At 38.0% G+C, this 288,358-nt stretch overlaps 2 long non-coding RNA genes across 6 annotated transcripts; one reads left to right on the top strand and one right to left on the bottom strand.

Moving 5' to 3' along the window:
• The first annotated feature begins 85,729 nt into the window (after positions 1-85,729).
• LOC128650043 (uncharacterized) lies at positions 85,730-89,499 on the top strand. Its single transcript, XR_008400716.1, has 2 exons — positions 85,730-87,974; positions 88,335-89,499. It is a non-coding gene; the product is annotated as an uncharacterized LOC128650043 (long non-coding RNA).
• A 13,607-nt stretch (positions 89,500-103,106) lies between these two features.
• On the bottom strand, positions 103,107-227,665 carry LOC128650044 (uncharacterized). Of its 5 annotated transcripts, XR_008400720.1 has the most exons (5): positions 227,591-227,665; positions 208,453-209,287; positions 207,899-207,983; positions 205,877-205,933; positions 103,107-103,622 (listed from the first exon to the last, which is right to left on the bottom strand). It is a non-coding gene; the product is annotated as an uncharacterized LOC128650044 (long non-coding RNA). The 5 variants fall into 5 exon arrangements; XR_008400718.1 differs by lacking the exons at positions 208,453-209,287; positions 227,591-227,665 and adding an exon at positions 127,423-127,452 and having other exon boundaries at positions 207,899-208,353; XR_008400717.1 differs by lacking the exons at positions 208,453-209,287; positions 227,591-227,665 and having other exon boundaries at positions 207,899-208,353.
• Positions 227,666-288,358: the final 60,693 nt, after the last annotated feature.

The raw sequence follows: 288,358 nt of genomic DNA on the forward strand, positions 1-288,358 counted from the left end.
GGAAAATTGCAGGAGAAACTTAAGAAAGTCTTTTAAAACCTGTGTATTTTGAAAGCATATAAGATTAAAACTTTAAAACTTAAATATATGAATTGTATAATTATTAGATCTATTTACAATACTCAGATTATATAAATAATATATATATTGTTCTGGGAGATATACCTTTATGCCTGATATACTATTTTAGATAAGTGTCTGCTGTATTGAGTGGGTAGCTGTATTTATGAATTTAAAATATTTGACTGTATTTCAAAATTAAACTACATTTATTTTTCTTTGTTTCAGGAAGCTGGTGTATATAGAGGCCTATGTAATATAAAGGCCTATGTAATTTGTGCTGTAAATTATAGCATATGAAGATTTACTAGATATGGAATGATATGATTCTATTAAAATCAAATGATAGTATGACTATCAACTGATATACAAAAAAGTCTAACGGCTAGATTTAGAGTTCTGCGGCCAAAGGGGTGCATTAGCTGCGCGTGTATTTTTTCCCCCGCACCTTTTAAATACCGCTGGTATTTAGAGTTCACAGAAGGGCTGCGTTAGGCTCCAAAAAGGGAGCGTACAGGCATATTTACCGCCACTGCAACTCTAAATACCAGCAGTGCTTACGGACGCGGCCAGCTTCAAAAACGTGCTCGTGCATGATTCCCCCATAGGAAACAATGGGGCAGTTTGAGCTGAACAAAAACCTAACACCTGCAAAAAAGCAGCGTTCAGCTCCTAACGCAGCCCCATTGATTCCTATGGGGAAACACTTCCTATCTCTGCACCTAACACCCTAACATGAACCCAGAGTCTAAACACCCCTAACCTTACACTTATTAACCCCTAATCTGCCACCCCCACTATCGCTGACCCCTGCATATTATTTTTAACCCCTAATCTTCCGCTCCGTACACCGCCGCAACCTACGTATCCCTATGTACCCCTAATCTGCTGCCCCTAACACCGCTGACCCCTATATTATATTTATTAACCCCTAATCTGCTGCCCCCAACGTCGCTGCCACCTACCTTCAATTATTAACCCCTAATCTGCCGACCGGACCTCACCGCTACTATAATAAAGTTATTAACCTCTAATCCACCTCACTCCCGCCTCAAAAACACTATAATAAATGGTATTAACCCCCAATCTGCCCTCCCTAACATCGCCGACACCTAACTTCAAGTATTAACCCCTAATCTGCCGACCGGACCTCGCCGCTACTCTAATAACTGTATTAACCCCTAAAGCTAAGTCTAACACTAACACCCCCCTAAGTTAAATATAATTTTATTCTAACAAAATAAATTAAATCTTATTAAATAAATTATTCCTATTTAAAGCTAAATACTTACCTGTACAATAAACCCTAATATAGCTACAATATAAATAATAATTATATTGTAGCTATTTTATGATTAATATTTATTTTACAGGCAACTTTGTATTTATTTTAAACAGGTACAATATCTATTAAATAGTTAATAACTAATTAATAGCTACCTAGTTAAAATAAATAAAAAATTACCTGTAAAATAAATCCTAACCTAAGTTACAATTAAACCTAACACTACACTATCAATAAATAAATTAACTAAACTATCTACAATTATCTACAATTAAATACAAATAAATACACTAACTAAAGTACAAAAAATAAAAAAAGAACTAAGTTACAAAAAATATTTTTTTTTTACAAACATTATAAAAATATTACAACAATTTTAAGCTAATTACACCTACTCTAAGCCCCCTAATAAAATAACAAAGCCCCCCCAAATAAAAAAATGCCCTACCCTATTCTAAAATAAAAATTGTAAAGCTCTTTTACCTTACCAGCTCTTAAAAGGGCCTTTTGCGGGGCATGCCCCAAAGAATTCTGCTCTTTTGCCTGTAAAAAAAAACCCATACAATACCCCCCCAACATTAAAACCCACCACCCACATACCCCTAATCTAACCCAAACCCCCCTTAAATAAACCTAACACTAAGCCCCTGAAGATCTCCCTACTTTGTCTTCACCACGCCGGGTATCACCGATCCGTCCAGAAGAGGGTCTGAAGTCTTCATCCTATCCGGCAAGAAGAGCTCCTCCAGAGGGTCCAAAGACGAGGACATCCGGACTGGCAAACATCTTCATCCAGGCAGCATCTTCTATCTTCTTCCATCCGGCGCGGAGCGGGACCATCTTCAAGCAGCCAACGCGGAGCCATCCTTCTTCACCGACGGACTAACGACGAATGAAGGTTCCTTTAAGGGACGTCATCCAAGATGGCGTCCCTCGAATTCCGATTGGCTGATAGGATTCCGATCAGCCAATAGAATGCAAGCTCAATCTGATTGGCTGATTGGATCAGCCAATCCGATTGAACTTCAATCTGATTGGCTGATTCCATCAGCCAATCAGATTTTTCCTACCTTAATTCCGATTGGCTGATAGAATCCTATCAGCCAATCGGAATTCGAGGGACGCCATCTTGGATGACGTCCCTTAAAGGAACCTTCATTCGTCGTTAGTCCGTCGGTGAAGAAGGATGGCTCAGCGTCGGCTGCTTGAAGATGGTCCCGCTCCCCGCCGGATGGAAGAAGATAGAAGATGCCGCCTGGATGAAGATGTTTGCCGGTCCGGATGTCCTCTTCTTGCCCAATAGGATGAAGACTTTGGACCCTCTGGAGGAGCTCTTCTTGCCGGATAGGATGAAGACATCGGACCCTCTTCTGGACGGATCGGTGATACCCGGCGTGGTGAAGACAAGGTAGGGAGATCTTCAGGGGCTTAGTGTTAGGTTTATTTAAGGGGGGTTTGGGTTAGATTAGGGGTATGTGGGTGGTGGGTTGTAATGTTGGGGGGGGGTATTGTATGTTTTTTTTTACAGGCAAAAGAGCAGAATTCTTTGGGGCATGCCTGCAAAAGGCCCTTTTAAGGGCTGGTAAGGTAAAAGAGCTTTACAATTTTTATTTTAGAATAGGGTAGGGCATTTTTTTTATTTTGGGGGCTTTGTTATTTTATTAGAGGGCTTAGAGTAGGTGTAATTATCTTAAAATTGTTGTAATATTTTTATAATGTTTGTAAAAAAATTTTTTATTTTTTGTAACTTAGTTCTTTTTTTATTTTTTGTACTTTAGTTAGTGTATTAATTTGTATTTAATTGTATTTAATTGTAGATAGTTTAGTTAATTTATTTATTGATAGTGTAGTGTTAGGTTTAATTGTAACTTAGGTTAGGATTTATTTTACAGGTAATTTTTTATTTATTTTAACTAGCTAGCTATTAATTAGTTATTAACTATTTAATAGCTATTGTACCTGGTTAAAATAAATACAAAGTTGCCTGTAAAATAAATATTAATCCTAAAATAGCTACAATATAATTATTATTTATATTGTAGCTATATTAGGGTTTATTTTACAGGTAAGTATTTAGCTTTAAATAGGAATAATTTATTTAATAAGATTTATTTTATTTCGTTAGATTTAAATTATATTTAACTTAGGGGGGTGTTAGGGTTAGGGTTAGACTTAGCTTTAGAGGTTAATACATTTATGAGAGTAGCGGTGAGGTCCGGTCGGCAGATTAGGGGTTAATAATTGTAGGTAGGTAGCGGTGACGTTAAGGGGGGCAGATTAGGGGTTAATAAATATAATATAGGGGTCGGCGATGTTAGGGGCAGCAGATTAGGGGTACATAGGGATAATGTAGGTTGCGGCGGTGTGCGGTCGGCAGATTAGGGGTTAAAAAAATTTAATAGAGTGGCGGCGATGTGGGGGGACCTCGGTTTAGGGGTACATAGGTAGTTTATGGGTGTTAGTGTACTTTAGAGCACAGTAGTTAAGAGCTTTATGAACCGGCGTTAGCCCAGAAAGCTCTTAACTCCTGGCTTTTCTCTGCGGCTGGAGTCTTGTCGTTAGAGTGCTAACGCTCACTTCAGCCAAGACTCTAAATACCGGCGTTAGAAAGATCCCATTGAAAAGATAGGATACGCAAATGGCGTAGGGGGATCTGCGGTATGGAAAAGTCGCGGCTGGAAAGTGAGCGTTAGACCCTTTCCTGACTGACTCCAAATACCAGCGGGCGGCCAAAACCAGCGTTAGGAACCCCTAACGCTGGTTTTGACGGCTAACGCAGAACTCTAAATCTAGGTGTAATATACATATATCTATATTGAATTATAACTACTAGTTCACTCATATAAATATGACTTTTATATACATCTTTTAACATATTATGAGTAGGAAATATATATATATATATATATATATATATATATATGTATTTTAAGTGTACCCATGTTTAGTCTCAAAAATACACGCTCAGTTATATTAGATGGGCCATATACTGAACAGATAGTTTATTTATACTAGGAAATAATAAATATATTGAATATACATTTAAGAACATATACTTTTCTGTAGTAGTATTTGCTAATGAAACTACATTCCGTTGCCTATTGTCCCCCTGGTGTTCAATACGAGAATTACAACCGAAGGGTATTTTAAATTGTCAGGGGATTTAAAATGACCATATGCATTTCCAAGGGCCAATGAGAGATAAGCTCAGACTAAAAGGGCGTACCCAGAGAATTCCATTGGGTGATTTAGAAATGAAGGTGAAATTGGTCTCAGACAAAAAAACACACTTTGATTTGGAGCCTGATTTGGAATAACTCTCTGTGTTTGTGATACCCTGTTTGCAAAAATACCTTCACTTATAACTTTGGAAAACTCTGAAAAAAGCTGAACTCTCTTAATGGTATCTAGTATAGTATTGCGATCTAATACTTTTAAAAGTTTATAGCAAAGATATTCTTTATAGCCATAGTTTAATTGAAGCTGTATTTAAAGAGGTAATTTATAAGTTATAATTCATATTTCACAAACCTGTGTAGTCTATAAAAATTATTTCTAGCATTAAATTTAAATGATTTACTATTAAGAGGTAAGGATTTTTGTATTTTGAAGTCATAAGTTAATTTGAGTTACTGTGGTATATTTTAGAAATGGCATTTTTTTTATTGTGGCTATTTAATGCTATATTAAAGGTACAATGACCCCAAATTTTTTATTTTGTGATTTAGATAGAGCATGCAATTTTAAGCAACTTTCTAATTTACTCCTATTATCATTTCTTTTATGTAATTAGCAAGAGTCCATGAGCTAGTGACGTATGGGATATACATTCCTACCAGGAGGGGCAAAGTTTCCCAAACCTCAAAATGCCTACAAATACACCCCTCACCACACCCACAAATCAGTTTTACAAACTTTGCCTCCTATGGAGGTGGTGAAGTAAGTTTGTGCTAGATTCTACGTTGATATGCGCTCCGCAGCAGGTTGGAGCCCGGTTTTCCTCTCAGCGTGCAGTGAATGTCAGAGGGATGTGAGGAGAGTATTGCCTGTTTGAATTCAATGATCTCCTTCTACGGGGTCTATTTCATAGGTTCTCTGTTATCGGTCGTAGAGATTCATCTCTTACCTCCCTTTTCAGATCGACGATATACTCTTATATATATATACCATTTCCTCTGCTGATTTTCATTTCAGTACTGGTTTGGCTTTCTACAAACATGTAGATGAGTGTCCTGGGGTAAGTAAGTCTTATTTTCTGTGACACTCTAAGCTATGGTTGGGCACTTTTTTAATAAAGTTCAAAATATATGTATTCAAACATTTATTTGCCTTGACTCAGGATGTTCAACATTCCTTATTTTCAGACAGTCAGTTTCATATTTGGGATAATGCATTTGAATCAATCATTTTTCTTACCTTAAAAATTTGACTTTTTTTCCCTGTGGGCTGTTAGGCTCGCGGGGGCTGAAAATGCTTCATTTTATTGCGTCATTCTTGGCGCTGACTTTTTTGGCGCAAAAAATCTTTTCTGTTTCCGGCGTCATACGTGTCGCCGGAAGTTGCGTCATTTTTGACGTTCTTTTGCGCCAAAAATGTCGGTGTTCCGGACGTGGCGTCATTTTTGGCGCCAAAAGCATTTAGGTGCCAAATAATGTGGGCGTCTTATTTGGCGCTAAAAAAATATGGGCGTCGCTTTTGTCTCCACATTATTTAAGTCTCATTTTTCTTTGCTTCTGGTTGCTAGAAGCTTGTTCCTTGGCATTTTTTCCCATTCCTGAAACTGTCATTTAAGGAATTTGATCAATTTTGCTTTATATGTTGTTTTTTCTCTTACATATTGCAAGATGTCTCACGTTGCATCTGAGTGAGAAGATACTTCAGGAAAATCGCTGTCTGGTGCTGGAACTACCAAAGCTAAGTGTATCTGCTGTAAACTTTTGGTAGCTGTTCCTCCAGCTGTTGTTTGTATTAATTGTCATGACAAACTTGTTAATGCAGATAATATTTCCTTTAGTAATGTACCATTACCTGTTGCAGTTCCATCAACATCTAATGTTCAGAGTGTTCCTGATAACATAAGAGATTTTGTTTCTGAATCCATCAAGAAGGCTATGTCTGTTATTCCTCCTTCTAGTAAACATAATTTTTTTTTTAAAACTTCTCTTTATACAGATGAATTTTTAAATGAACATCATCAATTTATTCGTTCTTTACTTAAAGAAGTACTAATTGCTTTAGAAATTGAGGATTCTGGTCCTCTTGATACTAAATCTAAACGTTTAGATAAGGTCTTTAAATCTCCTGTGGTTATTCCAGAAGTTTTTCCTGTTCCTGGTGCTATTTCTGAAGTAATTTCCAGAGAATGGAATAATTTTGGTAATTCATTTACTCCTTCTAAACGTTTTAAGCAATTATATCCTGTGCCGTCTGACAGATTAGAATTTTGGGACAAAATCCCTAAAGTTGATGGGGCTATTTCTACCCTTGCTAAACGTACTACTATTCCTACGTCAGATGGTACTTCGTTTAAGGATCCTTTAGATAGGAAAATTGAATCCTTTCTAAGAAAAGCTTATCTGTGTTCAGGTAATCTTCTTAGACCTGCTATATCATTGGCTGATGTTGCTGCAGCTTCAACTTTTTGGTTGGAAACTTTAGCGCAACAAGTAACAGATCATGATTCTCATAATATTATTATTCTTCTTCAACATGCTAATAATTTTATCTGTGATGCCATTTTTGATATTATCAGAGTTGTTGTCAGGTTTATGTCTCTAGCTATTTTAGCTAGAAGAGCTTTATGGCTTAAAACTTGGAATGCTGATATGTCTTCTAAATCGACTCTACTTTCCATTTCTTTCCAGGGTAACAAATTATTTGGTTCTCAGTTGGATTCTATTATCTCAACTGTTACTGGTGGGAAAGGAACTTTTTTAACACAGGATAAAAAATCTAAGGGTAAAAACAGGGCTAATAATCGTTTTCGTTCCTTTCGTTTCAACAAACGAAAGGAACGAAAACGACCTATGCATTCATTGGACATTAAATTACTTTCTTGGAAAGTTTTGTTCCTTTTGGCGATCTCTTCTGCCAGAAGAGTCTCTGAATTATCTGCTCTTTCTTGTGAGTCTCCTTTTCTGATTTTTCATCAGGATAAGGCGGTGTTGCGAACTTCTTTTGAATTTTTACCTAAGGTTGTGAATTCCAACAACATTAGTAGAGAAATTGTGGTTCCCTCATTATGTCCTAATCCTAAGAATTCTAAGGAGAAATCGTTGCATTCTTTGGATGTTGTTAGAGCTTTGAAATATTATGTTGAAGCTACTAAGTCTTTCCGAAAGACTTCTAGTCTATTTGTTATCTTTTCCGGTTCTAGAAAAGGCCAGAAAGCTTCTGCCATTTCTTTGGCATCTTGGTTGAAATCTTTAATTCATCATGCCTATGTCGAGTCGGGTAAAACTCCGCCTCAAAGGATTACAGCTCATTCTACTAGGTCAGTTTCTACTTCCTGGGCGTTTAGGAATGAAGCTTCGGTTGATCAGATTTGCAAAGCAGCAACTTGGTCCTCTTTGCATACTTTTACTAAATTCTACCATTTTGATGTATTTTCTTCTTCTGAAGCAGTTTTTGGTAGAAAAGTACTTCAGGCAGCGGTTTCAGTTTGAATCTTCTGTTCATGTTTTTCATTAAACTTTATTTTGGGTGTGGATTATTTTCAGCAGGAATTGGCTGTCTTTATTTTATCCCTCCCTCTCTAGTGACTCTTGCGTGGAAAGATCCACATCTTGGGTAGTCATTATCCCATACGTCACTAGCTCATGGACTCTTGCTAATAACATGAAAGAAAACATAATTTATGTAAGAACTTACCTGATAAATTCATTTCTTTCATATTAGCAAGAGTCCATGAGGCCCACCCTTTTTTGTGGTGGTTATGATTTTTTTGTATAAAGCACAATTATTCCAATTCCTTATTTTATATGCTTTCGCACTTTTTTCTTATCACCCCACTTCTTGGCTATTCGTTAAACTGATTTGTGGGTGTGGTGAGGGGTGTATTTGTAGGCATTTTGAGGTTTGGGAAACTTTGCCCCTCCTGGTAGGAATGTATATCCCATATGTCACTAGCTCATGGACTCTTGCTAATATGAAAGAAATGAATTTATCAGGTAAGTTCTTACATAAATTATGTTTTTTTCTTTTTGCTCTTGCTATCTTTATTTGAAAAAGAAGGCATTTAAGCTTTTTTCTTGGTTCAGACCTCTGGACAGCACTTTTTGATTGGTGAATGAATTTATCCACCAATCAGCAAGGACAACCCAGGTTGTTCCCCAAAAATGGGCCTTCATCTAAACTTACATTCTTGCATTTCAAATAAAGATACCAAGAGAATAAAGAAAATTTGATAGGAGTAAATTTGAAAGTTAATTAAAATTTCATGCTCTATTTGAATCACAAAAGAAAAAAATTTGGTTCAGTGTCCATTTAAGTGGTATATGTTGAGTTGATAAATTTGTGTAAAAATCTCTGGTTGATTATTTAAAGTATTATAAGACTATTTTTGGGTAATATGGTGAACTGTATTCCCTGGTAATTGCATCAGAACTCTGGGATATTTTCAGTTAAAGGGGCAGTATACACCAGCATTTTTATTGTATTAAAAGATAGATAATCCCTTTATTAGCCATTCCCTAGTTTTGCATAAACAACACAGTTATATAAATACACTTTTTTATCTCTGTGATTATCTTTTATCTAAACCTCTGTAAACTAACCACTTATTTCAGTTCTTTTGACAGACATGCATTTTAGCCAATCAGTGCTGGCTCCCTGGAACTTCACGTGCGTGAGCACAGTTGTCTATATGACACACATGAACTAACACCCTCTAGTGGTGAAACACTGTCAAAATGCCCTGAGATAGGAGGCGGCCATCAAGGGCTTAGAAATTAGCATATGGACCTCCTAGGTTTAGCTTTCAACTAAGAATACCAAGAGAACAAAACAAAATTGGTGATAAAAGTAAATTGGAAAATTGTTTAAAATTACATGCCCTATCTGAATCATGAACGTTTATTTCGGACTAGACTTTCCCTTTAAGGTTAATTTATAGAAATATTGTGTCCATGCATGGGATAATAGACAATATCTATTGAATAGTAATTAGTCTAAATGTTTTATAGCCTGCTTGATATAGGATATTGTAACAACTAGACATATATTTGGTTATAATCAATACACTATTTTCTGCATAAATATAATCAATATTAATATTTATAATAATTTTATTGTCATAATTTCTAGATATCTCAATAGCATTTTGGAATACACTACAGAGATTGTATAATGTTTCACTGGAGTGTATTGACAAATTCTACTATATTCATTGGATATATTGCTGACAATAATTTTATACCGCTATTAATATTCATAATTACAATATGTAACATGTTGTTGGCAATTGCTGCTGATAAATATACCAACATTACTGGAGGACACTCCTAAGACGTATCAACAGTTCGTTCTCCATCTGTAGATTTTTTTATAGAAGTCTTAGGTCTGATAATAGCAGCCTCAAATGCTATTCCATTTGCTCTGTTTAACACGAGGCCTCTAAAGCTTTGTATGCTTCATCAGTGGCGCAGAGAGCAATTCCTAAATCATTTCTGCAGTTCATATTCCAAGGGTGAGCAATTGGGAAGCAAACTTTCTCAAAGGGTTCAGATCTCTGTTCTTTCTGTCTTGTTTCCTGATATCCAGAATTTTGTTCAGGCCTTAGTCAGGATTAAGCCTGTGATTAAAACAATTTCTCTACCTTGGAGTCTTCAATTGGTTTTAACAGTTTTGGAGGTTTTTACTTTTAAACTATGCATATATTGGATATTCAGCTTTTGTCATGGAAGGTCTTGTTTCTTTTGGCTATTTCTTCTGCTTGAAGAGTTTAAACATTCTTTGCTCTTTGTTGTGAGCCTCTTTATTTTGATTTTCATCAGGATAAGGCAGTTTTGAGAATTGTGTTTGACTTTTTGCCTAAAGTGTTTTCTTCTGATAACTTCAATCGGGAGATTGTTCCTTCTTTTTGTCCTAATTCAAAGAGTTCTAAAGAGACGCTTTAAAGTAATATTTACAGTCTAATAAGGATTTTAGACAATCTTCTGTTTGTACATTTTTCTGGTTCCAGGGTCAGAAGACTATACTGCCTTTCCATTTTGGTTGAAGCTTTTAATTTTTAAAGCTTACTTGGAGAAGGGTCAGTCTCCTCCTAAATAGATTACTGCCCATTCTAACAGATCAGTTGCTAACTCTTGGGCCTTTAAGAATGAGGCCTTAGTTGGTCAGTTTAAGTATGCAACTCTATTTTTTTTTCCATGCACCTTTTCTCTTGTTAAGTGTATCCAGTCCACGGATCATCCATTACTTATGGAATATATTCTCCTTCCCAACAGGAAGCTGCAAGAGTCCACCCACAGCAAAGCTGCTATATAGCTCCTCCCCTAACTGCCATATTCAGTCATTCTCTTGCAAGCCTCAACATAGATAGGAGGTTGTGAGAGTCTGTGGTGCTTTCTACTTAGTTTATTCTTCAATCAAAAGTTTGTTATTTTTAAATGGCACCGGAGTGTGCTGTTTATCTCAGGCAGTATTTGGAAGAAGAATCTGCCTGCGTTTTTCTATGATCTTAGCAGACGTAACTAAGATCCATTTGCTGTTCTCACACATTCTGAGGAGTGAGGTACTTCAGAGGGGGAATGGCGTGCAGGTTTTCCTGCAGATAAGGTATGTGCAGTAAAATATTTTTCTAGGAATGGAATTGACTAAGAAAATACTGCTGATACCGAAGTAATGTAAGTAAAGCCTTAAATGCAGCGATAGCGACTGGTATCAGGCTTATTAATAGAGATACATACTCTTGTAAAAATGTGTTTTAAAACGTTTGCTGGCATGTTTAATCGTTTTTTTAACATATGTTTGGTGATAAAACTTATTGGGGCCTAAGTTTTTTCCACATGGCTGGCTTAAATTTTGCATAGAAACAGTTAACTGAAGCTTCCCACTGTTGGCTGTGGCAGTTTGTTGTGTCTGTTTTTAAAAACGTCTATGTCATTTTTTTTTAAAATTTTTTTTTTTTATCTGTTTTTTGCATTAAGGGGTTAATCATCCATTTGCAAGTGGGTGCAATGCTCTGTTACCTTATTACATGTACTGTAAAAATTTCGTTTGTTTTACTGCCTTTTTTTTTCACTGTTTTTCAAATTTTGACAAAATTTGTTTCTCTTAAAGGCACAGTAACGTTTTATATATTTGCTTGTTAACTTGATTTAAAGTGTTTTCCAAGCTTACTAGTCTCATTATTTGTCTGTTCTAACATGTCTGACATAGAGGAAGCTCTGTGTTCATTATGTTTTAAAGCCATGGTGGAACCCCATCTTAGAATGTGTACCAGATGTACTGATTTCATGTTAAACAATAAAGATCATTTTTTGTCTTTAAAAACATTATCACCAGAGGATTCTGTCGTGGGGGTAGTTATGCCGACTAACTCTCCCCACGTGTCAGACCTTTTGACTCCCGCTTTAGGGACTCACGCTCAAATGGCGCCAAGTACATCAAGGGCACCCATAGCGTTTCTTTACCAGGGGATTCTGTCGAGGGGAAAGTTATGCCGACTAACTCTCCCCACGTGTCAGACCCTTCGACTCCCGCTTCAGGGACTCACGCTCAAATGGCGCCAAGTACATCAAGGGCGCCCATAGCGTTTATTTTACAAGACATGGCAAAGGTGGTGAATAATATTCTGGCAGCAGTATTAGTCAGACTACCTTAAATTAAAGGAAAGCAGTTAGCTCTGGGGGTAGATACAGAGCATACAGACGCTTTAAGAACCATGTATGATACTACCTCACAATATGCTTAGTCTGTGGGTGATTTTTTTTTTTTTGACTCAGGGAAGATGATTTAACCTGATTCTGATATTTCTACATTTAAAATTTATGCTTGAGAACCTCCACTTGTTGCTCAGGGAGGCTTTGGCTGCTCTGAATGAATGTGTACAATCGCAGGGCCAGAGAAATTGTGTAGACTGGATAAATAATATGCAGTGCCGGTGTGTACTGATGTTTTTCCAATACCTAAAGAGGTTTACTAAAAATTTTTTAATAAGGAATGGGATAGACCAGGTGTGCCGTTCTCTTCCCCTCCTATTTTTTAGAAGAATGTTTTCTAATAGTTACCACCACACGGGACTTCTGGCAGACAGTTCCTAAGGTGGAGAGAAGAGTTTCTACTCTAGCTAAGCGTACCACTACCTCTGACGAGGACAGTTGTGCTTTTTAGATCCAATGGATAAAAAATGTTTATTCAACAGGGTTTTATCCTGCAGCCCCTTGCATACATTGCTTCTGTCACTGCTGCTGCGGCGTTCTGGGTTGAGTCTCTTGATGAGGCTTTACAGTTAAGCGACTCCATTGGATGAATATATTTGACAAGCTTATGCTAGCCAATTCCTTTGTTTTCTGATGCCTTGTTCATTTGACTAGACTAACGGCTAAGAATTCTGTTTTTTACTATACTGGCGCGCAGAGCGCTATGGCTTATATCATGGTCAGCTGTCGTGACTTTAATAAATAAGCTACTTAACTTCCCTTCAAGGGGCAGACCCTATTCGGGCCTGGTTTGAAGGAGATTATTGCTTATATCACTGGAGGAAAAGGTCATGCCCTTCCTCAGGATAGGTCTAAATCAAGGGCAAAAAAAAAAAAAAAAGGTCTAATTTTCGTGCCTTTTAAAAACTTCAGGGCAGGTGTGGCATCCTCTTCCTCTAAGGCAAAACAAGAGGGAATTTTTGCTCAGTCCAAGGCGGTCTGGAGACAATCGGACCTGGAACAAAGATAAGCAGGCCAAGGAGCCTGCTGCTGCCTCTAAGGCAGCATGAAGGAACGGACCCCTATCCGGTAACGGATCCTATAGGGGGCAGACTTTCATTCTTCGCCCAGGCGTGGGCAAGAGATGCCCAGGATCCCTAGGCATTGGAATTTATATCCCAGAGATATCTTCTGGATTTCAAAGATTCCCCCCCAAAAAAAGGGGAGATTTCGCCTTTCACAATTATCTGCAAACCAGATAAAGAAGGAGGCATTCTTACATTGTGTACGAGATCCATCCAGTTCCAAGAGAGGAACAGGGACAGAGTTTTTACTCAAATCTGTTTGTGGTTCCCAAGGAGAGGGAACCTTCAGACCTATTTTGGATCTAAAGATCTTAAACAAATTCCTCAGAATTCCGTCATTTAAGATGGAAACTATTCGTACCATCTTAACTATGATCCAGGAGAGTCAATAGAGGACTACAATGGATTTGAAGGATGCTTATCCTCACATTGTGATGCATAAAGATCACCATCGTTTTTCAGGTTTGCCTTTCTAGGCAGGCATTACCAGTTTGTAGCTCTTTCCTTTGGGATATCTACAGCCCCAAGAATCTTTATGGAGGTTCTGGGGTCGCTTTGGCGGTCCTTAGACCGCGGGGCATAGAAGTGGCCCCTTATTTAGACGACATCCTGATACAGGCGTCAAACATCCAAATTGCCCAGTCTCATACGGACGTAGTACTGGCATTTCTGAGATCACATGGGTGGAAAGTGAACAAGGAAAGAGTTCTCTATCCCCAATCTCAAGGGTTTCCCTCTTAGGGACTCTGATAGATTCTGTAGAAATGAAAATTTACCTGACGGAGTCCAGGTTGTCAAAGTTTCTAAATTTCTGCCGTGTTTTTTTCATCCCATCCGCGCCCTTCGGTGGCTCAGTACATGAATGAAATCGGCTTAATGGTAGCGGCAAGGGACATAGTACCGTTTGCACGTCTACATTTCAGACCGCTGCAACTATGCATGCTCAGTCAGAGGAACGGGGATTACACAGATTTGTCCCCCTGTTAAACCTGGACCAAGAGACCAGAGATTCTCTTCTCTGGTAACTATGTCGGGTCCATCTGTCCAAGGGTATGACCTTCCGCAGGTCAGATGGGACAATTGTTACAATAGATGCCAGCCTTTTAGGTTGGGATGCAGTCTGGAACTCCCTGAAGGCTCAGGGATAGTGGACTTAGGAGGAGACCCTCCTTCTAATAAATATTCTGGAACTGGGAGTGATATTCCATGCTCTTCAGACTTGGCCTCAGTTAGCAACTCTGAGGTACATCATACTCAGTCGGACAATATACACGACTGTGGCTTACATCAGCCATCAAGGGGGAACAGAAGTTCCCTAGCGATGTTAGAAGTCTTACAATAATTCACTGGACAGAGACTCACACTCTTGTCTATCAGCTATCCATATCCCAGGTGTTGAGAACTGGGAGGTGGATTTTCTAAGTCGTCAGACTTTTCTGCCGGGGGAGTGGGATTTCCTCCGGAGGTCAAGACCAAGCAGGAGAGGGCTTTGGTGTTTTTGACAGCGCCTGCGTAGCCACGCAGGACCTGGTATGCAGATCTGGTGGACATGTCATCCTTTCCATCACGGTCTCTGCTTCTGAGACAGGTCCCTCTACCTCAGGGTCCTTTCAACCATCTAAATAGAATCAATCTGAGATGGACTGCCTGGAGACTGAACGCTTGATGTTATCAAAGCATGGCTTCTCCGAGTCAGTCATTGATACCTTAATACAGACATGAAAGCCTGTCTCTAGGAAAATTGAACATAGATATGGTGTAAATATCTGATTGTTATGAATCCAAGGGTTACTCATGGAGTAAAGTCTGGATTCCCAGGATATTATCTTTTCTCCAAGATGTTTTTGAGAAAAGGGTTGTCAGCTAATTCCTTAAAAGGGGACAGATTTTTACTCTGTCTATTTTTTTTTTTTTTTTTTTGCACAAGTCTGGCAGGTATTCTAGACGTTCAGGCATTTGGTCAGGCTTTGGTTAGATCCAAGCCTGTGTTTAAAACTGTTGCTCCGCCATGGAGCTTAAACCTGATTGTTAAGGTTCTTCAAGAAGTTCCGTTTGAACCTTTTTTGTTCCATAGATATCAATCTTTATCTTGGAAAGTTCCTTTTGGGTAGCTAATTCCTCGACTCGTAGAGTCTCCAAGTTATCTGTGTTACAATGTGATTCTCCTTATCTGGTCCTTCGTACGGATAAGGTAGTCCTGCGTACCAACCTGGGTTTTTTCCTAAGGTGGTATCTAACAAGTACATCACTCAAGAGATAGTTGTTCCATGCTTGTATCCTAATCCTTCCTCAAAGAAGGAACGTCTATTACACAATATTGGACGTGGTTTGTGCTTTAAAGTTTTACTTACAAGCTACTACAGTTTTCATCAAACGTTCACCTTGTTTGTTGTCTATTCTGGACAGAGGAGAGGTCAAAAGACTTCAGCAGCCTCTCTGTCTTTTTGGTTAAAAAGCATAATTCATTTAGCTTATGAGACTGCTGGACAGCAGCCTCCTGAAGGGATTACAGCTCATTCTACTAGAGCTGTGGTTTTCACTTGGGCCTTTTTTAAATGTGGCTTCTGTTGAACAGATTTACAAGACGGAGTCTTGGTCTGCGCTTCATACTTTTCAAATTTAACAAATTTGATACCTTGCTTCTTCGGAGGCTATTTTTGGGAGAAAGGGTTTTTTACAGGCAGTGGTAACTTCCGTTTAAGTACCTGCCTTGTCCCTCCCATCATCCGTGTACTTTAGCTTTGGTATTGGTATTCCATAAGTAATGGATGATCCGTGGACTGGATACACTTAACAAGAGAAAACATAATTTATGCTTACCTGATAAATTTATTTCTCTTGTAGTGTATCCAGTCCACGGCCCGCCCTGTCACTTTAAGGCAGGTAATTTTTTCATTTGAACTACAGTCACCACTGCACCCTATGGTTTTTCCTTTCTCTGCATGTTTTCGGTCGAATGACTGAATATGGCAGTTAGGGGAGGAGCTATATAGCAGCTTTGCTGTGGGTGGACTCTTGCAGCTTCCTGTTGGGAAGGAGAATATATTCCATAAGTAATGGATGATCCGTGGACTGGATACACTACAAGAGAAATAAATTTATCAGGTAAGCATAAATTATGTTTTTGTATTGCTCTTATTTTTTTACCTTCTTTTTTCTTGGCTTGGCTATACATCAGACTACTTTCCAGTAAGGTGGGAGGGGTTTTAAAGTCTCTCAAATTTTGGGATCTTTGCCTCCTCCTAGTGGCCAGGAGTATAATTCCATAGAGTAATGGATTGTGGACTCTCACCACCATGAAAGAAATTAAAAGGACACTAAATACATTTCATGCGCCTCCCTCTAATTATGGGTGCCACCATGTTGGAACTTAGGTTACATTGCAGGTATCTGAAGGAGAGTCGCTGAACATGTGCAAACACATCAGACCTGGAATGTAATAAAAAGTACATTTGAACATGGCAGCGTCCATGACTAGCTAGAGGGCGGAACTACCTCAATATTATGTAAAATGTATTTAGTGTTTAATTTCACTTTAATTTATTAGGTTAGCATAAATTATATTTCTTTCCAAAAGTAGGGAGAGTCCACGACTTCATTCATTACTGTTGGGAATATCAACACCTGGCCACCAGGAGGAGGCAAAGACACCCCAGCCAAAGGCTATAAATATCCCTCTCACTTCCCCTATCCCCCAGTCATTCTTTGCCTTTGTCACTATAGGAGGATGGCAGAGAAGTGTTAGAAGACAATTTTAGTCCATTAATGGGAACTTTCCCTTCAAGTGTGGAATGGGGTGTTTGAGTAACCACGTAATCCTCTCAGTGAGAGTTGTGGTGAAAGCTGGCTCTAGATGTCGCAGGGAACGTTCTCTGACCACTATCTAGAGTTAAAGCTATCACCTCCTGGGAAATCAGTGTTACTGCTTTACACAGTTTTCGCCTTCTCTTCGGGTCCCTGTCAGATGTGTGTGGTGAGACTGTCAGAGCTTGAGGCCCTGTACTTGCTCAAAGAAGAAAAAATGGGGTTTATTTAGCAGCGGTAAAAAAAGCTAGGAAATGATGATACCAATCTAATTTATGTTTTATACAATCTTGTTTATTTAAAAATTCTTATAACACATAAAAACAACAGCCAATGCTATTCCTCATTAATAAAGGGACGTCTCCCTTATACAACACTTATAAAAACAGACTAGAACAATATATTGATAAACCCTAGAATTCCAGGTATAAAGGAATTGATTCTATAGATAACATATGGCAAGCAACAAATTTCTAAGATAAATGGTGAATTGAATAATTTCAAAGGCACAAATGTTTCAATCCTAATATATTAAAAGCAAATGGATTCAGCGCTAATGTTCAAATTTATTAAACTGTAATTAGAAGGTGAGCGTAACGGCTTTGGTTCAACTGTGATTAGAAGTTGAGCGAAACAGCTTTACAGTACTTCAGTAACAAATACCGTTATAAAGTTACACAGTTACTTTCCTTGGACATATAATTGGCTCAGGTGTGCTGCATAGTTAAAAAGGCAAAAAACAGCCGTTATTCTGATTTAGGTGCCAAAAACAATCGTGGTTAATGGAAATGGTTAATTTAGCATATGAATACCTTGATGTCTTTAAAGTTCAGTTTGCGTGTTTTAAAAAACCGTGGTGCAAATTAGTGTAGAGGTACCTTAATCTGTCCTGGTTGCAACCGCTGATATTCTTCACTGTGAGGGATTCACAGACTGTTTGTTCCTGGTGCTTCTGATAAGTCACCTGACCTTCTCTTTGATTCAGAGGTCAGGGGTGATGTGGTGATGTAGTTATCCTTTTTTTTGTTTTCCTTTCTTCTTATAGCCCAAATATTGTTTTCATCTGGGTTCCCTCAGACTTCTTAAGGTTTGAAGAAATCTTTGGTCAGTGTTTAGCAGTAACACCGTATTCCCTGAAGTTACCAAAGGCAGATTTTAACTTGCAGGGTCAGGAGAAAAGTTTAAAGTTGCAGGGTCACACAGCTTTGTGACAGTAGTAAATGAAGTTTAGTAGAGTGTAGCAGGTCCCATTCAACGCGTTTCACCCTTCTGGGCTTTATCAAGAATGTTAATTCTTGATAAAGCCCAGAAGGGTAAAACGCGTTGAATGGGACCTGCTACACTCTACTAAACTTCATTTACTACTGTCACAAAGCTGTGTGACCCTGCAACTTTAAACTTTTCTCCTGACCCTGCAAGTTAAAATCTACCTTTGGTACCTTCAGGGAATACGGTGTTACTGCTAAACACTGACCAAAGATTTCTTCAAACCTTAAGAAGTCTGAGGGAACCCAGATGAAAACAATATTTGGGCTATAAGAAGAAAGGAAAACAAAAAAAAGGATAGCTACATCACCAGAACGGATCATCACCCCTGACCTCTGAATCAAAGAGAAGGTCAGGTGACTTATCAGAAGCACCAGGAACAAACAGTCTGTGAATCCCTCACAGTGAAGAATATAAGCGGTTGCAACCAGGACAGATTAAGGTACCTCTACACTAATTTGCACCACGGTTTTTTAAAACGCGCAAACTGAACTTTAAAGACATCAAGGTATTCATATGCTAAATTAACCATTTCCATTAACCACGATTGTTTTTGGCACCTAAATCAGAATAACGGCTGTTTTTTGCCTTTTTAACTATCCAGCACACCTGAGCCAATTATATGTCCAAGGAAAGTAACTGTGTAACTTTATAACGGTATTTGTTACTGAAGTACTGTAAAGCTGTTTCGCTCAACTTCTAATCACAGTTGAACCAAAGCCGTTACGCTCACCTTCTAATTACAGTTGAATAAATTTGAACATTAGCGCTGAATCCATTTGCTTTTAATATATTAGGATTGAAACATTTGTGCCTTTGAAATTATTCAATTCACCATTTATCTTAGAAATTTGTTGCTTGCCATATGTTATCTATAGAATCAATTCCTTTATACCTGGAATTCTAGGGTTTATCAATATATTGTTCTAGTCTGTTTTTATAAGTGTTGTATAAGGGAGACGTCCCTTTATTAATTAGGAATAGCATTGGCTGTTGTTTTTATGTGTTAAAAGAATTTTTAAATAAACAAGATTGTATAAAACATAAATTAGATTGGTATCATCATTTCCTAGCTTTTTTTAGCCCTGCTAAATAAACCCCATTTTTTCTTCTTATCCACCATTTAGTTCTCTTTGAGGGAAGAACTTTTTTAGCAGCAGGAATCCCCCTTTAGGCGCTCCTATCACACTACACATAAAAGCCCTGTACTTGCTCCACAGCTTTAATCCTGGAGGGCAAGTCCTTTTTATTACTTTGAGGGATTATGCCTAGTAGGGCTGCAAATTCCCTGAGGTTATGGGGGCATGGAAATACACAGTTCACAGTGTGATACATTTATTATCTTCCGGATATGGGGACATTTAATACCTTTTATAATAAGAAAGGTTATTTTATTGAGCATTTGCGGCCAATCTATGTATGCTGCTTAGTTTCTTGCCAACCGGAGGGTTTTTTGAGCTAATGAAGAATGCAGATAGACGATGCAGGTAGTTTGGAGAAATTTCCCACTGGGGCCTTTTTTTACTGCTACACAGTTGATTTTCAGCTTCGCACAGTTTCTCTGCTAACTGGGGGCGGTCTCTAGATGCACACCATGTAACTAGGGCACAGTTTCTAACTGAGGCTGGTGGGAAGTTTGCTCCTGCGTAGCGATCAGCATAAGAAGTTTGCTGCAGGCATTGGGAGAGATCCTTACTTTATTCCGGTCACGTTTGTCTAGCTAGGAGATGGTGAGTACCTCAGCCAAGGCTGAGGGTAGAGGTGCCACTAAAAAGTCTAAAATGTATTTTTTGTTGCTACAATATTGAGACCTTATACCCGCTATGGAGGATTCTGATATTAACCCCTCAGAGGGTTCTATTTCAGCGATCACTGTAACAAAGGCATGCTTGTATTGTGAGGAGACAGGTTTGCCCACCTGCACAATTCTGTTCTGTCTGCTTATGTTTTGTGTTAAAAACCAAGACGGGGTCTAAATCTGGTTTATCCCCTGGTACTTTTATGCGCTCTGAGCTTTCTACCTCTCATGACTCTGTTGTCCATGAGATGCCTATTCTGCAGTCGCAGTCCCCTTTTAATCCTATGACATAGGCAGTGCCCCGTGGTGCACCTTTATCTCTGGCTGGAGGTAATTTTTTGCCAGCAGACTTTACTTCACAGCTTTAGTCTGCGGTATCATCTGCATTAAACGCTTTGCCTATCTCTGGGAAACGTAAGGGAAAGGTTAAAGGGACACTGAACCCAAATTTTTTCTTTTGTGATTCATATAGAGCAAGCAATTTTAAGCAACTTTCTAATTTACTCCTATTATGAATTTTTCTTCATTCTCTTGCTTTCTTTATTTGAAAAAGAAGGCATCTAAGCTAAGGAGCCAGCCAATTTGTGGTTCAGAACCATGGACAGCACTTGTTTATTGGTGCTGTCCAATCAACAAAGACAACCCAGGTTGTTCACCAAAAATGGGCCGGCATCTAAACTTAAATTCTTGCCTTTAAAATAAAGATACCAAGAGAATGAATAAAATGTGATCATAGGAGTAAATTAGAAAGTTGCTTAAAATTGCATGCTCTATCTGAATCATGAAAGAAAAAAATTGGGTACAGTGTCCCTTTAAGCATAGTTCCACTGACTTGGGGGTTAACACTTTTCTTCAGTCTGATTTGGCTAGTTTGTCTCACCTTTCTGAGGATGATCTAACCTCGGTTGCATCTGAAGGTGAGCTTTCGGAGTCAGAGCAGGGGCGTATTTAGGTTTTGTGCTGCCCTAGGCACTCAAAATTCTGCTGCCCCCCCACCCCCCCCCCCCAAAAAAAAAAAAAAAAAAAGATTTAGGCCCCCTTTTTTCCCTTAATATTTTTTTGGGTCAGTGTGTAAAATGTTTTTTTTTTTCTTTTCACAACAATGCAAAAGAAAATGGCTAGCAAAACACTTGCATACAGGTGGGTTGAATTGCATGCATCTCATACCATCTTCTCCCTGAGAGCTGAGAGAAGGGAGAGAAAAGAAGGGGAGGGGAGAAAAGGGAGGGAAAGGAAAGAAGGAAGGGAGGGAGAAGAGAAAAGTGTTTAGGGAGAGGAGAAAATGGGGAAGGGAGGGAAATAAAGTGATAGAAAGGAGCAAAATAGGGAGTTGAGAGAAAGAAGGGAGGGAGGAAGGATGGAAGGGAGGGAAAGAAATAAGGGAGGGAGTTGAGGGAGTGAGTGAGTTGAGGAAGGGAGTGAGTTGAGGGAGGAAGGTAGGGAGAAATGGAAAGAAGGGAGAGAGGAAGGGAGGGAAAGAAGAATACACTTTGAAAACTATCACTGCCCTTTACATGCAACAACATACAGTAATTGCCATCATTCAAGTAATGAAACTTTTTAAGTGTCCGTTTACTATTTACACCATAGGTTCATGAATGCTGAGAAAGCTAGTTATTAGTAGCTAACATACATTAGCACTGAGAGTTTATGATGAGACATCACATGAATGCTGAGAAAGCTAGTTATTAGTAGCTAACATACATTAGCACTGAGAGTTTATGATGAGACATCACATGAATGCAGAGAAATCTAACTATTAGTAGCTAACATACATTAGCACTGAGAGTTTACGATTAGACATAACAAGCTGATCTAAGCAGTGCACAGACGCATCCAGTCTGTTAGTAACTAAGACCTGCAATAAGCACTGCGCTCGCAGATCCACCACAGCTGACAAGGGAAGGCAGCATATCGGCACAAGGTCTTCTCCTCCAGTCTCATCTTGTAAGCATATCCCCGGGCAAGTTTCTCACCAAGAACACTTCCACTGCAGAAATGCCGGCGACTCTAAATGAAGTAACGGTTTAAAGGAGCACTGCCTGTAAAGAGTAACCTTAATCAGTGCACGTGCCTTGTCTTCCCTGTAAAAACCTGCACTTTATCGCTCACTGTACTGTGTGCTTGCTTTTAGAGAGAGGGGATAGGGCAGATGTGCTGCCCCTCCCAAATCTGCTGCCCTAGGCACCGACCTTGTTGGCCTAGGTCATAATACGCCCCTTAGTCAGAGGTATCTGAAATTAAATCTCCTACTCCTGAGGAACCAAATTTTAGGTTTAAGGTTGAACACCTTCGCTTTCTCTTGAAGGAGGTATTGTCTACCCTTAAGGTTCCGTATCCCTAAATTAGATAGGGTCTATGCGGAGAAGAAGGTTCCTGAAACCTTCCCGGTACCGGTAGTACGAATGGCAAAAATAATTTCTAGAGAATGGGAAATGATTGGAACTCCTTTTTCCCCTTCTTCTACCTTTCAAGAAGCTATTTCCGGTCCTGGATTCACATTTAGAGTTATGGAACTTTATCCCTAAAGTAGATTGGGCCATTTCTACTCTCGCCAAGTGTACTACTATCCCTCTAGAGGATAGCTCCTCTTTTAGAGATCCCATGGACAGAAAGTTGGAAGGCTATCTCAGAAAGATGTTTCAACATATGGGTCTCTTTTTTTCAGCCAGCGGCTGCTGTGGCAGCATTCGCAGGTGCTGCTACCTACTGGTGCGATTCGTTATCAGAACTAATTGAAGTGGAATCCTCCATGGAGGATATGCAGGAGAGGATTAAAGGGACAGTCTAGTCCAAAACAAACTTTCATGATTCAGATAGGGCATGTTATTTTAAACAATTTTCCAATTTATTTCTATCACCAATTTTGCTTTTTTCTCTTGGTATTCTTAGTTGAAAGCTAAACCTAGGAGGTTCATATGCTAATTTCTAAGTCCTTATCTCAGGGCATTTCTACAGTTTTTCACCACTAGAGGGTGTTAGTTCATGTGTTTCATATATATATATATATATATATATATATATATATATATATATATATATATAAGACTGTGCTCACGCATGTGGAGTTCCTAGGAGCCAGCACTGATGGACTAAAATGCAAGTCTGTCAAAACAACTGAAATAAGGGGCAGTTTGCAGAGGCTTGAAAACAAGATAATCACAGAGGTAAAAAGTGTATTAATATAACAGTGTTGGTTATGCAAAACTAGGGAATGGGTAATAAAGGGATTATCTATCATTTAAAACAATAAAAATTCTGGTGTAGACTGTCCATTTAAGGCTCTCAAGATAGCCAACTCCTTTATTTGTGATGCTAATATGCAAATTGTACATCTGAATGCTAAGGCTTCAGGTTTTGCAGTTTTGTCGTGTAGAGCTCTTTGGTTAAAGTCTTGGTCTGCAGATATGGTGTCTAAGACCAGACGTCTTACCTTACCATTCAAGGGGAAGATTGTGTTCAGGCCAGGACAGGAGGGAAAGGAGCTTAGCCAATCTGCTAATTTTCGTTCCTTTCGCCCGGACAAACCTCAGCGGACTCAGTCCTCCTCCAAACCTGAACAGTCCAAGAGTACTTGGAAGCCAAACCAGTCCTGGAAGAAATCCAAACAGGCCAAGAAGTCTACAGATAACAAATCTGCATTAAGGGCCGCACCCCGATCTGGGACCGTATAGAGTAGGGGGCAGATTGTCTTTTTTCTTAGAGGCTTGGGTTCAAGACATTCAGGATCCCTGGGTATTAGATGTTGTTTCCTAGGGTTACAAGATAGGGTTCAAATCTCATCCCCCAAGGGGCAGATTTCTTCTCTCAAGATTATCTACAAGACCAGAGAAAAGAGCCGCCTTTTTAGACTGCGTTCGAGATCTCGCCTTGGGAGTAATCGTCCAGGTGCCCTCATCAGAAAGGAGTCAGTTTTTACTCAAACCTCTTTGTAGTTCCCAAAAAGGAGGAAACTTATTGCCCTATTCTAAACTTAAAATGTCTCAACAAGTTTCTCAGGGTCCCCTTCTTTAAAATAGAGACTAGAAGGTCCATCCTTCCCTTGATCCAGGAAGGACCGTTCATGACCACAATCAACTTAAAGGATGCATACCTTCATGTCCCGATCCGCAAGGATCATTTTCAATTTCTGAGGTTCGCATTCCTGGACCAACACTTCCAGTTCATAGCCTTGTCATTTGGCTTAGCTACTGCTCCCAGAATTTTCACAAAGGTTTTGGGAGCTCTCCTAGCTGTGGCCAGGTCTCAGGGTATCACTGTAGCCCTGTACCTGGACGATATATTGGTTCAAGCTCCATCTTTTCCTTTAGCAAGATATCAGACAGAGTCTCTTCTGTGTCTTCTCCGATCTCATGGATGGATGATAAATCTAGAAAAGAGTTCCCTGTTTCCCAGTACCTGGGTTGTTTTTCTAGGAACTATCATAGACTCATGGTCCATGAAGATCTTTTTGACGGATCAGAGATGCTCCAAGCTGGAGGCAGCATGTCTATCTCTTCACACCATGCTAAATCCGTTGGTGGCTCAGTGCATAGAGGTAATTGGTCTCATGGTGTCCTCCATGGATATTATTCCTTTTGCTTGATTTCATCTCAGACCTCTACAACTATGCATGTTGAGGCAGTGGAACAGAGATCACACAAACTTGTTTCAACAAATTGTTCTGGCAGTCTAATGAGAGACTCTCATTCTTGGTGGCTCTGTCAAGATCACCTGGCCCAAGGCACATGCTTCCTGAGACCATCCTGGGAGATTGTGACTACGGATGCCAGCCTCTCTGGCTGGGGAGCAGTGGTCCTAAGAGGGCTCAGGGGACATGGTACAGAGAATAATCAGCTCTTCCGATCAATATCTTGGAGCTTTGGGTGATTTACAATGCTCTAAGGGCATGGCCCTTGCTCTGTCCTGCCCGGTATATAAGATTCCAATCAGACAATATCACCTCAGTGGCTTACATCAACGACCAGGGAAGGACAAGAAGTTCCCTAGCAATGATAGAGGTTTCTCAAATTATTCAATGGGCGGAATCTCACAACTGTATTCTGTCCCCGATTCACATCCTGGGTGTGGACAACCGGAGATAGACCTCATGGCTTCTCATCTCAATACCAAGCTACCCAGATACGGGTCAAGATCCTCGTACGGGTCAAGGGATCCTCAAGCGGAATTGGTAGATGCATTAGCGGTTCCATGGAGGTTTAATCTCATATCTTTTTCCTCCATTGGCCCTTGTATCAAGCAGGAGCAGGCTCTGGTGATACTAATAACTCCTTTGTTGACTTAAAGGATTTGGTTTGTGGATCTAATAAGAATGTCCTCCTCTCCTCCGCAGAGGTTACCTTATCGTGCGGACCTTCTGACTCAGGGTCCTTTACTATATCAAAATCTCGATTCTCTGAGACTGACTGCATGAAATTGAATCTTTAGTCTTACCCAAGAGAGGTTTTTCAGATAGTAGGATAGACACTTTAATCCAGGCACGCAAGTATTTACCACAAGGTATGGCATACTTACTTTCATTAGTGTGAGAAACGCAGAAACGGATTCTATAATTTCTCCAAGATGGTTTGGCAAAGCGTCTGTCCACCAGTTATCTGAAGGGTCAGATCTCAGCCCTGTCGGTCTTACTGCACAAGAGATTAGCAGATCTTCCTGACGTGCAGTCCTTTGTTTAAGCTCTGGCTAGGATCAGGCCTGTGTTTAAACCTGTTGCTCCTCCTTGGAGCCTCAACCTTGTTCTTTGTTTTTTGCAGCAGGCGCCGTTTGAGCCTATGCATTCTGTTGATCTTAAGCTTCTATCCTGGAAGATTTTGTTTTTAGTGGCTATTGCCTCAGCTCACAGAGTCTCTGAGATTTCTGCTTTACAGTGTGATCCGCCTTACCTTATTAATGCTGATAATGATAAGGCGGTTTTACGTACTAATGGCTAGTTTACGAGTTGTGCGTTAGGCTGAAAAAGCAGCTTTAACAGGTCTTAATGCTGCTTTTTCACTACCGCTGCTATTACGAGTCTTGCAGGTTTAGGCATCGCACACTTCTTTGGCCTTACCGCAAAATGACTTACCTAAACTTTGTAAACCCTTTTTTCTACGGGACTTCCATAGCGCTGATATTACGAGTCTGTCCTGGGAGTCCAAAAAGTGAGCGGTACACCCTCTACCTCCAAGATTCCTAACGCATTTTAAAGTAAGTAGTTATGAGTTTTACAATAGAACGCTGTAGCATAAAACTCATAACTAAAGGGTTACAAAGTACACTAACACCCATAAACTACCTATTAACCCCTAAACCGAGGCCCCCCGCATCGCAAACACTAAAATACATTTTTTAACCCCTAATCTGCCGCTCCGGACACCGCTGCCTCTATAATAAACATATTAACCCCTAAACCGCCGCACTCCCGCCTCGCAAACACTAGTTAAACATTATTAACCCCATATATGCCGCCCCTAACATCGCCGCCACCTACATTATACTTATTAACCCCTAATCTGCCGCTCCGGACATCGCCGCCACCTACATTATACTTATTATCCCCTAATCTGCTGCCCCCAACATTGCCGAGACCTACATTATTTTTAACCCCTAATCTGCCACCCCAATGTCGCCGCAACCTACCTACACTTATTAACCCCAATCTGCTGCATCCAATGTCGCTGCAAACTACCTACACTTATTAACCCCTAATCTGATGCCCCCAACGTCGCCGCCACTATTTTAAATTTATTAACCCCTAAACCTAAGTCTAACCCTAACACCCCCTAACTTAAATATAATTTAAATACATCTAAATAAAATTACTATCATTAACTAAATTATTCCTATTTAAAACTAAATACTTACCTATAAAATAAACCCTAAGCTAGCTACAACATAACTAATAGTTACATTGTATCTAGCTTAGGTTTTATTTTTATTTTACAGGCAAGTTTGTATTTATTTTAACTAGGTAGAATAGTTATTAAATAGTTATTAACTATTTAATAACTACCTAGCTAAAATAAATACAAAAGTACCTGTAAAATAAAACCTAACCTAAGTTACACTAATACCTAACACTGCACTACAATTATATAAATTAAGTAAATTAAATACAATTAATTAAATACAATTAGCTAAAGTACAAAAACAAACACTAAATTACAGAAAATAAAAAAACAAATTACAGATCTTTAAACTAACTACACCTAATCTAATAGCCCTATCAAAATGAAAAAAAGCCCCCCCAAAATAAAAAAAGGGCCTTTTGCGGGGCATTGCCCCAAAGTAATCAGCTCTTTTACCTGTAAAAAAAAAATACAAACCCCTCTAACAGTAAAACCCATCACCCACACAACAAACCCCCAAATAAAAAGCTAACTAAAAAAACCTAAGCTCCCCATTGCCCTAAAAAGGGCATTTGGATGGGCAGTGCCCTTAAAATGGCATTTAACTCTTTTGCGGCCCAAAGCCCTAACCTAAAAATAAAACCAACCCAATACACCCTTAACAAAAACTAACACTAACCCCCTGAAGATCGACTTACTGTTCTGAAGACCGGACGGACATCCATCCTCAAGGAAGCGGCAGAAGTCTTCATCCAACCGGGCCGAAGTCCTCAACGAAGCCGGCAGAAGTCTTCATCCAAGCCAGGCGAAGTGGTCCTCCAGAGGGGCAGAAGTCTTCATCCAGACGGCATCTTCTATCTTCATCCATCCGACGCGGAGTGGCTCCATCTTCAAGACATCCGACGCGGAGCATCCTCTTCATCCAGAGTCTTCTTACTGAATGACGGTTCCTTTAAGTGACGTCATCAAAGATGGCATCCCTTAGATTCCGATTGGCTGATAGGTTCAATCTTATTGGCTGATCCAATCAGCCAATTGGATTGAGCTTGCATTCTATTGGCTGATTGGAACAGCCAATAGAATGCAAGCTCAATCCTATTGGCCAATTGGAATTAAGGTAGAAAAAATCCTATTGGCTAATGCAATCAGCCAATATGATTGAAGTTCAATCCTATTGGTTGATCCAATCAGCCAATAGGATTGAGCTCACATTCTATTGGCTGTTCCAATCAGCCAATAGAATGCAAGCTCAATCATATTGGCTGATTGGATCAGCCAATAGGATTAAACTTCAATCCTATTGGCTGATTGCATCAGCCAATATGATTTTTTCTACCTTAATTCCGATTGGCTGATAGAATTCTATCAGCCAATCGGAATCTAAGGGACGCCATCTTGGATGACGTCACTTAAAGGAACCGTCATTCAGTAAGAAGACTAAAGAGGATGCTCCGCGTCGGATGTCTTGAAGATGGAGCCGCTTCGTGTCAGATGGATGAAGATAGAAGATGCCGTCTGGATGAAGACTTCTGCCCGTCTGGGGGACCACTTCGCCCGGCTTGGATGAAGACTTCTCCCAGCTTCATTGAGGACTTCGGCCCGGTTGGATGAAGACTTCTGCCGCTTCCATGAGGATGGATGTCCGGTCTTTAGAACTGTAAGTCGATCTTCAGGGGGTTAGTGTTAGGTTTTTTTAAGGGTGTATTGGGTGGGTTTATTTTTTAGGTTAGGGATTTGGACTGCAATAGAGCTAAATGACCTTTTAAGGGCAATGCCCATCCAAATGCCCTTTTCAGGGCAATGGGGAGCTTAGGTTTTTTTAGTTAGTATTTTATTTGGGGGGTTTGTTGTGTGGGTGGTGGGTTTTTACTGTTGAGGGGGTTGTTTGTATTATTTTTTACAGGTAAAAGAGCTGATTACTTTGGGGCCCTTTTAAGGGCTATTGATAGTTTAGGTTTATTTTTTTTTTGGGGGGGGCTTTTTATTTTGATAGGGCTATTAGATTAGGTGTAATTAGTTTAAAGATCTGTAATTTGTTTTCTATTTTCTGTAATTTAGTGTTTTTTTTTGTACTTTAGCTAATTGTATTTAATTTATTTAATTGTATTTAATTTAGGTCATTTATTTAATTGTAGTGTAGTGTTAGGTGTTAGTGTAACTTAGGTTAGGTTTTATTTTACAGGTACTTTTGTATTTATTTTAGCTAGGTAGTTATTAAATAGTTAATAACTATTTAGTAACTATACTACCTAGTTAAAATAAATACAAACTTGCCTTTAAAATAAAAATAAACCCTAAGCTAGATACAATGTAACTATTAGTTATATTGTAGCTTGCTTAGGGTTTATTTTACAGGTAACTATTAAGTTTTAAATAGGAATTATTTAGGTAATAATATTAATATTTATTTAGATTTATTGTAATTATATTTAAGTTAGGGGGTGTTAGGGTTAGACTTAGGTTTAGGGGTTAATACATTTAGTATAGTGGCGGCGACATTGGGGGAGGCAGATTAGGGGTTAATAAATGTAGGTAGGCGGCGGCAATGTTAGGGACGGCAGATTTAAATATTTAAATAGTGTTTGCGAGGCAGGAGTGCGGCGGTTTAGGGGTTAATATGTTTATTATAGTGGCGGTGACGTTGGGGCGACAGATTAGGGGTTAATAAGTGTAGGTAGGTTGCGGTGACATTGGGGGCGGCAGATTAGGGGTTAATAAATATAATGTAGGTGTCGGCGATCTTGGGGCATCAGATTAGGGGTTAATATATATAATGTAGGTGGCGGCGATGTCCGGAGTGCAGATTAGGGGTTAATAAATATAATGTATGTGTCGGCGATGTTGGGGGCGGTAGATTAGGGGCTAATAAGTGTAAGATTATTGGTGTTTAGACTCAGGGTTCATGTTATGGTGGAAGGTGTAAACATAACTTTTATTTCCCCATAGGAATCAATGGGGCTGCGTTACTGAGTTTTACACTGCTTTTTTATAGGTGTTAGACTTTTTCTCAGCCGGCTCTCCCCGTTGATTCCTATGGGGAAATCGTGCACAAGCACGTACGACCAGCTCACCGCTGACTTAAGCAGCGCTGGTATTGGAGTGCGGTAAGGAGCACAATTTTGCACTACGCTCACTTCTTGCCTTTTAACGCCGGGTTTATAAAAACCTGTAATACCAGTGCTGTAGGTAAGTGAGCGGTGAGTAAAAATTGCTTGTTAGCACCGCACAGCTTCGAACGCAAAACTTGTAATCTGGCCGTAAATTAGGTCTCCTACCTAAGGTAGTCTCGAATCACAACATCAATCAGGAGATTGTTGTTCCTTCCCTTTGTCCTAATCCTTCCTTGAAGCAACGTTTGCTCCACAATCTAGATGTTGTGCATGGCTTAAAATTATATCTTCAGGCTACTAAGGATTTCAGGCATCTTCTTCCTTGTTTGTGTTATACTCTGGAAAGCGTAAGGGTCAGAAGGCCACTGCAACTTCATTATTTTTCTGGCTGAGAAGAATCATCCGTTTGACTTATGAGAAGGCTGGATAACAGCCTCCTGAGAGGATAATGGCTCATTGCATTAGAGCAGTTTCTTCTTCGTGGGCCTTTAAGAACGAAGCTTCTATGGATGAGATTTGTAAGGTGGCTACCTGGTCTTCCTTACCTTACATACGTTTTCAAAGTTCTATAAATTTGATGATTTTGCTTCTGTGTAGACAGCTTTTGGGAGAAAAGTGTTACAGGCTGTGGTGCCCTCAGATTAGGGTCCGCCTTTTCTTTTTTTGCCCTCCCGTTTTATTTATTCAGTGTCCTCTGGAGCTTGGGTATTGGTTCCCAACAGTAATGAATGAAGTCATGGACTCTCTCTGTCTTTGGAAAGAAAACAAAGTTTATGCTTACCAGATAAATTCCTTTCTTTCCTGTTAGGGTGAGTCCACGACCCTGCACGTAATATTTTTTAGGCGGTTTGCCTGTTATTTTTTCTTCTAGCACCTCTATACTTTAATGTTTCTCCTGCTTTTCCTTGTTCCCTTGGCCTAATGACTGGGGGGATAGGGGAAGTGGGAGGGATATTTATAGCCTTTGGCTGGGGAGTCTTTGCCTCCTCCTGGTGGCCAAGTGTTGATATTCCCAACAGTAATGAAAGAAGTCGTGGACTCTCCCTGCCAGGAAAGAAAGGAATTTATCTGGTAAGCATACATTTTTTTTTTATTTATGCCTTTTGACTGGAGCTCAGGAATGCTGCCACCAAGCTTCTGAAGTGAGTTCCTGTCCAATCTGGAGGCACTAATTATTACTGTTGAATGCTTTTACTTAGTAATAAAATAGAATTTAGTATTTTTATGGGAATTTATTTTTCATAAAATAGTAAAAAGACTACTTTTTAAAAGAACATACATTTTCATCTCTAGCTAGAAGCATTTATTAAGACCTGCCTTGTCTCTGTGGCTGGATACATTCTTGTGTCACAAGGAGTCTGAAGGTATGCATAAATTATTGCACCAAGAACACTAACATTAATTAGAATACATTGTTTTAGTTTGAGTACCAGAAAGATGCAAGAAAACATCAGGGTGGATCAATAAAGGAAAAGATTACAAAACATACAGGAAAATGTTTGTAAAATTGTAAGCACAGAATGTTATTTTGCATCAAAAAGCCAGGCCTGTGGCGTTTTCATGAATTTGTGTAGTGTTTAATATTACTATCTTTTAGATGCCTATAGTGGAGGTGTTCATTCCTGCTGCCTAGGATGAATTTACATACATTCTTAATTGTGTCCCTTTTTAATTTATTAGAGACTAGCACTTAGTCCATCATTCCAAATTATATTTTGCTGGTCCTTTTCTTTGACCTTGCAAAACAATGAAGTATCTGCCTGTTCTTCCTTACTGTTAAGTGTGAAAAAGTAAATCTTTAGTTGTCTCGCCCTCTTCAATAAGCAGTTAAAGAAAGGCAGAGAGATCTCTAGCACAATCTTATCTTAAAAATGAAATATTGTTCCTCTGGCAAGGGTTTAAAGAAAGGCTCAATAGGACAACATTAGTCAGAATTTTGTTTCATTAAAAGAGATCTGGTTTAGGCTTGAAAAATGTAAGATTTAAAGTATTCATGGTTAAAGGGAGATAAAACCCAAATTCTTTCTTTCATGATTCAGATAGATCACGCAATTTTAACCAACGTTCTAATTTACTCCTATTATTAATTTTTCTTTGATCTCTTGGTATACTTTGTTGAATGAACAGCAATGCACTACTGGTTTCTTACTAAACACAAGGGTGAACCAATGACAATCGGTATATATATATATATGCAGCCACCATTCTACATTACAAGGTAATCAGCTCTTTTACCAGCCCTTAAAAGGGCTTTTTGCGGGACATGCCCCAAAGTAATCAGCTCTTTTGCCTGTAAAAAAAAAATACAGCCCCCCCAAACATTAAAACCCACCACCCACATACCCCTACTCTAACCCCCCCAAACCCCCCTTAAAAAAACCTAACACTAACCCCCTGAAGATCTCGCTACCTTGAGTCGTCTTCACCCAGCCGGGCCAAAGTCTTCATCCCATGGGGCAGAAGAGGACATCCAGACCGGCAGAAGTCTTCATCCTATTCGGGCAGAAGAGGACATCCGGACCGGCAGACATCTTCATCCAAGCGGCATCTTCTATCTTCATCCATCCGACGAGGAGCGGCTCTATCTTCAAGACCTCCGGCGCGGAACATTGGCTGATCCAATGAGCCAATCGGATTGAACTTCAATCTGATTGGCTGATAGCATCAGCCAATCAGATTTTTCCTACCTTAATTCCGATTGGCTGATAGAATCCTATCATCCAATCGGAATTCGAGGGACGCCATCTTGGATGACGTCATTTAAAGGACCAGCCATTCGTCGGGTAGTCGTCGTGCTAGAAGGATGTTTCGCGCCTGAGGTCTTGCAGATGGAGCCGCTCTTCGTCGGATGGATGAAGATAGAAGATGCCGCTTGGATGAAGATGTCTGCCGGTCTGGATGTCCTCTTCTGCCCGGATAGGATGAAGACTTCTGCCGGTCTGGATGTCCTCTTCTGCCCCATCGGATGAAGACTTCGGCCCGGCTGGGTGAAGACGACTCAAGGTAGGGAGATCTTCAGGGGGTTAGTGTTTTTTTAAGGGGGGTTTGGGTGGGTTAGAGAAGGGGTATGTGGGTGGTGGGTTTTAATGTTGGGGGGGTTGTATTTTTTTTTACAGGCAAAAGAGCTGATTACTTTGGGGCATGCCCCGCAAAAAGCCCTTTTAAGGGCTGGTAAAAGAGCTGATTACCTTGTAATGTAGAATAGGGTAGGGACTTTTATTATTATTTTTTTTTTAATTTTATTTTATTAGGGGGCTTAGATTAGGTGTAATTAGTTTAAAATTCTTGTAATATTTTTTTATTTTCTGTAATTTAGTGTTTTTTTTTGTAATTTAGCTTAGTTTATTTAATTGTAGGTATTGGTAGCTAATTTATTTAATTAATTTAATGCTAGTGTAGTGTTAGGTTTAATTGTAACTTAGGTTAGGATTTATTTTACAGATCATTTTGTATTTCTTTTAGCTAGGTAGTTATTAAATAGTTAATACCTATTTAATAACTATTGTAGCTAGTTAAAATATATACAAAGTTGCCTATAAAATAAAAATAAATCCTAAAATAGTTACAATGTAATTATTAGTTATATTGTAGCTATATTAGGGTTTATTTTATAGGTAAGTATTTAGTTTTAAATAGGATTAATTTAGTTAATAAGAGTAATATTATTTAGATTTATTTAATTAATATTTAAGTTAGGGGGGTGTTAGGGTTAGTGTTAGACTTAGGTTTAGGGGTTAATAATTTTCTTATAGTGGCGGCGGTGTAGGGGGGCAGGATAGGGGTTAATAAATTTATTATAGGTGGCGGCAGTATAGGGGGGGCAGGATAGGGGTTAATAAATTTATTATAGGTGGCAGCAGTATAGGGGGGTCAGGATAGGGGTTAATAAATTTATTATAGGTGGCGGCGGTATAGGGGGGGCCGGATAGGGGTTAATAGGAATTATGTAGGTTGCGGCGGGGTCCAGGAGCGGCGGTTTAGGGGTTAATATATTTATTATAGTTGTGGAGGGGTCTAGGAGTGGCGGTTTAGGGGTTAATAACTTTATTTAGTTGTGGGGGGCTCCTGGGGCCAGGTGGTAGAACAGTATAGTTTAGTGTGAGTGCTTAGTGACAGGGGTCATCAATAAAGCTGTAAAAAAGCCGAAGAGCAGCGAGATTGATGATTGATAACTATCACAGTCCGCTGCTCATCGCCCCGTACTTGGTGCGCAGCTTTTTGACAGATTTATTGATAACTTTTGGCTTAGTCAGGTCCGCAGCGGCGATGTGAGGCGAGTTTAGGCGAGCGTATTGGGGCCGGCGAAGGCAGGTAAGTACGGGGCTTCGTAACTAGAGGCCATAGTAAATGCTGCAAACAAGCTAAAGCACATTTATTTCTTTATTTTCTGAATCTTACATGTTCTGCTTATCATGAAGATAGTTACAAATCCAGTGCAAGTGATCTGCATATCACTATAATTGTTTGTATAGCTGTATGTGTACTAACTCAGTGGTAAAAATGTGAATGCATTGTTTAAAAAAAAATAAAAAAAAATACTGAAGCTTCAAAAGGTAATTATAGTATGTGATTGTTTTTAACTACTTGGCTTGACATTTGGCACTGTACATGTAGCATTAAAGATTCCCCAGTTTTGCATAACCAACACAGTTATAATAATACACTTTTTACCTCTGTGATTACCTTGTATCTAAGCCTCTGCAAACTGCCCCTTATTTCAGTTCTTTTGACAGTGCGTGAGCACAATGTTATCTATATGCCACACATGAACTAAAGTCCTCTAGTGGTGAAAAACTGTCAAAATGCATTCAGATGAGAGGCAGCCTTCAAGGTCTAAGAAATTGGCATATGAGCCTACCTAGGTTTAGCTTTCAACTAAGAATACCAAGAGAGCAAAGCAAAATTGGTGATAAAAGTAAATTGGAAAGTTTTTTAAAATGGCATGCCTTATTTGAATCATGAAAGTTTATTTTGGACTTGACTGTCCCTTTAATAACATCAAAACAAAGTGTGTCAAAACATTTTAAAACTGAACACAAGGATTTCATTTTTTTTAATGTACTGCAGCTACAAGTATAAGCAGATAAAATGAAGACAATGGAATCAGTTTGAATGCAGGTTTAGATAAGTTCACTTTTTACACAAGCTATTAACATACACTTTTATAAATAATGCAATCAAAAGAATAATAAATATTTTTGGTGCAATTCAAAGGAAATCAAAAGGCTGCAGTCAGAAATGACCAGAAAGTTAGCTGTATATGACACTTTAAAAAGTGTACTCTTTCAATACTGCATTCCTTTCTATCAGCTAGATTACGAGTTTTGCGTTATGCGTGAAAAAGCCTTATAACGCTGCTTTTTCCCTGCCGCTGGTATTACGAGTTTACGTAATGCCACAAAAATAACCATCTCCACTCAAATTCATAACGTAAACCCAGACCCAGTAGTTAATCTTATATCAATAACAAAAACATCCACAAATCACTTCAAAAACATTACACAAAGTACACTTACACTCATACAAACACGCCACAATATTTATTTTTGCGATTTTAAATTTTCATGTCAAAATAGAACGGATCAAAGTTATTAGATCTCGGGTGTTTGAAAAAAAAAAAGGCACACAAATCCATTTCACATTGACTTACATAGACAGACGGGAACATACACTCATCTAGCTACATCTAACTACAAATATTATCACATACATACACAAATCGATAGATACAAACAATATACAGCACATTACCTACACAAAACAGATTTTTATTATGAAATAAACTTGATTTAGCTACTTTTTCACACCAGAACATGACGTCACTCACTTTACGCTCAACACAAGTGTTGGATTTTATTTCTCAACAAATTTTTCTCCTCCATTGACTTCTATGGGGAAGGCGTGCTCGTGCACGTGACCGGCAGATTTACCTAACGCATGCAAAATGTGTAGACTTGAAAACTCGTAATACCAGCGTTACAATTGTGGTACTGACTCATTCTTTCTTGCGTTAGTCCCGCTATAACAAATAGATCAAGAAATTACTAGTTCCCTATGGAGTTATGGCTTTTACTTGTGTGAACATCACTACAACATCACATTCTTAAAGGAAATTACATTACAACAACTACAAATCACCATCACCAATACGAAATCGGTTTTAAAAATTACATCATATTTAAACGGACAAAAAATTAATTTTTACATTTCATTATTCACAAACAGTAGCCAATTGTAAACACGTATCATTTACCTCTATTAGAACATTTCATTTATTCAACTCATATGCTTGGATGAACAGCATATCTACATAGGCTCACCAGATGATGATTGGTGGATGCACATACATGCCTTTTGTCATTGACTCATACATGTGCATTGATATTCAGGCAAAAAAACACATATAAACAATGAATACATTTACATCATACAACTACATTGGAAGGTTGATTAACATTGGATTCTCTCTCAGAATCACGAAACATCAATTATGGATTTAGTGTCCCTTTATCATCACGATTCATTTACAATATACCATTATGAATTACGTACAATAAGAACAGATCGTTAGAACATATTACAGCTGTCACTTTTTGGGAAGCTACAACAATGCTATCCTGCTTCATATAAATCAGCATATTTGGGAGAGAATCACCATACATACATATATGTACATAACACGCATCACACAGCAACAAAGCACACATTTATATTTTTAATCAGCGCACAATAACAATGTTGTAAAATGCAACAACAGAACGAAGATTTGCTAACTAGACAGGCAGGTTGTTAATATGATGACGTCATTGTAAGCTTCAACCATACAGATTACAGCTTTTGGACTGTACCGCCCCTTTCAGAAGTTTCTCACTCAATACTACAATAATACATATACGTAAACGAGAGTTTGGAAGATCTTCATTATTATTGCGATTTTAATGGGACAAGTAAAATATTGACATCTTGCAAATCACTTATATATACAATACTACAGATGTCAGCCGGAAGGTCTTCATTATTATTGCGATTTTAATGGAACAAGTAAAATATTGACATCTTGCAAATCACTTATATATACAATACTACAGATGTCAGCCGGAAGATCTTCATTATTATTGCGATTTTAATGAGACGCGTAAAATATTGACATCTCGCATATCACTTATATATAGAATATTATAGATGTCACCCGTTACGTTATCCTTTTGAAACAATATTGCTGCAACATTGATCGATCAGATTCTATGCCTTGTCTATGCACATTATACCCAAGTATGCACTTTCATTCATGTTAGCTTGGACGTGTGCTTTTTACTATAACATCGCGTTTAATAAGTATTTATTACACATATGAAGAAACATCACGAATGTGCACTGTATATGTTAGATTTTACACTTTCACATTACGATTCATTGGGGGAAAACAAAATTTCAGCAAACACCTAAAAAAAACGCCCACTTTGAAAGTATTCACGCCGCTCACATACAAACAAGTGTATACAATCAGCAATCATTACGAACACACTACCATTGGAGATATTGCACTATAAATCCCCCAAACAACATGGCCAAAGCGTCCCATGTGATCAACATTGTATCAAATCGCTTTTGTGTTTTTGCATACCTTGTTACTCCTTGTGTGTTTGCTCTGCTGTTTGGCTTTGTGCTGCTTAGTTTGGCAAATATGGATGATACGCAGTTAGTTGCTATTGGTGCTATTGCACGAGTGGTGTTCAATAGAATCAGGCAGGCTCGGCGTCTCCAAGAGAGACAAAGGGCTCGTCTGGTTAGAGGTCCTTCTGTTCACAGGGTGAGGCCCACCTTGGATAGCATGAGCGACTTCAAGGTTTATGACAAGTATAGGCTCAATCGCAATCAGCTTATTAGCCTTTACGATGTACTTAAACCTCATATGGAGCCACGTAGACGTATGTGGACTGTAATCCCTGGCATGACCAAGATGCTAAGTTGCACACACGTCCTGGCCTCCGGAAGTTTTCAATCCGGAGAGGGGTACATGCATGGGCTGTCTCAGGGTACCTTCTCTGTGGTTTTTGACAACTTTCTGGATGCCATGGTATGAGTCAGTAAGCATTACATAGGATTCCCTCAAAATGATGGTGATTGGAGGCGCCTGAAGAGGGAATTCTATGCAATAGCTCGAATGCCCAATGTCTTGGGAGCAATAGATTGCACCCACATTGCGCTGCGTGCTTCAGCCGATGACTTGCACTTCCGAAATAGCAAACACTTCCATAGTCTGAACGTGCAGTTTGTTTGCGACGCACGGATGTGGATTATGCAGGTGTGTGTGAATTTCGGCGGGGCTTGTCATGATGCCCACATCCTCAGACAGTCGTCCCTGTGGCAGAAGTTTGAGGACAGACAGTTTCCCCATGGGTGGCTCGTTGGTGAGTACCTGTGCACAACATGGTTAATTAGTTAGACAATTGCCACTGTAATTGTTCGCAAACAGTTGTGTTTGTGTAATGTGCAACTTTAGGATGCAATTTACCCATTTCTTTCTTTTAGCAAATGTCTCATTTATGCGAAATACGAATAGGTAGCCTGTCTTAGCTTAAATGTGCAGCTCTAGGATGCAATTTAACCATTTCTGTCTCTTTTAGCAAATGTCTCGTTTATGCGAAATACGCATAGGTAGCATGTCCTAGCTTAAATGTGCAGCTCTAGGATGCAATTTAACCATGTCATTGTCTCTTTCCGCAAATGTCTAGTTTTAGCTCCAAATAGATATGTAGCATGTCCTAGCTTAAATGTGCAGCTCTAGGATGCAATTAAACCATTTCTGTCTCTTTTAGCAAATGTCTCGTGTATGCAAAATATGCATAGGTAGCATGTCCTAGCTTAAATGTGCAGCTCTAGGATGCAATTTAACCATGTCATTGTCTCTTTCCGCAAATGTCTAGTTTATGCGATTTTTCGTGTACACAAATGCATTGTTTTTTAAGATAATAATTTTAATGATATTTTTAATATTTGACACTTTTGTTATGTTCATTATTTATAGGTGATTCAGGTTACATGAGCCGGCCTTGGCTCATTACGCTGTTGCGTAACCCCACGGACGAGGCCCAGGAGCGCTACAATCGGGTGCACAAGTGGACTAGGGCTGTAGTGGAGAGGATGTTTGGGCTCCTCAAAATGTGCTTAAGATGCCTGGACAGGTCTGGAGGAGCCCTCCAATACAGCCCTAGTAAGATGGCAAAGATCGTTATAGCCTGCAGCGTCCTTCATAACATAGCTCAGCAGGCTGGGATGTTGCAGACTGCCCAGGCACCCCAAGACCTCCTCCAAGATGAGGAGGACAACCCTGTTCTAGAGGGGACATTCCAGGACAAGGGGCTCAATGTCAGAGACAACATCATCAACTGCCACTTCAGACAGTAAATAATAGAAGTTAGATAGGAGAATTGCCAATATGTGTGCAATTTAGGGAAATGAGAAGTAGAGAATTGTGCAAACATGTTAGTATTGTTCAACAAATGATTAGATCAAAATATAATTTTAGATTTGTATTATAGTAAGTAATTTATACATCAGATGATTCTGGCATTGACTCCTGTAATGACTTTGCCACCTGATTATCAAAGACAACATCAGATGGCAAGTATACATAATGTATGGACTGGGGAGGGGGGGTTTGCACAATGATACATCATATGGCAAACAATTTAAAATGGTGTCTTTAGTTTACACATTACTTGATTTTTAGATAATCAGAAAGGGATACTCTACCAATACTATGTGATTCAAAGTCATACATGAGTAGTTAGGTCTGCACAATGTATGACTCAGTTTCACACTTGATTGATAGAACATAACACAAAATATACTACATACGCTTAGTAAGCTAGTGATCTAATTAGTTTAGAAAATGGTTGGGGGGGAGGATGCAGAACCAAGCCACCCTTTTTTAATGATTTCATTTACACTTTATCTTCCATTAGGGAGATGACTTCATCTACAGACTGAAAGTGAAGAATTCAAGACTGAAAGTGAAAACTCCCATACTGAAAGTGAAGAATACCAATGTGATCATGTCTGTGGCATTGTCTTTCAATTGTGATGACTTTGAAAAACATAGAAAGACACGTTCACATGGTAAGTTGCGGCAATTCTCTGGAACAAGACTGGGGATGCAGGATGTATCCTATGAGACACTTATGGTTCATATTTTTTTCTTTTAATTTTAGATGGTATTTCCCAATCCTCTATTTTGAAAATGATGAATAGGATACCTAATGAAGATAAACTGATCTTTTGAAGAGAATTTCCTTTCAAAGACCATACATCCAGGTTAGTTTGCACAATGCATGCTATTTAAGAATCATAGGAAGAAGAATGTTCAAAGAATTAAGAATATATACATGTCCTATATTAGAATATGTTTATTTTAGATACATTACCCCTACTTTGTGGTAGAGAGGACTCAGATTCTGACCAATCAGACAAAGGGATACATTTTATAGTTGATATTTAGGTATATTATTTGAAGGGACATGAAATATTACATTCAATTATGTTCCTCATTGTCATACTCTGCAAGGGAGCAGGTTCAGGAGGTTGGAGCTTTTGTGCAGAGGTGTCAGGTTCTGGAGTTAAAGTTGTGTTTTGCCTGCGTGTGTCTTTCCTTTTTGGCATAATTAAACAGGTATAAGGTTTTAGGAAATAAAGGTGATGGTTTTATTTATAGGATAATTAGCAATGCAGAGATATCCAATTAGCTAAGGCAATGTCTATAGGCTGTAGTATTAGGCAGGAATACAGATCTTTGTAATAACAGGCAGGATACTTGCATATGCTGTAGATTGGAACTGTGTAATAACAGGCTGGAATGCAGGGCTTTGTAATAACAGGCAGGATACTTGCATATGCTGTAGACTGGAACTGTGTAATAACAGGCAGGAATGCAGAGCTTTGTATAACAGGCAGGATACTTGCATATGCTGTAGACTGGAACTGTGTAATAACAGGCAGGAATGCAGTGCTTTGTATAACATACAGGATACTTGCATATGCTGTAGACTGGAACACTGTAGTATTAAACAGGAAACTTGCATAGACTGCAAACTGGAACTCTATAGTATCAGGTAACAAGCAAGCAAAAGTACCTGAGTCAGTCTTTAGGAAATAGAGAATTAGGCAAGATCAATTGCCAGGAAATCAGTCCAAAAACGAAACACAGTGCCTAGGGAATATCCAGAAGAGTAGTCAGGAAATGAAGCAGAAATCAGGAACCAGGAAATCCAACAAATCTGTATTTCACTCAGGAAACAGGACCAGAGGGTCTTTCAGAGTATAACATTCAATGTCAAGGCCCAGAACTGCCAGCAAATTTCACAGATATAGCAGGCTGCTGATTAAATAATTTGTTTCAGCTGGTAAGCAGGTGGAGCCAGAGAGCCAAAGTTGCAGCAAACAGAAAAACCCAATATTCTTAGCCTGTGATCAAGCCATCTGGTGGCAGAGAGGCAAGACAACAGGCTGGGAAAGAACAGCAGCAGAAATAGAAACAGGTCCCAGGTTCAATTCCAGGCTGGGTCATGACAGTACCCCCTCCTCAAGGACGACCTCTGGGCGGACTTAGCATTCTTGTATAGCTCCAGATATTTAATTCGTACTAGCTTGCCATCAGAGGCATAAGTACAATCAGGGGGTATTATCTTTTTTGAAGGGCTCTCCAGAAGAGGATTCTGTGTACTGGAATTAGTATAGAGGGCCCCAACAGGACTGATCTTTGGTTTCTGTGCAGTTCTAGGCTTGTAGGTTCTGAAGAGGTGGGTCTGAGGAAGAGGAGGTAAAGGACCTTTTGACCGAACAGCAGTTTGAAGCACTGTCCCTTCAGTGTCAGAATCAGTATCATCTTCAATGGTTGAATAGTTAGACATTTCTTCTGAAATGCACAAAGATGAGAATGTAGCTGCATTTGGTAGGCAAATATTTGTATTCGTAGTACTAGGATTCTGTGGATGACATGTTAGTACTTCACAGGAATCAGAGTCTTTGGAAGGTGCAGTCCTAGGCTGATCAAAGTGGGGATGTAAAATAGAACCTATGCAAAGCTCGTCGCCAGAGGAATCCGAAGTGGGATTAAAGTTTGACTTCCTCTCTGTAGCCTGTCCACTTGATGATTTAGAGGTGGAGACCCCAGAACAGACTTCTTAGGGGGTCTCACTGGACAAAAAGATATTACATGCCCAGTAGCTCCACAATAGAAACATAAGCCATTAGTTCTCCTTATGGCCATTTGATCAGTGGTAAGAGGGGTTGATATCCTCCTTTGGATTGATAAAGATACAGCTTTTGGGGTAGTGGACACAGGAGTAGGAGTGCCAAACCCAGAATTTTTTTTATTGATAAAGTCTTTCAGGCTATCCTGTAAAGTCTGGAATCTTGCAGTGAAATCTTGGATAAGTGACTTCAATGCATCCGGAAGGGATTTTAGAATTTGGTTAAGTTGTAGTAGATGAGAGTCCACAGACAAAATTCGCTCTGATACTTCAGTCAAAGAGTGAATCACCTCTGCAAGCTCCGATGTAAGGCCTTGACATCCTGTCATACTCTGCAAGTAGGTTCAGGAGGTGGGAGCTGTTGTGCAGAGGTGTCAGGTTCTGGGGTTAAAGTTTTGTTTTGTCTGCGTGTGTCTTTCCTTTTTGGCATAATTAAACAGGTGCAAGGTGTTAGGAAATAAAGGTGATGGTTTTATTTATAGGATAATTAGCAATGCAGAGATATGCAATTAGATAAGGCAATTTCTTTTTCAGAGTTTCATTTGTGATGAATTCCCAATTTTTGTTGTTGTTGTAAATAAATTTATTTTCATACTATATATTTTTCTATTTTATTTTTTTAAATACATATTATTTGAGACATATCTCTATCACAGTAAGATAAGAAGAAATATATCCATCTAATAGTCTGACATGTAAACAAAATATTAATCCCATGACTGTTAAAGTAATCTATTTTACAAGCACATGCCTGATATCAAATATACTAATTTAGTTTAATGTATTGAATGAAAAATATCAACACAGCTTATTCAGATAATGTTAAAGTCAAGTATCTTACAAAATTTAAGTTGGAGTTAAATACATCCATCTATGCTTTTATTGTGTGATTTATAGATGTTAAAATAATAAAATGCTTATGACGAGGATATGTAGTATAAATTATACATAACAACTTTGTTCATTTCACTTTTAAGAAATGAAAGTGTTTAACTTACATTAAAGTGACAGTGTAGTTTAATGTTAGATTTACATTCTAATCTGTATAATCTTTCTTAGGTATCCAAAAACATTCTTACACTAAATATAGGTTATTCTGCTTTAATTATTTTTAAGGTAATATGTTAGAAATTATCTTTAAATAAAACGTAAGTTAATTTCACATTTATACCAAGCTAGTTATTGTATGCCATATTGGTTACTTTTTAGCTCTAGTGGAGTTATTTAAAGGGTCAGTTAACTATAGATATATCAAAAGATAATTTCTAGCAATTATACTCTTTACCTGTTGGATAGATATTACATATCTATAGGTATTTCCATTCCCCTTTAGTTTAGTTTATTTCTACAATGTTAACTCCACATATTCCTAATGGTTTTGTCCTTAAAGGGACATTAAAAACAAAATTGTATTTCATGATTCAGAGAGATAATACAATTTTTTTAAAACAACTTTAAATTTACTTCTATTATCTAATTAGATTCATACTTTAGATATCCTTTGTTAAAGAAATAGCAATGCACATGGGTTAGACAATGGGGGGTAGTTATCAAGCCGTCAACCTCAAATACGCTGGAATTCCGCAGCGTATTTGTGGCAAGGCTGATTCACCTTAGTTATCAAAGGCTACAGACCGGTTAAAGTAGAATTTAGTGACGTAAGCTTCGATCCGCCGGACTCAGTCTGACACAGATCGATTCTTACGTCACTCCAGATGTTCCGCACACAAGTGCGGCACTATCTGACTACTTTTGCTAGTTATCAAAAAACTAGCAGGTACGCTCGGCACTTTTCCGGCCCAGCGTACCTGGTTTTCAAACTGCCGCCCTGGAGGCAGCGGATCCCATAGGAATCAATGGGAGTCTGACCATAGCGAAAGTTCATGTTCGCTGCTGCCAGACATCCCATTGATTCCTATGGGAAGTGTCTACACCTAACACCCTAACATGTACCCCGAGTCTAAACACCCCCTAATCTGTCCCCCCTACACCGCCGCAACTAAATAAATGTATTACCCCCTATACCGGCGCCCCCGGAGCCCACCGCAACTAAATAAAGTTATTAACCCCTAAACCGCCTCTCCTAGACCCTGCCGCAACTATAATAAAGTTATTAACCCCTAAACCGCCTCTCGTAGACCCCACCGCAACTATAATAAAGTTATTAACCCCTAAACCGCCGCTCCCGGACACCGCCGCAACCTATCTTAAACTTATTAACCCCTAATCTGCCCCCCCTACACCGTCGCCACCTATAATACATTTATTAACCCCTATCCTGCCCCCCTACACCGCCGCCACTGTAATTAAATTATTAACCCCTATCCTGCCCCCCCTACACCGCCGCCACTGTAATAAAACTATTAACCCCTAAACCTAAGTCTAACACTAAACCTAACACCCCCCTAACTTAAATATTAATTAAATAAATCTAAATAATATTTCTATTATTAACTAAATGAATCCTATTTAAAACTAAATACTTACCTATAAAATAAACCCTAATATAGCTACAATATAACTAATAATTATATTGTAGCTATCTTAGGATTTATTTTTATTTTACAGGCATCTTTCAATTTATTTTAACTAGGTACAATAGCTATTAAATAGTTATTAACTATTTAATAGCTACCTAGCTAAAATAAAGAGAAATTTACCTGTAAAATAAATCCTAACCTAAGTTACAATTACACCTAACACTACACTATACTTTAATAAATTATTCCTATTTAAACTAAATACTTACCTGTAAAATAAACCCTAAGATAGCTACAATATAATTAATAATTACATTGTAGCTATTTTAGGATTTATATTTATTTTACAGGTAACTTTGTATTTATTTTAGCTAGTTAGAATAGTTATTAAATAGTTATTAACTATTTAATAACTACCTAGCTAAAAGAAATACAAAATTACCTGTAAAATAAATCCTAACCTAAGTTACAATTAAACCTAACACTACACTATCATTAAATTAATTAAATAAATTACCTACAAATAAATACAATTAAATACAATTATAAACTAACTAAAGTACAAAAAATAAAAAAGCTAAGTTACAAAAATAAAAAAAAATAAGTTACAAACATTTAAAAAATATTACAACAATTTTAAGCTAATTACACCTAATCTAAGCCCCCTAATAAAATAACAAAGCCCCCCAAAATAAAAAAATGCCCTACCCTATTCTAAATTAAAAAAGTTCAAAGCTCTTTTACCTTACCAGCCCTTAAAAGGGCCTTTTTCTTTTACAGGCAAAAGAGCTGTTTTCTTTGGGGCATGCCCCGCAAAAGGCCCTTTTAAGGGCTGGTAAGGTAAAAGAGCTTTGAACTTTTTAAATTTAGAATAGGGTAGGGCATTTTTTTATTTTGGGGGGCTTTGTTATTTTATTAGGGGGCTTAGATTAGGTGTAATTAGCTTAAAATTGTTGTAATATTTTTTAAATGTTTGTAAATTATTATTTTTATTTTTTGTAACTTAGCTTTTTTATTTTTTGTACTTTAGTTAGTTTATGTAATTGTATTTAATTGTATTTATTTGTAGGTAATTTATTTAATTAATTTAATGATAGTGTAGTGTTAGGTTTAATTGTAACTTTGGTTAGGATTTATTTTACAGGTAATTTTGTATTTCTTTTAGCTAGGTAGTTATTAAATAGGTAATAACTATTTAATAACTATTCTAACTAGCTAAAATAAATACAAAGTTACCTGTAAAATAAATATAAATCCTAAAATAGCTACAATGTAATTATTAATTATATTGCAGCTATCTTAGGGTTTATTTTACAGGTAAGTATTTAGTTTAAATAGGAATAATTTATTAAAGTATAGTGTAGTGTTAGGTGTAATTGTAACTTAGGTTAGGATTTATTTTACAGGTAAATTTCTCTTTATTTTAGCTAGGTAGCTATTAAATAGTTAATAACTATTTAATAGCTATTGTACCTAGTTAAAATAAATTGAAAGATGCCTGTAAAATAAAAATAAATCCTAAGATAGCTACAATATAATTATTAGTTATATTGTAGCTATATTAGGGTTTATTTTATAGGTAAGTATTTAGTTTTAAATAGGATTCATTTAGTTAATAATAGACATATTATTTAGATTTATTTAATTAATATTTAAGTTAGGGGGGTGTTAGGTTTAGTGTTAGACTTAGGTTTAGGGGTTAATAATTTTATTACAGTGGCGGCGGTGTAGGGGGGGCAGGATAGGGGTTAATAAATTTATTATAGGTTGAGGCGGTATAGGGAGGGCAGGATAGGGGTTAATAAATTTATTATAGGTGGCGACTGTGTAAGGGGGGCAGATTAGGGGTTAATAAGTTTAATATAGGTTGCGGCGGGGTCCGGGAGCGGCGGTTTAGGGGTTAAACTATTTATTTAGTTGCGGCGAGGTCCGGGATCAGCAGGATAGGGGTTAATAACTTTATTATAGAGGGCGACGGTATAGGGGGGGCAGGATAGGGGTTAGTAGGTATAATGTAGGTGGCGGCGTTGTCCGGGAGCGGCGGTTTAGGGGTTAATACATTTATAAGAGTTGCGGCAGGGTCTAGGAGCGGTGGTTTAGGGGTTAATAACTTTATTTAGTTGCGGGGGGCTCCGGGAGCGCCGGTATAGGGGGTAGAACAGTGTAGTTTAGTGTGGGTGCTTAGTGACAGGCTAGCAAGAAAGCTGTCAAAAAGCCGAAGAGCAGCGAGATCGGATGAGTGATAAATCTCACAATCCGCTGCTCATCGCCCCATACTTGGTGCGCGGCTTTATGACAGTTTTTTTGATAACTTAGGCGAAATTTTGCAGGTCCGCGGCGGTGATGGTAGGCGAGCTTAGGCGGGCGTATTGAACCGGCGAAGGCAGGTAAATTAGACGCGTTGATAATTACCCCCCAGTGCATCTATGTGCAGCCACCAATCAGCAGCAACAGAGCCTATCTAGATATGCTTTTCAGGAAAGAATATCAAGAGATAAAAGCTAATGAGATAATAGAAATAAATTAGACGTTTTTTTTAACATTCTATTATCCATCTAAATCATGAAAGAACATATAGTTTAATGTCCCTTTAAGGTAAAGCTGTATAAATACAGCCATTGGAAGATGTTTCATTCACAGTGGGGCAAACAATACAGAAGGTAATACAAATATGCTTTATTCTCAGGTTATCCTAAGTTTGAGAAATGGAGATGCATAGGTTTATGATCAGCTAAGCATTACTGGGAAATATCTTCTTATTTGTGGGTGGGCAACAATGCATATTTACAATGTTTAGACAGATGTATTTAGATAAATTTAAAGATTGCATATTAGCTCATTAAAGGGACGGTAATTCAAAAGCGTTTCTTTCAGGATTCCTAAAGAAAATATATTTTTAAACATTAAAATGTACTTATATAATCAAATTTCTTTCAAATTTCTATTCATTATTTCCTTTACAACCATATCTAGATATGCTCAGTAGCTGAAGATTGGTGGATGCACAGAGATGCCTTGTGTGATTGGCTCAACCATGTGCATTGCTATTTCTTCTGTAAAGGATATCTAAAGAATAATCTAAATAGATTGAGTTACACTTTAATTTATAAAACTGTATTCTCTCTCCAGATCATGAAAGAAAATATTTGTGTGTAATGTCCCTTTAAAAATAAAGACGCCGTTGCCCAATAACATATGTGAGCAGTTCAGACAAATACAAGCTCAAGGTTTATTTACTAATAATGAACAAACATGTATTTTGAAATTTATAAACAGATTATCCAAGTTCTGTCCATTATAAATACAAATTTCGCATTTCAGAAATATAGCGTGGGAAATGTATCTTGCAACACGAGATTTGCATCTTTAAAAATTCTATTCTAATGCCACACACTAGCACACAATCGATGTGCATTATAAATACATTTAATAGAGCAATATCAATACTTCACAATAAGTCACAATATTTCTTTAATAAACAATAAATACATACAATGTTTACTATTTTCAAATAAAATTTATTTATATTAAATAACCTGATCGATATTAAACATCGAAATGTGTAAAACATTTACTAATGTGACTATTATTTACTAAAAATCAAGTAGAGAGCAAATGTAAACTTAATATATTAATATTTAATGGATCACGTATATTAAATCTGAGTCACACATATCCGCATAACAGTCCCATGAATTACAAATAAGTCTACATGAAAAATGTAGTAACAGCACCCCCAGCAGGTATGTGTATGGAAGTTACTAAGATATGAAACATTAAGGAACGGACAATCAGAGTTCATCACACAAACATAACTTGAGTCAGTATGGTCTCACAGACATGATAACACAATTTCAAAATTTTATCCAATCAGATGTACAGATACCATGTCCCATGGTGCATATCATGTTTACTTCACCATATAAAAGTCCATTGCACGTTGCCATTTTTGTCAGTTCTCTAATGCCTGTAGGCAGTAATATATATATTATATATTATTATATATTCGAAGGACTAGCAGGCATGACGTCTCCCAAGTTCTAACGGTTGGAGAGTGCAGCACTGGTCAACGCCATCGAGGACTTCTATCCGCAACTGTTTGGAAACGAGAAGAAGTCCACAAAGCAGAGTATTAGGAAGGCCCTCTGGTCGTCTATCCCCAATGATATTAATTTGGTGTATGGCATCCAGAGGACCAAGGATCAAATCATGCGGAGGTTCGGGGATATGAGGTTGCGGCTAAGCAATAAAGTCGCTCTTATAAAGGAGTGGGTAAAAGCCCGTCGGAGGGATGGAAAGCAGGATCCACCCCCACAGAAACTGTACCTGCAACCTTATGAGGTGACTTTATGCGCCCTCCTCAATCTCCGGGTCCCCCGCAGATTTAGATCCGCTCGCTCCTCAACTTCCCAGCTGCTGGATCAGAAAGTCTAGACCAGGAGGCCAGTGCAGCTGCTTGTCCAACCGGTGACCTGGGAGAAGAAAGTCTAGAGGCTGAACCAGGTAAATATCAGACTTCATATAATATATTAATATTTGAGTATATATTTAAGCAATGTGTCATATATTCAACCTATATAGATCTCACAACACACGATACATATGATGTTTAGATATCTGAATTTAGAATCATCAGACATGAAATAGGAATGATGTTTCTTGCGCTCTCCAGAATATGCGTCACAGAGCTAAAATGAAATTGCGCACCCATGAAATCCCAGTTCTAAATATTAATTGGTATCATTCAATATTAACAAATATACGATTGGAATCTTGTAATACACCCAGTTGGAAAGTCTTTAGAAATGATACTCATCACACTACTATATCCAAATCAATTCTGAATCACGGATGCGGAATTCCGCTTTGAATCATTGCGCAATGATCACGAAAGATAGAATTGCGCACACACGTGAACATGTGTTTGCTGTAACAGTGGCATAAATTTAGACATGTTGGTCAAATGTATACGTTAATTAGTATATATGTAAAGAATACAGTATCCTTATTTACAATCTTCTACATTATAAAAGTTATACTAGCAAGATCAAAATAAAAACTGAACAATCTCTATCAATTGATGACAATGCAAGAAGACACAAAATGACTTAAAGCGACAGTCAACAACATAAAAGATTGAAAATAAGAATACATGATCTCTTTATTTATACATTAATTTAGCAAACAATGAACTCACGTGAATACAAATATAATTTTACTTTGTCAATTAGAATTTAAAAATCTGATTGTTCGTGTCCATGGCCTGATTTGTATTAATGATATCCAATCCTGATTGAATATTTTACAGATATGGATGTTGGTGCAGGAACCTCAAGCCCGGGTTCGTCACGGGGTGGTATGTGTCATTTTAATTTACCTTTGTCTTACAAATTTGGACATAACATTACATAATCCATTCACATTGATCTATATTTATATGGATACTCTAATTCTCTTTTCTTGTAATTTTAAAATAAAAATCACGAATCAGAGTTGGGATTCCATTGTAATACAAATCTCAATTTATGAGTATTTGAAGATATTCCTTCGATTCTTGATATCTTCATTTTAATGTAATCTTAGGGTCATGGCCATTTTATATTCTTCCCCTGGATAGTGCTTGACATTTTTTAGATACATTTAGACAACAATAACACATTTTTACATATGTGCAGAATAGAGAAATATACATCTCATATGCTTTGATATTTTCTTCTTATCATTAAAGGGACATGAAAACCAACATTTAACTTTTATGATTTAGACACAACATGTGATTTTCCAAAACTTTAAAATTTGCTTCTATTATCTACATTGCTTCAGTCTATTGTTATCCTTAGTTGAAAACCATATCTAGGTAGGCTCAGGATCAGCAATGCATTACTGGGAGTAACCTGCTTATTGTTTGATGCACACAATTGCCTATTTTCATTTGTTCAACACATGTCTTCAGATAACAGTAGTACATAGTTGCTTCTTTAAAAAAAACTTTCTAAGACAATGAAGCAAAATGGAAAAAAATAAGTATATTTGAATGTTTTTTTAAATCACAGGCTGGATTTGAATCATGAAAATTAATACAATTACACATTTAGAGTTTCATGTCCCTTTAAGAGAGAAGGATAATTAAAGATTCTTGATGATATCCTTAAATTACATATTTGATTGTAATTGCATGCTCCATCCCATTTATTACATCAACATATGGACTAGACAAATCATTAACAGCGACATTGTCAAATAAAGATATTTTAATATTTAATATCAAAGGGACACTAAACACAAAATTTCTCTTTTGTGATTCAGATAGAGCATGCAATATTAATAAACTTTCTCCTTTACTCCAATAATCAAATTGTCTTCATTCTCTTGCGCCTAGATTTAGAGTTCTGCGTTAGCCGTCAAAACCAGCGTTAAGGGGTCCTAACGCTGCTTTTTACCGCCCGCTGATATTTAGAGTCAGTCAGGAAAGGGTCTAACTCTCACTTTCCAGCCGTGACTTTTCCATACCGCAGATCCCCTTACGCCAATTGCGTATCCTATCTTTTCAATGGGATCTTCCTAACGCCGGTATTTAGAGTCTTGGCTGAAGTGAGCGTTACACCTCTACCGACAAGACTCCAGTTGCAGAAAAAAGTCAGGAGTTAAGAGCTTTATGGGCTAATGCCGGTTTATAAAGCTCTTAACTACTGTGCTCTAAAGTACACTAACACCCATAAACTCCCTATGTACCCCTAAACCGAGGTCCCCCCACATCGCCGCCACTCTAATAAATTTTTTTAACCCCTAATCTGCCGACCGGACACCGCCGCCACCTACATTATCCCTATAAACCCCTAATCTGCTGCCCCTAACACCGCCGACACCTACATAATATTTATTAACCCCTAATCTGCCCCCCCCCAACGTCGCCGCTACCTACCTACACTTATTAACCCCTAATCTGCCGACCGAACCTCGCCGCTACTATAATAAATGTATTAACCCCTAAACCGCCTCACTCCCGCCTCGCAAACCCTATAATAAATAGTATTAACCCCTAATCTGCCCTCCCTAACATCGCCAACACCTAACTTCAAGTATTAACCCCTAATCTGCCGACCGGACCTCGCCGCTACTCTAATAAATGTATTAACCCCTAAAGTTAAATCTAACCCTAACCCTAACACCCCCTAAATTAAATATAATTTTAATCTAACGAAATAAATTATTTCTTATTAAATAAATTAATCCTATTTAAAGCTAAATACTTACCTGTAAAATAAACCCTAATATAGCTACAATATAACGAATAATTATATTGTAGCTATTTTAGGATTTATATTTATTTTACAGGCAACTTTGAATTTATTTTAACTAGGTACAATAGCTATTAAATAGTTATTAACTATTTAATAGCTACCTAGTTAAAATAATTACCAAATTACCTGTAAAATAAATCCTAACCTAAGTTACAATTAAACCTAACACTACACTAGCAATAAATAAATTAAATAAATTAACTACAATTACCTACAATTAAATAAACTAAACTAAATTACAAACCCCCCCCCCACTAAATTACAAAAAAAAAATTACAAGAATTTTAAACTAATTACATCTACTCTAAGCCCCCTAAAAAAATAACAAAGCCCCCCAAAATAAAACAAAATGACCTACCCTATTCTAAAATAAAAAGTTAACAGCTCTATTACCTTACCAGCCCTTAAAAGGGCCTTTTGCGGGGCATGCCCCAAAGAAATCAGCTCTTTTGCCTGAAAAAAAAACATACAATACCCCCCCTAACATTACAACCCACCACCCACATACCCCTAATCTAACCCAAACCCCCCTTAAAAATCCTAACACTAAGCCCCTGAAGATCTCCCTACCTTGTCTTCACCCAGCCGGGTATCACCGATCCGTCCAGAAGAGGGTCCGAAGTCTTCATCCTATCCGGCCAGAAGAGGTCCTCCAGAGGGTCCGAAGTCTTCATCCTATCCAGCCAGAAAAGGTCCTCCAGAGGGTCCGAAGTCTTCATCCAGGCGGCATCTTCTATCTTCTTCCATCCGGAGCGGGTCCATCTTGAAGCAGCCGACGCGGAGCCATCCTTCCTCACTGACGGACTAACGACGAATGAAGGTTCCTTTAAATGACGTCATCCAAGATGGCGTCCCTCGAATTCCGATTGGCTGATAGGATTCTATTAGCCAATCGGAATTAAGGTAGGAAAAATCTGATTGGCTGATTGAATCAGCCAATCAGATTCAAGTTCAATTGGATTGGCTGATCCAATCAGCCAATCAGATTGAGCTCGCATTCTATTGGCTGATCGGAACAGCTATCAGCCAATCAGCCAATCGGATTGAACTTGAATCTGATTGGCTGATTCAATCAGCCAATCAGATTTTTCCTACCTTAATTCCGATTGGCGGATAGAATCCTATCAGCCAATCGGAATTCGAGGGACGCCATCTTGGATGATGTCATTTAAAGGAACCTTCATTCGTCGTTAGTCCGTCGGTGAGGAAGGATGGCTCCGCGTCGGCTGCTTCAAGATGGACCCGCTCTGCTCCGGATGGAAGAAGATAGAAGATGCCGCCTGGATGAAGACTTCCGACCCTCTGGAGGACCTCTTCTGGCCGGATAGGATGAAGATTTCGGACCCTCTGGAGGACCTCTTCTGGCCGGATAGGATGAAGACTTCGGACCCTCTTCTGGACGGATCGGTGATACCCGGCTGGGTGAAGACAAGGTAGGGAGATCTTCAGGGGCTTAGTGTTAGGTTTTTTAAGGGGGGGTTTGGGTTAGATTAGGGGTATGTGGGTGGTGGGTTGTAATGTTAGGGGGGTATTTTAGAATAGGGTAGGGCATTTTTTTATTTTGGGGGGCTTTGTTATTTTTTTAGGGGGCTTAGAGTAGGTGTAATTAGTTTAAAATTCTTGTAATCTTTTTTTTTGTAATTTAGTGTTTTTTTTTGTAATTTAGTTTATTTAATTGTAGGTAATTGTAGTTAATTGATTTAATTTATTTATTGATAGTGTAGTGTTAGGTTTAATTGTAACTTAGGTTAGGATTTATTTTACAGGTAATTTTGTAATTATTTTAACTAGGTAGCTATTAAATAGTTAATAACTATTTAATAGCTATTGTACCTAGTTAAAATAAATACAAAGTTGCCTGTAAAATAAATATAAATCCTAAAATAGCTACAATATAATTATTATGTATATTGTAGCTATATTAGGGTTTATTTTACAGGTACAAGTATTTAGCTTTAAATAGGATTAATTTATTTAATAAGAAATAATTTATTTCGTTAGATTAAAATTATATTTAACTTAGGGGGTTGTTAGGGTTAGACTTAGGTTTAGGGGTTAATACATTTATTAGAGTAGCGGCGAGGTCCGGTAGGCAGATTAGGGGTTAATACTTAAAGTTAGGTGTCGGCGATGTTAGGGAGGGCAGATTAGGGGTTAATGCTATTTATTATAGGGTTTGCGAGGCGGGAGTGAGGCGGTTTAGGGGTTAATACATTTATTATAGTGGCGGCGAGGTCCGGTCGGCAGATTAGGGGTTAATAAGTGTAGGTAAGGTAGCGGCGACATTGGGGGCAGTAGATTAGGGGTTAATAAATATAATGTAGGTGGCAGCGGTGTACGGAGCGGCAGATTAGGGGTAATAATAATATGCAGGGGTCAGCGATAGCGGGGGCGGCAGATTAGGGGTTAATAAGTGTAAGGTTAGGGGTGTTTAGACTCGGGGTTCATGTTAGGGTCTTAGGTGCAGACTTAGGAAGTGTTTCCCCATAGGAAACAATGGGGCTGCGTTAGGAGCTGAATGCTGTTGTTTTGCAGCTCAAACTGCCCCATTGTTTCCTATGGGGTAATCGTGCACAAGCACGTTTTTCAAGCTGGCCACTACCGTAAGCAATGCTGGTATTTAGAGTTGAAGTGGCGGTAAATTATGCTCTACGCTCCCTTTTTGGAGCCTAACGCATACCCTTCAGAGAACTCTAAATACCAGCATTATTTAAAAGGTGCGGGGGGAAAAAAACACGCGTAGCTAACGCACCCCTTTGGCTGCAAAACTCTAAATCTAGCCGTTGGTATCTCTATTTGAAATGCAAGAATGTAAGGTTAGATGCTGGTCCATTTTTGGGGAACAACCTGGGTTGTTCTTGCTGATTGGTGTATACATTCACTGACCAATAAACAAGTGCTTTCCATGGTTCTGAACCCAAATATTGCTTAGCTGCCTTATTTTTCAAAGAAAGAAAGCAAGAGAACGAGGACAAATTGATAATAGGAGTAAATTAGAAATGTGCTTAAAATTGCATGCTCTATCTGAATCACAAAAATAAATATTTGGGTTCAGTGTCCCTTTAATAATAAATATCTTCATTAATCCTTACACTGTTTTGATGAACCAATATTGATATCTAAATAACATATTCACTCTTGGACTTCCTTTATATATATATATATATATATATATATATATATATATATAAAAGCATACTCTAACAGCGCCATGATGCCATATTTTTACAAATATCGTTTTGCATTGTGATCAATATGTGTTGTGTCCTAATACAGATTACTGTACATTGCACAAATGGATCTATGTGCCACATGGCTTAGGTTCGATTTGTCACCAGTTGTTATTCAAAGTGTTGTGTGTGTGTATTATTTTAAAAACATGGATCAATAGTTATATTTAGATATGCCATAGAATCATACGAGAAGAATTGGCTCTCTTGTATAGTAAGAAATCAAACATATGTGAAAGACATAATTTTCTTTACAACCGCCTTGATTAACTCATGCATTTATTGTTAATATTAGTGCTCTATTCTTCACATTTCTAAGTATATTATTTGGAATATTCTATACTAATGTGATTTAGTGATGTCCAAACTGTGTTCACTAATATATTTTAATATCATTAATAGATGTAGTTGTTGTGGCGAGCACAGAGGGATCCAGCACCAATGGTGACCTGCCTTTGTCATTGAAGGTGTATTTTTAATAAATATTATGATCATGATTCTGATGAAGCATTCCATTTGAATAAAACATATAATTTACTCCTCTGATTACATATATATATGTATATATATATATATATATATATATATATATATATATATTATTTTAAGATTAAGATCTCAAAGCTTCTTAGTCTACACCTTTGTGCTTCAGAACATGGCTAGCATATGTTTCTTTTTAGTATAAATTTAGACAGCAATCATCAAGTGATACACACATGAGAACTTTTAAATGTTCCATGTACTCAGCTTTTAAGAATATTTTCTAAATACAGACACTAAAATGTAATTATTACTCATCGATAATTACAAATCTTATTTCATTTGTATGCTCCATCAAAATGATGTAATTCCTAACTTTGGTTCAGTGTCTCTTTAATGCAACATTGATGTGTGTCCTTGAGCAACAGTAACATATGTTAGAATATTGGATTTTAACGTATACACAACATATTATGTTTTACTTAGATTGATGTAACATGTGAGATAGAGGAGGAAGTGGCTCCCTTGGAGTCTGATGGTATGTCAAATATATATAACATGTATCGAACATGTATTATTGTTTAAAAAACATTCTCTTGAAGAAAAAGAAAGTCTACAGCTTTGGCACTTTAAAATTTATTATTCCATTATTTTTACAATACACTACTGCCCCCCTTTCTATATCATGCAGCATGAACATATGTTTTTTTTCCGTAAATTTATGTATGATTTGTCATTAATGACATCATGATGTCACATGCATATTCCATGCAAAACCACAATAATCATCTTCTGATTGTACAGACAGTCATTGCAGACCATACCCTTATGTCATCATTGTTTATAAATTCTAAACCACTTCTAAGTATACATAAAACATAATCATGTTGAAATTCCTTGATTTAATTTCATGATGTATGAGATGTAAATATATTTCAAATATTTTTATGTGTAGACTGTCCATTTCAATCCAACAAACATTAATATTCCACAAAATTAAAGCATGCATTGATGAATGTGTCTATTAATATTGGGATGACATACATTTAATCCTAATGTAAAAGAGAGATTCACAATGTTAATCGGAAAATTGAATCAGATAGAGAAGATTATATTATTAATAGATAATATGAATGGTAGTATCTACTGTGTATATATTCTGAAGAGTAATTGATTGAAGCATCAAGCTTAAAATTAGACCATTAAAGATTACAAAGGCAATCACCGAAATAAATATGTAAATCAGTGTTTACCTGGTTTAAAAGACTAGGTGGAGCGGCCATTTCAATTTCATAATATTACACACTCCCATATTATTGTGTCTTAAAAGAACTTTATTGCATTTCAATCTCAAATGCATGCATGCATACCGAAATATTATCCAAAATATAAATATATTATCAAATCATAAATATTAGCACATAATGTTGCCTTTGATAAATATGATTTTTAATGTATTTATGAAATGTTACGTGAAAAATAACAGTGAACATTCAGAGTTTAAAGTATCAATTAAATCTTCAAAGTAATTATATTTGATTCCAATCAATCAATAACTTAAAACATAGTCATTATTGTGACTTTGTATCAATATTTAACTAATATTTAACTAATGTTGAATCTTTATTTCTTTAAAGATAATAATATTTATTGATATCATATATGTCTATATATATATATGTTTTATATATTTCAGATGGACCTTCCACTTCTGGTCATCAGATGGCTCCAATGGGGCTGTGTTGGCCCTTGTCAACTCCCTCCAAGGACTGTGATGCACTATTTCACCTTGTCAGATGGCTCCAATGGGGCTGTGTTGGCCCTTGTCAACTCCCTCCAAGGACTGTGATGCACTATTTCACCTTATCAGATGGCTCCAATGGGGCTGTGTTGGCCCTTGTCAACTCCCTCCAAGGACAGTGACGCACTATTTCACCTTGTCAGATGGCTCCAATGGGGCTGTGTTGGCCTTTGTTGTCCGTTGTCAACTCCCTCCAAGGACTGTGATGCACTATGGCACCTTGTCAGATGTCTCCAATGGGGCTGTGTTGGCCCTTATCAACTCCCTCCAAGGACTGTGATGCACTATGGCACCTTATCAGATGGCTCCAATGGGGCTGTGTTGACCCTTGTAAACTCCCTCCAAGGACTGTGATGCACTATTTCACCTTGTCAGATGGCTCCAATGGGGCTGTGTTGGCCATTGTCAACTCCCTCCATGGACTGTGATGCACTATGGCACCTTATCAGATGGCTCCAATGGGGCTGTGTTGGCCCTTGTAAACTCCCTCCAAGGACTGTGATGCACTATGGCACCTTTTCAGATGGCTCCAATGGGGCTGTGTTGGCCCTTGTCAACTCCCTCCAAGGACTGTGATGCACTATTTCACCTTGTCAGATGGCTCCAATGGGGCTGTGTTGGCCTTTGTTGACCCTTGTCAACTCCCTCCAAGGACTGTGATGCACTATTTCACCTTGTCAGATGGCTCCAATGGGGCTGTGTTGGCCCTTGTCAACTCCCTCCAAGGACTGTGGTGCACTATGGCACCTTGTCAGATGGCTCCAATGGGGCTGTGTTGGCCCTTGTCAACTCCCTCCAATGACTGTGATGCACTATTTCACCTTGTCAGATGGCTCCAATGGGGCTGTGTTGACCTTTGTTGGCACTTGTCAACTCCCTCCAAGGACTGTGATGCACTATTTCACCTTGTCAGATGGCTCCAATGGGGCTGTGTTGGCCCTTGTCAACTCCCTCCAAGGACTGTAATGCACTATGGCACCTTGTCAGATGTCTCCAATGGGGCTGTATTGGTCTTTGTTGGCCCTTGTCAACTCCCTGCAAGTTCTGTGATGCACTATTTCACCTTGTCAGATGGCTCCAATGGGACTGTGTTGGCCCTTGTCAACTCCCTCTAAGGACTGTGATGCACTATTTCACCTTGTCAGATGGCTCCAATGGGGCTGTGTTGGCCTTTGTTGGCCCTTGTTAACTCCCTCCAAGGACTGTGATGCACTATTTCACCTTGTCAGATGGCTCCAATGGGGCTGTGTTGACCCTTGTCAACTCCCTCCAAGGACTGTGATGCACTATGGCACCTTGTCAGATGGCTCCAATGGGGCTGTGTTGACCCTTGTAAACTCCCTCCAAGGACTGTGATGCAGTATGGCACCTTGTCAGATGGCTCCCTGTGTTGGCCTTTGTTGTCCCTTGTCAGCTCCCTGCAAGGACTGTGATGCACTATTTCACCTTGTCAGATGGCTCCAATGGGGCTGTGTTGGCCATTGTCAACTCCATCCAAGGACCGTGATGCACTATGGCACCTTGTCAGATGGCTCCAATGGGGCTGTGTTGGCCCTTGTAAACTCCCTCCAAGGACTGTGATGCACTATGGCCCCTTGTCAGATGGCTCCAATGGGGCTGTGTTGGCCCTTGTAAACTCCCTCCAAGGACTGTGATGCACTATTTCACCTTGTCAGATGGCTCCAATGGGGCTGATTTATCAATATGACTTTTTGTAATCTTATTTCTTTATGTTTTATGACATCATAATAAAATAAATGTCATTAAGATATTATTTGTCCTCTTTATTGATGTCATTTATTAAAATCTATATTTTATGTGGTTAATCCTTAAAGGGACATGAAACAAAAATATGGTCTTTCATGATTCAGATATATAATAAAATTTTCCAAAAATATAATATATACATCTCTTATTTAATTTGCTTCATTTTCTTGATGTACTTTGCAGAAAAGTTTATCTTTGCAAGATAATGATTAGCAGAGAAGTGAGGTTCTAGATGTTGATTGTTGGTTGTATATATATATATATATATATATATATATATATATATATATATATTTTGGTTGTTGTTGGGTCATCCATGTGTTCATTTCTAAACTAATCGTGAATTGATGCACCTTTAACAAGTGATCCCAAGATTATTAATCTGAGATAATCGATGTAAATTATGAATTTGATGGAAATAGTATCCTCTCTATGAATCCTGAAATTAATTTTTTTTTATTTCATGTCCCTTTAAGTGATGCTGACCACAATTCTTAAGGAATGAATATGCATTTCTAAGGTATTTTTGTCCTTTTTACATCAACATAAGCATATAATATGTTTAAAACAGACTATTTTTGAATGTTGACAGCACATGTATTCCAATTTCACTTATATCTTATTGTAGTAGTCTAACAAATCAATCACTGTGTGTAATGCGTATATTTTAGCTGATTAATATCTTTCTCTTATTATTATTTCTCTTTAATTATCCAACTATGTATTGCTATAGGTAGGCTGACCATATTTCAACTTGAATAAGTGACACATATGATAAATACATGTGTCATTATTCTTATTCCAAATAAATCTTTAAAAATATCTGAAAACATCCCTGACATATGTATTTCTCATGTGTCCCTTTTTAAAGCGTAAAGATGGACACCATAGCTATAGTTAACATATAATGTATAACCAATCCCGATTTTCATAATGTATCTCATAGCATTATTTCTTATTTATGTCTAGCATAAGATTTTTTTTTATTTTTCTTTCCATAAATTCTCAAATTTTCTTCAGTCTCTTTGTATCATTGGTTTAAGGAGCAGCAGGGCACTACTGGTCTCTAAATGAACACATAGGTGAACCAATGACAATCAGTATATATATGTGTAGCCATCAATCAGCAGTTAGAACATCTTTTTTCTGCTCTTGAGATTACCTCTAAACACATTTCATCAAAAGATAACAAGAGAAAGAAGCAAATTTAAATAATATCATTAAATTTGAAAAGGTATTTTAAATTGCAATCTCGCACATAATCGTGTAGCATAAAATGTGGGTTTCATGTCCATTTAAACCCTGATGCTTCCTAAATAGTTAATAATTCTCCGATTCTAATGAAATATATCCTTATTACCAACAATGGATTATATTTCATATATCACAGTATTACATTATCTAGCGTGACATTCATAGATAACAATATAGCACACACTAGTTTTTCAAATATAAATAAGTTTCTTATTGACATGCAAAGCTGTAAAATGAGTCCTTGTATTGGATGCCATTTTTGGGCGATCTCGGATGCGCCTTTGATTGGATGACATTTTTACGCGATCTCGGATGTGCCTTTGATTGGATGACTTTTTACGCGATCTCGGATGCGCCTTTGATTGGATGACGTTTTTTACGCAATCTCGGATGCGCCTTGGATTGGATGAAGTTTTTAAGCAATCTCGGATGCGCCTTGGATTGGATGACGTTTTTACGCAATTTCGGATGCGCCTTGGATTGGATGATGTTTTTACGCAATCTCGGATGCGCCTTGGATTGGATGACGTTTTTGCGCAATCTCGGATGCGCCTTTGATTGGATGGCGTTTTTACGCGATCTCGGATGCGCCTTTGATTGGATGACGTTTTTTACGAGATATTGGATGTGCCTTGGATGACGTTTTAACGCAATCTCGGATGCGCCTTGGATTGGATAACGTTTTTAAGCAATCTTGGATGCGCCTTGGATTGGATGATGTTTTTACGCAATCTCGGATGCGCCTTGGATTGGATGGCGTTTTTACGCAATCTCGGATGCGCCTTGGATTGGATGATGTTTTTATGCAATCTCGGATGCGCCTTGGATGACGTTTTTATGCAATCTCGAATGCGCCATGTTGCCTAAGATGTCAGATGCCAAGGTGTTAAATCCATCTGATTGGATTACGTTGTCCCGCAATATTTGATTTTGCACGTAAACCACATTTGCGAATGAGAAGACAAGTTTAAAACCATGACTTTCTTGGATTATGGATTGTGTCAATACATTGTTGAACCATAGCTGATAAAGAACACAAAAATCTCTTTTGATGGCTGTCTCGTTGAAGAAAGGAATGAAGGCAATATGTTTTTCCTGCATAATATATTTTGAGGCAAGTGCAAACCCATGAATATACTCCATCTTGTTTAATATGTTTGTCAACAATATTTTCATTTTTATAAATAATGATTGTGTTGAATTTTCTCCATATCTAATTCCTAAAGATGCGCTTTTGTATTTGAATAAAGTAATCAATATGCATTGACCTTTATCATATGATAAATATATGAGATGTTATGTCCTGATCTTTTTTCTTAATGTAAATGCTCAGTATTGTGTCATGTATGACTTTCACATTGTTAATCTCCATTCTCCAAATATATTACTGTGAGCATATATTTCTAATGTAACTCTTAAAAGGACATGAAACCATATTCCTTCTAAATGAAATATCTTTCTTAAATAATTCAAACACTATAATGTATTTTTAATAAAATAGACTTTATTTAACACGTCAATAGAAATATGACATACAGGCTTAGTATCCTCTTCAAATATTTTCTTGTTTGAACAAGTACTTGTAGATATACTAACAAGCCCTAAGGTATAGGTATGTGATGATGTGGTCTCCACACACTTGTAAAACACACTCTGCAAACAATCTGCCTGTAAGAACACCACATCATCACATACCTATCCATTACACATTAAATAAATACAAATATATATAAAAAAATTACTTCCTCTTCCTTCCCTCTTCCCACAAGACTGAGGCTCGGGGGGGGGGCAACTGCCCCCTCCGACGAGTTCTCCTAGGAGATGTTTGGGGAAGAGGGGAAGGAGGAGTACTGGGATCACCCGGCTGAGTAGGAGATTGAGGCTGAGGAGGAGATGGAGGAGGGCCAGGAGCAGATGGTCCAGCAGCAGCAGCAGATGGGACAGCAGCAGATGGTGCGTTATGCGCCTCCCAGAGGACCTGCAATATATCCTTAAGAGTATTCAACATCTCTCTTTGGTCTTGGCGAAACTCTCTTTGGTCTTGGCGAATATCATTAATTAATTCCGTCAGGTGGACTCTGCGTTCCGGCTGTTCCCTCCGGGAGGCAAGCATCTCTTCTAGAAAATCTTTTAAGATCTGCAGCTCTGATCTGCATGGGGGGCTGCTGGTGCACGGCAGGCTGCTGGTGCATGAGGGGCTGCTGCAGGGATCTCTTCTGCAGTGGGGGCTTCTTCAGGGGATGATGGTACAGGGATGTCTTCCATGTCTCCCTGAGGTGGCGAGTCATCTGCACCACTCTCATACCTGGGTGAAGGAGGAGCCTGTGGGTGCTGTGCTGCCTCCTCCCCGGGCTCAGACTCTGTATATTGTATAAAGAAAGAAATCGAGATGCAAATGTTCTATTCGAAAGTGTATTAATGAGGCTGCCTTGGTAATTCAATTGTAAGCAAAAGCAATGAATACGATTTCAGCATTTGCAAACCCGTGTTTCTGATATCTATATGGTCAATCTGAATGTCTTTTTGCGTTTGTTTTCAGTCTGATTAAATGAACACCTAATCTGTAGACTAGATACTGGAACTGCTATATTCCTGATACACAGTCGATCTGGGTGTCTTGGGGTGAGCTGACATACCTCTCCAAATTGCCAGCCTGCCTCTACTAGCACATTGGTGTGCTCATCTAAAATGCGAGTATCCATTTGGAAATTCAGCAGAGTGATTGTAATTATAGCCTGGATGATCTGCACATGTAGTGCGTGTCTCCCTAGGTTCTTCCAGTATTCCTGTATAAAGAAATTGCCTTTGATTGTGGGTGAGCTGTCACACCTTTGTAAATCTGCTGCCTACCACTACCAGCACATAAGTGTGCTTCTGGAGTATGTGAGTACGCATTTGGCTTGTTTATGATTTGAAGTTTCACATATTCCTGACGATACTTCACATGCGGCACCCCTCTGTTCTTTTCTATCTTCCATAGTATATCTGGACCTGTCGGTGAGGAGGAGGCAGCCAACATGGATATTTATCTGCTCTCGATTAAAAGAGGACTTTATTTGTTTATATGCATATTCATTAATGCATTGCTATTTATACTAGCATTTTATTGTTATATTCAAAATAATTCTGTGATATACAAAACATAGATACTGGTACTTGCATATCCTTATATACATATATAGTCAATTTGTGATTTCAGTTGAATTAGGATTTGCTATTTCTCTTATATTGTGAATCTGTATTCTTATTAGCACCCCCTCCCTGTGACTAGAGCACACATTTTTTTCTAATATCCATGTTATAACTTAGGTTACTTTCCTGTGGCCAATTAGGGACAGTTATAAAGAGGTCACTAGAGTGTGTAGCCAATAGCTGTGTACAATATAACAGTTTTCTACACTTCCACTTCTAACAGAAAATATTTAAAAGACTATAACAAAATCAATAATTTACAAATTGAAAGACATGAAAAGAATATAGCCATAACAACACCAAGACAATAGTGAGAATTTGGAATGGGATAATTACATTTTTAAGTACAATATTCAACTATTATTAAAGCTATTGTGTTTGCTTCAGGCAGAAGCAACACGAAGGGCTTCCTTAAGAACACAGACAACTTTTTGATGTAATTTTTTTATTTTTAAATCAAGCTTTATTAATCAGAAAAAAGTAAGTGTACAATTAGGCCAGAAAGCATGAAATAAACAAAATACAAGGTTCTATCATTGTTAATATTGAGCAATTTAAGGGTTATGTCCTTGTAAGTGTCTTTTGTTACACCATAAAATAAGTACTGATGTGGGATCTTTTTTTTTTTGGGTCATTACTAAGATCCCAACTGTATTTTCAACGTCCATAAAATTGTGAGGTTTGATCCCTTACAGAGCTTGGTTTTCATTTTTACATTTTTAAAATAGCTTCAAACATCAACTCATAAACGCCTAGATTTAGAGTTCTGCGTTAGCTGTCCAAACCAGCGTTAGGGGGTCCTAACGCTGGTTTTTACCGCCCGCTGGTATTTAGAGTCAGTTGTTTTTAGAGTCAGTTATTAAAGGGTCTAACGCTCACTTTCCAGCCGCGACTTTTCCATACCGCAGATCCCCCTACGCCAATTGCGTATACTATCTTTTCAATGGGATCTTTCTAACGCTGGTATTTAGAGTCTTGGCTGAAGTGAGCGTTAGAAATCTAACGACAAGACTCCAGCCGCAGAAAAAAGCCAGGAGTTAAGAGCTTTCTGGGCTAACGCCGGTTCATAAAGCTCTAAAGTACACTAACACCCATAAACTACCTATGTACCCCTAAACCGAGGCCCCCCCACATCGCCGCCACTCTATTAAATTTTTTTAACCCCTAATCTGCCGACCGCAAACCACCGCAACCTACATTATCCCTATGTACCCCTAATCTGCTGCCCCTAACATCGCCGACCCCTACATAATATTTATTACCCCCTAATCTGCCCCCCCCAACGTTGCCGCCACCTACCTACAATTATTAACCCCTAATCTGCCGACCGGACCTCACCGCTACTATAATAAATGTATTAACCCCTAATCCGCCTCACTCCCGCCTCAAAAACCCTATAATAAATAGTATTAACCCCTAATCTTCCCTCCCTAACATCGCCGACACCTAACTTCAAGTATTAACCCCTAATCTGCCGACCGGACCTCGCCGCTACTCTAATAAATGTATTAACCCCTAAAGCTAAGTCTTACCCTAACCCTAACACCCCCCTAAGTTAAATATAATTTTATTCTAACAAAATAAAATATTTCTTATTAAATAAATTATTCCTATTTAAAGCTAAATACTTACCTGTAAAATAAATCCTAACCTAAGTTACAATTAAACCTAACACTACACTAGGAATAAATTAATTAAATAAACTATCTAAAATTATCTACAATTAAATCAACTAAACTAAATTACAAAAAAAAAACAAACACTAAATTAGAAAAACAAACAAACACTAAATTACAAAAAATAAAAAAAGATTGCAAGAATTTTAAACTAATTACACCTACTCTAAGCCCCCTAAAAAAATAACAAAGCCCCCCAAAATAAAAAAATTCCCTACCCTATTCTAAAATAAAAATTATAAAGCTCTTTTACCTTACCAGCCCTTAAAAGGGCCTTTTGCGGGGCATGCCCCAAATAAAACAGCTCTTTTGCATTTAAATAAACATACAATACCCCCCCAACATTACAACCCACCACCCACATACCCCTAATCTAACCCAAACAACCCTTAAATAAACCTAAAACTAAGCCCCTGAAGATCTCCCTACCTTGTCGGAACAGCCAATAGAATGCGAGCTCAATCTGATTGGCTGATTGGATCAGCCAATCAGATTGAACTTGAATCTGATTGGCTGATTCAATCAGCCAATCAGATTTTTCCTACCTTAATTCCGATTGGCTGATAGAATCCTATCAGCCAATCGGAATTTGAGGGACGCCATCTTGGATGACGTCCCTTCAAGGAACCTTCATTCGTCGTTAGTCCGTCGGTGAAGAAGGATGGCTCCGCGTCGGCTGCTTGAAGATGGTACCGCTCCGCGCCGGATGGAAGAAGATAGAAGATGCCGCTTGGATGAAGATGTCTGCCGGTCCGGATGTCCTCTTCTGCCCGGATAGGATGAAGACTTTGGACCCTCTGGAGGAGCTCTTCTTGCCGGATAGGAGGAAGACTTTGGACCCTCTTCTGGACGGATCAGTGATACCCGGCGTGGTGAAGACAAGGTAGGGAGATCTTCAGGGGCTTAGTGTTAGGTTTATTTAAGGGGGGTTTGGGTTAGATTAGGGGTATGTGGGTGGTGGGTTGTAATGTTGGGGGGGGGTATTGTATGTTTTTACAGGCAAAAGAGCAGAATTCTTTGGGGCATGCCCCGCAAAAGGCCCTTTTAAGGGTTGGTAAGGTAAAAGAGCTTTACAATTTTTATTTTAGAATATAGGGTAGGGCATTTTTTTATTTTGGGGGCTTTGTTATTTTTTTAGGGGGCTTAGAGTAGGTATAATTAGTTTAAAATTCTTGTAATCTTTTTTTATTTTTTGTAATTTAGTGTTTTTTTTTTTAAATTTAGTGTTTTTTTGTAATTTAGTTTAGTTTATATAATTGTAGATAATTGTAGATAGTTTATTTAATTTATTTATTGATAGTGTAGTGTTAGGTTTAATTGTAACTTAGGTTAGGATTTATTTTACAGGTCATTTTGTAATTATTTTAACTAGGTAGCTATTAAATAGTTATTAACTATTTAATAGCTATTGTACCTGGTTAAAATAAATACAAAGTTGCCTGTAAAATAAATATAAATCCTAAAATAGCTACAATATAATTATTATTTATACTGTAGCTATATTAGGGTTTATTTTACAGGTAAGTATTTAGCTTTAAATAGGAATAATTTATTTAATAAGATTTATTTTATTTAGTTAGATTTAAATTATATTTAACTTAGGGGGTGTTAGGGTTAGGGTTAGACTTAGCTTTAGGGGTTAATACATTTATTAGAGTAGCGGTGAGGTCCGGTCGGCAGATTAGGGGTTAATACTTGAAGTTAGGTGTCTGCGATGTTAGGGAGGGCAGATTAGGGGTTAATATTATTTATTGTAGGGTTTTTGAGGCGGGAGTGAGGCGGATTAGGGGTTAATAACTTTATTAGAGTAGCGGTGAGGTCCGGTCGGCAGATTAGGGGTTAATAATTGTAGGTAGGTGGCGGCGACATTAGGGGCGGCAGATTAGGGTTTAATAAATTAAATTAACAAATTAAAGGGTAGACAATTTTTGAGTAAACAGTCCCTTTAAGTATATAAAAAGGTTAACGGTTTGATTAAAAGTGGCGCGCTAACTGTCTACCCTTTAATTTGTTAATTTAATTTATTAACCCCTAATCTGCCGCCACCACCTACCTACAATTATTAACCCCTAATCTGCCGACCGGACCTCACCGCTACTCTAATAAAGTTATTAAACCCTAATCCGCCTCACTCCCGCCTCAAAAACCTTACAATAAATAATATTAACCCCTAATCTGCCCTCCCTAACATCGCCGACACCTAACTTCAAGTATTAACCCCTAATCTGCCGACCGGACCTCGCCGCTACTCTAATACATGTATTAACCCCTAAAGCTTAGTCTAACCCTAACCCTAACACCCCCCTAAGTTAAATGTAATTTAAATCTAACTAAATAAAATAAATCTTATTAAATAAATTATTCCTATTTAAAGCTAAATACTTACCTGTAAAATAAACCCTAATATAGCTACAATATAAATAATAATTATATTGTAGCTATTTTAGGATTTATATTTATTTTACAGGCAACTTTGTATTTATTTTAACCAGGTACAATAGCTATTAAATAGTTAATAACTATTTAATAGCTACCTAGTTAAAATAATTACAAAATTACCTGTAAAATAAATCCTAACCTAAGTTACAATTAAACCTAACACTACACTATCAATAAATAAATTAAATAAACTATCTACAATTATCTACAATTATATCAACTAAACTAAATTACAAAAAAACAAAACACTAAATTTAAAAAAAAAAAAAACACTAAATTAGAAAAAATAAAAAAAGATTACAAGAATTTTAAACTAATTACACCTACTCTAAGCCCCCTAAAAAAATAACAAAGCCCCCAAAATAAAAAAATGCCCTACCCTATATTCTAAAATAAAAATTGTAAAGCTCTTTTACCTTACCAGCCCTTAAAAGGGCCTTTTGCGGGGCATGCCCTAAAGAATTCTGCTCTTTTGCCTGTAAAAAAAACATACAATACCCCCCCCCAACATTACAACCCACCACCCACATACCCCTAATCTAACCCAAACCCCCCTTAAATAAACCTAGCACTAAGCCCCTGAAGATCTCCCTACCTTGTCTTCACCACTCCGGGTATCAGTGATCCGTCCAGAAGAGGGTCCGAAGTCTTCCTCCTATCCCGGCAAGAAGAGCTCCTCCATAGGGTCCAAAGTCTTCATCCTATCCGGGCAGAAGAGGACATCCGGACCGGCAGACATCTTCATCCAAGCGGCATCTTCTATCTTCTTCCATCCAGCGCGGAGCGGTACCATCTTCAAGCAGCCGACGCGGAGCCATCCTTCTTCACCGACGGACTAAAGACGAATGAAGGTTCCTTTAAGGGACGTCATCCAAGATGGCGTCACTCGAATTCCGATTGGCTGATAGGATTCTATCAGCCAATCGGAATTAAGGTAGGAAAAATCTGATTGGCTGATTGAATCAGCCAATCAGATTCAAGTTCAATCCGATTGGCTGATCCAATCAGCCAATCAGATTGAGCTCGCATTCTATTGGCTGTTCCGACAAGGTAGGGAGATCTTCAGGGGCTTAGTGTTAGGTTTATTTAAGGGGTGTTTGGGTTAGATTAGGGGTATGTGGGTGGTGGGTTGTAATGTTGGGGGGGTATTGTATGTTTACTTAAATGCAAAAGAGCTTTTTTCTTTGGGGCATGCCCCGCAAAAGGCCCTTTTAAGGGCTGGTAAGGTAAAAGAACTTTACAATTTTTATTTTAGAATATAGGGTAGGGCATTTTTTTTATTTTGGGGGCTTTGTTATTTTTTTAGGGGGCTTAGAGTAGGTGTAATTAGTTTAAAATTCTTGTAATCTTTTTTTATTTTTTGTAATTTAGTGTTTTTTTTTTAAATTTAGTGTTTTTTTTTGTAATTTAGTTTAGTTGATATAATTGTAGATAATTGTAGATAGTTTATTTAATTTATTTATTGATAGTGTAGTGTTAGGTTTAATTGTAACTTAGGTTAGGATTTATTTTACAGGTCATTTTGTAATTATTTTAACTAGGTAGCTATTAAATAGTTATTAACTATTTAATAGCTATTGTACCTGGTTAAAATAAATACAAAGTTGCCTGTAAAATAAATATAAATCCTAAAATAGCTACAATATAATTATTATTTATATTGTAGCTATATTAGGGTTTATTTTACAGGTAAGTATTTAGCTTTAAATAGGAATAATTTATTTAATAAGATTTATTTTATTTAGTTAGATTTAAATTATATTTAACTTAGGGGGGTGTTAGGGTTAGACTTAGCTTTAGGGGTTAATACATTTATTAGAGTAGCGGTGAGGTCCGGTCGGCAGATTAGGGGTTAATAATTGTAGGTAGGTGGCGGCGACATTGGGGGCGGCAGATTAGGGGTTAATAAATTAAATTAACAAATTAAAGGGTAGACAATTTTTGAGTAAACAGTCCCTTTAAGTATATAAAAAGTTTAACGGCTAGATTAAAAGTGGCGCGCTAACTGTTTTGCGCAAGGGAAAAGGGGTTATCGTGTCTCTTTGCATGCATAGGAAGTAGCGCAGTATTTTGAGTTGAAAGTAATTGCTTTTGCTTAAGCACAATTTAATTTAACGCGCATTGGGATAGCGCAACCCCAGAGCTCTGGTTAACTGTTACATGAGACAAAAAGTTATACAAAACACATCAAACTTACATTTAAAAGTACAGTTACACTCATAATAACACTGTCTAAAACAAATTAATAAAAAAAAATATTGCATAATAAAGTTATAAGGGCTCAAAGTTATGAGGTCTCAGGTAGAAAATAAAGGACTGCCAAGGGCTTTAAAGGGACAGTCTTCACCAGAATATGTATTGTTTTAAAAGATAGATAACCCTTTATTACCCATTCCCTAGTTTTGCATAACCAACACAGTTATAGTTATACACTTTTTACCTCTGTGATTATCTTGTATCTAAGCCTCTGCAAACTGCCCCTCTTTTCAGTTCTTTTGACAGACTTGCATTTTAGCCAATCAGTGCAAGTTCCTAGGAACTACAAGTGCATGAGCACAGTGTTTAATCTATATGAACTAACAAGCTCTAGTGGTGAAAAACTGTCAAAATGCCCTGAGCTAAGAGGTGGCCTTCAAGGGCTTAGAAATTAGAATATGAACCTCCTAGATTTAGCTTTCAACTAAGAATACCAAGAGAACAAAGCAAAATTGGTGATAGAAGTAAATTGGAAAATTGTTTAAAATGACACGCCTTATCTGAATAATTAAAGTTTGTTTTGGACTAGACTGTCCCTTTAACAAAGAGATACATACATATACATGTCTAAATATATATTTATATATAAATATATATTTATATGTATGTACATATGTATTTCTGTATTTCTATGTGTATATATGTATTTACAGTCATATCTATATAATAATTTGGTTTGTAATGTCCGTCACCGTCGGCAGTTGCGCACGCATCCTCAAAGAGAGTGGGGAGAGAGAGCAAAAGAGATGGGTAGAGAGAGCAATGGAGAGGGGGAGAGAGAGCAAAAGAGAGGGGGAGAGAGAGCAAAATAGAGGGGGGAGAGAGAGCAAAAGAGAGGGGGGAGAGAGAGCAAAAGAGAGGGTGGAGAGAGAGAGCAAAAGAGAGGGGGAGAAGGAGAGCATAAGAGAGGGAAGAGAGAGAGCAAAAAAGAGGGGGGAGAGAGAGCAAAAGAGAGGGTGAGAGAGAGAAAAAAAAGATTGGGGAGAGTAAAAGAGAGGGGGAGAGAGAGAAAAAGAGAGGGGGGAGAGAGAGCAAAAGGGGTGGTGAAAGAATCCACCTGAATGGATTCTTTCACCACTGTGCCTTTTTCAGAATCAACCTGGATGGCAGAGTGGTGAAAGAATCCACCTGGATGCAGCTCCTTTCACCACCCTGCCATTTTCGGAATCCAAAAAGTTGTGCTGACTACAACAGTGTTATATTAAATCATAACAAAGTGACTCTTGTGAAAATCTCCTCTTCTGAGGTCCCAACAAATGCGGATATCACAGAGTATGCAGGTTTATAGCCATTTTTTATGTATACACAAGACTCGTATATAACTTATATAGAGGGCTTACCGCTCCGATGTCAGTCAGTAGCTGTATGGGTTGAACACAGGATCACTGTCCCTGGCGTGATTGCGAAAGCAAAACACTTGAATATTTCTCGTTGTCAAGACGCTCACCCTCCGGTGTGAATGCGGTTTCCGGTCCTCTATGCATCCGTCAGGTAAGTACCTGTGACGTAGGCTGTCCTATACTGAAACTGTTGGGGCTCTCCAAAACCCTTATCCAAGTAAAACGAATACCACACAGTTATCACAGTTCAGTATATTCAGGATTAGGAGAGAGAGAAATGATTGTATATTAAAATATTACTTTATTAGATTCATTAAAATAGACCTGGCACATCACATTTGGAGTCTCCACCGCTGACGCGTTTCCTACCTTACTGGCAGTTCATCAGAGCTCTGATGAACTGCCAGTAAGGCAGAAAACGCGTCAGCGGTGGAGACTCCAAATGTGCTGTGCCAGGTCTGTTTTAATGAATCTAATAAAGTAATATTTTAATATACAATCATTTCTCTCTCACCTAATCCTGAATATACTGAACTGTGATAACTGTGTGGTATTCATTTTCGGAATCCACCTGGATGGCAGGGTGGTGAAAGAATCCACCTGGATGCAGTGTAAGCTGCATCCAGGTGAATTCCGAAAATGGCAGGGTGGTTCTGTCACCACAATAGACTGCCCTCTGGGCAGGCTTTCCTGCTAGTATATACATAACATATATACACATATATATAAATGCATTGGAGCCCTTTGCAGTTTAGTAGATGAAGACATGTAAAAGCATATTTATGCAATATTCATATTTAACCAGTATTTAACTATGTTCGTACTGTAAATATTTCACATTCCAATGTTATTCACATAGGGGAATATGTTCTAGGTATTTTTAGATAGATATTCCTATATATATCTGGATATATATATATAAAAATACAATCGTATGCAAAAGTTTAGGCAGCCCTGACCATTTCCATGATTTTCATTTATAAGTAATTGGGTGTTTGGATCAGCAATTTCATTTTGATCTATCAAATACCTGCAGTACAAGCTACCGGCTTTTCCACGCCAGTAAAATGGACTGCCTGGGATTTCAGCACCCGACACAGCTTCTGACTCTGTCTACCACCCTTAATTTCGGGATACAAGGCAACATCCAACCAAACTGGCAACTGGAATTGGAAGTTTCCATCTAAGAGAGCACAGGAACCAAAAGTGTACACCGAAAGTTCTACATTAACAGAAAGTATCAGTGCTGGGAAGTCTTCACATTAAGAGACCCACGTTCAGCTTGATCCATACTTTAGGGGGTGCCAAGCCCATCAGTGACATTGCTACATTCTTACCTCATAGGATTGAGGTTACTGGAAGTAAGTGCACATCTAAAGGGGGAGAGATTGATGAAGATTTACATACAAATTTCATTCTTCCATCTTTTGGGACTGTGCATCGTATTGTGTATTTTATCATATATTAATACAAACATTTTATTTTAGATTTGTTCTTTATGGTATAACTGTCTACAGGTTTACAGTTTCTTTGCCTGCCTTTATTGACCTTGAAATAGAGTGTATTAGCTGTTTTACTTTGCGCCATCCACCATCTTGTTTTATATATATATATATATATATATATATATATATATATATATATATAAATACAATCGTATGCAAAAGTTTAGGCAGCCCTGACCATTTCCATGATTTTCATTTATAAATAATTGGGTGTTTGGATCAGCAATTTCATTTTGATCTATCAAATACCTGAAGGACACAGTAACATTTCAGTAGTGAAATGAGGTTTATTGGATTAAAGTGAAGGTAAAGTTTGCTGTATTACTATGCAAATATCAGCAATACAGCACAAATCAATGGCACTTTCATTCATGAAAATTTAAATTTTTACCTTTATTCGTAGTTTTATCAGGTTTTAGTCGCAATCTAACAAGCTTACGATTCAACCCGTGATATACAGGGAGTGCAGAATTATTAGGCAAGTTGTATTTTTGAGGATTAATTTTATTATTGAACAACAACCATGTTCTCAATGAACCCAAAAAACTCATTAATATCAAAGCTGAATAGTTTTGGAAGTAGTTTTTAGTTTGTTTTTAGTTATAGCTATTTTAGGGGGATATCTGTGTGTGCAGGTGACTATTACTGTGCATAATTATTAGACAACTTAACAAAAAACAAATATATACCCATTTCAATTATTTATTTTTACCAGTGAAACCAATATAACATCTCAACATTCACAAATATACATTTCTGACATTCAAAAACAAAACAAAAACAAATCAGTGACCAATATAGCCACCTTTCTTTGCAAGGACACTCAAAAGCCTGCCATCCATGGATTCTGTCAGTGTTTTGATCTGTTCACCATCAACATTGCATGCAGCAGCAACCACAGCCTCCCAGACACTGTTCAGAGAGGTGTACTGTTTTCCCTCCTTGTAAATCTCACATTTGATGATGGACCACAGGTTCTCAATGGGGTTCAGATCAGGTGAACAAGGAGGCCATGTCATTAGATTTTCTTCTTTTATACCCTTTCTTGCCAGCCACGCTGTGGAGTACTTGGACGCGTGTGATGGAGCATTGTCCTGCATAAAAATCATGTTTTTCTTGAAGGATGCAGACTTCTTCCTGTACCACTGCTTGAAGAAGGTGTCTTCCAGAAACTGGCAGTAGGACTGGGAGTTGAGCTTGACTCCATCCTCAACCCGAAAAGGCCCCACAAGCTCATCTTTGATGATACCAGCCCAAACCAGTACTCCACCTCCACCTTGCTGGTGTCTGAGTCGGACTGGAGCTCTCTGCCCTTTACCAATCCAGCCACGGGCCCATCCATCTGGCCCATCAAGACTCACTCTCATTTCATCAGTCCATAAAACCTTAGAAAAATCAGTCTTGAGATATTTCTTGGCCCAGTCTTGACGTTTCAGCTTGTGTGTCTTGTTCAGTGGTGGTCTTCTTTCAGCCTTTCTTACCTTGGCCATGTCTCTGAGTATTGCACACCTTGTGCTTTTGGGCACTCCAGTGATGTTGCAGCTCTGAAATATGGCCAAACTGGTGGCAAGTGGCATCTTGGCAGCTGCACGCTTGACTTTTCTCAGTTCATGGGCAGTTATTTTGCGCCTTGGTTTTTCCACACGCTTCTTGCGACCCTGTTGACTATTTTGAATGAAACGCTTGATTGTTCGATGATCACGCTTCAGAAGCTTTGCAATTTTAAGAGTGCTGCATCCCTCTGCAAGATATCTCACTATTTTTGACTTTTCTGAGCCTGTCAAGTCCTTCTTTTGACCCATTTTGCCAAAGGAAAGGAAGTTGCCTAATAATTATGCACACCTGATATAGGGTGTTGATGTCATTAGACCACACCCCTTCTCATTACAGAGATGCACATCACCTAATATGCTTAATTGGTAGTAGGCTTTCGAGCCTATACAGCTTGGAGTAAGACAACATGCATAAAGAGGATGATGTGGTCAAAATACTCATTTGCCTAATAATTCTCCACTCCCTGTATTTTTTTTTTTATCCTGCTGGTCACGTTTTCAGAACAGCCAATTGACTTGCTGGCCGTTAGGCGGCCGTCATTTGACGTCACCGTTATCTTCTAAGCTTTGCGCATGCGTAAGATTCCTTCCTCTCCCTGGCGCGGCCCCGTTTAGCGCAAGTTTACTAATAAAACCATCAATACATAGCAAGCTTGTTTATAACAAGCATTAACGCATGCGCATTGTGCACCGTCGTCGAGGATTGCCGCATGCGCACTGGTTATTTTGTCCGGGCACGAGCATTGTAGGCACGCTCTATACAAACAGACAGGAAATGGATCGTGGGCGGAGCTTTAACGGAACGGTAGGGGAGAACCAAATACATTTACTAACGAAATATGTAAGGTTAAAAAAAAAAATAAGTTAGCGATTTATTTTACAAGGTGATAGATTAAATAATCCTTGCAGAAAGTCAAAACTTTACCTTCACTTTAGCAGAAAATGTGCAATATGCATCAAAACGAAATTAGACAGGTGCATAAATGTGGGTACCCCAACAGAAATATTGCATCAATATTTAGTAGAGCCTCCTTTAGCAGAAATAACAGCCTCTAGATGCTTCCTATAGCCTGTAATGAGTGTCTGGATTCTGGATGAAGGTATTTTGGACCATTCCTCCTGGCAAAACATCTCCAGTTCAGTTAGGTTTGATGGTTGCCAAGCATGGACAGCCGCTTCAAATCACCCCACAGATTTTCAATGATATTCAGGTCTGGGGTCTGGGATGGCCATTCCTGAATGTTGTACTTGTTCCTCTGCATAAATACCAGAGTAGATTTTAAGCAGCGTTTTGGGTCGTTGCCTTGTTGAAATATCCAGCCCCGGTGTAACTTCAACTTTGTGACTGATTCCTCAACATTATTCTCAAGTATCTGCCGATATTGAGTGGAGTCCATGCAACCTTCAACTTTAACAAGATTCCCAGTACCGGCACTGGCCACACAGCCCCACAGCATGATGGAACATCCACCAAATTTTACTGTGGGTAGTAAGTGTCTTAGAACGCTGTGTTCTTTTGCCGCCATGCATAACACCCCTTGTTATGACCAAATAACTCAATCTTTGTTTCATCAGTCCATAGCACCTTCTTCCAAAATGAAGCCGACTTGTCCAAATGTGCATTTGCATACCTCAAGCGACTCTGTTTGTGGCGTGCGTGCAGAAAAGGCTTCTTCCACATCACTCTCCCATACAGCTTCTCCTTGTGCAAAGTGCACTGAATTGTTGAACGATACACAGGGACACCATCTGCAGCAAGATAATGTTGTAGGTCTTTGGAGGTGGTCTATGGGCTGTTTTTGACCATTCTCACCATCCATTACCTTTGCCTCTCCAATATTTTACTTGACCTGCCACTTCTGGCCTTAACAAGAACTGTGCCTGTGGTCTTCCATTTCCTCACTATGTTCCTCACAGTGGACACTGACAGCTTAAATCTCTGCGATAGCTTTTTGTAGCCTTCCCCTAAACCATAATGTTGAACAATCTTTGTTTTCAGGTCATTTGAAAGTTGTTTTGAGGCCCCCATGTTGCCACTCTTCAGAGGAGAGTCAAAGAGAACAACAACTTGCAATTGGTAACCTTAAATACCTTTTCTCATGATTGGATGCACCTGTCTATGAAGTTCAAGGCTTAATGGGCTCAACAAACTAATTGTGTGTTCCAATTAATCAGTGCTAGGTAGTTACAGGTATTCAAATCAACAAAATGACAAGGGTGCCCCAATTTTTGCACCTGTCTGATTTTGTTTTGTTGCATATTGCACATTTTCTCTTAATCCAATAAACTTCATTTCACTACTGAAATATTACTGTGTCATTCAGTTATTTGATAGATCAAAATTAAATTGCTAATCCAAACACCCAATTATTTATAAATGAAAATCATGGAAATTGTCAGGGGTGCCTAAACTTTTGCATATGTTGAAAATAATAAGCAATATTTGTAACTGTTTTTTCTGCAGTGCTTTGTGAGGTCTGAATGGGTTAATTTCTATGCGGGCATTGTTAGTCAGGAGAGGCCAGTCTTGCTTAAAGAGGCAATGTTTTATGGTAGCTAGTGTATGTCTGTTTATTTTTCTCCTAAATCTAATCCTTTCCTATCCTTGTATCTGAGCACTCAAGCCCCTTGTTGTCCTGGTAAGCCAGATATATGAACTATGTATACCATAAATTAGTAAGCTTGTAGAATGATATGCTTTTTACACAGCTCTCTTTGTTAACATAAGAGCAGACATTAGTTCATCCCTGACCTTTGCCCTTTTTTGATATACGGTCAGACAGTTAAACCAGCTACTTTGAGGAATAGAACTTAGTGAATGGAATTGTGTCTAAACTGTATTTTTTAATTATGTTATAACCATATTTGGTAAAAACCCTTGCATTTTAGCTAGCCAATCATAAACTGTAATAGCAGATATATGGAGTCCAGGAATGCCCTGTCTCCTGTGTATAAATGTTTGGGAAGGGGACTGACCCCCCAGACAAAACTTTGTATTCATTCTCTCCTCACTGCAGTGTGTTTTTCAATAAATGAAACCTCTTTAACCTGTCGTGGTCTGAAGAGTTATTCAGTCCAGGGTGAATATCACCAACACATGGGGTCACGAACAAGATGGCACAATCTCAGACACCAGTCCAAGTGGCAAAGACTTTCTGCTCCGGGGCACTCAATTAAGACCGGTCTTCTGAATGGTAAGAGCATTTTCTGTTTTTAGTGTAGCAGTAATTGAGTGTCTCTGGGTAAGGGGTCAGAGCTGTTTGGCATTCTGGGTGACGCTATCCTAAGAGGCTCCGTTTATTGATTTATTAATGTTGTGTGTTGTATTGTGTAAATTGTTTTTGTAAAAGTAAAAAACTTGTGACCTAGGAGGGTGTCTATTAAAAGGCAACTGGGATTAGGAGACTTGGTTTACAGTTCTAGCCGCCCCAACCTGACTGCAAGTCCCACCGGACGTTAACCAGTCAGTGTTTGAATACAAGGGGAACTGTGACAAACCTATATCCGAAACTGTGACCTGGCAGACACCCTAAGAGGAAACATAGTTATCTGTTATCTGATTTTTTTTTTTTTTTTTTTTTAATAATTTTTTTATTGAAGTCATAAGCAAATTTAACAGTTGTGACACATCCAACAATAGTGACGTAGATGAAAAGTACAGTGCTATTACCATGATATTGCCAAATCAACAATACACATTATGCCAACATAGTATGCATGCATGAGTTTTAAAAAATAAGACTCAATAAGGAGTAGTAAAAGGGTGGAGAGGCTATAGTTGGTTAATGTTATGAAGAAGCAAGAAGGTTTACTAGGCAATAGAGCTAGATAGAAGGGGTATGTAAATCCCAGTTACTAAAGGTATTAGCAAAGAGTTTGGACTATCAAAGTTAAGACCTCATTTTTATATTTTATATGATATGTAGACTAGAAGTGACCCCACCTTGCAAAAGATAGACGTACCATAAGATATTTATTCAATAAAAATATAGAAGCAAGGGGGGGTTGGTTTTATGGGGGTGAGGGGAGATAGAGTATATTCTCCACATTGTCATGAAGAGCATTTATAATCTAGTAAAAGTAGGATCAATGTGGGTTGGCTTATGTTTGGCCGCTTATGGACCAAATTAGCGGGGAGAGGGATAAGGGAACGCAGCGGGCAAAAGCCGCTCAAAGTGGAGTGGGGAAGGGAATGGGGGGGGGGGGGCGGAGCCAAACAGGACAGGAGGGCAGGTATGAAAAGACTCATTATACGTTATAAGGGTGGGCTTCGCAGGGAGGATCTATTGTTTGAATAACCAATTGTGAGGGGCAGAGCTTTATCAGGTTAGAGTAATTATCTAAATAAGGTGTTCTGTCTATATAAAAAGAAAGTTATAACAAACATGTAGGATATGTAGCGAATAGAGATCTAAAACTTAAGCATGGGGAATAATAGGACTCAGCAGTCTCCCTGCAGCGTCATGTGGAGAGGGGAACATTGGAATATTTGGAAAATAGGGAATCTCTGGATGAGCCCCTCTCCTAGGGGAGTGCCATCTATAGGCGATGCTGGAAAAAGGAATAGGGATATGACCCGCAGGCAGCAAGCACCGGCGGGAAAGGGAGGAGAGAGGCTCAACATAAACAAGTAATATATACTGATAATGTGGACAGAACTATAAAGAGACTAGCGATGGCAGTTTTACAGTTACTAATAATAGTAGTGAATAACATATAGAATAAGAAGAACACACCATTTAGGTGACGATAACAGAAACCCAAACAACTGAGTATATCGGCTCAGTATAAATCTATAGTAGTCTCCTTGGAGTACAATAATGAAGGGAATTATAGCTATACATGTAATCATTATATAACTAAAAAGATAAGGCTATCAGCCGCACTATGAGAAGTTAGGCTGAGTTAACAAGGTTGGACTTAGTATTTTTTATTATTAGAATAGGATAAAAAAGGTTTGCACTATAGTATAAGGGCAATTTTATTACCTATAGCGTTGGTCAGGGCCCTCCTGTATGTATGTATTGGAGCTCCACAAAAAGCAGTAATGCTAACTTTTCTAGTCAGATAACGTTATAGAAATATAGTAAAATAGGAGATTAATATAGCAATGAGCTTTCATTAGCCTCTCTATGACCCAAAAACAGCAGTTTATATACCAGAATGAATCTTAGCACATGGCTCATGAGGGTTTAAATACAGTTAAACACATAATACAACGGTATCATGACCAGCATTAGGGACATATAGAGGACACTATACTAAGATTTACATAGTTAAAGTCCGATCGGACTCTAAGTCTCTGCACTCTGGAGGACTAATAACATTAGTATACGAGGCAAGATAGATATTAGCTAAGGGAGACTAAGATGTCTCAGCTAATGCAAATTAGTTATTGATATGTAGCCAGATCCTTGTTATCATACATCAAATATTCCAAAATACACAAATGTCAGTATTAAATATATATATGTTAAGGAAATATGTCTGACTGGGCTGCTGACTCATTTATATGTGGATTTTTGGACTATGTAGGACTATAGGGAGTAGAACATACTGAAACATTAGGGGAGCACAGGGAGGGCCTCTAAAATTTAAGACTCTAAGTAGTGTGATTTCTAAGAAACATTTAGAATACAGGTAAACAATTATATTGATAGGTAACATATAATTAATAACAGGTGTAAGACATAGATAAAGCATGCGTATTAATTAGGCCCATGAAATATACTTAGGGAACCTAAGGAAAACCTAAAAGTGAACACATAGGTACCAGAAAAAAAAAAAAAAAAAAAAACAGATAGTAGTGCAATAGACTTGAAATTGGGTTTGCAGTAACTGCTCACTGAATGCAATCATGCACTAACTTGCTAACAGCAGGCAGTCTTTCTTGTTAGATGGGGCCATGTATGTTATCAATAGGACATACTGCAGGAAGGGTATCTAAAGAAATAGCTAACATGAGAAAAATACACATAACAGTAACTTTGAAGATATCAGACTGCATAATCAACATTTGTCAGCAAAACTAGGGAGTAGCTTAGAGTGAATGTCAATTACAGGCATATGTTCCTGCAACCTCAACTGCGTGAAATTCAGAAATATTAGCCTATGCCTGCTGGTGTATAAGGGCAAAAGTGTCTAGCTTGCAGTGATATGACCAGGCAATCTTTAAAGGGGCTCTTCAGCCATCTAGCATGCCCCATGGAGATCGGTCCCCAGTGTCTCAAGTGTCCCATATCAGTTAGTAGCAAGTTGTAAAGTTCTGTCAGTAGTGAGCCCTATGTTACGCGGGCTAAATATAGATAAGCTGTAGTCATCTCGGTACATATCTCCCCATCTGATCCTCAGTACTGATGCGGGCCAAGTAACAGCCTACCTCCCGGATCAAAGGGGCCTTTTAGTAGCTTGATGGGGTGTATGATATCTGGTCTGAAAACCCCAGATGAGAATGTGGCCAGAGCGAGCCGTGCAGGGAAGAAGCGGTGGAGTTCTGATTTATCTATGTACTGAAGCCTATGGGTAAATAAATCATGATCCCCCAGGGTAAGAGAGGTAGAGTTGGGGTTGAGGGTTCCTGGGTGATCCTTACCACTGGATCGAGATTTCTGAAGTGCCGGGTGATAAGGCTCCACTATTCGGCTAGTAGTAGGTATGCACCGCAGACCGGTGCTCTTGAGGAGATTTTCCTGCGGATCAAAGCGGACATCCTTCTGACCCACGAGGGTGAGCGCCTCCTTAAAATCAGAGTCTCCTGCCTCCACCTGAATCCTAAGCATGTCAGCGTTGCAAGGTACTTCTGAGCCCAGGTTAGGGGGGAGAGAGAGCTGGGGGTGTAGCCCCGTGGTGAACTGAAAAGGTCTTGCTGCTCTCGGTGTAGCGGTGGTGATGCGGGGTGGGTCAGCTGAATTTGACTGCATCGGGTTATTGTTTGTAGATCCAGGGAGAGTGCTGCTTGAGTCCCAACTGTACTGCCCCTCCTGCGCTCGTTTAGGAGCATGTTGAGTAGGTGATGTGCTGTCCGTCTGGCTTGCCGCGTAGGGGTCGCAGTTAGAGTGGGAAGGAGCGCCATCTTTGTTACGCATCTCCACAATAGTGAGCCTCAAGCTGCAAAACTGATTATCAGCCCTATCGAGCAGATCCTCCAGGAGTGAGACAAAATACATAGGAAGTTCCTCCATCCTAAGGCTAGTGTAGAGAAAATGTATATAGGCACCCAAAACGCCAAAAATCAAAGCTTAGATAAATAAATTTCAGGAGCTCTGTATTAGCACGTCTTGGTGCATCGGTAGTTGGCTCCGCCCCCCTTTATCTGATTATTTGTTTAGGAAAACCTCCTGGATAAGCCCTGATTAGACAGCTTTATTTCTTGTATGAGCACTGATAGTATTCCCAGTGAAGAAAATATTGTTAGTCTTAGTGAAGGGGCTATCCTGCGTAGACGTAAGACTGCAGCAGTCATTTAAGGGCAGACATGTAGTGTAGTGTCGCCAGGTTGGGGTGAAGGTTCCCCTGATACAATACAATTCTTTTTTGCTCTGTTTTGTTGGTTTTGTTGTTCTAGTTTTTTTAGAATTTGTGTTAATTGTAAGTAAAAACCCCAAGTGACATTTAAAAAAAATAGGAAAAAATATATAGGAAAAAGTCAATTTAAAATGAGACATAATTCCTCTAAAGGCTGTTCCACTATTCTTAAATGGCTAAAAAGGTTCCCCAGCAGAATATGAATCAACACCATGGCCCTTTTTGTAATAAGTATCATACTAAATGGTCCCACCTAACTCAAAACAAAGGGTCCAATATATGGCCAGAGGGTGGCTCTTGGAACCTAGATAAAATAAATACCCTAAGTAATGTTTTAACAGAGGTTTCAAAAAAGAACAACCCTACATCAGAAGAGTGGAAAGCATATTTTAAATGGAATACTGAGGCAGTAAAAAGACAGTGTGAGTCGTTAAAGGCTTCGCTAGAGGATAATTATCAAATAGAAATTAAAAAATTAGAATTAAATCTCCCAGTAAGGGAAGAAAAAGAGCAAAAAAAAAAAATAAGAACAAAAATGCAAGGGGTAAAAGAATAAAATGTTTCAAATGTGGAAAAGTGGGACACATGAGAAAAGATTGTTGGTCACTCACTCCAGCAGCACAAAAACACAGACACAAGAGCTGCATGTAAGAGGGAGGGGTATAGGAATACTGACAGGACTGGTAAATGTATGTGTTAGAAAAGTTTGTGTTTGAATGATTAAAAGATTAAGTAATAAATTAAAACTGTGCTTTATATTCCTTAAGTGACATTTTAAGTAGGGTAAGTCATGTTTTAGTGTTTTGTTAATCAGGGAGTACCCACGAACAAAGTAATTGTATATTATAGAATTTTGTGAAAATGGGCATAATTGAGAGGAAATGTATTCCTTTATCAGAATGTAATGCTCATGAAAATGTGTATAAATATTGAAGAGGTGCTGGAGGTATGTAAGGAGATATTAGAAGTTTGTATAGTAGGGTTTTTCCACTTTAGGAGTGAATATTGTTTAAGTTTTAATTAGTGTTCAATGTCTCTGCTGTATGATTTTGTCAGAGCAATAGTGCATAATGTGTAGTTTAAGGTGTTAAGGAAAAATGTTTTTAATTCAGTATATATATTTTTCTTATATGTTATAAGAGACTGACAAGTGATATTTTTAAACAGTTACATTTCTTTTTTGTCAATTCAGCTAGTACATAAACTGCTGTATATGCAAAGTAAGTATTTTCAGCTACAGTAACACCCAACGTTTGTATGAACAAGATAAGAAGAAGACCACGAGGTGCTGATTGTGAAGAAACAACACATGGCCTATAAAAAGAGAGACATTGCTGCAATCTAATGCTGCATGCCACACACTCTTGTATTACTATGTAAAATGACCGGTTGTCATTTTAATTTGTAATGTTTAATTGTACAATTATAACCTTATTAATTTGGAACAGCTGTCTTCACGTTATTTTACTTTAACAATTTGGTGCCGAAACCCGGGAGTTTGAAAGCGATTAAGGACGGAGCCAGGATTGGAACTATGAGGACAGGAGACCACAGGCGCCAAAAAGGTGAGAACCTTTGTTTCTCAAATTGCTCTCCTATCCTCTGATTCCTAAACCCTCTGTCCTGTCGTGAGTACAAACTCCCAAGAACCTGAGACAGTTGTATTTTATGTTTTATGTTTTAATATCTTTTGTTATGAATGTGTGAGTGTAAGAGGTCCTTTACGGCGTGTGAATGTACTGCTCCAAGACGCCCCTCTGCGGAGAAAGCAAGTGGGAGCAGTAGTGTGTTAAGTAAGAGGATTCTACTGTCCTCAGAGACAAATGTTTTCTATTTTCTGTGTTTGTTAAGTAAACGTAAACTGTAACTAAAATGGTCTGTACAGCAGAGGAACAATAGAAGGTTAAAGTGTGGGTAGCTGCAGAATTTCTTACTAGTCAACCTTGGTCTGTCAGTACAAAGTCTCTGGGTACCCCCTATGCTCGGCCTATGGACATCGTTGATTAAGGTCAGCTTCAGTCCATTGCTGCTATTGGGCATAGTGCTATTCCCAGAGAACAAGGGCGAATTCTGATCTTTTTGATCACCTCTTGGCTTTGTTTCTGAAAACCTTGGGCACACTGGTTTGAGTTTGCACGCTCCTATACTGAAGGGCGCATCCCTGAGCTGTAGTAGACTTGTCTCTAATGATGTATAAAACTGTTGATGTAAGTCCCCTAGCATGGTTTGATTTTGATGATATAAGAGGCCAAGTACTTTTAGGATTTGTCTCCCTACTGTTTATTATTTGGGTTTGTTGGAAAATTAGGAGGGATTTATAGTGTGGGATTTATAGTGTGGGCTTTTCCCTGACAGCCACAGTATTGCTAAGAGTCGAGAGAGAAGGGTAAGAGTCCCCTCCATCATAACTGGGTTATGAGAAACGATTCTTAGAAAGGGTGACATGAGGTCAGCCTTAAGCGATGGACGTCCAAAATTTCCTCAATAGCCCACAGGAGGAAATGTATAAAGAATATAGTATGTGGGTCAGCTGGCATCTGCCTGAATGGTGCAAGTTGACTAAGGGAATGGATGTTTGGTTTCCAAAGGGGTAACCTTTGAATTATTCCACTAGCAAAATCTCTATAAAAATAACTGTAGAATCCTATAAGAAACAGCCCAATGTATTTTTTCTGTAGAAGACAAAGTATGTGTGCTGCAGCTGCAGTACTGGGTGGGGGCTTCCAACCCCCCTTCCTCCCTTCCTCCAGCACAGAGCAGAACAATTTTGTTGTTGTTTTTTTAACCCTTTCTTGTCCTAGACTTTATGTGCTGCTAGAAACTTTTTGTTCAACTGAATTAAATGTAATATTATGTATGTTTTGCACACACACATATGCAAGTCTTCCATTAAAAGACATAAGAGTGTATGCTATGTTTGAGGGCATTTAGGGCTTTTACATTTCTGCTTGGTATTTATATGGGTTAACTGGAGTTTTAAAAGGCTAGCACTGCTGTGACTTGCATAAGTGACACTGCAATAGACATACATTGTCCCTTTGTATATTATGGTCCTTCTTTGCAGTAGAATTAATATAAATTACAATATACACAAGATTCTAGTAGTGAATCTTTAAGAGGTCTGATTTGCTAGTTACTTTATTGGTAATTACACTTTTACTACTCTCAAGTATTTTCACTACTGATAAGACCACTAGTACTTACCCCCTTGAAAGTTTTTTGGTTACTAATGGTAGCCCTTGCATTTATAAGGTTAGATATTTGGTTGTGGGTCTGATTGTATGTGGGTACTGGCAATTAGCTGTCTATTGTCATTTGTGACTGCATGCCAAGGCCTTGTGGACTATGTGCCCTAGTCCTGGGGTTTGTGTGCATTTTTTTATAGAGTGTGTAGAATCTGTGTGCCAGTTTGTCAGTGAGTATCTTTGTGAGTAAATACATACATGTTTGTGAGTGTGAATATTTATGTCACAGTGTGTACATGCGTGCTGTATATGTATATGCATATATGTATGTGTATGTATATCTATGTGTATATATGTATAGATGTATGTATGTATGTGTATACTGTGTATATGTACTGTGTATATATATATATATATGTATATATATGTATGTGTATATATATGTATGTGTATGTGTATATATGTATATATATATATATATGTGTATATGTTGTTTCTTTTCTTTGGTTTACCTGATGTGTTCAGCTGACTACCAGTGGTGCCTTGCTGATCCTTTAATAAAGAATATCAAGTGAATAATGATATTTTGCTAATAGACATGAAATGGAAAATTGTTTACAACTGCATGTTCTAAGTAATAAAAGGAAACTGTTGAGTTTTAGTATTGCTGGGGAAAATAATTTGTGCCACGAGTTTTGACTGTAGTATCTTATGTGCCCAATACCACCTCATGGCAAGATGTATATGCCCCAAGGAGAGGTAACCCTGATGACTAAGGTATGGGAAAAATGCTCACTGCCACATTGGTGTCAGGACTGAATAAAGAAATCCATAATAAATTGGTTTCTCAATTGGTTTCTGCCCATTCTGATTGGCGATATAAATCAGTCCCAACACTAATGAGCTTAGCGAGCTCAATACAAAGGAACATAGAAGTATAGAAAAAGAAAACACTAAGGGTAATGCCAGTGTGTGCTCCTGGGAAACCCCAATAGAAACAGTTTAAGGGATAAATGAGGGGGAACCCAAAAAAGGTAAATGTTATAACTGTGGGAGAACATTTGATGGACTGGGCTTCCAGTGCTACCAATCATGTCTGAGAGCAGAGGGGGTGATGCCTTTGTTTGCCTGACCCTCTCTGACATGCAATACCATTTTGTGGAGTGTTTTGTGGACACTGCAACAGACTGCAGCGTTTTCAAAAGAGCTATAGCTGTTATGAAATTAAAGGCACATCAGCGAGCAATAGATCCTATCACTATGGGTAATAATAGGGTAGATGAAGCAGCCAAGAAGGCAGCTCTCATAATACTCTGTGGAGAATTTGACAATGGAGGTCTTAAAAACCCTCCAAAACCAAACAGGTTCCCTAACTCATTGCAAGTGGGAAAATGCTGGTTGCAAACTGGAAAATAAGGTTTGGAAACATGGGGATGTTAGATTATGTGCACCTACAGTGCTATATCCTGTTTTAGCCAGTTTATCTCATCTCCCTTCCCATGTTTCCAAAGGGGGAATGATTGCAAGAATGATTGTTAATAAATATTGGTTTGCACCAGGTTTCTCACAATTTGTAACTGAATGGTGCAAGAAATGCATGATTTGTGCTAAATACAATACAAGAAAATTGACAAAGATGGAGATGAAACACCTTGTAAAACCTGACTACCCATTCCAAAGACTGCAAATAGACTATATTCAGCTGCCCAAATGTGGTGTGTATGAGTATGTTTTGGTGTGTGTAGATATGTTTTCCTCTTGGGTGGAGGCCTGGCCGGTTGCCAAGGCAACAGCAGGTGTAACAGAAAAAACTGATAACTGAAATTGTGTGCAGATATAGTTTACCTGAAACATTAGAATCTGATCAAGGGACTCATTTTACTGGGCAAGTGTTTGCAGAAATGATGAAAGGGTTGCAGATTAATCGTCTGGGAAAGTAGAGAGAGCCAATGGTGTTAATAGCTAAGATCTGTGAGCAGACAAAACTTACTTGGGTACAAGCCTTACCTTTAGCCCTCTTTGCAGTAAGACACACCCCAAAGGCAAAGCATGGCCTTTTGCCATTTGAAATTTTGTTTGGTAGACCACTAATAGGTCTTTTCTTTCCACAAGAATTACATGGGCAGTATGCTTCTCTAACTGATTATGTTGTTCAGCTGCATGAGCAACTGACTAATTTGTATGGAAAAGTTTTCTCTTCATTACCAGATCCAGAACAAATAACTGGAACTCATCACCTGCACCCTGGAGACTGGGTGGTGATAAGAAGATACATGAGGAGACACTTAGAGCCCCGGTTTGACGGCCCATATCAGGTGTTACTGACAACACCCACCTCAGTCAAAGTGGAATGGAAACCAAACTGGATACATGCCTCTCACTGTAAGAAAGTGAACTTCCAGGCCGGTGATAAAAACCTGTGTCAAAAGGGTGAGACCACTGGGGACAAAGTGGGTTAACTAACTGCCAAGATGCATATACTGTCCTGTTTTTTTTCTTTGTCCTTTTCTTTGTGTTTTATACCTCTATACACCAGTGAAGGGTGACAAACTGACAAATTCCATCTGGCTTTTACACCAACAAACCGCCAAGCAACTGAATGCCACAGACTGTAGATGGTTTCAACTATGGCTGGGAAAGATGGTAAGATTATTCCAATGGTCCTTAAACAAGGTATAAGTAAGAATTATTCTCATCTGCAGATAAAGTCTGGATGTGGTTTCCTGCCTGGACAGGTTGGGGAATTGAGCTAGCAAATAGAATTAACAAATATGCTAGTATTATGGATGGGATTATTAATGAGACTACAAGTTTTACACATGAATAAAGTAAAAGAGTTACAACAAAGATCTAGAGATATAGCTAAGGAAGGATGGGATCGATTGGAACCTGGTTTAAAAATATGCTTACAAATCTTTTAAAACCCATAGTGGTAGTGATAGGAGTAATTCTAATGTGCCTAATTGTTTGGAAATTGTTAATGATTTGTGTTTCTCTTTGCAGAAAAAGATGAAGATACGGATTGTTTAGGGTGATGATACAACAGCTACAGAGATGACCGACTGATAACTTAGTTCAGCTACCTGCCTTCCCTGCAGACCCTCCAGTCATTTTAGGAGACAGGTGGAAGATCTCATCTCTGCGAGGGGGTCCCACAATTGCACCTCATCAGCTTTGGGCCTACTACAGGATTTGGACCTAGGCCTGTGAAGGGATGCAGTTCTGGCTGCTGTTGTTATCTGTTTAGATAGAGATTGCATATTTTGTGTTTGCGTGTTACCAATAAAGATGTGTGAATGCTTAGAGGAAATGATAACTATGTAGGCAGATCTGGAATGGAGGCTCAGCATCCCACTGTCTATGCAGCTTATCTGTATACTCAGTGATATACAGTCTGTTTAAGGGGTCATTTCCAGGTAGGAAGGCTGTTAGTTAGTCTAATGAGAAACACAAAGTAATAATGGCGTGATAATAAACGCAAGGTAATAGATAAATACATGTGATAATAAAATTATCAAAAGGGTGAGAAATGTTAAGGAAAAATGTTTTTAATTCAGTATATATATTTTTCTTATATGTTATAAGAGACTGACAAGTGATATTTTTAAACAGTTACATTTCTTTTTTGTCAATTCAGCTAGTACATAAACTGCTGTATATGCAAAGTAAGTATTTTCAGCTACAGTAACACCCAACGTTTGTATGAACAAGATAAGAAGAAGACCACGAGGTGCTGATTGTGAAGAAACAACACATGGCCTATAAAAAGAGAGACATTGCTGCAATCTAATGCTGCATGCCACACACTCTTGTATTACTATGTAAAATGACCGGTTGTCATTTTAATTTGTAATGTTTAATTGTACAATTATAACCTTATTAATTTGGAACAGCTGTCTTCACGTTATTTTACTTTAACAAAGGTAAATGTTGTATTTTGAACGTTTGTGTGTTTAAGGTTTATTGTGTTCCCCACTGAAATTACACAGAATTATTGATGGTAAATGATATGCTGTAAATGTTCTTATATATACATATTGTCTTGTATTGATTTACATAACTGGCCTGCTGCAATAAATATGCAAAGATAATATTTAGTTCAAATAATATTTAGTAGATGAATACAATTAAACCATGTATAATCTTAATAAAGATGTTTGTATATGGATGGTTGTTTAATTTCTTTTACTTAATTTTTCAAGTGGAATAAAATGTTTTAACTACAGAAAAAATGTGACACAGATAAGACTTTGAGCAGTCAGACAGTAAAAACATAGGAGCTGCAGTGTTATAAGAAAAAGGAGGGGGAGAGGGGACTGTTTGAGAAGAATGCAGACTCTGACTGTCAGTTCTTGTTAGACAAAACACATATCCCCTTGTAAATATAGTCAAAAGCTGTAATGATTACTTTAGTTGGGAATAAGGGTATATCATACCACATATTAGAACCTTTGAGTGTAACTGTAGGTCCTGAAATAGAATGACATGTTCCAAAACTGTTCAATAATGTATTTAGGAAATACTTACTGTGTAAACTAGGGAAAGTTTGTGACTAATAAAATTGTCAGGGGGAAAGTTTTATTGAAATTAAAGGGACAGTGTACAGTATTTGACATTTTTATTGTTTAAAAAAATAAAATAATAGATTGTCCCTTTGTTACTCATTCCCCAGTTTTACATGATCAACATGGTTGTATTGATAAACTTTTTTTTACCTCTGTGATTAGTTAGTATCCAAGTCTCTGTAGACTACCCACTTATCTCAGTGCTTTTTGATAAACTTGCAATTTGACCAATTAGTGCTGACTCTTGCGTCACTGAATGTTGTATAGGTAGCACAGTTAAACTAGCAGTGCATTAATTAGCCTTTCATAGCCATACAGTGAAATAAGAGGCGGCCTACAAGTTCTTAGAAATCAGCCTATGAGCCTACCTAGTTTTAGCCTTTAACAAAGAATACCAAGCGAACCAAGCAAATTTGATTTGATTTAAATTTAAAGTTGTTTAGAATAACATGCCCTATCTAAATCATTAAAGTTCAATTTTATTGACCCTTTAAAGAGAAACATAAATGACACTGTATTTTACAATACCCCCTGTGTAAAATGCTGGTGACTATTAGTTTAACATTGCTCAGAAACAGGCTGTAAATATATCTGTGATCATATGCCAGTCACAGGCCCATAGAAGTGGCCATCGTCCTATTCTATAAAAATAAAATACCTGTGTGATCCGCGATCTTAGATCTTTATATTTATTTATATTTCTATTTGGTTACCTTGGTAACCCACCAGAGCGTCGCTCTAACTTACTGGAGATTGGTCAGCCGCGCCCCCTTATCCAACCAATAAGACAACGTTATTTGCTGGACCTATTACTAACGGGCATACGGCATGACGCTATCTCCCTTAGGCCTATAAATGTCTGGATTTCAGCCGGCCGCCCCACCTTTGAAAAAGCCTCCGGCGAAACATGTTAGGGGGAGCGGAGATGTAATGTCCCGCTCCGGTTGTGTTTAGTTGTTTTAACCTGCAGTAACGGTTGTTTGGGCTATTTAATTTAAAAACTTTCATTTGATTTAAAAATAAATTTAATTTAACCTGGTGGTTCTCTAGAATAATCTGAATTCAATAGATATTTCCAATGGCGGTAATATGCCAGGACATTTAGTCACCTAGTAAACGGTGACCATTGAGTACCCCCGGTTTAATACTTAGGCAGCACAGGGTAATACTTTGAATTTTACTACACCATATATAGAATAATAATCAGGCTAACACTATAAGCTACAGCAATAATCAGGCTAACACTATGAGCTAATACACTGACAGTATTCAAGCTCTGTATACACTATATAAGGTAATACCAACCGAACAGTATTTTGTTTCTTCTGAACCAATATCCTAAGCGATTTCATTGAGAACACATATATGACTCTCCCAAGTATAAGATAATTACAATTTAAGGCTAATGGTGACATACTAGAACGAGCAAGCTGCTGTATATTATAGTTATGTATTAAATTTGGTGATTCCAACTACATCATAAATTGTTAGTCAGACTTACCTTCTGATTACTTCCTCAGCAAGGGGTAACTATATAAAAACCCACAATAGTATTGGTATATATAATCAGGGGTATAATTTTTTACACCCCAATAATTATTGATCATACGATTACTTCATGCCAATACCTTACCACTCTCCTAAGTATAACTTGTTGATAACAGATAATGTGGAGGGCGCTGTATTTTGACACCCACTAGGGGGTTACCCCTGCATTACAATCCATATTTAATTTTTAATAAAAAAAAAAAAAAAAAATAATAATAATAATAATTGAATTACTTCTCCGGTGGATTCAAATTGTGCAAACAATATACAAATCTAATCTATGACTACGCTATAAGTAACGGAGTATCTAAGATAAATAATGATATAAATAAATACTCCACATTTACATAAGTGAAACACACTGATTACTACTCCAGTGAGAGTAAAATTGTGCAACAATAAATCAAATTTTATAAATCCAGTGATTACGTTCCAAGTGATTGTGCGTCTATGGTACATAGTGGTATTAACCAATATCTAATAAGCACATAAAAGAAGTCCTTTGATCAATTTACTGGGAAGTTATATACCCACCTGAATAAATTGGTTTATCTTACATTCTAATTATATTGTGTGGCTGTGGTATGACAGATCCTTCTGACATCATTTTGTGATTGCTCAATACAGTAGATTACCCATTATACTGCTTAAACCTTATAATACCTTAGGAGATTATCCTTTATCCATAGCCTTATAGTGTTTGGTCCTGCGACCACTCACTGTTTAATTATTTGGTGTAGTGTCCATACCTGTACCACTGTGTTTCCTGCCCACAACCCTGACACCGCGACTGTGTTTTTAATTATTAGGGTCATATTAGTGTTATATTTGTTTTTAATAACCTAAAAATAAAGGTTAAGTTTTATTAATTCGAACCAGACATTCACACTTTTCATATTCATGCTAGTATTCTCCACAATACATACAAATCGGTTGTTGAGTGCTATGTAAGTACACTTCTTTTCAGTCCTAGACTGAATTCTTTCTTGTATAGTATATCTGTGATGTTGATTTTGGAGACTATGACATACAACTAACATCAATGCTTAAAGGGACAGTACACTGTAAAATTGTTTTTATATGAATGTATTTTCAATGACTTGTTATACCAGCTGCAGAGTATAAAATGTATGAGAAATTGTATTTTTCGGTTTATTTGTCTATATGAAGTAGCTGTTTTTGTGCTTTTAAACCACAGCCTATTACAATGGGTTGAGCCTCAGGTAATATCAGATCTCATTATGTTATCATTTTATGTACACACACTTGCTCCCTTATCTTATATTTGTCTAGAAAACCAGAGCTCAATATTTAGAGAGAACAATGGAAAATAATAATTTTATTACTCAATTATCATTCCCCCCACTGAGAGTGTAATCTCTTCTGTTGGCTGTGTTTACTTAGGCTCTTCAATTGAATATACTCCAGTATAGAATCTTTCAGTATAGGTTGGGATACCACAGGCTAAATCAGCTATTTCAAATGCTAAAATAGGGGTAAAGGAGCTACTTTTAAACAATTTAAAACACTCCAGAAGGTGAAATTAATAATTGGGAACAATTTAAAGGGGAGAAAATGTGTGGGTGAACTGTCCCTTTAAGTCTTTTCATATCCAGGTACTTGCTGCACAGTTAAAGAATGATAATCGTGTAGTGCATGCCATCTCACCTGGTGATCCTTATAATGGTTGAAAGTGTTTCCAGAAAAATAGCTATGGAGCCAAAGTAGAAGGGGCCTGTCTGTGTATTATTTATCACAAATACAGCCACTGAAGTCACAGAAGTTAAATCATGGATCTCACTACAAATTGGTATACCACAGACTGATCCTATCGCTGGCAAGGAAATCCATAAAGACTGAGCCTTTGGGAAGTATCATTCTCTGATAGTGCTTGAATATTTCCCGAATGTTTAAAGCTAATGAACTCATTTTTTATTTTTCATTATAATTTCTGTATGCTGCATTTACACCCTAGTGATGCTCTTACTGGTGTGTAAAGGAATTCTCTGTTTTATAAAGCTTTTAGTAATCACTCAAATGTTAGCAATTACTTTTTATATGATTTATTCATTCTATTACTGTGTAATTGTTATATGTATATCAAACTCACCATGTATCCTTTTATATTTTTGGGTATTCTCATTGTTCCCAGTTATGTCTGCCATACCACCCCATGGGAACAAGACAATGCATTTACTGTTACTGCCACACTGATGGTACAGGTGCCTGTTGGATCTGTGGTTTCATACCACATAGCCATGAGTTTGGTACCTCTGTATTAATGTTCTTTTAGTTAAAAGACTATTAAATTAGGCATTTCAACATTGTATACAATGTTACACTATTGACAATGAAACATTACTATACATTCATTTTTATTTTGCTTTCATTTTTTGTAAAGTACATATAAAAAGTGTACTTGTTAAATTTTCTACCAGCGATGATTGGGTTAATTATTTTAGCTATTGTATCTGGGAGGTTTTGTATATTGCTCCTTCCCCACATTCTCTATTTGTTTTTGTTTTTGTTTATTTTCAGATGGATTATTAGTTTTGCATTCATTTCAATAGCAGTGAGCATTCAAGGTAGTTAGGTGTTAATATAATTGTGCTTAAATACGTATATACTTATGTTTAGCTATTAGATACAGATTACAAAGCAATATAATGTATGTCTGTGGCAACCCCAGTCTCTTAAAGGGACACTAAAAAATTGTTTTTATATTAATCTATTTTAGACTTGTTATACCAGCTGCAGGGTATAAAATGTATGTTGTGTATATGAAGTAGCTGATTTTGTGCTTTTAAACCACATCCTATTACAATCTGTTGAGTTTCAGGTAATGCCTTATCTCATTATGTTAACACTTTGTTTACACACACTTGCTTCCTTATCTTTTAATTATGTGGAAAACCAAAGCTCAATACTTAGAGAGAACAAATGGAAAAATTATAATTTTTTTATTAACTATCCTGCATGATATTAAATTTAGTGTTTTGGATTTTGATTTGACTTTTGGCCTGTCAGGATGGCTGCGTAAATTGGGGGTACAGATACTGCAAGGTTTGCTAATCTTTGTCATACTAATTGTTTTTCTTTCTCTCATAGCAATCTATCTCAAATTAATGCTACACAAGCTCTGTAACCTCGTAAGCCCAGCAACCAGCAGACTGATGCCCTCCTGTGAAGCTCCAGCCTTGCTTGTGCCCCATTGCTATGACCACGGCACCTCTGCACTGCAGTTTGAGATGGAATTCACCTGACTAAATCATATTGCTGTTTGATGCTATTGTCAGAGTTAAACAGCATCAGAGGAGGGACTATTGAAAATAATAAGCAATATTTGTAACTGCAGTGCTTTGTGAGGTCTGAATGGGTTAATTTCTATGCGGGCATTGTTTCTCAGGAGAGGCCAGTCTTGCTTAAAGATTCAATGTTTTATGGTAGCTAGTGTATGTCTGTTTATTTTTCTTCTAAATCTAATCCTTTCCTATCTTTGTATCTGAGCACTCAAGTCCCTTGTTGTCCTGGTAAGCCAGATATATGTGAGTATATGAACTATGTATACCATAAATTAGTAAGCTCGTAGAATGATATGCTTTTTACACAGCTCTCTTTGTTAACATAAGAGCAGACATTAGTTCATCCCTGACCTTTGCCCTTTTTTGATATACGGTCAGACAGTTAAACCAGCTACTTTGAGGAATAGAACTTAGTGAATGGAATTGTGTCTAAACTGTATTTTTTAATTATGTTATAACCATATTTGGTAAAAACCCTTACATTTTAGCTAGCCAATCATAAACTGTATTAGCATAGATATGGAGTCCAGGAATGCTCTGTCTCCTGTGTATAAATGTTTGGGAAGGGGACTGACCCCCCCAGAGAAAACTTTGTATTCATTCTCTCCTCACTGCAGTGTTGTCAGGTTGGCTTTGTTTGTAAACATCTGTTTTGGTATAGCAGGAACAGGTTAACTTTTGTATGGTATTTGTAACACAGATAGACACTGGATGGCCTAAGTGTATAACTCTGTTTATTAATATTGCCCCCAATAACCAGAATCACATATATATATATATATATATATATATTATGTGTAATAAGTTGTAAGGGCATGTGATGGCAGAGACAGCGCAAGTAAATGTACACAGTAGCGTGGAGAGCGGATCCACTAAACTCTATTTGTATACAAGCTTAATGCACAAACAAGATACAAGATAAGACTGCAACGGTATAAGGCAAAAGACAGTATTTCACTGTAAAAGTTCAGTTCATACGACCTGATCCGTGGTGTGAAGAGAGGAGCGGTGAGTGCGGTCGGCAACAGCTGATGACGTCAGCCCGCTCTAGCTGACAGCTGAGTGAGGGAAGGAAGGAGCTGCAGAGCGCAGCACCTGAGAGCGGCAACAAGCTGAATCAGCTGGAGACGGAAGGCTGCTGGATAGAAGGTAGGGATTGGATCCGGATAGTCCAACCACTTGGGGTTAGCAATCAGGCAAGGAGTCTTCTTAGTCAGGAAGTGCAGCATACACTTGGTAGACAGAAATTAACCTAGCAATGATAGGAAGGAAGGGAGGTGCTTAAATAGGGCTAAGCAAGATTGGGAGGTAAAAGCTTAAAGGGACAGAGCAGGTTTGTAACCCTGACAAGCGTGTTTTTCAATAAACGAACACTCTTTAACCTGTCGTGGTCTGAAGAGATATTCAGTCCAGGGTGAATATCACCAACACATACAACTGTATATATATATATATATATATATATATATACTGTATATATATATATATATATATATATATATATATATATATATATATATATATATATATATATTTATAATCCAGTGACCAATGATTAAGCGGATTTCCTCATTTTTTATATTACCTATATTAATAAAGTAGAAAATGTAATTATAATAAAAAGTAGTATTTGGTTATAGTTAAAAAATATGTATTATAAATCAGTATATCTTTTTTTTTGTTTCACTTTAGAAGTGATCATAGGTAAGGAGTGCAGACGTTAAACATACATTTTATATTGTTAAGTCAGGTTACCATAGCAACTAAATTGTTATGGTGTGATTTTTCCAGAAACCTGTTGACAGATGGGAGCATTAACACAATGTTAACTTACATCTACATGAAAATAGCGACTGCGTGCGCAGTGCAAAATATTTAATGGATACCTGGTACTAAAATGGAGCCGTAAACTACTTTCAGCTGTTGGCAACTTTGGTAGCTTATGGCTCTATTTTTTACGGCTCAATGGAAATGAGCCCTTAAGTTAGGGAAAATGCTATACTTTTGGGTATATATTTGTTTGTTTAGTTTTTAAAATAAAGTTACCCAACCTGTTCTATCCCATTGCTGTTGAAACACACATTTTTAAAATCTTACTGTAAATTTAAGGACTACTACAGGGTGGATAAAAATCAATTCTTTTTTAATCAAAAATTAAAAATCAGATTTTTCTAAATATAATGCTTGTTTAGGAAAATCTATCTAAAGATAGCTTCTTTTTAAGATACTTTTTAAAGAGTATTCATCCTGACATATAGATTTGTGTGTGCAGCAAATCATACCAATACCAAAAGAATAGCTAGATAACACTCCAGACCTGCTTCAAACTCTGCCTGACTCATATGGAAAGAAGAAGAAGAAAAAAATGAATATCCGACTTGAACTTAGTCCAGTAATTCAATCCAATAATACCAGGGGATACTGTGTAATATTACTGTGTAATAACATGAACAAAATAAATTAAAGTGAAACTTCAAAAAGTAGCAAAAGTGATGATACCTGGAATCTGGAAGTCCAGTTGTTCGACGTGAGCTCCAAACCACCTGTGATACAATCCCGTAACCCCACCTCTCTTCCTACTCACCAGCATTGTGCAGATCCTGACACTATAGTCACTCGTCTTCGCTGACCTCTCTGCTCCGTTTCGTAACCGCCGTAGTGTTGCTGATACTGCACGCAAGGAGGAGAAAAACAAACACGCTCACTTCCATGGTCAGGCTCTCTAGTCACATGATCGGCTAACGTCACAGCATTCAAAAAGTCGGATCGCTTCTCAGAGTCTCCAATAAGGGCAGTTTAACAGGGGTGTGTTGCTGCTAATCAGGCAATGACAATCATCCAAAAAGAATAACTAGCAGCAACTTCCTTAAAGTAATTGTAAATTTGCCCCAACATTTTCACATATTATGAAAGGTCTTCTCCTAACTAGCATATTGATATGCTTATTTAGCACAATAGTCAACTGTACTTTAATTTAGCAGTGTTTTATTCACGCTACATTACCTCATCTAATGCCTGCCTCTCACTATGATTTTCGTTTAGGCATACTTGACTTGCAGCTGTTGTAGCTAATCGTAGCCTCACCATGCGCCCCATGTTAATCAATTACTGCACGCTCCCATGCTTGGAACTCTGCTTGTAATTTAAAATGCGCATGCGCAACCCTCTTCTCTATTTGCGCAACATAAACAGTGATGCTGTTTAGTGTTAACAGTATGCAGCATCACTATTTATGTTGCGCAACTGGAGATATTTATTCTCCCAATAATTTAATTAATTAATTTCAATGATCTATCTATGCATATCTGATATATAACCAAATCAGTAACGTCCTGATATAACTTGAAAAATAATCTGAAAAGTTATTATTCTAAAAATAAAAAAAAAACATAACAGTGTTCTCCCCAGGACCTGTTTAGTGGGTGCATAACATTACCCAGCTAAAATGTTAGAATATATTAAGCTTAAATGAGCAAATATTAAAAATGTTACATGTTTACAATTTTTAGCATTAAATAAATTTATGTTAAAATATGCATTTTTTGGGCTTTGGATAGCAGAAAAAAAATTACACTGCCTCCACCGACTACTTCTTAATGACATGCGACTACTTCATAATGCGATGCGACTACTTCATAATGCCATGCGACTACTTCATAATGCGATGCGACTACTTCATAATGCCATGCGACTACTTCATTATGCCATGCAGCTACTTCATAATGACATGCAACTACTTCATAATGCCATGCGACTACTTCATAATGCCATGCGACTACTTCATAATGCCAGGCGACTACTTCTTAATGACATGCTGCTACTTCATAATGCTATACGACTACTTCATAATGCCATGCGACTACTTCATAATGCCATGCGACTACTTCATAATGCCATGTGACTACTTCATTATGCCATGCAGCTACTTCATAATGACATGCGACTACTTCATAATGCCATGCGACTACTTCATAATGCCAGGCGACTACTTCTTAATGACATGCTGCTACTTCATAATGCTATACGACTACTTCATAATGCCATGCGACTACTTCATAATGCCATGCGACTACTTCATAATGCCATGTGACTACTTCATTATGCCATGCAGCTACTTCATAATGACATGCGACTACTTCATAATGCTATACGACTACTTCATAATGCCATGCGACTACTTCATAATGCTATACGACTACTTCATAATGCCATGCGACTACTTCATTATGCCATGTGACTTCTTCATAATGCCATGTGACTACTTCATAATGCCATGCAGCTACTTCATAATGACATGCAACTACTTCATAATGACATGCGACTACTTCTTAATGAAATGCTGCTACTTCATAATGCTATACGACTACTTCATAATGCTATACGACTACTTCATAATGCCATGCGACTACTTCATTATGCCATGTGACTTCTTCATAATGCCATGTGACTACTTCATAATGCCATGCAGCTACTTCATAATGACATGCAACTACTTCATAATGCCATGCGACTACTTCATAATGCCATGCGAATACTTCATAATGCCATGTGACTACTTCATTATGCCATGCAGCTACTTCATAATGACATGCGACTACTTCATAATGCTATACGACTACTTCATAATGCCATGCGACTACTTCATAATGCTATATGACTACTTCATAATGCCATGCGACTACTTCATTATGCCATGTGACTTCTTCATAATGCCATGTGACTACTTCATAATGCCATGCAGCTACTTCATAATGACATGCAACTACTTCATAATGACATGCGACTACTTCTTAATGAAATGCTGCTACTTCATAATGCTATACGACTACTTCATAATGCCATGCGACTACTTCATTATGCCATGAGGCTACTTCATAATGCCAGGCGACTACTTCATAATGCTATACGACTACTTCATAATGCCATGCGACTACTTCATTATGCCATGAGGCTACTTCATAATGCCAGGCGACTACTTCATAATGCCATGTGACTACTTCATTATGCCATGCGACTAAGTCATAATGCCATGCGACTACTTCATTATGCCATGTGACTTCTTCATAAAACCATGCGACTACTTCTTAATGCCATGAGACTACTTCTTAATACCATGCAACTACTTCTTAATGCCATGCGACTACTTCATACCGCCATACGGCTACTTCTTAATGCCATGCGACTACTTTATAATGCCAAGCGGCTACTTCATAATGCCATGGGACCACTTTATAATGCCATGTGACTACTTCATAATGCCATGCAGCTACTTCATAATGCCATGTGACTACTTCATAAAGCCATGCGACTACTTCTTAATGTCATGCAGCTACTTCATAATGCCATGCGACTACTTCTTAATGCCATGCAACTACTTAATTATGCCATGCGACTACTTCATTATGCCATGTGGCTACTTCTTAATGCCATGCGACTACTTCATACCGCCATGCGGCTACTTCTTAATGCCATGCAACTACTTCTTAATGCCATGCGACTACTTCATAATGCCACGTGGCTACTTCATAACGGCATGGGACTACTTCATAATGCCATGTGACCACTTCAAAATGCCATGCGGCTACTTCATAATACCATGGGACTACTTCTTAATGCCATGGGACTACTTCATAATGCCATGGGACTACATCTTAATGCCATGTGTCTACTTAATAATACCATGCGGCTACTTCATAACACCATGTGGCTACTTCATAACACCATGTGACTACTTCTTAATGCTATGCGGCTACTTCATAATGCTATGCGACTACTTCATAATGCCATGCAACTACTTCATAATGCCATGCGACTACTTTATAATGCCATGTGACTACTTCATAATGCCATGGGACTACTTCATAATGCCATGCGACTACTTCATACTTCATAATGCCATGGGACTACTTCATAATGCCATGCGGCTACTTCATAACGCCATGCGGCTACTTCATAACGCCATGCGACTACTTCATAACACCAAAGGCAAAGACTAGTGATTTAAATCACTTTGGTTTAAATCAAATCCCCCCTGATCCACTAATGTTACAAACTATTTCTAGCTTTTATTTTTACTTTAACAAACTGATCAGGAGATATTATTGCACATTTCATTATTGTATATAATGTTATACAATCTTATTCCTCTTCCCAGAGTTATTGTTTTTCTTTGTAGACTAGAGGATTATTCATAGTTTTAAAAGTTATTTTAAGTTTTTATTTCTGTTATATTTGATAAAGATAAATAATATTGTGAAAAAGGGAAAAAAAATGTGAAACAGAACTTTTTTTGCTGCCTACTTAGAATAAGACGGGGCTTTAAAGTAACAGTCTACTTCAGAATTGTAATTGTTTAAAAAGATAATCCCTTTATCACCCATTCCCCAGTTTTGTATAACCAACACTGTTATAGTAATAAACTTATTACCTCTGTGATTACCTGGTATCTAAGCCTCTGCAGACTGCCCCCTTATTTAAGTTCGTTTTAAAAACATGCAATTTAGCCAGTCAGTGCTGACTTATAAATAACTCCACAGAAGTGAGCACAATGTTATCTATATGGGCCACATGAACTAGCACTGTATAGCTGTGAAAAACTGTCAAAATGCAGAGGCAGCCTTCAAGGGCTTAGAAATTAGCATATGAACCTACCTAGGTTTAGCTTTTAACAAAGAATACCAAAAGAACAAAACAAATGTGATGATAGATTGCATGCCTTATCTAAATCATGAAAGTTTAATTTTGATTAGAGTGTAGAGTTAAACTAGGGGACTGTATAAAACTATTGCAATAATTTCCTTCCTTATTTTGTGCAACCATTTGGATTGCTGACAAAAGCAATGTTAAATTGTTTTCAGTGCTGATATTTATTCATTCGCCAATTCCTAAAAGCATAAGAGTCTTGGTAGAAATCTTTAGATATCAGTTTAAATGAATTTATTCATGCATTTATTATGTACAAAGTTCATTATTAAGAAACAGAAATTTTTTATAATTTAATAAAAATAATTGTATAATTGAATAATTGCATAAGTCATACAAAGAACTGTAATTAAATAATTGTGTAAGTGAATACAAATGTCCAGTTGATTTCTGAGGTTATTGCCATAGAACTACTGGTAATTATAGAATTACCCACATCCTGAACAGTGAGTCTCAAGCTATAGGAAATGTGAAAATGATTTTTGCTTAAAATTACCTTTATGCTGTAAATTCCTTTCTTTTGAATCCTACCACCATAATTATGTAAAAGAATTAGGAAATAGGCTTATTCTGACTGTGACATGTTGGAATATTATGGTCCATATAACCTGTTTTTTATTTATGTTGTTCAATTCAATACCACACTGTTATTTCAAAAGTGCTTACATTTGTATTGTATTATACTGGAACATATTAACCCAATTTAATTACGCTTTGAATAATTCCTTTTCTTTAACTTAAGATAAATTTCCCTTGCAAGAAGTAGGCACCCAGCTGGTAAATGAAAATCTCAGCTGTATCTGAAATAAAGATGTATTCTGCAAATTCCCTTTAGACTGAGTCCATCTGTTATTAAGAAACAAATGGAAATAAAGCCTTTATACCAGGTGCATCAAATACTTGCTGGATACTGAGTGAACATTACTTATGTTGCCAGGTTACATCTTTAGGGAACAACTTCACAGTTTTTAGAAGTCAAATAAACGACCATCTGCAAATAATTTCTGCTAATTAAAGGGCAGGTTGTGGGAGACGTCTACTATATGGAATTTGGCAACATCTGCTTGGAGATAGATAGGTAGGGTAGATTAAAATATTCTATGATTCTCAAACACTGATGTTAGTCTAGAACAGCATTGGCATTCATATTTTATCATCTGTATTTACCTCTGACCTCCTGGGAAGTACAGTCATTTGGGCAAAATAAAGAGCATTCAAAAGTTTTTCCCTCTACAAGACATAACTGATTTGTTCTTTGCCTCTGAACATCCTGTTGAGTGATGAATTCCTTTTCTTTCCACATGAGGGACTTTTTTTTTTTAGAAATAGAATATTGTACTCTAGGGCCAAATACTTAAGATTCATAATATATGATGCATTATCTTCATGCATATTGTGTTTCTATGTTTTCTTTCTAAATACATTATTGAAATTTTACAGTGTACATAAATGTTATGTATAATTTCTGTCTATTTGACTATAGTAATTACCTAGCCACAGTTACATACAAGCACTTAATTAATAATTATATTATTTACATTATATTATATATTTTCATGCATATTGTGTTTATATGTTTTCATATAAATAAAATGCAGATGTTATTGAAATTCTACAGTGTATAAATGTTTTGTATAATTTTTTTTGGCTATCTGAATTATTAAGCCACAATGAAATACAAGCACTTTATTAATAAGGATATTATAATGATATTATGTACTAGTAAGCACAGAAAGATTAGTGCACAGGGCTTTCTATTAACTAATAATCAGCAGCTGATAACAGCTATTAATAATTATAGTATTTTTATATGCATTGTATGTATCAGCAATAATAAAAAAAAGTGCATTGAAGCTGCATACAAATACAGTGAAAGGAACAGCATGGGACTGTAGCAACCTAAGGGTTAAGGCTAGAATGAGCGAGATAGGAGAACAGGGCTGGGTGTAGAAGCTAGTGCAACATTGTTGCAAGTGTAGGGAGGAGTCCCTGGCCTTACATTAAAAAGAGCTGCACGTAGCTTCCTGTCCCTCTTTTTCCTTGGATCCTGAAGGAGAGACCCCCTTTTTTCTTCGCTTTGGAAATCCTAGGCCTTGTTCAATCCAACATCATGCATCATTCAAGAAGATCTGTCTTGCCTCCAGTACGGTTCCAGGAGCTGCAGTTTGCATCACCTGCAAGGAAAAAGCAAGATAAGCAGATAAGTAACCTTGAAATAGATGATGATAGTGAGGATACTATTGCACCACATTATACACATAGCAAGACAACTACTGCTAATTCCCATGCACCTCTTGGCCTAACTCAGCCACCTCCTGCCACTGACATGAGCAGTGTGTCTGTTCCTGTTAACTCCAGCTTACCTGGCATTGTCCCTGAGTCCCCAGTTAATTGTTAAGTCCTGCTACTACAGGACCTATGGCCAGTCCAGTCATTGGTGGTTTAGGAAATCCAGGGCCTTTAAGGCCACATGGGGAACAAATTGTTGGTTTAGTTACCCTTCCTCCACCTTCTAACCTCTTACCTGCATCTTCTGTCACATCCTTGTTTGCTGCCATCCCTCCAACTGCCGCATCTGCTGTTTCTTATTTTCTGGCGTCCATTACGGATGCTATGGCTCCATCTTCTCTTCTGTCTTCCTACATTACGGTTGGCCAAAACGCGGTACCGGAAGTCGTCGCCGGAAGTCCCGCCCCTTCCGGTGATGTCACAAACCCCCATTCACGGCGCAGCATCTTAACCACGTGGTCGAGTCCTCAGGAGCTCGTAAGAGGTGAGCACCAAGAGAGGACACCAGCAGTGGTAGGATTGGCGCAGTTAGGGCCGGGCAGTCAGCAGGCTTTGGGCACAATCCAGCAGTGGGCACAATCAGCAGGCATCAATGGTAGAGGTGGGCCAGCAGGGGGTGGAGCTATCCAGACGGGTCAATTTGGCCGCAAAAGGGTTTCATGGAAGCCACATTTGAATACTCGTAATAGGGTTGGGACCCCTAACAAGGGGTGCTTACAGGGGCATTGTCCGATCACAAAGGGGGACTCATTCTGCTGCAATCACGGCAAATGCAAGAATTAACAATAAAAGAGCTGACAGTAGCAATAAGAGTAGCTCTTCAATGTCTATAAACCCTAACACGGGTAGTAATGTGAGTGGAAGTGAACTGAGTGTGGCCGGTGATACTGCGAGTATGAATGTTTTTCCTTTGGCGCACGCACATACTAATTCTGGCGCAAATGATAATGTCAATAATGTGGTACAGGGCTGTGTGAATGATTCTTTAGGAAATATCATAAATAGGCAAAATATAAGCAGCATGCATACGTTGCAGGATAATAACACCAGCCAGGTTTTAGGGAACGCATCTCAGTTAGGTCAATATAGTGCTGCTCATTCATCTACTGAATCACAGGTAGGGCATGTTGCTAGTCAGAATGTACCAGTAAATGCAAATCCTCCCATTTCCCGTGTTCGTAGTGCTTGCAAATTGTTTTCTTTTTTGCAGGGTGTGATTCAGCCAGAAGAATCCTTTCCAGCTATGGCCACAGCACCTGAACTGTCTGCAGCACCTAGTACCTCAGCCCAGATGCCTTCTCCTGCGGTGCCTGCTCCCCAGGTCCCAGACGCTTCTCCAGTTCGAGCGGCTTCGGAGTTAGCGAGGCAGGAAACACCTTTGATGGCTGCTGGTGAGTCAAACGTTTTTACACATGTTAGAACTGACTCTGCTGATTCCTCACTGTCCGAATCTGATTCGGATAGTGACACTTCTTTGGGTTTAAAGGGGAAGGGACAAAAACGTATGTATAGCATGGTAAAAAAAATGTGGCGGGAGTTTCAGTAAGGAGCCTTTAGACAGTCTGCCCCTGCCCCGTCCTCACTCCGGTAGTTGATCAGTTAACCCCTGCTAATACCCCTGTGCAGCGTCCCCCCATTAGTGCTATCCCTGAGCGCAAGGTTGTTTTGCACGGGGATACAATCCCCACTTACATGCCGTCACTTCATGCCCATTTGAATGCCAAAACTATTAGGAAAATTCAGCAAAGGAAATATGTAAATGTATTCGAATTATCTCCTGAAGCTTACAAGCAGAAGAGAAAGAGTTCTGATGGCACAGGTCCCAAAAGGTTTAAACGCCCAAAGACATTCAAGGAATGGCTTATTTGCTTTAGAGTCTTTGCCTCGTGTTACTTAGAGACGTACCTCAGTCAGAATCATGCAGTATTAAAATACATGGATTCTATTCACTGGATTCAGAGGAAGTTCAGTGATGGAGCCTGGAGGGATTACGATTCAGAATTCAGGCGTAAGATGGCCTGGAATCCAGTTCTTATATTTGACTGCACAGACACTCATCTGTGGCAACGCCTTTGTCCTCAAAGTTCTCCCTCTTCCTCCAGCCCTGCTCCCTCTCAGTTCTTTCGTAGCCAAAAAGTAAGCATAGAAATGCCTCATGCTGGGCATTCCAAGAAAACAGGTGTGATAAGGGAGGTGCCTGTAGTTTCAGACATACTTGTAAGTTCTGCAGTGACCCCACCCTGGGTTTGATTGCAGGAAAAAAGAGAGTGTGAATAATAGGCCCCAACCCAGAAACACTACTGTCCAGAAAGGCTCCCTCTCCAGTGAGGGTGCACGCCCTTGAACCTTGGCTGCGTCTTTACCCTGACCGTCAGGCTGCTGATTTGCTCTTGGAGGGTTTTTCACGTGGTTTTCAGATCCCTGTATCTTCAAGAATCAGGGGTTCAGATAACTACCGTAACCTGCATTCGGTATACCCTCAGATAGTAAAAGACAAGTTAGTAAAAGAATTGAACCCTATGAACCCTATGATTGGCCCCTTTCCCATCCTCCGTTTGCCAACTTTATTGTGTCACCTTTAGGAGTAGACCCTTAGAAGGAACCAGAAAAATTTTGCCTAATACAGCACCTCTCCTATCCCAAAGGAAGTTCAGTGAATTGATGCAATATGCTATCAATCTTTTGATAGCGAGCTGGAGCTAGTTAAGGGAGCTGGGAGAGGTGCTCTGTTGGCAAAATTGGATATTGAGTCTGCTTTTCGCTTGTTGCCCCTACACCCTTCGATCCCCAGCGAGGTCCACTCAGCCTTTCATCCTTCCGAGGTCGATAAAATGAGCAGTGCCTTTAGACCCTTACGGGTGATTAGCTGTGCTTTACAAGTACCCAATACATACATACATACATACAGCCTTTCCTCTTATGGGATGTAAATTTTATGGTGGTTTCTACATGGATCGCTGCCTTCCTATGGGTTGTGCCATTTCTTGTGCACTATTTGAGAAGTTCAGCACTTTTCTACACTGGGCAGTTGCCCGTATGGTCGACAGGGATCTCGTAACACATTACCTAGACAATTTCTTGATAGTAGGTCAGAAAGGATCGACAAATCGCAAGATCCTTGCACCTGTTTGACGTTTTTAGGTATTGAAATTGATACCATAAACATGGTATGCAGGATTCCTTTAGATAAGGTGCAGGGTATGCTGGAGGCGGTTCAAGCGGCTGTATCCTCTAAATACATTACTTTAAAGCAATTGCAGTCCCTCCTTGGCCTTCTTAACTGTGCCTGCAAAGTTATTCCTATGGGGATGGTTTTTAATCGTAGATTGGAGAGTAAACTTTGTGGAAAAGTTAACCCATTGGAAAAAATTTACATCTCGCGGGGCATGGTAGCTGACCTAAAAGTATGGGTGTCTTTTCTTAAGAACTTCAATGGCACTCTCTTTTGGCGCTCTGCTCCTATCTCTAGCCAGCTTTTACGCCTTTTTACTGATGCGGCTGGGTCTCGGGGTTATGGGGCATATTTTCGGGGGGCGTGGAGTGCGGGCCCCTGGCCTACAGAATGGAAGGATAGAGGGTTAACTCGCAATCTCACGCTCCTCAAACTTTTTCCCATAGTCTTGGCCGTTGAGCTCTGGGGGAAGCAATTTGCAAACAGAACGGTTGTCTTCTGGACGGATAACCTAAGTGCTATGCATGCAGTTAATGGCTTGTCGGCCACCTCGGCCGCAGTTGTTTGCTTGCTATGGCACTTGGTGTTACGCTGTCTAGAACTTAACATTCAGTTTCAGTCACAGCATGTCCCCGGCGTGAATAATGTAATTGCTGATGTGCTATCGAGGGTTGATTGAGTAACATTTAAGTGCCTTGCACCCCATGCCGATAGAGTGGGCTTATCCTGTCCCGGTTTCCTTTGGCAGCTTCTGAACCCTGGATATCCCTGTTCCCTTTCATATGTGCGTCTCTAGCTCCATCCACTTGGCACTCTTACGTGAGGTTGTGGAAGGAATGGGACTTGTTTTGTCAGGACAGGAAGGTGGAAGCGGCTGAGGAATCGCAAGTCACCTTGTATGATCGGCTGGTGAGTCTGTGGAATGACGGTGCCCGCCAGTGCGCCATTCATTCTCGCCTGGCAGCTTTAAGTTTTTTCTACCACACACTTTCCCTGCCCGATCCTACTAACTCTTTCTTTGTGCGCCAAGTGGTAAAGGGCTGGGGTCATTCTCAACTGCAGCAAAAGGATGTTAGGGAGCCCATTACTCACGACCACTTGCAGAAGTTGATTAGTGCTTTGGAAGCCGTATGCTTTTCTCCATATGAAATTCTTTTGTTTCATATGGCTTTTGTACTGGCATATTCCACAGCCCCTCATATAGGTGAGCTAGTGTCGCAGCATGCCAGCAGAGGTGTCCAGCTCCAGCATATCAAAGCATCCCCAGAGTCATTATTGCTTTTTATCCCCCGGTCTAAAACAGATCAACAAGGTAAAAGTCTTTCGATGACCATTCATAAGACAGAGGGCAGCTGTTGTCCTGTGCTATTAGTTAATCAGTTCTTAGGAATCTGCCCCAAGGTTTCAGGTTCTTTCCTCATACATGAGGATGGTACATCGTTATCCTAGTATCAGTTCCGGAGGGTTCTGGCTCGAACGGATCCTCTGGCCGGCCTTGATCCTTCAACAAATGCAGCCCTGTCAGGCACTTCAATTTACTCAATCTAGAGCTTAGGCAGGTGGTGCTCGACCAAATATAAAGGCTATGTTCACCCAATCGTTTAATGTTGTTTGTTACCTTGTTACAGTTACTAACGTTGTTTGTTTTTTCAAGAGTACTCCCAGGCACTAGGCGGATATGGATCGGTGGGCACTCGTACGTGCATTGGGCGTCAATTCATTCCCTATCCCTTCCTGGGGGCCAAATCCTTGGGTTCCCCTCTTCCAGAGCGTCAGTTAGGTGGTTAGGTGAGAGGGGGATGTGTTGGCCTAGATTCCCCTCCCTTTTATCCGAGGCCCTGGTACGTTGGGGTAAACCTCATATTGTCATTTTGCATTTAGGGGGCAATGACTTAGGTTCCCTCCCGGTCCTGCAGCTTATAAAAATTATGCAGGCTGATATTAGCTGGATCAGGACCCGTATTCCCAATGTTATTCTGGGCTGGTCTAATGTTATTCCAAGACTAGAATGGAGGCATATGTCATCCCATAGTGCAGCGTACAGGGTAAGGAAGAAATTTAATTCCACTATCAGTAGAACCGTCACAGAGCAGGGAAGCCAACAAATCAGAATAATAAAGGAGAGATAGGGTTAATTTACAGGATATAATCTTAGATATTTTTATTAGGGATATTCGTAGGTCTCTTGTTCCCTTCCTGTAAGTCAGGTTGTGGTTTATGGTGGCGGCAAGTATATCATCTGAGATGCTATCTTGTGGCGGGAGATAGAGGCCCTGTTAACTCTTGCTTGCCGCCATCTTAGCCTTGTTGGTTTCTATAGTTATGTTTATTAATATTTAATCAAAATTTTAACCTGTGACGGTTTGAAATTTCCCAAAAAGAAGTTGTGGTGTCTTTATTATTTCTAGTTATACCTAATTTAGGGGTTAAGTTTATGTATATGTTATTATTCCCTCTCTGCTGGAAGGCTTTTAATTCCTTAAGACACCGAAAGGAACAGCATGGGACTGTAGCAACCTAAGGGTTAAGGCTAGAATGAGTGAGCGATAGGAGAAGAGAGCTGGGTATAGAAGCTACTGCAACATTGTTGCAAGTGTAGCGAGGAGTCCCTGGCCTTACCTTAAAAAGAGCTGCACGTAGCTTCCTGTCCCTCTTTCTCCTTGGATCCTGAAGCAGAGACCCCCCTTTTTCCCCTCCCTCCCTACCCTGTTCATGGTGGCTTACAATAACATCTATTAGATGCCAATGGCATAGTTATGATTAGTCAATCTAAGCTCAGTAAAACCATAGTGGTAATCTCTCTTTCCCCAATATCTGCATACTCGGTTCGAGCGGTCGTGTATCAGACACCCTTACAGGGGTGGGGATATCTATACACCCTGACTGTCGGAGGTAGTAGCCCTGTTGCGTGGAGAGGGTGAACGGGGGGAGTGATGACCAATCTAAAGAAGGGAGGGGCGGATAGCCTCAGGTGCACATGAGGTGCCCCTCCTTCCCCTTGTGGGTGGGTCACGTGATCTCAGCAACCCCTTAGTAGCATCTCCATTGAGCAGAGGGAACCCTCCCTCTGCTGCAGTTTCCATTTTGGGCCGCTGACCTCCAGTAGCGCTGGGTTAGTTAATTCTTGCTTGCTGCTATCTTAGCCTTGTCAGTTTCTATAATTATGTTTATTAATATTTAACAAAATTTTTTAACCTGTGACGGTTTAAAATTTCCCATAAAGAAGTTGTGGTGTCTTTATTTATTATTTATAGTTATACCTAATTTAGGGGTTAAGTTTATGTATATTTTATTATTCCCTCTCTGCTGGTAATGAGTGGTAAGCCTTTAATCCATTATATAAATTCTTTAAAGGAGCATAAATGAGCATACACTAAGGTACAAATCAGTTCTAAACATGCATACTGAAAAATATAACAATATATACTGATGCAAATATAATTTCAGGTGCAATGTTACAAATACATGCATCCAAAAGGTATGAATAGAGAACTGGATTGGTCTCTATGTCTCTAGAGCCTGGTTTCTCAACAGCTGGGCCGTGGCCCAGTACCGGGCCGTGATAGCCCTGCTGGTGGGCCCCGACCTGTCATGCCCCCACTGCACACTCTTACCCCACTGCACACCAGGGGCAGACTGAGACCAATCAAGGCCCCAGGAAAACTGTCTCACACTGACCCAAATGTATTCAATGTTATGCAAATAAACATGGTAGTCTCCCTGTCCTGCCCCCAACATGCCCCTCAACCTCCAGAGCCAGGACCCCCAACATTAAGGGCCAGAGAAAGGGCCTCCAACCTTCAGGGCCAGACCCCACACTCAATGGCCCTCACAGCGACAGACCCCCGGCAGGACCCTCCACACTCCAGGGCCCCACTAAACCCACACTTAACTGCTTAGTTACTGATAGGGCAACTGAAAACTCCAGCTTAAAGGGACACTGAACCCATTTTCTTTCTTTTGTGATTCAGATAGAGCATGACATTTTAAGCAACTTTCTAATTTACTCCTATTATCAAATGTTCTTCATTCTCTTGTCATCTTTATTTAAAAATCAAGAATGTAAGTTTAAATTCCGACCCATTTTTGGTGAACAACCTGGGTTGTTCTTGCTGATTGGTGGATAAATTCATCCACCAATAAACAAGTTCTGTCCAGGGTCCTAAACCAAAAAATAGCTTAGATGCCTTCTTTTTCAAATAATGATAGCAAGAGAACAAAGAAAAATTGATAATAGGAGTAAATTAGAACGTTGCTTAAAATTGCATGTTCTATCTGAATCACAAAAGAAAGAAATTGGGTTCAGTGTCCCTTTAAGGAACGCACTAGGATCCGTGGAGATGTCATTTGTGGGCCCCCCTACTTGCTGGTCCCTCGGCCCAGGTCCTATTTGTCTGGCTGATATATATATATATATATATATATATATATATGGAAAAAGAAGTAGAATGCAGATGTAACTAGTACAAAAGCAAGCTCCCTGTTTGGAAGTGCGCGACAACTTCAGTATAGTTTGAAATCTAAGTGAATCTGATTTGATACACAAGGTGTTATTTTGAATAATATATATATATATATATATATATATATATATATATATATATATATATATATATAAAACTACCGGGCCCTGGACATGTCCAGCTCAAATTAACCGGGCCTTGAGGTCACTTTGGTTGAGAACCACAGCTCTAGAGTATATGATTCATTGATTGTCTTAAAAAGTTTTTAATATGTTCAATATGTTTAAAATGGATTTTTTTTTCAGATTTGTTAGGAGCAATATGTGTTTAACCTGACTTTTTATATTCTGTTAGAGAATTTTTTTTTTATATGACCACTAGAGGGTGCTAACATTCAGTATGTCAAAGGTGTTTAAAGGAATGGGTGTGGTTTACAGGTATATTTAAGCTGCATGATCTCCAGGTGTAACTATGCATGATTAAGGACTCAGTCCGAAACGTTGCTGTTTGTTGGTCTGGCTGTTCACTGTGCATACTGCACGAATAAATCTGTTGGAAACTACTGGTAGGTGCTGCTTCTTCTTTGTGACTTGATATTGTGTGGAGTACAGTGCAGCATTCCTGAAGCGTGCACACCTTGTTACTTTCAGGTGCTGGATTCTTGGTTTGTTGTGTTATTTATTATTTATAGTTATACCTAATTTAGGGGTTAAGTTTATGTATATTTTATTATTCCCTCTCTGCTGGTAATGAGTGGTAAGCCTTTAATCCATTATATAAATTCTTTAAAGCAGCATAAATGAGCGTACACTAAGGTACAAATCAGTTCTAAACATGCATAATGAAAAATATAACAATATATACTGATGCAAATATAATTTCAGGTGCAATGTTACAAATACATACACTAATGTGCATAAATACACATATACACACCATGATCTACATACTCTCTAAATATTAGCGCATGAAACAAATACAATCCCACAGAAACATGCAGTGCCACAAATACGTAAACACTAGTATATTTGGGCAAGATTACATATGTGGAGTAAGTTTCAGCGCAACTGCTGAAACCCACGTCGCCCGTCAGTTCACCTTCCACATCAGGTGAATCACATAAACTGTGCCGCTAGATGATATACTGCCGTAAGTAGAACAAACTGGCGCGATTCAGAAATGTGCGCAACTCATTTCTGGCGTCGCCAGTAATATATGCCAGTATATCATCTTGCGACGCGTAACAAAAAATAAATAAATGTGGAATTTACACGTAAAAAAAAAAATTAAACAGGCACATCAAAACGCCATTTAAAACCCCTAACCCGCCATCCCCCGCAATCACTAACAAAATGTAATAACCCAAAGTATCTAATTAAACTATTAACCCCTAATATGATAGGGGCTGAGCATCATGGGAAATGTAGTTCCAATACTTCTGGAGGGTCAAGTTTAAGGATGTCTGACATATATGATACTGGGTGAGCACATTAAACAAAATACAAATATTAAGGGTGTTCTGTCCTCTGTTTACTTACGCTTAGCATTACCCATCCACTTGTAATGGCTGATTATTTATTTATTTATGGGCAAATTTATGGGCAAATTTACCCCTTTACGGATGCCTGTTAAAATATCACTTCACTTGAAATCTAGCCCACAAACGGATTGCCATAATTGGCAACATAAACCCTTTTCGTGGAATGGTCGTATTCAGGCTTTCAAAATGACTTGCTAAGAATACTTTACATTTTACAGACAGTCCAAATAACTCTTCCCACCTCATATTTACAACATCTACAATCTACTCTCAATTGCTTAATTTGGGGGAATCTGATGCCTAGAATAGCCAGGGCCACATTGTATCACCCACAGGACAGGGGAGGTTTGAGTGCTCCTCTTATATACAAGTATTTTCAATTTACAGTGCTACAGAGAGTGCTAGAATGGCTCACCAAAGCAAATGTCAAAGCCTGGGTTCTATAGATTCTCAGATCCTTAGGTCACCGTCATTGGGACCACTTTGCTGGCTATCAGCTATGCAATGCCCGGGAATAGCTAGATCATCCATGCTTTACCATCATATATTTTCTATATGGGACAATATTATCAAAAATTATAAATGATCTCCACTATCACCTGCATTAGTGATGATCCGTGATCTCCACTATCACCTGCATTAGTGATGATCCGTGATCTCCACTATCACCTGCATTAGTGATGATCCGTGATCTCCACTATCACCTGCATTAGTGATGATGCGTGATCTCCACTATCACCTGCATTAGTGATGATCCGTGATCTCCACTATCACCTGCATTAGTCTGGGGTTTTCCTTAAGATTTCCCATATAATAATCTTAGGTAGAGGCAGCAGAGATAGTTCACTGGGGTGGCATAAAAGGGGAGTTTGGGCATTTAAAAAAAGGTCTACTACAGACTAGAGAGTGTCTGTTAACCCTTGCACCCATTGAATTAAGTCACAGGCTTGTCTGGAGTGGCTAGACTGTGAGAAACTAATTAAGGTGGAAAGGGTATGTTAACCCTTTCTGTGCCAAACACGTGTCTGGTGCAGGGTTAGTTAGCTCTGTATGTCACATACATGTTTAATCCTTTAGAAGGATTAAAGGGGCCTTTTATTTTTACACTAGAATGCCCCTTAACAAAACTTATAAACATATTACCCTTTAATTCTTGTAGCCCCAACAAATACATTTATAGTACCCATTTGTTTGAACGTCTTCTTAAGGAGATCTTTAATCTAAAAATCAAATGGCTGCATCAGCAGTGTGATGTGAGAGAAATTGAAAAAATGTATGACGTGGCATGAATATACAAAAGTTCTGTGAATAATAGTTTCTTTTATGGCTGCATGATTTGAAATCAATTCTGAAATAAAAAGAGATAGAATTATATTGATTTTCGAAAGAAAAGTAAGATTATAAAAATTAATATTGGCAGGCTTTTTTGCAAAAGCCAACCTAATTCTAAAAACAATAAGAAATATGGATTGCTGGGACCTTCAAGCATGAATGCTCTATGCCAGGCCTGCTACATAAAAAACACACATTCTTATGGTACTATTGTTACATTATTTACTACTGGTGCACAGAACTATGCTCGTAGTCTATCACACCCACAGTGATGCTTATCACTCCCACTCTCCTTTTAACCATGTCTTCGGGTACGTTTGTTGTCATATGATTTGATGTTTTCATAGATGCACATTGTTAGGTTATGCTGTCTAAGCTACAAGCTTGTGGTTTATTACACCTCTAGTGACGTTTCTTATTATCCTCCTCTTTTTTTCTATCAATCATGCCTTCAGGTACACTTTGTTGTCACACGATTCAGCACTTTCAGTCACATACTATTGAAAGTTGACTATATTGTTTCCTCACACACATTGGCTATAGGCCTATCACATGCAGTGGCGTCAATCTCCTCCTCTTCACACGCCTCTTCTGATGACAACTAATAGTTTCCATTCATAGACGGAACAAATGATTGTATTACTACGGACACATAATCGTCATTTGCTAGTCAAATAGACAGGTAAGAGAGAGTATTATATGAACTAGACTCGTTTTCTATAATGATAATATAACATATTTTAAAGCGTATGAGCACTGATGATCATTTGCAACACTGGATATATACCATTTTGTTTATGTTTATCTGTATGTATACACTTCTTTTTATACATATATTTGTTCTATATTTACAAAACTTTTTAGGCTTAATGTATGGAGGCAAATAAAGCAATGAAATATACACAGTAAACAAAGGTTTAAGTTGCTGGGAACTTACCTCTGTGAGGGCGGTTCCCAGGTGTATGCACTTTTTGCCCTATTGATTGGTAAGGCTTGTGTATTTAAAGGCCATTAACAGTTTGTACTATTTGCCTGATGAAACAGTGTTCTGAAGCACTGAGAAACGCGTTCCAATTGTTTAAGAAGGGCTGCTAGCTTACCGTACCTTATGATTCCTGTTTTTATCTGTCTGTTTTTAAAATAAATTATATTTTATATTGGAACCTTGCCTGCTTACCATTTACCAATCACTCCCACTGGGAGCAATCAATCGTGGATACTTCCAATCTCTGAGTCCCTGGTGATCCAGAGCTCTAGTGTTCCTGCTTTCCTGTTTCTTTCCCGGGGAGATCAGTGAGCTGGGTTGCTGTAAAATATCCAGCCTGTGTCTAATAGCACTGTCTGAGTGCTCTACGAAAATGTGACTACCCTGGATCGGGGATCCTAGGTTGATTAATCTGTTCCATACTTGTACACACAAGTGCCTCTCCTTTTTCCTCATTTTTCAGTGGCAACATGTGCAGCAGGAGAGGGTTGCTTGTACACACAAGCTACACATCATTTTCAAAATTGTGACTTATTGTCATCAAAAATTGACTCAAGTGGGTGGTTATGTCTAGATTAAAAGAACAATATTTCATGGGGGGGCATTTGGTTGCTTTTCCCCCTTCTAGACACTCATGTAGGTGAAGTGACGAGGGGGACAGGACAATTGGAAGCTTTGATATTTATCTGAAAAGATAATTACAGTATTTCTCCTTACAAAATAATTTATCTGTGAATGTTTTTGAGATTTTTAGAAATTGAAAATATGTGATAAGAGTTTCTAGTTAGGCTGTACTTGTTATCATTTTCAATAACTCTATTTAAAATAAGTTTTTCTCTCTTTCTTACAAAAATATAGCTAAAACAGCTTGGTGACCCTGGACTTTTATTTTTGTATACCAATCTCTTTTTCCACACTCCAGCAGAAACAGTTGATGCACGAAATTGCTTCTGACAGCATATTTATTGGTTTGCAACCTCAGCAACCCTAATTATGGGTCATTGATAGCATGCCCTAAATTGGTACTAATCCATCTAGTCTAGACTAATTTATGGCAAAACATTGCATTTAATGCAACATGCAAGTTTATAAAGAAAAGGAAATTTAAGAACACAAAATAACAGGCTAATAACCCACAGTTGAGTTTTGTTCCATAATTTTTTGAAGAACTGAATTTTAAGGATCGTGTTAAAGTCTGTCCATATTAGGGCCCAGCGACTGATAAGTGACTTTAATAACACAATATAAATGATCTTATTGCTTAACTTTTTGCCGTTTCCTGGAAAATCTTCATGTTTATTGGAGCTCCGGATTGATAACCTCTTCCTGCTAAAACCAGCAACAAAGGGATCATACTCTGGAGAGTTACATCTAATCTTGAAGCTGCTTGTAGCCTTACCCGGTATCCCTGATCGTTCCGGTCACGAAGCTCGGCCATGCCCACTGGCGATCTACACACTGCTTCAGTAGCATACAGAGTTTCTCAGCATGCACACAGCACCTCGCAGCAGCGTCTCTGTGAGTAATCCACATTAGCACTCCGGAGCTTCCCTGCTCACGCAATCTGTCTGCCCCAACTGCACCGGTAGTGAATATTAAGTGCTGCTGTTCTCTGCTCCTATACTAACCAGGTACTTTTTATATCATGTAACAGTGTGAGATAAAGCTGTATCATTACTACTCCCGTGCTTGCAAAATTGTTTCAACTGTTTACATGTAAACTGACTTGCTGCTGCTTAGTATATTCTACTGAACTGTTCACCACAGCATTCCTTCATATCATAAGAACATAACAGAGGTATTATAGGTTTTCACTCATTAATCAGATACCTTGTAACAATTCTAAAATACTGTTGCAAGCTAAGAACATTCACCTCATCAACTTCACTGTGGAAAATCTGAGTTATTCACTTCCTGTTCCTCAGTTACTTAAGTGATACATACCACCTCATATATGGTCTGCAGCTGCGAATCCAGTTCACATAAAACTTGTCAATATGAGTTACGCACTCTCACAAAAGCGATTACCAAATCGTAATCTAAAGGGGTAGTCTAGGAGGAATCAGAAAGTCAGGATACTACACGAGCTAAGCATTTAATAAATTCCCAAGGCAACATATTGGTCAAAAACTAGCAAGGGTCAAAGTTCAGAGAAAACTGCAGTGAAAAATCAAGCACAACCAGAAGACAAAGCCAATACTTTTGCAAAGATGGAGTCAACTCTGAAAACTTTAAAGGCAAAAAGGCTCCAAACTGTGTCAGAAATTACAAAAAATGATGCGGACAAAATGTGAAGAACACTGATGCGTAAACAAGTGACAAAAAAAGCACACAACATGCTGAAACAAATTAAGATTGTTCCCAGTGCTGGTGCTTTTTTGTTGGAATTCCTTTTTATCTGATGTTTATCTTGTGATATCAGTCTGAGATAGATAAGGGATATTCATTTCCCCCCACTGTGCTTTAATGGGATGTGGAGGTCAAAATTAAATAACTTTAATTCAGAAAGAGCATACAATTAAAAAAAAAAAAACTTTGTATTTTACTTTTATTATCAAATTTTCCTCATTCTCTTGGTTTGTTAAATCTTCCCTTCGATGAGATCATTCTGAAGTAAGCTCAGGAGCGTGAACAGCACTATATATTGCAACAATATTTATAGCAATTTTATACATTTAGTGCTCGCTCATGCATGCTAGTCCTACCTTAGTATGTTCTCATGGAAAGGATCATTAAATCAAACTAAAAGAAAGAGGTCATTTTGATAATAGAAATAAATTAAAACATTTTATTTTAATTGCAGTCTCTGATTCTTTCACGTTTTATTGTGATTTTCATGTGCTGTTAATTATTTGCAAATTAATTGTAACTCATCATTTTTTCTGCAATAAAATAAGATAATGTTATCATATTTTTATTATGAAATAAAACAATGTTATTACTTTTTTTGTGTTTAGCATTTTCCAACCTAGATGAAGTCTACAAATGAGATGTAATTCAGGATATTTTGTAACTGTAATAATTCTTGTTACAAAATAATGAGTATAATTGATAACATAGAATGTAATAGTGATTTTGTTTGAAACATTAATTGTCATACTCTTGTTATTGTTAATCGTTGTGACTCTATTTAAAAAAAAAAAATGCTTACCTTACAAAATATGTTTTATTTGTGATTAAATGGCGCATTTTATAACATATTTTAACAAATATTTTGTTCAGATCATAAAAGGTTTCCGCTACACTTAGAAAGAACTTTAAGAATCTTTTATCAGATGTGTTTATGAGGGCGTAGCAACGCTTAGCATCAAGCATTTAGTGCACAGGCAATGAACTGTGACTGCATCTCCATACTGAGAGGCACATTAAAATAGGTTCTGCATGATCTGCACTTTCATGACCTTATCTGTGAAGCTTTCATTCTGCTTTGCAGTCTATAAAGGTATACTCATAAACATAAGAATGAGATGTTCAGCATAAACAGTCATCAATAGATTTTATTCAGAACAGCTGAAGACAATTTAATGTTTAACAAGATTTTCTGATAGCATTTTGCATGTCAAATGGATATATTGGATGTCCATTTCGGAATATCTATTTATTTGAATCTATTCAATTATTTTTATTTTTTAGTGTTGAATATATTTCAGAGTATTTACACCTGCAGTATTAAAAGACATGGAAGTCAAAATAAACCTTTCATGATCCAGCCAGAATGGTTAACAATATCCTTGGGAGTTTGAAGCAAGCTGGAATCCAAATGCAGGAAAGCCAGGGGATCCTATGTAGTGTACTCTAAAAGCCAAGGGTCACAATCCATGAATCAGTTCAAAAAGCTTGAAGCCAAGGGAAAGGCAGATGATGATTCCAGAATGTATAGCCAGAGGTCTAAGCCAGGAGACCAGGAGGTCTAAGCAAACTACCAGGGGTTTAACCAGTAAGCAGAGTCTGTAAGGATAGCCAAGGGTCAGGGAACTAGAAGACAACAGGTAAAACAGGTAAAAGGCAGGTAACTGGTACATACGGGTAACTGGGAGCGAGAGACTAGGACTTAGGACAATCAGACTTTCCAAGCACAAACTAAGACTAGGCAGGGAGATTTATAGCATCAGGAGTGACGTTACTGCATACATACTGAGTAATCGTGCAAAGGATAACCCCCCAATTAGAGTTATGAAAGACCCAGTGGAGTCGTGCTCACAAATCAAACTAGCTCAGAGAGTCAGGTACAGGGGCAGAACTACTATTGGTGCAGCAGGTGCAGTTGCATCAGGGCCCAAGTGCAGGGTGGACCCATAACAGCCAGTCTATGCACAAGCGTGTTCAGAATGTGTACAATCTTAATGCAGGAGAGCCTTTTATTAGTGCACGTTGCAGGTTTGTCAGTCCATTCATCCATACCCCAAATCATTATACAGAGCAGCATTTATACTATTGCTATTACTTACTACTGAGCAAAAAATGTTTGCTCCAGGGCCCCCTATTAAGTTGGTCCGCTACTGGTCAGGTATATCATGGCTGCCCAATGACTAGAGACTCTGAGCGAAGTTAGCATGACTACTCTTCTACATGCTAAACTGTGAGTTAGTATACTCTTCTAACATGAGCTACACAGATCAGGGTTAGGGCATTAAAATAGGTCCCACAGGGGTCTACATTCTATATTTAAAATGCACTTTGCCAACTTATTTTAGAGCAAAAAAGTACTACTTAGTTCAATGTTTTAAAAGATGGGTAAAACATTTACTTCTGTGGGCCTTTTATTGCATGACAGGAGGAAAACATTATCTGGCATTTATCTATGTATACATTTCTATTTGCTATTTAACAGGAAAACAAAGTTTTGCTCTTGTTTTCTTCTTCACTTTTTGGTAAAGAATGTATTAATCAAGACAAATAATCATCCTCTGAAAGAAGGAAAGTCACAGATGATATAAAGTTCTGCAAACATTTTTCACTGGTTTAGCTGAGGGGTGCACATTTTTTTGCAGGGCATAGTTAATTGAATGCCCTGATGTTGTATAGAGAGCTGTGAATGGCACAGGAGCAATTACCTCACAGAAAGATGCCTCTGTTGTTTGTGGAATTAAACTTTAGTACAAAATACATTCACCTAGATTTAGAGTTCTGTGTTAGCCGTCCAAACCAGCGTTAGGGGGTCCTAACGCTAGTTTTGGCCGCCCGCTGGTATTTAGAGTCAGTCAGGAAAGGGTCTAACGCTCACTTTCCAGCCGCGACTTTTCCATACCGTAGATCCCCTTATGTCAATTGCGTATCCTATCTTTTCAATGGGATCTTTCTAACGCTGGTATTTAGAGTCTTGGCTGAAGTGAGCGTTAGAACTCTAACGACAAAACTCCAGCCGCAGAAAAAAACCAGGAGTTAAGAGCTTTCTGGGCTAACGCCGGTTTATAAAGCTCTTAACTACTGTGCTCTAAAGTACACTAACACCCATAAACTACCTATGTACCACTAAACCGAGGTCCCCCCACATCGCCGCGACTCTAATAAATTTTTTTAACCCCTAATCTGCTGAACGCACACCGCCGCAACCTACATTATCCCTATGTACCCCTAATCTGCTGCCCCTAACATCGCCGACCCCTATATTATATTTATTACCCCCTAATCTGCCTCCCCCCAAGGTCGCTGCTACCTACCTACACTTCTTAACCCCTAATCTGCCGACCGGACCTCGCCGCTACTATAATAAATGTATTAACCCCTAAAGCTAAGTCTAACCCTAACACTAACACCCCCCTAAGTTAAATATAATTTTTATCTAACAAAATAAATTAACTCTTATTAAATAAATTAATCCTATTTAAAGCTAAATACTTACCTGTAAAATAAACCCTAATATAGCTACAATATAACGAATAATTATATTGTAGCTATTTTAGGATTTATATTTATTTTACAGGCAACTTTGTATTTATTTTAACTAGGTACAATAGCTATTAAATAGTTAATAACTATTTAATAGCTACCTAGTTAAAATAATTACAAAATTACCTGTAAAATAAATCCTAACCTAAGTTACAATACTACACTATCAATAAATTAATTAACTAAACTATCTACAATTATCTACAATTAAATCAACTAAACTAAATAAAACAAACAAACACTAAATTACAAAAAATAAAAAAAGATTACAAGAATTTTAAACTAATTACACCTACTCTAAGCCCCCTAAAAAAATAACAAAGCCCCCAAAATAAAAAAATGCCCTACCCTATACTAAAATAAAAAGTTTACAGCTCTTTTACCTTACCAGCCCTTAAAAGGGCCTTTTGCGGGGCATGCCCAAAGAAAACAGCTCTTTTGCATTTAAATAAACATACAATACCCCCCCCCAACATTACAACCCACCACCCACATACCCCTAATCTAACCCAAACACCCCTTAAAAAACCTAACACTAAGCCCCTGAAGATCTCCCTACCTTATCTTCACCACGCCGGGTATCACCGATCCGTCCAGAAGAGGGTCCGAAGTCTTCATCCTATCCGGCAAGAAGAGGACATCCGGACCGGTAGACATGTTCATCCAGGCAGCGTCTTCTATCTTCATCCATCCGGCACGAAGCGGGACCATCTTGAAGCAGCCGACGCGGATCCATCCTCTTCTTCCGGCGACTCCCGACGAATGAAGGTTCCTTTAAGTGACGTCATCCAAGATGGCGTCCCTCGAATTCCGATTGGCTGATAGGATTCTATCAACCAATCGGAATTAAGGTAGGAAAAATCTGATTGGCTGATTGAATCAGCCATTCAGATTCAAGTTCAATCCGATTGGCTGATCCAATCAGCCAATCAGATTGAGCTTGCATTCTATTGGCTGTTCCAATCAGCCAATAGAATGCAAGCTCAATCTGATTGGCTGATCCAATCAGCCAATCGGATTGAACTTAAATCTGATTGGCTGATTCAATCAGCCAATCAGATTTTTCCTACCTTAATTCCGATTGGCTGATAGAATCCTATCAGCCAATCGGAATTCGAGGGACGCCATCTTGGATGACGTCACTTAAAGGAACCTTCATTCGTCGGGAGTCGCTGGAAGAAGAGGATGGATCCGCGTCGGCTGCTTCAAGATGGTCCCGCTCCGCGCCGGATGGATGAAGATAGAAGACGCCGCCTGGATGAACATGTCTACCGGTCCGGATGTCCTCTTCTTGCCGGATAGGATGAAGACTTCGGACCCTCTTCTGGACCTCTTCTTGCCGGATAGGATGAAGATTTCGGACCCTCTTCTGGACGGATCAGTGATACCCGGCGTAGTGAAGATAAGGTAGGAAGATCTTCAGGGGCTTAGTGTTAGTTTTTTTAAGGGGTGTTTGGGTTAGATTAGGGGTATGTGGGTGGTGGGTTGTAATGTTGGGGGGTATTGTATGTTTATTTAAATGCAAAAGAGCTTTTCTTTGGGGCATGCCCCGCAAAAGGCCCTTTTAAGGGCTGGTAAGGTAAAAGAGCAGTTAACTTTTTATTTTAGAATAGAGTAGGGCATTTTTTTTATTTTGGGGGGCTTTGTTATTTTTTTAAGGGGCTTTATTTTTTGTAATTTAGTGTTTTTTTTTGTAATTTAGTTTAGTTGATTTAATTGTAGATAATTGTAGATAGTTTAGTTAATTAATTTATTGATAGTGTAGTGTTAGGTTTAATTGTAACTTAGGTTAGGATTTATTTTACAGGTAATTTTGTAATTATTTTTACTAGGTAGCTATTAAATAGTTATTAACTATTTAATAGCTATTGTACCTAGTTAAAATAAATACAAAGTTGTCTGTAAAATAAATATAAATCCTAAAATAGCTACAATATAATTATTCGTTATATTGTAGCTATGTTAGGGTTTATTTTACAGGTAAGTATTTAGCTTTAAATAGGATTAATTTATTTAATAAGAGTTAATTTATTTCGTTAGATAAAAATTATATTTAACTTAGGGGGGTGTTAGTGTTAGGGTTAGATTTAGCTTTAGGGGTTAATACATTTATTATAGTGGCAGCGAGGTCTGGTCGGCAGATTAGGGGTTAAGAAGTGTAGGTAAAGTAGCGGCGACGTTGCGGGGGGGCAGATTAGGGGTTAATAAATATAATATAGGGGTCGGCGATGTTGGGGGCAGCAGATTAGGGGTACATAGCTATAATGTAGGTTGCGGCGGTGTACGGATCGGCAGATTAGGGTTTAATAATAATATGCAGGGGTCAGCGATAGCGGGGCGGCAGATTAGGGGTTAATAAGTGTAAGGTTAGGGGTGTTTAGACTCGGGGTACATGTTAGGGTGTTAGGTGCAGACTTAGGAAGTGTTTCCCCATAGGAAACAATGGGGCTGCGTTAGGAGCTGAACGCTGCTTTTTTGCAGGTGTTAGGTTTTTTTTCAGCTCAAACTGCCCCATTGTTTCCTATGAGGGAATTGTGCACAGCACGTTTTTGAAGCTGGCCGCGTCCCTAAGCAATGCTGGTATTGAGAGTTGAAGTGGTGGTAAATATGCCTGTACGCTCCCTTTTTGGAGCCTAACACAGCCCTTCAGAGAACTCTAAATACCAGCGTTGTTTAAAAGGTGCGGGGGGAAAATAAACACGCGTAGCTAACGCACCCTTTCTAATGCAAAACTCTAAATCTAGGCGATTGTGTGTAAACCCCATGCATAAATTATGCTTACAGTCTGAAATTCAATAAACATTTTATGTTTTAATAAAGGAATAAAACTATGAAACACTGCAAGATAATCTGAATTAAATATTCAAGGCCCAGAGAGATATAGTCGTGATAATTTATCTGAAATGTAAGCAAACTATATATGAAATGTCATATTGTGCAAGACAATAGTACATCTTATACAAAGGCATTTTCTCTAGCTAGCATATATAATTAAAAAATAGTAGGTGAATAAGAAAAATAATTCAATGCACAGGAAATGTTATTGCAGACCAATTTAAATAGACAAATAAAAAATTAACTCAGAAGAATCAAAATTTTTAACAGTGAAGTCAGACCCCATTATATATTTCAATTCCCCCCCCAGTAATATTAGCTATACATTAAAGTAATAAATGTCTCACAACATCTTCAATTCTACATGTGATAATGAGGCAGTAGAAATAATTCCCCCACATCTAAATGTAAGGTGTATTTGCTGTTTTAAATACACAAACACACACAAACATACATACGCACACACATACGTACTCACAGACACGCACACATACACACAAACATACATACTCACTCACACACACACATACATACTCACATACACACACACACACACACACACAAACATACATATGCACACACATACATACTCACAGACACGCACACATACAAACATACATACTCACACACACACACACACATACATACTCACATACACACACTCACACACACATACATACTCACACACACATTCATACACATTAACATACTCAAACACACACATATGCATACACACATTATATATAGAAGTATGGAGGCTGCTGGAGTCTATAACACTGACTTTGATCTTATATCTGATAACACACAATAACTGTGTTGTTACTACTCATTAAGAGATCCCCAAGAATTAGATGTCTGCACAAAAGACTTTGATCACATTTTTTCCATGGATGAGTCCACTCTGGATCTTACTGATCTGTTCTCACGAATTGAGGCATTGATGATAAAGGCAGAAAAGTTGAAATTTGATAAATGGACCCTGGAAAAATATGTACATTTGAAAATGATTCCTATGGGACTCTGAGTACACAAGTTTCCCACCTTTGAGGTGGATGACATTAAGTTCAAAGATGAATGGAACACGATCCTAGATGAATGTTCATTTAAACTGATGCATATGATTATTGTTCACAAAGATAATTTGTTGACTGACATTAAATCTAAAATTTTACAATTACAGTGACATTTAACACACCATCAGTTAGCTATTGAATATAAAAGCTTTGATGAGCTACTATTAGAAACTGTAGAAAAACCGACAGAAGATATGTTACAGACCAAACACACTACATTTCTGAGAGACTGGACAGACTACCAGACCAATACAGTACATATTGGAATAGGAGAGATAGATCTAATAACTATAGAGAGAACAATAAGAACTATAGACACAACAAAGGCAATTCTAAACTGAAAGGCAATAATAAGAAAAAGGTAACCTTCTCTGACACAGATGTAGAATCAACAGATGACAACAGTGGAGACAATGAAGGTCCGAACATACAAGAACATTATGACATACCCACTAGGGACACACCTGTAGTGACTAATATAGAGTCTCTAGGATCTAAGAAAAAAACAAGTCAGAATAAATATAACAATAAGGGCACTAAGAGTTCTGCACAAAAAACAACCACTGAAACTGACAAGGCACTGACAAAGTTTGATCAAGCTTTTTTAGTCCCAACTCCAGCACAAGAACAAAAAGTTATACCCCCAAATATAAAAAAGATTCCGGGGGGGGGGGGGGAGCAAGATCAGCCACATAAAATTAAACAGATATCAGCTGAGAGCAAAGAGAAACATAGAATAGACAAGGCAACGTTTGTTATAAATCTGTCTGACACCCCTCTCACTTCACCACAGGAAAGGGTTTGAATTTTTTACCTACTACAAAATTCAACTTATTTAACACCATTGTTGACGTCAATAGGATGGTTAGAAATTTGACATTAAAGAAACATTTTTCAATAAATATAGAACCTTTAGAAGCACTAGACCCAAATGCTAATCACTTAGAGACTGATAAGTTAGAAATAGAGACACACTTGGATTTCAGGGATGCATGTACTATAGAAACACTAATAAATCTACAAAGTGAGCAGTTGGAGGACACCACCACCAAAGTAGACACACACATAGGCTTCAAGTCCAAATCCACGTTTTATCCAATATAGTCCAGGGGGGGGGGGGTGTCCTCGATCTGTTCCAAGAAAGAGTAGTTGAAGATTTGGAAATGTTGTACAACGACACCACTTCTTTGCATAATCATAATTTATCTAACAAGGAAAGAGTTGCACTACAAGAATTAGCAGGTAGCGAGAATAATATAATTAAAAAATCAGATAAAGGGGGCAGTGTTGTAGTGCAAAATAAAATTGACTATGATAGAGAAATAATGAGACAATTATCGGACACTCAGTGTTATCAAGTCTTAAAAAATGATCCAAAAAATGAATATATGTTTCAACTTACTTATTTATTAATGGAGGACTATTTAGTGGCTTTTTAATAAGACCACACATGAGTTTTTACTCAATAAACACCCAATAACTCCAGTGTTTCATGTACTCCCAAAAGTACATAAGAGCATAAAAGATGTGAAGTGGCGGCCCATAGTCTTAGGGGTGGGGTCTTTACTCGAGCCCCTATCAGAATTGGTAGACTCCATTCTTCAAACCCTATTTCTTGAGCTCACGCATTATTTAAGAGATTCCACTCAATTAATACAAAAACTTGCCAATGTGAGATGGACTAGTCAACGTAGATGGGTGACATTGGATGTCATCTCACTGTATAGTTCCATACCTCATGAACAAGGTTTACATGCAGTAAGATTTTTTCTAGCTAGATGCAGCAATTTGGGTAAAGCCTTTTAAGAGTATCTATTGAAAGTAATTGAATATTTATTGACACACAATTATTTCAGTTATGGGGGGTGTTTTATCTGCAGAGATGTGGCACAGCTATGGGGGCTAAATTTGCCCCCTCGTACGCCAACCTCTTCATGGGGTGGTGGGAGCTGTGCCACATCTAAGAAGATGGAAACCCTTTCAAAGAACACATAAGGCTGTATCAAAGATTTATTTATGACCTCATTCTAATATGGGAAGGAAATGAAGATACCTTAAAAATGTTTTTCTCTTATATAGAAAGCAATAACATGGGAGTATTGTTTACACATGAGGTACAGAAAGAAGAGATTCATTATCTAGATCTTAACCTGAGAGGGAATACAAACAAAAAACAAGTGGAAACCACATTGTATAGAAAACCCATTTCTAAGAATGTGATTCTACACGCTAACAGCAATCACCCTAAATAAACCTTTAAAGCCATAGCAAAAGGTCAACATATGAGGGTTAAAAGAAATTGCACAGATCAATTTGATTACAACAAAGAGGCAGCAGTTTTGGACACAAATTTGAAAGATAGGGGATACAATAGACAAGTAATAAAAAATACTCACCTGGCAGTGTCTAATGTAGACCAAGCAGAGCTATTAACAACAAGAAAGAAAAATGCAAAGAGAAATTTGAGATTCTCTATGGATCAACACAGCATCAAATTTGTTACCCAATATTCACCACAATACAATAACATTTGTAGTATAATAAAAAAAATCTCCTTATACTAAAAGCAGACATTAGCCTAGCCAAAATAATACCAAGTAAATGTCTCTTCTCTTATAGAAGAGGAAGGACTATAGGTAATATAGTGTCACCTACTGTCCCTAAGGTTAATAAAAAGCAATCGTCCTGGCTACAAGATAAAGGGCTCCACAAGTGTGGCTTCAGTGATTGTAAAGCTTGCAAACACACGGACACAATAAACACTTTCGTTCCACAATAACTACAGAAATTTTTGAGATAGAAAGATGTCTAAATTGCAGGGAAAAAGGGGTAGTATACCTTTTACAGTGTAATCTGTGTAACAACAGTATGTAGGTAAAATGCTAAGGGGGATAAGAACACGCATAAGGGAGCATCTCTCAAGCATTACGGCAGACACAGAACTAAATAGAAAAAGAGACAACAAACTACTCCCTATAACAAAACATTTCATAGAGAAACATGGTAGAAATACCCAATCATTAAAATGGACTATTATAGAAAAAGTGACTCTAAATTCTAGGGGGAGAGATTTGGATAGAATCCTAAGTAAAAGAGAAATATATTGGATTTTCCGTTTAAAAACACATACACCATATGGATTCAATACCAGATTCGACCTCATTAACTTTTGGGAATAATCACACTCGTTATCACATTTTTTCAAACATTTTATCATCGGACCTTTTAACTTGATGTCCTAATTGAGAGACAATATGGGTCTATTTGCATATATATTGATTTAATTCGACATACCTTAGTTGAATATATATAATAATTATTAGTGACCTTATCCGGACTCTCAATGAATAGCATAAGCCAATATTAGGTCAATAACCAGTGCTATCCCAGTTGTTGATATAGTAATATAAGTACTTCACCTCTGGCTATACAGTAAGCCATACACTTAGTAATAGGAGTTATACTTTTCCCAAGCCACTGTGGGGCACAAAATTTGTAGACTCAACAGATTAGCCATACACATAAGCATTATAATCACACTTTACCCAATACATAATGTAACACAATGGTAAAAACAATTAACAAGGTATATAAGTTTTAGCTGATGCAGCGTCAGATCAGAGGTCTATGACTACGGGTCTTGCGGGCTGAAACGCTTAAGACCTGATCTGTCGCCTTTTTTTGGATTACCCACAAGTGGTGTGTTTATGCTTTTAATGATCTACTGATCGGAATAAAAGTTTTTCTTTTATGCAACTCACGACTGGAAATTTGCTTCTTTCATTGGATACACACATGCATACACACACACACGCACATACATACTCACACACATACTCTCACACACACCACAAACATACATACATATACATACATACTCACACATACATACACACACACCACAAACATACATACATATACATACATACTCACACACACATACACATACATAGTCACACACACACATATGCATACACACACACACATATACATACGTACACATACACACACATACACACACATATGCACACACACACACACACATACATACGTACACACACATACACACACATATGCACACACACACACACACACATAGATACGTACACATACATACACACACATATGCATACACATACATAAACACACATACATACATACTCACAAATACATACAAAGAATAATCTACTAATCCAAAAACATAACAATGAAAATCCACAATTCTATATTTATAAAGCCAGGTCTTTGGGTCATTTTAACAGCTGATGCCAGACAAGTATTTGTTTAGCCCCAACTTCTGTATACATCTTTTTAAATAATTAGCTTGTTTTCAACTAGCAGACTAAACTATCCCACAATATAACAACAACAAGAAAATATATAAACCTATATATTTCTCAAATAAGCATACAACATTGATAACTTAATGTTATTGATAACTTAATATTAAACTTAAAATTCAATTCCATAAAATTTAGATTTAGTAAAAAAATTTAGATTTAGTAAAAAAATATCTTTTGCAATGTGATTTAATTTTAAATTTTGCCTGCCTTTTCCTCAATTTAAATCTTAAAATTGTGTTTTTCCACTATCTCAGAGAGAATGGAATACTGTTTAATGTAGAATCCTGACTCTCCTTCATGCTGCACATTGATTGGCTGATATGTAAAGGAGCTCATTTATATCAGCCCCTTGTTGGTCACATTAATGTAGATTGAGAATACAGCATTCAAAAGTCTTGTGAAGGGGCAGGTCTATAAACTACAAAACCAGGATAGAGACACTATTTCATACTCACAGTCTCTGTACTGACATTTCACCATATTCTGTTACACATTTCAAATCCTCATTTGCTCACTAACCACACACTTTTTTCTTATTGTTCCCTATGTCATCACTCGCTCTCAGTTTACATTGCCTTATATCAGACTTAATTCTCTTCTCCCTTATTTTCTGTGTCCATTCCCTCTCCTTAGATTGTAAGCTTGAGAGACTCTCTACTTGTAGGCCACTTTGTGTTTAAAGTGAACTACTACCAATTGTGCTCAAGGGCAGGACATTGCTCTCCTTTTGTATAACTCAATTATTGCACCTACAACTGTAATGTACCCCTACTGTACTTGTATGTGTTTGTAATGCATCCCTGTAATGTTTTATTCTTTGTATAGCGCTGTGTAATCTGTTGGTGCTTTCTAAATAACTGATAATAATAATTAAAAATGCAAATTTCAATTAAAATGGCAGTTTTAAATGTTTTTCTTTTTGTCTGCACATGTTTTGCAATGCAGTGGGGTAAATCTATCTCTAATGGTTCTAGCTTGACCATTTTTCATTTTCCAAATATTCTAATTTTATTTTACTTAGTTTAACCATGGCAGCCATTTTCGTGTCTTGACGCACAATAAATATTGGTTATACAGATATTATGGAAACCTCAATATCTCAGCTCAAGAAATATATAAACATTTTGCATATTCTGGTTCCTTAGAATTAGAACTTAAGTTCTAATATAATGATGAAGATCTCTGGAAATTTCACTTTTAGGGTCAATTTATAATGGGAAAGGGTTTAGGTCTAGGGGATATCTTGGTAATAATAGTGTGCCTTTCAGGTTTGACTTTTTTAACATATCCCTTCAGTTTTGGGTCGACTATCTCTGATCAGGGACCAAATAGAAACCTGATTTTCACAGTTGAAAGTCCTTTATGGTAGCCTTCTGCTGTAAAAAAAATTGAGTTTGAGATTCCACTGGTTACAGAGCAAGGGCTTGTAGTAATCTGGGGAAAGGCCTACTTTATTCATACATTTTGAGAAATGAACAGGTGTTATATAAGCATAACAAATAATAAAAATTAACACTATTTTAAAGTAATGATGTTTATGATGAATTATTACATAGGATCAGGGGGACAGACTTTATCACTGCATGTTCTTCAAAGTCTTGCAAAGAAGATGTAACAAAGCATATGATAGTACTACTTGATACCACCCAAAAAACTGTGACATTTTCTTATACCCCGAATTCTTTCACACTTATCAAACTTGTCCATAAGTTTAATTTCATAAAGTTCAGTTACTTTCTCGCTTTCGATGTAGATTACATTTCGATGTAGATTTCTTTTCATAGTTTCAGAAACTTTAGCTCTCAAAGCACGTTGTCTTTTATCTGCACTTATCTTCCTAACCTTGGATGCAGGGGACACACCAAGAGCAGCACAAGCAGTCAACCTTCTGAAGAGAATTTTGGATAATAAATAGTCCTCACTCTGCTCTATAGATTTGTCTTAGTCACAAACATTTTTTTGTAGCAGATGGGACACAGTGACCAACCAGGAATAAGTTTTTCATGATAGTTCTTTTCCTTTGATATGTGCTCTATTAAAATTTCTCATAGTCCTTTTGTATTACTTTTTTGTGATATTCCAAGGGATTACAATAACTGTCACCAAATAGGTGATGAGATTTAAATAGAAATTTGTTTTCATGGTACTTACAAACTGATGTGACATCAAATTGTAGTGGTTCACACCTCTTGTCTATATATGTATTTATGCGTTTATATGTGTATATATGTATGTAAATACGCATACACATATAAATACATAAATACATATGTATACACATATATACATACTGTATATGTACATATTTAGACATGTTTGTGTATGTATCTCTACATTAAATCCCTTTGCAGCCTTTTTTTTCTAGCACCTGAGACTTCATATCTTTTTATTACAAATTTTTTATTAGATAGTGCTATTATGAGTGTAACTGTACTTATAAATGTATTTTTGATGTGCTTTGTGCAACGTTTTAGTCAAGCGTAACAGTTAACCAAAGCTCTGAAGACGCGCTAACCAGATGAACATTAAATTTAATTATGCTTGAGCGAACGTGTTTACTTTCAACTTGTAATACAGGCGCTACTTCTGACACGTGCAAAGAGCCACAATAAACCCCTTATTGCGTGCGCTTAACAGCGTGCCACTCATAATATAGCCCTAAATCTTAAATATTTTACATCAGCAATGTATGAACATAGAATTGATTTTATTTAATTATTTTGCTTTTGCCTATTAGAGGAATTTTATGGTGTGCCTTGTGCAATATCCACTAATTTTTAATGGAGTCTTGTGAGGGTGTTCAAGGTCCCTTTATGAATCACCTTATTTGTTGATGGTCTACAGAGGCTACCCTCTTCTTACCACTTTTCTGGGTTCCCAAGTGCCTAGCTGGGTTATTGCAAGGTCCCTTGATAGAATCCCTTATTTTGGGTGATTGCTGATACCTAATGGGGGTTACATGACCCTTCATGCTGTCAAGGTATTGGTGATTGATATTTTATTGATATATATATATATATATATATATATATATATAAAATATATGTAATATTTCAGTGTTATATAAAAATGTCTTGATATCTGTAACTGATACAGTTCTCTATATCAATGACTGAGGTGGGCGACGCAGACCCCCCTTTTGCTGAAAGCTTAGATACCCAGCACAAGCCTAGCCTGTCACAGTACACAGAAAGAAAGTATGTTTACTCAGACCTCCTGCTGTTCAGACGTACACTAACCAGGACTTCTAAAGAGCAAATGTGGTGTGTTTGTTCCAGAGAGCAAACATATGTCCCAAACTGTAAGAGATAATGCCACACCTCAAAAACCTTTGATCACGGTCTCAGAAAAGAGGTAATTTCAATAGAGTTTTTGTTATATGGTTTCCCCAGATTAAAAACTTTAAATTAATTTGGCCTAAGAAAACTTTTTACTAGATCAGAGAAACCCCTGTAGATCACAGCCTAGAAGTCTACAAGTGATAACTTCTTTGAAGCACAAGCTTCTAGGAAAGGTAAACATTTACAGTTAAGTGTTAATTATTCCATACTGAGTTAAATATACAAAACCCTAAACTCATTGTCTAAGAAAGTCTTTTAAAACCTGTGTATTTTGAAAGCATATAAGATTAAAACTTTAAAACTTAAATATATGAATCGTATAATTATCAGATCTATTTAAAATACTCCGATTATATAAATAATACATATATTGGTCTGGGAGATATTCCTTTATGCCTGATATACTATATTAGATAAGTGTCTGCTGTATTGAGTGGGTAGCTATATTGGTGAACTTAAAATGTTTGTGTCAGAATAAAATTACATTGATTTTTCTTTGTTTCAGGAATCTGGTACGAAAATGAGGTTTTGAAATAAATACATATTCAATAAGTTATCTTATTAATATAATCATGAATGAAGGTCCATATTTTAAACATTGTTGAGACATGTGAAATGGTGAAGTGAAATATCTGTATTGAGCTATCAATAATAATAATGCTCCTATATATCTGTCATGATTTCATTCCAACAGAGTTCTAAGTGCAGGTACGTATGGAATATGGAAATAACTTGAAAATGTGGCGATATAACAGCAGAATATGAAATATTATTAAACTTCCTAAATATTAATTACTAATATGGTACTACAATTATTAAAATCCTTTTAAATACACTAATAGAAATATGGTGTACACTTACTATGGAATATACTGTATTTATATTAAAAATGAATGATGCTTAAATATAGATATGGCTATATGATTAACTACAGCAGACTGCTACTTACAGACAATATTATGATATAGAATAGTGGGAGATATATATCATGTGTATATATGTATTGTAAATGTACCCATGTTTGGACTTGTAAATACGTGCTCAGTTATATTGGATGGGCCATGTATTAAACATATAGTTTATTAAAGCTGGGAAATTATGAGTGCATTAAATAGATATTTAATAAATATATATATATCCCTAAATTGAGAAACAGATTATTTTAAAAATGTACATGTCTCATTCCCATTCCTGTTGTTGTACCCCCGATAGGCTAGAATCAGTACTACAGCCAAAAGGTTTGGCTGTTAAGAGAGTTACATTTCCAAGGGCAAATGAGAGATAAGATCAGACTAAAAGGGCATACCCAGAGAATTCCATTGGGTGATTTAGATATTATGGTGAAATTGGTCTCAGACAAAAAGACTATGCAAAGAAAGGAAGAAACACAAAAACTCACTTTGGTTTGGGGCCTGACTTGGAATAACTCTTTTGAAAATAGAGATATATCTCTGTGTTTGTGATACCCTATGTTTACAAAAATACCTTCACGTATGACTTATGAAAATTTCTAGTTAGAAAAGCTGAAACTCTCTTATTGGTATCTGGTAATGTATGTGTGTTTAATTTATTTTATATGTTAAATAGACCTTAGCAAAGAAATTCTTTATAGCATAGTATAGCTGCAGCTGTGAATTGAAAGGTATCATATTCTTATATTTGATATTAATTAGACCAGAGTAGTAAGTATACTAGTGTTAAATATTATTATTAAGAAAGGATTTATGTATTTTAATGTCATAAGTTATTTGCAGTTATTGTGATATATTTTAGAATTTGTTTTATTGTGGCTAAATAAGAAGTTATTTCATGCTAGATTAATTGGTAAATGTTGAAGTGGTAGTACTGTGTAACAATCTCTGGTTGATTATTTAAGTATTATAAGACTATTTTGGGCCGAACAGCTTAATTATATTTTCTGGAAATTCCATTATACTTATTGAATTTGAACTAAGGTTCTTATTATAACATTGGGATATATTTTGATAATCAAGTATTGTTAAATCATTAATTCATATTTTGGCATTGGGTTAATGTTATAAATTGTTTCTAGTATATTTAATATACTTAAGTATATATTTAAGTGATTCATTTTGAGTTGAGGTTAATTTATAGAAATATTGTGTCCATAATACTGAGGTACCTTTAATTCATTTTGAGTTAAGGTTAATTTATAGAAGTGGTTCATCCATTCATGGGATAATAGACATATATATTTGTTCATTTTTAATACACTATTTTCTACATATATATATTCAATGTGTTTATAGAGATTAACTGGTCAGAACTCAGGAATTAATTTAATTTGAGATTAAATATTAATGTTCATAATAATTTTATTGTCATAATTTCTAGATATCTCATTAGCATTTTGGAATACACTACAGAGATTATATAACGTTTCTCTGGAGTGTATTGACAAATTCTACCATATCAGAATTGATATTGCTAACAATAATTTTATGATTGATTATTAATATTCATAATTCCATTAATCAAAAATATTGTTACGTAAAAAATATATAACATGTTGGAGGTTACTGCTGAGATAGAATTAAATAATATTGTAACCTAGGGTATAATAAAAATATAATCAAATCACAATATATGTTGATTTTAAAATTATTCAAATTGATATGATTTGTTAAATGCAGACCACAAACTAAAATTGTTATTAAGTGAAAATAATATTTTACATCATATTAGGCAGCTATCATCACTACTGGATACATTAGTTGTCATGTTTTACTTTTCCTTTGGTTGGCTATCTTTTGCTTCTGTGAAGGTGTGTGGGAACCATTAACCCTGTGAAGCCTGCTCCTTATAGTTTGTTAGGCAGGTTTTACCAGATGTTTGTGTTCTAGCATTTATGCCATTTTAGAGATTTTACTAATTGAAGCTATGGCTCTAATGGATAAGAATGGCATAGAAAATACAGCGAAAAAAAATTAATAATCACCCATACATCCATACAATGTTTTTGCACTACAATTCTTGCAAGTCATAGGGGTCTATTTATGAAACAGCGGATGCTGCTTCTGACCCTCTTCGCTTCAGTCGGAACTAAGACCGCTGCTCCTTAACTCGTCCGCCACCTCTGAGGTGGTGGACAGCAATCAGCCCGATCGCATAAGATCGAGTTGATTGACACCCCCTGCTAGCGGCCGATTGGCCGTGAATCTGTAGGGGACAGTATTGCACCAGCAGTTCACCAGAACTGCTGGTGCAATGATAAATGCCAACAATGTATGCTGTCGGCAATTATTGATGTGCGGCGGACATGATTCGCTATAGCGTATCATGGGGCCAATTTATCAACCCTCTATCCGACATGACCGGATCAGCGGATCATGTCCAACAGACATAGCTGAATGCGTAGAGCAATACGCTCTCTGCATTCAGCATTGCACCAGCAGCTCTTGTGAACTGCTGGCGCAACGCCGCTAACCGCTAGCAGGTGGTGTCAATCAACCTGATCGTATTCGATCGGCTTGATTTCCCACAATGTCTATCTGCCTCCTCAGAGCAGGTGGACAGGTTATGGAGCAGCGGTCTTTAGACCGCTACTTCATAACTGGTGTTTCTGGCGAGCGTGAACACGGGGATTCAAGCTCCATACGGAGCTTGATAAATAGGCCCCTAAATCTGTCCGCACCTACATAAATAGACCCCATAATTTAAAAAACATGTGTAATTATTTCAGTTCAATTAAATCTAAGCAAAAATATATCAAACACTTATGGGTTGGGTACATACAATTTATATCTAATTCTATAACTAATAACAACAGAGGATGAGAGATTAAAATGTGTGTTCATATGTGTGCGTGTGTATGTTTTTGTTTGTGTATGTTTTGGTCAATTTATAAAGGGAAGGGTTTGAGTGTCAGTGTTAATTTTTTAGGGGTACCTACATAAGTATAGTGTTCATGCAGAACATTTAAGGTTTGAGACCTCTTCTTTTTTTATTTTTTTTATGGAGATGAGAGTGTGAAATTTTTTAACACTTCCTTTCAATTTTAATTATTTGTTGTTGTAGATAGGAACCTGATATTTTCACAGGTATAAGTGCTCTATGGTAGCATTCCACTTGTTGCAGATATAGGGCTAGTAGAAATCTGGAGTAAAGCCTGCTTTATTCATGTGTTTTGAGAAATGAAGAGATGTAATATAAGCATAACAAATATTAAAAATAACCAGTATTTTGCAGTAATTATGTTTATGTTAGTTTCAAAAGATGAGTGAATAGATTTTATCCAGATATGGAAATACAGTGCTCAATTGGGTGCTTTACAAATGAACAGTGGCATAAACAAAGCTATAGCTTTGTTTCTCCTGTGATAAAAGCTGTATGTGACTACAGCGCAGAAGAAAAGGAGCTGTTGTGTTCATAAGAAGTGAGACCTTTTTACCAAAATAAATTGGTGGTTTGTGCCTGAAATCTAAATTTCAGAATAACTTTTCTCTAAGTCAATAAAAGTAAAAAAGGTGTGAACCACTACAATGTGATGTTACATCAGTTTGTAAATACAGTGAAAACAAATTTCTATGGAAATATCATCACTTATTTGGTAACAGTTATTGTATCACAAAAAAAGTAATACAAAAGGACTATGAGAAATACTATTAGAGCACATATCAACGGAAATACAAATCCTCTAAAAAATTTCCCTGGTAGGTCACTGTGTCCCACCTGCTACAAATATATGGATTAAGGACAATGGGGCATATCTATCAAGCTCTGTATGGAACTTGAAGCCCCGTGTTTCTGGCGAGCCTGCAGGCTTGCCAGAAACAGCAGTTATGAAGCAGTGGTCTAAAGATCACTGCTCCATAACCTGTCTGCCTGCTCTGAGCAGGCGGACAGACATTGCCGCAATTCAACCCGATCGAGTGCAATGCTATTGCACTTGATCGGTATTGCTCGGTATTGACCCCAAAAGTGGAACTTCCTGAGATCATTACATAAGAACTTAAGTTCGAAGTCTAAGGAACAAGGATGTGCACATTTTTTATACACGGACATGTACCTTGTAATGTAATCTAGGCATCAGTTTTCAAGGAGCTAGGAACATTCCTGAACTAATATATTGAGGTTTCCGTAAATATCAGTATAACCAAAATTTGTTGTGTGTCATGACACAAAGATGGCCGCTGTGGTTACACCAAGTAAAATAGAATTAGAAAACTGGTGATTTCATGATAGCAATACATAGAGGTAATTACATTTTTTGGTTCTTTGCATGACTTGTTTTTAAAAGTAAATTTATTTGCTCAGTTCACATGTTAAAAACTAAATTTTTATATTAAAAAGATTAAAAATTTAAATTATGAACACACAGATTAAACATAATTTATATGTTAATTTATGATTGTCATCAATTGTTTAGAAATGCAACCATGTTTATATGGTCAACTAGCCTCTAATTATTGTTAATGCCAAAGTCACAGTAAAGAAATATTGACCCTGACACATTGCTGTCACAGTATTAAGGGGGCATCTCCTTTCTAGCAGGATGAACCTAGAAAGCTCTCAGATTAGGGGGTAGATTTAACAAAGGTTGAGCAGACATGATTCGCTGTAGTCACAGTTTAGGTAACAATGTATAATATTGTTAGAAACATTGTTGCAAACACTGCTGTCATATAGTGCTCAAAACATGTGGATGCTCCTGAGCCTACTTGGGTATACTTTTTCAACAAAGGATACCAAGAGAACAAACACATTTTGATAATAGATGTAAATTAGTTAAAAAAGATTGTTTTGTCAAAATTATGAAAGTTTAATTTTGACTTTCATGTCCCTTTCAACAGAAATATCAATTTATAATAGAATTATAAATTTCATGTAACCTTTTTAGCATTTTTTTCGGATATCCATACACTTGTCTTCATAAATGAACATTCTAGTGTTCATATTTAATTCGGCTAGATTACGAGTTTTTGTCGGTAATGGTGTGCATGGCTAATGCACAGTTTTCCCTCACCGCTCACCTAAAGTAACGCTGGTATTACAGGTTTTTTGAAACCCGGCGTTAGCCGCAAAAAGGTGAGCGTAGAACAGAATTTAGCTCCACATCTCACCTCAATACCAGCACTGCTTACGGTAGCGGTAAGCTGGCAAAACGTGCTCGTGCACGATTTCCCCATAGGAATCAATGGGGCAGAGCTGGCTGAAAAAAACCTAACACCTGCAAAAAAGCAGCGTTCAGCTCCTAACGCAGCCCCATTGATTCCTATGGGGAAACACATTTTATGTCTACACCTAACAACCTGACATGAACCCCGAGTGTAAACACCCCTAATCTTACACTTATTAACCCTAACACCCCCCTAACTTAAATATAATTTAAATACATCTAAATAAAATTACTATCATTAACTAAATTATTCCTATTTAAAACTAAATACTTACCTATAAAATAAACCCTAAGATAGCTACAATATAACTAATAATTACATTGAGACGGGTGGGTTTTAATGTTGGGGGGGTATTGTATTTTTTTTTTTACAGGTAAAAGCTGATTACTTTGGGGCAATGCCCCGCAAAAGGCCCTTTTAAGGGCTATTTGTAATTTAGTATAGGGTAGGGATTTTTATTATTTTGGGGGGCTTTTTTATTTTATTAGGGGGATTAGATTAGGTGTAATTAGTTTAAAATTCTTGTAATTATTTTATTATTTTCTGTAATTTACAGTTTTTTTGTACTTTAGTTTATTTGATTTAATTGTAATTAATTGTAGTTAATTTAGGTAATTTATTTAATTATAGTGTAGTGTTAGGTGTAATTGTAACTTAGGTTAAGGTTTATTTTACAGGTAAATTTGTACTTATTTTAACTAGGAAGTTTTTAAATAGTTAATAGCTATTTAATAACTATTGTACCTAGTTAAAATAAATACAAAGTTGCCTGTAAAATAAAAATAAACCCTGAGATAGCTACAATGTAATTATTAGTTATATTGTAGCTATCTTAGGGTTTATTTTATAGGTAAGTATTTAGTTTTAAATAGGAATAATTTATTTAATTGTAGTATTTTGTTTTTGATTATTTTAAATTATATTTAAGTTGGGGGGGTTAGGGTTAGACTTAGGTTTAGGGGTTAATACATTTATTAATATAGTGGCGGCGACGTTGGGGGCAGCAGATTAGGGGTTAATAAGTGTAGTTAGGTGGCGGCGATGTTAGGAACGGCAGATTAGGGGTTAAAAATTGTATTTAAGTGTTTGCGATGTGCAGGGGGGCCTCGGTTTAGTGGTTAATAGGTAGTTTATGGGTGTTAGTGTACTTTTTAGCACTTTAGTTAAGAGCTTTATGTTAAGGCGTTAGCCCATAAAACTCTTAACTACTGACTTTTAAATGCAGTAGGAGTCTTGACAGGAGAGGGTCTACCGCTCACTTTTTCCAAGACTCGTAATACCGGCGTTAGGAAAATCCCATTGAAAAGATAAGATACGCAATTGACGTAAGGGGATTTGCAGTATGCTTAAGTCGCGGAAAAAAAGTGAGCGGAACACCTGTACCTGCCAGACTCGTAATATCAGCTGGGGTTAAAAAGCAGCGTTGGGACCTCTCAACACTGCTTTTTAAGGCTAACGCAAGACTCGTAATCTAGGCGATTGTGATTTGAGATTTTATTTTTATTTTGCTACATGTGAAATGAGCTTGCAATACAACTTTTACATTGAAATAAAGTTGTGTGAGAAGACAAGATATGCCATGTGGAAGAGACCAAAAAAAGCTTTTAACACAGGCCAGCACTGTTGAATTACAAAAGTCATTAAATCATGTGTTTTATGACAGTTTGTAATTCTACTGTCATATCATCTCCATGTGAAGTGACAAATGGGATTTTAAATGTATTGGAATGATTTTATAGCTGAAAACTGCATGAAAATCATCACAAGACATCTTGCACTTAAATTATGCTAGACTGAAACAGGGCTACAATTCACCATAACTATTGCAAAAATGCAGTTGTAAACAACTTTCCAATATACTGTACTGCTATTATCAAATTTGCTTTGTTCTCTTTGTTGATGCAGAAAAAGGGCAGTACCATGTTAGTCAGTGTATTCAAAGGAATTAAAAATCCTTAAAGTGAAACTTTCAGTGACCTTGATCATTACATTAGGACTTAAGTTCTAAGTCTATGGAACAAGAATGTGCAACATTGTTTTATATTTACATATACCTTGTAATGTGCTCTAGAGATCGGACCATCCTGAACTGAGATATTGAAGTTTCCCTAAATTTGTTGTGTGACATGACACAAAGATGGTCATCGTGGTTAAACCCAGTAAAATCAAATAAAGAAACTGGTGGTTTTGCAATACCAATATACAGAAGTAATCACTCAAATGGTCAAGTAACTTATGTTGGACCACTTGAGATTGATTGACCCAGGGACTAATTTCTGATGCATATGCAAAAATAATTACTAAAATGTTCCTTTAAAAATATCTGTCCAGTTTTAACCCATATGAAAATGAACTTGCTAATCTTTTGCTGAAATCAGTTTTAGCATATTTCTTTTCACTTTCAAATACTCCAAGAAAAAATAATCCCTCACATAAATCAGAAGAAACACTCACAGCCCTATATACGAAAGTGACATATCCGCTAATAACAAACACACAATCATGTATCTAAAGATAACCTCATAGCATCATCCTATCTGCATTTTTAATAGCTAAACATAATGATCAAGATATCAGTAAATACCTGTTGTAAACCTGCACAGAATTAAAATCCTGGTGCCAATTAAATAATGGACATTGCTTTCTCTGGGAGATGTAATATACTATCTGTGACAATATCTTAATCCTTTTGCTATTACTTGTGCGCCATTGCTAAGCTGTCACCTTGAGCAGAAGGAGAAAAGAAAAATCCATGCCCAATTAAATGTTAAATATTTTACATCAGCAATGTATGATCCCTAGAATTGGCTGCATTTAATTATTTTGCTTTTGCCTACTAGGGGAGTTTTATGGTGAACCTTGTGCAATATCCACTAATTTTATCCATGGAATCCATGCAGTTTTGTGAGGGTGTTTGAGGTCCATTTATGAATCACCTTATATTTTGTCTATATAGGATACCCTCTATGCATATTCTTAACATTAAACATCTTACTTTTCTGGGCTCCCAAGTGCCTAGCTGGGTTATTGCAAGGTTCCTTGATGTAATCCCTTATTTTGGGTGCTTCCTGATATGTAGTGGGAAGTACATGACTCTTCATGCATGGTTTTATATTTTGTGTTTTCCTGGTCTCCCTAGTGGGGAAGTACAATACAAATATAATCCAATCGTAATGGGCTAGATTACAAGTAGAGCGCTAGCGATTTTGCTAGAATGCTAACTGCGCTAGTGGTAAACCTTTTGTGTGAGTCAGGTTATGCTGGTATTATCAGTTGAAAGTAAAAGTTATCACTCCGGAGCTAACCCAACACACAAACAGCTGAACTTGCAATATAGCTTGCATGATAACCTACTGTGCCATTGAAGTCAATGGAGCAAAAAAAAAACTCTACTCATGCGCTAACCTGAATTGCCATAAAACCCCTACTCTAATAACCCCTAAATCGCCACATATCCCACAGCAAAGTCCCCACTACACTATTAACCCCTAAACCGCAAGCCTCCACATTGTAAAGTCTGCCCTACACTATTAACCCCTAAACCACTGCCCCCCCACACCGCAAAGTATGCTCTACACTATTAACCCCTAAACTGCCATCCCCTCCACTGCAAAGTAAAGCACTACCCTATTAAACCCTAAACTGCCAGCACAAAATAACCCACTATCATGTAAACCCCCTAACCTAACACCCCCAAAGTTAACACAAAATAGACTAACCATTACCAAAAAACCTAACTACCTTTAAAAGTAAAAAAAAACTACTATTACTATTAAAATAAAAAAACTATCATTAAGATTACAAAAAAACCCTATCATTACCAAAAAGAACAAACACTAAGGCCTAGATTTAGAGTTCGGCGTTAGCCGTGAAAACCAGCGTTAGAGGCTCCTAACGCTGGTTTTAGGCTACCGCCGGTATTTGGAGTCACTCAAAATAGGGTCTAACGCTCACTTTTCAGCCGCGACTTTTCCATACCGCAGATCCCCTTACGTCAATTGCGTATCCTATCTTTTCAATGGGATCTTCCTAACGCCGGTATTTAGAGTCGTTTCTGAAGTGAGCGTTAGAGCTCTAATGACAAAACTCCAGCCGCAGGAAAAAAGCAGGAGTTAAGAGCTTTCTGGGCTAACGCCGGTTCATAAAGCTCTTAACTACTGTACCCTAAAGTACACTAACACCCATAAACTACATATGCACCCCTAAACCGAGGTCCCCCCACATCGCCGCAACTCGATTTTTTAACCCCTAATCTGCCGACCGCCACCTACGTTATACTTATGTACCCCTAATCTGCTGCCCCTAACCCCGCCGACCCCTGTATTATATTTATTAACCCCTAACCTGCCCCCCACAACATCACCGCAAGCTACTTACAATAATTAACCCCTAATCTGCCGACCGCAAAGCGCCACCACCTACGTTATCCTTATGTACCCCTAATCTGCTGCCCCTAACACCGCCGACCCCTATATTATATTTATTAACCCCTAATCTGCCCCCTCAACGTCGCCGACACCTGCCTACACTTATTAACCCCTAATCTCCCGAGCGGACCTGAGCGCTACTATAATAAATTTATTAACCCCTAATCCGCCTCACTAACCCTATCATAAATAGTATTAACCCCTAATCTGCCCTCCCTAACATCGCCGACACCTAACTTCAATTATTAACCCCTAATCTGACGACCGGAGCTCATCGCTACTATAATAAATGGATTAACCCCTAAAGCTAAGTCTAACCCTAACACTAACACCCCCCTAACTTAAATATAATTTAAATCTAACGAAATTAATTAACTCTTATTAAATAAATTATTCCTATTTAAAGCTAAATACTTACCTGTAAAATTAATCCTAATATAGCTACACTATAAATTATAATTATATTGTAGCTATTTTAGGATTAATATTTATTTTACAGGCAACTTTGTAATTATTTTAACCAGTTTCAATAGCTATTAAATAGTTAAGAACTATTTAATAGTTACCTAGTTAAAATAATAACAAAATTACCTGTAAAATAAGTCCTAACCTAAGTTATAATTAAACCTAACACTACCCTATCAATAAATTAATTAAATACAATTTCTACAAATAACTACAATTACATAAACTAACTAAAGTACAAAAAATAAAAAAGAACTAAGTTACAAAAAATAAAAAAATATTTACAAACATAAGAAAAATATTACAACAATTTTAAACTAATTACACCTACTCTAAGCCCCCTAATAAAATAACAAAGACCCCCAAAATAAAAAAATGCCCTACCCTATTCTAAATTAATAAATTTAAAAGCTCTTTTACCTTACCAGCCCTGAACAGGGCCCTTTGCGGGGCATGCCCCAAGAAATTCAGCTCTTTTGCCTGTAAAAAAAAACATACAATACCCCCCCCAACATTACAACCCACCACCCACATACCCCTAATCTAACCCAAACCCCCCTTAAATAAACCTAACACTAAGCCCCTGAAGATCATCCTACCTTGTCTTCACCATACCAGGTTCACCGATCGGTCCAGAAGAGCTCCTCCGATGTCCTGATCCAAGCCCAAGCGGGGGGCTGAAGAGGTCCATGATCCGGCTGAAGTCTTCATCCAAGCGGGCCAGAAGAGGTCTTCCATCCGATTGAAGTCTTCATCCAAGCGGCATCCATCCGGAGCGAATCGGCAGCATCCTGAAGACCTCCACCGCGGAACATCCATCCTGGCCGACGACTGAACGACGAATGACGGTTCCTTTAAATGACGTCACCCAAGATGGCGTCCCTCGAATTCCGATTGGCTGATAGGATTCTATCAGCCAATCGGAATTAAGGTAGGAATATTCTGATTGGCTGATGGAATCAGCCAATCAGAATCAAGTTCAATCCGATTGGCTGATCCAATCAGCCAATCAGATTGAGCTCGCATTCTATTGGCTGTTCCGATCAGCCAATAGAATGCGAGCTCTATCTGATTGGCTGATTGGATCAGCCAATCGGCAGATTAGGGGTTAATAATTGAAGTTAGGTGTTGGCGATGTTAGGGAGGGCAGATTAGGGGTTAATACTATTTATGATAGGGTTAGTGAGGCGGATTAGGGGTTAATAACTTTATTATAGTAGCGCTCAGGTCCGCTCGGCAGATTAGGGGTTAATAAGTGTAGGCAGGTGTCGGCGACGTTGAGGGGGGCAGATTAGGGGTTAATAAATATAATATAGGGGTCGGCGGTGTTAGGGGCAGCAGATTAGGGGTACATAAGGATAACGTAGGTGGCGGCGCTTTGCGGTCGGCAGATTAGGGGTTAATTATTGTAAGTAGCTGGCGGCGACGTTGTGGGGGGCAGGTTAGGGGTTAATAAATATAATATAAGGGTCGGCGGTGTTAGGGGCAGCAGATTAGGGGTACATAGGGATAATGTAAGTTGCGGCGGTTTACGGAGCGGAAGATTAGGGGTTAATAATATAATGCAGGGGTCAGCGATAGCGGGGGCGCCAGATTAGGGGTTAATAAGTGTAAGGTTAGGGGTGTTTAGACTCGGGGTACATGTTAGAGTGTTAAGAGCAGACGTAGGAAGTGTTTCCCCATAGGAAACAATGGGGCTGCGTTAGGAGCTGAACGCTGCTTTTTTGCAGGTGTTAGGTTTTTTTTCAGCTCAAACAGCCCCATTGTTTCCTATGGGGGAATCGTGCACGAGCACGTTTTTGAGGCTGGCCGCGTCCGTAAGCAACTCTGGTATCGAGAGTTGCATTTGCGGTAAAAATGCTCTACGCTCCTTTTTTGGAGCCTAAAAAAAGAGTTATGACTATTCTAATATCTCAAAATAAAAAACCCACCCCAAAATAAAACAAACAAACCCTATTCTAAAACTAAACTACAAATAGCCATTAAAATTGCCCTAAAGCGAACAACTGGAGCTAGCAGTAGTGTGTAAATGCGTGTATACATCTGACACTCTGGGGCTTTGTTAGGAGTTTGAAAATCATCACAATGTTATTCAAAAATAAGCAAAACTATACGTTGATACAAAACAAACTCCCAGATGGGCTATATAAATAGATAATCTACAAAACATTAATGCAAAGAAAAATCTAGTGTGCAATGTCCCTTTAATTTAAAGTCACTGTGCTAGATGTATTAAAGTTCACATGGTAAACTAGCAGGTCAAAACTCACTAAGGGCCAGCTTACGAGTGGAGTGCAAATTAACACTCCCGCTTGAGCGTTTATTGTGCTAGAATTAAAATTTTTGTGTTCTTTGGGTTGCGCTCGTATAATGAGTTGAAAGTAAACTGTTTTTGCTCTCATGCTAACATGCTAGAATGTTTTATATAAAATAAATACTTAAAGGGACACTGAACCCAAATGTTTTCTTTTGTGATTCAGATAGAGCTGGCAATTTTAAGCATCTAATTTACTCATATTATCAATTTTTCTTTGTTCTCTTGCTATCTTTATTTGAAAAAAGACATCTAAGCTTTTTTTTGTGGTTCAGTACTCTGGACAGCACTTTTTTATTGGTGGATACATTTATCCACCAATCAGCAAGAACAACCCAGGTTGTTCACCAAAAATGGACCGGCATCTAAACTTACATTCTTGCATTTCAAATAAAGATACCAAGAGTATGAAGAAAATTTGATACTAGGAGTAAATTAGAATGTTGCTTAAAATGGCATGCTCTATCTGAATCACAAAAGAAAAAAATTTGGGTTAATTGTCCCTTTAACACACCTTAACATAACTCCTGTCGGGTATAGCGCACATGAAGAACAGAGGAATTTCTATTGAGGTGCATAAGTTGTGCATGTGGGGTAAACCCAACAGGAGTTATATTAGGGTGCGTTATGAATTTATTTGATATAAAATATAAAAAAATATAATAATATACATTTTAAATTTATGTTTACTAATTATTACTAATTATTTATAAATTTCTAAATTAATAGGTATTCGATGTGTTTTGTGCAACTTTTATTTTTTAGCCTTACACTTTACTTCAAGTCTCAGGCCACGTCAATTCTTTAAGTGCTATTGTGGCTTCCACTCAAGCACAATCTATAACTTTCAACTTGTAATATGAATGCTAGTTAGCATTACAGTATCCATTGAAAGTAGAGGTTGTTCACAAAGTAGGGTGCGCTTACCCATTTCGTGTAAATGGCATTTTACCATGGACTTGTAATATCAAGTAGAGGGTTGTTAACAGTGTGGTCAATCGATACTGCTTACTGCACCTCCGCTATCATTAGTGCTCCACTTATAATCTAGCTCTTAGCTGGCATAATGAGATTTTCAGGCTTGATGATCAAAAACTCGCATAAAGAGATATCACCACAAATCTTTATTTTTTCAGATCTAGATCTTTGCAGAGCATAAAAACAGCTCTCAAGCTAAAATCTTACTTTTAATTAAATGTTTTTGAGGGACAAGGCTTCTTAGATAATCTTGCCAAACCAGAGAGCTTCAGGACCTTAGTCATGTAGCTGACAGCAAGGGGCCCCCAAGGGCCATCTATCTGATACAAGGGATTAGATAGCACCAGCTCTATCATTGCAGATGATAACTAACTCTGCACAGGAGTACTTAAATTGGAAAAAAACTGGTGGAAAATTATTTGAGGGTTCTTGTAGATAACAGCTAAAAAAGTAATATTCACTGCCAGAAGCTCCTATGGAAAATAACACATTAACATGTATAAAAAGAGGCATACATGAAAGGAAGAAAGTATAATTCTGCCCCCTTATTAATCCCTGGGAAGATCTGAACTTGAGTATGGAGTACAGTTTTGAGGATCTTATTATCAAAATTGATAATACACAATTAGCAAAGGTTCAGAGAAGGTCTACATAATTAATAAGGGGAATAATGGATTTAAGTTATGAGGAAAAGATGGCCAAACTGTGTCTGATTACTTTAGAAAAAAGATACCTGAAAAATTATATGATACTTTATCTAAATATTTTCATAGTCAATAGTGTATTGGGAGGAGCATTGTTTATTCCAAGGATATATTTTTTTGACAAAAGTAGTTCTTCAAGGAGAAAATAAGATTTAATCTCCAAAAGTTAAAATATTTTTCACTGTAATAACAATTAAACTGTAGAAGTTTTTGCCTGAGGAGGGATGGTATGCCAAAATAGTAAACAAGATATCATTTTTATTTAATAATTTGTATTTATTTAATTATTGCTAAAAAAGAACAGACAGCTTATAAAACTTTAGAGAAAATATTCAAACTATGAAAATTTACATGATGCCGTACTTGATTATTTAGGAATTTCTTAAGACATCTGAACACCAAATTGCTGCCTGTTAGGGTCCTATTCCAAAACAGCACAATTTAATGGCTGCATATTATTAGGTTGGTGTTTTAGCAAATGCTACTTGAGACAACGCGAAGGGGGAGTTTCAAAAAAGAAAATCACAAAAGAAAAAAAGATAAAAAAAATTAAATATGCAGTAATAATATTTCAAGTATAAGAAGAGATGCAGACATAACCTTGTTGCAATTAAAAAGTATTTTGCTTATTGTAAACAGAGTGTATAAAGTACATCCAATTTTTAGTCATACCAACATGTAAGATCTAAAAGGTAAATGGGCAGTATACAAGAAAATAATGATGATGGGGATAATCAAACCTGAGGAAGCATATAGTATATCAAGAATTGATTTGATAAAGAAAAATGATAAATGCAAAACTGAATTTAGTTGTTGGTAAGTGGTAACTGAACTGTGAAGACTTTCATGACATAATTTGCTGAATGTTTTATGGACTGTAAAATCGTTCTCATTATTTAATTTACAGCAATTGCTCACTGAATTGCTAAAGCTAAATAATGAAATTCAATTAGTAATTTGCATTTTGGTAATGTTTACCTTGATGGCTTTTATTAAGCTTTCGGGATACTTATAATGAAAGGTGTTTGGTGTTATTATTGTAAACTTTTTCCGACTGTTTAAAAAAAATAAATAAAAAAATGGAGGATGTTATTCCTCAGGGTAGAAATCACACATTTTTCATGGACAATGAATTAAATAGACAAAGAGCAACCACATAAACTGATTTTTAACCCTTCAAAAAAACCTTATCTAAAATATGTAATTTATGCCTTAGCCAAGTACATATTTTTATGTAATAAAGACAAACTACATTTTTTATCACTTTAGGCTGATATAGGGGCTCTGTGAGAGCCTCCCTTATATGCAAAATGAATGAGGAATTTCCTCTGCCTTTCCAGTGTGTGTTATGTGATTAATCACTATGCGATGACATCATTATGTGTTGCCAAAACCCTATGGTCCTTTATTCTGGACCACCTACTCATGGGTAAATGGCAGAAGATGATTTAAAAAATGAAGGGGGAAGAAAATTAGAAGAGTTTTTCATGTCACCTTGGAAAAAAAAGACATGTATGGTAGAGTGGCTCTGCTATGTTATTTTTATTACCAAAAAGTGAGATAGTTTAAAGTAATCGTAGATCAGATTTTCGCTAAGAGGGAAAGTTTTGGGAATTTCAAGGCTGGCACCAGGGTATCCAAGGGACTGAACTCACGATTTGATATGATCAACTATTGGAAGTAATACCACAAGTCATTCAGCACTTGTTCCCTGGTGCCCTGGTATATGTATTTATTTATTCATTTATATATGTTGTACTATCTCATATATAATTTTCCATTCCCACCAAGGGCCTACTAATTGAGTCAATAATACATCAAGTCATCCAATATTCTACAATCTGAATATTGGGAATATTCATTAAAATTATAGCATAGTTATTATCTTATGCAATTATATACTTAACTACACTTAATGAGGAAAAAAAAATCCTTCCCATTATTGAGCCAATAATATTGCTATTTGTATTCATTGTCCCAGCTAGATTTATTGCCTGCTGACTGACCTTTGCCTATATATTTAGGTATATGCCATTTATTATGTAATACATGTAGGTCAGCATTAAGCATTATAATCTGCTTAAAGGGACAGTAAACACCAGAATTTTTGTTTTTTAAAAAGGTAGATAATCCCTTTATTACCCATTCCCCAATTTTGCATAACCAACACAGTTATAATAATATACTTTTTACCTCTGTGATTACCTTGTATCTATGCCTCTGCAAACTGCCCCCTTATTTCAGTTCTTTTGACAGACATGCATTTTTAGCCAATCAGTGCTTGCTCTTAGGAGCTTCACGTGCCGGAGCTCAATGTTATCTATATGAAACACATGAACTAACGCATTCTAGTGGTGAAAAACTGTCAAAATGCTTTCCGATTAGAGGCAGTCTTCAAGGTCTAAGAAATTAGCACATGAACCTCCTAGATTTAGCTTTCAACTAAGAATACCAAGAGAACAAAGCAAAACTGGTAATAAAAGTAAACTGGAAAGTTGTTTAAAATTACATGCCCTATTTAAATCATGAAAGATTTTTTTTGACTTTGCTGTCCCTTTAAGGTCTATTATATATTTTTGCCTAAACATCCAGGTATTTACCACTAACCACATAATACATGTATGCAAGAAATAAGTAATATATCAATTTTAAGGACCATTGTATCTTCATTGGTTATTGACACATTGTTAATATTACACATTTCTGTGTTTAGTCTCAACCTTACGTGTATGTGACATACGAGTTGATTATTTGGGAGTCAATTTGTGCGTATATATATATTTACAGAACACAATCCCATTATCTAAATAAACATACATCTATATGGCAGGCACTCTATCAGGGGACACTTGTATTATAAAATATACACACTGTTTCATCTCACTCCAAGGCAACCTCTAAAGGGTTAAACATAAGTAGGTGTAATTTTATTTAAATGATGTTTTAAATAATTTAATGGCAAATTTCAGGTATCTAATAGGAGCCATCTGAATCTAAAAAGTGCTGCATTCTCTGCACAACTCACAGAACCTAACTAAAAATTTATTTTCATGGTGTTTTCAATGAAATGGCTTGTAAAGTCCATTACAGGAATTTTTGGCAATAGAACATGAATGTTTACTTACCCTGCCACATAACACATACCACCCCCTGATCCCTATCTGATCCCTCCCAAACAGCTCTCTTCCCTCCCTCAACCACCACCAGCTTAAGTACTGGCCAAAAGTCTGCCAGTATGCAGTTTTAGGGCATTTAATTTAAAAAAAAAATGTATTTATCTGTAGTGTAGGGAAACCTCCCCTTCCTCCTGTAATGCCACTCGATTACCTCCCTCCTTTTCTCCCACACCACCTACGGCATAACTGCAAGCTCATACAGACAGTGACACAGAGTGACACTCTCTATATTAGTGATCTGCTTTCATATGGTAAAGGAAGAACAATCAATGTGCACTATTTACTATAGCTTTAGCGGTAGCACTAAAGCATAAAATCTAAGGTAGTTTTCCATCAAAATAAAAAGCAAAAAACTGTATAAGCTCTTTATTAAATGCATCAAAGTAATATTTTTAAATCACATCAAATATATATTTTTATTATAGTTTTTATTTAGATTAACGTTATCTAGCCACACAATAAGAAGACAAGATTAGATCTATGCAAAAAACAACCAGTATCCAAAACATAACGGATTGTGTGATCTAATAATAACAGGGCGCTATCATAATAACAACTCAAACGACTACAGAGTTTTAGGAGGAGTCCTTATCAATGTCTTAGTCATGATCTGCCAAAGTAGAACTGTGTAGATTTAACACTGATAGCACAAACAAATATAGAGAGAATGTTCAACTTAGTGCAATAATAGAAAGCAGAGCCTTGTGCTGCACATTAATTGCTTGCATTTATTTCCCAGTGGCTTTTCAAAACAGTAAGGTTAGGGACCTTGTGGGCGGTGGCCTAGTGTCATTTTAATAAAGTTTTAAATGCTTATAAATCATTTATTTTGTAAGCAGACATTTTGCAATGCAGTGAATACTTTCTGAAGCATATAAAAATGACTTTAAAGTGAATTTCAAGTTTGATAAATCAGTGCCGTTTTTTAAAAACCCTATTAAAAACAGGGGCACTTTCATTCATCAAACTTTACATTTCATTTGTTTTGTTAAAATACTTACCTTTTAATCTTGAAAGCCGCTCCAGCGCTTCCCCTGTCCGTCACAAGCCTCTTCATATGTCAAAAATGATGAAGCCGTGATTGGAGGATGCCGTATTCGTCATTGCTGACATATGAAGTGACGAGCAGCATTAGGGGGAATAGCTGGAGCCGCTTTCAAGATTAAAAGGTAAGTATTTTAACAATACGAGTGAAATGTAAAGTTTGATGAATGAAAGTGCCTCTGTTTTTAATAGGATTTTTTAAAACCGGGCACTGATTCATCAAACTTGACATTCACTTTAATTTCTCTTTACTCCCATACATAGTTTCAAATGCTCTCAAGTGAATGTGCAAATGTTTCTGGTAATAATAAAATTGTATCCCAATGTGTTTCAGAACAAAACAAATAAAAGGTTGAACTATACCTCTGTGGAATGTACAAAAACGTTTTGTAAATTCTTCTCTATAACATTTGTTCAAAACTGAATAATATATTCATTTAAAGCAAATATACTTCAGCAGCTGCTAGATTAACTGCACAAAGAAATGATTCATCAGTTTAGAACAAGTCTCAAGAGTTTGTGTTAACTGAATGAAGAAGAAAGACACACACACACAAGACGTAGATACAGTATTTGTATGTGGATGATCGTTCAGTGTTGCTATGATTAAAAATCTTTACTGCTTTTTGCTTGCAATCGATTAAAATAATTGGGATGCTCCTGCCATAACTTTACCTATTAATATGAAAATTAAAAATATATGAACCCATTCATCTACAGATAAGAGATTAAGGTCTGATTTCTATAACACACTTTGCATATTTCATTGTGCAAATGAAAGTTGTCACTATTAAAACAACTAATGAAGTCATAGTGATGTAACTGTGAGGCTGTTAAATAAGGGTTAGATAATATGCAATTATATTAACAAATCATTCCCTTACTCTGTGGGCAAAATCCTAGGGTAGCAGCTATAATGAAGCCCCTATGAAAAAATTGTAGCAATGACAGATCTTTCATAAGGCCAGATTACAGGTGGTGTGCTATTTATCGCTTTCACGTGAGCACAAACACCACTAGAAGACAACTTTTAACACGTGCCAGGTATATATCAATATATATATATATATATATATATATATATACATATATATATTTATACATGAATATATATTTCAAAAATAAAATTTTCTTCTATGTGTAGTACACTGGAATGTAAAATATTTAAAATAATTACACAGTAAAACACATTATAATACATTAAGGTATTTGGTATTATAATACATTAACACCTAGATTTAGAGTTTTGCGGCCAAAGGGGTGCATTAGCTACGCGTCTTTTTTTTCTAGTGCTGCTTCTAAACAACGCTGGTATTGAGAGTTCTCTGAAGGGCTGCGTTAGGCTCCAAAAAGGGAGCGTTGAGCCGAATTTACCGCCACTTCAACCCTCAATACCAGCGTTGCTTACGGTAGCGGCTAGCTGGAAAAACGTGCTCGTGCACGATTCCCCCATAGGAAACAATGGGGCAGTTTGGGCTGGAAAAAAACCTAACACCTGCAAAAAAGCAGCGTTCAGCTCCTAACGCAGCCCCATTGTTTCCTATGGGGAAACAGTTTCTAAGTCTGCACCTAACACCTTAACATGAACCCTGAGTCTAAACACCCCTAACCTTACACTTATTAACCCCTAATCTGCTGCCCCCACTATCGCTGACACCTGCATTATATTATTAACCCCTAATCTGCCGCTCCGTACACCGCCGCAACCTTCATTATACCTATGTACCCCTAATCTGCTGCCCCTAATACCGCCGACCCCTATATTATATTTGTTAACCCCTAATCTGCCCCCCCCCACGTCGCAGCTACCTTAGCTACACTTATTAACCCCTAATCTGCCGACCGGACCTCGCAGCTACTATAATAAATGTATTAACCCCTAAAGCTAAGTCTAACCCTAACCCTAACACCCCCTAAATTAAATCTAATTTTAATCTAACTAAATAAATTAAATATTATTAACTAAAGTATTCCTATTTAAAAATAAATACTTACCTGTAAAATAAACCCTAATATAGCTACAATATAACAAATAATTATATTGTAGCTATTTTTGGATTTATATTTATTTTACAGGCAACTTTGTATTTATTTTAACTAGGTACAATAGCTATTAAATAGTTATTTACTATTTAATAGCTACCTAGTTAAAATAATTACAAAATTACCTGTAAAATAAATCCTAACCTAAGTTACAATTAAACCTAACACTACACTATCAATAAATACATTAAATAAATTAAGTACCTACAATTAAAAACAATTAAATAAACTAAACTAAATTACAAAAAACAAACAAACACTAAATTACAAAAAATAATTTTTTACAAGAATATTAGGCTAATTACACCTACTCTAAGCCCCCTAATAAAATAACAAAGCCCCCCAAAATAAAAAAAAATCCCTACCCTAATCTAAATTACAAAAGTTAACAGCTCTATTACCAGCCCTTAAAAGGGCTTTTTGCGGGGCATGCCCCAAAGTAATCAGCTCTTTTGCCTGTAAAATAAAACACAATACCACCCCCCAACATTAAAACCCACCACCCACATACCCCTACTCTAACCCAAACCCCCATCCGGACCGGCAGACATAGAAACATAGAAACATAGATATTGACGGCAGATAAGAGCCATAGGCCCAGCAAGTCTGCCCAACCTTACCTAACAGTATAAACTTATCTAGTTCGTAGGATAGCCTTATGCTTGTCCCATGCATTTTTAAAGTCCCCCACAGTGTTTGTTGCTACTACCTCTTGAGGAAGTTTATTCCATAAATCAAGAAAAGAAAGAAATGCTTCCTCAAATTACTCCTGAATCTACTACCCTTTAGCTTGAGCTCATGACCCCTTGTTCTTGAATTTTCAATTTTATGTAAAATACCCACAGCCTCAGTTTTACTAAACCCTTTAATGTACTTGAAAGTTGCTATCATATCACCTCTTTCCCTTCTCTCCTCTAAGCTATACATATTTAGGTCATTGAGCCTATCCTGGTAAGTTTTATTTTTTAGACCATGTACCATTTTGGTAGCCCTCCTTTGCACAGATTCAAGTTTGTTAATATCCTTCTGAAGATATGGCCTCCAGAACTGCACACAATACTCAAGATGAGGCCTAACTAATGATCTATAAAGTGGCATAAGAACCTTTCTGCTGCAAATACCTCTACCAATACATCCAAGCATTCTGCTAGCCTTACTCGCTGCATTACTACATTGTTTACTAAGTTTTAAATCATCTGAAATAATAATTCCCAAGTCCTGTTCCTCATCTGTAACAGTCAGTAAAGTGTAATTGAGTCTGTAATTAACATTTGGATTTTTCTCCCCTAAATGCATTATTTTACACTTTGCTGTGTTAAACTTTAGATCCCAGTCGTTTGTCCAATCCTCCAATTGTTGTATATCACTTCTCATTTTGTCTACCCCCCCTGGAACATCCACTCTGTTGCAAATTTTTGTATCATCTGCAAAGAGACATACTTTCCCCTGTAGCCCTTTGCTGATATTGCAGATAAATATGTTAAACAAAACAGGCCCCAGAACTGACCCCCGAGGAACACCACTAGTAACAGCCCCCTCTGCTGAATGAACTCCATTTACTAAGACACTTTGTTTTCTGTCCTTAAGCCAGCATTCCACCCAGTTCACAATTTTTGAATCTAGACCAAGGAGATATAGTTTGTGAATTAGTTTATTGTGTGGGACGGTGTCAAATGCTTTGCTGAAATCTAGATATGCTACATCAACTGTCCACCCTTCTCTAATACTTTTGTTACATAATCAAAGAAGTCAATTAGATTAGTCTGACATGATCTCCCTGAAGTAAAACCATGCTGATTTTGGTCCTCTAAATTGTTTGTCTTTATGTAAGTCATAATTCTTTCTTTTAAGAGGCTTTCCATTAATTTCCCTACTACTGAAGTTAAACTAACTGGCCTGTAGTTGCCAGATTCTTCTCTACTGCCCTTTTTATGAAGAGGTATTACATTTGCTATTCTCCAATCATCTGGGACAGCTCCTGTTAATAGTGACTGATTAAACAGATCAGTTAATGGGACAGTTAGCACTGATCGAAATTCTTTTTAAACCCTTGGATGAATATTATCAGGACCCACTGCCTTTGTAACATTTATTTTTGATAATGCTAACAAAACCTCATCCTCTGTAAAAAGATTACTGTTAAGCTTGTTTCTATTTTTCGTAGCATCCCTTAATGTAGACATTGTATCTTCACAATCTTTTGTGAAAACAGAACAGAAGTAATCATTGAGACAGTCTGCAATCTGCTTATCTCCTTCTATTATTCTACCATCAACTGATTTCAATTTTACTATTCCTACCTAATTTTTTCTTCTTTCACTGATATATCTAAAGAATGTTTTGTCCCCATGTTTTACTGACTGTGCTATCTTCTCTTCTGCATGAGCTTTAACCTTCCTAATTAACTGCTTAGTCTTTTTTTGTTGGAGTCTCCATATTTTCATATCATCATCTGCTTGTGTGTGTCTGTAATTTTTATAAGCTATCTTTTTTGTCTTTACAGCATGTGCTACTTCTTTGGAAAACCAAATTGGTTTCCGCTTTCTTTTACTTTTACAGACATGTCTAATACAGTGTGCGGTTGCATCTAAAATGGCACCTTTCACAAATTCCCACTGTTCTTGAACCCCTGTTATAAGAGTTTTCCCCTTTAAATAGTTTTTTAGGTACAGGTATACCTCACTTTACAGCGCTTCACTTTACAGCGATTCGCTAATACAGCGCTTTGTGGAGCTGAAGTTCAACCTCCAAGGATTTTGAAACAGTGCTGTAATCTTCGTGAGATTGTGAGAAAAGTAACTGGCACCATTTTGTTATGCTTAGTTCACTCTGTTTATAGCATTACAGTGCAATCTGTGTCTCAGTGTTATAGTCTGGCAAATTTTACTACAGTAATTGTCACTATTTTACAGGTACAGTATTTATTAAATACTAATTGAATACTTGCTGTGCTAGTGTTAAACTAAACGTAGCACTATTGCACCCATAATATAAGTTAGTTCAAACATGTTTTCAAGATTTTAAACATTGAAAAGAAAGCTAAAACTGCCTTGTTTCACTTTAAGGCGGTTTCCACTTTACAGCGGGGCTCCGGTCCCTAACCCGCTGTATGAGTGGGGTATACCTGTATTCTCCCATTAATAAAAAATCTGCCTTCCTAAAGTCTAAAACTTTTGTTTTAGTCTGGGTGGACAGTTCCTGCACATGAATACTAAACCAAACAGATTGATGATCACTGGATCCTAAGTTCTCACCTACAGACACATCTGAAACTGTATCACTGTTTGTAAGTATTAGATCTAATATAGCTTCCTTACGAGTTGGTTCCTTGACTAAATGCTCAAGTGATTCCCCTAGCAGAGATTCAAGAATATACCTGCTTCTAGCCGATCTAGCAGAAGGAATCTTCCAGTCTATATCTGGCAAATTAAAGTCCCCCAGTACTATAACCTTACCCTTCATGGTCATTTTGGTTATTTCTTCTAATAACAGATTGTCCAGTTTTTCATCCTGCAATGGAGGCCTATATACAACCCCTATTCTAAAAACATTTTTATCTCCAATTTCCAAAGTCACCCAAATACTTTCCACCTCATCATTTGTTCCTACAATTTCAGTAACCTTTATATTTTCATTTACATACAAAGCAACTCCTCCACCTTTCTTTCCTACTCTGTTCTTTTTAAATAACCTGTATCCAGGTATGACTATGTCCCAGTCATGCAAATCATTGTACCATGTTTCTGTTATAGCTACTAAATCCAAGTTGTCCCTAGTCATTATTGAAATGAGTTCAGGTAATTTATTTCCTAAGCTGCGAGCATTTGTGCTCATGGCACAAATAATTTTTCTACTAGAATTTCTAGAATTGTTACTTGGACTAACAGTTTTGGCATGCTGTGGGGAGCAGGTGGATATATTAATGCTACCCCCCTTTATTAGTTTAAATGATTTCTAATAAAGTATTTGAACTCCTCTCCCAGATACTTTTTTCCTTTAGCATCCAAATGCAAGCCATCTCTCCTAAATAACCTAGTATCTTTCCAAACAGAGCTATAATGGCCAATAAAACCAAATCCTCGTTCCCTGCACCACTTATCTAACCAAGAATTAAATGTTGTTATCCGCTCCATCTTTCCTGCTTCCTGGCCATACACAGGTAAAATAGCAGAAAATGATAGAGTTGATGCCACAGTCTCTAAATGATTACCTAGGTCACAAAACTCATTCTGAACAGCAGCAACATGATTACTAGTCAGATCATTTGTTCCCAAATGAACAATCACATCTAACTCACTTCCCTTTCCTGCTGCATCCTCTATCTTCATCCATCTGGAGCGGAGCGGAGCCATCTTCTTCCAGCCGACGAGGATCCATCCTTCTTCCCCGATGCCTACTCGCCGAATGAAGGTTCCTTTAAATGACGTCATCCAAGATGGAGTCCCTTGAATTCCGATTGGCTGATAGGATTCTATCAGCCAATCGGAATTAAGGTAGGAAAAATCTTATTGGCTGATTGAATCAGCCAATCAGATTCAAGTTCAATCGGATTGTCTGATCCAATCAGCCAAACAGATTGAGCTCGCATTCTATTGGCTGTTCCGATCAGCCAATAGAATGCAAGCTCAATCTGATTGGCTGATTGGATCAGCCAATCCGATTCAACTTGAATCTGATTGGCTGATTCAATCAGCCAAACAGATTTTTCCTACTGTTAGGGGTAATATGAACCTGACGGCAGCCATCTTGTTCCCCGCAGCCATCTTGTGATGATTAGCATCCATTTTGTAATGATTAGACTTTTATTATAGTGGTTTATTATGTAGTAAGAGATATGCTGATGTTAGGGAGACTTGCATAGATATAATAGCCCTGAGAATGACCCTGAAGATGTGCATTGTTATCTCTACAAGATGTCAAACGGCTGTGATTTGTGCTGGGCTAGGAGGCCCAGTTACTGTGTATTCCTGTAGAAATGACTCCCTAACACTCCTTTTATTCCAATTATATTTTCTATGAGTTTCTTTGTTCTTATAGAAATACCATGTGAAATGATGTAATTATGAATACGTCACTTGTTAAACCTATATGCTGTAACTCTTATTGTAAGAATATTATAATATCTAGGGAGCATATATATACATTGTATCATTTTTATATGTTATGTTTAATTGTAATGTATCTTAATGTATCTTTTCTGTATCCCTTTAATATTCAATTGTAGCTAGACACATAGTGACCTTTATACACACATTTTATATGTACTTTTGAACCATTGGGCTATGTGTGAGAAAACACTGCTGATGTAAGGAATTTTAGTTAGGTCAAAGGTAGCTATACATCAGATTGAAATATTTTGAGATCCTACATTACTCCTTTTTTCCTGTCAGTCATAAATTTACTTAATATCTTCAAGGATATCTGACAAATGTGATGTACAACTTACAGGATGCCAGATGTTTTTCCTCATCGTAGAAATGAGCTAATGACTACAGATTTCAATGTATTCTGAAAGGTATATAAGCTCGCTATCCTGAACAATAAAATTAGAGCTGTTCAACAAACATATTCTTGTGTGTTCTCTGAATGGCTCTCCAAGTACTTGAAAACACTTTGCAGGGTAGATACCAGAGTCCTGAAGCAGAGGAGAACAAGAGGGTCCTGGTCCTAGAGGAGTCTCCTAACAAATGGTGTCTAGAAGTGATAGCTTGTCAAGGGGTGAGTAAAACACTTGTTTTGCACTGTTTTTTGCTTACCCATTGTCAAGCTAGAACCCTATAGGACCAGACACTCAGGTTATTTAAAAAAAAAAAAAATATAGTGGGGAATGTGTATGTATGTTATGCATATCTGTGTATGTTGTGTATATATGTATATTTAAGGTGTTTTTAAGGTGTTTTTTTTTATGGAAATTTTTTGGTAAAAATTGTTTTTGGTTATAAAGTAGTATCTGAGGTTAGAGGCCTCCAAGAGATACATGATTACATGGTATCTGAGGTTAGAGTCCTCTGAATGATACATGTTAATTGTTTTTATTTATTAGATATGGTATCTGAGGTTAGAGTCCTTTGAATGATACATATTTATTGGTTTCGGAGGTTAGAGGCCTCCAGTGACATATGATGAGGTTAGAGTCCTCTAGAGACATATGTTTTTATTGGTTAAAATATAGTATTTTTAAGGTTAAAACGGAGTTCGAGTCTCTGTTGGAATATAAGGATTTAATGTGGTATATAGTGTTGTATGCGGTATATATGTTGTAAAATAAAGGGGTACAATTCGTAAAATTTATTGCATCTTATCCATAAACTCTGGTATCAGCCTGGAAATTGTTTTGCTATCTTTATCTATGCACAATCTGTCCCTTTTAATGCTTGCTATAAACTGAACTTGCTGTATTGCATTTGTTTTTCTGCTTGCACACTTCAAATTGCTGTATTGCCTTTGCATTTTCTTATTGCTTTTAAAGTTTGCTTTTTTTTGCTATATACTTACTGTGCTGTTTTGTGCTTAAAATATATATTAAGTGACTGTGCATTTTATTACTGCTGCTCTTTTTGTGTTGTTAAAGAAGAAGTTTATTTCAGGCAGAAAAGCACCCACTCTAGAGAGGGAGGGGGGATCATAAAAAGATCTGTCAGTGAGCAGCTGTGTAGAGTCAGTGAAGAGAAATCTAAAAAAAACTGTTCCGTTGTATGTGTGTGCAGTAATGAAAGGGAGATTTAAGTGTAACAGATTTAATTATTTGAAATGTATTTATCTGAATTTGTGAGGAAATGGCCAATCTTTTCAGACTCAGATATATACAAATACATTTTAAAATTGGAGGAAAATTAATAAATATATGTTTTCCTGAAAAAAAACAAAAAAAAAAAAACACAAAGAGAGGGGGAGTGAATCTCTGGTATGCAAGATGAAATGAGCTTGTCTGTATAGCTGTACAAGAAAATATGTTGTAATGTTATTTTATATACCTGTATTTTAAAGTCACCAGCATGTTTTAAGTACAGTATGTGGTATTCATGTGCAGTTTTAGTTTTAAATGATAATTGTGTGGCAAGTAACGGCTTTGAGAGTGGCTTTGAAAGTGCGATGGTGTGTGATTTTTTTTTGTCACGCTCTGGTAAAAATGAAACTGTTTTTGGAATGATTAATAGGTTGACGTATGTTGTATTTGTAAGGTCTGTGCACAGAGTTGGTGCACCCAATGACATATAGTTATAAGCTGTAATTGAAAGTTTATTTAAAAGTGCGTCCGTTTTTGTTGCAAGTAAATTAATCTGCAGGGCATGCTACAAATACAGAGGTGAAATTTGTGTGGTAAATCATACAAGCAGCCTAAATTATGGTTAGAATATACATATGTAATTTACGTAATGAATGGTTAGTCCTTAAAGGGACAGTGTACTGTAAAATTGTTTTATATTAATGTATTTGTAATGACTTGTGATATAAGCTGAATAGTTTCAAATGTAGGAGAAGTTGCATTTGCAAGTTTGTGTATATATAAAGTAAATTGTAATGGGTTGAGTTGTTTGTCTGTAAAATCAGAACTCAGTGTGTAGACAGAGCACTAGAAAATTGTCATTTTATTAGCAGCAATAACACTGTATTAGTAGTTTGCAAAATATATATTTTTTGGGACCTTTCTTTGTATTCTTTTTAAATCTGCCATTTAGTTAGTAGATATTTCTTTTGCAGTGTAACTGAATTCTCTCTGTAATGCAAACTAATTGATAAGTTGTCTACAATCTTAGTGTTACGATCTGTGAGACTAAAAAAAAAAAAAATGAAGACAAACAGAGGAGTGAAAATATTTAAAGGGATATAAAATCTGAGATTTTAAGGAAATATTTACAGAGAAGACAATGAGGTTTACTGTAAGCCCAACACTAGTATATTTAACTGTGTCAGCAGTTTCAATTAAAGATAATTTTTAATTTGAGTAAAATGTCCCTTTAACTAGCCTGCATCCCACTGTGTGTTTTTATGCTGGTTATGCTTGCTTAGGCTATTTAATGAATGTCAGTATACATGTTTATTATAAGTAAGGCCAATGACTCATTGGGAATAATTTAAAGGGGAAATAATCCCTTTATTGCCCATTCCACAGTGTTGCATGGCCAACACAGTTGTATTGGTATGCTTTTTGCTGCCTTGTGTCTAGGGGCATTCTTCCAGCTCCCTGGTCACATGACTGTAACTGTTTATGGTCTGTTGTCTTAAATTTAGCATTGTTTTGTGCTGAATCTTAAATGACCCCCTGTGCCTGAACACAGTGTTATCTATATGGCCCACGTGTATTTTGTCTCTCTGTGTTGGAAAGAGATTTAAAAAAAGCCTGTGATAAGAGGCAGCCCTCAAAGGCTTAGAGATTAGCATATGAGCCTACCTATGTTTAGTTTAAACTAAGAACACCAAGAAAAAAATTTGATGATAAAAGTAAATTGGAAAGTTGATTAAAATTAAAAGTCCTATCTGAATAATGAAAGTTTAATTTATACTAAAATGTCCCTTTAACAGTGGATTTGCATGGTGCATGCGAGCAGGAGCTATATAGAACAGTGGCTGTATCATTATTCTCTAATTATTCCCAAAATTGGATACTTAGGTGTTTGTGTGTTCTTTTGTAAATTTATGGTTAGGGATTTTATTTGTAAATATGCAACTGGAGTTTATTGATCTTCTGAGGTGATTGCATTATTAGTATGATATCATAGAATTGTACATGGTAGAATTTGCAGAACCACGGTATAGATGGTTGTTTGGGAATGGCAGAATTGGTTTTGAATTTCAGGTTAATTTTGGTTGTTAAAAGTTTGTGTCGGCTGTTCATGTTTTGTTTTGTAAAATGGACAATTGGTTTAAGTGTTTTCTAAGAGAATGTTGTGTTTTTATTTTTCGTGAATGCGTGTGGTAAGGTGCTGTATGAATGGAATATTGCATGTGGAGGTGTATTTGATTTTGCTGGCTATTGAGAATTGTATTCTGCATGCATGAGCGGAGTGGATAATTTGTCCTTTTGTTTTTTGTTATGTTGTGTTTGCATGCCACATGGGATGTTTCACGCAAACAAGGGGGAAGTATTGATGAGTATTGATGAGTATCTTTATGTGATAGGGGTGATTGTTTTTAGGTAAGAAGGTGAACCTAAAACGTTTTGAATCTTCTCTTACAATGTTATTGCCTAACCACCAGCTGTGCCCTATATTTTTCTATATTTGGTTCTTAACACTATATTTGTATTTGCAGGATGAGATCATGCAGCTGTATCCAGAAATTCAACAACACTAACGGAATTATTTTTGAGTTTTTTCCATATTTAGGTAAAATCTGTACAGATATAATTCCATAAGTGCACTCTTCAAAAGATTAAAGATTGAAAGCAAGTAAACCTTTAAAGAAAGAAAAAAAAAGAAAATGAAAGACCTTTTGTCAAGCTTGTTTTAACCACCATACTGCAGTAAAAAAGTTACTGAACTATCTTTGGATCCATTCTTTGCTTTGCATGCTGGTACCAGCCCCAGAACTGGACTCTGGGTAATCCATGACTGTCTCCTCTGATGTGTGTCTTCAGGACATAAAGACTATCCTTCTCTGGACTGTGCCTTATCGCTCGATATGGAGGTCCTGTTATGCTGTTACAGGGTCAACCAATTAAATTAGGGGAGTATTGTTTTAACTTGACTCCTTATACTGCTTGTTTTGTATTCTCTTGTAGTTGTTTTATTTTTATTGAACATATTAGGTATAAGAGGTCATATGCTTCATTGGTATTAATGCACATTGTAGTTTATGTGCTTAACATAGTAATTTTTAGATAAATGTAACTGTGAACTGTGCAGTATTGTACCCTATTGAATGGCCCACTGAGTATAAAAATATGTTTCAGAAAAATGCTGCAATATATCATAATATCTTAGACCCTTCACCCTTTACAACATAAGGAGGACACGTCTAAGCTAGAAGTTTATAGTAAATATACAGAGAAATGTTTGTTTTAGGGAATAGCATAATTATAGTTTATGAAAGTAAATGTATTTTTCCCTTTTATTAATTAGTATGGTATCTTTTCACTTGCGTAGTATTCATGAAGTATCATTTAAAAGTGTATAGAGAAGTTGTAAATTATTCTTTGAGAAATGTCAATGTATTTAGTTTGTATTGTATATCAACAATGTTTTGTTTGATTTTAAATGACATAGGATGAAAGTGACGTTTTATTTGGACATAATTGTGATTGTATTGCGGTGTGTACTCATCCTGTACTGTTTCTGTTTGCTTCCTAGACTCCCTGTGACTCGAGTGTTTGCTTGCCATGGGTATCCACTGGTTGCCTTGTCTACCCCATGAACAAACCATCAGATTTCCAGTATCTCCCTGCGGAAGAACCGTGGATAAGCACCCCTACTGCAAATGAACTGTTGGAGAACTGTGTTATAGCAAAGTGTCAAGGTGCAGCGCTCTCAAATGGACAAACACTGTTCTTAAAGTATTCAGAGGCCACCTAGAGACAGTTGTGCTGTTGCTATGTCATGTTTTAAAAGGAACTGTTGGACATATTGGGGGTGCTAGCAATGCAGGTGGAGAGATAGAAGATGCAGAGTTGTTTGGGGGTAGATGGGGGGCTGGTTGGGTCTCTGTGCCGGTGGACCGGTAGTTTTGGGAAGGCTGGAAGATAGATGGAAGGTATTGGAGGGACTGTACCGATATGCAGTGACAATTAGCCTATAAAAGTATATCATAATATAAGGTTTTACTACTTTTCTATGTCAGTCTATTTTTATGTTATTCTGTTAGAATAAAAGGATGGTATGTTAGGGGTAATATGAACCTGACGGCAGCCATCTTGTTCCCCGCAGCCATCTTGTGATGATTAGCATCCATTTTGTAATGATTAGACTTTTATTATAGTGGTTTATTATGTAGTAAGAGATATGCTGATGTTAGGGAGACTTGCATAGATATAATAGCCCTGAGAATGACCCTGAAGATGTGCATTGTTATCTCTACAAGATGTCAAACGGCTGTGATTTGTGCTGGGCTAGGAGGCCCAGTTACTGTGTATTCCTGTAGAAATGACTCCCTAACACTCCTTTTATTCCAATTATATTTTCTATGAGTTTCTTTGTTCTTATAGAAATACCATGTGAAATGATGTAATTATGAATACGTCACTTGTTAAACCTATATGCTGTAACTCTTATTGTAAGAATATTATAATATCTAGGGAGCATATATATACATTGTATCATTTTTATATGTTATGTTTAATTGTAATGTATCTTAATGTATCTTTTCTGTATCCCTTTAATATTCAATTGTAGCTAGACACATAGTGACCTTTATACACACATTTTATATGTACTTTTGAACCATTGGGCTATGTGTGAGAAAACACTGCTGATGTAAGGAATTTTAGTTAGGTCAAAGGTAGCTATACATCAGATTGAAATATTTTGAGATCCTACATTACTCCTTTTTTCCTGTCAGTCATAAATTTACTTAATATCTTCAAGGATATCTGACAAATGTGATGTACAACTTACAGGATGCCAGATGTTTTTCCTCATCGTAGAAATGAGCTAATGACTACAGATTTCAATGTATTCTGAAAGGTATATAAGCTCGCTATCCTGAACAATAAAATTAGAGCTGTTCAACAAACATATTCTTGTGTGTTCTCTGAATGGCTCTCCAAGTACTTGAAAACACTTTGCAGGGTAGATACCAGAGTCCTGAAGCAGAGGAGAACAAGAGGGTCCTGGTCCTAGAGGAGTCTCCTAACACCTACCTTAATTCTGATTGGCTGATAGAATCCTATCAGCCAATCGGAATTTGAGGGACGCCATCTTGGATGACGTCATTTAAAGGAACCTTCATTCGGCGAGTAGGCATCGGGGAAGAAGGATGGATCCGCGTTGGCTGGAAGAAGATGGCTCTGCTCCGGATGGATGAAGATAGAGGATGCAGCAGGAAAGGTAAGTGAGTTAGATGTGATTGTTCATTTAGAAACAAATGATCTGACTAGTAATCATGTTGCTGCTGTTCAGAATGAGTTTTGTGACCTAGGTAATCATTTAGAGACTGTGGCATCAACTCTATCATTTTCTGCTATTTTACCTGTGTATGGCCAGGAAGCAGGAAAGATGGAGCGGATAACAACATTTAATTCTTGGTTAGATAAGTGGTGCAGGGAACGAGGATTTGGTTTTATTGGCCATTATAGCTCTGTTTGGAAAGATAGCAGAATCTGTTTGGAAAGATAGCAGAATCCTATCAGCCAATCGGAATTTGAGGGACGCCATCTTGGATGACGTCATTTAAAGGAACCTTCATTCGGCGAGTAGGCGTCGGGGAAGAAGGATGGATCCGCATTGGCTGGAAGAAGATGGCTCCGCTCCGCTCCGCTCCGCTCCGCTCCGCTCCGGATGGATTAAGATAGAAGATGCCGCTTGGATGAATATGTCTGCCGGTCCGGATGTCCTCTTCTGCCCGAATAGCATGAAGACTTCTGCCGCTCCGGATGTCCTCTTTTGGTCCATCGGTGCCTGGCTGGGTGAACACGACTCAAGGTAGGGAGATCTTCAGGAGGGTAGTGTTAGGTTTATTTAAGGGGGGTTTGGGTTAGAGTAGGGGTATGTGGGTGGTGGGTTTTAATGTTGGGGGGTGGTATTGTGTTTTATTTTACAGGCAAAAGAGCAGATTACTTTGGGGCATGCCCAGCAAAAAGCCCTTTTAAGGGCTGGTAATAGAGTTGTTAACTTTTGTAATTTAGATTAGGGTAGGGAATTTTTTTTATTTTGGGGGGCTTTGTTATTTTATTAGGGGGCTTAGAGTAGGTGTAATTAGCCTAATATTCTTGTAATCTTTTTTTATTTTTTGTAATTTATTGTTTTTTTTTTTTGTTATTTACTTTAGTTTATTTAATTGTATTTAATTGTAGGTACTTGTAGTTAATTTATTTAATTTATTTATTGATAGTGTAGTGTTAGGTGTATTTGCAACTTAGGTTAGGATTTATTTTACAGGTAATTGTGTAATTATTTTCACTAGGTAGCTATTAAATAGTTAATAACTATTTAATAGTTATTGTACCTAGTTAAAATAAAAACAAAGTTGCCTGTAAAATAAATATAAATCCTAAAATAGCTACAATATAATTATTCGTTATATTGTAGCTATATTAGGGTTTATTTTACAGGTAAGTATTTATTTTTAAATAGGAATACTTTAGTTAATAATATTTAATTTATTTTGTTAGATTAAAATTATATTTAACTTAGTGGGGTGTTAGGGTTAGGGTTAGACTTAGGTTTAGGGGTTAATACATTTATTAGCGGCGAGGTCCGGTCGGCAGATTAGGGGTTAATACTTGAAGTTAGGTGGCGGCGATGTTAGGGAGGGCAGATTAGGGGTTAATACTATTTATTATAGGGTTTGCGAGGCGGGAGTGTGGCGGTTTAGGGGTTAATACATTTATTAGAGTAGCGGCGAGGTCCGATCGGCAGATTAGGGGTTAATAAGTGTAGGTAGCGGCAACGTTGGGGGGCAGATTAGGGGTTAATAAATATTATGTAGGTGTCGGAGATGTTAGGGGCAGCAGATTAGGGGTTCATAGGGATAATGTAGGTGGCGGCGGTGTGCGGTCGGCAGATTAGGGGTTAAAAATTTGTATTATAGTGGCGGCAATGTGGGGGGACCTCGGTTTAGGGGTACATAGGTAGTTTATGGTTGTTAGTGTACTTTAGAGCACAGTAGTTAAGAGCTTTATAAACCGGCGTTAGCCCAGAAAGCTCTTAACTACTGACTTTTTTCTGAGGATGGAGTCTTGTCGGTAGAGGGTCTACTGCTCACTTCAGCCAAGACTCTAAATACCGGCGTTAGGAAGATCCCATTGAAAAGATAGGATACGCAATTGGCGTAAGGGGATCTGCGGTATGGAAAAGTCGCGGCTTGAAAGTGAGCGTTAGACCCTTACCTACACGACTCTAAATAACAGCGGGCGGCCAAAAACAGCGTTAGGATCCCTTAATGCTGCTTTTGACGGCTACCGCAGAACTCTAAATCTAGGCGTAAGGTATTTGAGTGGAAAGGGCTCCAAAGTGTGTGTACATTTAAATATATATATATATTTATACATAGTGTATATATATATATATATATACTATATATGTATATATATATATATTTATATATATATACACACATAAAAACACATATACATAAAAACACATATACAAATACAGACTTTTGCCTTGCCTTTGAGCCACCGGAGGGCTCTATCTTGAGTTGATGTTCTTGGAGACCTGCTGCCTGCATTGGCTGTGCTCTTAAGCCTGCCAGCTGCAGGTAGTTTCCTAATCAGTTTCACTATTAAAGACTGCTTCACTGTCTCCTACCTGCCCTGACATTGTGCCTAAACCCATTTGTTTGGGCCTCTGCTCATTTATATGCATTCTGATGTGATTTGTCTTCTTGGCTCCTGAACTTGGCTTATCCTTTGACCATCCTTCTTGTTTTCTCCTGTGTAAGATGGAAAATTGGATTGATACCTGGTTTTCTGACCTCTGGCTTGAACTTGGACATAGATTTTGGTTTTCTTTAAGCTCACCTGCCAAAGCACAGAACCTGTTCCAGTCTATGCTCACCTGCCAAGGCACAGACTCTGTTCCAGTGCACACTCTCCTTCCAAGGCACAGACCCTGTTCCAGTGCACGCTCTCCTGCCAAGGCACAGACCCTGTTCCAGTGCACACTCTCCTTCCAAGACACAGACCCTGTTCCAGTGCACGCTCTCCTGCCAAGGCACAGACCCTGTTCCAGTGTAAACTCTCCTGCCAAGGCACAGACCCTGTTCCAATGTAAACTCTCCTGCCAAGGCACAGACCCTGTTCCAGTGTAAACTCTCCTTCTAAGGTACAGACCCTGTTCTAGTGTTCGCTTACCTACCAAGACACAGACCCTGTTCCAGTGCACGCTCTCCTGCCAAGGCACAGACCCTGTTCCAGTGTAAACTCTCCTGCCAAGGCACAGACCCTGTTCCAATGTAAACTCTCCTGCCAAGGCACAGACCCTGTTCCAGTGTAAACTCTCCTTCTAAGGTACAGACCCTGTTCTAGTGTTCGCTTACCTACCAAGACACAGACCCTGTTCTAGTATATGCTCACCTGCCATTGCACACACCCTGTTCTAGTGTACGCTTACCTGCCAAGGCTCAAGCCCTGTTCCAGTGAATGTACACCTGCCAAGGCACAGACCTACCTTAATCATAAATAAAAACAGAGAAGCGCTCAACCTGGGAATGAGCAACAGCATAATAGCTTGGTCTATGGCTAGTTACCACCCAAGAAGCAACTTCTTTTTGCTCAACATGTGCTTTTCACAGAGAAGAACTTTCCTGTAGCATATCCGTCTGATCCTGACTTAACAGTGCAGGCTAGCCCCGAAATACCAGGCAATCCCTCTTTGAACGACAGAAACGGCAAAACCCCAGACGTACGTTTCTGCCTACTGTGGGCCTCGTCAGTGAGGTGCAGCCATATCTCTCTAGGCACACTGAGCAACGGGTCCCCATCTGGCTTCCCGCATCACCCTTAGGGAGCATAAACTTACAAATCTTCAAGGCTCTTTTTAAATAAATCACACAATTCCCCTTTGGTTAGCTGTTTACTATAAAGAAGTGCCTGGTTTGAGTTTATTTTAACCAATAGGATTGTGTGATTAATTTAAATAGAGCTTTAAAGAGTTGTAAGTTTATGCTATGATTATAGCAGACACACGAAAATGGGAAGCCTTTTCTGGTGCTAAACTGTATGAATGTTTGATCTTGCTGTGTACTCCTATTTCTAAAGTGGATTAATAAAGGACATTTGTTTTTATTCAAGCAAGCCCCTTTACTTTTTTTTTTTTTTAATTATGTATATAAACATGTTTTTAACACACACACACACACACACATATATATATACAGGGAGTGCAGAATTATTAGGCAAGTTGTATTTTTGAGGATTAATTTTATTATTGAACAACAACCATGTTCTCATTGAACCCAAAAAACTCATTAATATCAAAGCTGAATAGTTTTGGAAGTAGTTTTTAGTTTGTTTTTAGTTATAGCTATTTTAGGGGGATATCTGTGTGTGCAGGTGACTATTACTGTGCATAATTATTAGGCAACTTAACAAAAAACAAATATATACCCATTTCAATTATTTATTTTTACCAGTGAAACCAATATAACATCTCAACATTCACAAATATACATTTCTGACATTCAAAAACAAAACAAAAACAAATCAGTGACCAATATAGCCACCTTTCTTTGCAAGGACACTCAAAAGCCTGCCATCCATGGATTCTGTCAGTGTTTTGATCTGTTCACCATCAACATTGCATGCAGCAGCAACCACAGCCTCCCAGACACTGTTCAGAGAGGTGTACTGTTTTCCCTCCTTGTAAATCTCACATTTGATGATGGACCACAGGTTCTCAATGGGGTTCAGATCAGGTGAACAAGGAGGCCATGTCATTAGATTTTATTCTTTTATACCCTTTCTTGCCAGCCACGCTGTGGAGTACTTGGACGCGTGTGATGGAGCATTGTCCTGCATGAAAATCATGTTTTTCTTGAAGGATGCAGACTTCTTCCTGTACCATTGCTTGAAGAAGGTGTCTTCCAGAAACTGGCAGTAGGACTGGGAGTTGAGCTTGACTCCATCCTCAACCCGAAAAGGCCCCACAAGCTCATCTTTGATGATACCAGCCCAAACCAGTACTCCACCTCCACCTTGCTGGCGTCTGAGTCGGACTGGAGCTCTCTGCCCTTTACCAATCCAGCCATGGGCCCATCTATATGGCCCATCAAGACTCACTCTCATTTCATCAGTCCATAAAACCTTAGAAAAATCAGTCTTGAGATATTTCTTGGCCCAGTCTTGACGTTTCAGCTTGTGTGTCTTGTTCAGTGGTGGTCGTCTTTCAGCCTTTCTTACCTTGGCCATGTCTCTGAGTATTGCACACCTTGTGCTTTTGGGCACTCCAGTGATGTTGCAGCTCTGAAATATGGCCAAACTGGTGGCAAGTGGCATCTTGGCAACTGCACGCTTGACTTTTCTCAGTTCATGGGCAGTTATTTTGCGCCTTGGTTTTTCCACACGCTTCTTGCGACCCTGTTGACTATTTTGAATGAAACGCTTGATTGTTCGATGATCACGCTTCAGAAGCTTTGCAATTTTAAGAGTGCTGCATCCCTCTGCAAGATATCTCACTATTTTTGACTTTTCTGAGCCTGTCAAGTCCTTCTTTTGACCCATTTTGCCAAAGGAAAGGAAGTTGCCTAATAATTATGCACACCTGATATAGGGTGTTGATGTCATTAGACCACACCCCTTCTCATTACAGAGATGCACATCACCTAATATGCTTAATTGGTAGTAGGCTTTTGAGCCTATACAGCTTGGAGTAAGACAACATGCATAAAGAGGATGATGTGGTCAAAATACTCATTTGCCTAATAATTCTGCACTCCCTGTATATATACACACATATGAACACATATATACACATGTATATATATATATATAAATACACATACATGTATATACATATATATATACTGTATATATATATATATATATATATATATATATATATATATATATATATATATATATATATATATATATATATACATACTTTGGAGCCCTTTCCACTCAAATACCTTTAAACATGAATATTAACATTTAATCAATTTTAATGCTTTTAATTATGTTTTACTGTGTTTTTATATATTTCACATTCCACATAGAAGAAAATGTTATTTGTATGTGTGTATATATATATATATATATATATATATATATATAATGGGAAGAATGTGGGAGAAGTATTTAAAGCGCTAATACATAGAGGGTCAGTTAAAATACAAACAAATATATATGCATGTGATATTAAGTGATCTAAAAAATAAATATATGTATAAAAAATTCTATAAATGTTCGTTACAATGTTAAAAATACACACATGAAATACATAAAATATTAACGAAACTCACTACTGGGAAGTAAAGCTCTTCAAGATACCGTTAATACAGAGATGACATAAAAATTTATGAATAGACTTGTATCAAATTACTATAAAATGACAAATAAATATGCAAACATAAGAACGCACTTAAAAATAGGAATGCTAATGATATAAAAACACTGGTTCAAATTCGATGGAAAGAACAGAAAGCAGTCTTTTATAAAAGGCAAGTCTCCACATATAAAAAAAATCCCAATGCGTGTCAGAAAGTTGTGATGAGAAAGCGGTAGAATAATGTTATCCTTTTCAGTGCCCCTCAACCGGTAAAAGTGACTTCAATTGGCCCCCTTAGGGTGTATACTCACAGGAAAAGCCCTCAATCGTTATGAGGTAAGGTACAGTTGTTTAACCACGATATAGCTCTCGGCCTGTGTCCGGTCGGTGTTACTTGTCTCACATCGGTGTTCTGAAAGGCTCATGCGGGGCCGGTGATATGTGTGAAAATTTTAAAACCTCAATGGTATGAGGTAACTTGAAGCAAATATAGATGAAATGATGCACAAATGAAAAACAATCTTTACGGTGGTCTGTGGTGTGCCAGTCTCCAAATAATACTCTCTATAGCCTTACGCGTTTCGAAGGTATATTGTAGAACATCCGTTCTCCCTTCTTCATCAGAGGCTAAAGTATTATAGCTAGTCACATTGATATATAGGTACACAGGTAAGCCTATGTCCACACTTTTGTATTTTTTTAACTTTTGTATTCCCCCTGTGTATACAATTTCACATCTTTATAGATATTGATTCAATGTTGATATATAACTTTATGTCAGTATATGCTCTATGTATAGCTATATATTTCCCCTGTCTGTTCTCCTACACTGGACACTGGCTGCCTGTTACCTAAGCCCCCCTCATGATTTTTACGACACCTCCTCCTCTCCCTGCACTTTCTGTCTTCTTAACTATTCTGTGTTTTAAGATATAATCTGTAAATTCCATTGAATTGGTTAGTATTGCTTCAGACTTGATAAAGGAAGGAACTCTTCCGAAAGCTTGTCATCTTATAAATATATAGTCAGTCCAATAAAAAAGTATCATTGCTCAATGCAATACTCTTGTTATTTTTATATATATATATATACATATATATATTTGTTTATATATATATATATATATATATATATATATATATATATATATATATATATATATATATATGTATATATTCATATACAGTATGCAAAAGTTTAGATACCCCTGACAATTTCCATGATTTTCATTTATAAATAGTTGGGTGTTTGGATCAGCAATTTCATTTTGATCCATCAAATAACTGAAGGACACAGAAATATTTCAGTAGTGAAATTAGGTTTATTGGATTAACAGAAAATGTGTAATATGCATCAAAAAGAAATTAGACAGGTGCATAAATTTGGGAACCCTTGTCATTTTGTTGATTTGAATACCTGTAACTACCTAGCACTGATTAATTGGAACACACAATTGGTTTGGTGAGCCCATTAAGCCTTGGACTTCATAGACAGGCACATCCAATCATGAGAAAAGGTATTTAAGGTGGCCAATTGCAAGTTGTTGTTCTCTTTGACTCTCCTCTGAAGAGTGGCAACACGGGGCCTCAAAACAACTCTCAAATGACCTGAAAACAAAGATTGTTCAACATTATGGTTTAGGGGAAGGCTACAAAAAGCTATCACAGAGATTTAAGCTGTCAGTTTCCACTGTGAGGAACATAGTGAGGAAATGGAAGACCACAGGCACAATTATTGTTAAGGCCAGAAGTGGCAGGCCAAGTAAAATATCAGGGAGGCAAAGGCAAAGGATGGTGAGAACAGTCAAATACAGCCCACAGATCACCTCCAAAGACCTAAAACATCATCTTGCTGCATATGGTGTCACTGTGCATCGTTCAACAATTCAGCGCACTTTGCACAAGGAGAAGCTGTATAGGAGAGTGATGCGGAAGAAGCCTTTTCTGCACACATGCCACAAACAGAGTCGCTTGAGGTATGCAAACGCACATTTGGACAAGACAGCTTCATTTTGGAAAAAGGTGCTGTGGACTGATAAAACAAAGATTTAATTATTTCGTCATAACAAGGGGAGTTATGCATGGTGGCAAAAGAACACAGCGTTCCAAGACAAACACTTGCTACCCACAGTAAAATTTGGTGGATGTTCCATCATGTTGTGGGGCTGTGTGGCCAGTGCCGGTACTGGGAATCTTGTTAAAGTTTAGGGTCACATGAATTCCACTCAATATCAGCAGATACTTGAGAATAATGTTGAGGAATCAGTCACAAAGTTGAAGTTACACCGGGGCTGGATATTTCAACAAGACAACGACCCAAACACTGTTTAAAATCTACTCTGGCATTCATGCAGAGGAACAAGTACAATGTTCTGGAATGGCCATCCCAGTCCCCAGACCTGAAAATCATTTAAAATCTGTGGGGTGATTTGAAGCGGGCTGTCCATGCTCGGCAACCATCAAACCTAACTGAACTAGAGATGTTTTGCAAGGAGGACTGGTCCAAAATACCTTCATCCAGAATCCAGACACTCATTACAGGCTACAGGAAGCGTCTAGAGGCTATTAGTTCTGCTAAAGGAGGCTTTACTAAATATTGATGCAATATTTCTGCTGGGGTGCCCAAATTTATGGACCTGTCTAATTTCGTTTTGATGCACATTTTCTGTTAATCCAATAAACTTAATTTCACTACTGAAATATTACTGTGTCCTTCAGTTATTTGATAGATCAAAATGAAATTGCTGATCCAAACACACAATTATTTATAAATGAAAATCATGGAAATTGTCAGGGGTGCCTAAACATTTGCATACAACTGTATATATGTATACAGTATATATATATATATTTATATTTATATGTATATATATATATATATATATATATATATATATATTTATATTTAAAGATAAAAAGAACATTTTCTTCTATGTGAAGAACATTGGAACTGGAAATATTCATAACTATCTTCGGCTTTAGCGCAGTTGAGTTAGCATGCAATTGATAAGTGTTAGCTTTTTAAAAATGCTCCATTGAAGTCTATGGGGGGTAGTTATCAAGCCGTCTACTTTTCTGGCTTCGCCGGCCCAATACGTCCGCCTAAGCTCGCCTACCTTCGCCGCCGCGGACCTTGAATACGTTCGCCTAAGTTATCAAATAAAGCTGTCAAAAAGCCGCGGGGCGATGAGCAGCGGACTGTGACAGTTATCACTCATCCGATCTCGCTGCCCTTCGGCTTTTTCCCAGCTTTATTGCTAGCCTGTCACTAAGCACTCACACTAAACTACACTGTTCTACCCCCTATACCGGCGCCCCCGGAGGCCCCCGCAACTAAATAAAGTTACTAACCCCTAAACCGCCGCTCCTAGACCCTGTCGCAAGTCTTATAAATGTATTAACCCCTAAACCGCCGCTCCCGGACACCGCTGCCACCTACATTATACCTAGTAACCCCTATCCTGCCCCCCCTATACCGTCGCCCTCTATTATAAAATTATTAACCCCTATCCTGCTGATCCCGCACCTCTCCGCAACTAAATAAATAGTTTAACCCCTAAACCGCCGCTCCATGATCCCGCCGCAACCTATATTAAATGTATTAACCCCTATCCTGCCCCCCCTACACCGTCGCCACCTATAATAAATTTATTAACCCCTATCCTGCCCCCCACTACGCCGCCGCCACTGTAATAAAATGATTAACCCCTAAACCTAAGTCTAACCCTAACGCCCCCCTAACTTAAATATTAATTAAATAAATCTAAATAAATTAACTCTTATTAACTAAATGAATCCTATTTAAAACTAAATACTTACCTTTAAAATAAACCCTAATATAGCTACAATATAAATAATAATTATATTCTAGCTATCTTAGGATTTATATTTATTTTACAGGTAACTTTCAATTTATTTTAACCATGTACAATAACTATTAAATAGTTATTAACTATTTAATAGCTTACCTAGCTAAAATAAAGAGAAATGTACCTGTGAAATAAATCCTAACCTAAGTTACAATTACACCTAACACTACACTATACTTTAATAAATTATTCCTATTTAAAAATAAATACTTACCTGTAAAATAAACCCTAAGATAGCTACAATATAATTAATAATTATATTATAGCTATCTTAGGATTTATATTTATTTTACAGGTAACTTTGTATTTATTTTAGCTAGTTAGAATAGTTATTAAATAGTTATTAACTATTTAATAACTACCTAGCTAAAAGAAATACAAAATTACCTGTAAAATAAATCCTAACCTAAGTTACAATTAAACCTAATACTACACTATCATTAAATTAACTAAATAAACTACCTACAAATAACTACAATTAAATACAATTACATAAACTAACTAAAGTACAAAAAATAAAAAAAGCTAAGTTACAAAAAATAAAAAATTAAGTTACAAACATGTTAAAAATATTACAACAATTTTAAGCTACTTACACCTAATCTAAGCCCCCTAATAAAATAACAAACCCCCCCAAAATAAAAAAAATCCCTACCCTATTCTAAATTAAATAAATTTCAAAGCTCTTTTACCTTACCAGCCCTTAAAAGGGCCATTTGTGGGGGCATGCCCCAAAAAGTTCAGCTCTTTTGCCTGTAAAAGAAAAATACAACCCCCCCCCAACATTAAAACCCACCACCCACATACCCCTAATCTAACCCAAACCCCCCTTACAAAAACCTAACACTAATCCCCTGAAGATCATCCTACCTTGAGTCGTCTTCACTCAGCCGAGCCACCGATGGAACTGAAGAGGACATCCGGAGCGGAAGAAGTTAATCCTCCAAGCGGCGCTGAAGAAATCTTCCATCCGATGAAGTCATCATCCAGGCGGCGCTGAAGAAGTCTTCGATCCAGCCGATGTCATCTTCAAAGAGGCGCTGAAGAGGTCTTCTATCCGGGCGAAGTCATCTTCCAAGCCGGGTCTTGAATCTTCCTTCCGCCGACGCGGAACCACCTTCTTCACCGACGGACTACGACGAATGACGGCTCCTTTAAGGGACGTCATCCAAGATGGCGTCCCCTCAATTCCGATTGGCTGATAGGATTCTATCAGCCAATCGGAATTAAGGTAGGAAAATCTGATTGGCTGATTCCATCAGCCAATCAGATTGAGCTCGCATTCTATTGGCTGATCGGAACAGCCAATAGAATGCGAGCTCAATCTGATTGGCTGATTCCATCAGCCAATCAGATTTTTCCTACCTTAATTCCGATTGGCTGATAGAATCCTATCAGCCAATCGGAATTGAGGGGACGCCATCTTGGATGACGTCCCTTAAAGGAGCCGTCATTCGTCGTAGTCCGTCGGTGAAGAAGGTGGTTCCGCGTCGGCGGAAGGAAGATTCAAGACCCGGCTTGGAAGATGACTTCGCCCGGATAGAAGACCTCTTCAGCGCCTCTTTGAAGATGACATCGGCTGGATCGAAGACTTCTTCAGCGCCGCCTGGATGATGACTTCATCGGATGGAAGATTTCTTCAGCGCCGCTTGGAGGATTAACTTCTTCCGCTCCGGATGTCCTCTTCAGTTCCATCGGTGGCTCGGCTGAGTGAAGACGACTCAAGGTAGGATGATCTTCAGGGGATTAGTGTTAGGTTTTTGTAAGGGGGGTTTGGGTTAGATTAGGGGTACGTGGGTGGTGGGTTTTAATGTTGGGGGGGGGTTGTATTTTTCTTTTACAGGCAAAAGAGCTGAACTTTTTGGGGCATGCCCCCACAAATGGCCCTTTTAAGGGCTGGTAAGGTAAAAGAGCTTTGAAATTTATTTAATTTAGAATAGGGTAGGGATTTTTTTTATTTTGGGGGGGTTTGTTATTTTATTAGGGGGCTTAGATTAGGTGTAAGTAGCTTAAAATTGTTGTAATATTTTTAACATGTTTGTAACTTAATTTTTTATTTTTTGTACTTTAGTTAGTTTATGTAATTGTATTTAATTGTAGTTATTTGTAGGTAGTTTATTTAGTTAATTTAATGATAGTGTAGTATTAGGTTTAATTGTAACTTAGGTTAGGATTTATTTTACAGGTAATTTTGTATTTCTTTTAGCTAGGTAGTTATTAAATAGTTAATAACTATTTAATAACTATTCTAACTAGCTAAAATAAATACAAAGTTACCTGTAAAATAAATATAAATCCTAAGATAGCTATAATATAATTATTAATTATATTGTAGCTATCTTAGGGTTTATTTTACAGGTAAGTATTTATTTTTAAATAGGAATAATTTATTAAAGTATAGTGTAGTGTTAGGTGTAATTGTAACTTAGGTTAGGATTTATTTCACAGGTACATTTCTCTTTATTTTAGCTAGGTAAGCTATTAAATAGTTAATAACTATTTAATAGTTATTGTACATGGTTAAAATAAATTGAAAGTTACCTGTAAAATAAATATAAATCCTAAGATAGCTAGAATATAATTATTATTTATATTGTAGCTATATTAGGGTTTATTTTAAAGGTAAGTATTTAGTTTTAAATAGGATTCATTTAGTTAATAAGAGTTAATTTATTTAGATTTATTTAATTAATATTTAAGTTAGGGGGGCGTTAGGGTTAGGGTTAGACTTAGGTTTAGGGGTTAATCATTTTATTACAGTGGCGGCGGCGTAGTGGGGGGCAGGATAGGGGTTAATAAATTTATTATAGGTGGCGACGGTGTAGGGGGGGCAGGATAGGGGTTAATACATTTAATATAGGTTGCGGCGGGTTCAGGGAGCGGCGGTTTAGGGGTTAATACATTTATTATATTTGCGGTAGGCTCCGGGAGCGGCGGTTTAGGGGGTAATAACTTTATTTAGTTGCGGCGGTGTAGGGGGGGTCAGATTAGAGGTGTTTAGACTCGGGGTACATGTTAGGGTGTTAGGTGTAGACAGCTCCCATAGAAATCAATGGGATGTCTGTCAGCAGCGAACTTGTACTTTCGCTATGGTCAGACTCCCATTGATTCCTATGGGATCCGCCGCCTCCAGGCTGGCGCTTTGAAAACCAGGTACGCTGGGCCGTAAAAGTGCCGAGCGTACCTGCTAGTTTTTTGATAGCTAGCAAAAGTAGTGAGAATGTGCCGCACTTGTGTGCGGAACATCTGGAGTGACATAAGAATCGATCTGTGTCGGACTGAGTCCGGCGGATCGATGCTTACGTCACAAAATTCTACTTTTGCCGGTCTCGAGCCTTTGATAACTAAGGCGAATCAGCATCGCCACAAATACGCTGCGGAATTCCAGCGTATTTGAGGTTGACGGCTTGATAACTAGGCCCCTATGGGGAGAAGATGTTAAAGTGGTTGCAAAATCCAAAGTCCTGAAGTTAGAACGCATCGTTTTTGCTCTAAAGCTAACTTTTTACTTTCAACTTGTAATACACACGCTAACCCGCCCGCATTAAAAGTTTACTTCCAGCGATGTTAGTGCACAAGCAAATAAAAATATTTAGTGTGTTGCTTGTAGTCTGGTCCTATAACTTTTATATGCTCCAGTAGGTAAAATGGATATTTAGGAACACATTAAAGGGGAGAAACTATGACTTACCTTATTAAACCCCCCCTCTTTATAATCCCCATTAAAACCAGTTACACTCAATTTATCCCTCTCATGGCCTCCAATTGCAAACAGCTAATTTTTCTATCCCACAATGCAAATTTCCCGCCATTAAATACATTCTCCAGACAGATAATACTCCATATTGCTTCCTGTTTTGAGTTTATCTTTTCCCAGTTTACTTAGTGTGTAATGTGCTTATGTGTTTGTGCTGCTCTTTAGTATCTTCTTTTGTTTATACGTCTCATTGTGATCTTTTGTACACATTTAGCGTTTTATGTTGTTATACCTGATTTGCTCCTTGTGCTCTCTTTTTTATTTCTCACTAGTTTCTACATATTTAAGACTTTCTAGAATGTCACCAACAGGGAATGTATGCACATGTTTTACCTGTGCCATCTCATATTGAGGAAGTGTGCACACATACTAAATACTACAGTATATATATTTAATATAATACTTTGAATATTTCTGGACTGTTTTGAATATATAAGCAGAGGCTCGTCTTTGTTCTGATCTTTCTGAAGGTGAAGTCTTTTGACATTTTTCTGATGTAATAACCTTGTGTGTTATGACCTGTCTGTTAGAATACATTATGCAGACCATAGTTTCACTTACTGTTAGGTAGGCCAGATGGTAAAATCTTATGTCTATCCTCAATAAAAATGGTTTCAGCAACTATCATAACTCAATGGATCTACAGGTATAGACCATCTTTTAGAGACCATTCAGTTTGTAATTCATCGGCATCATGAAAATGTACTTCTGGTGCTCAACTACAGGAAGTTTACCACTAGGTAGATTGATCGTAAGATTCAGACTTACACCTCATGCACTTCTTTCTTTGGGTCAGTAATAAAAATTCAAATAGGAAACCTCCTGCCCTGAAAATTATTCTAATTTCACGGACCAAATAATAAATTAAGTTTTATTAAAGACAGTATGCCAATATGCTTTCTCCCCTACATGCCCTTTTCACTTGCTCTTGAATACAAGCCGCATGACATTTTTCTAAGTCTGTTATTTTTGTTAGACATTTTCTGTTTCTCTATGTCATTTTCTTTAATCTACATGCTTATGCTTGGTTTCAGCATGAATAATTGCATGCGGTTGGTAATCTAGAGTTGGTGAGCAAAACAAAATAAAAATTGCAAGTGACAAAGTGAATGAAGTATTTTGGCTTGCGCCGTCCTCAGGGACCTAAAATCATGAAACACACCTGCACTTTTTATAGCTAAAATTTCTCTCTAATTGGTGCACAAGACATCATGTGACATGTTATATCAGACACATATATTAACCATATTAAAATTATAGGCATAGTTCACCTCTGAACAACCAAAGAATAATATAAATACTCAATAAAAGAATGGAATAATAATAATAATAATTACAGGAGCAGAATATTGCAGTATGTCTTACAGAACCAAAATATGTATAACCTCAAATTACTAGGAGAAGAATGAAATGTACTAACCCCCCCCCCAAAAAAAAAAACCCACCACAATCATAAATGGACCTCAAGATATAGGTTGTTATGTCAATTAACGCCACACATTTATAATGCCTGCCTCTGTATTAAAGCCAAGTGGTATACAGGTGTGTATTGTGAAGATCCAATAAGACTGTCTCCTAGAGAGAAGGACATCAGTTTTACCCCCTCTTGGTGGTGACCTGACTTGATCTATCACCAACCATTTGAATGACCCCACTTGACAATCATGTTTTTCTATGATATGTGTGGCTGACGCTGAACATGGGTTAATGGTAGAATCATTCAAGAGTTCTCTAATGAAAACTGTAACTTCCCTTGTGGTCATACCAACATACTGTAGATTACATTCCATGGAATTAATCTAATAAATTACATAACGTTCTACAATTGGTACAATTTTCCAAATCATACACTTTACATGTGACCTTAGATTGGAATTGTTTTGTCACCAAAGCCTTTGCATTGCAGCCAACTTCCTTAATTCTTTTTTGACTTTACCATGATTGGTGACAAAAGATTCTCTAATATACAGTTGCACCTTGTAACAAAGCGATATCCTTTCTTAGCAACGTAATGTAAATTATCATCTCCCATAAGGATCAGAAAAATGCATTTCACAATAGTCACTATTTTTTTCATATTGGTGTAAGGAGTATTAAATGTTAATTTGTCTTCCTTTTTCTTTTTAAAAGCACAATCAAGACGTAAATCTTTCACTTGAGAAATGGCCATTTGAATCAATTCTAACCCATAATCTGGTTCTAGAACCCTATCCCTTAGGCTTGCACTTTTTTTAATAAAAAGATCAAAATATGTATTCTATCTAAGCCTAATGAATTGTAATCTATAGTTCCTCTGTTTGTTTTGTTACTGTTCTAGATTTCTCTTTCTCTTTCTAGTCATTTGTTCAACATTGTCCAGCTGAAACATTGTAATCTGATAGAAGTAGCAGAATAAAATAGAGAACTATCTTATTTTTACATTTGTGGATACTCTGCTCCGATTGGTGGATGTATTGCTGTTGTTACAATACATGTTATTTTTCTAACTGCTGTTGGGACATTAAAGAAAAATTATGCAAAGTATTTACCTCCTGCCTGTAATAAAGATATTATAATTCAGTCACTGAAGCAAAAATAATCCCTATTATCTTGTACTCTGAAATATTTTCAGTAAATATTAAAGATGCAGAAAAAATGCGCATTAGCAAATTGCCTTGTATAATGGGAAGCTGTCAGGTATTCGTTCAAAAAATCCTAGAGTTCCAGTAGGAAGGATACTACTGAAATGTAAAATCCAGTGAGGGTTAAAAATAAGTAATAAGAAATATAATTAATATAATTGTAATTTTTATTTGTATCTATATTTGTAACAGATACTACGGGGTCTATTTATGAAGCAGCGGATGCTGCTTCCGACCCTCTCCGCTTCAGTTCCGAATGAAGCAGAAGTTAAGAAGCAGCGGTCCTAAGACCACAGCTCCTTAACTCATCCGCCACCTCTGAGGTGGCGAACAGCAATCAGCCCGATCGAATACGATCAGGTTGATTGACAACCCCTGTTAGCGGCAGATTGGCCACAAATCTGCAGGGGGCGGTATTGCACCAACAGTTTACCAGAACTGCTGGTGCAATAATAAATGCAGACAGCGTATGCTGTCGGCATTTATGGGCAGACATGATTCGCTATAGCAGATCATTTCTGTCCGCTCCTACATAAATAGACCCCATATATTTATATGGGGGTACAATAAATAAACACAAAGCATGAATAAGTAGACCAAAACAGAAGCATTAGAGGGTCCCTCTTTCTAGAGAGCTTTAATTTAAGATATATGAAAAAATCTGAAATAAACATAAAAATATAATCAAATACCTTCAGAAGAGGCATTTACACATGGAGGCCTATTTATCAAATGTCTGTTGGACCTGATCCGATGCGGATCAGGTTTGACAGATATCGCTGAATGCGGAGAGCAATACGCTCTCCGTATTCAGCATTGCACCAGCAGCTCTTACCCCCTGCAGACTCGTGGCCAATCGGCCGCCAGCAGGGGGGTGTCAATCAACCCGATCATACTCGATCTGGTTGAATTGTGGCGATCTCTGTCCGCCTCATCAGAGCAGGCGGACAGGGTTATGGAGCAGCGGTCTTTAGACCGCTGCTTCATAACTGCTGTTTCTGGCGAGTCTGAAGACTCGCCAGAAACACCAGCCCTCAAGCGCCATTCGGAGCTTGATAAATGGGCCTCATGGAATGCTATCAACACACAGTAAAAGAAAAATGGTCTAAATTACAAATATAGAGACCATCCATACTTTAAACTTCCAGGCACAAAGAAATGAAGGCAACTTTTTTGCAGGAACACAATAGATATCTTCAAAATGTATAATCATAGGAAGCACATATCTGGTGATGTAATTGCAGGCTGGATCCTCTTTTTCACAGCAAACTGACCACTGGTTCTTCTTGAATCACTAAAACAAAGAAAAAAGGTACCTCAAACTAAATAGTCACAGACAAAGAGCTCATGTATGGTGTTGCAAAAACAGGCTGGCACCTCTCAGATGCCCATCAAACTGATAAACTAAATACTCTCAGGTGGAGAACAAATATCCAGTGCTATAGAACAGGGGTCGCCAACCTTTTGGACCTCAGGGACCACTAAACTCACAATTTTGAATCCCGTGGACCACTAACATGATTTTGTTTTTTTAAAGGTGCAAACCTGTATACTGTGTGTGTGACAGCTACCACGGTGCAGGCAGGTAAATTCACAGTTCCATAAACAGCATGCACTCACTGGTTTTATGAAAAAAGTGCTTTATTTGAACACAAAGGAATCAGTTTTGGGGATCTTACCCCTTCATCAGACTAAGAGCTCGATGATATAATCTTCGCCAGCTCAAACCTACTTTTTCTCGCCGACTCTCTCAGGGCTGCCCCGGTGCAATGATCATAAAAAAGGGGCAGTCCCTGCGAGTGGCAAGATGGCTCCTATTAAAAGTATTGGAGCTCGCTGGTTAGGGAAACTTTGCTCCTTAGTGTGAAGTTAGCAGGGAGCAGGGGGAGCACTTTAAAATTAAAATCCTGCAGCCAATATAACTCACATTATGCTGCTTTCTGCGTATAGCATCTTACATTCGCCTATAATTTAGTATGCATTTGTTTTTCTATTGGGGTTATAAGTGTTTGTATTGTTTTGAGAAAAGCTTGCCACCTTTCAGTTCGCGAGAAAAAACTGTGAGATTTGCAGTGCGAAAATATTTATAGAATTACTCTGGGATTAGAGAGACATTTTTATATACGCCCATGGATAGCCCATGTTCAGCCCATTTTACGAAAGAACAACTATTACGCTTTGCATTTTGTATTTATTAATTGATATTCCTGTGGGATTTTTGCACATCCAGTGTACTACAATTACGATTTACGCTGTGCATATTTAATTTGATTTATTCCTGTGTAAATTACATACAAATTTAACTTTTTTGTTAACATACGAATTTTGGTGAAGAATTTTGTTACGATTTTTGATGCACCTTAACAATACAATTTTTCCCTGTTTATTTTTGTGTGAATGGTTAAAATATTTGTTTTGTATGATGTTTAAAATACAAATTTAATTGTGCATTTTTCATAAGAAAATGCAGTATACGCACCTTAGCGAGACACCCTGTTTTCAGGGTAAAACGTGGCTTTAGATCATTCCACCAGGGAAATAGAAGGACTGGCGAGCATTCTTTTATAATCTCACCAGCCCAGAGAGCTTTCAATCATTGAGCCCTAAGTGAAACGTCACTGATTCCTTTGTGTGCCAATAAAGCTTGTTTTATAAAACCAGTGAGTGCATGCTGTTTATGGATATATATAGTTCATGAAAGTAAAAAGGCACTCACTGGGTCTTGAATTATTTTTCTATTTATTAAAGTGATGTTTCGGGTTTTATCCCGTCCTCAAACCAACAACAAACAGACATACAATACTTATTGAAAGACTTAAATACAAGCCTAATGCCCACCCACAGAGCTATCCGCGGCAAACCGGAAATCACAGCAACCACGTGGTACATCTCCACGCCATATGTTGTTATGGAGACCGGACGCCGCTCGGTAGCCCTTGTGAAAATAAAACCAAGATAAAAATGAAGGAGACAGTTCCAGTAAACAATTAACAATACAATACATTATAGTATAGTATACCAGTGGAGGATATTGCCACAAATCCACTATTTCAGTTAACAGCGTACCTGCTGTAATTTAACTTCATTGGCCAAGGCTGAATCAATCACAGTGTAGTGTATAGCCGACGTCCAAAAAAAAAAGAACAGCTGTGAGTAACTGCAAGCATCGCTGATCGGTTACAATTGTTGCTATTGCCGGATATTGATGCAAAATTGCATTCAAGTATATTCATGCTAATAGCAACCAGTATTCATAGGTACCCAAAAGTATACCCAAAACTTAATCTATATAGTAATATCACATAAACCTATAGAGCAAAAATGTAGCAAAAGAAGAAAAGGAAACACAGCAAGAGAACAAGACATGTAGAAGGGTACATTCCAAATGCCTAATTTAAATCCAACAAATAAATAGACTGTTGTTAACATTGCATTATATGACTATGTCTTCATATACAAAGAAACCTAAAAGGATATTTCCAATTATTAGCTAGATATCTAAAAACATTACAAAAAATTTGTCATACAAGAATATAGGCATATTTCTACATATTGCTAGTTGTGCACTGAAAAGGTATACTTGGGTATACTTTTGGGTACATATGATTACTGATTGCTATTAGCACAAATATACTTGAATGCAATTTTGCATCAATATCCGGCAATAGCAACAATTGTAACCGATCAGCGATGCTTGCAGTAACTCACAGCTGTTATTTTGTTTTTTGGGCGTCAGCTATACACTACACTGTGATTGATTTAATTTGTAATACAAGATTATAGGCATATTTCTACATATTGCTAGTTGGCACTGAAAAGAATTTTAGTCAAAAAGCGTTATTTATATAAAAAAATTATAGGAAAAAGTTATTATGAAAAAAAAATTTCTTTTACCAAAATGTACATATATAAGCAATGCATATATGAAAAACATATATATAAAACATATGAAAAAACATAACAGTTACTATATACAATGGATCAGGGTCTCTCATAGGTAACAATGCCAATCAAGGTGGACGTTAAGTCCTTGTGGTGCCATAGTTCCCAGTTCAAATATCCATCTCGCTTCTCGTTGCAGCAACATTTTGGCACGGTCGCCACCTCTAGACGGCATTGGTATATGATCAATAATTATATACTTGAGATCAGATACTTTATGATTGGCATGTGCGAAGTGCCTAGCCACAGGCTGATCTGATGTGCCCTTTTCGATGGCCGTTCTAATGGCCGATTGATGGTTCACCATCCTTGGTTCGCAGATCGTCCACAGTCTTTCCAACATAAAATAATCCACACACACAGTACAGAAGATATATTATGAATTGTGTGGTGCAGGTCACCCTGTGCTTTATTTCGTATTTTTGTTGGAATACGGATGTCTAAAGATTTTTCCATTGGACAGACCCCCGCAGGTGGTACAACCTAGACAGTGATAACACTCCAGCTTAATTTTGAGCCAGGTGTCTTTGACGTAGCATTTTCTTGGATCCGTTTGAATCAGTTGGTCTCTTAGAGATCTAGCTCTGCGGTATCCGATCCTGGGTGGCGGTGTCCCATACAATGGAAGGTCTTTATCAGGTCTTAATCATAAGTACTTTTGGGTACTTATGATTACTGGTTGCTATTTGCACGAATATACTAGAATGCAATTTTGCATCAATATCCGGCAATAGCAACAATTGTAACCGATCAGCGATGCTTGCAGTAACTCACAGCTGTTCTTTTGTTTTTGGGCGTTGGCTATACACTACATTGTGATTGATTCAGCCTTGGCCAATGAAGTTAAAGTACAGCAGGTACGCTGTTAGCTGAAATAGTGGATTTGCGGCAATATCCTCCACTAGCTGGTATACTATACTATAACGTATCGTATTGTTAATTGTTTACTGGAACTGTCTCCTTCGTTTTTATCTTGGTTTTATTTTCACAAGGGCTACCGAGCGGCGTCCGGTCTCCATAGCAACATATGACGTGGAGATGTACCACGTGGTTGCTGTGATTTCCGGTTCGCCGTGGATAGCTCTGTGGGTGGGCATTAGGCTTGTATTTAAGTCTGGCAAGTATTGTATGTCTGTTTGTTTTTGGTTTGAGGACGGGATAAAACCCGAAACGTCACTTTAATAAATAGAAAAAGAATTCAAGACCCGGTGAGTGCCTTTTTACTTTCATGAATTGTGTAGACTCATTTAAAGTGCACCTTGGGCAGAAGGTATTTGGATTGTTACTGGGAGTGCTGTACCACCAATGACTGTTATATTATTTTTGTACTAGCACCCAGCACATATCGTTTAAGAAACAGGACCTGTGATTCCCACATCCAACTATTATTGTTTTTTACTTGTATTATTCTGAAGAATTCTTCTTCACAGAAGAGGATACATCACCCATCAGATTTGCTGCAATTCCACCAAGGATTATTACTGAGCAAACCACTCCGATTTTTGATAAATTGGCTAAATTAAAAAGAAAGAATGTTGATATTACTCTGCATGGGTCTTATTTATTGGAGTACCATCGAAAAAAATACATCCCAAGGGGCTTTAGGATCAGAAATGTTCCCACGATAGGCAGAAACCTTAAATGGTGTAACATATTAAATAAATGTAGTTTGGACTTGGTATTACTAGTTGTGGAAGAAGTCTCCAGATTGTTGGAAATCAATAAAGTGGAGATTATTAAGTATGAAGAAACCAATCTACGAAAATTGGAATTGGAATCCGATAAGAACTGGATTGGCAAACTTAAGGAGGATATCGATAAGTATGAGTCCGAATTGATTGCCTATAAAAATCGAAAATTAGACAATGTAACTAACGATTATAGGAACAAAAGTGTGTATTGGTGGCAGTTGATAAGGGTGGAGCAATCTTTATTCAAGATTATACTGAATACCGCAGAGAAATAGTATGACAGTTGGAGGACGGCGATACATATAGGAAACTAAGAGATGATCCTACTCTGATCTTTAAAAAGAAAAATGACAACATGCTTGAAAATCTACATGATATGGCTTATCTAGATATAGATGCCAAACAGTATATGACTGTGGAGTATCCACGGATACCAGTCATATATACGTTGCCAAAAATTCACAAGAGTATCGAGTCACCGCCAGGTAGACCAATAGTGTCTGCCATAGGGTCCCTCCTACAACCGATTGCCACCTACCTTGACCATCTATTACAACCTCTTGTGAGAAAAATGGACACATTTCTGTTAGACTCAGGATCAATGATCAATACACTTAAACAGTTGTCTGAGATTGGAGAAGAAACCTTGCTGGTTACATTGGACATAACCAACCTCTACACTGTTATACCGCATGTAGAAGGAATAAGGGCGGTTACCAGGCAACTATCTCGGTACCCGTATGTTGGTCCACCAATTGATGCCATCATTGAGCTACTGACAGTGTGCCTGGAGATGAACTATTTTCATTTTGAAAGAGAATACTTTCTACAGATAGCTGGAACGGCCATGGGTTCGAATATGACACCCACCTATGCCAATCTATTTATGGTCGAATGTGAGACGGTTGTCACCACTCTATTTGCGGACGAGCATATCACCCTATTCAAAAGATACATCGACGATCTGTTCCTACTGTGGAAGGGAACAGAGGAAGATCTGATTCGTTGGATTGAGTCTTTGAATTTAGCCCATGCATCACTTAAATTTAAAATGACACACAGTAAAACCACAGTCGACTTCTTGGACCTAAGGGTCTATAAGAAAAATGGATGTTTACATACCACCCTTTTTACTAAAGAAAGGGATAGAAATTCTCTACTCCACGCATGGAGTTGTCATCCTCTAGCTCTAAAAAGAGCTTTGCCAATTTCGCAATTTAAGCGGACTGTGAGAAACAACTCGGATAAATTAATCATGGTTGAACAACTGGATGAAATGGAGAAGGAATTTCTCCAGAGGGGGTATAAACATAAGCATCTAAATGAGATCAAGCAGGACATGCTTAGTACAAACCAACAAGCCTTACCCCAATCCAAGAACAAAGAAACTCATGAGGGTAGACTGACGTTCAATACTACATTTGATATAGACAAACATATTGTAGTCGACAGTTTAAGGAAGAATTGGTCGCTGATAACCTCTGATAAAGACCTTCCATTGTATGGGACACCACCACCCAGGATCGGATACTTTAGAGCTAGATCTCTAAGAGACCAACTGATTCAAACGGATACAAGAAAATGCTACGTCAAAGACACCTGGCTCAAAGTTAAGCCGGGGTGTTATCGCTGTCTAGGTTGTACCACCTGCGGGGGTCTGTCCACTGGAAAAATCTTTAGACATCCGTATTCCAACAAAAAAAATACAAAATAAAGCACAGGGTGACCTGCAGCACACAATTCATAATATATCTTCTGCACTGTGTGGATTATTTAATGTTGGAAAGACTGTGGATGATCTGCGAACGAGGATGGCGAACCATCGATCGGCCATTAGAACGGCCATTGAAAAGGGCACATCAGATCAGCCTGTGGCAAGGCACTTCGCACATGCCAATCATAAAGTATCTGATCTCAAGTATATAATTATTAATCAAATACCAATGCCGTCTAGAGGTGGCGACCGTGCCAAAATGTTGCTGCAACGAGAAGCGAGATGGATATTTGAACTGGGAACTATGGCACCACAAGGACTTAATGTCTACCTTGATTGGCATTGTTACCTATGAGAGACCCTGATCCATTGTATATAGTAACCGTTTTTCATATATGTATACTGTATGTACATTTTGGTAAAATAAATTTTTTTTTCATAAAAAACATTTTTTCATAATAATTTTTCATATATTTTTTAGCACGAATATACTTGAATGCAATTTTGCATCAATATCCGGCAATAGCAACAATTGTAACCAATCAGCGATGCTTGCAGTAACTCACAGCTGTTCTTTTGTTTTTGGGCGTTGGCTATACACTACATTGTGATTGATTCAGCCTTGGCCAATGAAGTTAAAGTACAGAAGGTACGCTGTTAACTGAAATAGTGGATTTGCGGCAATATCCTCCACTAGCTGGTATACTATACTATAACGTATCGTATTGTTAATTGTTTACTGGAACTGTCTCCTTCGTTTTTATCTTGGTTTCATTTTCACAAGGGCTACCGAGCGGCGTCCGGTCTCCATAGCAACATATGATGTGGAGATGTACCACGTGGTTGCTGTGATTTCCGGTTTGCCGCGGATAGCTCTGTGGGTGGGCATTAGGCTTGTATTTAAGTCTGGCAAGTATTGTATGTCTGTTTGTTGTTGGTTTGAGGACAGGATAAAACCCGAAACGTCACTTTAATAAATAGAAAAAGAATTCAAGACCCAGTGAGTGCCTTTTTACTTCCATGAACTGTATACACTCATTTAAAGTGCACCCTGGGCAGAAGGTATTTGGATTTTTACTGGGAGTGCTGTACCACCAATGACTGTTATAAAAAAGTATTTAGTCAGCCACCAATTGTGCAAGTTCTCCCACTTAAGAAGATGAGAGAGGCCTGTAATTTTCATCATAGGTATACCTCAAATATGAGAGACAAAATGTGGAAACAAATCCAGACAATCACATTGTCTGATTTGGAAAGAATTTATTTGCAAAGTATAGTGGAAAATAAGTATTTGGTCAATATCAAAAGTTCATCTAAATACTTTGTTATATATCCTTTGTTGGCAATGACAGAGGTCAAACGTTTTCTGTTAGTCTTCACAAGGTTGTCACACACTGTTGCTGGTATGTTGGCCCGTTCCTGCATGCAGATCTCCTCTAGAGCAGTGATGTTTTGGGGCTGTCGCTGGGCAACACGGACTTTCAACTCCCTCCAAAGGTTTTCTATGGGGTTGAGATCTGGAGACTGGCTAGGCCACTCCAGGACCTTGAAATGCTTCTTACAAAGCCACTCCTTCGTTGCCCAGGCAGTGTGTTTGGGATCATTGTCATGCTGAAAGACCCAGCCATGTTTCATCTTCAATGCCCTTGCTGACGGAAGGAGGTTTGCACTCAAAATCTCACGATACATGGCCCCATTCATTCTTTCATGTACACGGATCAGTCATCCTGATCCCTTTGCAGAGAAACAGCCCCAAAGCATGAGGTTGCCACCCCATGCTTCACAGTAGGTATGGTGTTCTTTGGTTGCAACTCAGCATTCTCTCTCCTCCAAACACGACGAGTTGTGTTTCTACCAAATAGTTCTACTTTGGTTTCATCTGACCATATGACATTCTCCCAATCCGCTTGTGGATCATCCAAATGCTCTCTAGCATACTTTAGACAGGCCCGGACATGTACTGGCTTAAGCAGGGGGATCAGTCATCCTGATCCCTTTGCAGAGAAACAGCCCCAAGGCATGATGTTGCCACCCCATGCTTCACAGTAGGTATGGTGTTGTTTGGTTGCAACTCAGCATTCTCTCTCCTCCAAACACGACGAGTTGTGTTTCTACCAAATAGTTCTACGTTGGTTTCATCTGACCATATGACATTCTCCCAATCCGCTTCTGGATCATCCAAATGCTCTCTAGCATACTTCAGACAGGCCCGGACATGTACTGGCTTAAGCAGGGGGACACTGCAGGATCTGAGTCCCTGGCGGCATAGTATGTAGCTTTTGTTACGTTGGTCCCAGCTCTCTGCAGGTCATTCACTAGGTCCCCCCGTGTGGTTCTGGGATGTTTGTTCACCGTTCTTGTGATCATTTTGACCTCACGGGGTGAGATCTTGCGTGGAGCCCCAGATCGAGGGAGATTATCAGTGGTCTTGTAAGTCTTCCATTTTGTAATTATTGCTCCCACAGTTGATTTCTTCACACCAAGCTGCTTGCCTATTGCAGATTCAGTCTTCCCAGCCTGGTGCAGGTCTACAATTTTGTTTCTGGTGTCCTTCGACAGCTCTTTGGTCTTCACCATAGTGGAGTTTGGAGTGTGACTGTTTGAGGTTGTGGACAGATGTCTTTTATACTGATAACAAGTTCAAACAAGTGCCATTAATACAGGTAATGAGTGGAGGAAAGAGGAGCCTCTTAAAGAAGAAGATACAGGTCTGTGAGAGACAGAAATCTTGCTTGTTTGTAGGTGACCAAATACTTATTTTCCACCATAATATGCAAATAAATTCTTTCCAAATCAGACAATGTGATTGCATACCAGCAACAGTGTGTGACAACCTTGTGAAGACTAACAGAAAACGTTTGACCTCTGTCATTGCCAACAAAGGATATATAACAAAGTATTTAGATGAACTTTTGATATTGACCAAATACTTATTTTCCACTATACTTTGCAAATAAATTCTTTCCAAATCAGACAATGTGATTGTCTGGATTTGTTTCCACATTTTGTCTCTCATATTTGAGGTATACCTATGATGAAAATTACAGGCCTCTCTCATCTTCTTAAGTGGGAGAACTTGCACAATTGGTGGCTGACTAAATACTTTTTTGCCCCACTGTATATACACACACATATACACATACACACACACTGTACATAACTAGTATAACCATAGCTAAGTTTACATTATGTATATATTTACACATTTTTAAGAATTATTTTTTGGACTTAACTAATTGAATGACAGAACTGAGAGAATACTTCCAAATGACAGATGAAGGGTTAGGGCCAACGTTTGAGTTGGAAACAGAGAGGCAGAAAGTGGGAAAAAAATAATTATGTTTAAAAGGACCACAAGACTTCCAAGCTACCTCCCCAGTTAGGAATTATTCAGAACTACTTATGATCATGGACAGACATTGGAGTAATAAATTAAGTTTATATCAGAAAGCTCTTAATATGGATGTGAGCTAACCACAATTGATGTTACTGGCAAATACTATAATACTGGTGGAATATGGCTTTTCTGCTGGATGGTAATTACTCGAATTCAGGTGGAATAGCTTTGTGTGTGGGAAAATTATTAGAATGAAAAATAATTAATATTTAATAAAAAAAAAGAAGATGTAGAGGAGGAAGACAAACAGTGATGTAAGTCCATCTGAAAGAATTAGGAAAACTACTACAAAGACAAGTAAAGAGAAGAAAATAAATTAAATATGAGAGATTTTTTTTTAAAGATTTTCTTTTTTTATGTACTTTAATTCCACTATTTCAAGCCAAGACTATACCAACCTTTGCTGGCTTTAGAATTGAAGCATCTTTCTCTGAGCAGTGCGCCGGGCGGGGGGAGTTAAAAATACAATCTAGCTATGCAAGTTGCGCAGCACTATGCAATGTGCGTAGGGAGATTGTTATTTAACTCCTCCGTCGGTTTTCACTGATGTCCAGCCAGGGACTGTAGGGAGTTGCGGCGCAACGGGGGTAACACCATCAGAGGAGATTAATTCCTGCTTGATGGTGTCAAGACCACCAACATCTTCTCGTGGACCACCAGTGGCGACCGCTGCTATAGAAACAGGCTGGCTCCTATCAGTTACTCAGCAAACTGATAATTAAATGTAACAGACTATGAGGCCTACTTATCAAGCCGTCAACTGTGCTGCATTCAACGGCACCAATACGCTCGCCTGACATTGCGGCCACGGACCTGAATACGTTCTCCATATTTAACAAAAAATCTGTTAAAAAGCCGCGCACCAAGTACGGGGCGATGAGCAGCAGACTGTTGTTAACTAAAAGTCATCGATCTCGCTGCTATTCGTTTTTTTACAGCTTTATTTGTATACTGTCACTAAACACCGCCACTATACTAAACTGTTGTTTAAACGTACCTTTAGAATTAAATTAAACTATATTAAACTACTAATTAACCTACCCTAACTATTATACTAAAATTACATTAAACTATATTAAACTATTTATTAATCTACCCTAACTGTTATAATAAAATTACACTAAACTATATTAAACTATTAATTAATCTACACTAACTGTTATACTAAAACTACATTAAACTACAAATTAAATTAACTATATTATATATTTAAACACCTAACCCTATTCAAATAATTTAAATCTACACAAAAAAATTACTAAGTAACAAAAAATAACAAACACTCTGCTAGATTGCGAGTCTTGCATTAGCCTTAAAAAGCAGCGTTGAGTGGTCCCAATGCTGCTTTTTAATGCCCGCTGGTATTACGAGTCTTGCAGGTACAGGTGTATCGCTCACTTTTTCGGCCAGACTCGAAAATACCGCAAATCCACTTACGTCAATTGCGTATCCTGTTTTTTTCAATGGGACTTGCATAGCGGCGGTATTATTTTTTTAACCCCTAATCTGCCGAACCGGACATCGCCGCCACTATAATAGATATATTAACCCCTAAACCGCCGCACTCCTGCATCGCAAACACTAGTTCAATTTTATTAACCCCTAATCTGCCGTCCCTAACATCGCCGACACGTACCTACATTTATTAACCCCTAATCTGCCGTCCCCATCGTCTCCGCAAAAATATTAAAGTTATTAACCCCTAAATCTAAGTCTAACCCTAACCCTAACCCCCCTAACTTAAATATAATTTAAATAAATCTAAATAAAATAACTATCATTAACTAAATTATTCCTATTTAAAACTAAATACTTACCTATAAAATAAACCCTAAGATAGCTACAATATAACTAATAGTTACATAGTAGCTATCTTAGGGTTTATTTTTTATTTTACAGGCAACTTTGTATTTATTTTAACTAGGTAGAATAGTTATTAAATAGTTATTAACTATTTAATATCTACCTAGTTAAAATAAAGACAAATTTACCTGTAATATAAAACCTAACCTAAGTTACAATTACACCTAACAATACACTATAATTAAATTAAATTAATTACAATTAAATACAATTATCTAAAGTACGAACCCCCCCCCACTAAATTACATAAAATAATAAAATAATTACAAGTTTTTTAAACTAATTACACCTAATCTAATCCCCCTAATAAAATAAAAAAGCCCCCCAAAATAATAAAAAGCCCTACCCTATACTAAATTACAAATAGCCCTTAGAAGGGCCTTTTGCGGGGCATGTCTCCAAAGTAATCAGCTCTTTTACCTGTAAAAAAAGTACAAAAAGTACAATACCCCCCCAACATTAAAACCCACCACCCACATACCCAACCCTACTCTAAAACCCACCCAATCCCCCCTTAATAAAACCTAACACTAACCCCTTGAAGATCACCCTACCTTGAGAAGTCTTCACACAACCGGGACGAAGTCCTCAACGAAGCCGGACGAAGTGGTCCTCCAGACGGGCAGAAGTCTTCATCCAAGCCGGGCAGAAGAGGTCCTACAGACGGGCAGAAGTCTTCATCCAGGCGGCATCTTCTATCTTCATCCATCCGGCGTGGAGCAGCTCCATCTTCAAGACATCCGACACAGAGCACCTTCTTCGTTCTTCATCTGACGACTGAATGAAGGTTCCTTTAAATGACGTCATCCAAGATGGCGTCCCTTCAATTCCGATTGGCTGATAGAATTCTATCAGCCAATCAGAATTAAGGTAGAACAAATCCTATTGGCTGATGCAATCATACCCAGCTACATTATATGTATTAACCCTTAATCTGCTGCCCCCCCGATGTTGGGGGCAGCAGATTAGGGGTTAATACATATAATGTAGCTGGCGGCGGTGTCTGGAGCGGAAGATTAGGGGTTAATAATATAATTCAGGTGTTAGCGATGTCGGGGGCGGCAGATTAGGGGTTAATAAGTGTAAGATTATGGTTGTTTAGACTTGGGGTTCATGTTAGGGTGTTAGGTGTAGACATAAAAAGTGTTTCCCCATAGGATTCAATGGGGCTGCGCTAGGAGCTTTACGCTGCTTTTTTGCAGGTGTTAGGTTTTTTTTCAGCCGGCTCTCCCCCATTGATTTCTATGGGGAAATCGTGCACAAGCACGTTCAGCCAGCTCACCACTACCGTAAGCAGTGCTGGTATTGAGGTGAGATGTGGAGCTAAATTTTGCTCTCTGCTCACTTTTCTGCGGCTAACCCGTAATACCAGCGTTGTCTGTAGGTGAGCGGTGAGCATAAACTGCTCGTTAGCACCGCACACCATTACTGACAAAACTCGTAATATAGGCGACTGTTACAAAAAAAAATAAACACTAAGTTACACAAAAAATTTTTTATCAAAGATTTAATCTAATTACACCTAATCTAAGGGCCCTATGAAAATAAAAAATCCCCCCCAAAATAAAAAAAACCCTAGCCTACAATAAACTACAAATAGCCCTTAAAAGGGCCTTTTGCGGGGCATTGCCCCAAAGAAATCAGCTCTTTTACCTGTAAATAAAAAATACAAATACCCCTCCAACAGTAAAACCCACCACCCATACAACCAACCCCTCCAAATAAAAACCTAACTAAAAAAAACTAAGCTCCCATTGCCCTGAAAAGGGCATTTGTATGGGCATTGCCCTTAAAAGGGCATTTAGCTCTATTACTGCCCAAACCCTAATCTATAAATAAAACCCACCCAATAAACCCTTAAAAAAATCCTAACACTAACCCCAGAAGATTCACTTACAGTTTTGAAGATCCGACATCCATCCTCCAAGAAGCCGGCAGAAATCTTCATCCAAGCGGCCAAAGTCTTCCTCCAATCCCGCAGAAGTCTTCACCCAGACGGCATCTTCTATCTTCATCCATCTGGCACGGAGGGGCTCCATCTTCAAGACATCTGGCGCAGAGCATCCTTTTCATTCGTTGATTGGAACAGCCAATAGAATGCTAGCTCAATCCTATTGGCTGATTGGATCAGCCAATAGGATTGAAGTTCAATCCTATTGACTGATTGCATCAGCCAATAGGATTTTTTCTACCTTAATTCCGATTGGCTGATAGAATTCTTTCAGCCAATCGGAATCTAAGGGACGCCATCTTGGATGACATCACTTAAAGGAACCGTCATTTAGTAAGAAGACTTCGTTGGAAGAGGATGCTCTGCGCCGGATGTCTTGAAGATGGACCCGCTCCGTGCCGGATGGATGAAGATAGAAGATGCCGTCTGGATGAAGACTTCTGCCCGTCTGGAGGACCACTTCGCCCCGGCTTGGATGAAGACTTCTCCCGGCTTCACTGAGGACTTCGGCCCGGCTTGGAGGAAGACTTCGGCCCGGTAAGTCGATCTTCAGGGGGTTAGTGTTAGGCTTTTTAAGGGTGTATTGGGTGGGTTTTGTTTTTAGGTTAGGGACTTTGGGCTTGCAAAAGAGCTAACTGCCCTTTTAAGGGCAATGCCCATCCACATGCCCTTTTCAGGGCAATGGGGAGCTTAAGTTTTTTTAGTTAGTATTTTATTTGGGGGGTTGGTTGTGTGGGTGGTGGGTTTTACTGTGGGGGGTTGTTTGTATTTTTTTTTTCCAGGTAAAAGAGCTGATTACTTTGGGGCAATGCCCTGCAAAAGGCCCTTTTAAGGGCTATTGGTAGTTTAGTTTAGGCTGGGGGGGGGGGGTTATTTTGGGGGGGCTTTTTTATTTTGAAAGGGCTATTAGATTAGGTGTAATTCGTTTAAATATCTTGTAATTTGTTTATTATTTTCTGTAATTTAGTGGGTTTTTTTGTACTTTAGCTAATTTAATTTAATTGATTTAATTGTTGTTAATTTACTTAATTTATTTAATTATAGTGTAGTGTTAGTGTAACTTAGGTTAGGTTTTACTTTACAGTTACTTTTGTATTTATTTTAACTAGGTAGTTATTAAATAGTTAATAACTATTTAATAACTATTCTACCTAGTTAAAATAAATACAAACTTGCCTGTAAAATAAAAATAAACCCTAAGCTAGCTACCATTTACCTATTAGTTATATTGTAGCTAGCTTAGGGTTTATTTTATAGGTAAGTATTTAGTTTTAAATAGGAATAATTTAATTAATGATAGGAATTTTATTTAGACTTATTTAAATTATATTTAAGTTAGGGGGTGTTAGGGTTAGACTTAGATTTAGGGGTTAATAACTTTAATATAGTGGTGGCGACGTTGGGGGCGGCAGATTAGGGGTTAATAAATGTAGGTATGTGGCGTTGATGTTAGGGACGGCAGATTAGGGGTTAATAATATTTAACTTATGTTTGCGAGGCGGGAGTGTGGCGGTTTAGGGGTTAATATGTTTATTATAGTGGCGGCAACGTTGGGGGCGGCAGATTAGGGGTTAATAAGTGTAGGTAGGTGGTGGTGACATTGGGGGCAGCAGATTAGGGGTTAATAAATATAATGTAGGTGTCGGCGATGTTGGGGGCAGCAGATTAGGGGTTCATAAATATAATGTAGGTGGCGGCGGTGTCCAGAGGGGCAGATTAGGGGTTAATAAATATAATGCAGGTGTCGGCGATGTCGGGGCCGCAGGTTAGGGTTAATAAGTGTAAGATTAGGGGTGTTTAGACTTGGGGTTCATGTTAGGGTGTTAGGTGTAGTCATAACTTTTGTTTCCCCATAGGAATCAATGGGACTGCGTTAAGGAGTTTTACGCTGCATATTTGCAGGTGTTAGACCTTTTTCTCAGCCGGCTCTCCCCGTTGATTCCTATAGCGAAATTGTGCACGAGCACATGTGACCAGCTCACCGCTGATTTAAGCAGCGCTGGTATTGAAGTGCGGTAATGAGCAAAATGTTGCTCTTCAATCACTTCTTGCCTTAACGCCGGGTTTCTGAAAACTCATAATACCAGTGCTACAGGTAAGTGAGTGGTGAGGGAAAACTGCTCGTTAGCACCGCACAGCCTCTAATGCAAAACTCGTAATCTAGCCTTAATTGTTATATTTAATTTGCTCTAATAATCTAAAAAAATAAAAAAAAATATATATACTCTTTTAAATATTAGCATAGCTGGAATTGACTGATTATTTACTAAGCTTTGAATCTTGTACAACATGAATCAATTATTAGAAGAATAGAGAGGGAACATAACACTTGAATTTCCATTTCACTGTGCAGAGATTTGAAGGGCTGAGAAAAAGGGGCCGATTTATCAAAGCTTCAACTGATAATATGATGGAATCCGCTTGAATCTCGCGTCATATTCGATGCAAATTGAATCCGCCATAATTAACAAAGCATCAACATCGTCAAATGTTGAAAATGTGTGACGTAATATATGTTCCCGCGATCTCAATCCAACGCAGATCGATGCTTTCGTCATTCCAGATGTTTCAAATTCACATTCGACTCTATTTTACCCTCTTCCCAGTTTATCAAACATTCACCACAGCGTACCTATCGTTCAAACCTCCACCCTTGAGGCCGCGAAGGCCATAGAAAACAATGGGAGTCTGAAAACCCAGAAAGGTTATATTAGATACTGCAAGAGAATGAAGCTTATTACATATTTATGTAAATTAGAAAGTTGATTACAATTGTATACTCTTTCTTAATCACACAGACAAAGACATATGTTCAGTATTTAAATAATATATTAAATAATAATATTATAATCACATGTAATTTCAAGTGACAGATTCATTTCAAAAGTAGTTTTAATGACAGGTAATGTCGGTCTGGCAGCAGGACTAGTAGATATAGGGATAAAAATGAAATAAATACATTAATACTATAGCTAACTTCTTTTTTTTGATCAATCTAATTTCACCATGTTTAACACATGTAATTCAAGTCCCACTGCATTTCGCACCAAATTTGACGCAATACTTAAAATCCTAAACAACCCACAAACTAGTGAAATCTTCTACCACTTTTGATTGGGAAATGCATAATCACATGATTTATGACATCAGCCAATCTGATTTAAATATACATTTTATACTATCACTAACGAATCAAATTACTCGATACTTGTGTACCACGATACTATATACGTATAGTGGTATAAATAAACACAGAGATATGAAAGACAACATTGTTTAGAACAAAATAAAATTTAGGGACATGTAAATATGTTTGGAAACGATTTCTGACATAACACACACACACACACACACACACACACACACATATATATATATATATATATATATATATATATATATATATATATATATATAAACAAGTATGTGCAAAGATATATGTACAAATTCTAGCATTAATAATCATTTTAAAAAAAGAAAAAAACATGAGATAGTCATATCATGATTTCTAGAAATACACATTCATTTATGTGAAAATATCATATATCAGATTTTTTTGTATAACAAATAAATAAAACAATGAGATATTATTGTTTGTTCATGTATAAATCTAGCTATTTATTGGACATTAACAGATGAAAAATAAAAGACTAGCTTTAGGGAAATGTGCTTGTTCATGGACAGTAATGAAATGGTATAAATAGATTTCGAAAGAACAGAATATCCGCGACATTGATGACTCTAACAGTTCGATGCTCATCACTTTGTACTTGATGCATGTGTTTTTGACAGACTTTTTAATAAATAAGGGCGTCGTATGTGGATTTGCGGCAGCGATGTCTGGTGAGCGTATTGACTCCAATGAATGCACCAAGATTGACGCTTTGATAAATTGGCCCCAAAGACTTGATAGTGGGAGCTGATCTGATATGTAATTGGAGGCAGATATTCAGTAAAGAACTGAAAGATGAGTACACAGTTAGCACTCATTATGTTGTGGAAACTATCACCATGATTACAAAGCGTAAAAAAAACTTTTGTTTGTTTTGTTAATAACACAAGAGTAAACTTCATAAATAAAGAATAAGGAGTAAATATTTTTAGGTATTCAGCACAGTTTATTCAGAATCAATAAGTACCCAATTTAGGACCAGATTACGAGTGGCGCGTTATCAGTTGCGCACGAGTTTATCACAGCTGTTTGCACACATCAGATATACTGCTCATATTACAAGTTGAAAGTAAATGCAATTGCTTAAGCACAATTGAATTTAACACGTGTTGGGATAGCTCGACCTCAGAGCTCTGGTTATAAACAAATTGCATAAAAAAGTTATAAAAAAAAGTTTGCAAAGGGCTTTAACATAAAGATACATACATAAACATATCTAAATATGTATACAAATACAAAATTTGTTTTTATAGCACACCTTACAAAAAGTTTAAATCCACATCTGGGAGTGCAGCTAATATGACCCAGTAATTACACAAACAAAAAGGTATCAGCGCACATCCATTTTCAAAAGCACAACATATTTTTTGAACTGCTGCAAAAAATTGCCTGCAAATACATCAAGAGACAACTATTCTTTTTAAATAATATTGGGAACTTAGTCACACAATATGGCCATATTTTGCTTAGCCAGTCACCACTTACAAGGTGCCCCAATTCGACTGGTCCTAACACTACAGTAACAGTCCTTTTGCCACAGAGGGCTGAATCATTCCTGCTACAATAAAAGAAGCTTGATTTGATAAATCCAGTGGAGTGCTTTCTGTTTTGGGACTGTGTATGATATATTTAAAATGCACCTGGGTTGTTGTATATGTTGAGGTGTGCTGCGCTCACTTGGGACTTACTATATATATATATATATATATATATATATATATATATATATATTATCTCACAAAAGTGAGTACACCCCTCACATTTTTGTAAATATTTTATTATATCTTTTCATGTGACAACACTGAAGAAATGACACTTTGCTACAATGTAAAGTAATGTGTACAGCCTGTACAACAGTGTAAATTTGCAGTCCCCTCAAAATAGCTCAACACACTGTAACAGGCTTTCATTAACTCTGTGATATACCTGTGCTTGTAAATGTAATTTTTAGTTAACAATGCATAACTTTGCAAATAAACTTTGTTTATAGCATGCTTGTCTCAATAAAAGCTGCTATGTAATGCTAGATTGCAAATTAATATTGATATTCACTTGATAAATATGCCAACAGTAAGAAATACATTCTTTCAGCAAGACACTTATAACTAACTATAAATGATAGATTTCTTTTAAATCTATCATGTACAGCTTCTATACATAAAGACTGTACCTTGTTATAAGAGCCTGTTCACATAAATTGTGAAAAATATAATCTTTAATATGCTTATTTTGCAATATATGTATGATTATATTCAAATATATGTTTAAATGATGTGCAATATGTACAATGTATAACTGAATACTTTTATATGTTTAAACAAAAGTCTTTTACAATATAAAAGGTTTTTATTATCTGTCTGCTAACATACTAACCAACTAACTAGTCTTAACATAAGATGTTATATGATTTAAAATGGAGGTTGATTCAACCTTGAATTTATAGCTCTAAAATGGATGCTCCTTGCAATTTAAAGTGCGTATGTCTAAACTCTTGTATAACAGATTATCAAGGCCACATAGTTGAAGATAGAAAAAGCTAGACAAGTTTTGTTGATGTTAAAATGATGCTAAAAATACATATAAAAAGAAAACAATAAACGATGACGTCATTCAAATAAAAAACTATAAAAACACCTTGTTGTAAACATGAGGCAGGTGACTCTGACAGGATATTATAGAGCATCTCTAAGGATAAGATTTGGTTGCAAAGAAGTCATTTCGAGTGGTATGTAACAATTGTTATTGAAAGCAAGTTTAAACTAAAAGTCTTTTAACTCTGTGTGTATATTGGATTTAAATTAATTTAATTTTATATTACTTCTGTAAGCTGATTTTTCTGTATAATAAAAAATTATTTTTAAACAATGTTATCTTCTCAAGTACCATTTCTTTATTGTACTCAAAACTTTATTTGTAAGAAATGAGACCTGTTTCACTGATATAATATTTAAAGTTCAGTGCTTGGAATTTATATTTCAATATAACTGTGCTTTAAGACCTTATAAGTGAATTAGGTGTGAACCACTACAATTGGCGTCCCTGGTTGTTTTGAGAGGTAATATATGTTTTATAATAATTATTATAATTTTACCTGGGTCCCCTCACACGTGAGGGAAGGTGCTAAAATATCATGGCTAATCAGGATTTGCAGAATCTTTTGAAACTCAATGATGTGTTTAAAATGCAGAATGGTAGAGTCATTGGAAATTATGAGGTTATTGCTTTGGGGATACAGTTAGGGTTTAATTCATTTAAACTTTGCTAATGCTGCTGGAGTAGTTTTGCAACAACCTATATATCACACTATAGATGCAAATTTTGATCCTGCAACAAATAGAAATACAAATGTTTTTTATGATGGTATAGTAGAGATTTTAGGCAGACCTCCTGTTATTGCTACAGGAATACAAAGACCTAAAGGCTTTAGCCTGAATTAAGATGTGGGGTACTCCTAGATCTAGTTTGTACAGTCCAGTAAAGGGAAAATAAATAATACCAGCTGCAGAATATGAGCAAGCTGAGAGGGAAAACCTTTTTAATGTGATACAATGTTTAGGTTATATGTAAGCTCAGGTTTTAAATAGTGAAAATGTCTGGAGTGTCCTGCATATAGCAAGTTTTTTTTTGTTTTTTTTTGCTGAAGCTGCAGGAATTCCTAAATGTAATATAAAAACAACAATTGGAGTGATGCCACGCAATCCGAAGGACATAGCTTTGTGGTTAAATGACAGAGTTCATGCATTGGCTGGAGTTTATCCAACTCATTATCTTTCACAAAATAGAACATTAGTTAATGCTATTTTATTCTATGGTTTGTGTGTTTTTATATTTGAGGCAAGGAAGTGGAATTTAGTGATTTATGCATATCATGTAAAGACACAAGGTAAAGATACTTTGGCTTCACTTGCTGATATTTTTAGGAATGATGAATATAAATAGTGGCATTGTAGCAGCATATTTATTAGAGCTGAGATTTACAATTAAAATAATCACGACATGGTTGTTTAAAGCCAAATGTTAAAGGACAAGGCTTAATTTTGGATATAGAGAGACAAATACTCTATGTACCTATAGCAGAGAGACCTAAATAAATGCCTGATATATATTAAGACATACTTATACACTTGTAGGTAAGGACCTGACTGGAGATGCACTAGTAACTTTAAATAGCAGAGAAAAGGAAGGAGAAAAGATTTTCCAGCAGAGGGAAAAGAGAGCTCAGTTTCTAAAATAAAAAAAGAATGCAAGAGAACAATATCCACAGAAACAAACTAAATTTAACCCTCCACTACCTTACTCCCAAGCACCTCCATCTTACACCAATGAAAATCAGTTTATAACTATTTAGAGCAAATCTTCAGATTTGCCTTATGAGTTATTTCCTCGCAGGACATTGAGACCATTTTTAAAAAAAAAAAAGACTCCAGATCGGTATGGATTTGGAGATGGTAGTGTAAGATATAGAGGAAAAGGTACAGGGGTCAGGATAGATATCAGGAGCGTGAGATTCATTCTACTGAAAGGAGTGAAATTTCAGTTGCCCCAGCTAATACTAAAAAAGTAGGGCAAATAGAGAAATCACTACCAGACATCCCAGAAGAGTCTGAAGGTGAATGAAGTAAATTAACAGTAGAATATGGGGGAGAGACTTATGAGGGGTATTTAGATACACAAGCATAAATATCTTTAGTACAATCAGATATGTTAAAAGAAGATGTATTAGCAAATATAACTATACAGACTTTAAAAGGTGAAGGTACTTATCCCTCATGTAATACACAGGTAAAAATAAATGGTAAAAGAGTGCACTTAGAATTAGTTCAGCATCCTAAGCTTGATTCTGATTTTCTTATAGCTTATAAGGATGTAGCACATTTTATTTCATTGCAGCTGGAAGATGAACTTCCTTTAACTACTAGAGTTGATGTAGCAGCATTTATGAAAATGCAATTGGATAATACTGCAGCATCTGATGTTAGAAACTTAGATTTTTGCTTAAGGAAAAATGTTAAAATATTTCAGAAGTGGGAAAATCAGGTTGGGCATCGTAAAGGTTTCAGTCATCATATTGCTACAGGCATAGTAGTTCCTAAGAAACAGGCACAGTATAAAATCAATAGTGTAGCCATTCCCTATATACAGAAAGTCATTGATGATTTACTTAAACAAGGAGTACTAAAAGAACAGTACAGTCAAATGAACTCAGCAGTCTACCCTGTTCCCAAACCGGATGGTTCTTGGTGAATGGTATTAGACTATAGAGAAGCTAACAGAGTTGCACCAAGGGTGGCAACACAAAATACACATGCACCTTCTATTTTACACAATTTGCGTAGGAAAACTTTTAAGACAAAGTTAGACTTAGCAAATGGTTTTTGGAGTCATCCTATTACTCCAGATAGTTACTGGATAACAGGTTTTACTTGGAAAGGCAAAACTTTGGTATTTACCCGATTACCTCAGGGATTTTTTAATTTGAGTGCGTTATTTACTTCAGATGTAGTAAATTTATTGTCTAAATTTCCAGAAGTGGAGGTGTATGTAGATGACATATATTTTTCACATGATAGTGAGGAGTAACACATAGCAGTGTTGGATCAGGTTTTGACTATATTACATGCTGCAGGTTATGTAGTATCTCTTAAGAAATCTCAAATTGCAGGACATACTGTTACTTTCTTGGGATTTGAAATTTCTGAAAGGGGGAGAGGATTATCTGATAATTATAAAGACATAATAGCAGCTTTAACACATCCACATTCTCTAAAACAATTAAATAGTATCATTGGTTTACTTACTTATGCAATGTTTTTCATACCTGATTTCATTGTGTTAATTGCACCTCTGCATGCTGCAGTCTCAAGGGAGATAAAATCTAAAACAAAAAGTCCAAGGATACTTTTTAAGTGGACGACTGAAGATGATGCACTAAATGCATTATTAGAGGCAATGAATAGAACAGAGTATTTAGCTCAAAGAGATAGTACTAAGGATCTATTAGATTACATAAATATATCACCGAATGCAAGCTATATAAGGTTATATAACGTAAATGAGACAATTCCAATAGCACTTCTATCTTATGTATATTCAAAAACAGAGATAAAGTTTACTATGATAGAGAAGCTTTTGGTAGCTGTTAATATAACACTGTTAAAGTCAAGACAGATTGCACAGGGGAAAGATATATATGTACATACATCAGTAGCCTCACTTGATAACCTACAAAAGCAAACTATACCAGACAAGAAAGCACTAAAGAGTAGATGGATAAAATGGTTTTCTATTTTGGAAGACCCACAGATACATTTTATTCATGATAAGAATCTGACACCTCTAGATGATTTACCAGCTCCAAAGCAACCCTCAAGTTGGAATTTATAAACTTATCCAAATAATCGTTATTCTGCTATTTTTTTATACTGATGGTTCTGCAGTAATTTCTAGTAAAGAAAAAGTAAATAAATCTGCTGGAGCAGGAATTGCAAAATATTCTCCCACTCTGACTTTATTATGTTCATGGCAAATTCCTTTGGGAGATCATTCAGCTCAATTTGCAGAAATTTCTGCATTAGCATTTGCTATGAAGGAAGCATTGTTAGATAAAGGACCAGTGTTGATTGTAACTGATTCTGCATACCTGGCAAGATCTGTATTCCAGGATTTACGAATCTGGAAATCTAATGGTTTTTTAAATGCAAAGAAAAACCATTAAAGCATATTGTCAAATGGAAAGCAATTGCTGCTTATTTAGATCTAAAGCCTGATATTGAAGTAGTACATGAACCAGCTCATAGAAAGCTAGGTTCTTCTTTGCATACAGAAGGCAATACATTTGCAGATACGCTTGCACAAAGTGTAAGTCAAAAATATGCAGTAATTGCAGTTAAAACTCGAATGACAGCAACCAGTAATCTTGACACAGAGTTAAATGCTTGCTTGGATAAAACCAGACCTAATCCACCTGCTTATCCTAAAACATATCTTTATGAATTAAAAGACAAACATTGTATGGTTAAGATTGGAGACTAACAATTGATTATTCCCCCTGTCATAGACAGATGGAACATAACAGAGATGGCCTATTCTAGTATTGGACATCCTCATTTAGGGCGAGATAAAGTCTTATTTACCCTAAAGTCAAAATATTGGTGGCCTAATATGAAGGAAACGGTCATAAGAGTTATAGGGATTTGTAAAGCATGTCTCCTTGTTAATAATCCAAATCACTATAAACAACCATACATTGTTAAAGAAATTCATAATAAGCCATTTGATCTGATTTATTTAGATCACATAGGGCCTTTACCTACTTCACATGGGTATAAATATGTGTTAGTTTATGTTGATACTTGTACAAGGTTCATATGGTTATACCCTGTTAAAAGTGCCACGGCTAGTACCACGCTTGATAGTCTCAATTCCTTAGTAAGTATTGGTAAACCTAAAGCCCTACACTCAGATGCTGGATCAGCTTTAACATGTACTCAAGCACAAGAGTGGGCTAAGTCTTTTGATATAAAATGGGAAATCAGTGCACCTTATCATCCCCAAAGTAGTGGGGTTGTTGAAAGGAAAAATACTGAGGTAAAACGATTGTTAACCAAGTTACTAACTAACCGCCCAAGAACAGTGGTATCCCCTGTTAACTTATGTACAAGTAGGTTTAAACAATATACCTTCTGTTATTTCTGGGAAAACACCTTATAAATTGTTATATGGTATACCTATGAATACAATGTTTAATACTGAGTACCTTTCTGCACCAGGGAGATTAGAGCAATTATCTATTTTACAAGAAATACGTGATTGTTTTGCACAACCTGCTTTTACACCTAACCTTTTATGAGCTTGGACACCACAGGTTGGTCAGTTTGTCCAGGAAAGAGTTCAAGCAGCGAAACCTTTATGGCCAAGATGGAAACCTACAAAGGTAAAACATGTCATTAACCTAAGGACTTTGATTATAGAAGACAAACAAGGAAAAGACAGAATTGTCAGCATTGAAAACTTAAAACCAGCATCTAAATTTGAGTTAGAAGATGACAAACCCTCTGACTTACTCTCAGTGGGTTACTCTGAATGAAGCAAACCGGATTAATAATCAATCTTAAATGATGCCATTTTCTTCAAATCCAGAGACTATAACACCTTTTTTTATTATGATGTTGAAGAAGGTGATCAAATAACTGAAGTAGATTCATTTGATACACCAACACCAGTTACAAGATCTAATCCTGTTTTACCTATCATAAATACTATGCTATCAGTACAAACACTGATACAACAACAAGGACTAAAAATGTTAAAGAACTTGTTCAGTTATAAAAATCTTAAAATATTGGGATATACAGTACTGATACTTTTTATACTTCTCCTTATCTTGATATCAACCTGCATGTTAGTTTTTCGTCTACAGTGGAATAGTCTTGCAAAGAGACCTGGAGCTGTTCTGGCATGGAATCAAACAAAAGCTCGAGATGATGCTGTAACAACAATATCAAGACTAAAAAGAGCTGTACATTACAATCTGCAACCTGTAGAAATAAAGATGAATGGGCTACTGCAAGGAATTTATTGGAAACCATTTCCAAAACCTATAATACAAAAGCAAAAAGTATTAGGAATATCTCAAGTCATATTGATAGATTCAACAGTAATATCAAAGAAAGCAAAGATCACAACTCAAATGGGAAGAAAATTGGTATAAAAGATCACATAAATGGGCAAATGGAAATGATACAAGCAAAGACTTTGGAATATGATTTGCCTTTGCAAGAATACTGGAAACAAAAGACATACAGAGAAAAAATGTGTTTTTCAACATTTGCACATTGCTATTTTGTGGACTTTCAAGGGACAAGGAGATGGCCTGCAAAATAAATAAAAGCAGATCAATGTCCACGTCCTGGGATTACATTTGACAAAGTCAAGTATAAAGAATATCCTATTTTTTATCTAAACACAGGACAATTAACTCAAAAAGGCTTCTTTCCTTAAAATCACACAGATCCTCGCATTGCATTCTGGGAAAACGCAGAGGAGGAGGAATACAGGTTTCCTGGAGGAGTAAAATCATATAATGGAGCAGTGTTTTGTACTAACACACTTTATTCAGAATGGTGGACACCAGAGTTACATACAGATGAAGGATACCTGCAACTATTTGAGAAACTTTACCTTGAAGTAGTGGATCAACAGACAGGAAGACTGCGAGAGCAAGCATTACCTACAGAATGGAATGAGAAAGGAAAGGATGAAATGTTTTTGAATCTAAAAGAATGGGATACATGTACAAAGCCAAGATATGCAGCTTTCTTAAATACAATGTATTACAGTCACTCATGCAAAGAAAAGAACAATCTTTGTAATATAACAGTTGAAGATCTAATTAAAAAGGGCAAACTATCAATGTACATCCTGTTGCTTCTACCTTAAGGAAAGAAGGACATATTTTTGTTTTTAACCTAAAGACATTGATAAGGGGTTCCTACATTATGTAGGCATACCTGGGTTTTGGTGCGTGACAAAACATCACATTATTAACAAAAATAATGTAATATATTCCCTGTTTCAGAAATGTCTCATAGATAAAATATCCAGTAAAAGTAGTAATTGCAAGTATGAAACTACAAATGGATGTAAATATATCAGTTGATTGACATACCATGTAAATATGCTAAATGTTATAAGCAAAATGTGACAGATATGACTTATGATGAAGCTGTTTGGGGAACAAATAATATATTTGATAATGTAACATATATTACAATAGAGAATATAATTCCAGATGATTGTAATACAGAAGAAAAAACAAATAAAAGGCAGTTAATGTCTAATGCTGAAGTTCAGATATTGACAGGGCACTTATTAAGTGATGCAGTATTAATTGTCAGTGAAATTTCAGATATTAATGATGAAGACGTAAAGAGAGGATTGATGATCTTAAGAGATCACATGATAAAAATGCTAACTGCAGTGATGTCTGATTTTACAATGGTAGATGAAGAAATGAAAGCAGTAACAATACTAAATTATTTGACAGCTATAAGGTTAACTTTACAAGAAGGACACATTGATATTACACTATTAAATGTTACAAAAATTTCTGCACAATTAAGTCTAACGGTAAAACAAACAGAAATTATGCTGCATATTTCAAAATCAATGATTTATAAGAGAATTAAAGCGTAGAATAACAAATAACCCAGAAGATTGTGTATGGGAAATATATATATATATTATGAGATGATAATACCTGGAAATGTATACACAACAAATTGGGAGATTGTTAATTTTGGGCATTTAATTAGTACTCCGAATCGTATGGCATTGTTACAAATTCAACATCCATATCAATATATTTCACAGTATTGTGATAGCTGGGAATATATTGAAACAGAAAATTGTGTTGATCTAGGATATTTAGTATGTGAAAATGTCTACAAACGAAAACCATGTGGAGTTGATAAACAAGACTCTGATTGTACTGTTAAAATTACGCCTCTACAATCACCATACACTCGCATAGAACCAATTCATAATGGGTCATATGTTGTGATTACTAGTCAAAATGATTGTAAAATCCCAATGCTGCAAGCTACAATGGTAACTGTTAATGAATCTGTAGAGTGTTATAATACAATTTTAACACCACCAGTGATTAAGAATATACATGATAGATCACATTTAACAATGCAGGTACCCCATATTACATTGCAAATTCCATACATGACAGCACTCTGGGCTCATTTACATAACATGCAAGTGAGATTGGGCTCCTCCCATAAAGCAATTGAGAATTTGATTAAAAGGGCACATGCAGACCTCTTAAGAATTGACTTGCATAAAGGGGACTTTCCTACCTGGATTAGAACTTTAGGTAAATCATTGATTCCAATAATGCCAGCATTGGGTAATGTTATTTCAAAAATTGGAGAAGGTTTAGCTACAGTGGGGAATGGTATTTTTGGAGAAATACAGGGAATATGTACTATGTATTAATAGCCATAGTATTGTGTATCATTTTATTTAGAATTTTTGTCCTTTTTTCCTAGGAGAAAATCTAAGTAAAAAAATATAATAAGCAATAATAGTAAAAAAAATAATAAGCAATAATTTGTCAACCTGTTTTCTTTTGAATGCAATACCAGAAAAGAAACGGCAAGCTTATTGTCATGTTATGCTATAATTCATATATGCTATATGTATATATCTTGTTAAGCTATAATTTATATGCCAATAACATCTGTAGAAGTAAAGATTTATTATTTTTATTATAAATGTATTTTTATTGTAAATGTAACCAGTATAAACTTATTGGTTAGAAACATTAATAATCCTTTATTTTCACGAAGAAAACCTGTGGATTACAATTTATTATCAACCTTTTTTATTTTTAAGTTTTTTTTGCAAGCTTTTTAACTTAAAAGCTACTTGTTATCAGTGTCTCATTGAAAAGGAAAGTAATAAATTTACTCCTACGACACATTTCTATGAGGATATCTCTCCAAGCAAGAAATACCAAGCTAACTGGACATCTATAACTCATCCACTAATGAATCATACACCAATTAACCAATTTCTAGCAAATGGATATTTTGGAGAATTTATTTATGACGTATTACTAAATGGCAAGTCATCTTCATATGAGGAGGATTTAAACTTTGTAACCTAAGGATTTACAGTTATTTAACGTTATAATCTTGTAACTTATAAAAGAAATACTAATATGCTTCAACGAAGCTTTATGGAGATTTCTTATTTGTATGAATCTGTCATACTTACATTAGCTGGGATCCAACTGTTTTTCTTACTGGCGCAGGAGTAAAACGTTTCTGTTCAACTAATAGTTTGCTTCAAACTTCCCAAAATGGATTACAAACAAAATCCTGATTCTTCAATCCAGAGAAAAAAAAAAAGTTTGCTGCAATAATTTCCATAACGAAATACAAACAAGATGTTCTATCTGGCGCAACGCTTCATGAATTAATTACAGATATACTCCTACTTAAAGAAGATTATGAAAAAGTTCAGTTTAATTCCTGGATCATTAATGTCTGACTTTATTTTGTTTGCATTATTAAGGACACTTTGATTTCATGTCCGTTACTCTGCTGAATCCCGGACATTAATGACGCATTTCTTTTTCTGTGGGAACAAAGGGCTGGACACTTTCTTATCTTTTCTTCAAGAATGTATTGGAGGGGCTGTAACAGGCTTTCATTAACTCTGTGATATACCTGTGCTTGTAAATGTAATTTTTAGTTAACAATGTATAACTTTGCAAATAAACTTTGTTTAGAGCATGCTTGTCTCAATAAAAGCTGCTATGTAATGCTAGATTGCAAATTAATATTGATATTCACTTGATAAATATGCCAACAGTAAGAAATACATTCTTTCAGCAAGACACTTATAACTAACTATAAATGATAGATTTCTTTTAAATCTATCATGTACAGCTTCTATACATAAAGACTGTACCTTGTTATAAGAGCCTGTTCACATAAATTGTGAAAAATATAATCTTTAATATGCTTATTTTGCAATATATGTATGATTATATTCAAATATATGTTTAAATGATGTACAATATGTACAATGTTTAACTGAATACTTTTATATGTTTAAACAAAAGTCTTTTACAATCTAAAAGGTTTTTATTATCTGTCTGCTAACATACTAACCAACTAACTAGTCTTAACATAAGATGTTATATGATTTAAAATGGAGGTTGATTCAACCTTGAATTTATAGCTCTAAAATGGATGCTCCTTGCAATTTAAAGTGCGTATGTCTAAACTCTTGTATAACAGATTATCAAGGCCACATAGTTGAAGATAGAAAAAGCTAGACAAGTTTTGTTGATGTTAAAATGATGCTAAAAATACATATAAAAAGAAAACAATAAATGATGACGTCATTCAAATAAAAAACTATAAAAACACCTTGTTGTAAACATGAGGCAGGTGACTCTGACAGGATATTATAGAGCATCTCTAAGGATAAGATTTGGTTGCAAAGAAGTCATTTCGAGTGGTATGTAACAATTGTTATTGAAAGCAAGTTTAAACTAAAAGTCTTTTAACTCTGTGTGTATATTGGATTTAAATTAATTTAATTTTATATTACTTCTGTAAGCTGATTTTTATGTATAATAAAAAATTATTTTTAAACAATGTTATCTTCTCAAGTACCATTTCTTTATTGTACTCAAAACTTTATTTGTAAGAAATGAGACCTGTTTCACTGATATAATATTTAAAGTTCAGTGCTTGGAATTTATATTTCAATATAACTGTGCTTTAAGACCTTATAAGTGAATTAGGTGTGAACCACTACATTATATGTATATCTAAACCATTGGCAACAAAAGTGAGTATACCCCTAAGTGGAAATTTCCAAATTGGGCCCAATTATCCATTTTCCCTCCCCGGTGTCATGTGACTCATTAGTGTTACAAGGTCTCAGGTGTGAATGGGGAGCAGGTGTGTTAAATTTGGTGTTATCGCTCTCACACTCTCTCATACTGGTCACTGAAAGTTCAACATGGCAAAAAACTCTGAGCATCTGAAATAAAGAATTGTTGCTTTTATAAAGATGGCCTAGGCTATAGGAAGATTGCCAAGACCCTTTAAACTAAGCTGCAGCATGGTGGGCAAGACCATACAGAGGTTTCACAGGACAGGTTCCACTTAGAATAGGCCTCGCCATGGTCGACCAAAAAAGTTGAGTGCACGTGCTCAGCTTCATATCCAGAGGTTGTGTCAATGATTTACCAATATAAGTAAATATTTGTTTGTAGCTCTTGAATTATATTAACCCAAATAATAAATTTGCAGCAATTAGTGGGTTAAATAACATAGGCCTAGATTTGGAGTTTGGCGGTAAAAGGGCTGTTAACGCTCCGCTGGCTTTTTTCTGGCCGCACCATAAATTTAACTCTGGTATCGAGAGTTCAAACAAATGCTGCGTTAGGCTCCAAAAATGGAGCGTAGAGCATTTTTACCGCAAATGCAACTCTCGATACCAGAGTTGCTTACGGACGCGGCCGGCCTCAAAAACGTGCTCGTGCACGATATCCCCATAGGAAACAATGGGGCTGTTTGAGCTGAAAAAAAACCTAACACCTGCAAAAAAGCAGCGTTCAGCTCCTAACGCAGCCCCATTGTTTCCTATGGGGAAACACTTCCTACGTCTGCACCTAACACTCTAACATGTACCCCGAGTCTAAACACCCCTAACCTTACACTTATTAACCCCTAATCTGCCGCCCCCGCTATCGCTGACCCCTGCATATTTTTTTTAACCCCTAATCTGCCGCTCCGTAAACCGCCGCAACCTGCGTTATCCCTATGTACCCCTAATCTGCTGCCCTAACATCGCCGACCCCTATATTATATTTATTAACCCCTAATCTGCCCCCCTCAACGTCGCCGACACCTGCCTACACTTATTAACCCCTAATCTGCCGAGCGGACCTGAGCGCTACTATAATAAAGTTATTAACCCCTAATCCGCCTCACTAACCCTATCATAAATAGTATTAACCCCTAATCTGCCCTCCCTAACATCGCCGACACCTACCTTCAATTATTAACCCCTAATGTGCCGACCGGAGCTCACCGCTATTCTAATAAATGGATTAACCCCTAAAGCTAAGTCTAACCCTAACACTAACACCCCCCTAAATTAAATATAATTTACATCTAACGAAATAAATTAACTCTTATTAAATAAATGATTCCTATTTAAAGCGAAATACTTGTTCCGATCAGCCAATAGAATGCGAGCTCAATCTGATTGGCTGATTGGATCAGCCAATTGGATTGAACTTGATTCTGATTGGCTGATTCCATCAGCCAATCAGAAAATTCCTACCTTAATTCCGATTGGCTGATAGAATCCTATCAGCCAATCGGAATTCGAGGGACGCCATCTTGGATGACGTCCCTTAAAGGAACAGTCATTCGTCGTTCAGTCATCGGTCCGGATGGATGTTCCGCGCTGGAGGTCTTCAGGATCCTGCCGCTTCGCTCCGGATGGAAGACCATAGAAGATGCCGCCTGGATGATGACTTCAATCGGATGGAAGATCCTCTTCTGCCCCGCTTGGATGAAGACTTTGACCGGATCATGGACCTCTTCAGCCCCCCGCTTGGGCTTGGATCAGGACATCGGAGGAGCTCTTCAGGACGGATCGGTGAACCTGGATGGTGAAGACAAGGTAGGAAGATCTTCAGGGGCTTAGTGTTAGGTTTATTTAAGGGGGGTTTGGGTTAGATTAGGGGTATGTGGGTGGTGGGTTGGAATGTTGGGGGGGGGTATTGTATTTATTCTTTTACAGGCAAAAGAGCTGAAATTCTTGGGGCATGCCCCGCAAAGGGCCCTGTTCAGGGCTGGTAAGGTAAAAGAGCTTGTAACTTTTTTAATTTAGAATAGGGTAGGGAATTTTTTATTTTGGGGGTCTTTGTTATTTTATTAGGGGGCTTAGAGTAGGTGTAATTAGTTTAAAATTGTTGTAATATTTTTCTTATGTTTGTAAATATTTTTTTATTTTTTGTAACTTAGTTCTTTTTTATTTTTTGTACTTTAGCTAGTTTATTTAATTGTATTTATTTGTAGGAATTGTGTTTAATTAATTTATTGATAGTGTAGTGTTAGGTTAATTGTAGGTAATTGTAGGTAGTTTATTTAATTATTTTATTGATAGGGTAGTGTTAGGTTTAATTATATCTTAGGTTAGGATTTATTTTACAGGTAAATTTGGTATTATTTTAACTAGGTAACTATTAAATAGTTCTTAACTATTTAATAGCTATTGTACCTGGTTAAAATAATTACAAAGTTGCCTGTAAAATAAATATTAATCCTAAAATAGCTATAATATAATTATAATTTATATTGTAGCTATATTAGGAGTTATTTTACAGGTAAGTATTTAGCTTTAAATAGGAATCATTTATTTAATGAGAGTTAATTTATTTCGTTAGATGTAAATTATATTTAAGTTAGGGGGGTGTTAGTGTTAGGGTTAGACTTAGCTTTAGGGGTTAATCCATTTATTAGAATAGCGGTGAGCTCCGGTCGGCAGATTAGGGGTTAATAATTGAAGGTAGGTGTCGGCGATGTTAGGGAGGGCAGATTAGGGGGTTAATAATATTTATGATAGGGTTAGTGAGGCGGGTTAGGGGTTAATAACTTTATTATAGTAGCGCTCAGGTCCGCTCGGCAGATTAGGGGTTAATAAGTGTAGGCAGGTGTCGGCGACGTTGAGGGGGGCAGATTAGGGGTTAATAAATATAATATAGGGGTCGGCGGTGTTAGGGGCAGCAGATTAGGGGTACATAGGGATAACGTAGGTGGCGGCGCTTTGCGGTCGGAAGATTAGGGGTTAATTATTTTAAGTAGCTGGCGGCGACGTTGTGGGGGGCAGGTTAGGGGTTAATAAATGTAATACAGGGGTCGGCGGGGTTAGGGGCAGCAGATTAGGGGTACATAAGTATAACGTAGGTGGCGGTCGGCAGATTAGGGGTTAAAAAATTTTAATCGAGTGTCGGCGATGTGGGGGGAGCTCGGTTTAGGGGTACATAGGTAGTTTATGGGTGTTAGTGTACTTTAGGGTACAGTAGTTAAGAGCTTTATGAACCGGCGTTAGCCAGAAAGCTCTTAACTCCTGCTATTTTCAGGCGGCTGGAGTTTTGTCTTTAGAGCTCTAACGCTCACTTCAGAAACGACTCTAAATACCGGCGTTAGAAAGATCCCATTGAAAAGATAGGATACGCAAATGGCGTAGGGGGATCTGCAGTATGGAAAAGTCGCGGCTGAAAAGTGAGCGTTAGACCCTTTAATCACTGACTCCAAATACCAGCGGGCGGCCAAAACCAGCGTTAGGAGCCTCTAACGCTGGTTTTGACGGCTACCGCCGAACTCCAAATCTAGGCCATAGAGCGTTATACTCAGAGAAGTATTTCTGCCACGTATATGAGCCAAAGTATATATAAAGCTCAATATTTGTTGCAGAGTTTAAAGAGTCTTAAGGTTTGTTGAAAAGGTACTAGGATACAGTTTGCAACTCTAGTCATATAAGTATAATAGGCTGGTTTTGTTAAGCATATAGAACATAGGCAGTCTAATCACCTTTTGAGGAATAACTTGCAGAGTAGTAAGTACAAATGTATGATATTAGTGTTACAATACTTGCGGTCTGATGCGATGAGTATGACTGTGATTTGAACAGCTGTTAACAAGAGCCAATGTCGTGACCAAGCAGAGTGGTGTTATGCAGGAAACAAACTTGGCGTTCAGCGTTACCGGAACAAAGGTAAGATGAGAGGTCATGTGATGAGCCGTAAAGGCGATGAGTTCTGTGGCTGAGCAGTGATATCCAAATAAGTAACAGAGAGTTTACAAATGTGATAGGGATTCTGTCTCTATAAACAGATACAGCCTAGGTGGAAATAAAATACTTGCGACTTCGAGTCCAAACAAATAACAAGATTACTTCACAAAGATAATGACGTCTAAGTTGAGTAGGACCTAATAATCAAAGTTAGTTTAAGGAAAAAAATACAGAGCAATTCTTGAGGGTTAACTTCCTTCAATATTCAGGCAACGTTAGAAAAGGGGATGCAATAATAAATACCTGTGAGACAGGTAGTTGGAGGAGAGTTCTCCTAACGTGTGCAAGACTTAAAGGTATATTACAGGTTGTCTTTGGGATATAGACATATGAGTGCTGCCAGCATTGCTGTAGAGGTTGAAGGGGTGGGGGGTCAGCCTGTCAGTGCTCAGACCATACACCGCACACTGCATCAAATTGGTCTGCATGGCTGTCATCCCAGAAGGAAGCCTCTTTTAAAGATGCACAAGAAAGCCTGCAAACAGTTTGCTGAAGACAAGCAGACTAAAGACGTGGATTACTGGAACCATGTCCTGTGGTCTGATGAGACCAAGATAAGTTTATTTGGTTCAGATGGTGTCAAGCGTGTGTGGTGGCAACCAGGTTAGGAGTACAAAGACAAGTGTGTCTTGCCTACAGTCAAGCATGGTGGTGGGATTGTCATGGTCTGGGCCTGCATGAGTGTTGCCAGCACTGAAGAGCTACAGTTCATTGAGGGAACTATGAATGCCAACATGTACTGTGACATACTGAAGCAGAGCATGATTCCCTCCCTCCCGGAGACTGGGCCCCAGGGCAGTATTCCAACATGATAACGACCCCAAACACATCTCCAAGACGACCACTGCCTTGCTAAAGAAGCTAAGGGTAAAGGTGATGGACGCAATACATGTCTCCAGACCTAAACCATACTGAGCATCTGTGGGGGGAGCACAAGGTCTCTAACATTCACCAGCTCTGTGATGTCGTCATAGAGGAGTGGAAGAGGACTCCAGTGGCAACCTGTGAAGCTCTGGTGAACTCCATACCCAAGAGGGTTAAGGCAGTGCTGGAAAATAATTGTGGCCACACAAAATATTGACACTTTGGGCCCAATTTGGACATTTCCACTTAGGGGTGTACTCACTTTTGTTGCCAATGATTTAGACATTAATGGCTGTGTGTTGAGTTATTTTGAGGGGACAGCAAATTTACACTATTATACAGGCTGTAAATTCACTACTTTACATTGCAGCAAAGTGTCATTTCTTCAGTGTTGTCACATGAAAAGATATAATAAAATATTTACAAAAATGAGAAGGGTGTACTTACTTTTGTGAGATACTGTATATACAATATATATATATATATATATATATATGTTAATTGGAGCCCTTTGCATTTAAGTAGATGAAAACATGTACAAGCATATTTATACACATATAAACACATAGGGCTAGATTACAATTTGACTGCAAAATATCGCTTCCGCAAAAGTGATATTTGTGTTCAACTTACTAATACAAGCGCAAATGTTGTGTTTGTATTGTGTTTACAAAAGCGCTCTTTCATAGGCTCCAATGCCATGAGACATGAGAACTAGCTCAGTGTAGGGGGTAAGTCATGCATCAATGGGCAGCAAGTATATACACATATCAACACATAAATATATATGTATATAAGCATATACATATATATTTACTGGGAACACACAGTACCAATATGCTGCAATGCAAAGTCACTTTTTGTTTTTGTAATTTCATCTTCAAGTTTATTCAGTTTTTTTATATTGTTTATATAAGGTTAGATTACAAGTGGTGCGCTAACGTTAACGTAGCACATATTACAAGTTGAAAATAAATGCATATTGCCATGGAGCATTCCGATAGTGCTTCTTCCCTTTCTTTGGTGATCGCACTCTCCTTAAATTGAATAGCAGGAAAGGGCTAAATTCTTGCGGAATCAAGTTATTATCAATAAATTTAAAAAAATAAAAATATATTATTCCACCCTGCTTGCTTAAACAGTATTTTATGTAATTATTTTAATGCACTGTTCATATCTACCGTATCATTATATCTATCTTTTAGTCTTTTTTTGCTGTCTAGCAGCCAAATCCTTGCCTAATATAGTTGTCAAGGTCAAAAGCCATGTTGAAAATCTAGATAATACGAGATAAATAGTTTACACTTCATAATCATGGTGATTAGGGCCTCTATTTATCAAGGTCTGGCGGACCTGATCCGACACTATGGATCAGGTCCTCCAGACCTCGCTGAATACAGCGAGCAATACGCTCGCCGTATTCAGCATTGCACCAGCAGCTCACAAGAGCTGCTGGTGCAACGCTGCCCCCTGCAGACTCGCGGCCAATGGGCCGCCAGCTTGGGGGTGTCAATCAACCCGATCGTACTCGATCGGGTTGATTTCCGGCGATGTCTGTCCGCCTGCTCAGAGCAGGCGGAGAGGTTATGGAGCAGCGGTCTTTGTAACCGCTGCTTCATAACTTGTGTTTCTGGCGAGTCTGAAGACTCGCCAGAAACACGGCCCTTCAGGCTCCGTACGGAGCTTGATAAATATTGGCCAAAGTCTCGAAATTATATATGATGTAGTGAGTGTTAATTGTGTACTCTTCTTTCAGTTCTTTACTGAATATATGCACCTAAGAATTCTTAGTACACAGCACACAAGCCCAATTAGTTTGCAATTATAGCAATTTTATATCATTAATTGAGGGACACATCATTAATTATAGTGGTGCCATTGGTTGAACTCTGCTGAGATGTAATTGTCCAGCTTCTATTTTTGCACGCTGGTAGATATAGTTTTTCTCCTGCTTTATTATGTACAGTTGCCTACGTCTTAAAGGCACATGAAACACTAAATCTAAACCTCCTTCTAATCATGGGTGCCATTATTATGGAACCTAGGTTACAGTGCAGGTATCTGATTCTGAAGGAGTTACTGCACATGTGCAAACACATCTGTACTGGAATGTAGTGAAAGCTAGAGTATAGCAGCACCAATGCTAAGAGGGAGGCAGGGAATAACCTCTCAGTACTATGTTTATAAAGAACTAGATTAACAGTTACATGCAAGTGATAAGGGGTTTACCTAGGGTGTTTGCTCACATTAGGTTTTTTTGCTCGTATTACAAGTTGAAAGTAAATGTGATCGCTTGAGCACAATTAAAGTTAACGCATGCCAGATTAGCGTGACCTCAGAGATCTGGTTAACTGTTTCGCAAAACAAAAAAGTTTAAATTCATTACAAAGTACAGTTACACTCATAACATAAAATGCACTACCTAAATAAAAAATGACTTAAAAATAAAATTAAGAAATGTAACAATAATAATGGGATCTGTTGGCGCTCTACAAATAACCGATAATAATAATAATAATAATAATAATGGGATGAATATGGAGGGACAATGGACCAGCAACCAGTCTAGATTGAGCTACTAGGCTATGATTATATACACATGGGTATCTCTCACTGGCTATTGTGTTTAAAAATTCTCTTTGGTCTGCAAGTTAGTATCTTGCAGACATCAAAGAGGCAGCCTACAGTTAATTTAATAAGAAAATGTGTGTAATCTAATGTATATGTAAGATGACATTTTCCCATTAATTGTAAAGGGCTCTCTATGAAAATACCAACAGGAAAGGAGAACAAGTTGACACAGAAAAAAACCTCTACATTTGAAGAAAATACAAATTAAATATTGTTTTAACACATTTTAACTTGAATTCACGTTTAATTTTGCGTACATTATTTTCACATTACGCATCTTTTGTGTGATTTGCTGCGTGATTAGCTTCACACTTATTATTACTTTTATAAGACCATGTGCATTAAACCCACTCACCATCTTTGAAACTGAAAAGTGTTTTTGCTGATATTTTTATACCCTTCAAAATGGCTGTGAGGTGTAGTTCATGTGCATTGAGCTTGTAGTAAAAATATTGGAGCGACTCTTATGATTTATTCATTTATAAATGCGATTATTGAGGAAATGGTTAATGACTTTAATAATAATACATTTGGTATAGAATTAAGATTTTGGACCATAGTAGTAATAGTATGGAGGTTATGTTAAACGCCTCCCCTAATCCTGCCCCTTTCTCCTCCCACTTTTACACCCCTTTTTGATATGAACGTGATATACAACTGATATAAAAAGGGATTTTGATATGAATTTGATATAAAATTTATATAAAAAGGGATTTTGGTACGAATTTGGTATAAAATGTATGGTATAAAAAGGTACAGTATATAAAAAGGGTATAAAGTATACTTTGATATTGTATTCTATTAAAAGGGATATAAAATCTTAATATATATATCCTCTATAATGTTCAATAGGTGTTAATAAGGCATGTCAGGACTTGCTATGAAAAGGATATAAAATGTAATAGGATTAAAATGGTTATAAGAGTGTATACAACTGAATTGTTTTGATATTTTCTTCTATTAGGAGGTTATAAAAAGGTGATGAAGTATAATTTTGATAATGTTTGTTAACATTTGTTATAAGGTTTTTTGAATCAAATAATTTAATTCAGTATTGCACGTTATCATATCTTCTCTGTCTTCATGCCGGTACATTGTATGACCAAAATGCTCTGAATACACAGGCTACTTATATGCTCTGACAAATAATTTTATTAAAAAATGCTGACGTATCTAATATGTCATTTGTTAAATGATGACTAAGTAATTTGTTAAATGACTAATATTCTTTCTCATCATATATGTTTGTCAGCAAAAAAAAAATAAAAAAAAATCATCATATTACTCTCAGATGTCATTTGAATTCACAGGCTATTTAAAAATACTGATAGACATCATTTTTGTAAGACTAGGCATATCACATGGTTATTTAAACAAAAGCAAACTCTTTTTTTTAAAAACATCTTCTTATCTTTTTTTTAAAAACATCAGTTTTTGACCCCTTATAATCACAGAGCAAAAAATAAACATTTATAAATCACATCTTACATATAGCAAGCTCCAACATCTTAATAAAATGATTAACTAACCATATTATTTTATTTTGAACACAACTGATGAAGCAATTAAATACAAATACAATATTTTTAAAACATTGTATTTACTACCTCTGACCACATTTCTGTAACAACAACATAATTTCATAAGAACTAAAATAAGATATATCTATATACAAGTGTTATAAAATGTATTTGATTAAAACTGTCATTAAAAATAAAGTTTCATGTTAAAAATGCTAACATTTTAAGGCAGTCTATACATATTGCTGTGTTAAGTAAAAGCGGTGGGGGTGGTTATGGGCGTTATGGTGTCTGTTGTCATATTATAATATATAATGCTTTCTTCCTAGTTTTTGCTCTGACTTAGAAATGTATATAATTGTTGCAAAGAAGCGGGGGCGGGGACAGTGTTGTTAGAGTGAGGAACCAGGTAATAAAGGTGTGGAGTTAGTTGATGTATAAATGGACTCTGTGTCAGATAGATTTCTAAATCATCTGGATTTACAAACTACATTTTGGCGACGAGGATTATGTTTGAACCCTATTGATTTGTCTCAGCAAACAGTGAGTAACCTCCTGCAATACCCACAAGAATGGCTGCATGTAATGGATATATGAAAGAGAAGAAATGGAGGCGCTTCATAGGGTGAGTATGTTAGGACAAGTGAGGTGCTGCAAGTAACAGACAAATGGCAACTCACGTGTTTGCAGGCACCACCAGTGGTGTGTGAGAGGCGAGCTGGGGCACACCGGTCCCCCCGACGAGACAAACCCTGTTTGTTTCAGGAAGCTTGAAAATCCCAAACACAGCATCAATTCGGTTCTGTAGACAGGATTCCTGCAGGGTGTCAGCTTAAAGGGACACTGAACCCATTTTTTTTTCTTTCCTGATTCAGATAGCGCATGCATTTTTAAGCAACTTTCTAATTTACTCCTATTATCAATTTTTCTTCGTTCTCTTGCTATTTTCATTTGAAAAAGAAGGCATCTAAGCTTTTTTTGGGTTTAGAACTCTGGATAGCACTTTTTTATTGGAGGATGAATTTATCCACCAATCAGCAAGGACAACCCAGGTTGTTTACCAAAAATGGGCCGGCATCTAAACTTACATTCTTGCATTTCAAATAAAGATTCCAAGAGAATGAAGAAAATTTGATAATAGGAGTAAATTAGAAAGTTGCTTACAATTTCATGCTCTATCTGAATCACGAAAGAAAAAAATGTGGGTTCAGTGTCCTTTTAATAGCTGAATGTACAAACAGTTTAGCCAGACAAACTGGAAGGCACTGTAGGATAGCACTCAGGTTACCAATTAAGTAGTAAAAGGTAAAAAAAGTTACTGAAATTGTATATAGAGTATACAAAAATGATAGTTCCAGTTAAAAAGGTTTTTTATTTAAAAGCAAAGCGTTTCTCAGTGGGTAAACCACTGTTTCATCAGGCTAATAATATTAACTGAGACACAGGTTTCTAACTGCTACAAAGACTTGTTCTAAGAAGCCCACCAATCAATTGCAGGTGAGTAGGGTTGCAAATGGGAGGCTAGAACCATATAGCAGTGACTATGTCTGACATTAAAACATAATTGTAAACAAACAAATATATGTTTTTAATGTCAGACATAGTCACTGCTATATGGTTCTAGCCTGTCTCCCATTTGCAACCCTACACCTTACTCACCTGCAATTGATTAGTGGGCGGCTTAGAACAAGTCTTTGTAGCAGTTAGAAACCTGTGTCTCAGTTATTATTATTAGCCTGAGTAAACAGTGGTTTACCCAATGAGAAATGCATTGCTTTTAAATAAAAACCCCTTTTAACTGTAACTATCGTTTTTGTATACTCTACATAAATTTCAGTAACTTTTTTACCTTTTACTGCCTAATTGGTAATCTGAGTGCTATCCTGCACTGCCTTCTAGCTTGTCTGGCTAAACTGTTTGTACATTCAGCTATTGAGCTGATACCCTGCAGGAATCCTGTCTACAGAACCGCCTTGATACTGTGTTTGGGATTTGTTTTCACTCAAGCTTCCTGAAACAACCAGGGTTTGTCTCGCTGGGGGGACCGGTGTGCCCCAGCTCACCTCTCCCGCACCACTGGTGGTGCCTGAAAACACGTGAGTTGCCATTTGTCTGTTACTTGCAGCACCTCACTTGTCCTAACATACTCACCCTATGAAGCGCCTCCATTTCTTCTCTTTTATATATCTGTAGTATCGCTTGGGACTCAGGATCCCTACAACTGGAGAGCCGAATCACTGGGTCAGTCATCTACTTTGACAGCCTGTATACCTATTGGGTTTTGGTTTGTGGATCACCATCTGACTAAAGGAACACTTTACTGCACATTTCCATCATACAAGGATATATTTAATATTATATCTTGTTTACACATTTGTGGATTTATTTCAATTGTGCTTAATTGTTTTTGTTTTTTATACTATGATATGCTTGATGTAGTGATTTATCATACTTTGTCTCCCTCTCCTATCCTTACTAGATATTGATACTGTCACATTATACCTGCTTTTATATTATTCAGATTGGATATTGGCATTGTTACACTACACTTTTTGCACTTTATATTGTTGCACTTTATATTGCTACACTTAATTTGTAGTGCTCTAAATCGCTACATTACACTTATACAGTCACATATATATCTACATATGTGCATATTTTTCTAGGTATGTGCATATGCATATATATTTAGATATATTAGGCATCCTATTATTGTATTTATATTATTGCTATTACTCACATATAACATTGAATATTGATGTGCACCCCCTAGTTTGTCTTAGTGCGCCATTGGTAATCCTTCTGGCGCACTTATATACAATCGTTTCTATTGCATGTAATGGATACAACTTCCCTATGTTTGACTCTGATGCAGAACTTAGCTCAGTAGGCCCAATATGGCTAAAATGGATTCAGAGATTTGAAAATGATCTTATTGCTTTGGATGTTACTGATGTATACAAAAAGAAAAGACTTTACTGCTTCATTTAGTTGGAGAAAAAGTGTATGACATTTATGATACCTTGTCTGCAATCACTGACATATACAATGATGTTAAAGATAAACTGACAACATGTTCAGTCACTGTTATTCCTTTTTTAGACAAAGTTTTCTCTTTATCAGTAATTCCTAAAATTGTTAAAACAGATAATGGTCCCCCATTTAACAGTACTCAGTTTAATAAATTTGCTTCATATCTTGGATTTAAACATAGGCACATTACTCCTTTGTGGCCACAAGCTAATGCAGAAGCTGAAAGATTAATGCGTTCGATGGGGAAATTTCTAAGGGCAACTACAGCGCAAGGTAGACCATTTCTGAGAGACTATTGTTCAACTCCCCATTGTACTACTGGCAGATCACCTGCAGAGCTGTTATCCAATCGCAAACTTCGGATCAAAATTCCGGATATAAATGATTCACTAACAGAGATACTCAACAAGGACTTGATACAAAAAGTCATGCCAAAGCCAAGATGAAAGCTTATGCGGATAAATACTATCATACCAAATCTGCTCTTTTTGCTGTTGGAGACAGAGTCCTGTGTTGGCAAGATAGACGACACAAGTTGGATACTTTATATGATGTCGTCCCATATACAGTTACAAGAATTCAAGGATCAATGATCACTGCAGTAAGAAATGGACATACAATTACCCGGAATTCTTCTTTCTTCAAGAAACTACACAAAGAACAGGACACTGAATTATCTGATGCAGAAAATGGTGATGATTCTGATATACCCAAATTATTTCAAGAACATGATGATAATATGGATAACAAAGAGATCAGTGAGGGGGAAGAAAACATAGCACATGATCAGTCCTCAGATACTAATCGAAAATACCCTCTCAGAGAAAACAGAAGACCTCCTGAATACCTTAAAGTCTATGAAAAATAATATGTGTTTTATATAATGTATTATAATGTCATTATGCAACTCTTTCATGTGAAATATAGTTGGCTTTATTTCTAAATATTAAGCATAGTATAGATATAGTTATATTTATGTTTAGTTTAATTTTTATGTTTCTAATCTAAAGTAAGGGAGAGATATGGTGTCTGTTGTGATATTATAATATATAATGCATTCTTCCTAGTTTGTGCTCTGATTTTGAAATGTATATAATTGTTGCAAAGAAGCAGGGGCGGGGATAGTGTTGTTAGTGAGGAACCGGGACAAAAAGTTGTGGAGTTAGTTGCTGTATAAATGGACTCTGTGTCAGATATATTTCTAAATCACCTGGATCTACAAACACTACAGGCATGAAACTTAAAAATCGCTGTGTCTGATCTTTTGGTGTGAGTATATAAGTATCCTAGAATCATACAGCTTTCACAGTAGAAGTGGCCTTAACAATTATCATGGCACAATACCAAGATGATGTATCCTCTCAACAAATCCAAGATTATCCAACGGTGAGCTCTTTTATTTTTACATATAACTGTCTTTTATTTTTACTTATAACTTGATAACTATTTATATTTCTAAAAATGATATATGTGTTGAGAAAGTTATCATTTTGTGTTATGCTTTTACTATCAAATTGTTATTGATTATTTTTCATGTTCTCATAGCATATGTCTGTCTGTGTGTGAAAGTCATCATAGTGAGTGTTTTAAATTCTTTATAGTAATAATGAAATGTGTATATTGATTTTATTACAAGGACAGAGACTTATATTTTGCATAAGCCTTTTCCTTTACTACTCCACAGCCATTCAAAGTAACATAATACATTAAACAAATAACATAGAAAGAAATGAAATAAAAACAATGACCAATGAAAAACCACATTGGAAGTTGAAGTTCAAAACAGACCAATCAGCATAGTTCCATATGTTATAAAAGGTCCCCACACAATCCCAACTGCCTCTTTTCTTTTGCTGCTCTGCTAAAGTTAAGTATTTCATAGCAATTTTGAAATAACATTTAATGTGCATTAAATAAAATTTATTTCCTGGTTAATGTTAGCTTTATTGTTACCTTAACTTGTTATATTTATTTGTTTTTTAAAAGAGTTTTCCCTGTTTTATTTCTTACTTTTTTCTGTTTCTACAGTTTTGTTTATTTTCATATTTTATGTATTTAATTTGTTCTATTTGCCCTATTACCTTTCATTTTACTTGTTCCCCTGTGCACTTTTTGCCTGTCTCACTCCTCTGGTCAGTCTTACTTCTTACTTGCCGACATCTTCTCTCAGGTCACGTGACCCCATCCATCTTGTGACTCATCACTTCCTTAATAATACTGTGACGCATCTCCCCTCTGTTTACTTCAGCTGACAAAACTGCAACATTTCAAATTGCTCTCTGTTCAGCTTTTTGGCCACTTGCCCAGACATTCCTTGATAATTAGCTTCTTTCTATGAGGAATTTTTTTTTTACAAGTTAACTGTTTGTTATCTGCTCTAAATTGTATCTTGCTAACTTAGTTTTTCTTCATTGTTTGCATCATTCAACTCTGGTAATTTTATTCATTGTTGTCCTATATCAATTAATTTTTCCATTATTTTATATAATTAAGTTATTTACATTTAGTAATTTATTATTGTTTTAAAAATATTTATTTATATTTACTGTATTTAGCATTATGTCTCAAGGAGACTCTTTTGCATTTAATGCAGAATCAGTAAAAAACATGATTGATTCTTCAATAAAAGATTTAAGGAATCAGTTTCAGACAGCTATTGATACTGTCAATAAAAATTCTGGAAACCCCAGAAAAGCTACTCACAAGAGTAAGCATTTATCTCAAAAGACTAAAAGATTTTTTTTTAATTATTTACATGGAGCTTCCAATATATCTCCTGCAGATATTAGTGTTAAAATTCACAAATCAAAAAATTTAGTTTCAGATTCAGATTCTGATTCAGAAATTATTGCTCCTAAAAAACATGCTGCCAAGAGAATGGTAGACTTCGCCTCTACAACTGAGTCTCCGGACTCCAATACTGAAACTGAAGTTAACTCAGATTTGAATTCTTGGCAGTCTATTTACTCTCCAGAACTCTCTGAGAGTTCATCGTCAGACTATTACCCTAAAGCCAAAAGAGCTAAAAGACTCAAAAAACTCAAAAAAGTTAAAAAACCTATAAAGAAATCCAAACCTAAACTGGTTGATAATGAAGGTCTAGAGTACTTAGACCCAGAAGATTTACAACACCCTAGATCTTCTAATTGCAGACCATCTAAAAGGATCGCTAAATTTTTAGATTATTATTTGAGAAAATCTCTATCTAATAAGGCAAGATCAACTTTAAAAGCTGAGTGTCCTCGCCCAGATCTTCCCCACAAATCTTCAATTACACCAGAGATAGATGCAAACATTGTAAAATTTGTTAATAACAAAAACTTTAACCTTAAGAAAGGTCCCGACAGATTCCTGAAAGCTTGCCAGGACAGATATTTGGATTCTTTGGGTCCAATTACAAAATTTTTTGAACTCACAGAGGAGGCAATTGTCAATAAGGTAATGTTGGATCCTTATACTGTCAGACAGTGGATTCAAAGATTAGTTTATTTATTTGGAGACGCCAACACGGCCATGTCCTCTCAATGCAGGAGGATGGTCTTAAGGCGTATTGACCCCAAAATTTCTGATTTTGCCCCTACAGAGATGGGTCCCCAAGCCGAAGGGCTTCTTTTTGGTGATTTAGGATTGAAGGAACTTAGTGCATACGTCAATACCTTCAATTCTCTAAATAAGGTAAAAAACTCCACACAAAAAATTTATTTTATCCTCATAGTCGTGTTTTTGAATGGGCCGGGAAAGGAAGAGGTCGCTTTCCCGGTCATTCAAACTTTAATAACAGACCTCAATTTCAGCAATACCAGCAATATCCTCCTCCCAATCCTTCACTCTCAAGCTTCTTCCCAACGAGACAACGTCCCTGGAACCCAAGATTTTCAAGGTCAAGATCTCATCCCAGACCTTTCTCAGGTAAAATCATTTCCTATACAATTCACAAATTTTTCTCCACACAAAGTTGGAGGCAGATTATCCCTTTTCATAGAAAATTGGAAAGTAATTACATCAGATGTTTGGGTAATAAAAGCTGTCTCAGGTCTTCTTCTAGATTTTATTTCCCCTCCCTTCCAAGTTCAAATCCCAAATCCCATTGTTTTTGCAAAAACAGATTCAGATTTATTAGATCAAGAGATCTCCAATCTCCATCTAAAACAAGCTATAGAAATAGCGCCAGATATGCTAGACTCATTCCTCAGCAACATGTTCTTTGTGAAAAAGAAAGAAGGTTCTCTTCGTCCAGTGATAAATCTGAGAAATCTGAATGCCTTCATATCATACAACCATTTCAAGATGGAAGTTATTCATCTTTTGAGAGACTGTCTTATGGACAAAGATTGGTTAGTAAGATTAGACTTAACAGATGCTTACTTAACAGTTCCTATTCATTCTTCCCATCGCAAGTTTCTCAGGTTTATTTGGAAAAGTTCTATTTGGCAGTTTACTTGTCTCCCCTTCGGTTTATCATCCGCTCCATGGGTTTTTACCAAGATTTTAAAACCTGTTGTAGCATGGTTGAGATTGAGAGGAATTCGTTTAATTATTTACTTGGGCGACATTCTAATTATGAATCAGGACCCTTCTCTCCTTTCCAAACAGCTAGAGATGACTTTAGACATTTTGAAGAACCTAGGTTTTCTAGTCAATTTCAAGAAATCGGTTCTGACTCCATCCCAGAAGTTGGTTTTTCTAGGCTTTTTAATAGATACTACAGTTTCTACCCTAAGCTTACCGTCAGAGAAAATAAAGAAAATAAAATCAGAAATTTCTCACCTTCTAAAGAAGAAATTCTTTCCTATCAGGACTCTTGCAAGAATAGTGGGTCTTCTGTCTTCTATTCAAGCAATATTTCCTGCTCCCTTACACTACAGAGCTTTACAAAGATTAAAGATTTTCTATTTGAGAAAGGGTTTTTCTTATTCTCACAGAATCTCTTTATCAGAAGAAGCCAGGACAGAATTGATCTGGTGACTTTCCAATATCGAAGCTTGGAATGGCAAAGCTATATTTGGGAAAGCTCCAGATATTATAATAGAGTCAGATGCAAGCAATTCAGTTTGGGGAGAAAGATGTGGTTCTCAGATAACTGGAGGCAAATGGTCCATTTCAGAACGCAATCTACATATCAATTGCCTCAAACTTATAGCAGGATCCTTTGCGATCAAGAGCTTTATCAAACAGAACTCTCCTATTTCAATTCTTTTGAGGATGGACAATATTTCGGCTGTTCATTATCTGAATCGTTTGGGTGGCACTCACTCCAAACAATTGTCAGATATCACGAAGAATTTTGTTCATCAGTGTCTCTGGAACAATATTTCTATTCAAGCAGAATATATTCCGGGTCTCTCCAATACTGCAGCAGATTGGGGTTTCCGTTATTTAACAGACTCAAGCGATTGGAAATTACATCCAGATCTCTTTCAAAAATTACTTCTTACCAGAGGTCCTTTGTCAATAGATTTATTTGCCTCCCGTCTCAATTATCAGATTCTCCCCTTTTACAGTTGGCGCCCGGATGCAGAAGCTCTAGCGATAGATGCATTTCTCCAATCTTGGCCACGTCAAGGTGCCTATGCATTCCCACCTTTCTCGATGATTTCTCGAGTGTTGAATGTGGTCAGGAGGAACAAAATTTCGCTACTTCTGATCTCCCCATTTTGGCCAACCCAGTCCTGGTACCCGTCTCTGTTGGAGATGTCGTACCAATTTCCAATTCTTCTTCCCTTGGTTCCTTACCTTCTATCAGATCCAAACGGAGATTTTCACGACCTAGTTCTTCAAGGTTCTCTGCATCTTATTGCATGGACAATTTCAGGGGATCTTGGGCCTCCGAAGGTCTTTCTTCATCAGCTAGATCTTTATTACAAGACGCATGGGCTCCAGGAACTAAGAAATCTTACTTGTCTTCCTGGACCAGATGGTCTGGCTGGTGCAGTCAAAGACATTTGGATCCCTTTTCAGCTCCTTTAAACAAAATTTTGAATTTTCTTTCTTCCCTTTATGAGGAAGGTTTGGCTTATAGGTCTATTAATGTTTATAGATCTGCTATTTCGACAGGCCATGAACTAATTAATAATTCTCCTATTGGTCAACATATTTCTGTTTCTAGACTTATGAAGTCTATAAAGATCAAGAGACCTCCTTCAGCTAGATATTCATCATTTTGGGATGTTAATTTAATGTTTTCTCTTTTTCAATCTTGGCCTTCAAATGAATCTCTCTCTCTTAAACAACTTACTTGTAAGCTTGGTTCTCTTTTTTGTCTTTTATCTTGCAGAAGAGTTTCTGATGTCAAGGCTATAGATTTTTCTTCTAAGATGTTTTCACCTCAAGGTGTAATTTTTAACATCTCTAGAAGAACTAAATCTATGTCTTCTTCTATATTCTATCCTTATTTTTCTGATCATCCTTTCTTATGTGTTGTTCTCTGTCTCAAAGAATATGAGAAACATACTTCTTCCCTTCGAACTTCTTCTTCTAATCAACTTTTGATTTCTTTTTCTCCTCCTCATCTTCCTGTTTCTTCTACTTCTATTAGTAGGTGGATTAAATGGGTCATGAATGAAGCGGGAGTAGATAGATCTTTCACTTCTCATTCTATAAGAGGTGCTGCTGCTTCTAAAGCTTTTTGTAACTCAGCATCCCTTCAGGAAATACTTAATGCTGCAGATTGGTCTTCAGATTCTGTATTTAGACAATTTTATTTTAAACCTATAAATTCCTTACCTCAATGTTTATTAGATTAATAATAAGAGACAGAGACGATTATTTTCCCTCCCTAAACCCATACCCTGTTTATGTATTAGTATTACTTACTGCTATTTTATCTTTCAGCTCCAGGTCCTTCCTCAATCGGATTTTGAATTTCAGAATTCTTCAGAGAAGGATATTCGGCTTCAGGTTTCTTCAGAAACTCTACTGTCCACTTCTACAAGATTGCCTTCTTCAAGTCAAGTTTCTGCAAATGGACTATGTTCCCAGTTTTTCAGTTATTTTTTCTGGTTCCTGTTCAGTTTCTTCGTTTTCGTTTTTGGACTTATTTCTGAAAATTCTACACTTCCTTTTTCGAGCATCAAAGATCAAAGAGGCAGTTGGGATTGTGCGGGGACCTTTTATAACATATGGAACTATGCTGATTGGTCTGTTTTGAACTTCAACTTCCAATGTGGTTTTTCATTGGTCATTGTTTTTATTTCATTTCTTTCTATGTTATATGTTTAATGTATTATGTTACTTTGAATGGCTATGGAGTAGTAAAGGAAAAGGCTTATGCAAAATAATCATCTCTGTCTCTTTAATAAAATCTAGATTATACCTTCACTAAGCTAGGATAATCGGAATTATGTTTTACTAGTAAAAACTCATATCTTTAAAATTACTTTATCTATTTATTTTCCTATCATTTTTAGTGAATCTACCGTTCAGCCCTTTACTCAAACCTGTAAGTAATTTTTAAACTTTTATTTCTAGATGTACATATAATTGCACTAATTTAACAAATGACAACATACTTTATGTTGACAGGTTACATGTCAGAGTCTCAAATCCTTAATATAACAAAGGAAAATGCTTTAGCCAAACTGCTTGCAATCGCGGGGGAAATAGACAGGATACAAAATTTTAGTACAGATAGTAAGCCTACTAAAATATGTTTTTTTATCCATTGTAAATTGTAAAAACAAAACTTTAAAACTGCTTGTTTTAATTTACAGAAGCCATGTCTGATGCACGATTTTTGGCTGCGGTCGAGGAAGCAGAGTAATTACAAGGCCTTACTACAAATGATACTGTGATGACTTCAAAACAGTCTTATGATTATAACAGTAATGGTAAGATTTTTTTTATAATCTGTATGTTTTAAGCTAAGCTAAGCAAACCAGTATTTCTAGACTTGTATGTTTTTAAGCTAAATACATATATCGATAGCTATATATTTATTTTAATAGGTACATCCATTTCTGATAAAACAGACCTGTTTACAGCGCTGTATGTTAATAATATGAAAACGTATGTAGCACCACCCGCACCTCGTAAAAATGTTAATAGCCCTATCAAAATAAAAGGATTAAATAGGATTTTTTCACCTTTAATTCCGATTGGCTGATAGAATTCTATCAGTCAATTGGAATTCAAGGGACGCCATCTTGGATGACATCATTTAAAGGAACCTTCGTTCGGGATGAAGACTTCAATAGAAGAGGATGCTCCGCACCAGATGTCTTGAAGATGGAGCCGCTCCGCGCCGGATGGATGAAGACAGAAGATGCCATCTGGATGAAGACTTCTGCCCGTCTGGAGGACCACTTCTGCCGGCTTGGATGAAGACTTCTCCCAGCTTCGTTGAGGAATTCTTGCCACTTCATTGATGACTTCTCCTGGCTTTGTTGAGGATAGATGTCCGGTCTTCAAAACTGTAAGTGGATCTTCTTAGTGTTAGGCTTTTTTTAAGGGTTTATTGGGTGGGTTTTATTTTTAGATTAGGGGTTTGGGCAGTTGAAAAAGAGCTAAATGCCCTTTTAAGGGCAATGCCCATCCAAATGCCCTTTTCAGGGCAATGGGGAGCTTAGTTTTTTTAGTCAGGTTTTTATTTGGGGGGTTGGTTGTGTGGGTGTTGAGTTTTACTGATGGGGGGTTGTTTGTATTTTTTACAGGTGAAAGAGCTGATTTCTTTGGGGCAATGCCCCGCAAAAGGCCATTTTAAGGGCTATTGGTAGTTTAGTTTAGGCTAGGTTTTTTTATTTTATTTTGGGGGGCATTTTTTATTTTGATAGGGCTATTAGATTAGGTGTAATTAGTTTAAATATCTGATCATTTCTTTTTTATTTTGTGTAATTTAGTGTTTGTTTTGTAATTTAGGTAATTGTATTTAATTGAGGTAATTTATTTAATTGTAGTGTAAGGTTAGGTGTTAGTGTACCTCAGGTTAGGTTTTATTTTACAGTGAATAAGCCGATGAGCAGCGAGATCGATGACTGTTAGTTAACAACAGTCCGCTGCTTATTGCTCCGTACTTGGTGCGCGGCTTTTTGACAGCTTTCTTGATAATTTTGGCGAACGTATTCAGGTCCGCGGCAGCGATGTTAGGCGATCTTAGGCAAACGTATTGGTGCCGTCGAATGCAAGAAAGTTGATGGCTTGATAACTAGAGGCCTTAGTTAATTGTATTTATTTTATGTAATTTATTTAATTCTAGTGTAAGGTTAGGTGTTAGTGTAACTCAGGTAAGGTTTTATTTTACAGGTAAATTTGTATTTATTTTAGCTAGGTAGTTAGTAAATAGTTAATAACTATTTACTAACTATTCTACCTAGTTAAAATAAATACAATCTTGCCTGTAAAATAAAATAAACCCTAAGCTAGCTACAATGTAACTATTAGTTATATTGTAGCTAGCTTAAGGTTTATTTTATAGGTAAGTATTTAGTTTTAAATAGGAACTATTTAGTTAATGATAGGAATTTTTATTTAGATTTATTTTAATTATATTTAAGTTAGGGGGTGTTAGGGTTAGGGTTAGACTTAGGGGTTAATAAATTTAGTATAGTGGCGACAACGTTGGGGCGGCAGATTAGGGGTTAATAAATGTAGGTAGGTCGCGGCGATGTTAGGGGCGGCAGATTAGGGGTTAATAATATTTAACTACTGTTTGCGATGCAGGAGTATGGCGGTTTAGGGGTTAATATGTTTATTATACTGGCGGCGACGTTGGGGGCGGCAGATTAGGGGTTAATAAGTGTAGGTAGGTTGTGGTGACATTGGGGGCAGGAGATTAGGGGTTAATAACATTATGTAGGTGTCGGTGATGTTGGGGGCAGCAGGTTAGGGGTTCGTAAATGTTCTTAAATATTGTATTATATGACATTTCTGTGCAGAGTATTTAGACAACCCACATGTATACCTGTCCGATATAATTATGATGACAGTAGGTATAGTACATAATCCTACTATTTCCAGTTCTTTTTATATAAATATATGTTTGTAAGGTTGAGGTAAGTATAAAGAAAGCTATGTAATGTTGAAATAACAATATATTCAAAAGTATATATATAAGAGGGAAGCTATATAGCTATGAAAATAACAATATATCTAAATATATATATATATATATATATATATATATATATATATATATATATATATATATATACAAATACATGGATACCCATCAAAGATATTCATTTAACTAGCTATATAGACGGTAGACCACATGTACTGGTTGTATATATATACTTTTGAATATATTGTTATTTCAACATTACATAGATTTCTTTATACTTGTGGGTTGTATACTTATGGGTTGTCTAAATACTCTGCACAGGAATGTCATATAATACAATATTTCAGAACATATAATAATGTATAACATATAAATGTATAGTATGAAGAGTGTTCTTTTGGTTAGTATTTTTTGTTCCTTGTTTATTGTTTTAGGCATTTTTTGGTCTTCTGCTCTTTTGCTGCTTGTAATTAGAATCTTGCTAAGTGTATATTTAGGTCACTTTCATTTATCATATTATCTCACTTTTACGTAGTTCTCTTTATCATTAGTATTGTTTTGGATCCAATCTTATAAAGGTATACGTATACAACCGACGTAGCTATTGTAGGATTTAGTACAGACTTTGTAATTAGTATAGCAATTTGTAGGACCAGGTGTTTATTTTTAACTTGTCTAATAAATGTATTCAGGGCACCCTCCCCCAACTATCTGAGTACGGGGAAACCCAAAACTCGTTCTTTGCTTGGGATGTGTGTTGCTCTCATTTATTTTTAACATTTTTTGCATGTTGTGCAGTCCATGTTGGTTAACTTTTATTGAATAAAGTTTATTTTGTTTTTGAGCCGTTCTAGCCTTTTTATCTGGATTCCTGTTACCTGAACTAGCTATTCTATTGGGCTCTTTAAACATAGTCGAGACGCTGAAATCTTCATTGGAACCGGAAGCACAGGATCTGATCAGTCTCTGTGTGGGGAACTGCAGAGAAGGTTTGGCTAAGCGTGTAAAACACTGTTAATGTGTTATCCTCACTGAGGTTTTGCGGCTGAACTCCTGGACACCCGATCACTGCTTAAGATGATGTTGTAAGTGGATTTCCATTCCTATCATTGTACAGTTCTTTTGGGCATTTGTATCATTCTCATGACTGTTTATTGGCTAACCGAAACATTAATTTATGGTGAGGCAGGGCTAGTGCTGTGACGTTTATGTTGCTGATTATTCTACGTTTTGTCACTTTAGAAATGTTATTTTCTGTTCTTGTTTTTTTTCTTGGTCTATTTTCATCCGTACGCTTCATTTTGTCTCTTAGACCCTCAGCTGTTGACTCTTCACAGTCCTCTATTATCATTATTGCATCGGTTGTTAAATCTAATAGAGAAAATAAAAATTTGTCTAAATATTTGTGTAAATACAAAATCATAAGTCAAAGTTTATTTATTATTATTTTTTTTTTTAAAACAATTAAACTTTTCATTTTTTTCATCTTTTCTTTTACATTTTCTTTGGCCTGTGGTTCGTGTACGTCCGCTGTTACAGTAATTTTTTTCGTTCGTTTTGGTGTTTCTGATAAAAAAGGATATTTAGAATAGTATTTAACAGTATTATTAAAGGGACAGTCTAGTGGTGAAAAACCAATGTTTCATCAGGCTAATAATAATAACTGAGACACAGGTTTCTAACTGCTACAACGACTTGTTCTAAGAAGCCCACCAATCAATTGCAGGTGAGTAGGGTTGCAAATGGGAGGCTAGAACCATATAGCAGTGACTATGTCTGACATTAAAACATAATTGTAAACAAACAAATATATGTTTTTAATGTCAGACATAGTCACTGCTATATGGTTCTAGCCTGTCTCCCATTTGCAACCCTACACCTTACTCACCTGCAATTGATTAGTGGGCAGCTTAGAACAAGTCTTTGTAGCAGTTAGAAACCTGTGTCTCAGTTATTATTATTAGCCTGATGAAACAGTGGTTTACCCAATGAGAAACGTATTGCTTTTAAATAAAAACCCCTTTTAACTGTAACTATCGTTTTTGTATACTCTACATAAATTTCAGTAACTTTTTTACCTTTTACTGCCTAATTGGTAATCTGAGTGCTATCCTGCACTGCCTTCTAGCTTGTCTGGCTAAACTGTTTGTACATTCAGCTATTGAGCTGATACCCTGCAGGAATCCTGTCTACAGAACCGCATTGATACTGTGTTTGGGATTTGTTTTCACTCAAGCTTCCTGAAACAACCAGGGTTTGTCTCGCTGGGGGGACCGTTGTGCCCCAGCTCGCCTCTCACGCACCACTGGTGGTGCCTGAAAACACGTGATTTGCCATTTGTCTGTTACTTACAGCACCTCACTTGTCCTAACATACTCACCCTATAAAGCGCCTCCATTTCTTCTCTTTTATATATCTGTAGTATCGCTTGGGACTCAGGATCCCTACAACTGGAGAGCCGAATCACTGGGTCAGTCATCTACTTTGACAGCCTAAATAAAATGAGAGAAGCGCTCAACCTGGAAACGAACAATAGCATAATAGCTTGTTCTATGGCTAGTTACCACCCAAGAAGCAGCCTCTTTTTGCTCAACATGTGCCTTTCACAGAGAAAAACTTTCCTGAAGCATATCAGTCTGATCCTGACTTCACAGTACAGTCCAGCCCCGAAATACCAGGCAATCCTTCTCTGAACAAGAGAAACAGCAAAACCCCAGACGTACGTTTCGGCCTATTGTGGGCCTCGTCAGTGAGGTGCAGCCATATCCCTCTAGGCACACTGAGCAACGGGTCCACGTCTGGATTCCCGCATCACACTTAGGGAGACTTCCCAAAATGTCATAATTTGCATAAATAAAATGAGAGAAGCGCTCAACCTGGAAACTAACAATAGCATAATAGCTTGTTCTATGGCAGAAAGATGCTACTACCAGGTGGCAACCGGGCCATAGAACAAGCTATTGATGCTGCTGTTCGTTCCTGGCAGACTGCTTCTCATTCTGTTTTGCATATGTAAATATGACCCTGGGGATAGTCTCCCTATGGGTGATGGGGGAAACCAGACGTGGACTCCTTGCCCAATGTGCTTAGAGGGATATGGCTGCACCTCACTGACGAGGCCCAAAGGAGGCCGAAACGATCGTCTGGGGTTGTCATGTTCCTTGTTCAGAGGAGAATTGCCTGGTATTTCGGAGCTGGACTGACCATGTCGGCGGGATCAGACTGATATACTACAGGAAAGTTTTCCTCAGTGAAAAACACAATTGGGCAGAAAGATGCTACTACCAGGTGGCAACCGGGCCATAGAACAAGCTATTGATGCTGCTGTTCGTTCCTGGCAGACTGCTTCTCATTCTGTTTTGCATATGTAAATATGACCCTGGGGATAGTCTCCCTATGGGTGATGGGGGAAACCAGACGTGGACTCCTTGCCCAATGTGCTTAGAGGGATATGGCTGCACCTCACTGACGAGGCCCAAAGGAGGCCGAAACGATCGTCTGGGGTTGTCATGTTCCTTGTTCAGAGGAGAATTGCCTGGTATTTCGGAGCTGGACTGACCATGTCGGCGGGATCAGACCGATATACTACAGGAAAGTTTTCCTCTGTGAAAAGCACAATTGGGCAGAAAGATGCTACTACCAGGTGGCAACCGGGTAATAGAACAAGCTATTGATGCTGCTGTTCGTTCCTGGCAGACTGCTTCTCATTCTGTTTTGCATATGTAAATATGACCCTGGGGATAGTCTCCCTATGGGTGATGGGGGAAACCAGACGTGGACTCCTTGCCCAATGTGCTTAGAGGGATATGGCTGCACCTCACTGACAAGGCCCAAAGGAGGCCGAAACGATCGTCTGGGGTTGTCATGTTCCTTGTTCAGAGGAGAATTGCCTGGTATTTCGGAGCTGGACTGACCATGTCGGCGGGATCAGACTGATATACTACAGGAAAGTTTTCCTCTGTGAAAAGCACAATTGGGCAGAAAGATGCTACTAGCAGGTGGCAACCGGGCCATAGAACAAGCTATTGATGCTGCTGTTCGTTCCTGGCAGACTGCTTCTCATTCTGTTTTGCATATGTAAATATGACCCTGGGGATAGTCTCCCTATGGGTGATGGGGGAAACCAGACGTGGACTCCTTGCCCAATGTGCTTAGAGGGATATGGCTGCACCTCACTGACGAGGCCCAAAGGAGGCCGAAACGATCGTCTGGGGTTGTCATGTTCCTTGTTCAGAGGAGAATTGCCTGGTATTTCGGAGCTGGACTGACCATGTCGGCGGGATCAGACTGATATACTACAGGAAAGTTTTCCTCTGTGAAAAGCACAATTGGGCAGAAAGATGCTACTACCAGGTGGCAACCGGGCCATAGAACAAGCTATTGATGCTGCTGTTCGTTCCTGGCAGACTGCTTCTCATTCTGTTTTGCATATGTAAATATGACCCTGGGGATAGTCTCCCTATGGGTGATGGGGGAAACCAGACGTGGACTCCTTGCCCAATGTGCTTAGAGGGATATGGCTGCACCTCACTGACGAGGCCCAAAGGAGGCCGAAACGATCGTCTGGGGTTGTCATGTTCCTTGTTCAGAGGAGAATTGCCTGGTATTTCGGAGCTGGACTGACCATGTCGGCGGGATCAGACTGATATACTACAGGAAAGTTTTCCTCTGTGAAAAGCACAATTGGGCAGAAAGATGCTACTAGCAGGTGGCAACCGGGCCATAGAACAAGCTATTGATGCTGCTGTTCGTTCCTGGCAGACTGCTTCTCATTCTGTTTTGCATATGTAAATATGACCCTGGGGATAGTCTCCCTATGGGTGATGGGGGAAACCAGACGTGGACTCCTTGCCCAATGTGCTTAGAGGGATATGGCTGCACCTCACTGACGAGGCCCAAAGGAGGCCGAAACGATCGTCTGGGGTTGTCATGTTCCTTGTTCAGAGGAGAATTGCCTGGTATTTCGGAGCTGGACTGACCATGTCGGCGGGATCAGACTGATATACTACAGGAAAGTTTTCCTCTGTGAAAAGCACAATTGGGCAGAAAGATGCTACTACCAGGTGGCAACCGGGCCATAGAACAAGCTATTGATGCTGCTGTTCGTTCCTGGCAGACTGCTTCTCATTCTGTTTTGCATATGTAAATATGACCCTGGGGATAGTCTCCCTATGGGTGATGGGGGAAACCAGACGTGGACTCCTTGCCCAATGTGCTTAGAGGGATATGGCTGCACCTCACTGACGAGGCCCAAAGGAGGCCGAAACGATCGTCTGGGGTTGTCATGTTCCTTGTTCAGAGGAGAATTGCCTGGTATTTCGGAGCTGGACTGACCATGTCGGCGGGATCAGACTGATATACTACAGGAAAGTTTTCCTCTGTGAAAAGCACAATTGGGCAGAAAGATGCTACTACCAGGTGGCAACCGGGCCATAGAACAAGCTATTGATGCTGCTGTTCGTTCCTGGCAGACTGCTTCTCATTCTGTTTTGCATATGTAAATATGACCCTGGGGATAGTCTCCCTATGGGTGATGGGGGAAACCAGACGTGGACTCCTTGCCCAATGTGCTTAGAGGGATATGGCTGCACCTCACTGACGAGGCCCAAAGGAGGCCGAAACGATCGTCTGGGGTTGTCATGTTCCTTGTTCAGAGGAGAATTGCCTGGTATTTCGGAGCTGGACTGACCATGTCGGCGGGATCAGACTGATATACTACAGGAAAGTTTTCCTCTGTGAAAAGCACAATTGGGCAGAAAGATGCTACTACCAGGTGGCAACCGGGCCATAGAACAAGCTATTGATGCTGCTGTTCGTTCCTGGCAGACTGCTTCTCATTCTGTTTTGCATATGTAAATATGACCCTGGGGATAGTCTCCCTATGGGTGATGGGGGAAACCAGACGTGGACTCCTTGCCCAATGTGCTTAGAGGGATATGGCTGCACCTCACTGACGAGGCCCAAAGGAGGCCGAAACGATCGTCTGGGGTTGTCATGTTCCTTGTTCAGAGGAGAATTGCCTGGTATTTCGGAGCTGGACTGACCATGTCGGCGGGATCAGACTGATATACTACAGGAAAGTTTTCCTCTGTGAAAAGCACAATTGGGCAGAAAGATGCTACTACCAGGTGGCAACCGGGCCATAGAACAAGCTATTGATGCTGCTGTTCGTTCCTGGCAGACTGCTTCTCATTCTGTTTTGCATATGTAAATATGACCCTGGGGATAGTCTCCCTATGGGTGATGGGGGAAACCAGACGTGGACTCCTTGCCCAATGTGCTTAGAGGGATATGGCTGCACCTCACTGACGAGGCCCAAAGGAGGCCGAAACGATCGTCTGGGGTTGTCATGTTCCTTGTTCAGAGGAGAATTGCCTGGTATTTCGGAGCTGGACTGACCATGTCGGCGGGATCAGACTGATATACTACAGGAAAGTTTTCCTCTGTGAAAAGCACAATTGGGCAGAAAGATGCTACTACCAGGTGGCAACCGGGCCATAGAACAAGCTATTGATGCTGCTGTTCGTTCCTGGCAGACTGCTTCTCATTCTGTTTTGCATATGTAAATATGACCCTGGGGATAGTCTCCCTATGGGTGATGGGGGAAACCAGACGTGAACTCCTTGCCCAATGTGCTTAGAGGGATATGGCTGCACCTCACTGACGAGGCCCAAAGGAGGCCGAAACAATCGTCTGGGGTTGTCATGTTCCTTGTTCAGAGGAGAATTGCCTGGTATTTCGGAGCTGGACTGACCATGTCGGCGGGATCAGACTGATATACTACAGGAAAGTTTTCCTCTGTGAAAAGCACAATTGGGCAGAAAGATGCTACTACCAGGTGGCAACCGGGCCATAGAACAAGCTATTGATGCTGCTGTTCGTTCCTGGCAGACTGCTTCTCATTCTGTTTTGCATATGTAAATATGACCCTGGGGATAGTCTCCCTATGGGTGATGGGGGAAACCAGACGTGGACTCCTTGCCCAATGTGCTTAGAGGGATATGGCTGCACCTCACTGACGAGGCCCAAAGGAGGCCGAAACGATCGTCTGGGGTTGTCATGTTCCTTGTTCAGAGGAGAATTGCCTGGTATTTCGGAGCTGGACTGACCATGTCGGCGGGATCAGACTGATATACTACAGGAAAGTTTTCCTCTGTGAAAAGCACAATTGGGCAGAAAGATGCTACTACCAGGTGGCAACCGGGCCATAGAACAAGCTATTGATGCTGCTGTTCGTTCCTGGCAGACTGCTTCTCATTCTGTTTTGCATATGTAAATATGACCCTGGGGATAGTCTCCCTATGGGTGATGGGGGAAACCAGACGTGGACTCCTTGCCCAATGTGCTTAGAGGGATATGGCTGCACCTCACTGACGAGGCCCTAAAGGAGGCCGAAACGATCGTCTGGGGTTGTCATGTTCCTTGTTCAGAGGAGAATTGCCTGGTATTTCGGAGCTGGACTGACCATGTCGGCGGGATCAGACTGATATACTACAGGAAAGTTTTCCTCTGTGAAAAGCACAATTGGGCAGAAAGATGCTACTACCAGGTGGCAACCGGGCCATAGAACAAGCTATTGATGCTGCTGTTCGTTCCTGGCAGACTGCTTCTCATTCTGTTTTGCATATGTAAATATGACCCTGGGGATAGTCTCCCTATGGGTGATGGGGGAAACCAGACGTGGACTCCTTGCCCAATGTGCTTAGAGGGATATGGCTGCACCTCACTGACGAGGCCCAAAGGAGGCCGAAACGATCGTCTGGGGTTGTCATGTTCCTTGTTCAGAGGAGAATTGCCTGGTATTTCGGAGCTGGACTGACCATGTCGGCGGGATCAGACTGATATACTACAGGAAAGTTTTCCTCTGTGAAAAGCACAAATGGGCAGAAAGATGCTACTACCAGGTGGCAACCGGGCCATAGAACAAGCTATTGATGCTGCTGTTCGTTCCTGGCAGACTGCTTCTCATTCTGTTTTGCATATGTAAATATGACCCTGGGGATAGTCTCCCTATGGGTGATGGGGGAAACCAGACGTGGACTCCTTGCCCAATGTGCTTAGAGGGATATGGCTGCACCTCACTGACGAGGCCCAAAGGAGGCCGAAACGATCGTCTGGGGTTGTCATGTTCCTTGTTCAGAGGAGAATTGCCTGGTATTTCGGAGCTGGACTGACCATGTCGGCGGGATCAGACTGATATACTACAGGAAAGTTTTCCTCTGTGAAAAGCACAATTGGGCAGAAAGATGCTACTACCAGGTGGCAACCGGGCCATAGAACAAGCTATTGATGCTGCTGTTCGTTCCTGGCAGACTGCTTCTCATTCTGTTTTGCATATGTAAATATGACCCTGGGGATAGTCTCCCTATGGGTGATGGGGGAAACCAGACGTGGACTCCTTGCCCAATGTGCTTAGAGGGATATGGCTGCACCTCACTGACGAGGCCCAAAGGAGGCCGAAACGATCGTCTGGGGTTGTCATGTTCCTTGTTCAGAGGAGAATTGCCTGGTATTTCGGAGCTGGACTGACCATGTCGGCGGGATCAGACTGATATACTACAGGAAAGTTTTCCTCTGTGAAAAGCACAATTGGGCAGAAAGATGCTACTACCAGGTGGCAACCGGGCCATAGAACAAGCTATTGATGCTGCTGTTCGTTCCTGGCAGACTGCTTCTCATTCTGTTTTGCATATGTAAATATGACCCTGGGGATAGTCTCCCTATGGGTGATGGGGGAAACCAGACGTGGACTCCTTGCCCAATGTGCTTAGAGGGATATGGCTGCACCTCACTGACGAGGCCCAAAGGAGGCCGAAACGATCGTCTGGGGTTGTCATGTTCCTTGTTCAGAGGAGTATTGCCTGGTATTTCGGAGCTGGACTGACCATGTCGGCGGGATCAGACTGATATACTACAGGAAAGTTTTCCTCTGTGAAAAGCACAATTGGGCAGAAAGATGCTACTACCAGGTGGCAACCGGGCCATAGAACAAGCTATTGATGCTGCTGTTCGTTCCTGGCAGACTGCTTCTCATTCTGTTTTGCATATGTAAATATGACCCTGGGGATAGTCTCCCTATGGGTGATGGGGGAAACCAGACGTGGACTCCTTGCCCAATGTGCTTAGAGGGATATGGCTGCACCTCACTGACGAGGCCCAAAGGAGGCCGAAACGATCGTCTGGGGTTGTCATGTTCCTTGTTCAGAGGAGAATTGCCTGGTATTTCGGAGCTGGACTGACCATGTCGGCGGGATCAGACTGATATACTACAGGAAAGTTTTCCTCTGTGAAAAGCACAATTGGGCAGAAAGATGCTACTACCAGGTGGCAACCGGGCCATAGAACAAGCTATTGATGCTGCTGTTCGTTCCTGGCAGACTGCTTCTCATTCTGTTTTGCATATGTAAATATGACCCTGGGGATAGTCTCCCTATGGGTGATGGGGGAAACCAGACGTGGACTCCTTGCCCAATGTGCTTAGAGGGATATGGCTGCACCTCACTGACGAGGCCCAAAGGAGGCCGAAACGATCGTCTGGGGTTGTCATGTTCCTTGTTCAGAGGAGAATTGCCTGGTATTTCGGAGCTGGACTGACCATGTCGGCGGGATCAGACTGATATACTACAGGAAAGTTTTCCTCTGTGAAAAGCACAATTGGGCAGAAAGATGCTACTACCAGGTGGCAACCGGGCCATAGAACAAGCTATTGATGCTGCTGTTCGTTCCTGGCAGACTGCTTCTCATTCTGTTTTGCATATGTAAATATGACCCTGGGGATAGTCTCCCTATGGGTGATGGGGGAAACCAGACGTGGACTCCTTGCCCAATGTGCTTAGAGGGATATGGCTGCACCTCACTGACGAGGCCCAAAGGAGGCCGAAACGATCGTCTGGGGTTGTCATGTTCCTTGTTCAGAGGAGAATTGCCTGGTATTTCGGAGCTGGACTGACCATGTCGGCGGGATCAGACTGATATACTACAGGAAAGTTTTCCTCTGTGAAAAGCACAATTGGGCAGAAAGATGCTACTACCAGGTGGCAACCGGGCCATAGAACAAGCTATTGATGCTGCTGTTCGTTCCTGGCAGACTGCTTCTCATTCTGTTTTGCATATGTAAATATGACCCTGGGGATAGTCTCCCTATGGGTGATGGGGGAAACCAGACGTGGACTCCTTGCCCAATGTGCTTAGAGGGATATGGCTGCACCTCACTGACGAGGCCCAAAGGAGGCCGAAACGATCGTCTGGGGTTGTCATGTTCCTTGTTCAGAGGAGAATTGCCTGGTATTTCGGAGCTGGACTGACCATGTCGGCGGGATCAGACTGATATACTACAGGAAAGTTTTCCTCTGTGAAAAGCACAATTGGGCAGAAAGATGCTACTACCAGGTGGCAACCGGGCCATAGAACAAGCTATTGATGCTGCTGTTCGTTCCTGGCAGACTGCTTCTCATTCTGTTTTGCATATGTAAATATGACCCTGGGGATAGTCTCCCTATGGGTGATGGGGGAAACCAGACGTGAACTCCTTGCCCAATGTGCTTAGAGGGATATGGCTGCACCTCACTGACGAGGCCCAAAGGAGGCCGAAACAATCGTCTGGGGTTGTCATGTTCCTTGTTCAGAGGAGAATTGCCTGGTATTTCGGAGCTGGACTGACCATGTCGGCGGGATCAGACTGATATACTACAGGAAAGTTTTCCTCTGTGAAAAGCACAATTGGGCAGAAAGATGCTACTACCAGGTGGCAACCGGGCCATAGAACAAGCTATTGATGCTGCTGTTCGTTCCTGGCAGACTGCTTCTCATTCTGTTTTGCATATGTAAATATGACCCTGGGGATAGTCTCCCTATGGGTGATGGGGGAAACCAGACGTGGACTCCTTGCCCAATGTGCTTAGAGGGATATGGCTGCACCTCACTGACGAGGCCCAAAGGAGGCCGAAACGATCGTCTGGGGTTGTCATGTTCCTTGTTCAGAGGAGAATTGCCTGGTATTTCGGAGCTGGACTGACCATGTCGGCGGGATCAGACTGATATACTACAGGAAAGTTTTCCTCTGTGAAAAGCACAATTGGGCAGAAAGATGCTACTACCAGGTGGCAACCGGGCCATAGAACAAGCTATTGATGCTGCTGTTCGTTCCTGGCAGACTGCTTCTCATTCTGTTTTGCATATGTAAATATGACCCTGGGGATAGTCTCCCTATGGGTGATGGGGGAAACCAGACGTGGACTCCTTGCCCAATGTGCTTAGAGGGATATGGCTGCACCTCACTGACGAGGCCTAAAGGAGGCCGAAACGATCGTCTGGGGTTGTCATGTTCCTTGTTCAGAGGAGAATTGCCTGGTATTTCGGAGCTGGACTGACCATGTCGGCGGGATCAGACTGATATACTACAGGAAAGTTTTCCTCTGTGAAAAGCACAATTGGGCAGAAAGATGCTACTACCAGGTGGCAACCGGGCCATAGAACAAGCTATTGATGCTGCTGTTCGTTCCTGGCAGACTGCTTCTCATTCTGTTTTGCATATGTAAATATGACCCTGGGGATAGTCTCCCTATGGGTGATGGGGGAAACCAGACGTGGACTCCTTGCCCAATGTGCTTAGAGGGATATGGCTGCACCTCACTGACGAGGCCCAAAGGAGGCCGAAACGATCGTCTGGGGTTGTCATGTTCCTTGTTCAGAGGAGAATTGCCTGGTATTTCGGAGCTGGACTGACCATGTCGGCGGGATCAGACTGATATACTACAGGAAAGTTTTCCTCTGTGAAAAGCACAATTGGGCAGAAAGATGCTACTACCAGGTGGCAACCGGGCCATAGAACAAGCTATTGATGCTGCTGTTCGTTCCTGGCAGACTGCTTCTCATTCTGTTTTGCATATGTAAATATGACCCTGGGGATAGTCTCCCTATGGGTGATGGGGGAAACCAGACGTGGACTCCTTGCCCAATGTGCTTAGAGGGATATGGCTGCACCTCACTGACGAGGCCCAAAGGAGGCCGAAACGATCGTCTGGGGTTGTCATGTTCCTTGTTCAGAGGAGAATTGCCTGGTATTTCGGAGCTGGACTGACCATGTCGGCAGGATCAGACTGATATACTACAGGAAAGTTTTCCTCTGTGAAAAGCACAATTGGGCAGAAAGATGCTACTACCAGGTGGCAACCGGGCCATAGAACAAGCTATTGATGCTGCTGTTCGTTCCTGGCAGACTGCTTCTCATTCTGTTTTGCATATGTAAATATTACCCTGGGGATAGTCTCCCTATGGGTGATGGGGGAAACCAGACGTGGACTCCTTGCCCAATGTGCTTAGAGGGATATGGCTGCACCTCACTGACGAGGCCCAAAGGAGGCCGAAACGATCGTCTGGGGTTGTCATGTTCCTTGTTCAGAGGAGAATTGCCTGGTATTTCGGAGCTGGACTGACCATGTCGGCGGGATCAGACTGATATACTACAGGAAAGTTTTCCTCTGTGAAAAGCACAATTGGGCAGAAAGATGCTACTACCAGGTGGCAACCGGGCCATAGAACAAGCTATTGATGCTGCTGTTCGTTCCTGGCAGACTGCTTCTCATTCTGTTTTGCATATGTAAATATGACCCTGGGGATAGTCTCCCTATGGGTGATGGGGGAAACCAGACGTGGACTCCTTGCCCAATGTGCTTAGAGGGATATGGCTGCACCTCACTGACGAGGCCCAAAGGAGGCCGAAACGATCGTCTGGGGTTGTCATGTTCCTTGTTCAGAGGAGTATTGCCTGGTATTTCGGAGCTGGACTGACCATGTCGGCGGGATCAGACTGATATACTACAGGAAAGTTTTCCTCTGTGAAAAGCACAATTGGGCAGAAAGATGCTACTACCAGGTGGCAACCGGGCCATAGAACAAGCTATTGATGCTGCTGTTCGTTCCTGGCAGACTGCTTCTCATTCTGTTTTGCATATGTAAATATGACCCTGGGGATAGTCTCCCTATGGGTGATGGGGGAAACCAGACGTGGACTCCTTGCCCAATGTGCTTAGAGGGATATGGCTGCACCTCACTGACGAGGCCCAAAGGAGGCCGAAACGATCGTCTGGGGTTGTCATGTTCCTTGTTCAGAGGAGAATTGCCTGGTATTTCGGAGCTGGACTGACCATGTCGGCGGGATCAGACTGATATACTACAGGAAAGTTTTCCTCTGTGAAAAGCACAATTGGGCAGAAAGATGCTACTACCAGGTGGCAACCGGGCCATAGAACAAGCTATTGATGCTGCTGTTCGTTCCTGGCAGACTGCTTCTCATTCTGTTTTGCATATGTAAATATGACCCTGGGGATAGTCTCCCTATGGGTGATGGGGGAAACCAGACGTGGACTCCTTGCCCAATGTGCTTAGAGGGATATGGCTGCACCTCACTGACGAGGCCCAAAGGAGGCCGAAACGATCGTCTGGGGTTGTCATGTTCCTTGTTCAGAGGAGAATTGCCTGGTATTTCGGAGCTGGACTGACCATGTCGGCGGGATCAGACTGATATACTACAGGAAAGTTTTCCTCTGTGAAAAGCACAATTGGGCAGAAAGATGCTACTACCAGGTGGCAACCGGGCCATAGAACAAGCTATTGATGCTGCTGTTCGTTCCTGGCAGACTGCTTCTCATTCTGTTTTGCATATGTAAATATGACCCTGGGGATAGTCTCCCTATGGGTGCTGGGGGAAACCAGACGTGGACTCCTTGCCCAATGTGCTTAGAGGGATATGGCTGCACCTCACTGACGAGGCCCAAAGGAGGCCGAAACGATCGTCTGGGGTTGTCATGTTCCTTGTTCAGAGGAGAATTGCCTGGTATTTCGGAGCTGGACTGACCATGTCGGCGGGATCAGACTGATATACTACAGGAAAGTTTTCCTCTGTGAAAAGCACAATTGGGCAGAAAGATGCTACTACCAGGTGGCAACCGGGCCATAGAACAAGCTATTGATGCTGCTGTTCGTTCCTGGCAGACTGCTTCTCATTCTGTTTTGCATATGTAAATATGACCCTGGGGATAGTCTCCCTATGGGTGATGGGGGAAACCAGACGTGGACTCCTTGCCCAATGTGCTTAGAGGGATATGGCTGCACCTCACTGACGAGGCCCAAAGGAGGCCGAAACGATCGTCTGGGGTTGTCATGTTCCTTGTTCAGAGGAGAATTGCCTGGTATTTCGGAGCTGGACTGACCATGTCGGCGGGATCAGACTGATATACTACAGGAAAGTTTTCCTCTGTGAAAAGCACAATTGGGCAGAAAGATGCTACTACCAGGTGGCAACCGGGCCATAGAACAAGCTATTGATGCTGCTGTTCGTTCCTGGCAGACTGCTTCTCATTCTGTTTTGCATATGTAAATATGACCCTGGGGATAGTCTCCCTATGGGTGATGGGGGAAACCAGACGTGGACTCCTTGCCCAATGTGCTTAGAGGGATATGGCTGCACCTCACTGACGAGGCCCAAAGGAGGCCGAAACGATCGTCTGGGGTTGTCATGTTCCTTGTTCAGAGGAGAATTGCCTGGTATTTCGGAGCTGGACTGACCATGTCGGCGGGATCAGACTGATATACTACAGGAAAGTTTTCCTCTGTGAAAAGCACAATTGGGCAGAAAGATGCTACTACCAGGTGGCAACCGGGCCATAGAACAAGCTATTGATGCTGCTGTTCGTTCCTGGCAGACTGCTTCTCATTCTGTTTTGCATATGTAAATATGACCCTGGGGATAGTCTCCCTATGGGTGATGGGGGAAACCAGACGTGGACTCCTTGCCCAATGTGCTTAGAGGGATATGGCTGCACCTCACTGACGAGGCCTAAAGGAGGCCGAAACGATCGTCTGGGGTTGTCATGTTCCTTGTTCAGAGGAGAATTGCCTGGTATTTCGGAGCTGGACTGACCATGTCGGCGGGATCAGACTGATATACTACAGGAAAGTTTTCCTCTGTGAAAAGCACAATTGGGCAGAAAGATGCTACTACCAGGTGGCAACCGGGCCATAGAACAAGCTATTGATGCTGCTGTTCGTTCCTGGCAGACTGCTTCTCATTCTGTTTTGCATATGTAAATATGACCCTGGGGATAGTCTCCCTATGGGTGATGGGGGAAACCAGACGTGGACTCCTTGCCCAATGTGCTTAGAGGGATATGGCTGCACCTCACTGACGAGGCCCAAAGGAGGCCGAAACGATCGTCTGGGGTTGTCATGTTCCTTGTTCAGAGGAGAATTGCCTGGTATTTCGGAGCTGGACTGACCATGTCGGCGGGATCAGACTGATATACTACAGGAAAGTTTTCCTCTGTGAAAAGCACAATTGGGCAGAAAGATGCTACTACCAGGTGGCAACCAGGCCATAGAACAAGCTATTGATGCTGCTGTTCGTTCCTGGCAGACTGCTTCTCATTCTGTTTTGCATATGTAAATATGACCCTGGGGATAGTCTCCCTATGGGTGATGGGGGAAACCAGACGTGGACTCCTTGCCCAATGTGCTTAGAGGGATATGGCTGCACCTCACTGACGAGGCCCAAAGGAGGCCGAAACGATCGTCTGGGGTTGTCATGTTCCTTGTTCAGAGGAGAATTGCCTGGTATTTCGGAGCTGGACTGACCATGTCGGCAGGATCAGACTGATATACTACAGGAAAGTTTTCCTCTGTGAAAAGCACAATTGGGCAGAAAGATGCTACTACCAGGTGGCAACCGGGCCATAGAACAAGCTATTGATGCTGCTGTTCGTTCCTGGCAGACTGCTTCTCATTCTGTTTTGCATATGTAAATATGACCCTGGGGATAGTCTCCCTATGGGTGATGGGGGAAACCAGACGTGGACTCCTTGCCCAATGTGCTTAGAGGGATATGGCTGCACCTCACTGACGAGGCCCAAAGGAGGCCGAAACGATCGTCTGGGGTTGTCATGTTCCTTGTTCAGAGGAGAATTGCCTGGTATTTCGGAGCTGGACTGACCATGTCGGCGGGATCAGACTGATATACTACAGGAAAGTTTTCCTCTGTGAAAAGCACAATTGGGCAGAAAGATGCTACTACCAGGTGGCAACCGGGCCATAGAACAAGCTATTGATGCTGCTGTTCGTTCCTGGCAGACTGCTTCTCATTCTGTTTTGCATATGTAAATATGACCCTGGGGATAGTCTCCCTATGGGTGATGGGGGAAACCAGACGTGGACTCCTTGCCCAATGTGCTTAGAGGGATATGGCTGCACCTCACTGACGAGGCCCAAAGGAGGCCGAAACGATCGTCTGGGGTTGTCATGTTCCTTGTTCAGAGGAGTATTGCCTGGTATTTCGGAGCTGGACTGACCATGTCGGCGGGATCAGACTGATATACTACAGGAAAGTTTTCCTCTGTGAAAAGCACAATTGGGCAGAAAGATGCTACTACCAGGTGGCAACCGGGCCATAGAACAAGCTATTGATGCTGCTGTTCGTTCCTGGCAGACTGCTTCTCATTCTGTTTTGCATATGTAAATATGACCCTGGGGATAGTCTCCCTATGGGTGATGGGGGAAACCAGACGTGGACTCCTTGCCCAATGTGCTTAGAGGGATATGGCTGCACCTCACTGACGAGGCCCAAAGGAGGCCGAAACGATCGTCTGGGGTTGTCATGTTCCTTGTTCAGAGGAGAATTGCCTGGTATTTCGGAGCTGGACTGACCATGTCGGCGGGATCAGACTGATATACTACAGGAAAGTTTTCCTCTGTGAAAAGCACAATTGGGCAGAAAGATGCTACTACCAGGTGGCAACCGGGCCATAGAACAAGCTATTGATGCTGCTGTTCGTTCCTGGCAGACTGCTTCTCATTCTGTTTTGCATATGTAAATATGACCCTGGGGATAGTCTCCCTATGGGTGATGGGGGAAACCAGACGTGGACTCCGTGCCCAATGTGCTTAGAGGGATATGGCTGCACCTCACTGACGAGGCCCAAAGGAGGCCGAAACGATCGTCTGGGGTTGTCATGTTCCTTGTTCAGAGGAGAATTGCCTGGTATTTCGGAGCTGGACTGACCATGTCGGCGGGATCAGACTGATATACTACAGGAAAGTTTTCCTCTGTGAAAAGCACAATTGGGCAGAAAGATGCTACTACCAGGTGGCAACCGGGCCATAGAACAAGCTATTGATGCTGCTGTTCGTTCCTGGCAGACTGCTTCTCATTCTGTTTTGCATATGTAAATATGACCCTGGGGATAGTCTCCCTATGGGTGCTGGGGGAAACCAGACGTGGACTCCTTGCCCAATGTGCTTAGAGGGATATGGCTGCACCTCACTGACGAGGCCCAAAGGAGGCCGAAACGATCGTCTGGGGTTGTCATGTTCCTTGTTCAGAGGAGAATTGCCTGGTATTTCGGAGCTGGACTGACCATGTCGGCGGGATCAGACTGATATACTACAGGAAAGTTTTCCTCTGTGAAAAGCACAATTGGGCAGAAAGATGCTACTACCAGGTGGCAACCGGGCCATAGAACAAGCTATTGATGCTGCTGTTCGTTCCTGGCAGACTGCTTCTCATTCTGTTTTGCATATGTAAATATGACCCTGGGGATAGTCTCCCTATGGGTGATGGGGGAAACCAGACGTGGACTCCTTGCCCAATGTGCTTAGAGGGATATGGCTGCACCTCACTGACGAGGCCCAAAGGAGGCCGAAACGATCGTCTGGGGTTGTCATGTTCCTTGTTCAGAGGAGAATTGCCTGGTATTTCGGAGCTGGACTGACCATGTCGGCGGGATCAGACTGATATACTACAGGAAAGTTTTCCTCTGTGAAAAGCACAATTGGGCAGAAAGATGCTACTACCAGGTGGCAACCGGGCCATAGAACAAGCTATTGATGCTGCTGTTCGTTCCTGGCAGACTGCTTCTCATTCTGTTTTGCATATGTAAATATGACCCTGGGGATAGTCTCCCTATGGGTGATGGGGGAAACCAGACGTGGACTCCTTGCCCAATGTGCTTAGAGGGATATGGCTGCACCTCACTGACGAGGCCCAAAGGAGGCCGAAACGATCGTCTGGGGTTGTCATGTTCCTTGTTCAGAGGAGAATTGCCTGGTATTTCGGAGCTGGACTGACCATGTCGGCGGGATCAGACTGATATACTACAGGAAAGTTTTCCTCTGTGAAAAGCACAATTGGGCAGAAAGATGCTACTACCAGGTGGCAACCGGGCCATAGAACAAGCTATTGATGCTGCTGTTCGTTCCTGGCAGACTGCTTCTCATTCTGTTTTACTTTGACAGCCTGTATACCTATTGGGTTTTGGTTTGTGGATCACCATCTGACTAAAGGAACACTTTACTGCACATTTCCTTCATACGATATATTTAATATTATATCTTGTTTACACATTTGTGGATTTATTTCAATTGTGCTTAATTGTTTTTGTTTTTTATACTATGATATGCTTGATGTAGTGTTTTATTATACTTTGTCTCCCTCTCCTATCCTTACTAGATATTGATACTGTCATATTATACCTGTTTTTATATTATTCAGATTGGATATTGGCATTGTTACATTACACTTTTTGCACTTTATATTGTTGCCCTTTATATTGCTACACTTAATTTGTAGTGCTCTAAATCACTACATTACACTTATACAGTCACATATATATCTACATATGCGCATATTTTTATAGGTATGTGCATATGCATATATATTTAGATATATTAGGCATCCTATTATTGTATTTATATTATTGCTATTACTCACATATAACATTGAATATTGGTGTGTGCCCCCTAGTTTGTCTTAGTGCGCCGTTGGTAATCCTTCTGGTGCACTTATATACAATCGTTTCTATTGCATGTAATGGATACAACTTCCCTATGTTTGACTCTAATGCAGAACTTAGCTCATTAGGCCCAATATGGCTAAAATGGATTCAGAGATTTGAAAATTATCTTATTGCTTTGGATGTTACTGATGTATACAAAAAGAAAAGACTTTACTGCTTAATTTAGTTGGAGAAAAAGTGTATGACATTTATGATACCTTGTCTGCAACCACTGACATATACAATGATGTTAAAGATAAACTGACAACATGTTCAGTCACTCTTATTTCTTTTTTAGACAAAGTTTTCTCTTTATCGGTAATTCCTAAAATTGTTAAAACAGATAATGGTCCCCTATTTAACAGTACTCGGTTTAATAAATTTGCTTCATATCTTGGATTTAAACATAGGCGCATTACTCCTTTTTGGCCACAAGCTGACGCAGAAGCTGAAAGATTAATGCGTTCTATGGGGAAATTTCTAAGGGCAACTACAGCGCAAGGTAGACCATTTCTGAGAGACTATTGTTCAACTCCCCAAACTCCCCATTTGCTGTTGGTGAGTCTTGTGTCGGCAAGATAGACGACACAAGTTGGATACTTTATATGATGTCGTCCCATATACAGTTACAAGAATTCAAGGATCAATGATCACTGCAGTAAGAAATGGACATACAATTACTCGGAATTCTTCTTTCTTCAAGAAACTACACAAAGAACAGGACACTGAATTATCTGATGCAGAAGATGATGATGATTCTGATATACCCAAATTATTTCAAGAACATGATGATAATATGGATAACACAGAGATCAGTGAGGGGGATGAAAACATAGCCCATGATCAGTCCTCAGATATTAATCGAAAATACCCTCTAAGAGAAAACAGAAGACCTCCTGAATACCTTAAAGTCTATGAAAAATAATATGTGTTTTATATAATGTATTATAATGTCATTATGCAACTCTTTCATGTGAAATATAGTTGGTTTTATTTCTAAATATTAAGCATAGTATAGATATAGTTATATTTATGTTTAGTTTAATTGTTATGTTTCTAATCTAAAGTAAGGGAGAGATATGGTGTCATGAACCAAGCCTCCAGACGAAAAAGAAAAAGAAAAGGTCTGGGAGGCATTCTGCTAAGAAGGGCTGTGTGGGGATTTGAACCTGTGACTCTGTGGTTGCTATTTCTGTTTGCTTACATGTTGAGCCACACCCAGTTCTAGCAATAGCATGGATCTTAAAAGATCTGATAAATAACTATTTGCCTTACTTGTTATTACACCTGTGCAACACACAGGTGTTCTCAATTCTGGAATTAATCAGAACCAACCCTGTGCAAAACCTCCCTATTTAAGGATGGCTTTTAGTCTGCATTTTTGTCTTCACATTGGATCTGTTTTGTCAAGTCAGAACCTGTTTCCTGTATTTCTTTGGAGAAAGATTTCCTTTGCACCTGTTTACAAGGTATTACCAGGAGAAAGCCTTTACCTTTAAACCTGTTACCAATCTACAAGTTTGTTTCCTGCTTTATGCAATTCCTGCACTTGGCCATTGCCAGGAGAAAGATTTCCTTTGCACCTGTTTACAAGGTATTACCAGGAGAAAGCCTTTACCTTTAAACCTGTTACCAATCTTCAAGTTTGTTTCCTGCCTTGTGCATTTCCTGCACTCAGCAATTACAAGGAGAGAGACTTTACCTTTAAACCTGTTACCAGTTTGCAAGTTGTTTCCTGCCTTGTGCATTTCCTGCACTCAGCAATTACAAGGAGAGAGACTTTACCTTTAAACCTGTTACCAGTTTGCAAATTGTTTCCTGCATTGTGCAATTCCTGCACTCAGCAATTACAAGGAGAGAGACTTTACCTTTAAACCTGTTACCAGTTTGCAAGTTGTTTCCTGCATTGTGCAATTCCTGCACTCAGCAATTACAAGGAGAGAGACTTTACCATTAAACCTGCTACCTGTTTACAAGTTGTTTTCTGCCTTGTGCAAATCTTACATTTCAGTTATTACCAAGAGAAAGACTTTCCTTTTTGAATCTGCATCTCTGCTTACTAGTTTTCTTTATTTTCACTCCTGCTGTATGTGGTCTTAACATACCTGAGTAGCATATTTAAATATTCTGCAAGTATTTGCTTAAACAAAGTATTTTGTTGTTTAACCCCTTAATGACCACAGCACTTTTCCATTTTCTGTCCGTTTGGGACCAAGGCTATTTTTACATTTTTGCGGTGTTTGTGTTTAGCTGTAATTTTCTTCTTACTCATTTACTGTACCCACACATATTATATACCGTTTTTCTCGCCACTAAATGGACTTTCTAAAGATACCATTATTTTCATCATATCTTATAATTTACTATAAAAAAAAATATAAAATATGAGGAAAAATTGAAAAAAACACACTTTTTCTAACTTTGACCCCCAAAATCTGTTACATATCTACAACCACCAAAAAACACCCATGCTAAATAGTTTCAAAATTTTGTCCTGAGTTTAGAAATACCCAATGTTTACATGTTCTTTGCTTTTTGTGCAAGTTATAGGGCCATAAATACAAGTAGCACTTTGCTATTTCCAAACCACTTTTTTCCAAAATTAGCGCTAGTTACATTAGAACACTAATATCTTTCAGGAATCCCTGAATATCCCTTGACATGTATATATTTTTTATTTAGTAGACATCCCAAAGTATTGATCTAGGACAATTTTGGTATATTTCATACCACCATTTCACCGCCAAATGCGATCAAATACAAAAAATCGTTCACTTTTTCACAAATTTTTTCACAAACTTTTGGTTTCTCACTGAAATTATTTACAAACAACTTGTGCAATTATGGCATACATGGTTGTAAATTCTTCTCTGGGATCCCCTTTGTTCAGAAATAGCAGACATATATGGCTTTGGCGTTGCTTTTTGGTAATTAGAAGGCCGCTAAATGCCACTGCGCACCACAAGTGTATTATGCCCAGCAGTTAAGGGGTTAATTAGGGAGCTTTTAGGGAGCTTGTAGGGTTAATTTTAGCTTTAGTGTAGTATAGTAGACAACCCCAAGTATTGATCTAGGCACATTTTGGTATATTTCATGCCACCATTTCACCGCCAAATGCGATCAAATTGAAAAAAAAGTTAAATTTTTCACAATTTTAGGTTTCTCACTGAAATAATTTACAAACAGCTTGTGCAATTATGGCACAAATGGTTGTAAATACTTGTCTGGGATCCCCTTTGTTCAGAAATAGCAGACATATATGACTTTGGCGTTGCTTTCTGGTAATTAGAAGGCCGCTAAATCCTGCTGCGCCTCACACGTGTATTATGGCTAGCAGTGAAGGGGTTAATTAGGGAGTTTGTAGGGAGCTTGCAGGGTTAATTTTAGCTTTAGTGTAGAGATCAGCCTCCCACCTGACACATCCCACCCCCTGATCCCTCCCAAACAGCTCCCTTCCCTCCCCCACCCCACAATTGTCCCCGCCATCTTAAGTACTGGCAGAAAGTCTGCCAGTACTAAAATAAAAGGGTTTTTTAAAAAAAATAAAAAATTTTTTTAGCATATTTACATATGCTAGGGTGTAGGATCCCCCCCCTTAGCCCCCAACCTCCCTGATCCCCCCCAAAACCGCTCTCTAACCCTCCCCTCTGCCTCATTGGGGGCCATCTTGGGTACTGGCAGCTGTCTGCCAGTACCCAGTTTGCAAAAAAAAGTGCTTTTTTTATTTTTTTTGGGCTTTTTTCTGTAGTGTAGCTTCCCCCCCCACACAGACAAACCCCCACCACCTTGCTGATCTTTTTTTTTTTTTAAATATTTCGAAATTTATACATTTTTTATTAATTCATTTTCTGTAGTGTAGCGGTTCCCACCCGCTCCCTCCCCGTGCACGCGCCCGCCCCCGCCCTCCCGTGCACGCGCGCGCGTCCGTGTGCGCCCCTGCTCGTCCCCGCCCACGATCCCGCCCCCTCTGCACATAACCAGGGCCATCGATGGCCGCCACCCGCCTCCCGGTCCGGCTCCCACCCAACAGCGCAGGGAGCCACCGATCTCCGGTGCAGAGAGGGCCACAGAGTGGCTCTCTCTGCACCGGATGGCTACCAAAGGTTATTGCAGGATGCCTCCATATCGAGGCATCACTGCAATAACCGGAAAGCAGCTGGAAGCGAGCAGGATCGCTTCCAGCTGCTTTCCAAACCGAGGACGTGCAGGGTACGTTCTCAGGCATTAACTGCCTTTTTTTTGAGGACGTACCCTGCACGTCCTCGGTCGTTAAGGGGTTAAATAAATTTGTTTTCATTTTCAATCAGTATGGCTTCTACTAATCTTCCTTTAGAGCAACTCTTCCAGACAATGAGGCTCTCACATGATATCCTGAGACAGAACATGACAGAATGTGAAGACCATAAAAGAGAGCCCTCTGGGATTATTGCTATATTGGATTCAGTGTTAAAGTTTATTAAGGACATACTCATTAACTTTATGGAGCTGATGGAAATGTTATCTCTCCCAACCGAAACCTTGTCTAAAGTTACCTCCCAAACAAGGAAAGGTTTTAAAGAACCCTTAAGAGAAGAGGAGAAAATTCGGCGAAGACAGCTTAACCTCTGTTTCTATTGTGGGGGAACTGGTCACCACATCACAGGGTGTCCAGTAAGACCCCCTAGAGGATCAAGTCGAGATATAGCCAAGTTTAAAATGGACTCTGATGTTAAGGGAACAAATTATTCTTCCACTAGCAAACTTAAAGATACTCCTGGAGAGGATCCAGCTACTGAGAATACATCAATTCTACAAACAACCGTTTCTAACAACCTTCAAGAAATGGTACCTGATTTGAAACAGATGGTCATTGGGAGTACAACTCCAACTACATCCATTACCCATACCACTGCATCTGTTTCTGCATCAACCACATTGGGGAACTCTGCAAAAATACCTCCTGGAAATCCTGCACATTACCTTGTTTCTGCCCTGGCTGGAGATCCAGCTAACAAATGTCACTCATCAGACATAAAAGTGACAAACCTTCAAGCTAAATCAGACTCTGCCAATTCTAAAGATCCACACCTCCTTGCACCACCTTCACCCAGCTACTCATTGACTGAGAAAGAATTGGATGAGATGGTTGAATTGGATATAAATGGCACAGAAAATGAATTCCTGGACTCTGAAGGAGAGGTCATACTTTACCCGGAGGTACTCTACCCATCAGGCAGATATGACCCAGATAACAAATTCCTTGACTCTGAAGGAGAGGTCTTTTCCTACCCGGAGGTACTCTGCCCATCAGCCAGTCCATTGCAAGCTGCTGGGTATAATCAGGAACCTCTAAATCAAAACTGTCTTGGTTTTTCAGCTCTTGTTATGCCTACAGGGATATCTTCTAAGGTTCCCCAATCTCAGGCAGCTGTTCCAAGCAAAGAATCCATTCCATCTGATTGTATTAGGGCTTCAAATGGAACACTTGTTCGTAAATCCCACCTTTAGATGTTTGAACAGGCTTTGAGTGCCCAGAGTGCGCTCTTTGGAGGGGGCATCTGTCATGAACCAAGCCTCCAGACGAAAAAGAAAAAGAAAAGGTCTGGGAGGCATTCTGCTAAGAAGGGCTGTGTGGGGATTTGAACCTGTGACTCTGTGGTTGCTATTTCTGTTTGCTTACATGTTGAGCCACACCCAGTTCTAGCAATAGCATGGATCTTAAAAGATCTGATAAATAACTATTTGCCTTACTTGTTATTACACCTGTGCAACACACAGGTGTTCTCAATTCTGGAATTAATCAGAACCAACCCTGTGCAAAACCTCCCTATTTAAGGATGGCTTTTAGTCTGCATTTTTGTCTTCACATTGGATGTGTTTTGTCAAGTCAGAACCTGTTTCCTGTATTTCTTTGGAGAAAGATTTCCTTTGCACCTGTTTACAAGGTATTACCAGGAGAAAGCCTTTACCTTTAAACCTGTTACCAATCTTCAAGTTTGTTTCCTGCCTTGTGCATTTCCTGCACTCAGCAATTACAAGGAGAGAGACTTTACCTTTAAACCTGTTACCAGTTTGCAAGTTGTTTCCTGCCTTGTGCATTTCCTGCACTCAGCAATTACAAGGAGAGAGACTTTACCTTTAAACCTGTTACCAGTTTGCAAGTTGTTTCCTGCATTGTGCAATTCCTGCACTCAGCAATTACAAGGAGAGAGACTTTACCTTTAAACCTGTTACCAGTTTGCAAGTTGTTTCCTGCATTGTGCAATTCCTGCACTCAGCAATTACAAGGAGAGAGACTTTACCATTAAACCTGCTACCTGTTTACAAGTTGTTTTCTGCCTTGTGCAAATCTTACATTTCAGTTATTACCAAGAGAAAGACTTTTCTTTTTGAATCTGCATCTCTGCTTACTAGTTTTCTTTATTTTCACTCCTGCTGTATGTGGTCTTAACATACCTGAGTAGCATATTTAAATATTCTGCAAGTATTTGCTTAAACAAAGTATTTTGTTGTTTAAATAAATTTGTTTTCATTTTCAATCAGTATGGCTTCTACTAATCTTCCTTTAAAGCAACTGTTCCAGACAATGAGGCTCTCACATGATATCCTGAGACAGAACATGACATATGGTGTCTGTTGTGATATTATAATATATAATGCTTTCTTCCTAGTTTGTGCTCTGACTTGGAAATGTATATAATTATTGCAAAGAAGCTGGGGCGGGGATAGTGTTAGTGAGGAACCGGGAAATAAAGGTGTGGCGTTAGTTGCTGTATAAATGGACTCTGTGTCAGATATATTTCTAAATCACCTGGATTTACAAACACTACAGGCGTGAAACTTAAAAATCGCTGTGTTTGATCTTTTGGTGTGAGTATATAAGTATCCTAGAATCATATAGCTTTCACAGTAGAAGTGGCCTTAACAATTGTCATGGCGCAATACCAAGATGATGTATCCTCTAAACAAATCCAAGATTATCCAACGGTGAGCTCTTTTATTTTTACATATAACTGTCTTTTATTTTTAATTACAACTTTATAACTATTTATATTTCTAAAAATGATGTATGTGTTGAGAAAGTTATAATTTTGTGTTATGCTTTTACTATCAAATTGTTATTGATTATTTTTCATGTTCTCATAGCATATGTCTGTCTGTGTGTGAAAGTCATCATAGTGAGTGTTTTAAATTCTTTATAGTATTAAATGAAATGTGTATGATTATGTTTTACTAGTAAAAACTCATATCTTTAAAATTACTTTATCTATTTATTTATTTTCCTATGATTTTTAGAGAATCTACCATTCAGCCCTTTACTCAAGCCTGTAAGTAATTTGTAAACTTTTGTTTCTAGGTGTACATATAATTACACTAATTTAAGAAATGACGACATAATTTATGTTGACAGGTTACATGTCAGAGTCTCAAATCCTTAATATAACAAATGAAAATGCTTTAGCCAAACTGCTTGCAATCGCGGGGAAAATAGACAGGATACAAAATTTTAGTACAGATAGTAAGCCTACTAAAATATGTTTTTTTATCCATTGTAAATTGTAAAAACAAAACTTTAAAACTGCTTGTTTTAAATTTACAGAAGCCATGTCTGATGCACGATTTTTGGCTGCGGTCGAAGAAGCAGAGCAATTACAAGGCCTTACTACAAATGATACTGTGATGACTTCAAAACAGTCTTATTATTATAACAGTAATGGTAATATGTTTTTATAATCTGTATGTTTTAAGCTAAGCTAAGCAAACCAGTATTTCTAGACTTGTATGTTTTTAAGCTAACTACATATATCGATAGCTATATATTTATGTTAATAGGTACATCCATTTCTGATAAAACAGACCTGTTTACAGCGCTGTATGTTAATAATATGAAAACGTATGTAGCACCACCCGCACCTCGTAAAAATGTTAATAGCCCTATCAAATAAAAGGATTAAATATGATTTTTTCACCTTTAATTCCGATTGGCTGATATAATTCTATCAGTCAATTGGAATTCAAGGGACGCCATCTTGGATGACGTCATTTAAAGGAACCTTCGTTCAGGATGAAGACTTCAATAGAAGAGGATGCTCCGCACAAGATGTCTTGAAGATGGAGCCACTCCGTGCCGGATGGATGAAGATAGAAGATGCCGTCTGGGTGAAGACTTCTGCCCGTCTAGAGGACCACTTCTGCCGGCTTGGATGAAGACTTCTTCCGGCTTCATTGAGGACTTCTTGCTACTTCATTGAGGACTTCTCCCGGCTTCGTTGAGGATGGATGTCCGGTCTTCAAAACTGTAAGTGGATCTTCAGGGGTTAGTGTTAGGCTTTTTTAAGGGTTTATTGGGTGGGTTTTATTTTTAGATTAGGGGTTTGGGCAGTTGAAAAAGAGCTAAATGCCCCTTTAAGGGCAATGCCCATCCAAATGTCCTTTTCAGGGCAATGGGGAGCTTAGTTTTTTTTTTAGTCAGATTTTTATTTGGGGGGTTGGTTGTTTGGGTGTTGGGTTTTACTGATGGGGGGTTGTTTGTATTTTTTACAGGTGAAAGAGCTGATTTCTTTGGGGAATGCCCCGCAAAAGGCCCTTTTAAGGGCTATTGGTAGTTTAGTTTAGGCTAGGGTTTTTTTTTATTTTGGGGGGCATTTTTTATTTTGATAGGGCTATTAGATTAGGTGTAATTAGTTTAAATATCTGATCATTTCTTTTTTATTTTGTCGAATTTAGTGGTTTATTTTTTGTAATTTAGGTAATTGTATTTAATTGAGGTAGTTTATTTAATTGTAGTGTAAGGTTAGGTGTTAGTGTAACTCAGGTTAGGTTTTTTTTTTTTTCATTTTTCAAAAAAAGCTTTATTCAGAAGATTTTCAAAGATACAAACTGGGCTCGTATTACAATTTGAGCCGCTTTCTTTTTTAACATCAAGAATATTTATTGTATACATTGCAAAGCTCCAACTGTAGAAATAATCAAGTCCCAATTAAGTCTGCATCTCCAAATAGAGTTTGAAGGGATCCCATTTTCCTTGCCTATTGTTGTGATAATTGACCTCTCTTGGGCCAGAGTCTATATGTCCATGATATGATACTGGGCGGGTGGGATAGAAGACTATCATCATGTACATGTGACCTCAATATACAAAACTTATGCATGTTATGTGGAATGGTACTGTCCCGTTGTGGGCCACCTACTTGTAGTTTATCCATTTTTTAAACCTTTTCACTCAGACCATTCCACGTCTGCTAAACTGAATATTACATGGGATTGTGATCCCCATCAATTTTAGAAAGAAACATATATACACGTATATGGGATAGAGGGGTGGGGATGGGGGGGGGGGGGAGAGGGGGGGTGGTTAGTCTACATACACCAGGCTAACGAGTTTGCTTACTCAGCCGTGTTCCAGAGGTCTGCTTGTTTCTTGCTAATACCTATGTATTGTGCATCTCCAATAACTAGGGTTTTAGTGTAAAGATTGGTTGTGGTTCTTTAATAATGGATGAAGGGGGCTGTCATTGTGTCTTTTCGCTTGTGTCAACCACTGTCCCTGTGTGTGTTCCATCTTAATGTCATGTATTCATGTGTATCTATTTTGCCTAATTTAAGAAAGCGATATCTTTCCATGACAAGTTGTTGTTCTACCTGTTGCTTCCATGCTGATAAATCTGGTATCTCTGTGGATTTCCAGTTTAGGGGAATAAGTGCTTTCACACTGTGGAGCATGATGAATAGTAATGTTTGCTTAATCTCATCTTTAAAATTTGGTATGTTATGGTACAGTAGTAGGCTTGGACTGTCAGGGATGGTGGTGTCCAGCGTACTGTTGATATGTTTAATTACGTCTTCCCAGAAAGGCCTTATTCTGTCGCAGCCCCACCACACATGGTGCATGTCTGCTACCTCCCCACACCCTCTCCAACACAAGTTCGAGGCTTGCTTGTACATTTTTTGGAGTCTCGCCGGAGTGAGATACTAGCGGGCTAGATATTTAAAGTTTGTTTCTTGCGTTTTAGCCGAGACTGACGCTTTTTTATGGTTTCTAAATATCTTTGACCATTCTGTGTTGTCTATGTCTATGTGTAGCTCCCTTTGCCACTTATGGCAAAAGGAAGAGAGCTGTTCCCCTTCAGTGGTGAGAAGCAGTTTGTATAGCTTTGAGACTATATGCCTGGGGTACAATGATGACATGCACAATGTTTCAAACTGGGTTAGCTGCCTCATCATGTTTGATCTCTGTTTGTGCGTTTGTTAGGTAGTGTGACATTTGGGCTTGCCTAAACCAATTTAGAGGTGTGTTTCCCGTTATTTCCGCTAGCTCTTCACATGTGACTACCTTGTCTCCTGATAGAATACTTTTAATGACATATTCCTTTAAATGTGGGGCTTTCCCTGCTTCTGTCGTGACCGGCAGTGAAATGGGCAGCTCTGAATTCGCTATTAATGGTGCAAGTGGGGCTGGTCTAGTGGTGATACTTGTGTTTGTGTTTACCATTGATTCCCACTGAGTGAAGATTTTGTCCAGCAATGGAAGCTTTTGGATAATGTTTGGTCTGTATTTTGCCTGAAGCCAGGCTAGTCAGCCTACATTCTCCGTTTGCAATATTTTTCTATCTATCTGGATCCATTGTTTGGATTCAGAGTTGTGGCTCCAATCTATTATCCTCTGTATCAGTATGGCTAGTCTATATTTGGTTATATCTGGGAGTCCTAAAACCCCATTGTCCCTAGTCATATATAATGTTTTCCTAGGAACCCTTGGCTTAATTCCATTCCATATGAATTGATCTATGTTATGTTGTATTTGAATAAGATATTCTTTCGATAGAGCGATTGGCAATGTCTGTAGTATGTAAAGTATTCGGGGAAGTACATTCATTTTTATAACATGTATCCTTCCTATCCATGAGATAGTCTTATTCTTCCATCTAGAAAGGTCATTTGTTATATCTTTTAATAGTGTCCTGTGGTTTGCATGTGATCTTTATTCCTAAATATTTTATTTGTGTCGGTTGGTATTTGATGGGACATGTTTGTCTTACTTTGTTCAGTATATGTGTTGATGTTAAGCAACTCTGATTTGTTTAGTTTTAGGTGGAAATTTGATAGCCTGCCGTACTCCTCCAGAGTCTTCAGGAGGGCTGGTAAAGACTTATCTAAGTTTGTTAGAGTTAGCAACACATCGTCTGCATACATTGCCAATTTGTATTCACTCTCTTTGGTGCGTACCCCTTGGATATCACAATTGTTTCTGATTCTGCACGCAAGTGCTTCTATTGAGATTGCAAATAATATGGGTGAAAGGGGGCAGCCCTGTCTCGTGCCATTGCTTATTTTAAAGGGTTCTGAGAGGACCGAATTCGCTTTGACTCTGGCCGTTGGGTTAGTGTATAGAGAGAAGACCTTTCCTATGAAATTTGCACCTATATTCATGCCCGCAGGGTGGTCCTGAGAAAGTCCCAGTCCACCCTGTCGAAGGCCTTTTCCGCATCTGTTGAAACTAATGCCAGTTCTTGGTGTGTGTTTTGGGCTAGGGTGGTTAGTTGTAGTATTTTGAGGGTGTTATCCCTTGCTTCCCTGCCTGGTATAAACCCTACCTGGTCTGTAGCTATCAATTGTGGTAAGAATTCTGGCATAGATCTTTACATCAGTATTCAACAATGAGAGAGGTCTGAAATTCTCTGGCGTGTCTGGTGTTTTCTTCAAATGAATAGAGATGGATACAGCACCCACTACTCACTAGTGCACGGAGAGGGCTGACCAAGCCCAAACAATTGAAGTAAAAGAAGGCAGTCTCCAGCAGTGAGCAAAGTGACTTTTATTTTTAAACACAGGTCAAATACAGCAACGTTTCGGGCTAACAATAAGCCCTTTCTCAAGCCCGACATAAGTTAAACAAAACACCATTTAAATAGCCATATTGGCGCCAAACAATTGTGAAAAAATTGCACATATATCGCCCTCCAGTGGTGGATTTGAATATTGCATTTCAAAATACATTTTCTTGCAATTACAAAGATACAAATGTGTTACAAAATATTTTACATTGTATATATTGCACAAATTCAATAACCAACTTCATAAGTAAAGTGCCAAGTGATCCTATAAAATGAAAAATAAAAAGTAAAAAATTAGAATAATAAAAATAATATTTGTGACAACTAAATTCAATGTGAATATATTAGTGAAAATAAATATATTAAATATTCGAATTTATTAGAATTTAAAGTTTAAAATTAATCACAATACTCATATCAAAATTTCTTAATTACCATATATATATATATATATATATATATATATATATATATATATATAGGAACACAATCAATTGAATGGACTATATATAGATTAAAAAATTGATATATATGGGAATCCTTCAACAAAGGATACCCATATTACAATAAGTCAGAAATTTAAAAACTAATTGGTACTCAGTGAATATATAGGTAATGCCAAATGTCTATATCCAATAATGTCACTCAAATGACCTTATATCCAATATAGTGCTAAATTTAAATATATAGCAAAGGTAAATGCAAACCCCTACGCTTAAAGAAGTAACCTATTTATCTTACTCAATATTGAATTACAATTTTTAGATTTTAAATGTTGTCCAGTTACACTCCCTATTGAGGCCTTTAGGCCATAAGGTGTTGAGCTCATTGATCCAAAAGGCTTCCCTTTTATTCAATAAGGCCTCTCTATCTATTGAGTAAGATAAATAGGTTACTTCTTTTAGTAAGCGTAGGGGTTTGCATTTACCTTTGCTATATATTTAAATTTAGCACTATATTGGATTATGCCTTAACTAGTAAGTCAAAAAAGGTCATTTGAGTGACATTATTGGATATAGACATTTGGCATTACCTATATATTCACTGAGTACCCATTAGTTTTTAAATTTCTGACTTATTGTAATATGGGTATCCTTTGTTGAAGGATTCTCATATATCAATTTTTTAATCTATATATAGTCCATTCAATTGATTGTGTTCCTATATATATATATATATATATATATATATATATATATATATATATATATATATATATATATATATATATATATATATATATATATATATATATATATATATATGGTAATTAAGAAATTTTGATATGAGTATTGTGATTAATTTTAAACTTTAAATTCTAATAAATTCGAATATTTAATATATTTATTTTAACTAATATATTCACACTGAATTTAGTTGTCACAAATATTATTTTTATTATTCTAATTTTTTACTTTTTATTTTTCATTTTATAGGATCACTTGGCACTTTACTTATGAAGTTGGTTATTGAATTTGTGCAATATATACAATGTAAAATATTTTGTAACACATTTGTATCTTTGTAATTGCAAGAAAATGTATTTTGAAATGCAATATTCAAGTCCACCACTGGAGGGCGATATATGTGCAATTTTTTCACAATTGTTTGGTGCCAATATGGCTATTTAAATGGTGTTTTGTTTAACTTATGTCAGGCTTGAGAAACGGCTTATTGTTAGCCTGAAACATTGCTGTGTCTGGTGTTTTACTGGGTTTTGGCAGTACTGTTATGTGGGCTTCAAGCATCGAAGCTGGAAAGCCTTTCGTACTGTCTATAGAATCAAATAGATATACCAATTTTGGGGCTAGGATATGCATGTATTTGTTATAGTATTTTCTGCTGAACCCATCTGGGCCTGGGCTTTTCCCCGTGGGTAGCGATTTGATTGCTATTTTGACCTCTGCTGTACTAATTGGCGCATCAAGTGCTTCTGGTTGGGTTTTGTCCAGTTTAGGTAATTGTGTTTTAGCAATATAATCATTTATAATTTGGCTTTTGTTGGCTAAGGTTTCGTTCTCATTTGTGCTAGCTGAGATATTGTACAGAGATGTGTAGTATGCATTGAACTCCTCCCCCATTGAGAGGCTGTCATGCTTGTGCTGACCTGACTTAGTTTTTATTCTGCGTATATGTGTTTTTAAGCGTTTGCGTTTCAACATTCTGGCTAATAACTTCCCCGCCTTGTTTCCCTGATCATAGTATCTTTGTTGCATTTTTTTTTTTTTTTTTATTGAGGTAATATATCAGTTAGTACAAGATAAACATTGACATTGGCCCTCAACCCGTAAGGGCCAACAACAGTGATATGCAGCACTATACATAAACCACAAATTATCTCCAAATTATAAAGCAGATTAGAAAGAGACCTCAAATTTTCTAAGTTAACATATAGGGCCATTGTAAAGCCCTTGGGTCTATATTCATCCATGTGTATGTAAAATTATCAAGTAGAGAACCTATAGGGCCATAATTTTAGCCCCCATAGAAAGCACACTCCTTAAACTAAAGAGACCACACTCTGATCTCAAACTACTAGAAAATGTATAGTAAAAAAGGGTAGGAGTAAGACTAACAATATATAATATATAGATAGGAATATTACTAGCCGCTATATTATGGTGGCCATTTGTTAAATGGCAGGATAATTCAAGGGAATCTGCGTTCCTGAGTTTAGTTACTAAACAAATACTGGGGAGAAATGCCCAGGGGGGGAATCGGGGCCAACCTACAATTAGTTCAAAACTATTTAAATAGGACTGTGAAGACAGAATATTCACAACTAACCTGAATAACTTAACTAATGGGTGCTCAGATATAGACAATTAAGGGCTATCTGTGTTGCTTTGGCAAAATATATACATATGTAGTAGGCATTGAGAAATTCGTACCTAGATACTTCTTAAAGAAAGCAGCAAATTATTATATAGTATGTTGGAATATAAACATTTTAAAGTTAACTTTAACTTCTGTAAGCACAAGGGTTAAGATATGCCGCCCCGGCCGTAGGCAGCACACCAGTCCCATGTCGAACAATGATATAGCATATGAAGCTCATTAACTATTACACAAAAATGGACAGCCTAGCAGTACTAAATTATACTTAACTATAGGCTTATTGTTACAGTATAAGTACACATTAGATGCAATATTAACATGTTACTAATAATCTGGGCCTACTGATTAAAAATGGTAAATGGTTCACATATAAACGTACGACAATAAAACATAGTACAAAAGGCTCTGCCAGCACAATATCGCTAAAAGAAAGATATGCCTTTAAATGACAAGGAGGGTATTAACATTTCTATAAATAACAGCTAACCTTCAGGCAGTCTAGAGTATGCGTTCAGGTTCCTATACTAAATAATGCTTGGCGGTGGGAGACACAGAGAATGTAGCAAGAGTATAGGTACAAATTAAATCCTTGTTTGGAGTCACCATCTAAGCATAACAAAGGGTCTATAGCACACTAGGATATCAGGACAGGGATAGTGAAACACATAGCAAAACCATTAGTACATTAAACTATAAGCTTATAACTTATTATTTCAAAGGAACCTTTGACAAAACATAAGATCCATATCACAGTATAGGCATTGTTAATCAGCAAAAGTCAGAGCGGTAAAGACTTGCTCAGTCTGTATCTGCCATTGTCTCTGAATAAATTAACAACTGTGGCGGGAAAGTCTAGCGTATTATATATGACTGCGGTCAGTACATGAATTATTTAAGGGACAAAGGAGGTGTTAATTTGAAGTAAGGTTCCATGTTTTAGGGCAAATAATAATATAAAAAAAAAATTAAAAAAAAATATAACATTAGGGAAGTGCCCTTCCCATGGAATATTAAGTTTATCTCGTATAGGAGCCCAAAGAGGAGGATATGATCCGGTTGATATTATATTAACATAGCATAAATGACAATCTTGAGTAGGGAAAAAAAATCATATCAATAAAATCATCATATATAATGCAAAACTTAGATTTCTCTAGCAGTCGGCAGCAATGAGCTGGCACAGTCAGAAAAGTATTCACCTGATGCCAGATCTGCACTGTAACACTGTTATCGTCCCACATATTATCCCACCTCCACGATCTGTCCACTTTGACTTAGGGAGCGCAGTGAGTTTCTGACTCATGGAGCTGGAACAGTGCTGGAGAGCACACGCTGACTGTATAGGAAGTTCTGGTAACAATATGTATAAGCCAGCATGGCCGCCAAGCTTCGAAATCAGCTGCCTTTCAGCTTGTTTTGGGGGTAAATCCACTCCATTATAAGATCTATCTGTCATCACCCCCTCCGAAGTGTCTGCCGTCGCAGCTTCAGTCTCAGTGGGTATCACCTTCTTAATAACACCTTCTCCTACTGCACTTCCAGACGTTTCTGTAATCTCCCCATTGCCACAATCTCTCACCTTCTCGTAGTTTCCTGCGCATCTAGAGTCCTCCTGAGCGTTAGTGCGTAGGCAGTGTGCGGCTTCTGAGATGGCTCCGATCAGTTGCAGTTCGGCTCACTGAAAAACCTGCTCTAGGGAATGCAGAATTGTATCCTTCCATCTGGCGGTAGCTGCCATCTTGACTGTAGAAACAAGTGACATCTTGCACCGTAATGGGGCCCAATTGCAAGTACCTTAGCAGAGTGGTTAGTTGAAGCCCAATTTCAATAAAAGTGCTTATCTCTCTGTATTGCAGACTCTAATAGGACGCCTGAAATGTTGAGATGTAATTGTCGAGTAGCCAGACAATATGGCGCCGATCAATCTGAGTACCGCATCCACTTCACTCCAATGTTACACTCCTTAAAATTCTTCCTGCTCTCTGACAGTCTCATGTCCGTTGGCAGCAAGTCTAAAGATCCAAAGCTCCCTTTTTATTACATATTTGAGCAGTATCTTCGACAGAAATTAGGGTTTTTTATCAATTTGTGCAGAGAGCTGCAGACCAGCACGTCTGCCTCTGCTGCTAGCTGGCCCCGCCCCCCTTTATTGCATTTTTAACGTTTTATTCTGCTGTTCTTTTTGTAATACTAAGTTTAGTTCTGACCTTACTTCTTTTAGCCGTGCACAAAGTCCATTATCTTTTGGGTTCTGTTTGTGGGAAGTTTCTAAGTGTTGCAGTTCTGTAAGAAGGGTATCATATTTTATTCTGCGTTGCCTAAGGAGATTTGCTTTGTGTTTTAATAGTTCCCCTCTTATTACACATTTATGTGCCTCCCATATGTTGACCCAAGTTGTTTCCGATGTTGTGTTCAGTTGGAAATATTCCTTCAAGGCTTTTTCTATGTTTATTTGGATGAGGGGATGATCTAATAGTCCTTCCTCTAGTCTCCAAATATATGGTGTTACTGGGACATTAGGCCATATGATCTTGCACACCACCGGTGCGTGATCCGACCATGTTGAGAAGTGTATTGTCACGTCTTTTATGAGTGTGAGTCCCACAGAATCTGTCAAGATGTAATCGATTCTGGTGTATATTTTGTGCGGGAAAGAGTAGAAAGTGTAATCTTTTGTTGTAGGATTCAGTGTGCGCCACGTGTCATTTAATGTTAGAGATTGTATTTGGGCATTGATCTGTTTAATTTCTCTTTTAGGTATACTAGTAGTGTCTTCGGATGTGTCCATCTTTGGGTCGAGAGGGGTATTAAGGTCTCCTCCCAAAAAGGTAGAGGGAAGCAGCACTCTTACTCCATAGTCCTTAAAATCCAAAGGTTTATTTCAAAAGAGTTTAAAACATGTAGGTGAATAGGCAAGCACAGCACAGTACAAATGCAAGCTATACAGGTGGAGGGGGGGGAGCAAATCCTTACATGTTTCGTGCTATGCAGCACTTAATCATAGGATAGCTCACCACCTGTGCAGCACACCTTTAAAGGAGCAATGGCCAATCATTCAAAGCCATAGTATACCCAAAATGAATGTCTCAAAGGCAGACTGCACAGGTGTGAGAAGAAATGGTGTAACATAACAATACAAAAACAAAAAAGGTACTTATTACATAGAAAGTACAAAAGTGAAAATAAAATAAAAATGAATGTAAAAAAACACATCAATAGATCATGTTACACACGTTCCAAATTAGTCTCAAAAAGAGAAATAATAGTAAATCTGATTATAAATCTAAGTCAGATGCGATATAGTAATAAAAATATATATATATATAAAAATAATTGTTCTTTTGTGAGACTGTCGAGTTCCTACTGTCCCACAATTACTTCATGTTTAATGGAGAATATTTTCTACAAATCTGTGGTACTGCGATGGGGGCGAAATTTGCCCCCTCATTCGCTAACTTATTTGTGGGATGGTGGGAACTCGGCAGCCTCTACAATAGCAATAACCCTTTCATAGATAACATCTGCATATATATGCGTTACATTGATGACCTTATCTTTGTGGTCAAAGGTGACTTTGTCTTTGAGGATTTCCTCAAATTTGTAAACAATAATGATCTACATTTACAGTTCACGGGGGAGATCCAAGATAAGGAAGTTCATTTTTTGGATCTCACCTTAGTTGGCTCAGTTGAACTTAATAAGATCGTCACTGATACATATAGAAAGCCAACCTCTGGCAACACAATCTTACATGCCACATCCTGTCATCCCAAACATCTTATAAATTCGATACCTAAGAGTCAATTTCTTAGGTTGCGTCGAAACTCCAACTCAGATAAACTGTTTAATGTCCAGGCCATCAAATTGATGGATAGGCTAAGTGCTAGAGGTTACGATCGTAATGTACTCCAGCAGTCCTTAGATGAGGTTAGATGTACTTATAATCCTAAAGAAAGAAAGTGGAATAACAAAGCCAATAAAGTAATGTGTAGTAAGGATATAGTAGTATTTTCGACAGAGTATTCTTCACAATTCAATGATTTATGTAAAATTATTAAAGGTAATTTATCTATACTTAAAGGTGATGACATTTTAGTCAATTTTGTAGATAAGGTTAAATTTGTGCCTAAAAAGGCCCCCACACTTGCCAAAAAGCTTGTGCCCAGCATGGTGAATAGCCAAGTTGGTCCAAGGGGGTGCCAGTGGCTGAATAAGAAGGGCACTTTCAGATGTCTATCTAGAAATTGTCTCACCTGTTTACAGATATCCATGGAGACTGAATTCACTAGTCATGTAACCAAACAGAATTTTAAAATTAATCATTATGCAAATTGTAGCACAACATTTGTCGTCTATCTTATAGACTGTACCCTGTGTTCTGAACAGTATGTTGGTCAGACCTCCCGTGCCCTTAGATCGAGAATAGGAGAGCATAGAAGGGATATTAAAAATTATAACAAGGATTCGAGTGTAGCAAGACATTTCAACTGCTTACATTTTACTGATCAGCCAAAATTTACTGTAAAAGTAATAGACATAGCCAAAAAGCCCATTAGGGGAGGAAATATATATAATATATTGTCCAAGAAAGAACTTTTTTGGATTTGGAAACTTAACACGAGGGCACCGTTTGGTCTAAATAAAGAATGGGACATTAGTTACTTTGTGGAGTAACTTGTGCCATCTTCAATAAATTCCCATCTATGTAGACGCTCATTGTCATAGTCATATTAAGAATACTCATTAAAAATTAGAAATTATCTATTTGGTTTTTATTTCTCCCTTGCCTCACTCTTATTCTCATTCTGAATACATTCTGAACATATCCAGTTTCACATTTTCATATCTTCATATTTTGACACCTTGATACATACAATTATACATATTTGTATATGTTTTCACATTAACTTTTTTTTGTTTTTGTATTTATCTACCATTGTGTGAAAAAATATGAAGAAATATGAAAGAATATGAGAAAAAATATGAAAAAATATGAAAAAATATGAGAAAAAATATGAAAAAATGTGACAGTTTTACAACATATGTATACGAGACTCCTAAACTCCTAAACTGTGATTCCTGAAAGTATAAGTTATTTTCAGATTTTTCAATCCCGCTGTTAACTTGGCAATGTGAATATGAGTACAATTAGTGCATGACATTTTGAAAAATTAATACCATCTTTTTTAAGGTCTCATCAAAAAGTTGTATATTCCATGTGACATGTGCTTTATTGTCTTTGAAATCTTTTTGATCCTTAAACAATTTTTTCTTGCCTTGTATATGTGATGATAGTAATATATATATATATCTTATATTTTATATTTTATATTTTTATATATATATATATTTTTATTACTATATCGCATCTGACTTAGATTTATAATCAGATTTACTATTATTTCTCTTTTTGAGACTAATTTGGAACGTGTGTAACATGATCTATTGATGTGTTTTTTTACATTCATTTTTATTTTATTTTCACTTTTGTACTTTCTATGTAATAAGTACCTTTCTTGTTTTTGTATTGTTATGTTACACCATTTCTTCTCACACCTGTGCAGTCTGCCTTTGAGACATTCATTTTGGGTATACTATGGCTTTGAATGATTGGCCATTGCTCCTTTAAAGGTGTGCTGCACAGGTGGTGAGCTATCCTATGATTAAGTGCTGCATAGCACGAAACATGTAAGGATTTGCTCCCCCCCCTCCACCTGTATAGCTTGCATTTGTACTGTGCTGTGCTTGCCTATTCACCTACATGTTTTAAACTCTTTTGAAATAAACCTTTGGATTTTAAGGACTATGGAGTAAGAGTGCTGCTTCCCTCTACCTTTTACTTTTGGATTTGGCTTGATCCATATTTCCAGCTGGCACCACGCCAACAGTGCTTCTCTTTCCTTTGCCGACATTCTGAGGCTGCAATTGGACAGCGGCGCACACACCCTCTATAGGCTGTAGCGACGTCACTCTCCTACCCACTGTCTCTCCTCCCAAAAACACCACTCCTTTAGCTACATCCAATATTTTTTCTGAGAGTTTGCGCATAAAAGTAGCTTGTTGTTTGTTTGGGAAATAGGCATTAACAATGGTAATGGGCTGCCAATATAGTAGTCCTATTAATATAATTGACCTCCCCTCTGTATCTTTTTCTATTTGCTTAACTTCTATTGGAATGCTTTGTCTAATTAGTATCCCTACACCATTATTTTTAGCTGGACCAGAAGAAAAGAGGGCTGTATTGTAAATGTTGTGATGCCATTTTGGTTCTGCTCCTTTTTTAAAATGTGTCTCCTGTAGCAGGATTATGTCACCTTTTCGTTTGTGGAGGTCATTTAGTATTATTGAGCGTTTATGTGGTATGTTGAACCCTTTCACATTAATAGTGATAAGGTTTATAGGATGTGTTAGATTCGTCTTGCTCATGTTCCTTGTATGAGTCGTGTGTTATAAGTTTTGGTACTGTTATTTGGTGCTATTGGTTGGTGAGTGTAGGCCTCTGGCTGATATAGCTGTCTCCTAAGCTGTTTTAAGAAATTATTGCCTGTATGGTTGTATATGTAATGAGTTTATAGGAGGGTTAGGAGGGGGGAGGTACAAGTGTGCGAATAATAAACTCAATAACAGTAACTGATTATAGATCACTGCACTTGAAAAATAATAGAAAAATAAAATATATAAAGACCAAGGGAAGGAAAAAAGGGTAGATAAAATATATATACTCTAAGGCCTAGATTTAGAGTTGGGCGGCAGCCGTGAAAACCAGCGTTTGAGGCTCCTGAAGATGGATGTTCCTCGTCGGCGGGATGAACATGGATCCGGAAGAAAGAAGATTGAAGATGCCGTTGATAGAAGACTTCAGCCAGATCATGGACCTCTTCAGCTCCCGCTTGGATGAAGACTTCAGCCGGATCATGGACATCTTCAGCCTCCCGCTTGGGCTTGGATCAAGACATCGGAGGAGCTCTTCTGGATCGATCGGTGAACCTGGTATGGTGAAGATAAGGTAGGAAAATCTTCAGGGGCTTAGTGTTAGGTTTATTTAAGGGGGTTTGGGTTAGATTAGGGGTATGTGGGTGGTGGGTTGTAATGTTGGGGGGGGGGTATTGTATGTGTTTTTTTTACAGGCAAAAGTGCTGAATTCTTTGGGGCATGCCCCACAAAGGGCCCTGTTCAGGGCTGGTAAGGTAAAAGAGCTTTGAACGTTTGTAATTTAGAATAGGGTAGGGCATTTTTTTATTTTGGGGGTCTTTGTTATTTTTTAGGGGGCTTAGAGTAGGTGTAATTAGTTTAAAATTGTTGTAATATTTTTCTGATGTTTGTAAATATTTTTTTATTTTTTGTAACTTAGTTCTTTTTTATTTTTTGTACTTTAATTAGTTTATTTCATTGTATTTATTTGTAGATATTGTATTTAATTAATTTATTGATAGTGTAGTGTTAGGTTTAATTGTAACTTAGGTTAGGATTTATTTTACAGGTAATTTTGTAATTATTTTAACTATTTTAGCTATTAAATAGTTCTTAACTATTTAATAGCTATTGTATCTGGTTAAAATAAATACAAAGTTGCCTGTAAAATAAATATAAATCCTAAAATAGCTATAATATAATTATAATTTATATTGTAGCTATATTAGGGTTTATTTTACAGGTAAGTATTTAGCTTTAAATAGGAATAATTTATTTAATAAGAGTTAATTTATTTCGTTAGATTTAAATTATATTTAACTTAGGGGGGTGTTAGTGTTAGAGTTAGACTTAGCTTCAGGGGTTAATCCATTTATTACAGTAGCAGCGAGATTAGGTCTGCAGATTAGGGGTTAATAATTGAAGTTAGGTGTCGGCGATGTTAGGGAGGGCAGATTAGGGGTTAATACTATTTATTATAGGGTTATTGAGGTGGGAGTGAGGCGGATTAGGGGTTAATAGCTTTATTATAGTAGCGCTCAGGTCCGGTCGGCAGATTAGGGGTTAATAAGTGTAGTTAGGTGGAGGCGACGTTGGGGGCGGCAGATTAGGGGTTAATAAATATAATATAGGGGTCGGCGGTGTTAGGGGCAGCAGATTAGGGGTACATAGCTATAATGTAAGTGGCGACAGTGTACGGAGCGGCAGATTAGGGGTTAATAATAATATGCAGGTGTCAGCGATAGCGGGGGCGGCAGAATAGGGGTTAATAAGTGTAAGGTTAGGGGTGTTTAGACTCGGGGTACATGTTAGAGTGTTAGGTGCAGACGTAGGAAGTGTTTCCCCATAGAAAACAATGGGGCTGCGTTAGGAGCTGAACGCGGCTTTTTTGCAGGTGTTAGGTTTTTTTTCAGCTCAAACAGCCCCATTGTTTTCTATGGGGGAATCGTGCACGAGCACGTTTTTGAAGCTGGCCGCTTCCGTAAGCACCGCTGGTATCTAGAGTTGCAGTGGCGTTAAATTATGCTCTACGCTCCCTTTTTGGAGCCTAACGCACTGAAAACCCAGCCATTCTGTGAACTCTAAATACCAGCGGTATTTAAAAGGTGCGGGGGAAAAAATGCCAGCGTAGCTAACGCACCCCTTTGGCCGCAGAACTCTAAATCTAGGCGTAAGTGATTTAAACAATCTGTACTATATAAAAATAGATCAATAGTACAATATCCTGTTTTCTCAAGTCTAGTTCAAAGCTTGAGGGCTGCGGCCGTCTCCTCCAGTGGCACTCAGATAAAACTGGAACATTAAATATAACAGCAGGGTGTCATATAGGGTCAAACTTAGTATAACTGAATTTTTTTTATTTTTTGTATCTCTATGTTATGTATTCAGTTTTTGTTGGCTCAAACATCAATTTTCTACCATCAGACAAATAACATTTGCTTCTTGCGGGTGTAAACCTTTGTAGGGACACATTTTGCAGATAATAAACACTCAATGTCTTTATTATACTTGCGAGTGATTTCCACTTCTCATGTTAGAGTCCTCTATGGAATAGTGGGTCTTGTTTCCTCTTCTCTTTGACCCACTTGTCTTTGTGTTCTTGTGTTTGTATGATCCGTGGGGGTTGGAATTTGTATCTGTAGTATTTCACAGAACAAGGAGAGATCATCTATGTGGCGAAGCGTTGCTGATTTGTCTCCTTTCGCGGCTGTGAGGCTCACCGGGAACCCCCAGCGATATGGTATTTTCTGGGATCTCAGCACCGACGTCACAAATTGTAGATCTCTGCGTTTTTGCAATGTGGTGGGGCTTAAGTCAGTAAATATTTGAATCGCTATACCAGCATGTGTGAGTTGGTTTTTCTGTCTGGCATATTTTAGTATTTCTTCTTTATCCAAGAAGTTGAGGAACTTTACAATTATGTGCCTTGGTGGCGCTTTGGAGGGTGGTTTTGGTCTTAGTGCCCTATGGGCCCGTTCTAGAATGACGTCAGGTGATGTGTTGTTACCTTTTACTGTTCTAAAAAGATCTTGCAGGTAGCCAGGGATTGCTGGTGGTTGTATGCTCTCTGGCACTCCTCTAATCCTTAGGTTGTTTCGACGCCCCCTATTGTCTAGATCTTCTACTTTTTCCATGAGGTTCTGTATGATTTCATCTTGATTGTATGACAATTGAGATAGATGCTGTATATCTTGCGTTGCTATATTGTGGCTTTCCTCTAGTGTGGAGACTTTACGTTCCACCTTCTTGATATCCTTTTTAAGTTCATTGAACATGTCACGCATGTCGGTCATTGCTGTTTTGATATCATCTTTTGTTGCTAATAGCATTAAGTCAGCTTTTGTGATTTCGCCTGTTCTGCTTTCCTGTTGTGAACCTACTGCCTGATTGTTTATTTGCGCCATCTCTTCTGATGTTCCGTTGCTCTGTGCTGTGTTGTCTATTGCTTTTAAGTATTGGTTGATTTTCTTCGCTTTTGTTCTGGTATCTGTCTTTATATTTTTGCTGGCATGCCCACTATTCAGCTCCTTTCTTGTCTTGTGATCTAGTGAGATGCTGTATAGGTGCTTTATGTTCTATTGTTTTTATTCTGCTTTTAGCTGTATTGTGGGTGATGATTATTTTTCTTATGCAATGCTGTGCTGTTCCTTACAGCCAGATTCTTTCAAACAAGGTTGTGCCTTTTTGGGTTTCCCTTCTAACTTCCTGTTCTTTATCTGTGTTCAGCAGTTGTACTTTTAAATTATAGGAATTTGATGTCACTTTTTCCCTTTTTTTTCCCCCTCTTTTCTTGTATTTTAATAAACACCTTTTATTGTGGTTTTCTGTGGAGAGAGGGCTTATTTGTGACTGTCTCTTTTTTGATTTGCAGTTGTCTTCACTGCTGAGGTGTTTGAAAGATTTATGTATATATAGTGCAATATACCTTATTTTTGACTGCTTCTGCTTTGGATCTATGTTTTACTCTGCAGATTTTTGATCTTATTAGTGTGGTAGCTGATGGATCTAGGCCTGTCAACACACTGTAATATTCTTATGCAGCTGTTTTTGTTGCACCTTAGATCTTTTTTTTTTTTTTTTTTAAATGCCTGTTTTGCTGCCTATTGAATCAACCCTCCTCTGCTTTCGTTCCCGTTTTGCTCTGTTAGACCGCGGTCACCAGTAGTGTGCTGGCTCCTGACTGCTCTGCAACTTTTACCTGCTTGCTTTTGCTCCCGGCGGTTGCCCACGTGGCTATCGTGGGTCTCCGGGCTCTGTATTAGCGCTAGTACGCCATGCGCTTCTCCGCTACTCCAGATTTATGGTGGTATGTTGTGGAGTTTGTGGGGGTATGTAGCCACCCTTTGTATGCCAGCTGCTGACCGTGCCCCAATCTGACCTTGCTATCCTCTGTGCTCGGCGGGCTTCCACGTGATGGCCACTCTGCTCTGTCTGCGGCCCTCATGTATCTTTTTGGAGCTCTGGCGTTGCTGCAGTAGGTTCTCTGAGCTTTTCAAGTACACACTCTTGCTTGGGTCCCTTTCCGGTTGCTTGTTTGCTATTGTGACCCTGCTTGCTTATTGTTAAGTGCCTTGCTGGAGGATCTGGGCCTAAGAGCTATGCTACTCTGCGGCCATTACCCTGTGCAGCCAAGCTCCGCCCCACTCAGGTTAGGTTTTATTTTACAGCAAATAAGCTGATGAGCAGCGAGATCGATGACTGTTAGTTAACAACAGTCCGCTGCTTATTGCTCCGTACTTGGTGCGCGGCTTTTTGACAGCTTTCTTGATAATTTTGGCGAACGTATTCAGGTCCGCGGCAGCGATGTTAGGCGATCTTAGGCGAGCGTATTGGTGCCGTCGAATGCAAGAAAGTTAATGGCTTGATAACTAGAGGCCTTAGTTAATTGTATTTATTTTATGTAATTTATTTAATTCTAGTGTAAGGTTAGGTGTTAGTGTAACTCAGGTAAGGTTTTATTTTACAGGTAAATTTGTATTTATTTTAGCTAGGTAGTTAGTAAATAGTTAATAACTATTTACTAACTATTCTACCTAGTTAAAATAAATACAATCTTGCCTGTAAAATAAAAATAAACCCTAAGCTAGCTACAATGTAACTATTAGTTATATTGTAGCTAGCTTAAGGTTTATTTTATAGGTAAGTATTTAGTTTTAAATAGGAACTATTTAGTTAATGATAGGAATTTTTATTTAGATTTATTTTAATTATATTTAAGTTAGGGGGTGTTAGGCTTAGGGTTAGACTTAGGGGTTAATAAATTTAGTATAGTGGCGACGACGTTGGGGCGGCAGATTAGGGGTTAATAAATGTAGGTAGGTGGCGGCGATGTTAGGGGTGGCAGATTAGGGGTTAATAATATTTGACTAGTGTTTGCGATGCGGGAGTACGGCGGTTTAGGGGTTAATATGTTTATTATACTGGCGGTGACGTTGGGGGAGGCAGATTAGGGGTTAATAAGTGTAGGTAGGTTGTAGCGACATTGGGGGCAGGAGATTAGGGGTTAATAACATTATGTAGGTGTCGGCAATGTTGGGGGCAGCAGATTAGGGGTTCATAAGTATAATGTAGGTGTTGGCGATGTTGGGAGCGGAAGATTAGGGGTTAATAAATATAATGTAGGTGTAGGTGATGTCGGGGCGGCATATTAGAGGTTAATAAGTGTAAGATTAGGGGTGTTTAGACTCAGGGTTTATGTTAGGGTGTTAGGTGTAAACATACATTTTGTTTCCCCATAGGAATCAATGGGACTGCGTTACGGAGCTTTACACTGCTTTTTTGCAGGTATTAGACTTTTTTTTCAGCCAGCTCTCCCCATTGATGCCTATGGGGAAATCGTGCACGAGCACGTAAAACCAGCTCACCGCGGCTTTCAGCAGCGATGGTATTGGACTATGGTATGGAGCACAATTTTGCTCTACGCTCACTTCTTTCCTAATAACGACGGGTTTATGAAAACCTGTAATACCAGCGCTGTAGGGAAGTGAGCGGTGACAATAACGTGCAAGTTATTACTGCACCCCTCTTACCGCAAAACTCGTAATCTAGCCAATTGCCAGCTATGAAAGACAGCTTAATAATTTTCATATAATCATGTTTTACAAGCATTTCAGATTTATTAGCCTACAGACTTTAGTTGTACGGGTATTTGATTAGTGTTATACCTTGATGATGTAGATCGCCGCAGACGACTTACCCTTCTCAACATCTTTATCACTTTATTCACACTTCTTACCCTGTATGTTCTTTTTAGTCTTTTTAGTCGTCTAGCTGTCCTATAGTTCAGCCCGTGTCCAATCATTGATAGTCACGCGGCCCCAGTCTTATGGTCCTCCTGTTTCTGCTGAAAATCTACATCACCATTGTGCATGACATCAAAATAGGTAAAATAGTGAAAGAAATAATTTATTAAATTGCGTTTAATGTTTTCAAAATTATGTTGTTTAAACACTGTTTATCCGTTAAACACACATTATTTTCTGAATTTTGTGTGTTTGTGAAACTCTGTAAGGGTATTCTACATTTTCCAGATAAAAAGGCTAGAACGGCTCAGAAAACAAAATCAACTTTATTCAATAAAAGTTAACCAAAGTGGGCTGCACAACATACAAAAAATGTTAAAAACAAATAAGAGCAACACACATCCCAAGCAAAGGACGCGTTTCGGGTTTCCCTGTACTCACAGATAGTTGGGTGAGGGTGCTCTGAATACATTTATTAGACAAGTTAAAAATAAACACCTGGTGCTACAAATTGCTACACTAATTACAAAGTCTGTACTAAATCCTACAATAGCTACGTCGGTTGTATACGTATACCTTTATAAGATTGGATCAAAAACAATACTAATGATAAAGAGAACTACGTAAAAGTGAGATAATATGATAAATGAAAGTGATCTAAATATACACTTAGCAAGAGTCTAAGTACAAGAAGCAGAAGAGCAGAAGACCAAAAAATGCCTAAAACGATAAACAAGGAACAGAAAATAGTAAACAAAAGAATACTCTTCATACTATACATTTAGATGTTATAGATATGTTCTTAAATATTGTATTATATGACATTTCTGTGCAGAGTATTTAGACAACCCACATTAATACCTGTCAGATATAATTATGATGACAGTAGGTATAGTACATAATCCTACTATTTCTAGTTCTTTTTATATAAATATATGTTTGTAAGGTTGAGGTACGTATAAAGAAAGCTATGTAATGTTGAAATAACAGTATATTCAAAAGTATATATATATTAGAGGGAAGCTATATAGCTATGAAAATAACAATATATCTAAAAGTATATATATACAAACACATGGATACCCATCAAAGATATTCATTTAACTAGCTATATAGACGTTAGATACACTGACCACATGTACTGGTTGTATATATATATACATTTGAATATATTGTTATTTCAACATTACATAGATTTCTTTATACTTGTGGGTTGTATACTTATGGGTTGTCTAAATACTCTGCACAGGAATGTCATATAATACAATATTTCAGAACATATAATAATGTATAACATATAAATGTATAGTATGAAGAGTGTTCTTTTGGTTACTATTTTTTGTTCCTTGTTTATTGTTTAAGGCATTTTTTGCTGCTTATAATTAGACTCTTGATATGTGTATATTTAGATCACTTTCATTTATCATATTATCTCACTTTTACGTAGTTCTCTTTATCATTAGTATTGTTTTGGATCCAATCTTATAAAGGTATACGTATACAACCGACGTAGCTATTGTAGGATTTAGTACAGACTTTGTAATTAGTATAGCAATTTGTAGGACCAGGTGTTTATTTTTAACTTGTCTAATAAATGTATTCAGAGCACCCTCCCCCAACTATCTGAGTACGGGGAAACCCAAAACGCGTCCTTTGCTTGGGATGTGTGTTGCTCTCATTTGTTTTTAACATTTTTTGCATGTTGTGCAGTCCATGTTGGTTAACTTTTATTGAATAAAGTTTATTTTGTTTTTTGAGCCGTTCTAGCCTTTTTTATCTGGATTCCTGTTACCTGAACTAGCTATTCTATTGGGCTCTTTAAACATAGTCGAGACGCTGAAATCTTCATTGGAACCGGAAGCACAGGATCTGATCAGTCTCTGTGTGGGGAACTGCAGAGAAGGTTTGGCGGAGGGTGTAAAACACTGTTAATGTGTTATCCTCACTGAGGTTTTGCGGCTGAACTCCTGGACACCCGATCACTGCTTAAGATGATGTTGTAAGTGGATTTCCATTCCTATCATTGTACAGTTCTTTTGGGCATTCGTATCATTCTCATGACTGTGTATTGGCTAACCGGAAGATTAATTTATGGTGAGGCAGGGCTAGTGCTGTTACGTTTATGTTGCTGATTATTCTACGTTTTATCACTTTAGAAAAGTTATTTTCTGTTCTTGTTTTTTTTCTTGGTCTTGTTTCATCCGTACGCTTCATTTTGTCTCTTAGACCCTCAGCTGTTGACTCTTCACAGTCCTCTATTATCATTATTGCATCGGTTGTTAAATCTAATAGGGAAAATAATTTTTTTTCTAAATATTTGTGTAAATACAAAATCATAAGTCAAAGTTTATTTATTATTATTATTATTATTATTTTTTTTAAAACAATTAAACTTCATTTTTTTCGTCTTTTCTTTTACATTTTCTTTGGTCTGTGGTTCGTGTACGTCCGCTGTTACAGTAATTTTTTTCGTTCGTTTTGGTGTTTCTGATAAAAAAAGGATATTTAGAATAGTATTTAACAGTAATATTAAAGGGACAGTCTAGTCCAAACAAAAACTTCCATGATTCAGATAGGGCATTCAATTTTAATCAATTTTCCAATTTACTTTTTATCCCCAATTTTGCTTTGTTCTCTTGGTATTCTTAGTTGAAATCTAAACCTAGGAGGTTCATATGCTAATTTCTAAGCCCTTGAAGGCCGCCTCTTCTCTCAGGGTATTTTGACATTTTTTCACCACTAGAGGGTGTTAGTTCATGTGTTTCATATAGATAAGATTGAGCTCACGCATGTGAAGTTCCAGGGAGCCAGCACTGATTGGCTAAAATGCATGTCTGTCAAAAGAACTGAAATAAGGGGGCAGTTTGCAGAAGCTTAGATACAAGATAATCACAGAGGTAAAAAGTGCATTTATATAACTGTTGGTTATGCAAAACTAGAATGGGTAAAAAAAGGGATTATCTATCTTATAAAAACAATAAAAATTCTGGTTTAGACTGTCCCTTTAAGAGAGATATTCACTTAGGTCGCTTCAAACTAACCATTTATTACAAGAGCCTGCGTCTCCTCATCATCCCACACTATCTGTTTTATCTTGGTCTTAAAATCCATTTTCCTTTTCATAACATTTTTATGAGGTGTGGGTGGTGCTACATACGTTTTCATATTATTAACTTACAGCGCTGTAAATAGGTCTGTTTTATCAGAAATGGATGTACCTATTAAAATAAATATAAAGCTATCTATATATATGTTTAGCTTAAAAACATACACGTCATAAAATACTGGTTTGCTTAGCTTAAAACATATAGATTATAAAAACATTTTACCATTACTGTTATAATCATAAGACTGTTTTGAAGTCATCACAGTATCATTTGTAGTAAGGCCTTTTAATTGCTCTGCTTCTTTGACCGCAGCCAAAAATTATGCATCTGACATGGCTTCTGTAAATTTAAAACAAGCAGTTTTAAAGTTTTGTTTTTACAATTTACAATGGATAAAAAACATATTTTAGTAGGCTTGAGTAAGGGGCTGACCGGTAGATTCTCTATTGCATATTATAATCCTAAAAATCATAGGAAAATAAATAAATAGATAAAGTAATTTTAAAGATATGAGTTTTTACTAGTAAAACATCATCAATATACACATTTCATTTTATACTATAAAGAATCTAAAATACTATGATGACTTTCACACACAGACAGACATATGCTATAACAACATGAAATATAATCATATTCTTACATTTTCATAGTAAAAGCATAACAAAAAAATGATAACTTTCTCGACACATACATCATTTTTAGAAATATGAATAGTTATAAAGTTATAAGTAAAAATAAAATACAGTTATATGTAAAAATAAAAGAGCTCACTGTTGGATAATCTTGGATTTGTTGAGAGGATACATCATCTTGGTATTGTACCATGATAATGGTTAAGGCCACTTCTACTGTGAAAGCTGTATAATTCTAGGATACTTATATACTCACACCAAAAGATCAGACACAGCGATTTTTAAGTTTTATGCCCATAACCACCCCCACCGTTTTTACTTAACACAGCAGTATGTATAGACTGCCTTAAAATGTTAGCATTTTTAACATGAAACTTTATTTTTAACAAGATAGTTTTAATCAAATACATTTTATAACACTTTTATATAGAAATATCATATTTTAGTTCTTATGAAATTATGTTGTTGTTACATAATTGTGGTCAGAGGTAGTAAATGCAATGTTTTAAAAATATTGTATTTGTATTTAATTGCTTCATCAGTTGTGTACAGATATGTTAGTTCAAATTAAAATAATATGGTGAGTTAATGATTTTATTAGGATGTTTGTATTATATGCTGACCTTGCTATATGTAAGATGTGATGTATAAATGTTTATTTTTTGCTTTGTGATTATAAGGGGTCAAAAACCGATGTGTTTTTTAAAAAAGATAAGTGAGAGTTTGCTTTTGTTTAGATAACCATGTGATATGCTTAGTCTTACAAAAATGATGTGTATCAGTATTTTTAAATAGCCTGTGAATTCAAATGACATCTGAGAGAAATATGATGATTTTTTTTTTTGTTGACAAACATATGTGATGAGAAAGAATATTAGTAATTTAACAAATGACTTTGTCATCATTTAACAAATGACATATTAGATATGTCAGCATTTTTTAATAAAATAATTTGTCAGAGCATATAAGTAGCCTGTGCATTCAGACACCTTTTAAATACCGCTGGTATTTAGAGTTCACAGAAGGGCTGCGTTAGGCTCCAAAAAGGGAGCGTAGAGCATATTTACCGCCACTGCAACTCTAAATTCCAGCGGTGCTTACGGACGCGGCCAGCTTCAAAAACGTGCTCGTGCACGATTCCCCCTTAGGAAACAATGGGGCTGTTTGAGCTGAAAAAAAACCTAACACCTGCAAAAAAGCAGCGTTCAGCTCCTAACGCAGCTACATTGTTTCCTATGGGGAAACACTTCCTAAGTCTGCACCTAACACCCTAACATGTACCCCGAGTGTAAACACCCCTAACCTTACACTTATTAACCCCTAATCTGCCGCCCCCGCTATCGCTGACCCCTGCATATTATTATTAACCCCTAATCTGCCGCTCCGTACACCGCCGCAACCTACATTATCCCTATGTACCCCTAATCTGCTGCCCCTAACACCGCCGACCCCTATATTATATTTATTAACCCCTAATCTGCCGCCCCCAACGTCGTCTCCACCTACCTACACTTATTAACCTCTAATCTGCCGACCGGATCTCGCCGCTACTATAATAAATGTATTAACCCCTAATCCGCCTCACTCCCGCCTCAATAACCCTATAATAAATAGTATTAACCCCTAATCTGCCCTCCCTAACATCGCCGACACCTAACTTCAAGTATTAACCCCTAATCTGCCGACCGGAGCTCACCGCTACTCTAATAAATTTTTTAACCCCTAAAGCTAATTCTAACCCTAACCCTAACACCCCCCTAAGTTAAATATAATTTTATTCTAATGAAATAAATTAACTCTTATTAAATAAATTATTCCTATTTAAATCTAAATACTTACCTGTAAAATAAACCCTAATATAGCTACAATATAAATTATAATTATATTGTAGCTATTTTAGGATTAATATTTATTTTACAGGCAACTTTGTATTTATTTTAACCAGGTACAATAGCTATTAAATAGTTAATAACTATTTAATAGTTACCTAGTTAAAATAATTACAAATTACCTGTAAAATAAATCCTAACCTAAGTTACAATTAAACCTAACACTACACTATCAATAAATTAATTAAATAAAATACCTACAAATAACTACATTTAAATAAACTAACTAAAGTACAAAAAATAAAAAAGAACTAAGTTACAAAAATAAAAAAATATTTACAAATATTAGAAAAATATTACAACAATTTTAAACTAATTACACCTACTCTAAGCCCCCTAATAAAATAACAAAGACCCCCAAAATAAAAAAAATGCCCTACCCTATTCTAAATTAAATAGTTCAAAGCTCTTTTACCTTACCAGCCCTGAAAAGGGCCATTTGCGTGGCATGCCCCAAATAATTCAGCTCTTTTGCCTGTAAAAAAAACATACAATACCCCCCCAACATTACAACCCACCACCCACATACCCCTAATCTAACCCAAACCCCCCTTAAATAAACCTAACACTAAGCCCCTGAAGATCTTTCTACCTTATCTTCACCATGCCAGGTTCACCGATCTGTCCACCGAAGTCTTGATCCAAGCCTCCGAAATCTTGATCCAAGCCCAAGCGGGGGCTGAAGAGTGACGTCTATCCTCCGGCTGAAGTCTTGATCCAAGCGGGCAGAAGAGGACATCCGGACCGGCAAACATCTTCATCCAAGCCGCATCTTCTATGTTCTTCAATCCGATGATGACCGGCTGATCTTCAAGACCTCCAGCGCGGATCCATCCATCTTCACCGACGACTTCCCGATGAATGACGGTTCCTTTAAGGGACGTCATCCAAGATGGCGTCCCTTGAATTCCGATTGGCTGATAGGATTCTATCAGCCAATCAGAATTAAGGTAGGAAAATTCTGATTGGCTGATGGAATCAGCCAATCAGATTCAAGTTCAATCCGATTGGCTGATCCAATCAGCCAATCAGATTGAGATCGCATTCTATTGGCTGTTCCAATCAGCCAATAGAATGCAAGCTCGATTGGTAAAAGAGC

This window comes from Bombina bombina, chromosome 2 (assembly GCF_027579735.1).
Source record: "Bombina bombina isolate aBomBom1 chromosome 2, aBomBom1.pri, whole genome shotgun sequence".
NCBI lineage: Eukaryota > Metazoa > Chordata > Amphibia > Anura > Bombinatoridae > Bombina > Bombina bombina.